At 45.8% G+C, this 288,358-nt stretch overlaps 3 protein-coding genes across 27 annotated transcripts in view; all 3 read left to right on the plus strand.

The window, feature by feature from the left end:
* The window catches only part of CNBD2 (cyclic nucleotide binding domain containing 2), a 65,694-nt gene extending 10,231 nt beyond the window's left edge, over positions 1–55,463 (plus strand). Inside the window, exons 1-12 of one of the 3 annotated variants that reach the window (XM_036902424.2) lie at positions 3,046–3,096; positions 3,856–3,993; positions 6,103–6,156; positions 8,141–8,304; positions 11,115–11,271; positions 11,748–11,899; positions 13,101–13,239; positions 18,950–19,064; positions 23,494–23,671; positions 25,593–25,713; positions 48,963–49,126; positions 55,091–55,463. In XM_036902424.2, coding sequence (XP_036758319.2) covers positions 3,046–3,096; positions 3,856–3,993; positions 6,103–6,156; positions 8,141–8,304; positions 11,115–11,271; positions 11,748–11,899; positions 13,101–13,239; positions 18,950–19,064; positions 23,494–23,671; positions 25,593–25,713; positions 48,963–49,126; positions 55,091–55,409 — 1,752 coding nt within the window. In that variant the 3' untranslated portion in view covers positions 55,410–55,463. Of the gene's footprint in view, positions 1–3,045; positions 3,097–3,855; positions 3,994–6,102; positions 6,157–8,140; positions 8,305–11,114; positions 11,272–11,747; positions 11,900–13,100; positions 13,240–18,949; positions 19,065–23,493; positions 23,672–25,592; positions 25,714–48,962; positions 49,127–55,090 lie in introns of those variants that run through there. The other 2 variants (XM_057502948.1, XM_057502949.1) reach the window with 2 other exon arrangements.
* Positions 55,464–82,254: 26,791 nt separating this feature from the next.
* EPB41L1 (erythrocyte membrane protein band 4.1 like 1) lies at positions 82,255–226,490 on the plus strand. 22 transcript variants are annotated; one of them, XM_036902398.2, is made up of 26 exons: positions 82,255–82,918; positions 125,004–125,052; positions 176,572–176,762; positions 177,682–177,846; positions 179,442–179,546; positions 180,112–180,154; positions 183,529–183,604; positions 186,108–186,326; positions 188,750–188,837; positions 189,372–189,524; positions 190,745–190,842; positions 191,091–191,266; positions 193,898–194,046; positions 195,228–195,263; positions 197,647–197,829; positions 200,578–200,682; positions 204,516–206,546; positions 207,050–207,157; positions 208,175–208,585; positions 210,355–210,459; positions 212,120–212,200; positions 216,649–216,735; positions 217,533–217,616; positions 219,679–219,759; positions 220,080–220,196; positions 225,482–226,490. In XM_036902398.2, the coding sequence occupies exons 3-26, from the start codon at positions 176,586–176,588 to the stop codon at positions 225,488–225,490; spliced, it is 4,887 nt and encodes a 1,628-aa protein (XP_036758293.2). In that variant the 5' UTR covers positions 82,255–82,918; positions 125,004–125,052; positions 176,572–176,585; the 3' UTR covers positions 225,491–226,490. The 22 variants fall into 22 exon arrangements, with proteins under 22 accessions (XP_036758293.2, XP_036758308.2, XP_036758305.2 ...); XM_036902413.2 differs by lacking the exon at positions 82,255–82,918 and adding an exon at positions 109,093–109,331; XM_036902410.2 differs by lacking the exon at positions 82,255–82,918 and adding an exon at positions 109,662–109,808.
* A 5,889-nt stretch (positions 226,491–232,379) lies between these two features.
* On the plus strand, positions 232,380–249,156 carry AAR2 (AAR2 splicing factor). 2 transcript variants are annotated; one of them, XM_036902393.2, is made up of 4 exons: positions 232,380–232,493; positions 234,648–235,457; positions 238,869–239,098; positions 247,830–249,156. In XM_036902393.2, the coding sequence occupies exons 2-4, from the start codon at positions 234,701–234,703 to the stop codon at positions 247,995–247,997; spliced, it is 1,155 nt and encodes a 384-aa protein (XP_036758288.1). In that variant the 5' UTR covers positions 232,380–232,493; positions 234,648–234,700; the 3' UTR covers positions 247,998–249,156. The 2 variants fall into 2 exon arrangements, with proteins under 2 accessions (XP_036758288.1, XP_036758289.1); XM_036902394.2 differs by having other exon boundaries at positions 232,406–232,493; positions 234,651–235,457.
* The last annotated feature ends 39,202 nt before the right edge of the window (positions 249,157–288,358 follow it).

Genomic DNA, 288,358 nt, shown 5'->3' on the forward strand with positions numbered 1-288,358 from the left:
AAAAAATTACATCTATTTTTTTTTTCAGGAGCCACCATACAGTTTTCCACAGTGGCTCCACCATTTTGCATTCCCACCAACAATAACAAATGTTGCGATTTCTCCACATCCTCTCTAACACTTGTTATTTTGCATTATGTTTTAAACACGAGGTGTTAAATAGACATTTTTAAGATAAGTTACCAGTGAACAAGAAATTAAGAATTTCAGCAGATGTAATCCTCCTATGATTTCATTTACACACACCACATTTTCATTTCAGGGGGCCAGCTATGATCATGGTGAAGAGGAAGCAGGTTTAGTTAATGAGGTAGTTTCGTTAAAAAGCCCCAGGGTGTTTGTTCCATTTTGTGTGTGTGTTTTAATTTTTTATTATGAAGACTAAGAAGCTTGCTCTGATCTTTCTACTGACTTTATTCTCCCTGATAGTCTGTATTATCAGTATGTTTGATCTTGGGGCGATGGTCTGTTTTTTCTTTTGATGGTTTAATGAGCTGGAGATAATTGGTCTAGGGTGCTTGATCGGACTGGATTATGTTTATAATTAACTCAGTTATTAGTAATTTTTGTTCATAATAAACAAATGTAAATTCAGAAACCTAGATACTTCACAGTCCTTTTGCCTTTCTCTTATTTCACTGATTTTTATTCAAATACAACCCTTATAGTTCCCAGTTTTCAATGAACCTGTTGTTTATGGTTTTCTATCAGTAGCTCCCTGTTTCTTATTGCACTGCATTGATTATGTTTTATTACTTAAAAATTGATTCATTTATGTGAATAAGTGGTCTATACCTAATACAAAATTCAAAAGTCAAAAAAGAGTAATGTTTTTACTCCTGCTTATTTTCTCATCCTTTCATGTTCAGTTTTAATTATTGTTGTTAGTTCCTTTTATATCTTTAAGTATGCTTCTACATTTGTTTCTTTTTTTATTGAATTTAAGTAGTATCTTAAGATCTGCAGCTATAAAAGTCAAAGACACTCATGTACTTAGTCCTTTCAGTTTCTCTTTGTCTATATCTCCATACATGTTAGCTGTATTATTTCTTGGTTCCTTTTTAATTGTTCATTTCCAACTTCTTCACTTGCATTTTGCAATCCTATCCTCTGTATTCAAAGCTGAGCTTCCTTTTTGATGTTTCTGAAATGACCTCCACTTCTAAAGTGTTTTTTTTTTAATACTTTCCTGAGCTCCACCAGTGCTATCTCCAGTTGCTTCATCCTCTCTTCTTTGAACTATTGCATTTTTGCTTTCATCTCTTATTTTAAAATTCATTAAGCCCTTCGAGTTCTTTGTTGTTCATGATTATCATCTGTATCATGTTAATTTTTTTTCTGGTGATTGTCTTTCATTTGAGTTTTGTTTTTCTTGTTCTCTGCCTTCCTCTCCCATTTTCCTGTAATATATATATTTAGATCTGGTGCTATTTATTTTTTATCATAACTCCCCATTAAATGAAGTGAGTTCTTCCTGGACCAGTTATTTGTTGGAGTTGTGCATGGAGAAGGGACTAGAATAGGATTCCAGGCTGACAGGAAGTCTCTTACGGTCATTAGCAAAGCTCCTTATAACAAGGGTTTTGTGTGAGTGAATTAGTTTAGTTCTTTCCTCTTCCTGGCAAGTGGAGCTTGGCAGCTACAGGGCTGTGTTTCTCTGGTCAGCCCACAAGCCTGCTTCTTGGTGCCACTGGCACCAGGGAGGCTCCCAGAACCAGCCCTTGCATCATGATCCCAGAGTTCTGCAGAAGGTGCTGTTGATTGTGCCTTCACATGTATCACTCTTTTTTGGAGAACTCTGAACTCTGCCAGCAACCCCTGAGATCTGCAGCTCCAGGCATTCTCTATTGTATTTAACCTTCTGTATCTTCTTGGTACTTGTCATTTCTGCACAGGCCAACATGATGGCTTCCTACTCCCTAGTACCTTTGCTGGGGGCTTTCTCTGGCCACTGGATTGCTCAGTCCAGAAATGTTGGCAAGTGAATGCTTCCAAGAGCAGCTTTCAACCAATGGGTCAGCTCTGAGGCATGTACTATGCAGTCTTGCTAAGGTCCCCGCATGTTGGAGCCCCAGTTTTTCATGAGTGACATGTTCATTGATATGTCCCTCTCAAAAACATTTTTTAAATGTGTGAATCAGATTTTTCCTCCTTAGGCAAGCTAACATTGGGGTGGAAGTGGTGAGAGAGCTCTTTTATGACTTCCTGTATTTCTTCTTTGAAAACTAGTCCATTTAGATGGTTTCTATTGGGATCACTGTGGTGAATTGTTTTCCTAGAAAATTACCAATAAAAATATTTGTGTTGATAACTAATTTGTCAAAACATGCCAACAGGCTAGATATGGCCTGTGGACCACCATTTTGTAACTACTGATGATAGTTAAAGTATTTTAAACCTAGTAGAGGCCATATAGATTCAGTACTGGACGTTGCAAATAGGTAACATGGCTGGCAGGTTACAGAATTCTGTGAGGTCAGGACTTCAGTGAGTTGGAGAGTCCATTCCCCATCTAAAGATAAGCCAATTAAGTTTTAACAACATTTCAACCAAAATACCATGTGGGTAAAATAAAGCAGTCTGCAAGCTCAGTTTGGCCCATGGGTGGCATGTTCATGACCTCTGCCAGCCCATCCTCACTTTCTACCACATCTCTTGTGCATCTCACATTTCAGCCACATCTCGTGCTCTCTGAACTTGTCCTGCCCTTTCTTCATATATCTTTATAGCTTTTTTTATAGGAAGACTTTCTCTTATAGCTGTGAAAGTACTTTCCATCCCCACCATATTATGAACTGCTTGTGAGCAGAGACCCTTCCATCTAGAATCATCCTTTGTGACATAAGGAGATTCTGAGGATGAGTTTTTCTCAGAACCATGCTTCCAGCAGCTGTTGTGTAGGCTATGAGAAGTTGAGAGAAGCTCTTACCTTGCCACTGAAGGAAGCTATTCATTTTTAATATAACTGGATGATTGGGAAAAGATTTGTGGTCCTACCCTTGAAAGACAAAGGGGCAAGTTGTGCCATTTGCCAAATCAAGAACCATGAACAGATATAAGGTGTCTTATTCTTGGCAGGTCCTGAAGAAGGAACTGGTGAGTGTCAGGAGTCCTGGGAGAGGCTGATTTGCTCTCAGGTCTAATTCCAAATTCCCAGGGAAAAGATTGGATGGCCCATCTTGGATTAAGTGTTCTATTAGTTTTCTAGTGCCGCTTTAACATATTGCTACAATTTAGTGGTTCAAAACAAAACAAACTTATTAATCTTAGGGAGGGGAGAAATCTGGCAAGGGTCTCTGTGGGCTAAAACCAGGGCATCAGCAGGACTGCATTTTTTTCTTGAGGTCCTGAGAAGAATCCATTTCCTTGGCTTGTCTAGCTTCTAGAGACCACCCACATTGCTTGGCTCACAGCCCCTTCCTCTCATTTCAAAGCCAGTAACGTTGACCTCTCTGACTATTCTTCCCTCAGATCCATCTGAGTCCAAAATTCAGGCTCTCTGCATCACCCCTCACTGCCTGCAATTATTTGGGCACATTACTTTCCGAACTGAAGTGAAGGACTTGACTTTTAACTAGAACTGTGCCAGTTAATAACTGGCTCCTGGGGAGGGAAGTGCCCCCATTTGTAGTAGCTGCCAGTTTCCATGGCACAAACACTCCCACCATGGCAATTTCAAGCTACCATTCATGATTTTAACAGGCTTGAAAATGCAAACTTCCTGAAAATGTAATCACTGTTCCAGCATACCACTGCATTTAGTCCTATTACATATCACCTTGTTCAGCTCCACCCAGCTTGCTGTTGACTGTTGAAAACAGAGTTTCCCCTTGCTTGTTTGCTTTCTTTCCACAGGGACTGTACAAGCTCACCATGGATATCATTGTGATGATCCGAGTGTGTAAAATGTTCCGCCAAGGCCTTAGGGGATTCCGGGAATATCAGATCATTGAGACTGCTCACAGAAAGCACCCTATCTTCTCCATCTGGGATGTAAGCAGCAGGGCTTAGCAGGATTATGAGGGCTCAAGGGGGTCCAATAAATAGCACCCCACTTCCCAGTCCAAGTTCTGAACCAACTGAGAAGACCAAAGATTAAGCAGATGGGAGACCCAAATGCCACTTTTATTAATGATGAGAATATACTGGAGGTGACTTGTGTCATCAGACAAGAGGGTTACCTAATACTGAAGCCCAGAATTAGACAGCTTTACACACCCAGTTGCAGGCAGTGGCAGACCAAGGCAGGTGTCCACTGCAGTAGCAGGCCTTCCTGCCCTAAACTCACAGCAGAGAAGGGCAGAGCAGAAGGTGGGCCCAGAGGGAAGGAGAAGAGATAATCATGCCCAATTTTCCCTTCCAAATTCATCAAGGAGTTTAAGTCACTCCTCAGTGTGGAAGGAGAGGAGCTGGTAGTGTTCTACTAGCAAATTCCCTCCATGTGAAAAGGAATGTTAGGAGTGGGGAAAAAGCCATTTCCATTCCAATGATGATCAAAACAGACAAATCCAGGAGTCACAACAGGCACTTTCATCATCTCTACCTTATTTCATGTCCCCCAAAAAACTTAAGCAGAAAAGGAGTATTTGCAGAGTCCTGCCTACCAAGAGTGACTAGATCCAACCTCTGCCTCCCCCTCCCCCTTCATCCAGTGATTCACTCCAAGAAATTTCCCTAAGTAGTTTCTGAAGTAGAGGGGAATGAGGGTGGTGGTGGAGGAAAGGAAATTGGTCTCAGATTGGTTTCTAAGGGATCAGCAGGTAATTTTTAACTGTGTGTATGACTGAGTTTAAGATACAGCAAGGAGTAGGGTCTGCCTGAGGGCCCAAGGAAAGGAAGGGCATGGCACATCTAAAGACATTCAAATTCATATGTTTGAAAGACACTATGCTGGCCAAACCAAACATGCCTGCAGCAGATTCTGCCCTTTGTTGGGCCATGAGATGGGAAGGGATGGAGTAGAGTTGTAACCTAGGGTTAACTCTCAGGAAGGATATTTTGACTCATGGTGTCATGTGATAAAGAAGCAGTGGCCCCTGGAGACCAGGACTCTTCTGTTACCAGACTTGGGTTGGTGCGCAGGCAGCTGGAAGCTGAAGACCAGAGTGAGGCTTGTCATCTGGGGCGTATGAGGCTAGGCCTAATGATATTGCCCAGTCAGGGTGGCCTTGAGCAGAACAAAAGTCTCTAGAGGCAGCCTGTATGGGTCAGATGGCTGCCAGGCAGAGATCTGGGGGTCTGGGGTGTAGGGTTGGATGGAGAGCCACACACCTGTTTTCATCAGAGTATGTGAATCTGGATCTTTCTGAGCACCACTGCTTTCCTTCTTTGGCCTTCCTGAGAAGCACACACAATACACAAACTATAAATTGGAGGAGAGGACAGGGATTTGAGTGGGCTCTGGGGAAGGACATGAGGTATGCCTAGAGAGATAAATGAGTGTGGCCCAGGAAGGTGGTATGGTGGCAGGACCTTGTTTGTCCCTTTCTTTTCCCCCTACATATATTTCCCTCTCTCCCTGACTCTTTCTGTACCCTTTCTGTACATCCTCTCTGCATCTGTTAAAGACAGGGTGGATTAGTTCACTTCTAAGATCTCTTACTTCTAGACTCTAGACTAGGATCTTGGGCAAGTTCCTTAGCCCCTCAAGTTCCAAGTGAGGCTTAATAATGCCTCCTTTGTCCTGATGTTGAAATGGAGTAAGATCAGGAAGATGTGCCATGCGTGGCTTGTTTTGTTAGAGGCACATAACAAAGCTTGGCTTCAGCTATTCCTTCCTTTGATCCATCTTTTGTTTCTCTATACTTGCCCATTTGTTTGCTTCCTTTCCCTCTTCCTTTTCTCTCTCCATTCTTCCTCTCTTTATCCTCCTGCCCCTCCCCACCCCCAGCTCTCTCTGCCATTGTTGTCATTGCTGCTCTCAAGTATCATGCTGGGTTTGAGCTTTTGAGCAGAGGTGGACATGAGGGGGCCGGCTGGCAGGAGGTTTCTATGGCTTCTTGCCTCTCCCAGTGGTCCAGGTACAGAGGAGTATTCAAATACAGAATCCCAGGAGCAGTCTTGCTGATTCTCCTTCCTCTCCCCCATTTCTTTGGTTTTCAGGATAGAACGCAAGGCCGAATCACATTTGATACCATGGACTTCGTTGCAGAGGAGGTATGCATAGCTCTGACCTTGCTGCTTGGAATTTTCTTTCTGCATCATGCCCTGGAGGAAGCACTGGGTTGGGCACCGGACAGCTGGGTTCGTTCATCAGTGCAGGTTCTGCTACCAACCCAGTGTGTCACCCTGAGCTAGCCACTTAGTTTCCTCATCTATGAAGTAGCTCATCTCAGTGATCCCTTCCAGTCCTGGCATTTCAAGACTGTAGCCCCCTGAACCTATTGTTGCTTTATAGCTGAGCAGAACCAGCAGGGGAGGGCTCCTGCACTAGACCCTTGCGCCAACAGCAGAAGACAAAGCAGAGGCTATGAGAGCTCCACACGGGAAATAATCAGGGTAGTGGGGAAAGCCCTGGCCTGGGCCTGAATCTGGCTCTGCCCCAAACTCTCTGAGAAACTCTGTACACCTGTCCCCTCCCTGGGTGTTAGATGGCCAGTCTGATGTTTGACCAGGGAGTGCCCTAAATTTGGGTGAGGCTTTGGACTGTGTAACTTGTTCTTTGAATTTCAGTAATCATTGTTATCTTCCTAGCTTCTCCTTACCAAATCCTGGGATTAAATTAAAATTTGAAATTAAATTTTAAAATTTTAGGGATTTACCTATTTATAGGGAAGATCTGAAGTTCTTACCAGTGTAGACCTGACTTGACTCTAGCCTGGAGTAGCCATATTGGTTTTTCTCCCTAGGAAAGGAGGGAGAACAGAGCTTTGTAACTGGTACCAGGACTGTCCATGCCACCCTGGCCCATGAAGGTGTGGCTTGTTGTCCACCTCTCCTGGGCATGATGTAATTGCTCATGCCCCATTGTGTATGAAGCAGTTAAGTTATTCAAATTCTTAGTTTTTCAACTTTCCAGACTGGCTGTTGTCTGACACTGGACATTGACAGTTACCCAAGTTTTGCCTTTCAGACAGGAGAAACTAGGGGCCTCTCTGAGAGCCATAGAACTCTAGAGATGGGTCAGGCATGAAGGAAAAATCCATCATATAGGCAAGCCTCTCAGCCTCTTGTATGAGTTGTGTCTGATCCTGGCAACAACACAGAGGTGAAGAGTGGAGACCCAGTTAAAAAACCTGTCCTTTGAGTGACTGCTAATGGGTACCAGGTTTCTCTTTAGTTTCTCTTTGGAGTGATGAAATGGTTCTAAAATCAGTCGTGATGATGTTTGTACAACTCTGTGAATACACTAAAAATCATTGAATTGTGTACTTTAAAAGATGAATCACATGGTATGTGAGTTATATGTCAAACTGATAAACACACACACACACACAACATGCCCCTCAGGACAGCACTGGGATTGTGACTGAAAACTAAGGTTGCATGGGGGTAGGAGGGTAGGGAATCAGACCATGTGGGGCCCCTAGGCTGTGATATGGAGTTAAGACTTTATCCTAAGTGCAATGGGCAGCCAGGGGGGCTGTTAACCACTCCAGTACTATTTCCCTAGCATGTGGGAGCAGTTGGTGATTGGGTAGATTCGCCTGCCCACTGGTCCAGGAGTCCTGGTTCATGAGGGTTAGCTAGTAGTCTCTGTTGGTTCTCTTCATACCTTAATCTCTTGGGTAGCATGCCAAAGTATAGGCTGAGGCAAGGGAGGTCTCCCCTCTGCATGTGAGGGGCCCACATTGATTGGGGTTTGTATGTCAGTGACTGGCACAGGCAGCATGGTCAGTAGTTGGGGTTACAGGCCTTGGCATATAGCAGATCTAGGTTATAGTCCTGCCTGAGTGTCTGCATCTGTCAAATGGGGATAATAATAGTGCCTTGCTTCTTGGGCTGGGGAAAGGAAGATGCAGTGGGACGATGTGTATAAGATGTGTATGCTAATGCTGGGTACACAGTAAGCACTCATTACATGTCCACCACTGCTGTATGGGGAGTGGAAAAGCATGAAAGCTGGAGTGTAGGGAGTTGCCTGCTCGCCCCTGGGAGAAACTGCTGGGTCCTCTGTGTCACTCTGACCCTCTCTCCCCAGGGTCACTTACCTCCAAGGGCCATTCAGATCACACAGAAGAAGCCTTCTTGGAGGACAGAGGAAGAGATCCAGGCCCTCTGTAACCTGTTGCAGGCTCTGGACAGCTACCGTAATTACTCAGAGCCCCTGCAGCTGCTCCTGGCCAAAATCATGCGCTTTGAACGGTTAGTGAGGGTCACACTCCTTGGCCCTGGGGCTGGGGCTGGACTGGCCAGGAAGAGGCTGGCTGAGAAGGCTGTGGCAGGTCTGCTGGTCCCTCTATGGATTGCCAGCTGTGAATGGCCATGTGTCAGTTCCCTTAGTGCTCATTCTTACAGTTGTAGCAGTTTATCCCATACATTTATTAGGAGTCTACCCAGGATAATGGAGCCCCTGAATCTGGTGAGGATCTGGACCAATTCTCTCATTTTTCAAATGAGGGAACTGAGGCTCAGAGGGGAAAATCGACTCATCCTATGTCACCCAGATAATAGGCAGCAGAATTGAGATGCGAATCCAAGCCTTAAAAAGCCCTAACAGGCGATTATACTGCATACAGATAGGAACCAGGGCAATGGTCTGTGAACTTGGATGAGAAAAGTGTTTATCTGTATTCTCATTAACTTCTAACTGAAGTTGGTGGCTCTTGTGTCTGAGGAGTCCTGGAATCATTCTCTAGCTTCAGGCTCAGCTAGATCAGTAGCTCCATGTCACCAGGGCTTAGCATCTGTCTGTCTGTCTCTTTCCATCTCTTGGTACTTCATTCACATATGCCACCTTCTCAGCTAGGCTTTCCTCTCATAGTGAGATGTCTGCTTGAAACACACCTCTGAATTCCCATCTTTCCAGTTGTAGTCCATTGGGAAAGGGTACTTCTTCCCAGTCCTTCGAGTTAGAGCCTCGGGCTTAGTTCTTTCTGAACCAAATTGGCTTTGCTGGAATCATCAGTGTGATGTTCTGGTTGTCTGAGAGTAAGAAAAGTTGTTTTCCCACAAAGTAAATGAGGGAGCAGTTAGTGGAAAAAGGTGACCAGATGTTTGGTAGCTAAAGGAACAGATTTCTGCTACTGGAGATCTGAGTTCTAGTGCTCACTCAAGTGTGACTCACTGTGTGCCCTTCACCCTGCCATTGAGGCACTTCTACAAGCCTTGGGCTCGTTTTCCTCATCCCAGAAATGTAGGCTGAGTTAGTTGGTCTCTGAGGGGGTTGCTGGCTCCAGCTCTAGAGTCTACCCTTGAAGGATGCTGGCCATGTTCTTTCATCCACGAAGTCTCATTTCCTGGCTGAATATGCCTGTCTTCTCCTGTCTAGTCACTGCCATCTGGGCCATCTTCTCTTTCTTGTGTTGAGAAAGCCTCTGGTTTGTACCCGAACAAGCCCGCAGGCTGAGGGGATTCTGAGGCTAATGGCTGTTGCCTAATGCTGTCCTCAGAGCATCTGTCCTCTGATCCCTACCCGCAGGCGTGATGAGGCCAGAAAGTGCTCTGGGAGCTCAGAAGAGGAGATGTTGCTGTGGGCTGGGTCAGGGAGGGCTTCCTGGAGGAAGCAGAATCTGAACTGAACCTTGAGCCACTGAAAAAATTTGAGCAGGTGAAGAAAGAAAGCTGTTCCAGGTAGGGTAAGCAGTGTAGATACATTGATGGAACAAAGGAAGGTCATCTGCCCTGAGCAGAGGGTTGGCTCCCCGCTGCTGGTGGATCTGGTGAATCAGAAAGAAATGGAAGTTGTCAGTGAGGTGGGGAAGGAGGAAGAGGAGGACCTGCTGAGCTTGGAATTGAGGGAAATAGTAGTTTGAAAAACATTTCACCCAGCCATTGACGCACTTCTACAAAGGCCAATGACTTGTCAGTGGAAACAGAAGTGGAGACTTGGTGGAGACGACAGGCAGACTTTTATGCTCCCCATTGCCTTCTGGGTAGGTTCTACAGTTAGCCCAGCTTTTTAGGTCTTTTATGATTTGACCTGGCCAAATTTCTTTCTCACTGCTCCCCTGACCACCTCCTCATCCCCCATTTTCCTCTCTAATGGAGCTTATTTTTACTCCCTTAAATGTGGCATTCCTGCCACCTCTGTGCCTTTGGACATGGTGGTCCCTCTGCCTGGGACACTCTTCCATCTCTGCACCTGGCTGACTCCAGACCTCATCCTAGAGCCTTCTCTGGCCTTCCCATGCTGAGTTAAATGCCCTTTCTCTGTGCTTCTGAAGTAGCCTGTGCTTGCGTCTCTTAAAGCATTTTTAAACCTTATTTAATTCCTATACTTGACTATCATTTCAAGGACAAAATCTGTGTCCTTTATCATTGTGCCCAATAGACAACAATTGGTATTTGTTTAACTTATTGAATGAAGGAAGGAAATGAATGAATATTGAAGGAAGTAATATTTGAACTTGCATTTAAAATGCAGAAGCTTTCCTCCTCTGAGCTTAAGAACTAACTCGCAGTTTGCTCTGGACCTGAACACACCTGTATCCTAACAGTTCCCTGTTGGATATTGAGCTAGTGGGGATCATAATAAGACTGTTTATATGTCTCTTTCTAGGTGTGCTCATCTGCATTTTACAGACAAGAGAAACTGAGGCTCAGAGAGGAGATATGAGTTGCCCAGTGGTATACAGCTAGGGGCAGGATTTGGATCCTGGTTTGACTCTAAAACCAGTGCTCTTTATCATTTAGTTATGCATCCATTGCTCTCAGCATTCATTCATTCCTTAATTCAGTAAATCCTGTTCATTGAGCATTTACTATATGCCCAAGCAGACTGAGAAAGTCTCTGCTCTCAGGAAGTTTCAGTCCAGTGGAGGTGGATGATTAGGTAAATGTTAGTGAAGAGGTCAAGCTGGATGGGGCTGTGGCTGGGCTGTTCTGAGGTCCCTTCTTGTCCTAGTTTGTGCTTTTGTACTTTAGAGCGAAGAGCACAACCAGTCCAGATCGCCTCAGAGCAGGGACCAGGCTCTGTGTTGCAACCAGATCAGCTGGCCATGGTCTTTTCCTAGGTTTGGTCGCAGGCGTGTGATTGTCAAGAAGGGACAGAAGGGCAGCAGCTTTTATTTCATCTACCTGGGTACAGTGGCAGTGACCAAGGATGAGGATGACAGCAGTGCCTTCCTGGACCCCCACCCAAAGCTGCTGCACAAGGGCCACTGTTTTGGGGTAAGCACAGGGGAGGAGTCTGCCTTCCTGGGGTGGGTTCCATGGTGTGACAGGAGTCCTGCTAGAGCCTCTTGGCCAAGCCCAGTCCTGCCTTCTCCTCTGCAAGTCATGAATCCCAGTGCCCTTACCTGTCGATGATGATTGGGTTGGACCAGGTGATGTCCAAGGCCGACTGTTTCATCTGTGATGTTGAAGTTGTACATTCCCTGTAACACCCCTTAGAGATGCAGTGGTTCCTCAGCAAGGTCTCCAGCTTTCTCTCTCTGGATCCTGTTCCACAGGCAGCATATTAAGAGGCAGGGGAGTGGGCCTACAGGAGTGGGGAGTGAGCAGGAGCACAGGGTGGGCCAGGGAGCCTGCAGCCTGGGAAGGAGGGATTTCTGTGGGGAGATGGAGGCAGGAAAGAGGTGTGCAAAGCTGTGAGCAGAAACCCAGAGGTAGCTTCTCACTCACCTTTGCCCCTGTCCATCCAACAGGAAATGGGCCTTCTGACTTCTTCAGTGAGAAGTGCCACTGTGGTCTGCATGGAAGAAGCTGAGTTCTTGGTCGTCGACAGAGAGGATTTCCTTGCTAATAACCTGGACAAGGAACTTGAGAAGGATGCTCAGCACCGGTTTGAATTTTTTAGGTGGCTCCATTGTGTCTTCCCCCTGTGTATTTACTAGGTGCCTGACTTGGTTCGAAGCCTGGTAGGAAACACTGTGTGCTATTCGGTCTGTTTGAAATGCTTTTCCATACCCACCTCCCACCCAGCTTCTCTGTCTAGCAAACTACTTCTTTGTATGAAAGTAATAATAGCTAACATGTGTTGGGGAATTCAGTCCTGAAGCAGTTTATTTTTTCATACAATGGAAAAATAGGGCTGAGTTCCATTGTCAGTTTTTAGGCTTGTCAGACATATAACCCTAGATAGGTCACTTCAATTCTCTGGGCTTTAGTCTCCTGCTCTGTAAAATGCAGATAATGATTCCTCCCTTTCCCAAAGTCATTGTAAGGATCAAACGATGTGATTATGGAAAGTGTGTGGCCCAGTGCTTGGCCCAGTGGTGGTCCTGCATTCCTTCTTGTCTCCCTACCCTTTTCCTCTGGACATGGCACTGATCCTCTTCCCCTTTTGTGCCCCAGATGGCACTCAGTGCCCCTGTTGAGGCCTGAGTCACCCAAGTTCTGAACTCATAATCTGTTGGAGTTGAGAAAATAAAAAATGACTGTTAGCTTCCTTGTGGGGCCACAGATGGGGAGGGCAAGCTCATGACTGGTGGTGTATGAGGTCAGGGGAAGGGGTGGCCACTGCAGGGTGGGCCTTCAACCACGTAGAAGAAACAGGCACAAAAAAGGAGAGTACAGATTCCCCCACCCTGTGGTCCAGGGTTGAGTATTTGAAGCCAATAGGCAGGAGGAGACAAGTTGGAACGAGCTGCCCAAACCAAAGGCAGGGCCAGCACTGTTGGGCAGGGGGACAGAATAGCCAGTGAGTTGAAGGGAGGAGCTCTTGGGGACGTTCCTTGGACTAACTCGGTGAAAACTAAGTTAGGGGACGGTGGAGCTGGGGAGAGGCTCTTGGAGTGAGGAGCCAAAGCGGGAGAAGCACAGCGCTGCCCCAGGTGTGAGTGAGCAGCTGCAGCAGGGAGCAGCGGGAGGGGAGGGCCCTGAGAAGAGGGCAGAGGGAGCAAAGGCAATAAGTAATAGGAGACTGGCTGTGGAGGGTGTGTGAGATCTTCCACCTCAGGCATTTGCAAGAACCGAACATGTTCCCTTCCTGGAAATTGCTAAGAGCTGCATACCTTCCAAGTAGGAGGGCATGAATTCTAATAGGCTTTTCCTCACAGGGAGATGGATCTGTTTCAGCCATGGTCTGATGAGAAGCTCTGGAAGCTGGTAAGACTGGGGAAGATGGAGAAGTTCTCATATGGGCAGCTGATTTCAAAAGACTTTGTAGAATCATCCTTCATCATGTTTGTCTGCAAGGTGAGAGGTCTGGCATTGGGGGGCGGTGAAGCCGGGAAGAATGGGCCAAATATAATGTCCTGTGACCAGACAGACAGGTCTGGGCCCTGTTTTGTAACACTTCCTTTTCTGAGCTTCCATGTCCAGCTATGAAAGGCAGATGACACACTTTGGCTTCCTTCTCTCAGGGTTGCTGTAATCTTTAAGATACATAGCTGATAGAAAGAGGGCCAAGGGGTATCCCCTCCCTGAGCTCATACACATGTTTATTTACATACAGATACATATTTAAATTATGCCTGCACTAGATTCTGAGGGCAAAGTTATAAATGCCAACTACCAAGTTGTAATGCTAAAGCTAAAAGTGGTTTCCATTTAATGAATATATTTTATACTAGGGTGAGAGATAGTTTACCAATATATTACAAATCAGACTTAATAATATTACATTTATTGGGAGAAGATTGAATTGGGATACACCTTCATTTGTCAAATCGTGGTTGAATTGTGACTATAGATTGACCATGGATATGATAGTTCAGCCAAAGTCAACAAAAGCATTCTGTGAGAATCGATTGGCTATATGGAATTTCCAAATAAAAGTATGATATACTTGATTGTTATTTATAAATTGTGTGTAACACTCCCTTTATAACAGTAAAATTTATAGACATGCATACATTTCCCTGGAGAGCTGGTTGTTACACTTAACTGGCATCACCAGCTAATGTAATTCTGGGCTCAGCCCCAGAGAACAGAGTGAAGCCTAGCTAATGTAAGAAAAAAGGGATTTTTGCAGGATGCTAAATGGCTAAGAGATTTACTGGTGAGGGGAAGGCCTGAAGGAAAAGACCCCAGATTGAAAATGACTCCAAATGAGAGTCCAGCCACTGCCTCCACTGACAGAGTAGATGCCTTGCAGCTCCAAAACCGAGCCTTCGCTGCAAGGAAGCTTGGGAAATGTAGTGGTTGGTTTCCAGCATCTACACACTGAAGGGGATTGGATGCACAGGATCTGACCCAGAGGAGGGTGGGGATGAGGATGAGGTCCTTGCCAGTTGAGGGGTGTCTTGCCAATGGGTTTCAGCCCCGGATCAGTTCACTATAGATTCAATGAGACTGAAAAATGACAATGGAGTGTTCTTGGAGTGAAAGGGTTTGCACCCAACTTTATTCCCATGGTGGCAGTTCAATCAGTAGAATCCTGTCCACTCAGAGCAAGTCTGCAGGCAGCAAGCAGGTCTCTGCCTCTGGGTCTCTCTGGCCCTGCAGCCATCTCGGTCTCTGTCCTCGGTGCTGCCACCACTCCAGTCTCTGCCTTCCTGCAGCCCTGCAGCCCTGCAGCCGTGCAGCAGCCCAGAGCAGTGGGCAGAGCTCTTTATATTGAATCAATAACAACGTATTGCCCATACATGTGAAGTGAGCAAACTGACCAGGGCCAGGTGAGAATCCTGGCCATAGTAACTTTCACTTGCTCCACAAGGGGGATAGCTTGGTAAGTCTGGAGAATCCTGATGGTCATATGTGGAGAGGTGGGAGAGAGCTTGGAAGAGGAACTGACAGTTGAGGGCCCGGAAGGCCAACCCAGATAATTTGTAATTCCTTCTAGTCTTGCCAATGGGTTTCAGACCCAGGCAAATTCGCTGTGGATTCAATGTGACCAAAGAAAATGACAGTAAAACGTTTTTGGGTGAAAGGGTTATACCCAACTTTATTTCCAGGTGGCAGGTCAGTCACTAAAATCCCGTTCACTCAGAGCTAGTCTGCATGCAGCAAGCCGGTCTCTGCCGCTGGGCCCCTCTGTCTGTACAGTCATTCCCACACAGCCGTCCTCTGGGCCTCTGTCCTTGGTGCTGCCACCACTCCAGCCTCTGCTCTCCTGCAGCCTTGCAGCCCTGCCACCGTGTCGCGCCCAGAGCACTGGGTGGAGCTCTTTTTATAGACTCAACAGCCATGTATTGCCCACAGGTGTGCAGTGAGCTAGTCAACCAGGGCCAGGTGAGAATCCTGGCCACAGGAACTCTCATTTTATCCACATTGCTCCTCCTTTGACATCTGCTTCCTCTTCCCTAAAATTTTGGAGTGATCACCCCCAAAACCAAGAATGTCATGTGTCACCAAATTTAACTCTAAGCTCTGTTGATACTTTATAGCCAGGAAATATCGGAGGGATTAGTGGTGAGAGATATAAATTTGGGACCAGCATGATGATTACATTCTGACCAGGAGAAAGTTCTAAATCTATTTTAGCTTCCGTTTTTTCATCTGTAAAATGAGGCTATTTACCACGTAAAGTCTGTAAGGATGAGAGTTAAGTTTAGCACATACTTATCCATTCGCATTCATCTACTCCAAGAGAATCTTGAAAGGTCATCGCTGGACCAGCTGGACTGGCATCACCTGGGAAACAATAAGACATAAATTCGCAGGCCCACCCAGGAGCTATTAACCCCAAAACTCTGGGAGCAGGGGGTGTGTAATCTGTTTTAATAAGGCTTCCAGGTGGTTTCAATGCACTCAAGTAGGAGAACCCCTGGTTTAAGGGAAGAGTTTTCAACTTATGGTAAACAGAGAACACCTAGGATGCATCTTATAAAAGCAGATTTTTGCCTCACACCAGAGATTCTAATTCATTAACTCTGGTAACCTGCATTTGAATAAGCTTAGAAGGTGATTCTAGATCAGGTGTGCTTGAACTTCATTCTGAGAAAAATAATACAGATTTCAAAAAGTGACAGTAATTAAGGGGCCCCCTGCCAGCAGATGAGTTTGGTTTGTCCTTTACAGTGTTTTACTAAAAGCTGTCTTAGTCGTTAATGTGAAGATTGCAGATAAAATTTCTGATCCTGGCTTCTTTTGAATATTCAGATCAGGCAACACAAGGCTGTATTGTGGTGCAGCCACCTCTGGTTAGAGTTGAAGCACCTGCCCCCTCTAAAGGCACAGCTTTTTTCTCTCATTTTTATTTCTTAACCTGGCCAGCTCCTTCCTTGCTTGTTGATCCGCTGAGACCTTGCTCTCCTGACTCCTGTAGTTTACTCATTTGCCACTAGAGGGCAAAATCAGCAGGGGGTGGCTGAGTGTCCTTGTGTCCTGGGAAAGTTGGAGAATATGATTTCCTGCTAGGGTGGCAAACATAATTAATGCCCACAATCAACTCATTTTGGACAGTTTATCATTTGGGGATACTTGCTGAAATTGTTTTCTCCACAGATACAGATGGGATTAAAGACTTGAGAGATTTTTCCAGGAGGAAAACTGTTCTGTGTGTTTCTCTAGCACCTGCAGTTCCTGATGTTTGTTGAATGAATGTTGGATAAAGCACTAAGCACAATGCCTGGCATATAATAAGGGCTTATTACATGTTTTATCTCTTCCTTTTCTTCCTCTTCAACAGTAATCTTGAATCTTTAACCTTTTATATGTCTCTTAGAATTCCTATTTTAAAAAGGTAAAATTCTAAATAGATGTAAAAAATAAAATTTTAAAGACATAAATTTATTGCTTATCAGATTAGGGAAGATTAAAAGGATTGTAAAAACCCAGTTGTCGATATAATACAAAGATGTATTATAGCAGGCTCTGTTATGCATTGTTGGAGAGAATGTCAACTGGGTTTAACATTACTGGAGGGCAGTTTGACAATGTGTATCAAAATTTAGAACATACATATAGTTAGGAATTAATCTCAAAGAGAAAATCAAACATGGGTATTATACTAGGATAAACTAGATTATCAGCAACCCTCATGTCAGTGAATTAACTAAGATTTATTCCTTTATCTACCACTTGGTCATAGCAAGTCAGCAGAGGACGTTGTTCCTTATAGTTACTAAGAACCCCGGACACTGGAGACTGTCTTGACCCATGGTCAATAGGATAGGGAAAGGGAATATTGAGAATGAAGCCCTGGCTTTTAAAGTTTTTACCCAGAATATCACAAGTCACTTTGCTAAGGAAATTGGCCAGAGCAGGTAAGAAGGGCATGCCTAATTTAAAAGGTAGAAAAGTATAGTACTGCCATGTGCCTTGGAGGGGAACTCAAGGATTTGTTAACTGCTTTAATGACCACTCTAGTTATTAAGATGTATGTACAAAATTATCAAAGTTACTACCTTCTGCAGGTCACAGAAACCCAACTTCAGTGGCTTAATGAACAGTAATTATTTTTTTTCATGCAGTAGAGTCTAGAATTAAGCAATCTAGAGCTAGAACCACGGTTCTAGAAAGTCCTCAAGAACCTTGGTCCCTTCTGGCTTCTTCTCTCGTCATCCACAGTTTATGGCTTTCATCCTAATGGTCACAATTTGACTATTCCACCTCCAGCCATCACATCTGAATTTCAGGTAGAGAGTAGCAGGAAGGACAACCATAGCTTTCCTGGAAGTTATATCCATCAATCTTCCACTTCAGTCTCATTAGCCAGAACTGGGTCACTGTCACTCCAACTTCAGGAGAGTTTAGAAAGGTGATGAATTTTTTTAACTGGAGATTTTGCTGTCCCTGAGCAAAATCAGCTATATATTGTATACTGACAATTTAGAGATAACTAAATATTAATCTTCAAAAATATTTTCTTGAGGTGTAGCATATACGCAATAAAGAACTGATCATTAAACTTTACTGCTTAATGAATTTTGACGCATGTATATATACCTGTGTAAGCATCACCCAAATCATTTCCAGCACCTCAGAAGCCTCCCTTGTGCCCTTTCCCAGACAAAATCCTCCACAAAGGTAATCACTTTTTGGATTATGTAACCATAGATTTTTTTTCTGCCTGTTCTTGAATTTATGTAAATAGAATCATACAATATGTGCTCTTTGTGTCTGATTTCATTTGCTCAGCTGAATATTTTTAATTTATATAAACTACAGCATACAGAGAATAATGTAAAATCAGTAAAAACAGTAATGTAAAACTGCATTGCTTGGCATGAAATAATGTCCTTGATATATTGCTGAGTTTTTAAAAAGATTATAAGAATCTGTTTCATATATATGGACTCATTTATGAAAAATTAAAAAATTATATCCATACATCTTATAAGCTTACAGAAAAAAAATTGAAATAATATTCACCAAAATGTTATTGTGAGGTGTTAGGATTCACATAGTTTTAACTTTCTCTATATTTTTCTATTTGGTTTAAATATTTTTTAAACTTTTAATTTTGGAAAGATTTAAAATTTATAGAAAAGTTGCAAGAACAGTACAAAGAACTCCTATATAACCTTAATCCAGATTCACCAATTGTTAACATTTTGCCACATTTGCTTTAATATACATAACTATAAATAAATGTTTATAGTTTTCCTGCCTGAATCATTTAAGAGTTAGATATCCTTCATTATACTCACTCACCCTTATATACGTAAGTGGTTATTTTCTAAGATCAGAAAATTGCAGAATAATTATCAAAATTGGGAATTTAACACTGATAAAATACATAATCCACAGTCCATAGTCAGTTTTACCAATTGTCCCAGTAACATCTATGGTGATTTTTTTCCACCGGTGCTGAGTCCTCAAGTGTCTTTAGCTACTTGAATCTTTTTATGATGAATAGGTAACATTTTCATTAAAAAAAAAAAAAAAGAACCTGAAATAACTTGCATTAAGCAAGAAAAGCAAAGTGAGACAAGAACCAATACAGCATTTATCTTCAAAGCCTGGTCTGCCTGAAGCCTTGCAGATTAACCCTTTTGTTTGTGTCCCTTGATGTGTCCAGGGCAGCTGCGAAGTCCTGCAGCTGATAGATCTTGGGAACTCGCCTTTCTACCACAGGTGGGTCTGGCAGCATCTGGAGCTGATAGACGATGGATCTCTAAAGAGCCACTTCAAAGGTAATCTGGCAGCTGGAGCACAGCAGGGGCGCCTGGTCCCAGCCCACAGACTCTTAGAAGTGTGCAGCTAGGAAGGCCTGGCAGGATGTCTGGTTTGATCCCTCCTTCTGCCAGCTGTGGAAACCTGGTCCACGTGGCTCTGCCAGGTTAGGCTCCTGCCCCCTTCTCTTTTTAGCCTTTCCCCTTGGTTTCAGGTTCTCTCAGGGACAGAGATGCAAAAATGAGAACTTGGAGGTAGACAGAGCCTGTTTTGATTTCCACTGATTAGCTGGTTGACTTTGACGAATACTTGAAGCCTCTGGGCCTGATTTGTTCATATCTGTCACAGTAGTGTTATGGTTGAGAGCATAGGCCCAGGAGCCAACTGCTTGTGTTTGAAGCCAGGGTCCATCTCTTACTAACTGGGTGGTAATGGGCAAGTGACTGTGTCCCTGAGTATCAGTGCCCTCAGAATCTGTAAAATGTGGGTTAGGGTCCCTGCCTCATAGGCTTGTTATGAAATTAAGTAATGAATATATAAAGTTCTTAGAATACTACTTGGATGTGTTAGTAAAAGTAGATGTTCATTGTCATTATCCCACAGGTTATTAGGAAGACAGAATGAAATCATGTAGGCACAGGGCCTGGTAGTGGCTCAGTAAATGTCCTCTTCTCATGTCAATTTCTTGTCTCTTTTCCACTACCAATGTACTAGGGAAAAGCTGTATCCCTCAATTTTTTTAACAATTTTTTTTTATGTTGTGGCCAAATATGTGTAGCATTAAATTTACTATTGTAACTATTTTTAAGCATACTGCTCAGGAGTACTAAATTATTTAATAGTATTAAATAGTATTCAGTAGTATTAAATTATTAAATAATTTAAAACTATTTAATAACATAATGTGCAACCATCCTCACCATCCAATTCCATAACTTTTTCATCTTGTAAAACTGAAACTCTCTACCCATTAAACAATAACTCCCCATTTCCCCTTCCCCTTAGCTTCTGGCAACTAGGCATTCTACTGTCTGTCTGTATGATTTTGACTATTGTAAGTTCCTCATTTAGCAAAATGTCTTCAAGGTTCACCTATATTGTAGTATATATCAGAATTTATTTCCTTTTTAAGGCTAAATAATATTCCGTTGTATGTATATGCAGTATTTTGTTTATCCATTCATCCATTGATGGACACTTCAGTTACTTCCACGTTTCCTCTATGGTGAATAATGCTGCTATGAACATGCATGTACAAATATCTCCTGGAGATCTTGATTTCTTTTGAATATATACCCAGAAGTGGAATTGGCTGGATCATATGACAATTCTGCTTTTAACTTTTTGAGGAAACACCATACTGTTTTCCACAGTGGCTGCACCATTTAAATTTCCACCAACAGTGCACAAGTTTCCAATTTCTTCATATCCTCAGCAACACTTGTTATTTTCTTTTTTTAAAAATAATATCCATCCTAAGAGGTATGAGGTATTATACTATTATAGTTTTCATTTGCATTTACCTAATTATTAGTGATATTGAGCAAGTTTTATGTGCTTATTGCCCATTTGTATATCTTCTTTGGAAAAATGTGCATATCTTTTTCCCTTTAAGATCCAGTTATTTGGTGTTTTTTGTTATTGTTGTTAAGTTTTAGGAGTTTTCTGGATGTTAATCCCTTATCAGATACATGATTTGCCAATATTTTATCCCATTCTGTAGGTTGCCTTTTTACTCTGTTAATATTAATCTTTTGATGCACAGATTTTTAAGTTTTCATGAAGTCCAGTTTGTCTATTTTTTCTTTGTTGCCTGTGCCTTTGATATATATCCAAGAAATCATTGCCAAATCCAGTGCTGTGAAGCTTTGTGTTATGGTTTTTCTTCTAAGAGATTTTATAGTTTTATGTCTTACATTGAGGTCTTTGATCCATTTCGAGTTAGTTTTGCATATGGTGTTAGGTAAGGGCCAAATTCATTTTTTTTGCATATGGATATCCAATTTCCCAGCAGCATTTGTTAAAAAGACTGTTCTTTCTCCATTGAATTGTCTTGGTACTCTTGTCAAAAATCATTTGACCATATATTCAAAGGTTTATTTCTGGGTTCTTTATTCTATTCTATTGTTCTGTATGTCTGTCTTTATGCCAGTGCTACACTGCTTTGATTACTATAGCTCTGTAGTAAGTTTTGAAATCAGGAAGTGTGAGTCCTCCAGTTTCTTTTTTCTTTTTTGAGATTGTTTTGGCAACTGAGGTCTCTTGAGATTTCATTTAAATTTTGGGATAGGTTTTTCTACTTCTGCACCAAACTAGTGGGGATTTTGATAGGAATACACTGAAAATCTATAGCTTGCTTTGGGGGATATTGGCATCTTACTTAACAATATTAAGTCTTCCAATCCATGAACATGGTATGTGTTTCTATTTATTATGTCTTGATCTTGAAATAAGCCAGTCACAAAAAGACAAATACATGATTCCATTTATATGAACTTTTTCTTTGTGTAGCTTTCTGCTCTCTGGTACTCTGTCCTGTGAACTCTGCCTTGTCCTCCCTGGACTCTCAATCTGTCTAATCAATTTAGGGAGATTGATGGGCTCCACCTCAGTTCCCCGTTGCTGCAATGTGGCCCAGAAAATCTCTAGGCAGTAAACTGGGGCAATAGCAGGGCTCACCCCATATTTTCTATTTCTTGGATGCTGTTCTGCATGGCCTGATACCCAGTGTTTTAAAAGCCATTTTTTCATATATTTAGCCCAGTATTTTAGTCATTTCAAGTGGAAGAGTAAATCTAGTCCCTGTTAGTCCATTTGGCTGGAAGTCTAGATCTATGTTTCTAAATAGCTGAGTTTTATTCTACTGTATGGATATACCATAATTAATTAAAGCAATGACCTTTTACAGGGTATTTGAGTTATTTCCAGTTTTTCATTGTTACCCTACTGTGGTGAATTTTATGGTGTGTTTATCGTTGCATACTTGTTGAAGGAAACATAATGGATAAATTCTTAGAATTACTGGGTCAAATAATTGATCCATTGTGACTGACTATGCACATTTAAAATATTAATAGATATTACCAAAAAAGCCTTCCAAAAAGGTTTATTCAGGGCTCTGTCTATGTGTTTTGTTAATCCAGGCCTACTTATACAGTTTGGATTTATTTCTGTTAATATTACTTTTTTCCATTTTATTAACTTTTTTAAAATTAAAATATCATTGATATACAATCTTTTGAAGGTTTCACATGAACAACATTGTGGTTTCAACATTCACCTATATTACCAAGTCCTCACCTCTCCCATTGCAGTCACTGTCTATCAGGGTAGTAAGATGCTATAGAGTCATTACTTGTTTTCTCTGTGCTGTACTGCCTTCCCTGTGAATTATTGTAATTGTGAATTATAGTGCCTCTTAATCCCTTTCTCCCTCCCCACCCATCCTTCCCAACCCCTTCCCTTTGTTAACCACTAGTCCCTTCTCAAAGTCTGTGATTCTGCTGCTATTTTGTTCCTTCAACATTACTTTTAATACTTGATTCTAACACCAGATATCTACATTTTAAATCAGTACTTTTGAGGTTTAATTTTCATCCAGTGAAATGCACACATTTAGTGTGTAGTTCAATGAATTTTGACAAACATACTATAATCATCATAGTTAAGTTATAGAACATTTTCGTCACCCTAAAAAGTTCCCTGTGCTCCTTTCCAGTCAGTCTCTACCCTTCACCCCTGGCCCTCAGCAACCATCTATCACTAAAGTTATATTTGTCTTTCCTAGGGTTTCATATAAATGGAATTATACAGTATGAATTCTTTTGTGTCTGGTTTCTTTCATTCAGCATGGTGCTCCCAAGTAGTTGGTTTACTCTTGGAGATCTTGTTAGTAACTCTCATAGAGGGCCTATTACGTGCCTGGTACTATGCTAAGTATAATGCATACTTAATCTGTAATTCTTACAATAGACCTACTAGGGCTCTGAGAGCTTATGTGACTCATCTATCGTTCTATGGCTGGTCATCCATTTATCTTTTTATTGTTGCTCCTGTCCCCAGTCCTGGTTTGAAAACTCAGATAAATGTCATCTGTTAATGGAAATACATGAGCTTTGAATCATATAGACCTGGGTTCAAATCCAAGCTTCATCCCTTTCATGGGTGACTGAAACTCTGCTGTTCATTTATCTCTTAGATCTGCATGTCTTAAATGAGGCCAATGATACTTGTCTGGGTGTAATGAATGTAAAGGCTCTAGCTCAGGCCTGGCACAAAGGGACAATACATGGAAACCACAGTGTTTTTCTTTTCTGTTTTTCTTAATTGTCTCATGCACCAGACTAGCCAGGAGAGTGACTATGGTATATATATCTCCCAACTACCACCACCACAACCCTCATATATGCAAAGACCCACTAGTGTGTTTTTCTGTGCTTTTTCTAACAGAACCTTCTCTTGCGGAGAGATTTAAGGAATTTCAGATCAATTTATATCCTGTACAAGACTTCAGCTCTCTGAAACTTCTGCATCTTCAGAAAGCCTGGGAGCAAAAGGGGACCAGCTTCAGTAGGAAGATTAAAACCTCAGAAAATTGTCTTCCAAAGACCATGGGTTCAAAGGTCAAGTAAGTTTAGCTCTTGGCAAATGGATGGGTCCATTCTGGTTGAAAAGGGGAATATGACCTACAGGGCAGAATATCAGGGATTCTGGGAGGGGCTGGAGGTAGAGGTTGGGGTATGTGTGGAAGGCAGCCTAGAGAGGTCCTAGGTTTGATATCCAAGAGCTGCATTCCCTACCTCTAACTCACAGGGCCACTTTAGGTGGTCAGTTACTTCCTTTCCCATGGAACCCATTGAGGAAGAAGGAGGACATACCTTTGGCTCTGATACTCTGTCCATGTGTCACTGGGCCTTTGTGCCTCGGAGTCTCTTCAGAGAATTCTACCCATCTAAGAGAAGCAGTAAATAAGAGTCTGGGCTTTAGAGTCAGCTCAAGCCAAGACTAAATCCTGGCTTGGCTATTTATTTTAGTTTTGTGTTCCTGGGCAAGGGTCTTGACTGCCCCAAGCTTTAGTTTCCTCGTCTGTGGATAGTAGTATCTTAAGTTTCGGGGTTGTTGCAAGCCAGCAGTCATGATAATTATAGCTAACATTTATGGAATACTCTATGCCTGGTACTGGATTATCTAATTTTAATCCTCACAGTAACCCCGTGAGGTAAGTACTATTATTATCACTACCATTTTCAGGCAAGAAAACCAAAGTACAGACAGAGATTAAGTTACTTGTTCAAGGTCACATCGGTAGAAAGTGGCAGAGCCAGGATTCAAACCTGAGCAGCTTGTTAGCACCATCTTGTTACTTTGTACAATTGTCATGATGGGAACAAGGTGGATGCGCAATGAGGGCTGTGCTTTTGCCTCAGCCCAGAGAGACTGAGAAGCAGAAAAGGACACTCAGTGGGTACCTGCCTAGAGGCAGCTCAACACTAGGCCCAGAGAAACATAACACACAACTTCCCCATCAAATATGAAACAAAAATATTACAATGATATTAATAATGACATTAGTGTCACAGTCCCCCTGTTGCCCCAAGTACCACTTCATTCAAGTCCTTTACTTATTAACATTTCCAGCCTGCTTGCCTCAATAATGAGCATCCCATGACTTCTGAGTTTTTTTTTCCTCTGATGGGTATTCTTTCCAAGGGAACCAGTGCTTGAAATCCCAGTCTCAGAACTTCTGAAGGTAGAGATGGAATAGAACCAGTTTCTTGGCTGTAAATCAGTAAGGGAAAAGGGACAGGTTAGAACCAAAAGTGAAAAATAAAAGACATGCTGGGCATCTGCCACTCATGTATATGTCCTGGGGGGTGCCTTGTTTATATGTCGGGTGAGCCTAGCTATGTTCTCATCTCATAAATAATCTTTTCCCTGCTTCTAATCCAGACAGCACACATAGCCTGACTCTTACTTCTACCTAGCCTGAAACCAAAGCAAGCACAGCAGGATTGTCTGTGTAAAATCACCTCCAACCTGACCGAAGTACAAAGTCTGCAGGCTGCCCAGAGATACCAGTCTTTGAAAACAAACAAACAAAAAAGCCATCTCTTCCCTGCTTGCCTGTCAAGAAGAGGGGCCTCAACCTCTGCTGTGTCCCCAGGGGTACAGAGTAGTCTGTTCCATTCTCAGACAAATCTGACTTAGAAATTCCTTCCTCATGTTGAGCATGTCAGCCAGCCTGGACTTCTTACCATCAGGCTTGGCTCACTGCATGACATTGTCAGCCCATTCTTTCATGTAACAGACTTGAGGTGTTTAAAGGGGGTCCTAGCTCCTTCTCTCCCAAGTCTGTGCCCTATTAAACTTCTCCAATTCTCAATACGCTGTCTCCCAGAGCTTGATGTTGATTTTCGTACCTTCTGGGGAGGTGTGAATTCTCTAGGGAGGGGAGATCTCAATTTGCAGTAGAGTTGGAGCATTTATCCAGGGTTTTATGAACTGGCTGTGGTATAAATGAGTTCTCTTTAACAACTGTCAAATTTCAGATCCAGGCGTCCTCATTTGATTGAATTTTCCATGATCAATACCAAGTGTGGTTATCTCCCCAAGGAGGCTGCAGTGGGGGCTTATGTCAAGATCCATACTGTGGAGCAAGGAGAAACTGTGGTAAGTGTGTAGAGAGCCTTGTTTATGATAGAGCATAGAACATGGTGGGCTAAGAGTGTTAAATCATGAGAGTAGAGGTTGAAAAACATCCAGCTCTGTATTCAGTGATATTAAGGAATATTATTGATTTTCTTGATGTGATAGTGGAATTGCAGTTATATTTTTAAGATCCCTTATATTTAGAAGATACATATCAAAATATATTTGCAGATAAAATGATACAAGATCTGGTACTTGATTTAAAATAATCTAAGAACAAGGCAAAGATGTCCCTTTTCACCACTCCTTTCTAGTATTATAATGGAAGTCCTAGCTAGTGGGTTAAGACAAGAAGACGAAATAAAGTGTATATAGATTAGGAAGAAAGACTTAAAACTGTCTTTGTTTGCAGATGACATAATTGTCTATATAGATGATCCCAAAGGATCAAAAACAAAACAAAACAAAACAAAAACACCCCAAAACTTCTGAAGCAAATAAATGATTAAAACAAAGTCACAGGATATAAGGCAATGAACAATTGGAATTTGACATTAAAAACGCAATACCATTTACAATAGCACCAAAAAATGAAATACATAGGTGTAAATCTAACAAAATATGTTCAGGATCCATATGCAGAAAACTATTTATAATGAAGGAATTCAAAGAATTCCATTAAATAAATGGAGAAATATTCTATGTTCATGTATTGGAAGACTCAATATTGTTAACATGTCATTCTTCCCAACTTAATGTATAAATTCAGTGCAATCTCAAAACCCCACCAATTTATTTTGTGAATATAGACAAACGGCTGCTAAAATTTACATGGAAAAGTGAATGTAAACTGTGGTAAATCCATACAATTAAATAGTATTCATCAATAACAAGTAATGAACAATCAAGCCAGAAAAAGCTTTGAGGGAACTTAAATGAATATTTTAAGTGAAATAAGCCGATATGAAGAAATTAAGTATTGTATGATTCCATTTATATGACATTCTGGAAAAAGCAAAGTTATATACATAGTAAAATGATTAGTGGTTGCTAGAGTTTTGGAGTTCAGGGGAGGGATGAATAGGTAAAGCACAAGGGATTTTTAGCATAGTAAAATTATTGTGTATGATACTGTAATGGTGGATACAAAACATTAAGCTTTCATCAAAACCCATAGAATTTTATAGCACAAACAGTGAAACTTAATGTAAACAATTTGTTTTTGTTTTTGTTTATTTATATTTTGGTATCATTAATCTACAATTACATGAGGAACATTATGTTTACAAGACTCCCCCCTTCACCAATTACCCCCCCACAAACCCCATTACAGTCACTGTCCATCAGCTTAGTAAGAAGCTGTAGAATCACTACTTGTCTTCTCTGTGTTACACAGCCCTCTCTGAGCCCCCTCCCACATTATACATGCTAATCAAGGTGCCCCCTTTCTTTTTCCCCCCGCTTATCCCTCCCTTCCCACCCATCTTCCCCAGTCCCTTTCCATTTGGTAACTGTTAGTCCATTCTTGGGTTCTGTGATTCTGCTGCTGTTTTGTTCCTTCAGTTTTTTCTTTGCTTTTATACTCCATATATGAGTGAAATCATTTGGTACTTGTCTTTCTCCACCTGGCTTATTTCACTGAGCATAATACCCTTTAGCTCCATCCATGTTGTTGCAAAAGGTAGAATTTGTTTTCTTCTTATGGCTGAATAATATTCCATTGTGTATATGTACCACCTATTCTTTATCCATTCATCTACTGATGAACACTTAGGTTGCTTCCATTTCTTGGCTATTGTAAACACTGCTGCAATAAACATAGGGGTGCATCTGTCTTTTTCAAACTGGGCTGCTGCATTCTTAGGGTAAATTCCTAGAAGTGGAATTCCTGGGTCAAATGGTATTTCTATTTTGAGCATTTTGAGAAACCTCCATACTGCTTTCCACAATGGTTGAACTAATTTACATTCCCACCAGCAGTGTAGGAGGGTTCCCCTTTCTCCACAACCTCCCCAATATTTGTTGTTGTTTCTCTTTTCGATGATGGCGATCCTTACTGGTGTGAGGTGATATCTCATTGTGGTTTTAATTTGCATTTCTCTGATGACTAGCAATGTGGAGCATCTTTTCATGTGTCTGTTGGCCATCTGAATTTCTTCTTTGGAGAACTGTCTGTTCAGCTCCTCTGCCCATTTTTTAATTGGATTATTCACTTTTTGTTTGTTGAGGTGCATGAGCTCCTTATGTATTTTGGATGTCTTTATCATATCTCTCATTTCTGAATATATTCTCCCATACTGTAGGATGCCTTAATGTTCTATTGATGGTGTCCTTTGCTGTACAGAAGCTTTTAAGCTTGATATAGTCCCACTTGTTCATTTTTGCTTTTGTTTCCCTTGCCCAGGGAGATATGTTCATGAAGAAGTTGCTCATGTTTACGTCTAAGAGATTTTTTTTTTATGACTTTATTTATTTATTTATTTATTTACTTTTGGTATCATTAATCTACAGTTACATGAGGAACATTATGTTTACTAGGCTCCCCCTTCACCAAGTAACCCCCACAAACCCCATTACAGTCACTGTCCATCAGCGTAGTAAGATGCTGCAGAATCCCTACTCGTCTTCTTTGTGTTGTACAGCCCTTCCCATGCCCCCCCGACTACATATGCTAATCGTAATGCCCCCTTTCTTTTTCCCCACCCTTATACCTCCCTTCCCACTCATCCTTCTAAGTCCCTTTCCCTTTGGTAACTGTTCTTGGGTTCTGTGATTGTGCTGCTGTTTTGGTCCTTCAGTTTTTCTTTGTTCTTATGCTCCACATATGAGTGAAATCATTTGGTACTTGTTGTTCTCCGCCTGGCTTATTTCACTGAGCATAATACCCTCTAGCTCCATGCATGTTGTTGCAAATGGTAGGATTTGTCTTCTTCTTATGGCTGAATAATATTCCATTGTGTATATGTACCACCTCTTCTTTATCCATTCATCTACTGATGGACACTTAGGTTGCTTCTATTTCTTGGCTATTGTAAATAGTGCTGTGATAAACATAGGGGTGCATCTGTCTTTTTCAAACTGGGCTGCTGCATTCTTAAGATAAATTCCTAGAAGTGGAATTCCCGGGTCAAATGGTATTTCTATTTTGAGCATTTTGAGAAACCTCCATACTGCTTTCCACAATGGTTGAAAATTTACATTCCCACCAGCAGTGTAGGAGGGTTCCCCTTCTCCACATCCTCACCAACATTTGTTGTTGTTTGTCTTTTGCATGGTGGCGATCCTTACTGGTGTGAGGTGGTATCTCATTGTGGTTTTAATTTGCATTTCTCTGATGACTAGCGATGTGGAGCATCTTTTCATGTGTCTGTTGGCCATCTGAACTTCTTTGAACTGTCTGTTCAGCTCCTCTGCCCATTTTTTAATTGGATTATTCACTTTTTGTTTGTTGAGGTGCGTGAGCTCTTTATATGTTTTGTCTGTTAATCCTTTATGGGATCTCTCATGAATATACTCTCCCATACTGTAGGATGGCTTTTTGTTCTATTGATGGTGACTTTTGCTGTACAGAAGCTTTCAGCTTGATATAGTCCCACTTGGTCATTTTTGCTTTTGTTTCCCTTGCCCGGGGAGATATGTTCATGAAGAAGTCACTCATGTTCATGTCCAAGAGATGTTTGCCAATGTTCTTTTCTTAGAGTTTTATGGTTTCATGACTTACATTCAGGTCTTTGATCCATTTCGAATTTACTTTTGTGTATGGGGTTAGACAATGATCCAGTTTCATTCTCTTACATGTAGCTGTCCAGTTTTGCCAACACCAGCTGTTGAAAAGGCTGTCATTTCCCCATTGTATGTCCATGGCTCCTTTATCGTGTATTAATTGACCATATATGTTTGGGTTAATGTCTGGAGTCTCTATTCTATTCTACTGGTCTGTGGCTGTGTTCTTGTGCCAGTACCAAATTGTCTTGATTACTGTGGCTTTGTAGTAGAGCTTGAAGTTGGGGAGTGAGATCCCCCAACTTTATTCTTCCTTCTCAGGATTGCTTTGGCTGTTTGGGGTCTTTGGTGGTTCCATATGAATTTTAGAACTATTTGTTCCACTTCATTGAAGAATGCTGTTGGAAATTTGGTAGGGATTGCATTGAATCTGTAGATTGCTTTAGGCAGGATGGCCATTTTGACAATATTAATTCTTCCTAGCCAAGAGCATGGGAGAAGTTTCCACTTATTAGTTTCCTCTTTAATTTCTCTTAAGAATGTCTTATAGTTTTCAGGGTACAGGTCTTTCACTTCCTTGGTTAGGTTTATTCCTAGGTATTTTATTCTTTTTGATGCATTTGTGAATGGAATTGTTTTTCTGATTTCACTTTCTGTTAGTTCATCATTAGTGTATAGGAAAGCAACAGATTTCTGTGTATTAATTTTGTATCCTGCAACTTTGCTGAATTTCGATATTCTAGTAGTTTCGGAGTGGAGTCTTTAGGGTTTTTTTATGTACAATATCATGTCATCTGCAAATAGTGACAGTTTGGCTTCTTTACCAGTCTGGAATGCCTTGTATTTCTTTGTTTTGTCTCATTGCCGTGGCTAGGACCTCCAGTACTATGCTGAATAACAGTGGGGAGAGTGGGCATCCCTGTCTAGTTCCTGATCTTAGAGGAAAAGCTTTCAGCTTCTCACTGTTCAGTATGATGTTGGCTGTGGGTTTGTCGTATATGGCCTGTATTATGTTAAGGTACTTGCTGTCAATACCCATTTTGTTGAGAGTTTTTATCATGAATGGATGTTGAATTTTGTCAAATGCTTTTTCAGCGTCTATGAGATGATCATGTGGTTTTTGTCTTTCTTTTTGTTGATGAGGTGGATGATGTTGATGGATTTTAGAATATTGTACCATTCTTGCATCCCTGAGATGAATGCCAATTGTTCATGGTGTATGATCCTTTTGATGTATTTTTTAATTTGCTTTGCCAATATTTTGTTGAGTATTTTTGCATCTATGTTCATCAGGGATATTGGGCTGTAATTTTCTTTTTTAAAGGGGTCTTTGCCTGGTTTTGGTATTAGGGTGATGCTGGCTTCATAGTGCAATTTTGTGAGTGTTCCCTCCTCTTCTATTTTTTGGAAAATTTTAAGGAGAATGGGTATTATATCTTCTCTGTATGTCTGATAAAATTCCGTGGTAAATCCATCTGGCCCGGGGGTTTTGCTCTTCTTAGTTTTTTGATTACCACTTCAATTTTGTTGCTGGTAATTGGTATGTTTAGATTTTCTGTTTTTTCCTTGGTCAGTCTTGGAAGGTTGTGTTTTTCTAGGAAGTTGTCCATTTCTTCTAGGTTTTCCAGCTTGTCAGCGTATAGATTTTCATAGTATTCTCTAATAATTCTTTGTATTTCTGTGGGGTCTGTCGTGATTTTTCCTTTCTCATTTCTGAATTTGTTGATGTGTGTTGGTTCTCTTTTTCTCTTAATAAGCCTGTTTAGGGGCTTATCTATTTTGTTTTTTTTCTCAAAGAACTGGCTCTTGGTTTCATTGATTTTTTTCTATTGTTTTATTCTTCTCAATTTTATTTATTTCTTCTCTGATCTTTATTATGTCCCTCCTTCTGCTGACTCTAGGCCTCATTTGTTCTTCTTTTTCCAATTTCAATAATTGTGACTTTAGACTATTCATTTGGAATTGTTCTTCCTTCTTTAAATATGCCTGGATAGCTATATACTGTCCTCTTAGTACTGCTTTTGCTGCTTCCCACAGAAGTTGGGGCTTTGTGTTGTTGTTGTCATTTGTCTCCATATATGGCTTGATCTCTATTTTAATTTGGTCATTGATCCATTGATTATTTAGGAGCATGTTGTTAAACCTCCATGTGTTTGTGAGCCTTTTTGTTTTCTTTGTACAATTTATTTCTAGTTTTCTGCCTTTGTGGTCTGAGAAGTTGGTTGGTAGAATTTCAATATTTTTTGAATTTACTGAGGCTTTTTTTGTGGCCTAGTGTGTGGTCTATTCTGGAAAATGTTCCATGTGCACTTGAGAAGAATATATATCCTGCTGCTTTTGTGTGTAGAGTTCTGTAGATGTCTATTAGGTCCATCTGTTCTAGTGTGTTGTTCAGTGCCTCTGTGTCCTTACTTATTTCCTATCTGGTGGATCTGTCCTTTGGAACGAGTGGTGTGTTAGAGTCTCCTAAAATGAATGCCTTGCATTCTATTTCCTCCTTTAATTCTGTTAGTATTTGTTTCACATATGTTGGTGCTCCTGTATTGGGTACATATATATTTATAATGGTTATATCCTCTTGTTGGACTGACCCCTCTATCATTATGTAATGTCTTTCTTTATCTCTTGTTACTTTCTTTGTTTTGAAGTCTATTTTGTCTGATACAAGTACTGCAACACCAGCTTTTTTCTCCCTGTTGTTTGCATTAAATATCTTTTTCTATCTCTTGACTTTTAGTCTGTGTATGTCTTTGGGTTTGAGGTGAATCTCTTGTAAGCAGCATATAGACGGGTCTTGCTTTTTATCCATTCTATTACTCTGTGTCTTTTGATTGGTGCATTCAGTCCATTTACATTTAGGGTGATAATTGAAAGATATGTACTTATTGCCATTGCAGGCTTAGATTCGTGGTTACCAAAGGATCAAGGGTAGCTTCTTTACTATCTAACTGTCTAACTTAACTCGCTTATTGAGCTATTATAAACACAGTGTGATGATTCTTTATTTCTCTCCCTTCTTATTCCTCCTCCTCCATTCTTTATATGTTAGGTATTTTACTCTGTGCTGTTTTGTGTTTCCTTTGACTGCTTTTATGAGTAGTTGATTTTATTTTTTGCCTTTAGTTAGTATTTGGTTGGTCTGCTTTCTTTGCTGTGATTTTATTTTCTCTGTTGACATCTATTTAGCCTTAGGAGTGCTTCCATCTAGAGCAGTCCCTCTAAAATACTCTGTAGAGGTGGTTTGTGGGAGGCAAATTCCCTCAACTTTTGTTTGTCTGGAAATTGTTTAATCCCTCCTCCATATTTAAATGATAATCATGCTGGATACAGTATCCTTGGTCCAAGGCCCTTCTGTTTCATTGCATTAAATATATCATGCCATTCTCTTCTGGCCTGTCAGGTTTCTGTTGTGAATTCTGATGATAGCCTGATGGGGTTTCCTTCGTAGGTGACCTTTTTTGTCTCTCTGGCTGACTTTAATACTCTGTCCTTGTCCTTGATCTTTGCCATTTTAATTTTGGTGTTTTCCTCTTGGGTCCCTTGTGTTGGGAGTTCTGTGGGCCTCCATGGTCTGAGAGACTATTTCCTCCCTCAGTTTGGGGAACTTTTCAGCAATTATTTCTTCAAAGACACTTTCTATCCCTTTTTCTCTCTTCTTCTTCTTCTGGTACTCCTATAATGCAGATATTGTTCCGTTTAGATTGGTCACACAGTTCTCTTAATATTCTTTCATTCCTGCGTAGCCTTTTATCTCTCTCTTCCTCAGCTTCTCTGTGTTATTGTTCTCTGATTTCTATTCCATTAACAGCCTCTTGCACCTCATCCAGTCTGCTCTTAATTCCTTCCAGAGATTGTTTTATTTGTGTAGTCTCCCTCCCAACTTTATCCGTTAGCTCTTGCATATTTCTCGGCAGCTCCATCAGCATGGTTATGACCTTTATTTTGTATCCTTTTTCTGGAAGATTGATTAAATCTATCTCCCCAGGCTCCCTCTCGGGGGTTGTCTGGGTTAATCTTGTCTGGATCAAATTCTTCTGCCTTCTCATGGCAATAGTGGTAGTCGTGGGCAGTTGGTGTGTGTGTCAGCTGGAAACAAAGTCCCTTCTTGCTTGCTGGTTGCCTTCCTCTCCTGTGAGAATGGTGACCCCTAGTGGCTTGTTCTGGGCAGCTGCATGCCGACACGTCCTCTGAGTCTGGCCTGGGCAGCTGCGAAGGAGGCTCTGGGCTTTTACAGTGGGTGCGGCCGCTCTCAGGCTGCTACCCTGCTATGGTGGGGATGTGCCGGAGGAAGAATGGATGGGAGGCTGTTTTTCACCATGAGGGGCCTTGGAGGTGCACTGACTCCCAGGAGATTGGGCACCCAGAGTTCCCCAGGTTTCCCAGCTGTTGGGCTGAGTGTGCTGGGATGCTTCCATCCAGCTGTCAGGCTCCTGTCCCTTTAAGACTTTCAAAAAACACTCAGGTTTCTTTTGTCCCAGGGGCGCCGGTAGCGGGGACCCGCTTGCAGATTTTACTGTTCCATTCCCTAATATCCAGCACACCATGCAATGTGTGTCTGCGCTCCCAGTGCGAATGACCAAGGCTGGGTATTTAGCAGTCCTGGGCTCCCACTCCATCCCTGCTCCGACTCCTTTCCTCCCATGGGGGAGCTGGTGTGGGAGGGGTACTCCTGTCCCGCCAGGCTGTGGCTTATATCTTACCCCCTTCATGAGGCACTGAATTCTCACAGATGTAGATGTAGCCTGGCTGTTGTGCTGTATCTTCTGGTCTCTCTTTTAGGGATAGTTGTATTTGTTGTATTTTCAGAAATATATATGATTTTGGGAGGAGATTTCTGCTGCCCTACTCATGCCACCATCTTGGCTTCTCCCTCTACGATTTGTTTTTAAAAAATCATTTAGAAAGTTGGAGGATCCCAGGAAGGAGTGCAGACTGTGACAACAGAATTTATATTACAAATGTATGAAACAACCTCAGTGGAGGTGGTGGGAAAAAAAGGTGCCGACATACCTAACTTTGGGGATGATTGGAGACTGTCTGTAAGAATAAAAGCAAAGGAACTGAACATGAGCATGGTACCCTAGTTGATAAAGTTGTTTCCCATTGTGTATGGCTAGCAATTGTGATACTTCTATACATGGATACTGAAATGGATCAATTAAGTAAATGAATGGCAGATGGTAGAAGCCAGGTTTCTTACCATTAGAGTGGAAATTTACAGATAAGCAAAGGGAAGAGGCTAGCATGATCCTGTGGTAATGGATTAGAGTTAAAGACATGTTTAGCATAATATAGATACAGATGGTTACATACAGAAATATTTGCAGATATATGCATAAACATATATCTTTGCTCTGTTATCTGACAGGGTCTAATAGAAATGGCACTCCCATAGCACTGAGCACACCTATGGCCCAGATACTGGTTTCTAGTACTATTCTTCAATTACAAACAAGGGTGTCTTGGAAAATGATTGATTCTATAACTAGGGCAGGAAATATGCAAGATGAGCCTGGAGCATTTTGCAGTGCCAAGAAGTAAGGAAGTGTTGGGGGCAAGAAAACCTCCATTGATGGGGGCCGACATTAAAAAGACACAGGGGCCACCTGAAGGAATTCCCAGTGACCAAAGCTGGAACACTTGAAACAATCTGAACAAAAAGAAATATAGTACTGGATTATAACCTAACATATACAATAAACATCTATGACTACATACTGATATAATGAATAAACGATGAAGAAATTAATAAATAGGGGAAAGGAGATAAATATCCCATGCAGAAGAATTCCTAATAATTTGTGTGGATACTCTGTCCTACAAGAGAGGATGCATAACTCCCTATTCTTTAGGTGTGGGCTGCATAGTAACTTTGTTCCAAAGAGTACAGTATGGAATGCAGGACAAAAAAGAGTAACGTGACAGTGCAGAAACCTGAGAAGCACTACCTCAGCCAGGTGATCATGGCCGTCATCAGCAGCAATAAATCATGTTGGTAGTGTGTCCCCTTAATATGAGGTGATGAAAATGTCACTTTACCTCTGTAGTCCTCTTCCCAATAACCCAGTCTAATCATGAGAAAAAAATATGACAAATTCTTATAGCGGGGCATCCTACAAAATACCTGAACAATACTCAAAACTGCCAAGGTCGTCATAAACAAGGTGACTTGAGAAAATGCCACAGCCAGGAGGAGCCTAAAAAGACATGAGAATTAAATGTAATGTGTATCCTGGATAGGATTGTGGAACAGGAAAAGAGCATTAGGGAAAAATAGGAAATCTAAGTAATTCATTGGCTTCAGTTAGTAATAATGTATTGATATTGGTTCATTAATTTTAACAAAGGTATCATACTAATAATATGTTAATACCAGGGGAAACTGGGTGCAGGGTATATGGGAACTCTGTGCTATCTTCTCAGTGGTTCTGTACGTCTAAAATTCTTCTAAAAAATAAAATGTATTTTAAAAAATTGTCCAATAGTGGAGGGAGATATATGGATGAAATAGTTTGGCTGTTGATTGTTGTGGTAGCTGGGTGGCAGGGAGAGTAGCCTGGAGAGGGTATGAGGCTTTCTGGAGAGTGGCAGTGGGCCTCAGACTGCCTTGGGATGTTGTCTTCTGAAGCCCTGTGAGTGGACGTACAGTCCAGAAGCTGCTCCCTCGCCATGTCCTTTCCACCCTTCCTCAGTTACAGTGTCTCCAGGGTCCTCTTCACGGCTCTTCCACCCCATGTTGTTGTGGGCTCTTAATGCTCCTGGCCTGCTGGAGGCAGGAACCCAGTACTGTCTGGGAGCCCTTGGTCAAGGATGATTTAATATTTTTAAACTCCTAGGAAGCTCTTCCTTCTGTCCAATAAAACTGCAACTTTTAACTAGCTCCTCCATCCCCTACTGCCTGCTCCCTCCGCCAAGGACAAAACAGAAGAAATAAGCTTCTTTGCCACATGATGGCCCCTTAGATATTTAAAGAATGCCGTTTTGTTTTTCTTCTAATGTTTATGGAACCAGGCACCATGCCAATACCCTGTTAATCATTTTCTTGTTCAGGCAAAACATCCTCCATTCCTTCAGAAGGTCTTCATGTGATGTGGTTTCCAGCTTCTCACTGTCTGCTTCACTGCAGTCTGTCAGGGCTTCACAGTGAGGTGCTCAGGACTGAAAATGGGGTACCTGAGGCCAGGCACCTGGCCATTGAAGGCAGCCTCGCTCATCACAAAGCAGGGGAGCTGGGATGCTTGACTCCCTGGGCAGAGGAGGCACTGGAGGGCAGAAAGGTGCTGCCCAGTTTGGTAGATGGGCACAGGAGCAAGAGGCTGCATAAGACTGACCAAGAACAACAGGGCCTGTGCTGTAAGGCCTACAGTGCTGAGGTAGGGACCTTGAACTTAATTCTCTAGGAAGTCCTGAAAGGCTTTCGTGGGGGCTCAGAACAAGGACCTGATTGCGTCATTCACTACACAGGGCCCAGTGCATAGAAGCTCCCCACAGACATTTGCTAGCATGACCCTTTTGATGAAAATGTCTGTGGATATCTCCATGATGAGCCTTTGGTAAGACTCTTTGCTCCTGCATTCAAGGCCCTGGCTTCAGTAAGGAAATGAATGGTAACAGCTGTGACTGTATTCACCTACCAGGAGGCAGGAGTTCACATTTTCCTGTCCTTGGGAAGAAGCAGGAGTGTAAAGCTGGCTCAGCCCTGGAAATAGCAGAGGTGAGAGACCTACATCAGGAGGTGTAGGGGAACCAGCTTCTCCAGGGAACAGGCAGGCTAATGCCTCAAAGATGGTCAAGACTGGGCAGCCCAGAGATGGGCAGAAAGGAGATGACAGACTGGCGGAGGGCCCTAATCCTCATTTTGCTTCTGAGTAGCTAGCTGTGTGGCCTTAGGAAAATCACTTTGCCTCTCTAAATCTGTGTCTTCATTAATGAGGAAATTCACCTGGGTGAGTTGCCAACTCAGAGCATTCATTCAGCAGGTATTTCTTGAGCACCTACCATACTATAAGCATGGCAAGGTCCCAGTGTGAGTGAGTAAACTGACATCATTCCTGCCCTCATGGGGCTTATGATCAAGTCAGGGGACAGATGATAAACAGATAAATTAGCAAACATATAGGGAGTTACAAATTGCTATTAGGAACAGAATAGAAAGCTGAGTTGGGGGGCATTCTTAAATGGGGTCATCAAGAAGGCTGCTAAAAGGAGATGATATTTAAGACCCGAATGATGAAAGAACAAGCTATGGATGATCTGGAGGGAACAATGTTCCAGACAGAGGAACAGTAAGTTCAAAGCCTGAGGTTGGAAGGAGCTTGACATGTTGAGGAACCTGGAAGGGAAGGCAGCATGACTGGAACAGAATAAATGAGGCAGGAGGCAGCATGAGGCCCGGCTGGAGAACCAGGCAAAGGTGAGATATGCAGGCCTTGGGACCATGGTGAAAAGTTTTATTTTACTTTGGTTGCTTTGGGAAGCTGTTTGAAGGATGTAGGCAGAAAAGGAACCGGCCTCTTGCAGGTGCATATGGGGAGGATCGGAGGTGGATAGGAGTGCCTGCTGACAGTGCTGCCTTCAGTGATGCCCTGAACAGATCACTGGGTTCAAATCCTGTCTCTGCCACTTTTTGTCCTTGAGCAAGTTACGTCTTTGTGCCTCAGTTTCCTTAGAGTGGTTAAAAGCAAGGACTCTGAAGACAGATCCCCTGGGTTCAAATCCTAGTTTATTGCTTCTATGCTATGTGATGTTGGACAAGTTTCTTAACCTCTGCAGCATCCTCTGTAAAATAAGGGTACCAACAGGACTCCCCTCTTGGGTTTTTTGTGAGGGTTAAATGAGTTAATATCCAAGAGATACAAGAGGGCCTGGAATTTAGCAAGTGCTTAATAAACATGAGCTGGTGCTATCATCAGCATATCATCATCACTGTATCTGTAATTATATTGGTGCATGACCTTTGACAAGTAAATATCCTTTTCCGTACCTCATTTTCTACATCTGAGGATGATAATCCCTATATCCTATAGTGGTTGTGAGGATTAAATTGATAGTCTATATTGCCACCACGCTGTAGGAGCTGGCTAAAGGGCAGTCCTAGTTTCTGTGCAAGGCCTGGCACTAGTGAGAACTTTCATGCTCACCACACTGAGCATGACTGATGTGAAGTGCTTTGTGTCTCCCAGAATGTCCTCACACACATCATCTTGTTTGGACCTTCAACAGCTTCATAAGAAAAATAACATATCTTCATGTCAGTCTTACCAAGGAGAGACAGGGCCAGGGCTCAGAGGCAAGGGCACCAGGGAGTCTTAAGATGGTCATACTTAAAGGTCTAGAACCCAAATGATAGTGGCAGGGGGGATCCTGTTCCAAATCCCACTTCACATCTCCTTTCAAGTTCAGAATCCTTCAGAGATATGTGGGGCAGGTATTCTTAGGTTTGACAATGGCTCAGGGAATTAAAACTTGCCCAAAGATACATAACAAGTGAACATTTGGATCTTCCTTCTGCAGCCGGGATTATTCCCCATCACAACCGACCTCCATAGAGCATATCCTTGGTTTTGGTTTTGGGCCTCCTTTATCCTTTTTTTTTTTTTTTTTTGGTTTATAGCTGAATTTCTTTTTCAATTCAGGTATCATTGATATACAATCTTATGAAGGTTTCACATGAATAACATTGTGGTTTTAACATTCACCCATGTTATCAAGTCCCCCCTCACCCCATTACAGTCACTGTCCATCAGCATACTAAGATGCTATTGAGTCATTACTTGTCTTCTCTGTGCTGTACTGCCTTCCCAGTGAGCTACCTATATTGTGTGTGCTAATAATAATTCCCCTTCTCCCGCCCTCCCCACTTACCCTCCCCTTTGGTAACCACTAGTCCCTTCTTTTTTTTTTTTTTTTTGAGAGGGCATCTCTCATATTTATTGATCAAATGGTTGTTAACAACAATAAAATTCTGTATAGGGGACTCAATGCACAATCATTAATCAACCCCAAGCCTAATTCTCAACAGTCTCCAATCTTCTGAAGCATAACGAACAAGTTCTTACATGGTGAACAGTGCAAGGGCAGTCATATCACAGAAACTTTCGGTTTTGATCACACATCATGAACTATAAACAATCAAATCAGATATGATTATTCATTTGATTTTTATACTTGATTTATATGTGAATCCCACATTTCTCCCTTATTATTATTATTATTATTATTTTTTAATGAAATGCTGAAGTGGTAGGTAGATGCAAGATAAAGGTAGAAAACATAATTTAGTGCTGTAAGAGGGCAAATGTAGATGATCAGGTCTGTGCCTATAGACTAAGTATTAATCCAAGCTAGACAAGGGCAACAAAACATCCACGTATGCAGAAGATTTCTCTCAAAACAGGGGGGGTGAGGTTCTGAGCCTCACCTCTGTTGATCCCCAATTTCTCACCTGATGGTCCCCCTGCAACTGTGCCTGTCTTAGGTTGTTCCTCCCTTGAGGAATCTTACCCGTCTCTTGCTAACCAGCCATCTTCCGGGGCCATACAGGGAAATGTAAAGTTGGTGAGTGAGAGAAAAGCAATATTGTTTGAAAAGGTTAGCTTTTTACTTCTTTGCAGATTTATGCCCTGTGGCTTTTATGCCCAGCATTTGTCTTGAGGTATCTTTACCACTTGGAAGAATTATGATACTTGGTAATTTTCGATATGGGGCACAAATTCTACTAAAGGGCTGTAATTAGGAAGGAAGAAGAAAAGCTATAGAAGTAGCAGACGGAAGAAAACATGGGAAGATTGATTATTTTTTTGACATAACTTCTTGTAGAGTAACATAAGCATGTATAGGTTTTAACAAACTACCAATTAAATTGCGTACACACATTAACAGAATAGGAATACAGATACATAACAAAAGCAGACCTACAATTACTAGCCATATCCCGTGAAACCAAGAAAACCAGTTAGGTACCCTAGGCATTTGTGAAAACTTATCAATGATATGATGGATATTGTCTAACTGAATTTGAATAGTTTGAGAAAAATCAGACAAATTAAAACGACACATTCCTGGGAACTGTTCACATTCCATATGTTCTTTTAACAGTAGATAGTCTATAGTCGCATGATTTTGGAGCACTGCAACTTGCATTTCTCCTAATTCTTAGTTGAGTTCCGACAATATAGATCCAGTCAAATTTTTTGCTTTACTGTATGCACAGGCCAGCTTAGATATCTCCTTCTTCATTCCAATGGCAAGTCCAGAAACCGGTGGGATGAATGCAGCTACAACTGCAACAGCGCCAGGATCTTTGTTGAAGTTTTTTGATGATCATCTTCTGGAGTGACTCTTCCAGAGGATGTTGATGATGGAAGTTCTTCTTCATATCGTATCTTAATTCGTTTTCTGGGTAGCCAAATTAGGCTTTGATCCTCTGTACAAACACAAACAAACCCTTTGCCCACACTTTGATATGACCTTTATACCATTGTGAAGAACCTATTGGAGACCATCACACAGGAACTGCTTTTTTTTTTAAGAGAAAGAAATATTATCAGAAAAATGTACTTCCATAGCTGATCATCCAACACCCTTTAAAAGGTCAAAATTAAGGATATGTAAAGCATGCATTAATTGTTGATTTGCAGTTAATTTTATCCTATCAGGGAGTAATCCCCCCCTTTTTTTTGTTATTATTAATCTACAATTACATGAAGAATATTATGTTTACTAGGCTCTCCCCTACACCAAGTCCCCCCCACAAACCCCATTACAGTCACTGTCCATCAGCATAGCAAAATGTTGTAGAATCACTACTTGTCTTCTCTGTGTTGCACAGCCCTCCCCTTTCCCCCACCCCCCATTATACATGCTAATCATAATACCCCCTTTCTTCTTACCTGCCCTTATCCCTCCCTACCCTCCCATTCTCCCCAGTCTCTTTCCCTTTGGTAACTATTAGTCCATTCTTGTTCTGTGATTCTGCTGCTGTTTTGTTCTTTCAGTTTTTCCTTTGTTCTTACACTCCACAAATGAGTGAAATCATTTGGTACTTGTCTTTCTCCGCCTGGCTTATTTCACTGAGCATAATACCCTCTAGTCCATCCATGTTGTTGCAAATGGTAGGATTTGTTTTCTTGTTATGGCTGAATAATACTCCATTTTGTATATGTACCACATATTTATCCATTCATCTACTGATGGACACTTAGGTTGCTTCCATATCTTGGCTATTGTAAATAGTGCAGCAATAAACATAGGGGTGCGTATGGTTTTTTTTTTGTATCATTAATCTACAATTACATGAGGAACATTATCTTTACTAGACTCCCCCCATCACCAAATTCCCCCCACATACCCCATTGCAGTCACTGTCCATCAGCGTAGGAAGATGCTGTAGAATCACTACCTGTCCTCTCCATGCTGTACAGCCTTCCCCATGCCCCCCCCACATTATGCATGCTAATCATAATGCCCCCTTTCCTCCCCCCTCCCCATATCCCGCCCTTCCCACCCATCCTCCCTGGTCCCTTTCCCTTTGGTAACAGTTAGTCCATTCTTGAGTCCTGTGAGTAAGCTGCTGTTTTGCTCCTTCAGTTTTTTCTTTGTTCTTATACTGCACAGATGAGTGAAATCATTTGATACTTGCCTTTCTCCACCTGGCTTATTTCACTGAGTATAATACCCTCTAGCCCCATCCATGTTGTTGCAAGTGGTAGGATTTGTTTTCTTTTTATGGCTGAATAATATTCCATTGTGTATATGTACCACCTCTTCTTTATCCATTCATCTACTGATGGATGCTTAGGTTGCTTCCATTTCCTGGCTATTGTAAATAGTGCTGCGATAAACATAGGGGTGCATCTGTCTTTTTCAAACTGGGCTGCTGCATTCTTAGATTCCTAGAAGTGGAATTCCTAGGTCAAATGGTATTTCTATTTTGAGCTTTTTCAGGAACCTCCATACTGCTTTCCGCAATGGTTGAACTAATTTACATTCCCACCAGCAGTGTAGGAGGGTTCCCCTTTCTCCACAACCTCGCCAACAACTGTTGTTGTTTGTCTTTTGGGTGGTGGCGATCCTTACTGGTGTGAGGTGATATCTCATTGTGGTTTTAATTTGCATTTCTCTGATGACTAGCGATGTGGAGCATCTTTTCATGTGTCTGTTGGCCATCTGAATTTCTTTTTTGGAGAACTGTCTGTTCAGCTCCTCTGCCCATTTTTTAATTGGATTATTTGCTTTTGTTTGCTGAAGTGTGTGAGCTCTTTATGTATTTCATATGTCAACCCTTTATTGGATCTGTCATTTATGAATATATTCTCCCGTACTGTAGGATGCCTTTTTGTTCTGTTGATGGTGTCCTTTGCTGTACAGAAGCTTTTCAGCTTGATATAGTTCCACTTGTTCATTTCTGCTTTTGTTTCCCTTGCCCAAGGAGATATGTTCATGAAGAAGTCACTCATGTTTATGTCCAAGAGATTTTTGCCTATGATTTTTTCTAAGAGTTTTATGGTCTTATGACTTACATTCAGGTCTTTGATCCATTTCGAATTTACTTTTGTTTATGGGGTTAGACAGTGATCCAGTTTCATTCTCCTACATGTAGCTGTCCAGTTTTGCCAACACCAGCTGTTGAAGAGGCTGTCATTTCCCCATTGTATGTCCGTGGCTCCTTTATCATATATTAATTGACCATATATGTTTGGGTTAATGTCTGGAGTCTCTATTCTGTTCCACTGGTCTGTGGGTCTGTTCTTGTGCCAGTACCAAATTGTCTTGATTACTATGGCTTTGTAGTAGAGCTTGAAGTTGGGAAGTGAGAGCCCCCCCACTTTATTTTTCCTTCTCAGGATTGCTTTGGCTATTCGGGGTCTTTGGTGATTCCATATGAATTTTAGAACTATTTGTTCCACTTCATTGAAGAATGCTGTTGGTGTGTTGAAAGGGATTGCACTGAATCTGTATATTGCTTTGGGCAGGATGGCCATTTTGACAATATTAATTCTTCCTAGCCAAGAGCATGGAGAGAGTTTCCATTTGTTAGTGTCCTCTTTAATTTCTCTTAAGAGTGTCTTGTAGTTTTCAGGGTAGAGGTTTTTGCTTCCTTGGTTAGGTTTATTCCTAGGTATTTTATTCTTTTTGATGCAGTTGTGAATGGAATTGTTTTCTGATTTCTCTTTCTGTTAGTTCATCATTAGTGTATAGGAAAGCAACAGATTTCTGTGTATTAATTTTGTATCCTGGAACTTTGCTGGATTACAATATTAGTTCTAGTAGTTTTGGAATGGAGTCTTTAGGGTTTTATATGTATAATATCATGTCATCTGCAAATAGTGACAGTTTGGCTTCTTCATTACCAATCTGGATGCCTTGTATTTCTTTGTTTTGTCTCATTGCCATGGCTAGGACATCCAGTACTATGTTGCAAAACAGTGGGGAGAGTGGGCATCCCTGTCTCGTTCCCAGTCTTAGAGGAAAAGCTTTCAGCTTCTCACTGTTAAGTATGATGTTGGCTGTGGGTTTGTTGTATATGGTGTTTATTATGATGAGGTACTTGCCCTGTATACCCATTTCATTGAGAGTTTTTATTATGAATGGATGTTGAATTTTGTCGAATGCTTTTTCAGCATGTATGGAGATGATCATGTGTTTTTTGTCCTTTTTGTTGATGTGGTGGATGATGTTGATGGATTTTCGAATGTTGTACCATCCTTGCATCCCTGGGATGAATCTCACTTGATCATGGTGTATGACTCTCGATGTATTTTTGAATTTGGTTTGCTAATATTTTGTTGACTGTTTTTGCATCTATGTTCATGAGGGATATTGGGCAGTAATTTTCTTTTTTGGTGGGGTCTTTACCTGGTTTTGGTATTAGAGTGATGCTGGCTTCGTAGAATGAGTTTGGAAGTATTCCCTCCTCTTCTATTTTTTGGAAAACTTTAAGGAATTGGTATGTCTTTTCTATATGTGTGATAAAATTAGCGGTGAATCCATCTGCCCCAGGGGTTTTTTTCTTTGGTAGTTTTTTGATTACCACTTCAATTTCATTGCTGGTAATTGGTCTGTTTAGATTTTCTGTTTCTTCCTTGGTCAGTTTTGGAAGGTTGTATTTTTCTAGTAACTTGTCCATTTCTTCTAGGTTTTCCAGCTTGTTAGCATGTAGATTTTCATAGTATTCTCTAATAATGTTTTGTATTTATGTGGGGTCCGTCGTGATTTTTTCTTTCTCATTTCTGATTCCGTTGATGTGTGTAGATTCTCTTTTTCTCATAATAAGTCTGTCTAGGGGCTTATCTATTTGTTTATTTTCTCAAAGAACCAGCTCTTGGTTTCACTGATTTTTTCTATTGTTTTATTCTTCTCAATTTTATTTATTTCTTTTCTGATCTTTATTATGTCCCTTCTTCTCCTGAATTCGAGCCTCATATATTCTTCTTTTCCCAATTTCAATAATTGTGACTTTAGACTATTCATTTGGGATTGTTCTTCCTTCTTTAAATATGCCTGGATTGCTATATTCTTTCCTCTTAGAACTGCCTTCGTTGCATCCCACAGAAGTTGGGGCTTTGTGTTGTTGTTGTCATTTGTCTCCATATATGGCTTGATCTCTATTTTAATTTGGTCATTGATCCATTGATTATTTAGGAGCGTGTTGTTAAACCTCCATGTGTTTGTGAGCCTTTTTGTTTTCTTTGTACAATTTATTTCTAGTTTTCTGCCTTTGTGGTCTGAGAAGTTGGTTGGTAGAATTTCAATATTTTTTGAATTTACTGAGGCTCTTTTTGTGGCCTAGTATGTGGTCTATTCTGGAAAATGTTCCATGTGCACTTGAGAAGAATGTGTATCCTGCTGCTTTTGTGTGTAGAGTTCTGTAGATGTCTGTTAGGTCCATCTGTTCTAATGTGTTGTTCAGTGCCTCTGTGTCCTTACTTATTTTCTGTCTGGTGGATCTGTCCTTTGTAGTGAGTGGTGTGTTGAAGTCTCCTAGAACGAATGTGTTGCATTCTATTTCCTCCTTTAATTCTGTTAGTATTTGTTTCGCATATGTTGGTGCTCCTGTATTGGGTGCATATATATTTATAATGGTTATATCCTCTTGTTTGACTGACCCGTTTATCATTATGTAATGTCCTTGTTTATCTCTTGTTGCTTTTTTATTTTGAAGTCTGTTTTGTCTGATACAAGTACTGCAACACCAGCTTTTTTCTCATTTTTTTGCATTAAATATCTTTTTCTGTCCCTTGACTTTTAGTCTGTGTATGTCTTTGGGTTTGAGGTGAATCTCTTGTAAGCAGCATATAGACGGGTCTTGCTTTTTTGTCCATTCTATTACTCTGTGTCTTTTGATTGGTGCATTCAGTCCATTTACATTTAGGGTGATTATTGAAAGATATGTACTTATTGCCATTGTAGGCTTTAGATTTGTGGTTACCAAAGGTTCAAGGGTAGCTTCTTTACTATCTAGCAGTCTAAGTTAACTCTCTTATTATGCTATTATAAACACTGTCTGATGATTCTTTATTTCTCTCCCTTCTTATTCCTTCTCCTCCATTCTTTATATGTTAGGTGTTTTATTCTGTACTCTTTTGTGTTTCCTTTGACTGCTTTTGTGAGTAGTTGATTTTATTTTTTGCATTTAGTTAGTATTTGGTTGGTCTGCTTTCTTTGCTGTGATTTTATTTTCTCTGTTGACATCTATTTAGCCTTAGGAGTGCTTCCATCTAGAACAGTCCCTCTAAAATACTCTGTAGAAGTGGTTTGTGGGAGGCAAATTCCTTCAGCTTTTGTTTGTCTGGGAATTGTTTAATCCCTTCTTCATATGTAAATGATAATCATGCTGTATACAGTATTCTTGGTCCAAGGCCCTTCTGTTTCATTGCATTAAATATATCATGCCATTCTATTCTGGCCTGTAAGGTTTCTGTTGAGAAGTCTGGTGACAGCCTGATGGGTTTTCCTTTGTAGGTGACCTTTTTTGTCTCTCTCGCTGCCTTTAATACTCTGTCCTTTTCTTTGAGTCTTTGATATTTGCCATTTTAATTTTTATGTGCCTTGGTGTTGTCCTCCTTGGGTCCCTTGTGTTAGAGTTCTGTGGGCCTCCATGGTCTGAGAGACTATTTCCTCCCCCAGTTTGGGGAAATTTTCAGCAATTATTTCTTCAATGACACTTTCTACCCCTTTTTCTCTCTCTTCTTCATCTGGTACTCCTATAATGCGAATATTGTTCCATTTGGATTGGTCGCACAGTTCTCTTAACGTTCTTTCATTCCTGGAGATCCTTTTATCTCTCTCTGCCTCAGCTTCTCTGTATTCCTGTTCTCTGATTTCTATCCCATTAACGGCCTCTTGCACCTCGTCCAATCTGCTCTTAAGTCCTTCCAGAGATTGTTTTATTTATGTATTCTCCCTCCCTACTTGCTCCTTTAGCTCTTGCTTATTTCTCTGCAGGTCCATCAGCATAGTTATGACCTTTATTTTGAATTCTTTTTCAGGAAGATTGGGTAAATCTATCTCCCGAGGCCCTCTCTCTGGGGTTATCTGGGTATTTCTGGACTGGACCAAATTCTTCTGCCTTTTCATGGTGATAGAGGTAGCTTTAGGCATGTAGCATGTGTGCCAGCTGGGAGAACAAAGTCCTTTCCTGTTTTCTGGTCACCTTGCCCTTCTCTGCTGCCTGTGTCAGTTACCCGCACTCCTGGAGCAGCCTCCTGATTAATCCCCTAAACTGCCGTGGGCAGGGTCACCTTCAGGGTAGCCCAGAGCCCTGCGGGGAGTGGCAGGTTCACCGGGTGTGCTCTCCTGTGAGAGTGGCACTCCTTCATGCCTTGCCCCATTTTTTTCTGCCTGCGCTGGGCAGCTGCGCTCCGGTGGCAGCCTTTGGGTCTGGCCCAGGTGGTGCACACCGGGTGGAAGTTCTGGGCAGCTGCTGGGGGCACAGCCACTCCTGGGCTGCTCTGCTGCCACCGTGGACACACATGGCCACTTCCCGGCTGCCTGACTGCTGCCGCGGTCACGCATGGCCGCTGTCTGGCTACTGGGCTGCTGTGTCAGGGGCCACATCAGCCAGGGGAATGACTGGCAGGCTGCTTATCGCCGTGAGGGGCTTCAGAGCTGTGCTGCCACCCAGGGGGTTAGGGCGCCTGGAGTTCCCTGGGCTTCCCAGCTGCTGGGCTGACTGTGCCAGGACGATTCCATCCAGCTGTGAGGTCCCTGTCCCTTTAAGACTTTCAAAAAGCACTTGCTTTTCTTTTATCCCAGGGGAGCCATTTGCGGGAACCTGCTTACAGATTTTGCTTTTCCATTTCTCTAATATCCAGCACACCATGCAGTGTGTGTCTGTGCTCCTGGTGCAGATTACTACAGCTGGTTGTTTAGCAGTCCTGGGCTCCCTCTCCCTCCCTACTCTGACTCCTTTCCTCCCGCTGGGGTCTGGGGTAGGGGGGCGCTCAGGTCCTGCCAGGCTGCGGCTTCTATCTTACCCCCTTTGTGAGATGCTGAATTCTCGCAGATGTAGATGTAGCCTGGCTGTTGTACTGTAACCACTGGTCTCTCTTTTACGAATAGTTGTATTTGTTGTATTTTCAAAAATATACATGGTTTTAGGAGGAGATTTCCACTGCCCTACTCATGCCACCATCTTGGCTCCTCCTCTCTTGCATATGTTTTTTTGAATCTGAGAACTTGTTTTCTTTGAGAAAATTCCTAGGAGTAGAATTCCTGGGTCATATTAGCCTTCTTTATTCTTAAGCCCAAAATAGCTGGGCATTGCAAGCTCTGGGGCCACTGACCTTCCCTCCCTCTTCACCTGAGTCGTGATTAACAGATGAAAGCTGAAGAGTGAGCACTGGATTGAGAGTTCAGCACCATGGGTCCCAGTCCCAGCCTTAAGGGAGTCTCCTTAAAAACGGTGTTAAGCTCTCCATAAAACAAGGAGGTATGCCTGTTAATCGCCATCTCCTTTCCAAATATAAGCAAGTAGGAATCCATGCCAGGGAGCCAGAGAAGCAACATGAACTGCAGAGAGGAGGCCACTGGACCCCAAAGTCTGTGAAGGATGGAAAAAGAAATGAGCCTTAGCGGGGATATGCATTTATGAGCAAAGGCCTTCAGAAAAGGATGGGGGAGGGTATGGTGGCTGCAAAAGGGAGGATCTAGAAGAGGAGGATTTGCTATTACTTTTACTGCAGTACTAAGGAGGAGAAAATGGGCTTATTACTTGGTACAAAGAAAAGTTGAGACTGAATATTGAGGAAAACTCGCAAAATCCTGTCTCCTGGAGAGCGACTGTGAGTGTGACTCAGGAGGGCCTGCTGCGTGGAGATGGAGCATGGACAAAGCTGACAGACAACGTGCCTTACAGGCTCTTCTAATCTGAGGAGTTGGAGGACTTTGATGTAGCAAAAGGAGCCCCAGCCTTTTCCTCATCACTTGCTGAATGACCCCAGATGGATTCACCTCCTGTTTGGAGCCTCGTCTTTCCCATCTAGAAAATCTGCTAGTATAAGTGGATAGTCTCTGAGGTTGAACTTCTTGTGACTTCTTTCCTCTAGGGCCTTCACCAGATCCTCCTCCCAGAGAATCAACAGGACACACGGCCCTTGATCCTCATGAGCCTGGGAGCTGAGGTGATCCAGATGAGGAAAGACAAATTTTGTGAACTGATTGACAGTGAGATAACAGAAAAGTTGTCAGAGTTCAACATCCAGTATCCCAGGTCAGTGCTGGGAATATGTCCCACCACCAGATTAGAACAAATTTTCACCTGTTATTTTAGTATAAGAAAGAAAAAAATGTTAATACCTACTGCTGACAATGGTGCAATGGAACTGGTATTTGCTGGTATACTCTCAGTTGGGCTCAGTCCCTTTGATGAGAATTTTAGCATTATGTTTCAAGGGCCATAAAACTGTTCCTACTCCTTGAAGCAATGGTACACCTATGCATTTATATTTATGTAAGTAAATTATGAAGAAAACTACATGCATTAAGATGTTCATAGCAGCCATATTCATAACAGAGAGAAACAAACACCCCCACTCACATATGACATGCTAAGGGAATAGTTTAGAAAATTGTGCTACATTCCCTTGATAGACCATAACTGTTTTATTAAAAAAAACATAAGTTTATGAAGGAACAAAATAGCAGCAGATTCACTGTCTCCAAGAAGGAACTAGTGGTTATCAAAGAGGACGGGTGGGGGAGGGTGGGTGGGGAGGGAGGGAGAAGGGAACTGAGGAATATCATGATTGGTGCACATGGTGTGTGTGGGGTCACAGGGAAGACAGTGTAACTCAGAGAAGACAAATAGGGACTCTGTGGCATCTTACTACACTGATGGACAGTGACTGCAGTGCAGGGTGTTGGGGGGTACTCGATAATAAGGGTGAATGTAATAACCACTTTTTTTTTCTTGTGAAACCTTTATAAGAGTGTATATCAATGATACCTTAATTTAAAAAAAGGACAAAAACAAAGAACAAACAAAAAAACCCCATAAGTTTAATGGCTCTATAGAAGGAGGATAAAATGGGTGATATAATGATACATGAAAAGGACAGGGTACAAAATTGTATATTTACTTTGACCATGCCTTTGGAAAAACATACTTGAGAAAAATCTAGAAGGAAATAAGCAAAAATGATAATATCTGTGTTATTGCGAAATTTGCAATAGTCATTCTTTCTGCAAGGTGGGATGAAAGGGGATTATCTGGTTATAGCTATTTATTCCTCTCAGTTTTAATTGTTTTTACAGTGTATGCATTGCTTTTATAATGAGGGGAAAAAGGATATACTTTTAAAAAGTTGTTAGGAGAGTGACATTCCAAATGGCTTTTTTTCTTTATTCTCCAAATGTTTGTTAATGACAATATATTACTTTTATAACTAAAAAAAAATCTATCTTGAAAGGTTCAGTAAAAAGATTTCTTTTTACTTATCCTTAGTTTCCAAATTTTCTAGAGTGAATACTTTTATAATGGGAAAAAAAAACATTTTTATGTAAATAAAATAATTTGATGCCCAGACCAGTGGTTGTAAAACAGTTTTGATCTCACACCACTATTACTAAAAGGTGTTTGAGTGTCTGCCCCCAGAAAATATATGTAATAAAAGTAAATGTAAATATTTGTTTTTTATATGCACATATTGCTGGAGTATATATAACTAATATATATGTATTATAAACATGAAAATAGATCTTTAAAAAGAATAAGACAAAGATAAATATAAATGAAGTCCTACTATTTTTTTCACACACCCCATGGAACTTATTCACCTCCCTGGGTTACATGACCCCTCACGTCCACATTGAGATCCCAGCCAAGATTCCAGAAATAGTCTTAGCATTGGTCTCCTGCCTCAGTTTCCTCCCTGCCAGATCCATTCTCCATAAGGTGCTGTTGCTGACACCCAAAGCTGGCCATGTTAAATTCCTACTTAAAACCTTTCAGTGACCTCTCACTGCCAATAGGATAAAGTGCAAACCCAATGCCATGTAAATGGCCCTTCGTGGTCTAACCTTTCAAGTCCCTTGCAGCCCCTCCCACCACTTTTAACACACTCCAGAAATCCAGGCAGATTGTCTTCTGGACCCTAGCCAATGCTGGCCCTTTTGCCTGAAATGCCATCTCTGAGTCCTCCTCTTTTCTTTTTTTCCCTGAAAAATTCCTTCTCAATCTTTAATAACATTCATCTCTAACAGAAAACCTTTCCTGGGTGAACCCAGGTTCTGTATAGTCATAATGCTCTCCACACAGCTCTATCCTTGATCATACTCCATTATATTATAGCTGTTGAGAGCTATGTAGTTTGTACAGTTCTTTCCCCACCACTTAATTAATTGCTTCATGAAGGCAGGGTCTGGGGTTTTTCTGCCTTTTGTCTCTAACACCTGCACAGTACCTCGCAGTGGTAGGTGCTCAATAAATGAACGAATGATTGAATGAACGGAGCATTCTCCCTGCAGAAAACTGGAAAATACTGATCATTTGAAAAGGCAAAAACCAGAACCATTTGTATTCCTCCAATAATCCCAAGTTAGCATTTTATGTATTTCCTTTTAGCATTTTTTTTAACCACATGGTTATATGCCAATATACATTTATCATTCAGGCACATGAAGTTTCATAATGATTATACAATTTTGCATCCTCCCCCCTTTTTCTTTTCTTGTGGTGATACTATGATCAGACACGCTTTTGCTGGCAGGTATGGGAAGCAAGTGATTCCAGTGGTAGAGAAAAAGGAGGTGTGAAGGCAATCAGGTCTGTAGAATAACTGCAGCCATGCCCAATAAGCACATGAAAGAATTTGATGTGGGATCTGTATGATCTTGGGTAAGCCATTTCCCCGCTCTTGGGCTTCAGACTTCAATCTGAAAAATGCGGAAAATAGAGGAGATCAGTACTTTCTAAAGTATAGAATGTATTCACAGAAGGTTTACAAGATGATTTTAGGTGGTGCATGGGTTGACATTTTTAGTTTCAACAGTTGTATATTTATTCTAGTGTGAATGAGAAAAATGACACGACTAGCTTACTAATCCCATGGTTTGACAGATCTTGTTGCTTATAACAAGGCCAAAGTAACTATTAAAGTAAAATAAACTAAGTGGATTTAAGAAAAAAACATTAGTAAAATAAAAAACAGATGATATCTAGGTATGACTCAAATTGGGGCAGTTTTGTAAGAAAAGTAAGTTGGGAAACACAGGTAGTTCCTTGCATTCAAAGATGCGATGATGCTCTGATTCCTATGTCCTACCAATATAGGAAAGGGCTATTTACATCTACCTACTCAAAAAAAGTTTTAAGGAGTCTTAGGTCTTAGCTCCTCACATAATGTCTGGCACATGATGGCTATCAGTTAATATTTGTTAAATTGAAATTCAGAAAAGGTTTATAAAGACTTGACGGTGGCAGATGTTTTGGGCACTTGGCATCTGTGCTGTCCAGTCAGCACTTTGCTGCAATCATCTATAATGCTGACAGATAGAATCCTGTTTTATGCATTAATTGTTGAACTCATGTTTTTTTCTAGACTGCTAAAGCAGGCAGAAAACATAGCCATTATCTAGCTCAAATCCTCCGTGTTTTAACTGAGGACTGTGAGGTCCAGGAAAGGGATGTGACATCCTGAAGATCACACTGTACTGGCCAAGACACCTGTCCAGTGAATGCCACAGGCTAGATAACTCACAACCTTTCCCCTTATGTAACTCAAGCAGTGCCATGTAGAAACTAATGAACTGCTGAGTGTACACAAGAGAAGAGAATTCTCTAAGGGCCAAAATGAAGAGGAGCCTAAAAGCCAAAGCACAGAGTGTGACTTAGTGCTGGGATTGCCCGTTGGGGTGGGGTTAGGATGGGAGCTAAGGGCTTCATGGCTGAAGTTTGATCGCCTGCAAGGACAGATGAACTTTCAATTTAAGTGAGGCAGGGATTGGAACTGAAACTCCTGAATGTAGCTGAGGCCTTTAGAAGAGCTACCCCATTTAGTGAAAAAGTAGACTAGAAATCAGTGTGACCATCAGCATTAGAAGGTGACATGACTCCTGTCTATCTTAACTTGGACTCTGGGTCCAAAAAAACTTGGCCCCCTCCTAAGTTTTGGTCAGTCCTTTAGTCTCTTGGAGCCACAGTTTCCATGTTCCTGAAATGGGGTGGTTGTGAGGATTAAATGAGTCAATAAACGTAAAGTGCTTGGCACATGGTAAGTGCTAAATCAGGGTTGGATGATGGTGCTATTACTTATTATGTAAGAAGTTGGGAACTCATGGAATGTGTTAAGTGGAGACTATCCAGTGAGCTAGTGAATGTTTAACAACCAACTCTCTGGGAGGCAGGAGGTAACCCTGATTTGAAGTGTTTGCTGATTTCTGTGGGGTACATGCTCCCACAATGGCCAATTTCAAGCTACCAACCTGATGTCACAACATGGAGTTGAAAAGAGATGCCCTCTCTGTGAGCTGGTAGGAGCTAACTTTGGCATGCCACTGACACCAAGAACTAGCTTGTAGTCCATTCTGACCTCTGTTGTTCTTGTTTTTTATTACGATGATCTCTGTGGATCAAAGTTAACTCTGTCCTCATCAATATAATCTTGCTGGAAGAATGTTCTAATTTATTAGTGATTTATCAGGTGAGCATGCAGGTGAGGCAGTGGAAGTTGAACATGTCCATTTCTGTCGTCTCAGAAGGAAGTAAGCCAATGAGTGCTGAGCCCATTCCATTCTCTCCCACTTTCCCCACCCTCATGTACTATGAGAGAAGGAGGCACAATGGAGGAGCCAGGGCATCAAAACCCATCCAAGACAGCTACCAATCTACTTCCTGTTTCTATAGATTTGCTTGTTCTGGACATTTCATGTAAATGGAATCATATAATATAAGGTCTTTTGTGACTGGCTTCTTTTTTTAAAAAAAGCAAAACTTTAATATGTTTCAAAACCATACAGAAGAATATCTTTAGGACTTCCAGGTGGTGAAGGTTTCCTTCAAAAAAACAAAATAACCAATTTGGCTGCTTTCAATTTAAGAACTTCTGTGTAACAATAGATCCCATGATGAAAGTGCTCAGGAAAGCCACAAATCCGAAGACATCTGCGATATGCATAACCAGTAACACACACATATAGATGATGTGTTTAAATCTTCAAAGCCCAGTAAATAAGTGAATAAATACAAAACCAAAAGCCCAGTAGGAAAAAGAGCAAAAGACAGGAACATGTTGTGACTGGCTTCTTGACATAATGTTTCCAAGGTTCATCCACACTGTAGCAGGTATCAGTACTTCATTCCTTTTTGTTGTCAAATCATGTTCCATTGAGTGTATATGCCCCACTTTATCCACTCATCAGTTGATGGGTATTTGGGTTGTTTCTAATTTTTGGACATTATGAATAATGCTGCTTTGAACATTCTTGTGCAAGTTTTTGTGTGGACATATGTTTTCATTTCTCTGGGTATATGCATATACCCAGGAGTGAAATTGCTGGGTCATAAGTTCATTCCATTTAACCTTTTGAGGAGCCCCCAAGCTGTTTTCCGAGGTGGCTATATCAGTCTACATTCCCATCAGCAATGTATTGGAACTGTCCTTCCAATGTCTCCACATCCTCAACACTTAATTAGTATCTGTCTTTTTAATTATAGTCATCCTAGTGGATATAAGTGGTATTTCACAGTGGCTCTGATTTACATTTCCCTGATAGCTAATGGTTACATATGTAATTTAAAATTTTTCAGTAGCCATATTATAAGAAGTAAAAATAAATGGGTGAAATTAATTTTAATAATGAATTTTATTGAAGTCAGTATCTAAGATATCATATCAGTATATAATTAGCATAAAAATTATTAACAAGATACTCTATATTCTTTTTTGTTGTTGTTCTAAGTCCTTGAAATCTGGGATATATTTTATGCTCACAGCCCATCTCTAATTCAGGTACTCAGTAACCACACCTGGCTCATGGTCACCACATGGAACAGTGCAGGCCTAGGGAAAGAAAGTGTGGAAAGGTAAAGGAGACAGAGAGGAGTCTGGCAGGGCACGGAGGTGGGATGGAGCACTGTGTTTAGGGATTGGAAAGAGCAGCAGGAGGCAAGGCAGGAGGGACAGGGGGACAGAGAGGAGCTGGCGTGGGAACCTCAGCACCTGTGTTTTATCTTCAGTGATGAATATATGTGCCAGAAGTTCCTCAAGGAGAACAGCTGGAATATCTTTCGGAAGGACCTGATGCGGCTGCTGGTGAAGTCTCGCCAACGGCCACCATTCAGTCCAGTCCAGCCCAAGAAGAAAGGGATCTACAACCCCAAGTCTCTGACACTGAATTTGTGTAGGTCTGACAAGAAGACTGAACCTCGTTGTCCCATTTTTATGGCACCCCAGAAATACCTTCCCCCACTGAGGATTGTCCAAACCATCATAGCACCCCGGTACAAAATCCAAGAACTCCTGCCTCAGTATAAGAATGCGGGGGTCCTTGTTTAAACCCATTAAAGGATGTTGGGTTGGTCACCATGTTTCCTGAATGACCACCATGGGATGGGGTGGGGAATGGGGGTTCTTAGGGGCTCAGCTATGAGATGTTTTTGGGGGGCAGCAGCTGGGGCACTGTCTCCCTTGACACCTGTGGGGCTCAGTGAGTGGACGGTCAGGAGTCTGGGTGTGGATGGGCTGATCACTGGGGATGGTTTCAAGGTGAGAGGGTCTTATCTGATAAGATGGATGGGAGGCAATGGGGCTCAGATCAAAGTGAGCAAGACTGGGGTTACAAACTCAAATGCCTTCCAAGGCCAGACAGGTCATCTAAAGAATGGGGAGGCAATGGGGAGTGGCGGGAACTGGTGCTCACATTCCCCATCCAGATGGCACAGCTGCTCCTCTGCCCCAGTCAATTGCTGCCATGCCAGGAAAACAAACAAACCCTATTATATTTTAGATGATTCTTACTGGTTTTTAAATGAGAGCAACTAATTCAAACTGTTTCTGAAATAATGTTAGGCAAACAAAACACATACGTGGGCTGTGTGGGGCCTACAGACTGCTGGTCTGCCAGTGCTTATCAAGCACCTCTTGACAGTGCGTTGTTGGAGGGTGGAGTGAGGCATGACTGTTGGGGGGGAGTATAGGGAGCCAGAGAGACAGATGGGCAGCATGACAGGAGTAGTCATCCTGGGTCAAAGATAAGGAGCGAGTAGCCTGAGAGAGAGGAGGCAGGCCAGAGACAAGGAGGCTGTCGGTCTCTCCCTCTGGGGGTCCTGCATCTGTCCTGCCCATCACTGACCTGGGCCAGCTCTCCTTGTTGGTAGCACTGGGCTTAGAACTCAGGGTTCCTGTCTCCATCCAGTGCCCAAGACCCAGTGCCAAGTCACCTTTCTCCCTTGGGAAGCCCATAATTTAGGCTTGAGAGCCCTGATGGACCTGGTAGTTGCCATGGCAGCACGTTACCTGGCCAGAGGCTACCAGGAGAGACAGGAGTACTCCTCCACCCCGACACTCATGCACACTCTCCTGCCTCACCCCCGCCTGTCAAGGCATGGACCACAAATGCTGAGTACTGAGCCAGGCATTGGGAGCTCTGGGGAGCCTGCTCGGTTTCTGTCTCACTGGATCCCCTTGAGCAACTTGAGTCCTTCATCTGCATCCACTTCCCCAGTGGCAAAATGAACAAGTTGGACAATATCAATGATTTTCACGAGTGAGAGGTAAGTATAGTTTGAAAAGCATATTCAAGATTATGATTTTGTTTGTTGAATTTATAAGAAAACTTTTCATGTTGCACAGCAGAGGAGGAGTCTGGAATTTTTCTGTCAGAAGGGGTGTGGATATAAAAGGCTAGAGAATCAGCTAATCATCTCTGATAGCTCCTGAGAGCCAAGGAGTCTGGAATGTTTGGAGCAGTCCTGGCACTAACTGGGACCAGGTAGATTGGGGTGTCTGACTATATTTAGGAACCTCTTTTGCATCGCCAAGATGATGATGTGGACAACTTGTTCATTTATTTGAAATTTGCTTATTAAGTACTTGTTGCCTAGCAAATACAAAGGAGGATAAGAGGCAGTCTCTGTTCCCTCTTATTCTTGAGGCTAGAGGTCAGCAAACTCTTTCTGTAAGGGGCCCAAATAATAAATATTTTAGGTTCTATGGGCCATATCGTCTCTGTTGTAACTATTCAACTCTGTATAGTGAAAGCATCTTTAATGTTCCAATAAAGTTTATTTACAAAAACAGGTGGTAGGCCAGATATGGCCTGTAAACCATAGTTTGCTGCTCTCCTGCTTTAGGCACTAGGGAGCCATTGAAGGTTCTTGAGCAGACATGACCTAACCAGAGAAGGGGTGAGAAGCTTATTTTTTAGCATTTCTATGACAGCCACTTCACTAAACATCTGAGTGTGGAGTCTGATGACCTTTGGGCTAAGGCCCCAGCTCTGCCAACTTAATGGCTATTGAGGAGTAAGAGATGGTACATGAACCAGAGGGTTGGCAGGGGGGAGTTAAAAAAAAGAGGTGGTACATGTACAGCAAGGTGGAGGATTTTATTCACTGAGAGCCCTGGGTCCTGCTTCCTGGGAAGTGAGAGAAAAAAGTTCCAGGATAGGAGGCAGAACATGAGTTCTGGGGATGGTGGGTGAGAACAGAGACTAGAAGGGCGACCTGGGAGTGAGGATGCTGTGTGAGGCCTGGGCTTGGAGAACCTTGAGAGCAGAGAAAGAGCAAAGCTTTATCTGAAGCCGCTGTGGAACAGGTCCAGGAACCTGGGAATGAGAAATGTCTGAAGAGTTCTTCAAAGAGCTTTTCTCTGCAGAGAATGTATTTCTCCTTTGAAATTTTCTGGAAAAACTAAGTAAATACTTGAATAGCTCTTAGTTATGGTTTCATGCAGTGCTGCCATTTCTTTGGATTTGGTAACCAAGCAGAGAGTGGGCAGCACGGGGCCTCAGTTATATTTGGGTTGCACATGTCAAGTCCCTGGTACATATTATGGGCTCAATACACATAGTAGGTTCTGTTAGCACCTTTTGATCAAGATCGGTTTGGCCATCTGGGGACTCTCTTCCCCCTTCAATGGGATAGAAAACCAAGGCTTTGGAAGGCTAAGCCTTCATAGTTGGTGATAACGGCCATCCCCGAGAGATAAGGGGTGGGAGGGTCCTGGCTGACATCTTGCCCATTTCCCTCATTTTTCACTAAGTAACTAGTACGTGGACATTAAGGGGCAGCTCCCAAGGGAAAGAGCAGAGATAGGTCACCAAGCATTAACATAACTGTGAGTGAGCATGCTGTTTGAAAGAAGAATGGATGGGACGGTCTGGGGAGAGCTTGTGGTTGCTTGTAAGTGTTTGAGGGTCTCCTAGTTCCCAGGCTGTGAGCTTCAGAATGAGCAGTGGTTCTCAAGACCTGCTGCCCCTCCCCCACATACACCCTGCAACAGGGAGCAGGGATCAGAATCAAGCAGGGGAGGACAAATTATGCTTTAATGGAGAGCAGCTCATTCAGAAGGAGCAAACATGACACCCGTTAGCACAACTCTTAGCCACAAACTATGTTTTCAGTGCTACAGAGGTCCTCATTGCCCACCTGGGCACAGATCCGAGGGTCAGAAAGTCCAGTGATCTGCCACAAGGAAGAAGAGCCCTTGCTCAGGTTTTGAGCACCTGATGTGTGCCAGGTATTGTATGAGACACTCTACAGAGGCTGCCACTTATGCTGAAAATATTTCCTGGCAACTAACTGGGCAGCATTAATGCATTTGACAGATAAGAAGCCTGAGGCCCAGAGAGGCAAAGGCTTGATCTAAGCTTACACGCTACCAGGTGGTTGTTCCAGGAAATCCTTGTGCTTTTACCATACCTGGTGCCCTCCTAGGCAGTCAGCAGCAGTATTTGTACTATTACACAACCATTACTCATTTGTTCCAAATGAGCCACCTGTTTTCAAAAAAGAAATTCTATGCACACAACCTTGGAACTATGTTGGAGAGAATATAATCGCCCTCTGGAATTATTTTCCATATGTAAATAAGTTAGTCATACTTGGAGAGGCACACACCCAGGCCACAGGAGCCAAAAATATAGCCCCCAGCACTAGCGGCTTTCACTGTTTGGGGAAAATGAAAAAGCCATTTGAAAAACAAACAAAGGAGATATAGCCAGCCTTTGTTATGGGAAGTGTTTAAGATCCTGCCTTGGGGTTGGAAGCAAAAGCATTCTTTAAATCCTTTATTCTTTTTATATAACCCATGGGAAAATCTTACTTTCCAATTGTGGAAAGTCTAAAAGGGGTGTGATGTGTCACTTCCAAACTCACATAGTACGCCCAGAGGCCATTTGCCATGATGCCATTCTCCTATATGAGGATTGAAGGGGCTTAACCTTAAGGGAGTTGAGTTGCAGAACTTGTAATCACTGGTTCAGAGCCGACAATGAGGACGAGTAGTTTCTAGATGGCTGAGAAGCAGAAGCAGCTCCAAAGCTGGAACATGGGTTTTTCATGTTTACTGAAGGCTGTGGGCTTTAGCCCTGGATAGAGTGGGGAGCAGTGAGAAGACGGCATGTCTGGACATGCGCTGTGTGACTTTCAGCCAGGCTCCTGCCCTTTCTGGAGCTTCGCTACTACCATTTGAGGGGTCCAGTAGGTCCAGGGGCTGAGCAGGGCCTCTGACTCTCTCTTGTTTTACCCCTGCCTGTTCACTTCCAAAGCCTTCCCTATCCCCAACAGAAATCAGAATCAAGAAGAAAATGGATTATTGAGACATTTGGTCAAGTGTGAAAATGAACTGTAGATGAGATAGAAGTATTGCATTAACGTTCAATGTCCTGATGTTCGTGATTGTATTCTGGTTATGTAAGAGAATCTCTTTGTTCTTAGGATATACACACTAAAGTGCTTGGCAGTTAAGGGAGATTATTTCTTCAACTTACTTTCAGATGATCTAGAACTATATTAGTATATATTTGGTACGGCAGAGCACGTGGAGTACTACCCCCTTATCTGTGGTTTTGCTTTCCACAGTTTTAGTTACCCTCAGTCAGCTGGGGTCTGGAGGCAGAGGGTCAGAAGTATCATCAGAAGGTCAGCAGTAGCCTAACACTTCATCACAAAGTCTGTGTCATTCACCTCACTTCATCTCATCATGTAGGCATTTTATCCATTTGGATCATCACAAGAAGGGTGAGTACAATACAGGAAGACTGAGACCACATTCACATCACTTTAGTATAGTGTTATAGTTATCCTATTTTATTATTAGTTATTGTTGTTAATCTCTTACTATGCCTAATTTATAAATTAAACTTTATCATAGGTATGTACATATATGAAAAAATAGTATATATAGGGTTCAGTACTATCTGTGATTTCAGGCACCCACTGGGGGTCTTGGGACGTGTCCCCCACAGGTAAAGATGGACTACATGGTATCACACAGTGGTAATAATTGGTGAATCTGGGTGAAGTGTATTTAGGAGTTATTTGAACCATTCTTGCAATTAAAAAAAATTATTTTTAATTGTATAAAAATTTAACACAAAATTATTCTCTCAACTTTTTTAAGTGCACAGTTCAGTGGCATTCATAAGTAAATTCACACTGTTGCGCAACCATTACCACATCCATCTCCAGATATCTTTTCATCTTGTAAAACTGAAACTCTGTACCTATTAAACAATAACTCCTCATCCCTCCTATCCTAGCCCCTGGCAATCATCTCTTCACTTTCTGTCTCTGTGGATTTGACTGTTTTAGCTTCCTTATATAGGTGGAATTATGTAATATTTGTCTTTTTGTAAATGTCTGATTTCCCTTAGCATAATGTTCTCAGGATCATTCATGCTGTAGCATGTGCCAGAATTTCCTTCACTTTGGAGGCTGAATAATAGTCCAGTGTGTGTCTGGGTGTACACACACACACACACACACACACACTCACACCATATTTTATTTATCCATTCATGTTGATAGACACTTGGGTTGCTTCCACCTTTTGGCTATTGTGAATAATGCTACTATGAACATGGGTATACACACATCTTTGAGACCCTGCTTTCAATTCTTTTGGTATATACTCAGAAATGGAATTGCTAGATTATATGATAATTCCATTTTTAATTTTTTGAGGAACCACTATAGCTATTGCACCATTTTCCAGAGCAGCTGCACCATTCTTTTTTTTTTTAAGGTATCATTTATATACAATCTTATGAAGGTTTTATATGAGCAACATTGTGGTTTCAACATTCACCCATATTATCAAGTCCCCCCCACACCCCATTGCAGTCACTGTCCATCAGCGTAGTAAGATGCTATAGAGCTGCTACTTGTCTTCTCTGTGCTATACTGCCTTCCTCGCGACTCGCCCCTATATTGGGTATGCTAATCATAATGCCCCTTAATCCCCTTCTCCCTCCCATCCCACCCACTCTTCCCAACTTCTTACCTTTGGTAACCTCTAGTCCCTTCTTGGAGTCTGTAAGTCTGCTGCTGTTTTGTTCCTTCATTTTTGCTTTGTTATTTGTTATACTCCAAAAATGAGTGAAATCATTTGATACTTGTCTTTCTCTGCCTGGCTTATATCACTGAGCATAATACACTCTAGCTCCATCCATGTTGTTGCAAATGGTAGGATTTGTTTTCTTCTTATCACTGAATAATATTCCATTGTGTGTATGTACCACATCTTCTTTATCCATTCATCGACTGATGGACACTTAGGTTGCTTCCATTTCTTGGCTATTGTAAATAGTGCTGTGATAAATGCATATGGGGGTGCATATGTCTTTTTCAAACTGGGCTGCTGCATTCTTAGGGTAAATTCCTAGGAGTGGAATTCCTGGGTCAAATGGTATTTCTATTTTGAGCTTTTTGAGGAACCTCCATACTGCTTTCCACAATGGTTGAACTAACTTACATTCCCACCAGCAGTGTAGGAGGGTTCCCCTTTCTCCACATCTTTGCCAGCATTTGTTGTTGTTTGTCCTTTGGATGTTGGCCATACTAACTGGTGTGAGCTGGTATCTCATTGTAGTTTTAATTTGCATTTCTCTGATGATTAGTGATGTGGAGCATCTTTTCATGTGCCTGTTGGCCATCTGAATTTCTTCTTTGGAGAAGTGTCTGCTCAGATCGTCTGCCCATTTTTTAATTGGGTTATTTGCCTTTTGGGTATTGAAGTGTGTGAGCTCTTTATATATTTTGGATGTCAATCCCTTATTGGATATGTCATTTTGAATATATTCTCCCATACTGTAGGATGCCTTTTTGTTCTACTGATGGTGTCCTTTGCTGTAGAGAAGCTTTTTAGTTTGATATAGTCCCACTTGTTCATTTATGCTTTCGTTTCCCTTGTCCGAGGAGATATGTTCATGAAAAAGTTCCTCATGTTTATATTTAAGAGAGCTTTGCCTATGTTTTCTTCTAATAGTTTTATGGTTTCATGACTTACATTCAGATCTTTGATTCATTTTGAGTTTACTTTTGTGTATGGAATCAGACTGTAATCCAGTTTCATTCTCTTACAAGTAGCTGTCCAGTTCTGCCAACACCAGCTGTTGAAGAGGCTGTCATTTCCCCATGGCTCCTTTATCATATATTAATTGGCCATATATATGTGGGTTTATATCTGGGCTCTCTATTCTGTCCCATTGATCTATGGGTCTGTTCTTGTACCAGTACCAAATTGTCTTGATTGCTGTGGCTTTGTAGTAGAGCTTGAAGTTGGGGAGCGTAATCCCCCCTGCTTTATTCTTCCTTCTCAGGATTGCTTTGGCTATTCAGGGTCTTTTGTGGTTCCATATGAATTTTAGAACTATTTGTTACAGTTCGTTGAAGAATGCTGTTGGCATTTTGATAGGGATTGCATTGAATCTGTAGATTGCTTTAGGCAGGATGGCCATTTTGACAATATTAATTCTTCCTACCCAAGAGCATGGGTTGAATTTCCATTTATTAGTGTCCTCTTTAATTTCTCTCAATAGTGTCTTATAGTTTTCAGGGTATAGATCTTTCACTTCCTTGGCTAGGTTTATTCCTAGATGTTTTATCAGCTGCACCATTCTTGCAATTTTAGTGTGAAATTTTTTCAAAATAAAAATTACAACTGAAAAAATAGGGGAAGGTAATATATATGCATAAATATTAGCTCTAATTGAATTACTGGTAAGTGATAATTGATTTTAAAATCTGGCAATAAGTTCCCTGATATCCTGGGTGAAAAGGGAAACATGTTATTTAACTAGAAATTAGACAATTAAAACCAAGAAGAAAATGGAGGAAGTCAGTATGGATTTGTATAAACATTAGCTACAATGATTTTTAAAAACCTAGGTTTGAGCTCCCTGATGGCCAAGGCAAAAAGAGAAACATGGTATTACATTATTTGAAAGGAAGAATCTGCTCAGTCCGTTCAGGATAGTAAAGTTTTTCTCATCCTAAGAGGCTAGAGATGTTTGTCTTTCATATGTGCCTCCAACTCAGTTTACTCTTCTTACTTCTTTGTGAGTACCTTAAATGAGGGGTCTGCCTGTTTCTACTTGGCTCTGGACTTCTCAGCCTTTTGTCTCTTCTGAGACCGCAAAGTTTGTATCTAGAGTGGCTGGCTGCAGGTGAGGGCTGTTACCTGCTGGTTCCCTTATTGAAGGTTTATTACATGGAAGAAGGCAGTGGACTCATGGCACTTTAACCCTAATGACACTGACCATCTATGATTTTAATGGTTAGAAACTGAGACCATATCTTTTCCTGAGAGCAGGTTTTTATCTTGAAATATGCCACGAAGTTCTTCTTCCTGTCATAACTTAAACTCATGCTAGTGTTAAAGACTTTTTCTCCTTTTGTGTAAGGTGGAGATGGAGAGGAATTGCCCATCACTTTTCTGGAACCCTTCTCCCAATTTAGCCTGCCCTTTTCCTGTCCTTGGGTCTGATTTTACTGACATCACAGAGCAGAAGGAACAGGATTATGAGCAATTCTGGATTTGGGCCGCTCTGCTTCAGAACAGCTGTGTGACATTAAGCAAGTGACTTTTCCTTGCCTCAGTTTCCTTATCTGTAATATGGAAATAATAGAAGCATCTGTTTCATAAAGTCATGAAGATTAATTTAAGTAATCTTAAGTAACTTAAAGTAAAACACTAACTTCAGAGTTCGACTCAGAAAGCAGAAGCCTATGGTGGGAGGAATAGGGGCACCCAGGGACAAAATGGTACAGATAGTAGGTCCCTGAGCCCTGAAGACTGACAGGGAGGCTCACCCTGCCCACAGAGATGAAATTGAATAATCCTGCAGATACCCATTTTTTTCAATATAACAGATCACAGTAGCTGGGGTATTTGTACATGTAAGATGCTCTCATCTTCTAATCATTCTGCATTTGTACATCACTCCATTACGACATACATCCTTCTCAGCTTCAGTGATTACCAGCTCATGGGGTCCTCTGCCTTTTTGAGAGAGGAGCCCTTGAGCCTACTGGCTGCTACGTTCTGCTCCTCCCTTTATGCTAGTACTTGTCTATAATTCCTCATTCTCCAGGCTCCTGGGCATCCCCATTAGATAGGGAGGTATATGGAAGTTAGCAGGACTGAACTAAAATCTAGTTGAATTCAACTAACATATCTCCAATATACTCTGGGGAAAGGTTGCTGGTCAGGGTTTAGAGATACAGCACAAAAACAAACCAAAGTCTTTGGTATCAAGGAGCTTACATTCTGGATTGGTAGTTGAAGAACACAAAAAATGCACAAGAAAAATAAGGGTACATGGGGGATGGAGGTGGATTAGAGGTTACTACTTTGTAAAGGGTTATGACATTGGCCAGTATAGGAAGTGAAGGCACGACTCATATAGATCATTATGTCTAGGGGAATAATGTTTCAGGCAGAGAGATGGCATGCTCAGCATGGCTAAATAACCACAAGAAGGCTGGTGTGGCTAGAATGGAATGAAAGGAGAGAGAAATTGAAAGGAGACAAGGGAAGAGGGGGACTGAAGGCCAGCTCTTGATCATGTGAAGGGAGCCTTTGGAAGGTTCTTAACAGAGGAGTAATACGATCTGTCTACAGACTTGGGGTTTAAGCACAAGGGTGGAGCCGGAGGTGGTGTGTGTGCGTGCACAGCTGGGAAGCCAGTGCCATAATTTAAGTAGGAGATTATGGTGGCTCTGATCAGAGTGGTGGTGGTGGAGGTGTTGCGACGGGGCTGATCATGGACATATTTTGATGATAGAATTGATCATGGTTTGCTGATGGACTGAATATGAGGGACAAGGGAGGAGTCAAGGAGGACTCTAAAGATTTTGGTTTGAGCAAGTGGAAGGATGAAGTAGCCATTTCTTGAGCTAGAGAAGGCTGTAGGAGAAGCACATTTATGGGTGAATATCAGGAGTGTGGTCTTTAACAGTTTAAAGAATTTGAGGAGGAAGTGACTTAATACATGTAAAGCAATTAGAATACCACCTGGCACTTCATGCATACTCATGCAAGGTTGATATTATCCCCATATTTTAAATGAGAAGACTGAAGTTCCAAGGGTTAAGTAACTCGGCTGTCACACTGCTGGTTTGGCAGAAAAGCCAGGATTCAGACCTGGGTGTCTTTGGCTCCAAACCTTGCTTCTCTTTTAAACATCCTAAGCCTTCCATGGTCCCTTGTGTTTATGGTTACACATTGATACTGTCAAAAAATCTTCCTTGTGTTTAACAGCAGTCTGTCCTATTGCGGTTAGTGCCCAATTCTTTGTTTGGGATGCTTGCATTATGTCAGATGAGGAGGGCAAGATCCTGCTTTGAGGGGATAAAGCAGATGGCAGCCCATGAGCTGTTTGACTCTACAAACATTATTAGTAGAGCCATGAAACTCAAATTCCCTTTTTATAGCTCATCACAAGAAGGTCATTCAAAACTTTACTGACATCAGGTAATTTCTATAACATGCTTTTAAAAATTTAGACAGTTAGTAGAGATATGTATATGAAAAATTCTAAAAATATTTTGATCTTTCATAATCCCAAACTTTAAATATATCTAATGAGAATTGAAAAATTTCTGCTACTTCACCCATCTAATCCCATCTCCCAAGGATAACCCAATTAACAGTTTAGTATGTAACCTTCCCAAAGTTCACATACTCATACCCATCTCTGTATTTATTATTTCACCAAAAAAATGGAATTATGCTATAGAAGCATTGTCCAATAGATTTTTCTGCAATGATGGGAATGGTTCTATGCCTGCATGTCCACCAGCCACATTTGGCTATTAAGGACTTGAAATGTGGCTAGTGTGATTGAGGCCTGCATTTTAATTTTAATTAATTTAAAAAGCTACATGTAGTTAGTGGCTACCATAATGGACAGCACAGTGTTACACATTTTGGTTTTTTACTTAGAGTATCCTGGACATTTCTTTTTTTGTATATTTTTATAAATTTTGAAATCATCTCATGGAAAAGTGCCAATTATAATACAAAAAAGTTTTTCCCCTGAGCCATTTGAGAGTAAGTTGGGACCTAATGCATCATCACAATGTACTTGCTTATTTCCTTCAAACAAATACATTCCCTTACATAGCCATAATGCAGCCGTCACAATCAGAAAATGATCATTGACACATTACAAACATCGAATCCTCAGAACTCATCCACATATAGCCAGTTGTCCCAAAATGTCCTTTATAGCAGAGTCCAGTTCATAATCAGGCATTGTACTTAGTTGTCATGCCCCTTTGGTTTCCTTCTGGTATAGTTTTCAACTTTTCTTTGACATTCATGACCTTGACACTTTTGAATATTATAGACCAGTTGTTTTGTAGAAAGTCCTTCGATTTGGGTTTGTTTGATGTTTTCTCATGATTAGACTTAGGTTATGCATCTTTTGACAGGAAATCACAGGAGTGATACTGTTTTCTCATTGGATACTATTAGGTGGTGCAAGATTTAGGTTTGTGCTACTACTGGTGATAACTTTATTAGATTAAAATGGTGTCTCCATTGTAAAATTACTTATTACTTATTCCCTTTTCATTTTAAAAGGTATATATGTATGTAGGTATGCATACATGTTATGGTTTAAAAACACATAAAACTTACCATCTTAACCACTTTTAGGTGTATAGTTCAGTAGTGTCAAATATGTTCACATTGTTATGAAACAGATCTTCAAACTTCTTCATCTTGCAAATTTGAAACTCAGTACCCATGATTTAACCCTCCCTTTCGCCTCTCCACCAGCCCCTTGTAACCACCATTCCACTTTCTGTCTCTATGAATTTGACTACTTTAGGTACCTCATGTAATCAGAATCATATACTATTTGTGTTTTTGTGACTGGCTTATTTTACTCGGCACAGTATCCTCAAGGTTCATCCATGTTGTAGCAGCTGACAGGAATCCCTTCCTTTTTAACGTTGAATAATACTCCACTGCATGTATATAGTACCATATTTTATTTATCCATTCATCTGTTGAAATTTGGGTTGCTTCCACCTCTTGACTTTTGTGAATAGTGTTGCTATAAACATGGGTATGCAAATATCTCTTTAAGACCCTGCTTTCAATTTCTTGGGTATATATCTAGAAATGGAATTGCTGGATCATATGGTAGCTCTAGTTTTGATTTTTTTGAGAAACTGTCACCCTGTGTTCTATAGCAGTTGAACCATTTTACAATCCCACTCACAGTGTACAAGGATTCCAATTTCTCCACATCCTTGCCAACACGTTACTGTTCTTAGTAGCCATCCTAGTGGGTATGAAGTGATACCTCATTGTGGTTTTGATTTGCATGTCCCTAATTGTTAGTGAGGTTGAACATCTTTCATATACTTGTTGACTATCTGTAAATCATCTTTGGAAATATGTCTGTCATTTTTTTATTTGGGCTGATTTTTTTGTTAAGATTTCTTTATATATTCTGGATATTAACTTACCACATACATGATTTGTAGTATTTTCTCCCTTCCTATACTGTCTTTTCACTTGTTATGTCTTGTTCCTGTATAAGTATTCTGTGAGGTACTTTGAAACTATGTAAATGTCCCCTTCCTTATTGTAATTTCTATTATTCACTTGTTGATTTATATCAGGATTGGACTCATGGCTTCATGTTTTGTTTTATTCAGCTTCTTAATCTTTTATCATTCTATATTTTCATGCACAATTATCACAGATTTGGCCAATGGAAGCCACTTCAAGCTGGCCTGTTGTCCTTTTGACATGTTCCTGTCATTCTCTGAGCACTTGCTTATTTTCTGCCACAACAGGATATTTCAAGACGGTATTATACTTTCCCTTTTGCAGCCCTGGAATAAGCCATTTCTCCAAGGATCTTGGTTCCTTTTGGTAGAAAATGGTTATTTTGAAGCTTCTGGCCCAGGCTCTGCCACTGATGAAATTTGTGTCCTTGACAGGCCCAGTATATGACCTGGAAAGGCATACCTCACATCATCAACCAGCCAGAACCCCTCATTTACAAATGAGGAGACTGAAGCCCAGATGGAATCAGTTGGCTAACGTCCTGTTAGTAAGAGCTTAGACCAGATCTGAGGCCTCTGGACTCCCTCCCTGTCTAGTGCCCTTTCCATGCCAATACATACTGCCAGCTATGAGGAGTGATCCCAGTGGGGTCTGCTCCCTCTCTGGGCACTTTCCTCTGCTGTCCACTGAGGGTCAGCTTTGACCTGGGGGGTCAAGGACTGCCTTTCTGAGAGCTAACCCTTATGGGTGAATCTACCTTAAATTGCACAGGAGCTTCAGCTTTTATCTCTAGCTCCTGTGGATCTGGGGCTTACAGACTCCTTCCAGCCTGGGGTGAAATGTCCAAGGGCACCTGGTTCTTCCCCTCTAGGCTAGGGATTTGAGGCATATTTGCCTTCGGTGGCCCACCTCAGTCAGCTAACACATCTCACAGGGGCATCAACAGGAGGGAAGATGGGGTCCAGGCCTGATCCTAGGTTGGAGGTAATGGGATGGGCCTTTTCTACCTGCCATCACTGGCTCCCAGCACTCCCCTAGGTTATACTAACACCCAGGGAACCACTAAAAATGCTACCACCCCACATTTGGAGGCCAGTATTTCTTGAGGCCCACCTCAAAGTTAGGAGTAAGAACTCCTCGTATTCTGTTAGCAAACGTTTTCTGTGCCTCACCTGGAGGTGGGTGACACTGCATCTGACCTGCACCCTCTGGGTTGGTCAGCTGTATTAACTTCCAATCTGGGTTGCCCTGATAATTCAACATGTCTGTAGCAGTGACACAAGTCAGTCTAAAATGCTGAGCTTCAGTCTCCTTTGTATTTGACAGACATTCCCTGAGCACCTATGTGTCAGGTATTGTTGCATACTGTGGTGCAGATGATTTAAGCCCGAGTTCAATCCAGCACTTTCAGATAACAATGAAGGATACACATGGGTTCTGTATACAAGAGGCTTCAAGGAAGAGCGCCTAACTTCTGACATTTGTTTCAGGCACCTCAGTCCTGGGAGTGTCACGTTTTCATAGGCAAGACTGAACATAAATTAGAGTTAGATAATGATGAATGATTTTGCTAAGTGAAAAATGTGGAAAGGGCACTGTAAACAGAAGGTACATCTTAAGCAAAGTTACAATCATCAAATAGCAGATGAAGAATAGCAAAGCACCTGTGGGACAAACATCTCTGTGATGGAGGAAGGTGTGGTAAGACATGAAACTTCAGATACCTTAGCGCCCAGGCATGCTAATTTTACAAACAATGGAGACTTCATGCAGGCTTTTCATTTATTTTTTTAAAAGTTAACATGTGAGATAATAGGAAACTGAAAACCCCAAGAAGCAAAGAACAAAGTCATCCATAATCACAAGCATTTCAGTTTGATGTGTTCTTCTAGGTCCCATGTGTGAATCTACACAACTAAGCATCCATTTTTATGTAATTAAGATTGTAGTTATGCATCATGCTTTTTCACACATCATGAATATTTAACATTTTAAAGCCCCCAAACTATGTATTTTGATAACCAAGAATACACTATACCAACCCAAACTGAAAGAAAAAACAAAACGTATCTTGACTTTTCATAAAAGACAAAAATGGCAACAGGCCTCTAATAAAGATATTGGCAGAGTTACAATTAAAATGCTACATTCCCTTAATGTTCAATTAAAAATTAGACATAAAACAACAGAGTATACAAAGCACAATGCTTCTAAGAGAATTCATTGTCCAATCTATGCTATTAAAATATTTAGCGTGGAGGTTATGTTTTCACTGAATTACTTAACAATGTATTCCTACAGCACAGCCATAAGAGATGCACACTCATCAATGGTTATCACTGAAATGTAAATATAAACATATCTGCATACATTCCTTTCAATACTTCCTCTGCCCCTCAGCTGCCAACCTAATGAACAAATCTTGACATTTCTCATGGTGTAAATTCCATGTCTAAGATGCCTCTTATCTATCACTTAAAGCAAAAAAATATCTACAAATTGGTTAATTCACTAGTTCTACTTATCGTAATGCTGTCACCTCATGACATCTAAAAAGCTTAGATGTTGCAAAATAATGAATGTACCTGGTTCACAATAAACACAGGTACTTTATAAGAAGTAACGATAGACCTATGGTTATAACCTAAAAATATCTTTTAAACATGGAGATACTAGCAAAGAGCCCTTCCCTTTACCCTTCCTCCACCATTTCAACCACCAAGTACAGGACTACATCGAGCTTCAAGAGGTGGATTAACAAAGTAGCTCACAGAAGACAGTCCTTCCTAAAAACTAATAAAAGAGCTTTTATAAAAGGGACTATTTTACTACCTCTACTTTTATTATACTTTGCAATTAGGCCTTGTGTATCTGTTAATGCACAGCAATTAACTAAAATGTACAGACAGAACAATGATTAGACAATCTGATTTGTCTAAAGACTCACCAGGCACAGAACCCCTCTGCACTTCTTTTTCTGCCCCCTCCCCCACCACCCAGTGAAGAGTCAGCACTCTCTAAAACATTGTTTAACACTTTTAACAATCTCCTACTTTAACAATTCCATTCCCTCAATACAACGATTCCTTATGAATTAACAGAAAAAATACTGTAAGGGTGTTACTTTTAATTCCCTACTTTAACATATGTTGTGTACTTCTAAACATCTATAAAGACTTGATGTTTCAAATAAGGGTTTAAGTTTTTCCACTATACACATAGTAGTAACTTGAATAAACTACACACAAAGGCTATATATAATCTGCAAGTACCTTCTAAATAAGAACATTCCGGCCTGAAACTTCCCCTTCTCATCTCTATCAACCCGAGAGACAAGTATAACAAGCACCTGTAATGCTTAGAGGGGATGTGACTACATTTCCTCAAGCTGTTTTCAGAACAGTCCTATGAATTTTAATACAAAGTGTACACATATATGTTTACTAACTCTACTTTTGTCATACACTGGCAACCTCTTTAACATCTAGAAAAACTAGATGTTGTAAATTAGGACTTTTGTCCTTTATATACAATATATATACAACTTAGTAAAACAAAATGCAGACATATGGGACAAGGGTTAATCTTGCGTAACTATAAACATACTGGTATAAAGCCCTTTGCACATTCTTCTTCCTTCCTAAACCACCAGATACAGTGTGTACTGCTCAGAGGTGGCTTGATAATTTCTATCATTCCATTTCTAAAACACAGTATTTCATATGAATTTTAACAAAAGGGTATCTACAAAATGTGTTATTTTCCTACCTCTACTTTTAACATACTTTGTGCACTTCTAAACATCTAGAATGACTAGATGTTTCAAATAAGGACTTGTTTGTCCACTATATACACAGTAGTGTTGAATAAACTACACATGTGTAACAATGGTTATATCTGAAAAGTGTCTTCTATGTAGGAACATTCTAGTCTAGAACCCTTCACTTCTCCTAACTCCTCCTCTCCATCACCACATGGGTGAGTACAGGCACATATCATTTAGACATGATTTTACAATTTCATCTCTAAAAGCCCTTTTCGGAAGACAGCCTTTCAATGAATTTTAACAAAGTATACAAAATGTGTTAGTTTACTAACTCTACTTTTGTCATACATTGGCAACCTTTTTAATATCTAGAGACTAGATATTATAAAATTAGGACCCATTTGTCCAATATATACACAATATATACAGTAAAGTTAAATGAAATGCACATCACACACAGGGCAATGGATAAGCTGAAATTTCTAGTACACACTAGCAAAACATGTTTTGCAATTTCTTCCCTCCCATCTCCCTCAACCCAATGAACAAGTACAGAGAATATACTGTTCAGAGAGGTGGCTTAACAATTCCACTTCCAAAGACAGTTATTTCCCATCAGTTTTTAAAAGCTATTTACAATAAGTGTTATTCTACTAATACTTTTACACATATTAAGCACTTCTAAATATCTAGAAAGACTCGATATTGTCATGTAAGAACTTACTTGTCCACTATGTACACAGCACTGTTAAATAAAATTGCACATGTGTAACAAAGGCTATAATCTGAGGTATCTTCTAAATATCACCATTTTGGCCTGGACCCTTCCCTACCTCACTTCCTTCTACCACCAATCCAAGTACAGGCATGTGTAATGCTTAGAGGTGGTTGAATAAATTCCTATCTAAAAGTCATTTATGAAAAAGCTTTGCTATGAATTTCAACACAAAGTATACAAAATGTGCTAATTTTACTACTTTGTCATACACTGGCAACCTCTTTAACATCTAGAGACTAGATGTTGCAAAAGTAAAGGACTCATTTGTCCAATTATATACACTATATACAAAGGAAAACAAAATGCACATCAAAAAAATGATTTTGTCTGAAAATGTCCAAGTATGAACATGTGAGCATATTACCTTTTGCAGTTCTTTCCCCTCCCACCACTTCTTCCAAACCACTGGACAAATATAGGGAACAATACTGTTCACAGAGGTGCGTTTTAACAGTTCCATTCCCAAAGGGCAATATTTCCTATAAATATTACCAAAAAAGGTTATTTACAAAGTGATATTTTACTACCTCTAGATTTAACATACGTCGGGCACTTCTAAACATCTAGATGGACTAGATGTTTCAAATACGGACTCAGTTTGTCCACTATATACACAGCAGTCTTGAATAAACTGCACACATTTAAGTTATAATCTGAAAGTGTCTTCAAAATATGAACATTCTAGCCAAGGAGCCACCTTTTCCTTCTCTCCACCAAACCCAACAGGCTAAAATTGCTCAAATTTTCAGAAGACAATCTTTCCTAGGAATTTTAACACAAAATGTACAAAATGTTATCAGTTTACTAACTCTGTTTTGTCATACACTTGGCAACCTCTTTAACATCTAGAAAGACTAGACGTTGAAAATTTGGACTCATCTGTCCATTATATACACTATATACATGGTAAAGTAAAACAAAATGCACAAACATAAAGAACAATGGTTAATTCTCACTATAAACAAACTGGCAATAGAGCTCTTTGCGCTTACCTCTCCCTCCTTCCTTGAACCAGTGCATAAACACAACGTGTACTGTTCAAAGAGGTGGTTTGGCCATTCCCCCCAAAACAAACATATTTGCTATGAATTTTAACAAAAATATTTACAAAATGTCTTTTTACTATCTTTACTTTTAACATATATCAGGCACTTCAGAATATCTAGAAAGACTAGATATTTTTAGAAAAATCTTTTTGAGTATTTAGCATTGTCAACTATATACACAGTAGTGAGGAATAAAATGCACACACAAAACAATGGTTATAGTATGAAAAATATCTTCAAAATATGAAGTCTGGCACAGAACCTTCTTTTCTTCCTCCTCAAGGTCTTCTACTCCACGTCCTCTAACCCAGAGTACAAACCCGGACATGTGTCGCTCCAGATGTAGCTCCTGGAAGTGGTGTAACTTGCATTTCAAAAAGTCATTTCCAGAACACATTTTTATTATTTTTTAAAAAACAAATGGGCATTTACAAGACGTGTAGTTTTCGAACTCTACTTTATCATACGTCGGCAACCTCTTTAACACCTAGACAGCGTAGATGTTGTAAGTTTTCTTTTAAAAGGTTGGGGGGAAAGTTGAGAGCAGCTTTTTCATATTATATACACAGGCCTCCTATAAATGGCCAGTAAATCTTCTCAAAGGACGCTGGGCACTTCCTATTAGCCAAATGTGGTACGTAAATCTACCATTTTTTTCTTTCCATTAACAAGGTCTGGTAGATCGAGGACCAACCGCCCGATGTCCTGGTTAACCGTTCCACCGGTCTTCGATCGGGGCCTCCGCTCACCTTCCGGGCCCGTTAAGGCCTTTGTTCGTCGTTGTCTGGACAAGGTGAGATCTCGTCCAATTGGGACGGATCAGTCACCCAGTTCCCGGATCTGCGCGGCTCCAAGGCCTAAGGACGGCGCAGCCTGCGTCCACGTAGACCAGCCTCTGAGGGCCTTCAAAGGCTCTAACGGACCTCTGCGGCGTTCGAAAGACCACCATTCTTCTCGCCCTGCCACGCCCAACGTCCCGGCGCCTTGGCGGGGGTTTCGCCTAGGCCCTGCGGGGTTGGGCCAAGAGCGCGGGCAGTCGCGCTGGGTCCAGGCTCGGAGCGGCCGCCGCCGTGAGGTCGCGCAGGTTGGTGGGGGTGAGGATGGGGGTGAAGGGGCTGGAGGGAGAGGTTCGCCGCTGCGGCAAGGCCTGGGTTCGGCCAGAGAGCAGCCCCGGCCAAGGTTCTAGGTCTCTGCAGGACAGACCCCGCGACTTGTCCCCGGGCCCCCCAGCTCACCTGCCGGCATGAGGCCGGAGGGCCTAGAGGGGCCCGGGACATAGTGCCGACCTTCGCTTCTCACCGCGCTCTCCGCCGGAACTGACTTGGCAGTTCTCTTCACTGGCGAGAGAAGAGAGCTACCGGAAGTGCCCTAGCGTCTGGACCCACGAGCCAAGGTTCCGGGATTGAAACGTTCCGGCCGGGGGAAGGGCGAGGAAGGTATCGCGCTGGGTCCTGCGGCCCTCCTGGCTTGAACCTTGGTCACGGTAATTGTTTTCCGCCTCAGAAGTTCCCCAGCATGTGAGCATGCGTAGTTTTCATTTCCCTCACGCAGTGTTGGACACGGAGGCTCTTTCCAGTCTTTCATCCATTCAGTCGTTGACCACCTATTTTCTGAGCACCTACTATGTGCCACGTAAGCACTGGATAATGTATCAGTGAAGAAAAATAACCTGAAGAAAAATAACTTGAGCGAAAATTTCTGCCCTCCTGAAATTTACATTCTTTGGGGAAACAGACGATTCCTTAAATGCATAAAAGGGCAGATAGTGAAAGTGCTATGAAAAGAGGAGAAGGGGAATATGATGTGTGAGTGTGGAATGTTCTTGATGGGTGTCCAGGTGACTTCTGAGCAGATACCTGACGGAGGTGAGGGAATGAGGGGGATACATACAACAGGGGATGTCAGGCGAAGGAAAATCTTCCTGACAGAGGGGGGCAGCCAGTAGGCCCTAAAGGTGAAGCTTATGGGCCTGTCCTGTTCCAGGAACAACAAAGAGGCTGGAGCACAGTAAATAGGCAAGAGAATGGAAGTCATGTGGTGTGAAGGACAGATAAAGGAATTTGGTATTTCTTTCCAGAGGCAGAAGCAGGGAGACCTGCTGGGAGGCTGTTGCAGTCAACTGGGAGAAACAAGATACTGGTTTGTACCAGGATGAGGCAGCAAAGACGGCAAAATGTGGTTGGATTTCAGAGTAAATATAAGATGGAGCCTGCAGGATTTGCTGATAGACCAGATGTGAAATGTGAAAAAGAGGAATCAAGGATGACTCCAAGACTTTTGGCCTGAGCGAATGAAGGAGGGACTTGCTCTTAACGCAGAAGGGAGGGACCAGAGAGGACAAGTTTTGGGGAGAATATCAAGAGTTCAATTTTGGACATACTAGTTTGAGATGCCTGTTTGACATTTAAGTGGAGATGTCAGACAGACAGTTGGATTTATGAGTCTGGCATTCAGGGCAGAGTCTGAGCTGGAGGTATTGATTTGGTAGTCATCGGCGTATAGATATATTTAAAGATGTGAAGCTGTGTGAGAAAACCAAGGGGGTACATAGAGAACCCTGAGCCCTGGAGCCCTGTAATGTGTAGAGGTCAGGGTGATGAGAAGGAATAAGCAAAGACAGGAGTGACCAGAGTGGTAGATGTTCCGAGGGAAATTTATCAACCGTGTCAAATATTGATGATAGATCACATAAGATATGGTTGAGAATTATACTTCTAGCTTTTATAATTAATGCTATGATGAACACTTGTGAATTTTCAAATTTTGTGGAGGCTTCTTGATTTCCTTTTGATTCAGTTCTAGAATGTAAGGAAAAATCAAAGGGTGAGTCCAGGCTTAAGACTCTTGTTGCAGACCCAGACAGGATTCCCAGTAGGAAAATCCTACAATTAGAAAGACCCTACTTCTTTTTTTTTTTCCCCACTTTATTACTTATTTATTTATTTTTATTTTGGTATCATTAATATACAATTACATGAGCAACATTGTGGTTACTAGATTCCCCCCATTATCAAGTTCCCACTACATACACCATTATAGTCACTGTCCATCAGCATAGTAAGATGCTATAGAGTCACTACTTGTCTTTTCTGTGCTATACTGCCTTCCCCGTGCCTCCCCCCACCATGTGATATGTGCTAATTGTAATACCCCTTATTCCCCTCATTCCTCCCTTCCCACCCATCCTCCGCAGTCCCTTTCCCTTGGGTAACTGTTAGTTCATTCTTGGGTTCTGTGGGTCTGCTGCTGTTTTGCTCCTTCAGTTTTTGCTTTGTTATTATACTCCACAGATGAGTGAAATCATTTGGTACTTGTCTTTCTCTGCCTGGCTTATTTCACTGAGCATAATACCCTCTAGCTCCATCCATGTTGTTGCAAATGGTAGGATTTGTTTTCTTCTTAAGGCTGAATAATATTCCATTGTGTATATGTACCGTCTCTTTATCCATTCATCTACTGATGGACACTTAGGTTGCTTCCATTTCTTGGCTATTGTAAATAGTGCGGCAATAAACATAGGGATGCATATGTCTTTTTGAAACTGGGCTCCTGCATTCTTAGGGTAAATTCCTAGGAGTGGAATTCCTGGGTCAGATGGTATTTCTATTTTTAGTTTTTTGAGGAACCTCCATATTGCTTTCCACAATGGTTGAACTAATTTACATCCCCACCAACAGTGTAGGAGGGTTCCCCTTTCTCCACATCCTCGCCAGCATTTGTTGCTGTTTGTCTTTTGGATGGTGGCCATCCTTACTGGTGTGAGCTGATATCTCATTGTGGTTTTAATTTGCATTTCTCTGATGATTAGGGATGTGGAGCATCTTTTCATGTGTCTGTTGGCCATCTGAATTTCTTCTTTGGAGAACTGTCTGTTCAGCTCCTCTGCCCATTTTTAATTGCATTATTTGCTTTTTGTTTGTTGAGGTGCATGAGCTCTTTATATATTTTGGATGTCAACCCTTTATTGGATATTTTATTTATGAATATATTCTGCCATACTGTGGGATGGCTTTTTGTTCTACTGATGGTGTCCTTTGCTGTGCAGAAGGTTTTTAGTTTGATACAGTCCCACTTGTTCATTTTTGCTTTTGTTTCTCTTGCCCAGGGAGATATGTTCATGAAGAAGTTGCTCATGTTTATGTCCAGGAGATTTTTGCCAATGTTTTCTTCTAATAGTTTTATGGTTTCATGACTTACATTCAGGTCTTTGATCTATTTTGAGTTTACTTTTGTGTATGGGGTTAGACAATAATCCAGTTTCATTCTCTTATGTGTAGCTGTCCAGTTTTGCCAACACCAGCTGTTGAAGGGGCTGTCATTTCCCCATTGTATATCCATGGCTCCTTTATTGTATATTAATTGACCATATATGCTTGGGTTAATATCTAGATTCTCTATTATGTTCCACTGGTCTATGGGTCTGTTCTTGTGCCAGTACCAAATTGTCTTGATTACTGTGGCTTTGTAGTAGAGCTTGAAGTTGGGATGCGAGATCCTCCCTGCTTTATTCTTCCTTCTCAGGATTGCTTTGGCTATTCAGGGTCCAGAAAGACCCTGCTTCTTGAAAGCAGAAGGGAGGAGTGGTGAAAAGGACAGGGGCCTGGTCACTGGGGCTCTAGTTCATGATGAGAAAACAAAGACCTGAGCCATGGGAGTCGCTATAGGAGTAGGAAACAGGTGAGGTGAGGGTTCCTAGCTTTGCAAGGGAAGAAGCCACTGGGATCAATAGCCAGGGAGAAAAGGGAGGAAGGAAGGAGGAGCCACGATTACATAAGGGTTTCAAGTGCTAGGACTGGCTGGCAAGGTGGGTGGTTGGCACATTCACCAAGACCAGAAGGAAAGTTCTCAGCGTGGAGTTCCTGGTCCTTTTTCTGAGCTCCCTACCTCCTAAGCAGCCAACAGGCTGGTATCTCTGGAACCTAAAGATGATGATGTCAACAAATATGTGTACATCCTGCTTTCTATCTGATATCTCTACTTGAATGTTCCAGCAATATCTTAAACTCTTCTTGTGCAAAATAAAACTTGTATCTCCCCAGAGCCTGTTCTTCTCCAATCAGTAAATGGTAGTATCATCCACCCAGTTCCCAAGTAAAAAACTAGGTATCTTCCTTGATTCCACTCTCTCACTCTCCATCCCTCAACATCACAAGTCCTATCTTCCTCCTAAATGTGTTTAATACAGCCTATTTCTTGTGCTAATATAGCTGCCACTAGCTACATGATGCTATTTATATTTTAATTAATTAAAATGACATGAAATTAAAACTGCAATTCTTCAGTGACACTAGTCACATTACAAGTGCTCAAGGCACAGGTGGCTAGTGGCTATTTTATAAACATGATATAGAACATTTCCATCATCCCAGAAAGGCATAGGACAGTGCTGATCTATAACCTAGTCCAAACCAGCAACATCTCCAGTCTGAGTGACTTTAATAGCCTCTTATGTTGTTCTGTTTCTGCTACTATTCCCTTCTAATCCATTCTCCATAGAGAAGCCAGAGTTAGTTTTTACTGAGAAAATCAGATCTTGTTACTTTCTTGTTCAAGACTTCAGTGGCTTTTTATCACACTTTGAACAAAATCCAAACTTACTGTAGCTTACTGCCCTCTGTCATTACATCTCAGCCACACTGGCCTCCTTGCTATTCTTTCCATTCTCCAAGCTCTTCTTAATCTCAGGGCCTTTACACATGCTATTCTACCTGGAAGATTTTTTACCTGGCTCTTGGCAAGGCTAAGTTTCTTCTCATCTTACAGGTCTCAGTTCCAGTATTGTTTCTTCAGAGGGCCTTTCCTGACTTCCCTGTCTCAAAGGAGATTTCTTCAGTTATCATCACATCATCCTACTTATTTCCGTCATTCACTCATCACACTATCTCATTATTTTATTAATAAAAATGAGTATTTCTGTGTATATGTAAGGCATTGTACAATGACTTGGCTTTATATACTTCACCTTATTTATTAATATACTAGTTTATTTTCTTCTTTTCCCTTATGTCCCTAGTACCTGACATATAACAGACATTAATAACTGTTAAACAAATGAGTGACTTTATTGAGCATTTACTAGGGGCCAGGCATTGTGCTAATCTCTTTACATATATTCTCTCATTTAATTTGCACAGTGATCCTATGTGGTAGATACTATTGCTATTTTCGTTTTATAGATGAGAGGCCATGTAACTTGTCTAGTTCTCAGGAAGAAGTAACATTCTAATCCAGGTCATCTGACTCCAGAGCCCCCTGGGTAGGCACTATAGAGGATTTAGCTGCCTTAGCATTCACCAAGCTGCAGCCACCCACAGCTCAGACTACAAGCAAGGAAATGAAAGGACTTCTTTTTGAAGGCTTTCTATTTCGGATTAGGCCAGAGATTCTGGGGTGTCACTGCTCAGTTGGGAGGCTGATTCAGGGCCTGGGTCAGGGCTAACTGTGCAAAAGTGGGGTGAGCTAAATGCTTCAGTTAACGCTGAGGGTCCTCAGTGGGGCTAGGGGGCTGGCTCAGAGAACCCAGACAAGACTCTGAGCCAGGGGTGCACCTAGTCTGACTGCTGACTCCTCCATGTCTTTCTGACAGTCACAAATCAAGGATGAGACAAGGAAAAAAAGTAAAAATAACAAGCCTTCCCAGCACTTCTCCTTGGGAAACATCACATGTCAGGCCTGTGACACAGAATATGTTTGTTAGGCCAAGGGCTCCAAGCTCATTAGCAGGAAGGGTGCTGAGCCACAAGCCACCCACGCAGCTTGCTAGGGAAACAAACAGCACAGCATCCATTCTGCCTGGCCTGGGCATGCACAGTTACACTGTTATCAACATCAGCACACATCTGCACTGAAGCAGGTCTGGTTGATGGCAGGGCCATGGAAATGGATTTGTGCGGGTGTGTCCCAGAGAGGCTGCTCATAATCCTCATCATTATCGTCTATGCTTGAATTCAGGACTCAGTTCTGCCTTAGGACAGAGTTTCTCAAACTTGAATAATTTACTAATCAGCTTAACAATTTCCTCTATACTGATGTACCACCAATATCAGTTTTTACTTAATACCTCCCTGTGAATTGACTCAGCACAACCATGATTACATTAGCCTTGTCCTCAGCGGTATTTGTGAAATCACCAATTTGATGTGCTGGTTATAGCTTCTTAATGTCCATTTAATATAGAACTTTAAAAAAATGTTTATCTGAGTTCCACTTGATTTTATCTTGGTACAACCAAGATGCCAAACAATTGGTGTCGAAGGGACACGAGAGACAACCCAAAAGAGCTCCCAGTGGCCAAAGCTGGAACACTTTTAGCAACAAAGAAATGCTGTGGTACTGGATTATAGCAAAACAAAATACCCAGAAGTCCATACTGATATAAATAAATGAATAAATAAATGAACGGAGGAAAAAAGACAAATCTTCCTAAAAGAATTCCAAATAATTTATCGCCTTGAGCGTGGGCTGCACTTAGTGACTTGATTCCAAAGAGTAGGAAGAGAAGAAAGACAAGTAACTTCATGGGGAGAAACCTGGCAAACACTACCTTGGGCCAGATACTCAAGATGATAGAGTCATGTGGGTACTGTGTACCCCTGACATGCTGTCATGAAAAGGGCGCTTTACCTTTGTAGTACCTTCATCGAAACCCATACATAGCCTCAGTCTAACCTTGAAGCAGAGACTCAAACCAGAACCTTCATGCTGCAAGCCTAGCACAGGGTTGGGGCCAGTACTGAAGCCATCCAGGCCCACTGGCTTAAGGAGATTCATGCTCGGCTCTCGGAGGTCAAAGGAGAGGGCCAGGGTGTGTTGAGGGCCCAGGAGCCCATGTCAGGAATTAGATTTGCCTCGGTTTCAATCCTGGCTCCCCCACCTCACAGCCCCCTGACCCTTCTGTGCTTTGGTTTCCTTATATTTAAAAAGGAAATTATAGAACATCAAAGGAAAACTGTGAGGCTCAAGTGAATTACTGTACATGAAGCTGTTATTACAGTGCTTGGTACAAGGTGAGTCATTATTAAGCCCAGAGAACGCTAAACACATTGCCTGGAGTGTTTTTTTGTTGTTGTTGATACTCCCCTTCTGACTAAAGGAATGATTCTTCCTGAGGGGCAGCGCAAGGTTAAGGCGAGGAGCACGAGATCCGGAGGTTCTGGGTGTCTCCCACTGCGTAGCCATCCCAGTCTCCTAGTCATTCCCACCTGTACAAGGCCATGGCAAAATCGCCGAGCGTGCAGCGGGCACCCCGCTTCTCCGCAGGGCACGGCCTGCCGAGCCCTTTCGCCGCGCCGCGGCAGGGTCGGATCTCCACTCCGAAGGCGCGGGGGAGGCGCGACTCGGGCAGGGTCCGCAGGTGCCATGGCAACGCCGGAGTCTGCAGGGAGCGGAGGGGCGGGCCAGGCAGCCCACAACGAGGTGCCGCCCCGCACGAGGCCCCGCCCCCGCCAAGGCTCCGCCCAGAACGAGGCCCCTGGTCTTAGTGGCTTTCACAGACACCATCTGCCTGGCACTCCGTGTCCGTCTGGCTGTGTCTGACTGAACACAGGTTTCATGTGTGCCTGATGGACCAAGACCGCGTGATCTGTCGGCCTGATCACAGTTGACTGACTGCCCATACCTGGCTGATGGCGTCAGGGTCTGACAGCACATGTCTGACTGAGGTGATCCGACTGCACCTGACTGACCAGACTCCAGCTGTGCTTGACAGGCTGTATATGACTGACTGAGCCCTTTTATATCTGACTGATCAGTTTACTGATTGATACTTCTGTGCCAACAGCTCCATCTGTGCTGAATGGGCCAAGATGGGCTAAGAACACTGAGACTGACCGGCTGATTCTGACTCCACCTGGGCCTGAGCATTTGCCTGAGTTCCCTGACTGGATGGCAGACTGAATCTGGCTGGCTACTGGAGACTTGCTGACTGGACATCTGATGGTGTATCAGCCCACCTGATGTGTGGACTGACCACATCTGCCAGAACGCATGGCTGAGTACGTGTGGCTGGCTGATTCTGACTGACCATCTGGGTCTAACTGTAGCTCAGGGACTGGGACTGCTTGACTGTTAGTCACCCACAGCCTCTGTCTGACTCGGCTTGACCTACAGCGTCTGCATTAGACTACATCTGCCTGACTGCTATGATGACTGACTTCCTCTGCATTCAATAAATGTTAGATGAATCAGAGGCCTACCCGAAGTGCAGCTGACCAGCTGAATCTGACTGAGTTGGCCCCTGAAATTCTCTCCCTGACTAGTGGACTCCTTGATTCCAGCTGCCCAAACAAATGCTTTCTTATCGAGGGGCCTGGGGCCTGGACATTTTCAGTTACAGGTCTGGTCTTCGGGTGTATGTATTCAAAGCAAGAGTGCCAACAGGAAAAGGAGCCAAGGACAGAGGCCTGTGGGTGAGGCGGGCAGCAGGAGCAGGACTCAAGGCCAGGTAGGGAGCAGCTGGAACTAGATATGGGGACTCTCTATTTTGTTCCACTGGTCTGTGGCTCTGTTCTTGCACCAGTACCAAATTGTCCTGATTACTGTGGCTTTGTAGTAGAGCTTGAAGTTGGAAAGTGAGATTCCCCCCTGCTTTATTCTTTCTTCTCAGGATTGCTTTGGCTATTCGGGGTCTTTGGTGGTTCCATATGAATTTTAGAACTATTTGGCCCAGTTTGATGAAGAATGCTGTTGGTATTTTGATAGGGCTTGCATTGAATCTGTAGCTTGCTTTAGGCATGATGGCCATTTTGAGAATATTAATTCTTCTTAGCCACAAGCATGGGATGAATTTCCATTTATTAGTGTCCTCTTTATTTTGTTTCTTAAGAGTGTCTTGTAGTTTTCAGCGTATAGGTCTTTGACTTCCTTGGTTGCATTTATTCCTAGGTATTTTATTCTTTTTGATGCAATTGTGACTGGAATTGTTTTCTTGATTTCTCTTTCTGCTAGCCCATCATTAGCATATAGGAAAGCAACAGATTACTGTGTATTAATTTTGTATCCTGCAACTTTGCTGAATTCAGATATTAGTTCTAGTAGTTTTGGAGTGGAGTCTTTAGGGTTTTTTATGTACAATATCATGTCATCTGCAAATAGTGATAGTTTGACTTCTTCTTTACCAATCTGGAGGCCTTGTATTTCTTTGTTTTGTCTGTTTGCTGTGGCTAGGACCTCCAGTACTATGTTGAATAATAGTGGGGAGAGTGGGCATCCCTGTCTTGTTCCCGATCTTAGATGAAAAGCTTTCAGCTTCTCACTGTTAAGTATGATGTTGGCTGTGGGTATGTCATATATGTGGCCTTTACTATGTTGAGGTACTTGCCCTCTATACCCATTTTGTTAAGAGTTTTTATCAAGACTGGATGTTGAATTTTGTCGAATGCTTTTTCAGCGTCTATGGAGATGATCATGTGGTTTTTGATACCTTCTTTTTGTTGATATCGTGGATGATGTTGATGGATTTTCAAATGTTGTACCATCCTTGCATCCCTGGGATGAATCCCACTTGATCATGGTGTATGATCCTCTTGATGTATTTTTGAATTCAGTTTGCTAATATTTTGTTGAGTATTTTTGCATCTATGTTCATCAGGGATATTGGTCTGTAATTTTCTTTTCTGGTGGGGTCTTTGCCTGCCTGGTTTTGGTATTAGAGTAATGCTGGCTTCATAGAATTAGTTTGGGAGTATTCCCTCCTCTTCTGTTTATTCAAAAACTTCAAGGAGAATAGGTATTATATCTTCTCTATATGTCTGATAAATTTCATCTGTGAATCCATCTGGACCAGGAGTTTTGTCCTTGGGTAGTTTTTTGATTACCAATTCAATTTTGTTGCTGGTAATTGGTCTGTTTAGATTTTCTGTTTCTTCCATGGTCAGTCTTGGAGCGTTGTTTTATTCTAGGAACTTGTTCATTTCTTCTAGGTTTTACAGCTTGTTAGCATATAGATTTTCATAGTATTCTCTAATAATTATTTGTATTTGTGTGGGGTCTGTTGTGATTTTTCCTTTCTCATTTCTGATTCTGTTGATGTGTGTAGATTCTCTTTTTCTCTTAATAAGTCTGGCTAAGGGTTTATCTATTTTGTTTATTTTCTCCAAGAACCAGCTCTTTGTTTCATTGATTTTTTTCTATTGTTTTATTCTTCTCAATTTTATTTATTTCTTCTCTCATCTTTATTATGTCCCTCCTTCTGCTGAACTTGGGCCTCATTTGTTCTTCTTTTAACAATTTCGATAATTGTGACTTTAGACTATTCATTTGGGATTGTTCTTCCTTCTTTAAATAGGCCGGGATTGCTATATACTTCCCTCTTTGAACTGCCTTGGCTGCATCCCACAGAAGTTGGGGCATTGTGCTCTTTCTTTCATTTGTCTCCATATATTGCTTGATCTCTGTTTTAATTTGGTCATTGATCCATTGATTATTTAGGAGCACGTTCTTAAGCCTCCATGTGTTGGTTAGCCTTTTTGCTTTCTTTGTCCAATTTATTTCTAGTTTTATACCTTTGTGATCTGAGAAGTTGGTTGGTAGAATTTCAATCTTTTTGAATTTATTGAGGCTCTTTTTGTGGCCTAGTATGTGGTCTATTCGGGAAAATGTTCCATGTGCACTTGAGAAGAATGTGTATCCTGCTGCTTTTGGGTGTAGAGTTCTATAGATGTCTGTTAGGTCCATGTGTTCTAGTGTGTTGTTCAGTGCCTCTGTGTCCTTACTTATTTTTTGTCTGCTGGATCTGTCCTTTGGAGTGAGCGGTGTGTTGAAGTCTCCTAAAATGAATGCGTTGCATTCTATTTCCTCCTTTAATTCTGTTAGTATTTGTTTCACATAAGTAGGTGCTCCTGTTTTGGGTGCATATATATTTATAATAGTTATATCCTCTTGTTCAACTGCCCCCTTTATCATGATGTAATGTCCTTCTTTATCTCTTGCTACTTTCTTTGTTTTGAAGTCTATTTTAATATATGTACTCCATATATAAGTACTACAACACCTGCTTTTTTTCCCCTATTGTTTGCATGAAATATCTTTTTCAATCCCTTCACTTTTAGTCTGTGTCTGTCTTTGGGTTTGAGATGAGTCTCTTGTAAGCAACATATAGATGGATCTTGCTTTTTTATCCATTCTATTACTCTGTGTCTTTTGATTGGTGCATTCAGTCAGTTTACATTTAGGGTGATTATCAATAGATATGTACTTGTTGCCATTGCAGGCTTTGGATTCGTAGTTACCAAAGGTTCAAGGGTAACTTCTTTACTATCTAACCATCTAACTTAACTCTCTTATTAAGCTATTATAAACACAGTCTGATAATTCTTTTTTTCTCTCCCTTCTTATTCTTCCTCCTCCATTCTTTATATGTTAGGTGTTTTATTCTGTACTCTTTTGTGTTTCCTTTGACTGCTTTTGTGGATAGTTGATTTTATTTTTTGCCTTTAGTTAGTATTTGGTTGGTCTGCTTTCTTTGCTGTGATTTTATTTTCTGTGATGACAGCTATTTAGTCTTAGGTGTGCTTCCATCTAGAGCAGTCCCTTTAAAATATCCTGTAAAGGTGGTTTGTGGGAGGCAAATTCCCTCAACTTTTGCTTGTCTGGAAATTGTTTAATCTCTCCATCAAATTTAAATGATAATTGTGGTGGTAACAGTATTCTTCATTCAAGGCCCTCTGTTTCATTGCATTATATATATCATGCCATTCTCTTCTGACCTGTAAGGTTTCTGTTGAGAAGTCTGATGATAGCCTGATGGGTTTTCCTTTGTAGGTGATCTTTTTTCTCTCCCTAGCTGCCTTTAATACTCTGTCCTTGTCTTTGATCTTTGCCATTTTAATTATTATATGTCTTGGTGTTGTCCTCCTTGGGTTCCTTGTGTTGGGAGTTCTGTGGGCCTCCATGGTCTGAGAGACTATTTCCTTCCCTAGCTTGGGGAAGTTTTCAGCAATTATTTCTTCAAAATACACTTTCTATCCCTTTTTCTCTCTCTTCTTCTTCTGGTACCCCTATAATGCGAATGTTGTTCTGTTTGGATTGGTCACACAGTTCTCTTAATATTCTTTCATTCCTGGAGATCCTTTTATCTCTCTCTGCCTCAGCTTCCCTGTATTCCTGTTCTCTGATTTCCATTCCATTAACAGTCTCTTGTACCTCGTCCAATCTTCTCTTAAACCCTTCTATGGATGATTTCATTCCTGTTATCTCCCTCTGGACTTCACCCCTTATCTCTTGCATATTTCTCTGCAGGTCCATCTGCATGGTTATGACTTTTATTTTTAATTATTTTTCAGGAAGATTGGTTATCTCTATCTCACCAGGTCCTCTCTCTGGGGTTGTCTGAGTGATTTTTGACTGGACCAGATTCTTCTGCCTTTTCATGGCAATAGGAGTGGTCGCTGGAAGTTGTCACGTGTATCAGCTGGGAGAACAAAGTCCCTTCCTGCTTCTTGGTCGCCTTGCCCTTCTCTGCTCCCTACGCCGGTTACCTTCTCTGCTTGCCTGGAGCGCTGCGGGGGTCACAGCTGCACCGGGTGTGTTCTCCTGAGAGAATGGCGCCCCTTCATGCTTTCTAGTCCTTTCTCTGGCTTCCACTTTCTGTGCTGGTTACCTGCACACCAGGAGCAGAGTCTGGGACAATCTCCTGAGCTGTTGTGGGTATGGCCACCCTCGGGCCAGCCTAGAGCACTGCAGGGAGTCGCCGCTTTGCCAGGTGTCTTCTCCTGTGAGAATGGTGCCCTTTGCACCTTCCGGACCTTGCTCTGGCTTCCGCTGCCTGTCCTGGTTAGCTGCGCTCTGGGAGGAGACTGTGTGGTTGCTGTGAGCGGGGCCACTTTCCAGCTGCTCCACAGCTGTGGCGGGTCAGCTGGTTTGCTTGTAGTGCCGGTGGGGGGGAATGAATGGCAGGCTGCTTATCGCCGTGAGGGCCTTTGGAACTGCTTTACTCCCCAGTGGGTTAGGGGGCCTGAAGTGCCTCAAGATTCCCAGCCTGTTGGGCTGAGTGTTCTGGGACGATTTTGTTCAGCTGTTGAGCCCTTGTCCCTTTAAGACTTATAAAAAGCACTCGCTTTTCTTTTGTCCCAGGGGAGCCGGCTGTGGGGACCCTCTCATAGTCTCCATCTTGGACCCTACCCTTCCGTTTCCATAATATCCAGCGCACCATGCAATGTGTGTCTGTGCTCCCGGTGGAGATTACTAGGGCTGTATATTTAGCAGTCCTGCACTTCCACTCCCTCCCTGCTCCAACGCCTTTCCTTCCACCAGTGAGCTGGGGTGGGGGGAGCTCTCGGGTCCCCCCGGGCCATGGCTTGTATCTTACCCCCTTCGTGAGATGCTGAGTTCTCACAGATGTAGATGTAGCCTGGCTCTTGTACTGTATCCTCTGGTCTCTCTTTTAGGAATAGTTGTATTTGTTGTATTTTCAAAAATATATATGGTTTTGGGAGGAGATTTCCACTGCCCTACTCGCCTTGGGCCAGAAGTCCTCCTCCTAAATTTAAATCTTTCTCATAGTGTGTGTGTGGATTGGCCCCATCAACCACATGGAGTGGAAGGAGAGGCTCTGTGCCAGCGTAAGGGGGAAGGAAATACAGGGAATTAAGGAATTAGGTTAGAGGGATTTTTTTAAAAGCATATCAATTACATGGGTGTACTATGAATTATTACTATTAATAATAATAAATGAGGGTGTTGGACTGGCTTATCTCAATTGAGCTCTAACATTCTGAGATGCTGTCTTCCATTAATAACAGAGGCCTGGCTGCCTCATTGATTTCATTATAAGCTAGGGAAGGAATGACAGGAAATAAACAGCTCTGTTCCCGAGAACTCTGACTTAATCACCTTAGGCTGCTGTAACAAAATACCCTAACTGGGAGACTTAACAGACATTTATCTCTTAAAGGTCTGGAGTTTGGAAAGTCCAAAATCAAGGTGCAGGCCAGCTCCGTTAACTGGCGAGGCCCTTTTCCTGGCCAATAGACAGCTGCCTTCTTACCATGTCCTCATATGATGGGGACAGAGTGCCCTCTGGTCTCTTCCTATCACAGGGGTCCCATCCTTATAAACTACTCTAAATTTAATTACCTCCCAAAGGCCTCACCTTCAAATACCATCACACTGGGGGTTAGGCTTTCTACTTATAAATTTGGGGAAGACACAAATATTTAGTCTATAGCAGACTGTCATAACATGAAGTAGGATCTCTGCCAGCATGGGCAGTGGGGCTTCCTTACAGCAGGGGCTACCAGGAGCTGGGAAAAGAGGCAACAACAGGTGCATGGGGCTCTTGTACCTCATTTATTTATTCATTTATTCAACAAGTATTCACTGAGCACTATGTGCCAGACACTGTGCTGGGCTCTCACCCTCCCATCATGGAGCTTAGATTAATGGGCTCCAGAAGGCCTTTCCTGTGCCCCTCTGGTTCTATCAATGCCAGGTGCTAGGTAACAGCTGCTTTCTTTGTGGACAACCTGCACATCTGCAGGTGGGAGAGCTAGTATGGTACATGGTTCTCAAAGAGTGATCACCTGGGAACTCATTAGACATGCAAGTTCTTGGGCCCACCATAGGTGAACTGAATCAGAACTGTTATGGTAAGGCACAGTAATCTATGTTTTAGCAAACCCTCCAGACGATGTTGATGCATGCTAAAGTTTGAGAAGCACTAGTGGAATGATTGAGTGTGTTGACTGTGGTGTTGGACTGTCCATGTTGGAATTGCTACTACATAAGAGCTGTGTGACTTTGAGCAAGTCAATGAATCTTTCTGTGCCTAGATTTTTCATTTGCATAATCAATATAATTATGACCATTTAAAACTATAGTTCTGATATTCATAGAGTTTAGCACATTTATTTCATTTCTAGGAATGTATCATGTAGACCTTTTCCAGAATATGCTGAATGATATGTGTTCAGGATATTCATTGATACTCATCAGGATATCTAGTTATAGTAGGAAAGAAAAATCTAAATATTTATCTATAGGGGACTGGCTTAATAAAATATGTCCTACCATTCAAAGAATGAGGAAAGTTCATATATATATGAAAAGATACCCAGAATTTCTGAGTTTAAAAAACAAGGTACAGAACAGTGTGTCTAGTATGCTCCCATTTGTGTAAAGAAAAGGATCTTTATAAAATCTATATATATGTATAGGTTATCTTTGAAAAGATAGGAAACTGGTAACAGAGAAGAAATAGATGGCTGGAAACAGGGTAAGGAGGGAAATCTATTTTTATGGTACATATATCTTTTTATGACTTCATACTTGCAGCATGTATATGCATTTCCTATTCACAAAAATGAAGTTTTTAAAAAAGGGGGGAGTAATTAGCATAGTGCCTGGTGGTGGTGATAGCCATTCCACAGTTCTAAGCAGATGATTCATTGCAGAAATGCAGACACACCTGGGATGTGGCTACAGACTCTCTTCTCCTCCTGGTCATGTTGCTCCATCAGAGAATTCTTGCACTTCAGAAAAGGAAAGGGACTGCAAGATTCTCTGGTGTAACACTTCTGTTTTAAAGATGAAGGAACCAAACCCCAGAGAGAGGCCATAACCAGCCCAAAGTTATCCAGAGAATTAGGGCTCAATCTAAGGACTCTTTCATAACATCATAAGAGTAAGGTTTCTATAAAACTCTGCTTTTACCCGATCCCTGCTGTGCTCAGAAAGTGTAATGACTCTGCCACCAGCCTGTTAATACTGATCATGGTTTATCTCCCAAACTTTCCAGCCTTATTTTCTACCTCCTATGTGAATTCTGTACCCTAGCCAGATAGATCTCTTCCTTGACCCCCAATACTCCTACTTTCCAGATGCCACGACTTTTCAGTGCTGTGCTCTTTGCCTGAAATGCCTTTTTCCTTCCTGTCCATTTGTGAAGATTCTACCTACACATGGAGGCAGAATTCCACCTAAATCATTCTTCCTCTAGGTAGTCTTCCCTGATTACTCAAGCTCACAGAGCTTTCTACTTCCTCTGAACTAATTAAAAAAATGTCTTGCAAAATGTCTGCTTCTTAAAGGGGAATAGGATGGTTCTCTGCTCCTTAAGCAATGGGAAGTGGACTAGGATAGAGCCGATTCCTTATCCCCACTTTCCATTTCTGGAGGAAATTGGGCAAATGACCTTGCCCTTTCTAGTTTTCTTGGGGAAGCCCTAGGTAAGAGTGCCACTGAGCCTGCCTAGAGTCCGGAGCCTGTTTGCTGGACCTATTCCTACCCTGATGTTTACTTGGCTTGGAGGCCCAGCCTGATGAAATCCAGCCCTGTTGCCCAGCACCTTGGGAGGCCTCCCTCCAAGGTCCCTCTGAGCTCAGACAGTGGCCCTTTGTAGAGCAGAGGAGCAGGATTGAAAGTGGAGACGCTGAAAACCCTTCCCTCTCCCTCTCCTCCTGCCTGCAGCCACCTCCACCTGCAGCTGTGGACCATCCTGTGCCCAGGTGGCCTCTGTTTTAAGTTCCTGGCTGGTGGCTGGTGGAGTGAGGCTGGGAGGGTGAGGTGAGGATCCTGCCAGGTTAGCCTGCTGAAACAGAGGGTCCCTCAACTCAATGCAGGCTGCTTGTAATGGAGCTTTCCAAAGGGGAGCCTGGCCCCCCTGAAGCCCAGATTGACACTTTCACTATCTGACTACCAAATATGCCCCTAGGATTCAGACTGGACTTCTGATGTTTAGTCCCTTCTGACCCCTATTTCACTGGACTCTATTCACTTGCATGCAGGGGGAAGAGGGGAAGGAAGACTGGAAATCCCAAGCCTAGTGGGGTAGAAATCAGGGAGAGGGACTAGGGGCTGAGGGAAGGAATGTATTGTGGGATAGGCGAAAGGGCACTCACTGGTCTGGGGGGCAGGGCCCTAGGACTCCAGTTCCTGCTGAACCGTCAACTTGCTGGGTGACATTAGCTAGTCGCTTCCCTTTTCTGTGCCTGTTTCCATAGCCATGCCTCATTCTTCCAGCTGCAAAATTATGGAGACAGAGTAGATGACTGTCAAGGATTTTTGCAGTTCTGATATTGATAATTCTGTGATCACAGGGAGAAAAAGGAAGAGCTGAAGGTGGGTTGGAGTTAGATAACTGACATGCTGCTCTCTGTTGATTCACCAGTAGTCATTAGGCAGCCTCTTGTCTGCCTCCAGGATTGCCCCTCTGCCCTCCATTTCTCCCCTGTTCTTCCCACCCCACTTTGAGGGCTTCTTGTGATGAGATCTAGAAGCTGTTTGATTTAGATTTGTCTTATCCTGTCTCTTGCCCCTGGGGAGGAGACTGTGCACGGAGAAGGGAGAGGGTCAGGAAATGTAAAAGAGAGGAAAATTAAGAGGTATGGGATGGTGGGATGGAGGGAAGTGTCAAAGAGAGCACAGGGAGAGCTAAGAGGAAGGAAAGGGAAGGGAGAGATGGTGAAAGAGGGAAAGTAGTAGGGGGAGGAGCTAAAAGTGAGAGACGATGAGGTGAGAAGGGGTAAGAGGAAGGTATGAATGGAAGAGAAAAATAGGAAGAGTGACTGCGGAAGAAGACCACAGCCTGGGCAAACCCACACAGGTGGGGACATCTCAGGGTATTCGGGGACAGCAAACAGTTCGGGTTGGTTGGAGCTAAGAGTGTGTGCAGCAGATTAGAAATTAGAACTGGACTGTAGGTCTTGAATAATAGGATAATGCCTTTGGACTTTACTATTTTCTGTGGCTCAAATACCCTGTAATAAATTGGGTGAAGCCCAGAGGAGCATTTTCATTCATCCATTGTCCCGTCCCGCGGGACTATCAACGAGGGCCAAAACGAGAAACCTGCAGAAATGAAACAAGCAAGGGACACAAAGCACGACCAGCAAGACAGGATGTCTGATCAAGCTGGCACAGTTTATTGTTTGCAGGCTCAATTTATACAGGTTAGCAAGGAAGGGGTGGGTCAGAAGATAATTGGACCTTAGGTGGCGCCGGCGGGTAGGTGTAGAGGGGTGATTGGGCCTTGGCTGGCACCGGCGGGAGCAGAGGACCCGGAAGAGAAGCGGGGAGTTCGCCATTTTGTGGGTGGGGGGTCCTTTTGGTCCCCGGCAATCCATTCTTTCAATAAGAGACTATATCTTATCCAACTCCCTATTCCCAGAGCATAACAATGTCTGCACGCAAGTAGTCAGGAAATGCCTGTTAAAACTGAGCACTTGAAAAAAGTGGTGCACTTGGAGAAAGTAGAAGCTGAGACAGTCTCACAGAGAATGTAAGAATAACCATAGATCTAGGAAGTGCTAGGTGGCCTAAGAGAGGTCCAGATAAGAGTTATGGGAGATCAGAGGAAAGTGAGGCAGTCCTCCCTGCAGCCTAGAGCAGGAAAAACCCAGAGAAGATTGTAATGGGGTCAGCTTAGGTCACATATCCAACCTTGAATTAATCCATGTGCCCAGAAAGACAGATTCCATTGGAAGATAACAGTGTTCTGTATATTAGTGAAGAGCAAAGAATTCTTGAAAGAAAAGGTTGGCATTTTTACCAGAAGAAGGAATTTTAGAACTGAGCATGGCGGCCACAGCCTGCCATAGTGGGAAAAGGTGAGGCACCACAGGGCATGAGCAGAGTCAGGATCTGTGCAAGACTGGAGTTGGTGCAAACAATACAGAGAGAAAAGCAGGTGTTGCAGTACTTGTATCAGACAAAAATAGACTTCAAAATAAAGAAAGTAGCAAGAGATAAATAAGGACATTAATAATGATAATGGGTCAGCAAAATAAGATGATATAACCACTATAAACATCTATGCACCCAACACAGGATCACCTACATATGTGAAACAAATACTAACAGAACTAAAGGAGGAAATAGAATGCAATGCATTCATTTTAGAAGACTTCAACACACCACTCACTCCAAAGGACATATCCAGCAGACAGAAAATAAGTAAGGACACAGAGGCACTGAACAACACACTAGAACAAATGGACCTAACAGACATCTATAGAACTCTACACCCAAAAGCAGGAGGATACACATTCTTCTCAAGTGCACATGGAACATTCTCCAGAATAGACCACATACTAGGCCACAAAAAGAGCCTCAATAAATTCAAAAAGATTGAAATTCTACCAACCAACTTCTCAGATCACAAAGGTATAAAACTAGAAATAAATTGGACAAAGAAAGCAAAAAGGCTCACAAACACATGGAGGCTAAACAACGTGCTCCTAAATAATCAATGGATCAATGACCAAATTAAAATAGAGGTCAAGCAATGTATGGAAACAAATGAAAACAACAGCACAATGCCCCAACTTCTGTGGGAAGCAGAGAAGGCAGTTCGAAGAGGGAAGTATATAGCAATCCAGGCCTACTTAAAGAAGGAAGAACAATCCCAAATGAATAGTCTAAAGTCACAAATATTGATACTGGAAAAAGAAGAACAAACAAGGCCCAAAGTCAGAAGAAGGAGGGACATAATAAAGATGAGAGAAGAAATAAATAAAATTGAGGAGAATAAAACAAAAGAAAAAATTAATGAAACCAAGAGCTGATTCTTTGAAAAAATAAACAAAATAAATAAATTCCTAGCCAGACTTATTAAGAGAAAAAGAGAATTTAAACACATAAACAGAATCAGAAATGAGAAAGTAAAAATAACTAGGGATACCACAGAAATATAAGAAATTATTGGAGAATACTATGAAAATCTATATGCTAACAAATTGGATAACCTAGAAGAAATGGAGAACTTTCTAGAAATATATACTCCTCCAAGACTGATCATGGAAGAAACAGAAAATCTAAACAGACCAATTACCAGCAATGAAATTGAATTGGCAATCAAAAAACTACCCAAGAACAAAATCCCTGGACCAGATGGATTCACTGCTGAATTTTATCAGACATTTAGAGAAGACAAAATACCCATTCTCCTTGAAGTTTTCCAAAAAATAGAAGAGGAGGGAATACTCCCAAACTAATTCTATGAAGCCAGCATCACTGTAATACCAAAACCAGGCAAAGACCCCACCAAAAAAGAAAATTACAGACAATATCCCTGATGAACATAGACGCAAAAATATCAACAAAATATTAGCAAACCAAATTAAAAAATACATCAAGAGGATCATACACCATGATCAAGTGGGATTCATCCCAGGGATGCAAGGATGGTACAACATTCGAAAATCCATCAACATCATCCACCACATCAACAAAAAGGACAAAACCCCCATCACACGATCATCTCCATAGATGCTGAAAAAGCATTTGACATAATTCAACATCCACTCATGATAAAAACTCTTAACAAAATGGGTATAGAGGGCAAGTACATCAACATAATAAAGGCCATATATGACAAACCCACACAAACATTATACTTAACAGTGAGAAGCTGAAAGCTTTTCTGCTAAAATCAGGAGCAAGACAAGGATGCCCACTCTCCCTGCTTTTATATATAGTAGTGGAGGTCCTAGCCATGGCAATTAGACAACACAAAGAAAGAAAAGGCCTCCAGATTGGTAAAGAAGAAGTTAAACTGTTACTATTTGCAGTTGACATGATATTGTATATAACAAACTTTAAAGAATCCACTAGAACTAATATCTGAGTTCAGCAAAGTTGCAGGATACAAAATTAATACACAGAAATCTGTTGCTTTCCTATACACTAATGATGAAGTAGCAGAAAGAGAAATCAGGAAAACAATTCCATTTATAATTCATTAAAAAGATTAAAATACCTAGAAATAAACCTAACCAAGGAAGTCAAAGACTTATACCCTGAAAACTACAAGACACTCTTAAGAGAAATTAAAGAGGACACTAACAAATGGAAACTCATCCCATGCTCCTGGCTAGGAAGAATTAGTATTGTCAAAAGGGCCATCTTGCCTAAAGCAATCTACAGATTCAATGCAATCCCTATCAAAATGCCAACAACATTCTTCAATGAACTGGAACAAATAGTTCTAAAATTTATATGGAACCACCAAAGACCCCAAATAGCCAAAGCAATCCTGAGAAGGAAGAACAAATCAGGGGGGATTACGCTCCCCAACTTAAAGCTCTACTACAAAGCCACAGCAGTCAAGACAATTTGGTACTGGCACAAGAACAGACCCATAGACTAGTGGAACAGAATAGTCAGTCCAGATATTAACCCAAGCATATATGGTCAATTAATATATGATAAAGGAGCCATGGATACACAATGGGGAAATGACAGCCTCTTCAACAGCTGGTGTTGGCAAAACTGCACAACTACATGTAAGAGAATGAAATTGGATTATTGTCTAACCCCATACACAAAAGTAAACTCAAAATGGATCAAAGGCCTGAATGTGAGTCATGAAACCATAAAACTCTTAGAAGAAAACATAGGCAAAAATCTCTTGGACATGAAAATGAACAACTTCATGAACATATCTCCCTGGGCAAGGGAAACAAAAGCAAAAATGAACAAGTGGGACTTTATCAAACTAAAAACCTTCTGTACAGCAAAGGACACCATCAGTAGAACAAAAAGACATCCTACAGTATGGGAGAATATATTCATAAATGAAATATCCGATAAAGGATTGACATCCAAAATTATAAAGAGCTTACACACCTCAACAAACAAAAAGCAAATAATCCAATTAAAAAATGGTCAGAGGAGCTGGACAGACACTTCTCCAAAGAAGAAATTCAGATGGCCAACAGACACATGAAAAGATGTTCCACATTGCTAATCATCAGAGAAATGCAAATTAAGACCACAATGAGATATCAGGTCACACCAGTAAGGATGGCCACCATCCGAAAGACAAACAACAAATGCTGTTGAGGATGTGGAGAAAGGGGAACCCTCCTACACTGCCGGTGGGGATGTAAATTAGTTCAGCCATTGTGGAAAGCAGTATGGAGGTTCCTCAAAAAGCTCAAAATAGAAATATCATTTGACCCGGGAATTCCACTTCTAGGAATTTATCTTAAGAATGCAGCAGCCCAGTTTGAAAAAGACAGATGCACCCCTATGTTTATCACAGCACTATTTACAATAGCTAAGAAATGGAAGCAACCTAGGTGTCCATCAGTTGATGAATGGGTAAAGAAGAGGTGGTACATATACCCAATGGAATATTAATCAGCCATAAGAAGAAAACAAATCCTGCCATTTGCAACAACATGAATGGAGCTAGAGTGTATTATGCTCAGTGAAATAACCAGGCAGAGAAAGACAAGTATCAAATGATTTCACTCATCTGTGAAGTATAAGAGCAAAGCAAAAACTGAAGGAACAAAACAGCAGCAGAATCACAGAACCCAAGAATGGACTAACAGTTACCAAAGGGAAAGGGACTGGGGAGGATGGGTGGGAAGGGAGGGATAAGGGGAAAAAAGGGGCATTACATTTAGCACACATAATGTAGGGGGTTGCGCATGGAGAAGGCAGTATAGCACAGAGAAGGCAAGTAGTGATTCTATAGCTCTTACTTCGCTGATGGACAGTGACTGTAATGGGGTATGTGGTGGGGACTTGATAATGGAGGGAGTCTAGTAATCATAACGTTGTTCATGTAATTATACATTAATGATACCATAATAAAAATAAGTAAATCAACAAAAAAGATTGGATTTGGAAATAGAGATAGAAACACACCATGGAGGACCTCAGATATAAAGCTAAGGAGTTTGGCCTTCTTTCTTGAGTGGGAGAGGGCCCTTGTTGGAGCTGTGCTTTGGGGGAATTAATCAGGCTACCAATGTATAGGATGTCTTGGAGGCTACAAGACCAGCCACTGATGGGAAATTATTCCAGCACATTCTCTGATAAAACCCATGTGAAGATCCTTCACACACATCGGTGTGGTTTACATTGTAACTTGGCATGTTTTTTGTTCTGCCCTTTTTAGGTCAGAGAGCTCAAAAGGACAGAGGGTCACACCTCTGCCAAAAGGGCTGCCCTTTCCCTCTCCCAGGGCTGCAACCACTTCATCTGGGAAGTGGATGCTCCAGAGGTTTACAAGGGCAGGTGAACACTTGTAAGTGTTCAATTTTTGAAGACTTGTGGGCAGTTTCTAGCCAAACTTCTGGAGAGTGGTAGAATCAGCAGCCCCCTGTCTCTAGAACCTGACATATGATGAAAGAAGCAGCTCCAAAGAATCAGAGCAAGTGGCTTCAGCCTCCTGCTTTTGAGCAGGCAGTGGCTTAGGCCTATAACCTAGAGTCAACTCTTCCCTTTCCCAAATGTCTGCGTAAAGGAAAGTCCCATTGCATGGCCTAGTGGGGAGCATTAGACTTAGGAGTCAGATATCCCTGGCCTTGGTTCTCAGCTATGCTGCCTCCTAGCTCTGGACTTTTAAGTTACGTGAGTTATCTGAGCCGTTATTTATTGTATGTAAAATGGGGGTAGTAATACCAACCATATAAAGTCATCGTGAGGTTTGAATAAGCTCATGCTAAAAAGCACTTGGCACAGTGCCGTACAAGCCACAGACACTGGGCAACTGTGAATTCCTACTCATTTTTTTAGTAGCAGAGCTATGTACTGTTAGAGCTGGAGGGGGTCTTGGAACTTACTGGTCCAGTCCTCTCATTCTACAGTGGTGAGAGGACTCCTGAAACCTAATCAAAGTCTCTCTTGTTGCAATATCTGCTGATTCTGTCCTCTTTTGAAGCAGAGAACCGAGTTCCGTTTTCTGCTCTTAGCTACGTAAGTCCTATGAGTTCTACACCTACGCATAAAAGGATATTTTGATTCCTCCGTTTTTCCCAAGACCATTTGCCCATCATTTCCTCTTTGCTCTGCAAAGGTGGGATCAATTAGTGTACCATATGTGGGAGGATTGTATCAGTAACACAGAAGGCTAAATAAATCTGACAATCATGGAGTATCTGAAGAAAATTGGTCATGGTTATTTTCAGATAAGCTAAGAAATTAATACAATTATCCATATTTTTTTTACTCTGCTTAATATTTTTTCTTTTTTTAAATTTTGGTATCATTAACCTACAATTACATGAAGAACATTATGTTTACTAGACTCCCCCCTTCACCAAGTCCCCCCCACAAATCCCATTACAGTCACTGTCCATCAGTGTAGTAAAGATGCTGTAGAGTCACTACTTGTCTTCTCTGTGTTGCACAGCCCTCCCTGTGCGCCCCCATTAACATGCTAATCATAATGTCCTCTTTCTTTTTTCCCCTCCCCTTATCCCTCCCTTCCCACCCATCCTCCCCAGTCCCTTTCCCTTTGGTAACTGTTAGTCCATTCTGTGAGTCTGCTGGTGTTTTGTTCCTTCAGTTTTTTCTTTGTTGTTATACTCCACATATGAGTGAAATCATTTGGTACTTGTCTTTCTCCACCTGGCTTATTTCACTGAGCATAATACACTCTAGCTCCATCCATGTTGTTGCAAGTGGTAGGATTTGTTTTCTTCTTATGGCTGAATAATATTCCATTGTGTATATGTACCACATCTTCTTTATTCATTCATCTACTGATGGACACTTAGGTTGCTCCCATTTCTTGGCTATTGTAAATAGTGCTGTGATAAACATAAGGGTGCATATGTCTTTTTCAAACTGGGCTGCTGCATTCTTAGGGTAAATTCCTAGAAATGGGATTCTTGGGTCAAATGGTATTTCTATTTTGAGCTTTTTGAGGAACCTCCATAGTGCTTTCCACATGGTTGAACTAATTTACATTCCCACCAGCAGTGTAGGAGGGTTCCCCATTCTCCACAACCTCGCCAACATTTGTTGTTTGTCTTTTGGCTGGTGGTGATCCTTACTGGTGTGAGGTGATATCTCATTGTGGTTTTAATTTGCGTCTGCTTAATTTTTTTTTAAGGAATACTAATTGTTATTTTTATTGTGGTAAAATCTACATAGCATAAATTTTACTATTTTCACCATTTTTAGGTGTACAATTCAGTGGCATTAAGTACATTGAAAATGTGTAACCATCACTGATATTTCCAGAACTTTTTTGTCAATCCAAACAGAAATTCTGTACTTTTTCAACAATGGCTGCTTCTCTTCCCATCCCTAGTAACCCTATTCTACTTTTTGCCTATTAATTTTCTTATTCTAGGTATCTCTTCCAATATTTATCCTTTTGTGTTTGGCTTCTTTCATTTAGCATAATGTCTTCAGGGTTCATCCATGTGCAGCATGTATCAGAATTTCATTCCTTTGGCTGAATAATATTCCATTGTATGGATATACCACATGTTGTTTTTCCGTTCATCTATTGACTGACATGTTGCTTCTTTCTACCTCTGCTCATTGTGAGTTAATGCTGCTAACAACATTAGCATCTAAGTAACTATGGGTATTTTATCCAATTCATAATGAATAGAATTGTAGTAGGCTTAATAATGCCTCCTCCACTAACCCCCTGAAGATATCAGGTTCTAATCTCTGGAACCTATTATGGCAAAGATTTTACATATGTGATTAAGTTAAAGATCTTGAGATGAGGAGATCATCCTGGATTATGAGTGTGGGCCCTAAATGCAATCTTTATAAGAGGGAGACATAGGGGGATTTGACTATCACAGAAGAGGAAAAGAAAGTGTACTCATGGAGTAAGAGATTGGAGTGATGTGGCCACAAGCCAAGGAATGCCAACAGCCACCAGAAACTGGGAGAAGTAAGGCACAGATTCTCCCCTGCATCCTCTAGATAGAGCACAGCCCAGTGGTACTGAATTAGAATTTCAGGCTTCCAGAAATGTAAAAAAATAAATGTGTGTAGTTTTAAGCTACCAAGATTGTAGTAATTTGTTATAATAGCCATATGAAACTTATACAAGCACTGGTAGAAATAATGAATGTATGCTAAAATTGCACAAGGCTAAAAATTGTCAGAAGAATCAAATGTTTTTCAACAGAATTAAATCTGTGGAATCTAACCTGGGAAAACTAGATTTGAGAGAAAAGAGGCCTCAAAGTGACAGAAGCTATTATCAATAAATCTTTTATATGAGCAAAAAAATTGATTAATTGGCTTTTTCTAGTCAAGTTGTCATGGAAAACAATTGATCTCAGTGAAAATAATTTCATTGAAATAAAAATGGAAAAAGTTGGAAGCAGTTTAATTATGCCATATTTATTCAAGGAATTAAATTGGCCTAATGGAATTTATCTCAGAAATAAAATTTCCTAGAAAATTCACTGATGTCATCATCTATTATATATCAATATAATTCTAAATAAAATCTTTCTATTCTTAGAGACAAACATCCTTGGGATCAAAATACCTAATGTTCCTTTCTTCATTTCTTCATCTTTGAACTTGACTTATTTTCAGAAAATAAAAAGCAGAACATTTCTTCTGTGTAAGATCTTGGTCCCAGGAATTTCCTTCCATTTAGAAATGGACCCATGGCTAAAGAATCCTAGCATGTCCCAGGGGAAAGGAACTCTAGACACGACTGTTGACCCAAATCTTTCATTTCACATATTAGGAAACTTAGGTCAAAAAAGAAAGGACTGGCCTAAAATCATCAGCAAATAAGAACTTCCCCTGAATTATTCTTAATAATGCCCCTGCCTCCAACGTCAGTTTCTGACTGCTTCTCAGGGGCATTTTAGATCTTGTGTGTGGGAGAGGATTTGGAGGTCCCCAGAAAACCTATCTCATTTTGGAGCTGCTTTGGGGAGACACTCTGAATGGACTGATTCACTCTGAGATTTGCATTGGCCTCTAGGAAGGACCGCAGCCCCACCTTCTTCACGCCCCATGTCACAGCCCTCTAAGACAGGCCTACTTCTCTGTCTGAGGGACATCTGCAGTACACTCCTCTAGGGCTTCTATTTCAACCCCTACCAGTCCATTCCCCACCAACCATCATAGTGGTCTTCTGTTATTAATTACTAAATTTAGAAATTATTACAAAATAATTCAGATGCACCAAAAAGCATGGTGCATACCATTTTGTACCCATTAGGATGGCTATAATAAAAAAGAGAAACAATAACAACTGTTGGTAAAGATGTGGAGAAACTGAACCCTCAGGTATTGCTGGTGAGCAATTGTGAAGCTTCTTTGGAAGCTCTTCAAAAAGTTAAACATAGAGTTACCACATGACCCAGCAATTCCACTCCTAGATATATACCCAAAAGAAAGGAAAATATAAGTTCACACAAAAACTTACACACAGAAGTTTATAGTATCATTATTCATAATAGCCAACAAGTAGAAACTACCCAGATGTAGATCAACTGATGAACTGAAAAACAAATATGTGGTCTATACATCCAAAGGGATAGTAATCAGCCATGAAATGCTACAACATGGATAAATCTTGAAAATATTATGCTGAGTGAAAGAAGCCAGTCACAAAAGACCACACGTTGTATGATCCATTTATATGAATGCATAAAGACCAAAAGTAGACTAGTGGTTGCCAGGCTGGTGGGAGGGGGTAACAGGGAGTGCCTATTAGTGGGTATGAGGTTTCTTTTGGGATGATGAAAATGTTCTGGCATTAAAGTAGTGATGGTTGCACAATTTTGTGCATAAACTAAAAAACCACTAAACTCTATGCTTTAAAATGATGAATTTAATGGTATGTTAATTATATTTTAAGAAAAAGAGTAGTGTATAATAGAGTACACTCATGTATATACTACCCAGCTTAAGAAATGAACTGTTACAGATAAAATGAAATTACAGCATCCTGTGTGCCCCTCCTCAATCCCATTTTCTCCCTCTCTACCCAGAGGTATCCACTATCCTGAAATTTATTCTAGTGTTTATCATGCCAATAAATGTCCTTATAATTTTTGCTACATGTATGAGTATCCCTAAGCAATATATACCATTGCTTTGTACATCTTTAAGCTTTATATAAATTATTTAAGTTTTATACTCTGCAGTATATTTTCTTCTACCGACATTATATTTTTGAGAATTTTCCATATTCCTGTATTTTCACAGCTATATAATATTTCATTACCTGAACATACTACAATTTACTTTCTCTCTTTACCTATTTGTAGATGTTTAGTTTGTTTTCAGTTTTTCAATATTATAGACAATGCTTCAAAGAACATCTTCAACATACCTCCTTTTACACATGTCCCAGAGTTTCCCAGGAATTGGAGTCAGAGTCCTGTACAGCTTCTACCTTATTAGGTATTGTCACGGGTGTCTCTAAAAGGTACACCAAGTTACAATTCTTTCAAGGAATGAGAGAGTCCAGTTTTCTACATCTTCACCAATACACAGTATTGTAAGGCACTTTCTTTGCAAACTGAATTCATATTTCACTGTAGTTTTAATTTGCCTTTCCCTGATAACTAATGAGGTAGAGCATTTTCATATGTTTATTGGCCATTTATATTTCTTCTGTGGATTTCTTGTTCATATCCTTTGTCCATTTAAAAAATATAGATTGTTAGGAATTCCTTATGTATTTTGGATTCTCATATTTTGTCAGTCAAAAAGCATTGCAGAGCTTTTTCTCCTAGTGGGTGGTTTACCTTTACACTTACAGAAGTTCTATATTTCATGCAGTTGACTATCAGTGCTTTTTCATTTTTTATTTGTGTGACGGTTAATTTTATGTGTCAGTTTGACTCGGCCATGGAGTGCGCAGATATTCAATTAAACATTATTCTAGGTGTGAGAGTGTTTCTGGATGAGATTAATGCTTGAATCATAAGACTACATAAAGCAGATTGCCTCCCTAATGTGAGCAGGTCTCATCCTCATCCAATCCACTGAAGGCCTGAATCGAACAAAAAGGCAGAGTAAGGCAGAATTTGCTCTCTCTGCCTGACTGTCTTCCAGCTGAGACCCTGGTCTTCTCTTGCATTTGAACTCAGACTCAGACTGGAACTTAAACCATTGGCTCTCCTGGGTCTCTTGCTATCCAACCTCAGACCTTGGGACTTTTCGGCCTCCATAACCACATAAGCCAATTCCTTATTATCTATCTATATAAAAATATATAGATATATCTATATATCCTACTGGTTCTATTTCTCTGGAGAACCCACGCTAATACAGTTTGTGATTTCTGTGACTTGTTTTAGAAATCCTTCCCTACCCTGAGTGCTAAAGATGATCTTCAGTTACTTCTCAAAGTTTTAAAGCTTTGCTTTTAGAATTCGGGTTTTTGACCCAGTGGAAGGTTATTTTTGTGGATACTATGAGGTAGGAACCCAATTTTATTTTTTGCTAAATGAATGACCAATTGTTTAGTATAATTTAAAAAGTAGTCCATCTGTATTAGTTTCCTAGGGCTGTTATAACAAATTAGCACAAACTGGGTGGCTTAAAACAACAGAAATTTGTTCTCTGACAGTTCAGGAGGCCAGAGTCCAAAATCAAGATGTCAGCAGGGTTGGTCCCTGCTGGAGGCTCTGAGAACGAAAACACCCCAAGCCTCTCTCCTAGCTTCCTGTGGTTGCCAGTAATCCTTGGCATTCTTTAGCTTGCAGACACATCACAGCCATCTTCACACAGAAGACTGTGTGTCTTCTCTTAAGGACACCAGTCATTGGATTTAGGGCCCACGGTAAATCCAGGATGAGTTAATCTTGAGATCCTTAACTAATTACATCTGCAAAGACTGTTTCCAAATAAGGTCTTATTTTAAGGTTCTGGGTGGGCATGAATTTTTGTGGGGATATTATTCAACCGATTACACCATCCTTTGCTATTCTTTTGCAAATGTGATTTCTATCCTCTCTCAAATTTCTATATATGTGTGGTGAAGTGATCACTTTACAGTGCAAATCCCCCATGAAATGGTTATACATTTTTCATGAGATAATCTTAGTTAATCCTCACAACAGTTCCATGATGTAGGTGCTACTAAAATCACCCACACTGTAGGGAGTGTACTAGTCAGAATTTGCTACATTATGATGTGATAACAAACAATCTCCTTACCTTAAATCTCAGTACCTTAAAACAAAATTTTCTCCCTCACATTACACATAAGTAGCTGTGGTTGGCTGCAGCTCTGCTGTATATGTCTGTTCATTTAGGATCCAGGCTGAAGGCACAGCCCCTATCCAGGACATGACATTCCAGTGGCAGAGAGAAAAGGTATGATTTTAGTCTGAGGCATGCAATAGTTCTTCGAGTTTCTGCTTAGAACTGCCATAGCTCTTCCGCTTCAGTTTCATTGGCCAGAAGACACCATGTGGTCAAGCCTGACACTGGGCTGGGGAAGTACACTTCCTCTTCTGGAGGGTACCCAAGTCACATAGCAACTGGCTAGAATGTATAATCTTACTAGGAAGGGGGAGAACAAATAATGGGGAATATTAATATCTACAGGGGAGAGTAACTTGCCCAAGGTCAAACAGCTGAGAAGGGCAGAGCCAGGATTCAAACTCACAGTCTTTCTCCAAAGCCATAGTGCACTCCATGGCTCCCTATTGCCTGCTAAGTGGAGCCTAAATATATTTAAGCTTTAGGGCTTCTGCATGTGCATGCCTGCAGCCTGGAGTACCCTTCTGCTGCTTTCGCATGTTCATCTCTTTCTTTAAGACTGCACTCTGATCTTAACTCCTTTCTGAGCTTCTCTCCTTGGAATTAATCAACATGTGCCCCCGTCACTCTTTATAAGTATATATTACTTTGTATTCACTGTCTTATCCCCTTTGAATGGTGAGGACACATTCTTATTTGTCATCTGTCCACTTTGTCCCCAAGGCCTTGCACAGTGTTCCCTAAATGTTTACAGTATTTTGAGATGAGATGAGTAGGGGGCACGAGTTGCAACTGGGCCATGCTCCTGGGGATGAGAACACTTGGCCTACTTTTCCACCTCTCTAAACTAAGCTTAGCACCTGGTGCTCGGGTGACTGGCATTCAGCTCCATGTGACTCATTCTGTAAGCCTTTAATACTGACACCTCAAGGCCCTGGGCTGGGGCTGTGTGTGCTGGGAGAGGGATGGGAGGAGGAGGTGGGAATTAACTTTTGCCTTTCAGAAATCCTTCCCTTCTCCTGCCCCATGAAAAGGACAAGTAGAAGTCCTTCTTCTAAGTGGGCTGGGCAAGTCCCTACCCATCCCCAGACCTAGGAGGACTGGGGAGGGTCTGGAAGGTGCAGAGGAAGGAGGAAAGAATTTCTGGGTCACAGAAGAGAAACGGTATGGGGAAGAGTACTGATCTGAACATTGAAAGACTCGACTAACTTTAATTTAACCTCTCTGAGCACTGGTTCCCCAGCTGTAAATTGGAGACCATACTGATCTCATTGTCCTCCCTGAGTTGTTACGAAAGTAGTAGTAAAATGCAGGAAGCCTTTAGGAATACAGCCTTGAAAGCACATAGAGTTGTATTGGAATCCCCCTTGTGGCTATGTGACTGTGAGAAAATTGCTTATCCATGAGCCATGGTATCCTTGTCTACAGAATGGGAATAATATTTATAGCTACCTCCCAGGGTGAGAAAATTATGTAAGTAAAGTTCTTAGCACATAGCACTCAGTAATATTGGATGTTTTCATATGAGATGGCAATACTTATTATTTTAAGGACCGGACCACACCAGGTGTCACTTGTGAACACTAAGAGGAGGCAGGGCAGAGTCTTTAACTTTTCCTAAAACTGGTTGCTTCATTTAGCAAGTATGGGGTGTGGCTCAAAGGAATGAGGAAGGTGTTCATGAAGATGACAGCACACAGAACACTGTTTGTCTTCACAGATCTTGGGGGAGGGATAGAATTGTTAGCTGACCCTCGCAAAAGATCAGAGGTCCTTGTCCCCTAGTCCCACCTCAACAGATCTAGTACATTGACCTCTTCTTGTCCCTTGCTACCAATCTACTCACCAGGTCCTGGGGAAGCTGCCTTTGTGATAATGTTAACAATAGTAAGAAGACCAGTGATAGATATTGTTACTTTGCAGCTGTCTAATGCATTATCCCAGTTACCTTTCATAATCTCTCTTCCCCCTAAACAGAATCCAGAGTTAGAAAGGACTTAGAGATCATCTGCATTCACAGGTACGAAAACTGAAATGGAAAGAAGGGAAGAAATTTACCCCAGACTGCACAATAAGTTAATGGCAGGGGCATGACTCAAACCTGTAGCTCCTGACTGCCATGTCAGTGCCCATTTTGCCATACCTGTCCTTTCCCACTGCCACCCAGTCTATTCTCTTACCTCCTGGACCACTGCAGTGGTTCCTAACTGGTCCTCCCTGCCTCGGGTCCCTCCACATCAGTTTGTTCTTTCTATACATATAGCCAGATTATTATTTGTAAGCAAGGCCTTGATCTTGTCTTTCCCCTCCTAATAGAACTTGCCCATCCTTCAACTTGAAGGGGCACTGGTTCCTTGTTCGGCCACCAAATGAAGACCCAATCTTTTGAAAATATCTAGTGATAGAGAACACCTAACTCCCCAGGTGGTTCCTTCCATTCTTGGATAGCTGGGACTGTTAGAGAGTTCTTTATAGTAAGCTGAAATTGTCATCCTGAATGTCCACCCACTGGGACAGAGTGGAATTCCTTCACGTCTATTCAGTCAGAAAATATGTAGTCAGTGTTTAATACAGGCCAGGTCCTAGGTGAACTAGATGCCCAGGGGAACAGAAAGATAAACTAGACATGGACCCTTTCCTCAGACAGTGTGGCCTAGGGGTTTGCAGAATTTTTTGTTTATTAGGCCCAAATAATAAGAAACAAATCAAATCCCCTTTCTGTATGATACCTCTTCAGCTATTTAGAGATAGCCACTACAGCCCCCTTATGCTTTCCCTTCTCTAAGTTATTTAAATAATTCATCGCATAATCTGGCATCCAGTTCATCAGCATTCTGGTCTCTTCCTCTAGACTTGTTCCAGTGTGACAGTGTTGCCCTCAGAATGTGAGGCCTAGAGCTGAGCCCCGTGATTAATCTAGATTCTTTCTATCCTGTATTTTGGGCACTTGATCATTTGAAACTGCACTGCCAATATGGCAGCCACTAGCCCCAGGTGGCTATTTAAATTTAAAGTACTTAAATGAAATTAAAAATTCAGTTTCTCAGTTGTACACGCCAATTTCAAATGTTCAACAGCCACAGGTGGCTATCAAATCAGACAATGCAGATTCAGGATATTTCCATCATCACAGAAAGTTCTATGGGACTGCTCTGGTTTGGACCAAAGGGCAAGAGTTTATATGTATTCTGTGTGGCCCATTCTCTTGTTAGTCCCAGCTCAGCCCCAAGGCTGCTAAGATCTTTTGGAAACTAATTTTGGTTTCCAGTGTGTTTGTTGTCCCTTCCAAATTCATGACAACAGTAGATTTGATTAGTGTCTCTTGCCTTCCCCTGTTTCACCTAAAACCACTGATGAAAATGCTTAGCAGAGCAGAAGGGGCTGCAACAGAGCCCATTCACACTCCAGCCCCATGTGGCCATCACGTAGCAGTTTAACAACTTAGGCTTACATACTTGGCCCTGTGTGCTGGGCACTGGGTACACATAGGGAGACATAAGACAGCAAGTTAAATAGAGTCTTGCTGCGACGGGGGCTCTCTTCGTTCAGATGCCTTTGTTTTGCATTCGTGGCAGCTTCTGTCTGGTCTATGATAGTTAAAAATACAGGCTTGGGAATCAGCTTCCTGGATTTGGATCCTGGTTCTACCACTTTACAAGCTATGTAATATCTTTGTGTTCCAGTTTCCTAATGTATAAAGGAGGGATAAGAGTAACCTCTTTCCCACAGTGTTATTGTGGGGTTAAATGAGTTAGTACAAGTAAAGCTTTAGAACAGTGCCCAGAATATAGTAAGTGCTCCAAACACATTAGTTATCATTAATTATTATTATTAATTATATATTTTTTCTCCTGGACAAGTCATGCTCAGTCTTGCTTTGGGGCCTCAGCTCCCTCAGCTCTGCTCTTAGTTTGTGGAAGTCCCTTGAGGTCCCAACCAGGCTTCCCCTCCTTGATTTCTTACCTTCCAAGCTGCTCATTTGGCACTGAGTATCCTATACTGGAGGCGGGGATCACAGTGAAGAACACGAATAATTGTTGGGCTTCATCTTGGCTCTGTGCTGCCTTGGTAGAGATCTAGGCCCTGCTTCTCATCTGAAATGGGGATAATCACAACTGCCACGTAGGACTGTGGTCAGGTCTAAGTAAGACAAGGGTGAAAGCGCCTGCATTTAGTAGGCCTTAACCTGCCTCCTGACTTGCAGGAAAACCCCCAAAAATGCATGACACTCGTTTCTTCTCCCACATCTCTATGCTTTATTCCGTATCTAACAAAGGATTCATGCCTTTCTGGAGGCCCTGGCCATGTCCTAGGAGCCCCGGGGCAGGAATTCCCTCGGCTTCTTGTCTGTGGAATGGGGACAACCAGTCGGTGCCCCCAGCTTCTTCCTGCTGCTATCCCGAGCTTGCTAGGCTTGGGTTAGTGACTCTCTTCCCAAGCCTCAGTTTATACTCAAAATAGGACCTGAAAGAGAGCCTATAAAGGCCCTGGTGGTGATAGCCCTAATTTAGAGAGGCTCTTTACTTTGGGCGTGCCTGCGCTGCGGAGGGTGGGCGGCGGGTTCCCAGAGGCAGGGGCCGACTCCGGAGGTTCCCCCAGAAGGTCCGGAGGTAATACGGCTTGAGACAGGGCTGGAATGTGCCGCGCGATCTTCCGCGAGCCCCGGCCGCGGGAACAATGAGAGGGCGGCAGGGAGGCGGGTGGGCGTCGGTCAGGACCGAGGTGGAGGTAGAGGAGGCCCGGGAGCTGGGCGCTGGGCTGTGGGGTTAGCCCGGGGCACTGGGCCGAGAGCCCAGGAGTCCTAGCCAGGGAGAACCGAGGTCGGCTCCGGCCGGGGGCCGGGAGGAGGCGGCGGCGGGGCCCGAGCCCACCGGGCTGGGGCGCGGGGCGAGCAGGCCCGGGGTGGGGTCTCTCTCCCTCGCCCTGCCGCTTGCTCCCGGCCGCTGAGCTCCGCCAAAGCTCAGGTAGGCGCCGGCCGGGGGCCCACGTGGGGAGGCGGGCGGCGGGCCACGAGTGCCAGGCTGGCTCGCGGGACTCAGCCGCCTCTTCTCCTCCCCTCCCCCGGGGCCGGCGCGGCTGCTCCCGACGCGCGGCCCGGGCTCCGGCGACTCCCGCGGCCCCGGCGGTTCCGGCGGCGGCGACGCTTCCCCGGCTGTTCGCGGCTCGCCGCCGATCCTCGCTCGCTCGCCGGCGGCCGCTCGGGCTGCAGGGATCGTCGCCGCCGCCCCGGGGGGAACCGGCCGGGGCGGGGCGGGGGGGTTGCCGGGTGTAGGGGGCGGGCGGGGAGGGGGCTGAGCGCCGTGGGAGGGAGAGGGAGCGAGCGGGCGAGCGAGCGGGGCATTTCTGCGCAGCGAGCGCGCCTCGGAGCCCGCCCGGGCGACGGCCGGACGCACGGACCGAGGACAGACAGCGCCCGGAAGCCGCGCTGCCGCCGCCGCCAGGTTAGCCGTCCGCGCCGCCCTCCGCGGCCCCCTCGGGATCCCGCGCCTGTTATGTGTGGAGTGATCACCAAGGGCTCCGGGCTGGGTTCCACTCCTCAAGCACTGACAGGCCGGCGGGCAGGCTCTGGGGGCCGGACACCCCTGGGGGTGGGGGTGGGCGCCCGAGCCACGAGGCCCCGGCCTCGGTTCGGGCGTCTCAGTACTGGTGCCCGTTTGTGTGTCGGGGTCTCAGAAGCCGGGTGTGTGTTGGGTGTGAATGTGTGTGTGCCCGTGACTCTGTGCAAGTGGATGCTCAGTGCGTGCGCGCGTGCGTGCGTGTGTGGCCGGGTGTGCATCTGTGTGTGAGGGTGTGTGCCCCGTATGTCTCCGCGTCTGGACTGGGTGATGTGTGTGTATGTGGGCAAGGGTGCGTCTGCCCGTGAACGTCTCTATGAGAGGGTGTGTCCGAATGTGTAGTCGAGTGTGTGTGTACATCTGGATGAGGGTGTGTGCCAGTGGCTTCGCTTGTGGCTGGAGCCTGTCGCGGTATGTGTGTGTGTCGCTGTCTGAGCGCCAGTATGACTCCCCGTGTGTGCGCGTGTGAGGGCGGGTGTGCACCCGCGTAGCCCCCGTGTGCGTGTGCGCGGCTTTGTCTCCGCACTGCCGGGAGGAAGGGGTGCGGGCGGCGGCCAAGGCGCTGCCGTTGCTGGGAGCTGGACACCTGGCCGGGGCGGTGGGTGGCGGCGGCCGGGGGGAACGTCCCCGCCTCGCGGAGACCCTTCTGGCAGGTGGGCGGCCACTCCCCAGGGCCCACAGGGTGCTGGGCTGACAGCGGTGCCCGAGTACCTGGCCCAGCTGGAATGGAGGGCGTGTCCAGCCTGAAGCCCAAGGTGTGTGAGTGGGGGAGGGGGGAAGGGGAGAGAGGGTGTGTGTTGGGAGTGCTGACAGCGGCGAGTGCGGTCCCCAGGCTGGTGACCCAGTCTGTTCAGGAGTCCATTTCCTGTCCGGGTGAGGGGACCGTTGCCCAGAACCAGACTGGGCCTGGCCAGGTCAGCCACACTCCCACCTTTACCCCTGCTACTTCCCCAGGGGTAGAACCGCACCTTAGGTGCCCTGAAAGGGGGAGGAAGAACCACTGTCTTAAAGGGCCAGGGCCCCCTGTTCCAAGGAATTCCCCTTTGGGAGACCTCTACTTTGAGAGAGGTCTCTGGGTGTGTGTTTTCCCCATGTATAAGTGCAATGCATGCATTGCTAGAGCTATAGTTTGTGTGCATGTGTGTGTTCTCCTTGCTGTATATTTCTTGTGCATTTGTATAAATAAGTATATTTTATCAGTGAACAGTGAATAATGTATCTCTTGATGTATATGTGTATGTGTTTTTATAAGTTTGGGTATATTGTTTTTATGTACATATAGTTGTTTGTATATTAGTGAGTCTGTGTATGTGGGTTTGCGAGAAAAGTGGCATTTTGCTGCTAATTGGAGTAGGACAGAAAAACTCTGTCAGGGCCACTGTATTTTAGAAAAACTGGGTGAAAAGGTGGTTTGGGAATTTTGTCCCTGGCTTTGTGGTTTTCAGAAGCTAGTACTGAAATGTAGGTGGATTGGGAGTAGACTGGATACCAGGATAGAGAGAACCTGAGACTGTTCTCGGAGGAAGGAATTGTTCTGGAAGTATATCCAAGGATAAGAATTCTTTCTCCACTTCCAATTCTCCTTCCTCTAACTTCACCTCCCCTTCTGCTAAGCTTGTCAGGATGAAGTGCACAGGCTTTGGAGTGTAAAGGGAGGGAGCCCGGAGTGTAAAAGAAAGGCGGGTGGATGGGTTACAGGATTGGGGGCCAACAACAGATTTCCACAATTCTTAAAATGTTTCCCTGCCAAAGGCAGCAGAAGTTGGGCTTGTGTCCCCTTCCCAAAACCTCCCAGGATGGGGAAGGCTCTGGCCTGGAGCTCAGGAACCCTGGAGTCTGGTTCAGGGGTTTCCTTTTGACTTTGGTCAAACCCTTTCTGTGCTTATCTTTCACTCAGCATGTTTTTATTGAGCTTCTCTTGAATAAGAGTCTGAGCCCCCTAAGCCTCAGTTTCCCTGGTGGAGCAGCTAGCAAACTGGATTCTGGGTTTTGAGGCCCCTTTCTTTTCTCAGAGTGCTAGAGTTTGTTTCATTGTTACCCAGATTTAAGAATTTACTCTCCTAGCCCCAGGATCCAGGCCCCAGTCCCCAGTCCCCACTCCCCATTGCCCCATTCTCAAAATATGGTCACCCCACCAGCAACATCAGGGTCACTTGGGATCTTGTGAGGAATGCAAATTTTGAGGGCTCCCACTAGACCTACTTAATTAATAATTCTGGGGATGGGCTTAGCAGTCCCTCTTTTAACAAACACGGGTGATTTCTGATGAGCTTTAGAGCTCAAGAGCTGCAGAAGGGAGCCAGATCCTCCTACAGGTTGACGCATGTGGAAAGTTCTGCCCACCCCCTGCCCCCTGTCCCTGAAGTAGCCCGCAGCACTAGCCTGGCAGGTAGAAGTTCTGGTTTCAAGTCCCAAGTCTTTCTTCTGATCTTGGGCAAATCACCCCTTCAGTGAATAATGCAATGATGCACTGACAATATTTGCTCTGGGCCAGGTTCAGAGCGAGGGGTTTCCCTCCTCGGCTCAGTTTCTCCACTCCTTACCTTGACCTAGAAGACCTGCAGGATCAAGTTCCTGCCCACCTCTGTGGAAACCAGTCTCTGGCCTTCTTTTCATTCATCCAGGCACCGTCAACTCTTTTGGCTCTGGGATTTTGCACATGCTGTTCCCTCTGTCTAGCACACTTTGCCCTGCTACTTATCTTGGTTAACTCACACTGTTCAGATTTCAGCTGAGACTCACTTTCTCAGGGCAGCCTTCATCAGCTCCCTAGGATGTCAGTTTTTCCTGGTATATGTTCTTAAAGCTCCCAGTATGTCATAGCATTTATAAAAATTTGTAATTATACATGAACTTGTTAGTTGTTTGTCTGTGTCCCTTCACTGGATGGCAAATACCATGTGGGCAGGAACTTGCTTATCAGTCTTTCTGGTGAACCCACACATTGCCTGGCTTACGATTAGTGTTCAATAAATTTGTTGAATGTATGACTTTATAAAATGGGGGATTGTACTAAATGATACCCAGAGTGTCCTCTCAGGTCCTGACATTAGAATATCTAAACAGGCCTCAGATTTTTTGGAACTGGATTTATTTTTCTTTTCTACTACTACATCTCCTGGCCATAGATTTGAGCCCTTGTGTGCTTGGGCCCATGGAGGGCTCTGCTCTGGGAGTGGCAGGAGAAAGCTCTTCAGGAGGCACAGCCTTGGTTATTTTCTGTGTCCTTCTGGATTAGTATCCTGTAAGAAAGAGGAGGAAGAACATTAAATAAGGAATCTAAAGATCTGGGTCCATGCTAGTTATGTGGCTGTGGGAGAGTCACTTTTCCTTCCTTGTTCATTTTCTCTTCTGTATATTGGCATGGATGGTGTGCCTAATATTGGTTACTAGCACTGGTTCTAGAGTCATTTGGGCTTTGCTGCATATTAGTTGGGTGGATTTGGGCAATTTTAACTTCATCTTTTAATTTCCTCATGTGTAAAGTAGGATGAATAATAGTATCTGTTTCACACAGTTGTTTTGAGAATGAAATGAGGTCACATACATGGAATGCTTTGCACAGTACTGAGCACATAGTAAACATTCAGTACATTTTATCAATTACTACTATTATGGCTGCTCTACAGTTCAGTTCAACATTCTTGAATGAACTTGTGCATGGCCCCAGAACTATGAAAACAGAATTTTATACAACAGTATTCACAGGATGGGCATGGGGGCAGACATGTACAGTGTACAAGGTGCCAAGCTATTCATGGAGGAAAAGGCTTCATGGAGGAAAGAGATGGTGTTTGGCTGGATTTTATCTTCCAAGTAGTTGGAGCAGCATGTGTCAAGGCACCATGACTTGTTAGGGAAACTAAATAGTTACATGTGGTTAGAGAAGAAGTTGGAGTGTGGTGGGGACAGGTGGGGTGGGTGGCTGGAGAGGGTGTTTGAGGCTAGATCTGACTCAGGCTTAAGAGCTTGAGTCCTACAGGTGGTGGGGAGCTGGGGAAGAGGATTAAGCTAGCCAGGAAGAATCAGATTTGCATTTCAAAAACATAACTCTCCAGGTGGTGGTAAGGGAAGGCCCAGGTGGAGAGGGGGGACTGTTGTCTGGTGACATGGTGAGGGTGCTTGTTTACATGATGTAAAGGCCCAGTGGGATGCATAGAGACCTAGAACACGGAAGAAGCACAGCTGATGGACTTCAGGCCAGCCTGGGCCAGGGAGGTGAAAGAGAGAAGACAATGATTTTCCCAGGCCTCTAGACCCAATTAACCTACAAGGCTGCTTGCTGATTGAGTGGGAATCTGAAAACTGGAATTTAAGAGTCCCAGGTTTGTTACTCAGTGGACTCAGAGTGCATTAATTACCGAGGGCTGCTTAATAGAGTACCACAATCTATGTGGCTTAACAAAACAGCTATTTATTCTCTCACTCTTCTGGAGCTACATGTCAGAAAGAAATCCTGGTGTCTGCAGGGCTCGTCCTTTCTGAAGGCTCTGAGGGAGGAGTCTGTTCCATGGCTCTCTCCTAGCTTCTGGGAGTTGCCAGCAATCCTTGGTGCTCCTTGGTTGGCGGCTACATCTGCCTGTGTTGTCACAGGGCTTTCTCCCTGTGTGTCTCTATGTCATCTCTTTTATAAGAACATCAGTCATACTGTATTTAGGACCTACCCTAATCTAGTATGACTTCATTTTATTTTAACTAATTAACATCTGCAAAAACTCTATCTCCAAATAAGGTCACATTCTGAGGTTCTGGGTAGACATGAATTTGGGGATTCATGGCACATATAAGAAGGTGGAGAACTATTCAACCTGGCCCATACAGGAAGCTGGAAAAGAATGAACCTCTTGGAGTCCCACAAACTCAGGTCCAAATCCAGACTTTGCAGTGGAACAGCCACAAACCTTAGAGTAGATCAGTTACTTTTTCTCAGCAGCTTCCTCTTCTATGAAATGGAGACAACAGGCCCTGCCGCGTTGTGTCATGGTGGTGAGGCTTGGTCAGGTTAACAGATGCGAGCAAGCATAGTGAGGGGACACCCATTAGGCACCCAGGAATTATTACTTCCTCTTCAGCTCTCCCTTCTCCGCACTTAGTAGCTCAGCTGGTACAGGTCACTTTCCTCGTCTGCCAAATGTGAACAGTCATCACCCAGCTCTACCTACCTCCCTGGATTGTGAATCCTGGGGGATGAAGAGAAAGCTCTTTGTAAGTTGTTTAAGAGTTTGTTGCAGTGACTTTTAATTCTAATCATCATCATGATAATGACCCTTGGCCATTGCCACCTCCCCTGCATTCTCAGCAGAGCCCAGCCCAGTCCAGCCCATTCCTTTCTGAGGCAAGTCCTCTTTGCCCCTTGGTGCTCAGAAGTATCACACAGCTGCTGTCAGAGTTGGGAGACCCTCAGAGACGGTGCTTGCCCTTCATCACCCTCGTCAGCCAGAAGAGGGAAACATGCTCTGAGAGAAGCGACCCCCCGGAGGTCCTGGAGCTGGTCAGTGGCAATCAAGAGTGCCTTGTTATGGCTCCTGTTTACGATCTGAACAGTACTTTCCCCCTGTTTGCAACTGTAGGCCCGAAGCAGGACCTCTGGGCAAGTGGAGGCCTGGGGAGGGCTCTGCACAGGGCCTGGAGGTGGGGACCCCATGGAGAAGTCCTGCTGAGTCAGGAAAGAATCTCAAGCAAGGGGGTCCCTGAGTCCTGAGTGTGTGGGCAGTGCCTCTGCAGGCCGAACTGGCAGGTTGGTTGTTCCTGTTCTCTGCCTGGCTCTAGCCTTCGCTGCCTGCTTCCCCGGGAGGAGGCCGCTGCAGGCAGACAGCAGCAGTGCCTGGAGCCAGAGTCTGGAGGTGACCCAAGGCTTCAGAGTCCCTGCTGACAGCCAGGGTGGTGCTTCTCAGCGGGCTGGGTCCCTCTAACCCTTGCCTTGGCAGGCCTAGGGGAGGATCTGGAAAAGAGAGCAGGCTGATTGTCTTGGCAGTGTCCCTGAGGTCATCTTCCTTTCTCCCAAGCTGGGGGAGCCCGGCCCCTCCTCATTCCTTTACCTTCCTTCCTCCCTCCTCTTCTCAGCTTCCTCTCAGTCTCTTCTCCTGCCTTCCCCTCCTCCCTCTCCCCAAGTTCTCTCCGATTTAAGGGCTAAAGATAAAGCCTCTGGACCCAGTACAAGTGGGTGCTTTGGGGAATGCGTGCGGCTACCTATGAATTAGAAAGCCTAGAGTCTTCCTCATCAGAGGCTCACTCTGGCGACTGATAAACAACTGCTTACATTTCTTAGCTTACCAAGTGCCAGGCCCCGTGCTAAGTACTTTATATACCTTATGTTTTCTAATCCTTGCAGCTATCCAGTGAGGCAGAGATTATGATCCCCATTTCATTAACGGAGGCTAAATAACTCACCCAAGGCCTACCCAATCCTCAGCCAGCAAGTGGCACAGTTGGGATTTGAATCTAGACCTAGACCTATCCAAAGCCCATGGGTGCTCTTGAGACTTTCCTATACTGCTCTGGATGGGCCTATGAGAATGTTTACAGGCCCGCAGAGGGATGCACACTTGTTCAAATTCAGAGAAGAAATTCTCGGCTCAGAGAGTAGGGTCTCCTATCCACATCTCCTGTCTCCCAGGCCTGTGCTGTCACTCCCTCAGGGACTGGCCTTCCTGTAGTGTCAGTCCGGGGGCTGGCCAAGGCTCTGAGCCCCTCTGGTTCTAGGCAGCTTGCCACCTGTGGGAGATACCTGCATCAGGGGCAGGTGACAGGGCAGGTCTGAAGGTACTTGACTTTTTCCCTAGATGTTTTGTCATTGGCTTCCTTAGTTTTTCAATGATTATCTTGAGTCTTCTAGTTAAAAAAGCTTACCATCTGCAGAGAGAGATTGTCATCCCAGAAGGGTGTTTAGGGGCTCGGAGATCCTCAGTCAGGCTCAGTGGTGGGTGTTGGGGAGGGAGGCAGAGGTTGGAGTCAGGAAACCCAAGTTCAGGAGTACATTTGTGCTAGAAAGGAAAAGAAAGGAAGCCAGAGCTGGCTAAGGGCCAGAGCAAGACAGCCTGAAGAGGAAAGGAGCCTCTAGGCCAGTGTTGATAGGAAACCTTTCACTGCAAGTTCAGCCAAGGAGTCCAGACTTCTCCCAGGCATGGCTTCTGATCTCCAAATGCCACTTCTGAATCTGAGCAGCTGAGGTCAGCTTGCTGGCTCTCCACCCACCTCCACCATGACCATGATCATGGTCATTTTGAGCAGGTGGCTCAGCCAGAAGGAACCTTGATTAATGAACAGTGGTTTTCAGGCTTACAGCCATGAGCCCTCTCTTTATAGGCAATGAAGCAGAAATTCAATATGTGAAACAGCTAAAGAGAGAGCAGCTAAGCACCATCCTCCCCCACCACCCAGGGTTCCTTCAAGCAGGAATTCTCAAACTCTGTTCCCCCAAGAGCAGCAAAGAAGAGTTATTAAAAAACACTCTTACAGGACTCACCCCAGAGATTCAAACTCAGTGGCTCCCTACAAGGGTGGGATCTGGGGTGGGGCCCTGGAATCAGCCTGTTTTAACTGTCTTCCCAGGAAGCAACTGACACAGTGGTTCTCAGATTGCGCTTGGAGAATGCTGTTCTCAAATGTTCATGAACTTCTGAAACTGCAGGCACAATTTTGAGAGTGTGCCTTGATCTTGGGAGAAGATCCATGGGTACCACCTGAATCTTTGAATCATGACCCTTAAGAGTTTAGAATGGCTGTCCTCACTGTTGTGTTGTAGAGTGGGAACCTAATGACTGCAGCAGGGTCACCAGGGAGCAAATGGCAGAGTCAGGCATCTAAGGCAGATCTCTCCCACCTCTTAGCACATTGCTGTTTTTGAGTGAAGGCGCTGATGGGATGGACCATTCCCTTTCCTTGTCTGGGCCTCAGTTTTTCCAGCTGTAAAATGGGGGTTGGGCAGGATAAGCCCAAGGTCCCATGTAGCTTTCCTCTGTGGTTCTGGAAGCCAGGTCACCTGGTGCCCAATTCGCATCCTTTCCCTTTTCCTTTCTGCCTCCCCAACTTCATCCCCTCTGGTGGAACTACCCCCTTCCTGTAGTGTATCCGTATAGAGCCTGGATTCTAGCCCCTTGAGTCCCTCCTGTTAAGCCACATGCCCAGATGCCCAGTCCTTTCTCTCTCTTTGTGTCCACTCACCATAAATGAACCAGGTGCCTGTGTGTCTGGGGACACTCAAAGTGGCCCGTCTTCAAGGTCAGACACCAGGGGCCAGTGTCAAGGGGTGGAGCTTAGAGAATGTTTCCTGAGGCTCCTGGGACGCACCCAGTACTTAATTTATGTCTTTGCCCCAGATCCCTGGGTTGCTCTACCAAGAATACCACCCCCCAATCCCCTTCCCCAATCACTGTTGAAATCCTGTCTGCCTTCTCAAGGCTCAGCTCAGATGCTCACCTCTTTCACACAAAGCCACCTGAGCCCTCCCATTCCTGTTCCCACAATGAAAAGTTGTTTTTCCCTCCCCTGCCCTCCCTCAGCACCTTATTGTTCCCCTCTGAGGACAAGTTCTCCTTGGTCTTAGCTTTGTCCTGGGACATGGGTTGTCTCTCTTGTCAGATGGTGAGCATTAAGATGTCTCATGCATCATGCTTTCCTCCCCAGCACCTAGCACAGGGCTTTGCAAAGAGCAGGTGCTTAAAAGAAGGTTATTAAGTTTTACTTGCAGACTGCCTCTGGCCCTAGGCTGGGTTGGTTTCTCTGGAGCCCTTGTGGCCCCCTCACTGGAAGAGCACAACTTCTCACATATCCCCACTGTTTTTTGTGGATTGGAGGGAGGCCAAGTAGGGCAGTGGGTAAGAACCTAAATTTCAATCATGACTCTGCCATTTTCTGGCTCTGTGACATTAGGCAAGTCACTTCATTCCTCTGAGCCTCAGTTTGCTTGGCTTGAAGGGGTAGGAATGACAAGGCTACTGGAGGCTCGGGAAGATTACCTGAAATGATATGTGTAAAATGCTGAGATCTGAGCATTGTAAAAAATATATGGTCAGTAAACAATTATGATTCATTATTTTTCAATTAATGGTTATTGTCATTGCTGTTTCAGCAGATACCTACTATATTTTGAACTGTCATGCTGGGGGGTGAGAATAAGAGATAGAGAAAAATCATCATAGGAGTTCCTTGGTCTCTAGGGTCTTAAGGTTAAGTAGGGCAGAAAGACTACTGCAGTAGTAGCATCTGGTGAGTGATCAGTGTAGACCCCATAAGGGGAGTCAGGGAGAAAATACTCCCTGTGGAGGTAAAGGAGGGGAGCTCTAGGCGGCAGATGGGATGGTGGGGCTCACACTTGAAGAGCTGCAGGAAGGATGCAGGAAAGGGCAGAGTGGAAGTAGAGGCAGCTCCAGCATCTCCGTACAGAAGCACCCCAGATGGACACGGAGCTTCAAGATTTGTTTTGCCCAAAAAGAATTTGGGGGATTGATAGCTCATGATGCCATTACTGAGATTGAGAGTGAGAAAACATTGGAAAAGTGGGGCAGACAAGTTGGGGCTTTATGGAGGAGTCAGTGGGCACCAGGGAGCAGGGAGGGCCTTTGTCCCTCTGCCCAGGTTTGAGGTGAGAAAGGTCAGGGGTGGGCTACAGTCCTGGGTTGCAGGCTCACGTTGGAGTCTATTCCATAATAACAGGCCCACCTGTTTATTTGGGCAGGGTCAAGATCTGAACTCTAGTCTGTCTGAAGTTAAAGCACAAATTGATCCCAGAAGTGTTAGAATCTCTAAATATCAGAGCTGGCCAGCAGGAGACATGATCCCTTGATCCACCCTCCTCACCCCCACATTACACAGATGGGAAGCAGAGGATTCACCCACCCCAACACCATGCGAACTGGCCACAGGGAGTTAGTGTCAGCCCGCCGGAGGCAGGCTGTAGGCCTAGGCCTGTGTTAGGGGTGAGGGAAGAGGGTGAGGAGGGGGATGAAACCAGAGCAGGGGTGTAAATGACAACCATTTTCAATTAACCATTAATTGAAAAATAATGAATCATAATTGTTTACTGACCATATATTTTTTACAATGCTCAGGTCTCAGCAGGGGTGTAAATGACAAGCGCATGTCAGACTGGGAGCAGCTGGTTGCCAGGGTGTGTGTGTGACCCCTCTGAGTGGGATGTGAGCGGGCTGGAGCTGCCATCATTCTGGGCTTTCCTTCCCGGAAAGGAAAAAGGCCCACATAGGTGGGAGCCAGGGGAATACTGGGAGGTGGGGAGAACTCAGGGGGTGGCCTGAGAAGGGGAGGCTGTTGCCAAGCAGCAAGAGGCACAGTGTGGCAGCAGCACAGAGCATCCCAGTGTCTGTGGGCCTGGCCCGGTACTTGATACCATAGTGGTATCTCTCCCATTGAAGTCCCAGGGCTGGGTGCTCAAAGCCATGTTCCTGGCATGCCTAGTTCTGGTCTCAGTGAGGTTCTGGGGTCAAAGGCGTCAGGGAGAGGCCCAGCCCTGGGTAAGCTGCCTTTTGCCTTCCTGCATTTCTTCTCCATCAGGCTGTCTGTCTGTCTAGTCTATTTTTTCCAGTTCACCCTGCCCCCTTGTTTGTTAATTAAAAATATTTACTGAGCTCCTATGTGCCAGGTTCCTACCCCTGACCTATGGAACTTAAGCCTGAGCATGAGGGCTGTCACACACTGGTAGGATGGGATGGGAAGGAGGTGGCGAGGGGGGTCACAAATCTCCCCTTTCTCCCTGTACACTGACTCTTTCCTCATCTATCCCTTTCCAAGTCCCCTACCCCTATGTGGGACTTTTTGCTGCAACTGCCTCCTGCAGAAATGGAAACCCGTCAGAGTTAATTGTTAAACCTAATAGCTGGTAAGAGTTTCACCCTGCTGGGCTAGTGGGAGGGGGCTGAGCGCTAGCTGTGCTCCCTAGGAGAGGGGTGGAGCCACCAGGCTTTTCTGGCCTGTACCAGCCACCTTTTCCCTACTCTGGAATCTGCCTCCAGGGCCTGTTCCTCCCCGCCTTCTAGGGGGCAGGCTGTCTCTTGGGTCCTTTCCCCTGGTTCCTCCTGAGGTGGCCCTGGGAGGTGAGTGCTGGCTCTGGTGCTGGTCCAGGGGCCTAGGGGTGAGTGCTCTCAGGACAGGCATGGGGCTGGGGGTGGGGGGTCAGGGCACCTAGCCTCAGGGGCCCACCCAGAGGGCAGGCAGCCCAAAGACCTTGGTGGCTGTGTTTCCTGCCCAGTAGGGGGAGGGTGGGGATGGCACCACCAGTGGCCTCAGCCCTGTACACAGGACCGCCACCCGGTGCAAGTTAAACCGTGCCTTTCTGCTCCTCTCCTTTTTTTTTAACCCTGTTCCCTGGGTGTCCTATTCTGGGCCGTTCTCTGCCACTAGACTGGGGGAAGAGGGGCTCCTGAGAATAGTGGCAAAGGCTTATTTCTTCCTTTAGAAAGCTGACCTCTAGACAGGGCTTCTGTCGAGCTTTAGGGACAGAGCTCAGGCTTCCAAGACAGGCCTGGGGTCAAAGCCAGATGACCCTGGGCAGGTGGCCCACGTCTGAGACACAGTGTTATTCTCTGAACAGGGGGTACCCTGAGCCCTTTGTCACCATCACTATGAATGTAACAGGCACCAGACAATAATAAGCTCAGAAGTTAGTTGAATGGACCGGATCATTCCATTCGGATTCACCTTTACCTTGGGAAGCCGAGCTCTAGCTCAGGGCCCTGGAGGCCACCAGCCCTACTCTTTAGAGTTATGCTGCCCCTTGGCATAGCCACTACCTCACATGGCTGCTGAGCACCTGAAATGTGGCTACTGCCACTGAGGAACTGGGGATTTAATCTGATTTGAATTAATTTCATATATAAAAAGAATACTCCATTCACTTATCAAAAAACTTCTGCATATGTTTGGGAACTTAGATTGATGAATATACTTTTTCAGTTGTAAAGGCTAAGGGAATCTAAATACCCTAAGAAAATTTAACATCAGAATTGAGATGTGCTCTAAATGTAAGATATATGTCAGCTTTAGAAGACTTATTATGAAAAGAAAGAATAGCTCAATATTTTTTATATCGATTACATGTTGAAATGGACATCTTGGGTTAAATAAATATACTGTATTATTAAAATTAATTTCACCTATTCCTTTGAACTTTAAAAAATGCAACTACTAAAAAATTTTCAATTGCATACGTGGCTTACATTTTATTTCTATTGGACAGAGCTGTTCTAACCCAGAGGGTTGAGTTGGACATATTTGAATAATAATACATGATTTATAAGGACTAGTTATTTAGAGAGGCTTGTGGGGTAAAGGTCATACTCCCCACTCACTGATCCCTAGATCTGGACCTCACCCTGAGGTGGGATGTTATCCTGGCTAACCGCATGGCCTCACGGATAGGAATAGGACTTCTGAGGTCAAATGAAGAGTCCTTTGTCTGAGTGGCCATGCCACTTACTTGCTCTGTGTGTGACCTTGGGCAAGTCACTTCACTTTCCTAAAGCTTAGTCTGTCATCTGTCAATCTAGATCAGTGTAGGGATTTAATCTCAATCAATTAAATCATTGATTGAGGGGATTACCTGAGATATAATCCAAGTGCAACATTTTGCACAATGCCTGGTGTATATGAGCGGTCAGGTATTTGCTGTAGTGGCGGCTGCTGTCAGTTAGTTGTGTGGGATGTTGAAAGTGCGTCTGTCAGCTTGGATTCTCTTGTCCTGTGTCTGAGGAGACAGAAGCCAGAGGGAGAGGAAGAGGAGCTCAGAGAGCTTGAGGGTGGACTTGGGAACGAGGATTCCGCTGGGGGTGAGGGAGGTGCTTTGTTCATTACCGCAGGAGATACCTCGCCCTTGAGGAAGCTCCTTGATCTTCTGCTTTCATAAGTGATCAGGCAGAGATATGTGCTCATTTTACAGGTGAGGAAGCTGAGGCCTGTTGAGGGGAAGTAAACTTGGCTACAGAGCCAGAACCCAAATGTAGGACCTCCCAGCCCTAGTGTGGTAATATTGGAGAGCCAGGGTTAAGAGGCCACCTTCTGGGGTTGTAGGAGGAGGGCCTGACCAGGAGTCCAGAGCATGTGAAGAACGGTTATGATAAGTCTCTTGTAACTGGAAGGGATCCCAGCACCATTCGGTACAATAATCTCATTCTTGAGTTGGAGAAACAGAGCTGAGTGTGTATGTGTGTGTGACCTGCCTAGGGTGTGTGATCACTGAGAGAGTTGGTGGCCAAGCTGAAACTGTTTCTGTTTGTGTAGATCCAGCCCCCAGCTCAGCCCTGGCAGGACGGATGGCCCTGCTTGTCAGCCCCTTCTTCTCCTGCCCAGTCCACAGCGAGGGCTTCTGAGAAAGGCTTTTGTTTTACTAGCTCCTTTTGGCTTCCTTGCAAGGTAGCTTTGCACCCCTCCCCAACATCTGCCCAGATTTGCATGTGTCCCTTTTCCAGGCTTAAGGGGCCCTGAAATCTGAAGCTTCTCCATACATCTGCCTTCTGGATGTCCATGGGAGACACCATGGGCTTTTTGCATCAAGGAGGCCTTGGTTCAAATCCCTCTTCTACTGTTAATGCTATCTGTGGTCTTGGCCAAGTCACTTGTAATTTTTTAGTGTCACCTTCCTCTTCTGAAAATCAGGAACCAAAATGGTGTGCATCAACCTAATGTCTAAGAATCTGAACTCTGGGTCTCACCCCTGCACCGATTCACTGTAATGGTCCTCAGTGAGTTACTTTACCTCTCTGGGTTTCAGTTTACACATCCGTAAATGGAGCTGTTACCTCCTGGATCCTTTGTCACCATCACTATGAATATAACAGGCACCAGACAATAATAAGCTCAGAAGAAGTTTGTTGAGGCACCGTGCTGAGCTCTCCACATGCGCCATCTCATTTAATCCTCCTGTTAGCCCTGGAAGCAGGCTAACTTCTGTTTTCCAAATGAGGAAACCAAGGCTCAGAGAAGCAAAGTGACTTGCTCTAGGCCACATGGCTGGAGAGTGGTGGAGCCAGTTTTCAAACCAGGTCTGTGTGACTGCAGAGCCCAAACCTATAACCATTGTACTGCATTGCCTCCTAGACATGCTCACTGCCTGGTCTCCCAGGCTTAGCCTGGGTGCTACGAGACAGTGGATGGGGAAGCATGTTGTATGCTGCTGGGTGACTCATGTTGCAGCTGGAGTGGTCGTGTCCTGAGGCCTGTGCCAACCTCCAGAACTGGGGCCCAGAGAGAAGGCACCAGGGCACACAGCTTCTGCTGGTCCAACCTCAGCTCAGTTGACCTTTGTGTCCACCTGATTCTGTGTTCTTTATGAAGTGGAGACACCTCATGCCTCCCGGAGATTTACTGTTCTGAGTGTGTGAGTCCAGGGGAGTGGATGTTTCTCTAACAATCCTGCCCTGTTGTGTACTTGGCCTGCCTGCAGTTGAGGCGTAAAGATGATTGAAAAGGGACTTAAGTACTCTGTGAATTAATTAGACCAGAACAGAATATTAATGGGACCACTGGGTCCACTCATATTTATTACACAGGTGGGGAAACTGAGGCAAGGATAGGCCAAGTTGAGAGAACAATGTTTTTTTTTTTCCTGGGACCTGGAGGCCATGGGACTGACTTGGAAAGAACTGCCTGAACATAGGCAGGCCTCTCCTCTCCCTCGTGCCCCGCCATCCAGTCTTCTACCGCCTATTAAAGAACTCTTGAATCCATCCATTTCTTTCTAGCTTTTCTGCAACCATCCCAGTCTGGGCACTGTCACAAGCTCCCTGGACAGCCCCAGAACTCCTACCACATAGACCCAGATCTTCTCTTGCCTGTTTCCACTTCATTCTCTACCCTACACATTGGTGATTTCCCACTGCTCTTAGAATCAAGGCTGAACTCTTTACCTTGGCCTCCAAGGCCCTTCAAGGCCTGGCCCCTGCTGGCCGCTTCAGCCTCATAGTCGTTACTTTCCCTTTGGCTCTCTGCGGAGTCACACGGCCTCTCTGTTTAACAGGTTCAGCAACTTCCCTAAGGTTCCTCAGAGAGTCAGATGCCAGCCTCTCAATTTCCAGCTCCATGCTGGGTCCATGAACTCAGTTCAGAGGAGCTAACATTGTTTCCTCCTTCTAGGTGCCTGATTGACGTCTTTACCCCAGGGAGCTGGTGTGGACGGAGGAGGGTGAGTGTTAAAAAGGCACAGCCTAATTCTTTTGCTCAAGTTGGACAAATTGGTCTTCCAGGCCCTCAGGCTGTCTAGTTTGACGTATTTTAGTGCTGGGGAAACAGGAGGGTTTGTCTGGGCCACAGATTTTTGGTGGGTTTAAAAAAGGGGGATCAGTGCTGAGAGTCTTCTCTGGTTTTGGCTCATTTTGAGTTAGGAACTGAAATATATGGCCATCAAGTACCTCTGTGTTAGACGGGCCCTTTGCCTATATTGTTTCTCCATGCCACCATGGCTGGTGATGGATGGCCTTGGGCCTGGAAGCCGAAGCCACTGACCCTGCAGCTCTTGTTTTCTTTGCTTTAGCCACTCCTAGATTGTAGGTTCTGGGGAGGGTGTTTTCATTCTGGTTCCGCCATTGCCTGCCAAGTGACCTTGGCAGCTACCTTCCTTTCTGTTGGCCTGGGGTCATATATACATACTCAGGGCAGAGGGTGGGGGGGTGAGAATCAGTGAGTTATTTTCTGACTTTCCAGCAGGGAAACCCCCTTTTCAAGTGAACCCAAAAGAATCCCAATGTACAAAACAGCTAAAAGCTTTACAGCTGTGGTCTAGTTGGGGTAGGCCTGGGGGACTCTAATTGGCTAATTCCTTAGCCCCAGCAGCTCCCAGATAATGATACAGAAGCCTTCCTTGGCTCTGCGTAAGACACTTTGCAAACCACTGGCCTGACGTGTGTTGGAGCACCTTTCCAACTTGGAGGTTCTGTGACTCTGGCAGGGTGAGGGTGTAGACAGGAAGCTGGGCAGAGGCATTGAATTTAAACTGTTTGGGAAATTGTGAAGTAATATGCAAATGTCATTGTGGGATTATTATTTTAGAAATGCATAACTGCCAGGGCTGTGATGTCATTCTAAAATCCCCTGTTTTTTATTTTTAATTAGATGTGAGGCACCTCTGTACCTCTGGGGGTACAAATGTGTGTGTGTGTTTTATGGAGCAGGGGTAAAGGGGGGTGAGGTGGGGCTGAGCCAGGCTGGGGCAGGTAAACTAAAAGCCAAACAGAGCTGGGAGCATGTTGCTCCTGGGGGCGGGGAGGAGTAGTTGGTGGCTTTAGCTGCAGTTAAAAGGAGTGATTTGACTTTTTCCTGCCAGCGCATGGGCCCCATGAAGATCTCTGGGCAGGAAGCACTGCAAACAAGGACTCCTCTGTCCACAGCCACGGCACAGCCAGGACGGAGGGGTGGGTTAGGAGTTCCCAGGAGGAGGCCTTGCTGGTCTTTCCCTGACATTTGGGCAAATGGGTAGGGAGAAGGGGAACTAAGTGTTTATGTACCCAGAGGAGGGGGTGTGTGGTGAGGGGAGGCAGAGGTTGGTTCATACAGTTATTCTTCAAGCCCTCCAAGAAACCAGGCTCAGGTGACTGTAGGGATTAGAGCCGAGAAAGATGAGACTCCAGGTATTAACCGCCATCAGTTTACTGGAGGAGATAGGAAATGTGAGAGATATTTCACAGGCAGCCTGGTGCAGTGGAAATCATTGCCTATAAGGACAAAGCCCTGCATTCTAGTCCTTGCTGTGACGCTGATTGCTCTGTGGCCTTGGCCTTATCATTTCGCCTTTCTGGCCCTCACTTTTCTCTTCTGTAGAATGCAAGGGGACACCTCCGCCTTGGCTACTTATTAATGCTCTCCGAGTAGCAATTAGAATAGGGTATTTCAAATCTTTTGGGGCAGCAGAATTCCAATATGTAAGTATTTGTAATATAACTGTGGTCAAATTCACAGCAGTTTATTCATACTCTTGTTGCTCTTCTTACTGCTCTTTGTTCTGTGGATGTTTTTGGAGGTGCCTCTGCAGATTCCCAGGGTTTCAGGAAGCAGTGTCTGAAGAACACTGGGTTAGGATGACTTTTGAGAACATGCTTTGTAGACTGTCCCTTGCAGCCCAGATGATAGGGCTTGTGCCAGAATGCACAGGAGCAGTTTTAGTACAGTCTTCTGCCCTGCCCTGCCCATGGCCGGCACAAACCTTATCTTGTTGAGGGCCTATATAATTGGGCGTGGCTTTTTCAGAAACAAGTAACAAAAACTCAGCCCAAAGTGGCTTAAATCAGAAAGGGATTTAATGGATCCTGGGGGCAGTTCCTGGAATCAAAAGATGAGAAATCAGGTGGCCTCTCCATCTCTCTCCCATCACTGCTTGTCTCTATGCCTTTATTAGGAACTCTGCCATCATTAGGCTGTCCACTGCCCCAGTTAGAAACCCAAAAGAGAGCATTTCTAGGATCTTTGTATCAGTCCAAGGGAAGGACTCTGGTTCGATCATTGTTACTGGGGTATAGGGACATTCTGAGTGGAGTCCTGGGTTTTAGGAGAATGAACACCTTATAGACCTGCAAAGGGCCACAATTCCCCTCTTCAGTAATATTAATACAAATTCCTAAAAGTGCTTTCAAATTTTTCTTCAAACAACCGCAGTGGAAACTTGAGGGAAGAGTGTGATGTAGCAGTAGGAGCCCCCTTGGTTTCAAAGGATGGAAGAATGGCAGTTCTTTTTATTGACCTGGACCCAGTGTATCAGAGGCATTATCACCCATTTCGCAGATGATGAAGCTGAGGTTCAGAGAAGGAAAATGATACAAGCACAATTGTCTCATGGAAGGTGGCTGCATCATTATCTCTTGCAGGAAGGGGTGGAAGTGTGGGAGATGCGATCAGGAGAAACCCCCCACCGCCCATCCCTGGCTCTTGCTCCCTCCTCCTCCCCCTATAGCAGGGCTCTGAGATGCTGGCTGTGGCTACTCTGTTTGCTCCCAGCCTCTCCCCAGTGTGGATAGAGATCATTCCCCCTGGTTTGCTGCCTGCCTGAAAGCTAGAGGGGCTCTCTCTGGGGGGCCCAGGCCCCACAAATATCATCCAGACAAGGCCAAAATGTCCAGCATTCCCTCTGTGACCCCTGTTGTCTCTGGGATCCCTAGATTCCTCCAGTCCTTCTTGGAGGGATTCCAATGTTTCTGTAGAAGGGAAAGAGGTAGAGAATGGCAGGGGAATTCATTCACTGGGGTTTTATTCATCCCTATATCACCTGGCTCATGCTTGGACTAGAATGCATGTCCCTTACATTTTTTCCTACAGAGGGCTTTCCTGTTCATCATGTCATCATATTTTCCCCATAATCCTGAGAGGTAAGGCAAGGAAAGTATAATCACTCCCTTTTATGGGTGGTTAGCTGAGGCTCAGAGAAGGTATGACTTCTACAAGGTCACACAGCTAATAAGTGGCAGAGCAGAGCTAGAAGATAGAAGCCAGTATCCAGGAATCCTGAACTCTCTTCCCATTGCTCAGGGCTGCTTGGCCACTGGGACAGCCTCTGGGGCTCACTCTTTGGACCCGCCAGTATATGGGAATCATGTCCCTAGTTCAGACCTTCCAACCTTCCTATGGTCTGCAGAATAATTGTTATGAATTTATTCTTCAAACAACCGCAGTGGAAACTTGAGGGAAGAGTGTGATGTAGCAGTAGGAGCCCCCTTGGTTTCAAAGGATGGAAGAATGGCAGTTCTTTTTATTGACCTGGACCCAGTGTTGAATTTAAGGGTTATGAATTTAAGGGGTCCCAGTCCAGCCTCAACCTCTGTTCTTGCCTATCTTGGCTGACATAACAGGCTGGCCTTTTTCTTCCAACAAGTTGTGGTGGATGAGATTCGCCATTTGTTGGGGATCCCTCTGTGGGATGTTGGAGGCCTGTGTTTCAGCCTGCTGCCCAGGAGGTAGATGAGGAAACCGAGGTCAGGGTCTGCAGAGTCGCTGCAATCAGGGTAGCTAGAGAGGTAAGGCTGGCAGGCTTGCGTTTGGGTCGGCCTGACACGGTAGGCCCTTTCCCAGAAAACCCACAGCTTTATTCCACTGAGTGGATCACAGTGTCCACTGAGTGTTTACATATTGCTCCATTTCTGCCCCAGAGAAATTCTTCTTAGGGGTACCCTGGGATTTCCCAGAAAAGCAGTGTCTAGGCCAAACCAGGGAGAGCCCTGTGTTCCTAAGGAGCATTGGGGGCTGTAGCTCAGTGTCTGCGAAGAATAACTGGGATCCTGGAGGTAGATGGAGGGTGATAGTTGCACAACTCTGTGAATATAGTGTTGGCATGTTCTTTACCTCCAGGCCTCCCTGGAGTTGGTGGCAGCAGGGAGTAAAGGCACCAAGACTGGTCTCTTGGGCCTTATGTGGGCCTGTGGAAGCAGAGTTGGTCTCTGGAACTTATTGCTGATCAAGGTTAGCTTCCCCATTTGGTATGTGGGGAAACTAAGACTCAGACTAGGAAAGTAACTGGCATCAGTTGTTAACTGTAGCCAGCCCTGGATGCAAAGAGGGAAGCCAACAGTGGAGTGGGGAGAGCATTAAAAAACTAGATAGCAAACACTGTCTTCAGTGATGTGTTCCTGAGAAGGTCTCAGGAAAGATCTGAATAAGTGACCCGAGCAGGTCCCTTCCTCTCTGGGCCTTCATTTCCCCTTCTGGATCCACCCTCTGTAGTCACCTGTACTCCTGATATTCTCTGGGTAGTGAGTTGAGACGTATGGTTGCCAAGCTTTGCTGGCAGTTCAGTTGCCTCTTTTGTCAACAGGGACAACAAAATCAGCCAGTCCTACTTACCTCAAGGATTGCTACCACAGGGGTCAGTGAAGTGACCCATCACTTCAGGGCCACATCAGGCTTTGGCAAATGGGAGTCACTCTAACAGGCAGTGGAAAAAAACTGAAAAGAGCTTGAACTCTAGACTCGGACAGACTTGGCTGGAGACTTCTGCTCCACCATCTCCTGTGTGAATTTGAATGAGACACTGCATTTCTCTATGCTTTAGTTTTATCATCTGTAAAATGGAGAAGTAATAGTTCTTACTTTGGAGGCTATGGAGCCCTAATGAGAGAGTGCAGGCAACACACATGGTACTGTGCCTGGCATATAGTCGAGTGCTTGATAACTGCTGTTACTGTGCTGTTGATAACCATAATGATGATGACTGACACTTAGAGACTGGGATTCTGTGGGGGTCAGCTGAGCTACATACGACTGGCAGTGTTACTACTAATCTCATATCTAGTACTTTACAGTTTTAAAGCGTGCTCACATCCATTACTGTGTGTGGCCCTCGGAGCACTCCTTAAGGGAGGTGGGAAGGCAGTCACCTCCATTTCACAAGTGCAGTCATGAGTCTTGAAGCAAAGTGGCTTGTCCTCAATTTCAGCTCATCTTCAGCTTTGGGGGCTCGACTCCTGGCCAAAGGAGCTATGGGAGCAGCCCCAGGTCTGGCAGCACTGACAGGCAAGTGGGGAGTGACGGTTACTCACTCTGATTGTTAACTAATTAAGTTTTGGAGATTGAGTGAGTGACTGAATAGATGACAGAGTGACTGGTGTGACGGCCTTGCCAAGTCACAGCAACACACACACAGGCCTTGTAGTCTGTACATTCAGGGTGATTAGGGGCAACCTGTCTCTCATTTTTGGGCCCTGGATTTCTGAAGCTCTGGGCCAACAGTGCCCTTGCTGGTTCAGAGCAGCCTGGCTGGATCTGGAGCCACAGACAGCCAGATCTGTATTTTCTTTGTTCTGTTTCCTGCTCCCATCCCCCAGCCCCAGTGCTTGGGCCTGCAAGTGGATTCCACCTCTAGTTCCTTCCCAGAGTTGATATAGTCAGCTAATTTTGACGGAGCTCCTGCCATACACCATGCACTGTCCCACATGCTAGTATGCAGAGGTGAACGCATGTAAACAGGTAAACACATGATCTGTGTTCATACCAGTCTCTGGCAGTTCCCAAGGAGGGGTAGGGAAGATTTCTTGGTTCCTCTGTGGGATGCATGATTTTTAATTTGGAAAAACACCTTTTCTGTGGGAGGTAGCATGTGCTGGGAGCCCTGGACAGTGGGTCAGGCCTGGGTGGTAGTTCTACCTCTGCCATGGCCTTGCTGTGTGACCTCAGTCCAGTCCCTGCTCCTCTCTGGGCCTTTGCCTCCTTATCTACCAAAGAGGGAGATTGGTTGAGTTATGAGAATAGTCTTTGATGTTTTTTGGGCACCTACCTGCCTGGTCTACATGTCCTGTGCTCACAGGAGCCCAGGCTGATGCCAGGATCTCTCTTCTGCCAAATAGCTGGCCTCTGGTCTTGCAGAAGTGATTTCTGAATGGGGCTCTGAGAACCAGAAAAGAGTTGATAGGATCACTGGATCCCTGACTGTCTAGCCTGAGAAGCCTCCAGCTGGCCTGTGGGCCCAGCTTCCTGGGTTGGTTCTAGTGCTGATGGAATAGGTCCCGGCAAGGCAGCCCCTTGACACAGAAGCCATCCCTGTGCAGCAAGGGCCCTCACACAGATGGGGGTACACTCATGCATTCCTCTGGGCAGCAGGTGGTGAGAGATGGGGTGGAGATGGGGTGAGAGCAGAACTTCAAGGCCTCCTGAAACTGTGGAGCCGACCTGGTCCCTTCACACGAACGGTGGTAACTGAAGATCGAGAAGGGCAGGTTTTCCCAAATGTATGTCTAGTATCACAAAGCCATGTGGGCACGTGGGTTTCTTCACTTTCTCCCCTCACACTCGTATCTTGTGCTCAGCTATTTCTTGGGCCTTGCCCGCTGAGGTGGGGGGAGGGGAGTGGGTAGAGAGTGTGTGTACCTGCCAGGCAGAGGGTGGCAGAGCTTCATCCTCGTGGCTTGGGCGAGAGGGGGGCAAGTGTCTATGTGTCCTTTTTCTCTTATTTTCCTGCCTCCTGTCATGTTTCCCACGTGAGTTCTAGGTCTCTTGCCCTCGCGGCACTGACAGCTGGAATGGTAGTATCCAGGGGCGGAAGGGAGAGGCCAGGCCTCGTGCCAGGTCGGGACGGGAGTCTGGAGAGTCCCGGCTGTGCCTGATTCTGGGTGATGGAGCAGCTCAGCTGTGAGCACCCATCCTGGCCCTGGGGCAGTGCCTGTGTGGCCTGGCAGCAGGCGGAGCAGAGCCTCTCGGTGTCCTCCCTGCCCCCAGCTCGTGGTGTCTGCAGCCTGCCAGCGCCCCTGCAGCTCTGGGCTCTGCCACTTGGTCCTGGCACGGGAACTGGTTTGGCAGGTTTTGTCACACCCACGAGCAGTGGGAAGGCTGGGGGCTGGGGCGGGGCAGGCCTGAGAAGGCAGAGCTACCCTATCTTCCCATCCCCGCCTCCCTCTTCCCTGTCCCAGCCTCACCTCTACCCGCACTCACACCTTTCTCAAGGGAAGCTATGTGGGGAGCTGGAAAGCAGAAGCCACTCCTAGCCCTGGCTCGGCTGCCTACTTGGCAAGTGACCATGAGCAAGCCACTTTCCCTTTGGCCTCAGTGTCTTCATCTGTACAGTGGGGCATTAGGCTCAGTAATCCTCAAAGAGCCATGTACTATGATTCTAGTCAGAGCTCTACCATTTGCTCTCCATCTGCAGACAAGTCATAGCACGCCAAGTGCCTCGGGTTCCAAGTGGGTAAAATGAGGGCCTTGACCTTTGTTTGCTTCCCGAGGATGGTGGTGGCATCAGCTAACATCCTAGCAAGTATCCAGTCCCATTAGAAGAGCTTTCTTTCTATAGTCTGGTCTGCTCTTATCTGACTCAAGCAGGAGAAGACATATCCCTAGAGGTGGAGCTTACTCTAGGCACCCTCCCCACCCCCCATCCTGAGCCTGTAATTGCCTGAGAACCAGGCTTTCTGAGCTTCTCCATGAAGGGGGCGGGGGGTGCGGGGAGAATGAGAACCCACTGGAAAAGCCTCCGCACTTGTTGCTCCCCTTTCCTCCTAACTTTCAGGTCAACCCAGAATCCAGTTCAGAGGAAGGAGAGAAGGCAGGAAAATTCCACCACTGCCTTGGTGGAACAAATGGCATCCTCTTGCTGGACCACATCTGACAGTAGAGTATACAGATTATATGTCCTCAGAAAGTTCAAATTTCTGATAATATATGGATCAGAAGAAGGAATAGGAGTTAAAGAGGACATTTACAGCCTGGGGTGGGGATAGAAAGGGTAAGAAAAGGAAATTAACATTTGTCAAACGAGTGCTATGCCAGTTACATTATGTACATTAAATACATTATCTATATTCTCAAATCTCCTTTCCAGGTGGCAGCCAGAGTAATTGTAAAGCACAAATCAGACTGTGTCACTCAGTGTCTTTCCTCTGCTCTTAGAATAAACTCTAAACCTTACCATGGCCTGCAGGGCCCTGAATGAGTTGCCTCCCCATTTCCAAGTATGTATCTCCCCATTGATCATTTACTTCAGCTACTAAAGTCTTCTGTTTATTTAACAAATTCTTCCTCACCTCAGGACCTTTACATGTGCTGTTCCCTCTGCTTAGAATTCTCCTTCCCTGTCTCTTTGCAGCCTTTGGTCCTCATCCCTTAGCTCAGCTTAATTAGATACCTCCTTCCCTGTGCCACTGCTCTGCTTTCTACCTTTGCCTCTTGATTCCTCATAATGCTTATCACAATTTGTAACCATTGGTCTTTTATTTTTAATGTCATGTTCACTCTTGACTCCTGCATGGCACATAGTTTAGGTATTCAATAAGTATTTGTTGGATGAATGAGCTGTGGGGAAACGAGGGTGCTAGTGGGGGGCCTCATTTAGGGCATGGCTCTTAGTAGGTGCTCAGTAAATAGCTTTTAGTGAGAACCCACATGGGTGGTAAATACCCATGGATTTATTGTGGCTACAACATGCATGCATGGGAGTAGGGGATGCAGTAGGAAAATAAGGTTAAAAAGATGAGCTGGTACCAGATCTTGGTGGTCCCTGATGCTAGACCAAGAGTTTAGCCTTCCTGAAAGACATTGCTGGGTGTCATTACTCAGCCATTCATTGTAACTGTAGAGCTGTATTTCTGAGGTGTGGCCTAGACACCATCTACTTGGACAGGCCATGCTGTGTGGTTTGGGGTGTGCAGGGTCAGGGGAAGACTCAGAGAGGACGAGGGTGTGCCCTCTCTGGAGACATTGTCTGAGGCAGGCTATTCCTGAAGGCCCAGGAGGAAGGGGTGCTGTTGGGAACATGCTGTGTCTTCTGATTCCACATCACCACTGCACTGTTCCTGGAGGGTGGACAGTTGGAGCCACCGATCTGTCAGATGCTTGGATTTTTATACTGGCTCCTCCCCTTATCAACCATGTGACTTCTGCCAGGTTCATTCACATCTCTGATTTGGTTTCTCCATCTGTAAACAGGCCATGTTTAGTACGTACCTCATGGGATTTTGGTGAAGACACATGAAGTAGTACACGTTGAAGTCTTAGCAGAGAGCCTGGCACATACTGAGCACTCAGAAAAGATGAACTGTTACCGTCATTCAACAGTGGGGGTTCAGAAAGGGCATACCAGGCAGAGGAACCTCAAGTGCAAAGACAAAAGTGCAGAGGCATGAAACAGGGGGGGTGCTTGGAGTGGCAGGAGTTTGCTGTGTGTGTTGGAAATGACAAGAAAAGTGAAGCGGGAGGCCCAGGTCTCGTAGCATGTATATCAGACCAGGAACTGGAACTTTATGGGATGGGGGGCAATGATGGCACTGCGGGGTGTTAGGGTGGGAATGATGTGATCTGATTCCTGAGGCTGGAGCCCCAGGGAGAGGTGATGGGCCTAAACATAGGCACATGGCAATGGAGAAAAGGGAACAGATCAGAGAGTAGACAGAGTGAAGGGCCTGATGGGGTTGGGGGGCGTGGGGAGGGACCGCATCCGCATCGTGGAGGGCTGCTGAGTTCCTCAAGAATGTGGCTGAGGGATTCTAGAGCTGAAAGGGTGGTGGATGCATGTGGGTTTTGATGTTAATAGTTTGACTTCTCTGAGAATTGAGTAGCTTCCTGAGAAAGCTCTCTTTTTGTTCAGACTCTGTGTGGAAAATCTTTGTGAAATCTCTTGAGTGACTGACTCATCCGCTAGTGACGAGAGAGCCTGCTGTGGGGATGCTGTGCCTCCTTGCTGCCAGGCTAGGGACTGAGTGGTGGAGGGAGTGGTGGCTTGGCCTGTAGGTGGCCCAAGCTGGAATTTTATTTGGAAGCTGTTTTTCAGAATCCATCAGTTTTCTTTTAGTTTTCTTCCTTCTCAAAGTGTGAGGAAAGAGGCAGTTCCAGTCACTGGAATGTGTTGTATATTCCAGGTCCCTGGACCAGAGCTAGGCAAACTTTCAAAGGTGTTGTAAGATAAGCTCTTGCTTCTCCCCTTTCCCCGTGGTCTTTTTGGTGAGTGTGGACTGGGAGCTGTTATTCCAGACCACCCACGTCTTACACCTTATAAATGGGGAAAACAAAGCCCAAGTGGAAGCAGGTAAGGCCTGTGCAGGTCCAGCTGTGAATCAGTGTCAGGACCAGGCCCGGGCCAGGTGCCCTCCTCCCAGCTCCAGGATCCTGTGGTTCTGCAGCGGGCACTGCCTCTTTGAGGAGCTTGGGGGTGACGAACTGACAGACAGCCACACAGGCCCCCATCCCAACTCAGAGGCACACACCTGGTGACAGAAGACCTCCACAGACAGGGCAAGACTCAACTTTTGTCTTCAGCCCTCAGTGCAGAAGCCTATCCATACCCATCTGGAGCTGAGAAAGGCCGAGGGGCATGGCTGGCTAAAACCAGGATTTGGTCAGTTCCTTCCTTATGAGAGGAGGAAGGAGAGCCCTGTCTGGTTGGGGTGGAATACAGTCCACATCCCTGCGCCAACTGATTGCTGTGCTGAGCAGAGGCCTTTGTCTGCGTTGCCAGGGGAACCAAAGTTTCTGCCTCCTTCGAGGGCCGTGATTGGCTCCTGGAAGCTTGAGCTTTGGTGAATGGAAGGGCCTCCATCCTGCCTACATCTTCCATGGGTTGAGAGACTAGAGTGAGGCTGGGGTCCCCATGGAAGCACTGTGTAGGTTTCTGTATTCCACCCCCTCAGCTCTAGAGGTCCCCTTGTTCATTCACTTGCTCATTTAACCCAGGAAGCATCTGGGCCTTTCATTCTTCTAGGTCCAGGAAAGCTAACATAAGAGTCAGATGACCTGCATTTGAATCTTGGCACAGCCACAGACTTACTCTTGGCCTTGGGTAGACCCTTTCCCCTCCCTGGGCCTCAGTTTCCCTATCTGTAAAAACAAAGGCATTGGGCTAAACTCTCTGGTCCTTCCAGCTTCAGCTTCCCTGACCACACAGCCTATATCCTCTCTTTTTTGATCCCCCATACTCCCATTTGGCCTCTGACCAAGTTCTTTTTTGTAGGTGCCCCTGTAAGATGCAGGGCAGAATAGGGAGTTGTAACCAGCTGTTAGCACTGGTCATTCTGTATTTGTGTTTTCCCCTGGGAAAGTTGTGTTCTCCGAAGCTTCTCCTAGAAGCTCCAAATCCTGCAGCTCCTCTTGTCTCATCCCTTCCACCTGGACCCAGGCTCAGAGTAATAAGACAAGGATAGGGAATGATGGATGTCACATCTCTGCTCAGGGCAGGGCTAGGCAGCATGCACAGCGGAGTGTGCAGGGGTGGGCAGGACAGTTGGAAGAGTCTGTCGCTCAGCAGTCCCAGGTTCCAGGCCTAACAGCCACATGCTGGCTAGGTGACCTTGGCGGGGCTGCTTAGCTTCAGTTCTTGCGCCTGTGATACAGGAATAATAATGCCACCTCACAGGATTGTTGCAAAGGTTGAACTCGATGACATGCCTGCCATATAGGAGGCACCAAGTTCCCCTTTCCAGGTCTCTCCCCTAGAAAAGGCAGGGAACTGGGAGACATGCAGGTTGTGGAGGGCTTGAGGTAGCAGAACCCGTGGTGCCACGGGGCAGACCATTGCTGCAGCTTATTCCTGGCAGTGCCAAAAAGCAGGGGAGAAGAGTGTTGCCTTGGGCGGATGATGTCTGAGTGGGGGAGGCTGTATGTCAGAGCTAATGTTTGAATAACACTTTTAAGATTCTCCAGGGACCTCAAATGAGGATTTTTCAGATGAGCTGAAAATGGAGCAAAGTAATGAGGCTGAGCTCACTGGCAGGAAAGGGGGCGGCCTAATTGGTGCTGGCCTCGTCTTGGCCCAGCCACGCTCGTTATCACAGGCTGACCGCAAGGACGGCCCATACATTTAGGCTGTGGGCTGAGTGAGGGATGCTAGTTTTCTTAGAATGGGGGTGCAGTGCGGGACAGCTGCTAGTGACTCAGCACTGCTTCTTACTGACTCACTAGATTGAGGGTCAGAGGTGGCTTATTAGGTCATTCATTGGCCTTAAGGGCCTGGTTTGGCTTTCAGCTCTGAGACCCAACCTCCCTCTACCTCTGAAGAAGCAGCAGCCCAGACTTGGCCACTGCCTGCCGTGGATATGGGGGGACGCAGGGGCGGGACAGTGAAGCTGGGCATGAATTACCAGGGAACCATCCCTCCTGTGCTCAGATTCGCCTGGTGTCTGTGATGAGGTGGGTGGAGAGAGGAAGGAAAGGGGTTCTCAGGAGAAGAAAGCAGGCTGGCACTATGTGTGGTGGGGGAATGCGTGTGAACAGGGATGTGACTCTGGGCATTCTTGTGTCTGCTTGCGTCTAGGAGGCACAGAATCTACGGGACAGGTCTCAGAGGCTGAGGGAATGGGTGTGCGCATGTGCACGTGTGTGTGTGTGTGTGTGCATGTATGCAATGTGTGGGTCCCTGTGGAGACATAAGTGGTAGACTAGGTGAGTGGTTAAGGACCGGGAAAGCCTTGTATACTGAAGAAAATCCTGACCAGGCTCTTCTGCACGAGGCCTCCTGTTTGGCGTGCCGGGATGGGAGTGGATGGTCATGGGTGTGGCGCCTCATCGCTTTTCCTGGGCACCTGGTTTGCAGTAGAAATGCTGCTCTGGGGACACGGGTCATGATGGCGGCTCTCTGAGACAACACGGTGGGAAACATGTGGGGCTTGGTGATGAGAGCCTTCCTGACAACGTGGTGCTTTGTGAATGCAGTCAGAGGCGCTGGGACAGGCACTGGGCCTCCTTCTCCTGCCTTGGTCTCCGTGACACCGCACCCTTCTTCCCAGCCTTCCACCGCCTCTCTGCGGGCCCTTATTTCCCCCTTCCCCTTCTGTCCTTGGCTGCTCAGTGTGGGGGTTCCTCAGGGCTCCACTGCAGTTGGTGGTGATGTTTTAATAATACTGTTTTTTTAAATTATGAAAATAATCACACAGTCCTGTACTCCCTGGTTTGGAAACTCCCTGGAGTTTGGAAAACAGGAAGAGAAAAAATGACTCCTGAGTATTGTTGGGAGTTTGGTGTGTTTCCTTCCAACTTTTCTCTTGTACTCCCCAGCACGTCTTCATCCTCCCTAGTATGTCTTCAGGGCTGTCCTGCATTTCTCACTTAGTGGTGTATGCAAGCTGTGTTGTCACACAGGATTCCATTAAATATGTGATTCATTTGTCCCTTTTCCTGTTGATGGATGTTCATGTTGTTGCGGTTTTTGCTCTTACGAATACCACTGTCACTAGCACTGCATGACATACCTTTTTAGTATTTCAGATGATGTCTCCTAGGGTTGGGGGCCCAGGAGGGAAATTCTGGGTCAGGAGCTGTGGATGCCTCTCTGGTGCTCAGTAAGTCTTGCCCAACTGCTGTGCCATTAAACCTTTGGCATCCAGGGTGAAGAGGCAGGACTGTTTTTGGCCCCTGTTTGGTGTGGAGAGCCTGTTTCTTGTGTGTAGGGGCTCCTCTGGGCTGTCTTCTGTCCGGCCCCCATTCACTCTAAGGAGGGGGCAGGTAGTGCTGTGGGGTGAGGCTGCCTAGTTTCAAACCAGGATTCCCTCTCCACCCACTTGAGTCCATTTCCTTGATTGTAAAATGGGCATGGTAAGAGTAACAACTTAAAAGATTGTCACGGGAAGGAGGAGCCAAGGTGGCGGCGTGAGTAGAGCAGCAGAAATCTCCTCCCAAAACCATATCTATTTTTGAAAATACTATTCCTAAAAGAGAGACCAGAAGACACAGGACAACAGCCAGACTACATCTACACCTGCAAGAACCCAGTGCCTTGCGAAGGGGGTAAAATACAAGCCGTGGCCCAGTGGGACCTGAGTGCACCCCTCACCCCAGCTCCCTGGTGGGAGGAGAGGAGTCAGAGCAGGGAGGGAGAGGGAGCCCAGGACTGCTAAATACCCAGCCCTAGCCATCCGCACTGGGAACGCACGCACACTGAGTGGTGTGCTGGATACTAGGGAAATGGGACAGTAAAACCTGCGAGTGGGTCCCCGCAGCCGGTGCTCCTGGGACAAAAGAAAAGCAAGTGCTTTTTGAAAGTCTTAAAGGGACAAGGGGCTCACAGCTGGATGGAAGCGTCCTGGTTCACTCAGCCCAGGAGCTGGGAATCCCAGGGAACTCCGGGTGCCCTAACCCCCTAGGTGGCAGCGCAGCTTGGAGGCCTCTCAGGGCGATAAAGAGCCTCTGGCCTGTTCCCCCTCCCGTGTGGCCCCACCATAGCGGAGCAGCAGCCTGAGGCCAGCCATGCCCACAGCAGCAGCACACAGCTCCACAGCAGCCCGGGCAATAATCAGAGACCCCGTCTGCGCGCAGCTGCCCAGCACAAGCCGCTAGAGGTCGCTGTTCTCACAGGAGAGGAAAGCCACAAATTAGCAAGAAGGGACGTTCTCCCAGCTGACACACGTGCCAGCTCCCCACAACTACCTCTATCACCATGAAAAGGCAGAAGAATTTGATCCAGACCAGAATCACACAGACATCCTCCCCTGAGAGGGAACCTGGGGAGATACAACTAACCAATCATCCTGAAAAATGATTCAAAATAAAGGTCATAACCATGCTGATGGACCTGCAGAGAAAAATGCAAGAGCTAACCGACAAAGTAGGGAGGGAGACTACAGAAATAAAACAATCTCTGGAAGGACTTAAAAGCAGAATGAACGAGATGCAAGAGGCCATTGATGGAATAGAAACCAGAGAACAGGAATGCATAGAAGCTGATGCAGAAAGAGATAAATGGATTTCCAGAAAAGAAACAATATTAAGAGAACTGTGTGACCAATCCAAAAGGAACAATATCTGCCTTATAGGGGTACCAGAAGAAGAAGAAGAGAGAAAAATGGATAGAAAGTGTATTTGAAGAAATAATTGCTGAAAACGTCCCCAAACTGGGGGAGGAAATAATTGCTCAGACCATGGAAGCACACAGAACTCCCAACAGAAGGGACCCAAGGAGGACAACACCAAGACACATAATAATTAAAATGGCAAAGATCAAGAACAAGGACAGTTTTAAAGGCAGCTAGAGAGAGGAAAAAGGTCACCTACAAAGGAAAATCCATCAGGCTATCATCAGAATTCTCAACAGAAACCTTACAGGCCAGAAGAGAATGGCATGATATATTCAATGCAATGAAACAGAAGGGCCTTGAACCAAGGATACTGTATCCAGCATGATTATCATTTAAATATGAAGGAGGGATTAAACAATTCCCAGACAAGCAAAAGTTGAGGGAATTTGGCTCCCACAAACCACCTCTACAGGGTATTTTAGAGGGACTGCTCTAGATGGGAGCACTCCTAAGGCTAAATAGATGTCACCAGAGAAAATAAAATCACAGCAAAGAAAGCAGACCAACCAAATACTAACTAAAGGCAAAAAATAAAATCAACTACTCATAAAAGTAGTCAAAGGAAACACAAAACAGCACAAAATAAAACACCCAACATATAAAGAATGGAGGAGGAGGAATAAGAAGGGAAAGAACTAAAGAAACATCAGACACTGTTTATAATAGCTCAATAAGGAGTTAAGTTAGACAGTAAGATAGTTAAGAAGCTAACCTTGAACCTTTGGTAACCACAAATCTAAAGCCTGCAATGGCAATATGCACATATCTTTCAATAATCACCCTAAATGTAAATAGACTGAATGCACCAATCAAAAGACACAGAGTAATAGAATGGATAAAAAGGCAAGACCCATCTATATGCTGCTTACAAGAGACTCACCTCAAACCCAAAGACATGCACAGACTAAAAGTCAAGGGACAGAAAAAGATATTTCATGCAAACGACAGGGAGAAAAAAGCAGGTGTTGTAGTACTAGTGTCAGACAAAATAGACTTCAAAACAAAGAAAGTAACAAAAGATAAAGAAGGACATTACATAATTATAAAGGGGACAGTCCAACAAGAGGATATAACCATTATAAAATATATATGCATCCAATACAGGAGCACCAGCATATGTGAAACAAATACTAACAGAATTAAAGGAGGAAATAGAATGCAGTGCATTCATTTTAGGAGACTTCAACACACCACTCACTCCAAAGGATAGATCCACCAGACAGAAAATAAGTAAGGACACAGAGGCACTGAACAACACACTAGAACAGATGGACCTAATAGACATCTACAGAACTCTACATCCACAAGCAACAGAGTACACATTCTTCTCAAGTGCACATGGAACATTCTCCAGAATAGACCACATACTAGGCCACAAAAAGAGCCTCAGTAAATTCCAACAGATTGAAATCCTACCAACCAACTTCTCAGACCAAAAAGGTATAAAACTAGAAATAAATCGTACAAAGAAAACAAAAAGGCTCACAAACACATGGAGGCTTAACAACATGCTCCTAAATAATCAATGGATCAATGACCAAATTAAAACAGAGATCAAGCAATATATGGAAACAAATGACAACAACGACACAAAGCCCCAACATCTGTGGAAACGCAGCAGAAGCAGTCTTAAGAGGGAAGTATATAGCAATCCAGGCATATGTAAAGAAGGAAGAACAATCCCAAATGAATAGTCTAACATCAAAATTATTGAAATTGGGAAAAGAAGAACAAATGAGGCCTAGAGTCAGCAGAAGGAGGAACATAATAAAGATCAGAGAAGAAATAAACAAATTGAGAAGTATAAAACAATAGAAAAAAATCAATGAAACCAAGAGCTGGTTCTTTGAGAAAATAAACAAAATAGATAAGCCTCTAGCCAGACTTATTAAGAGAAAAAGAGAATCAACATACATCAACAGAATCAGAATTGAGAAAGGTAAAATCACGGCAGACCCAAAGAAATACAAAGAACAAAACCCCCAGGCCAGACGGATTTACCTCTGAATTTTATCAGACATACAGAGAAGACGTAATACCCATTCTCCTTAAAGTTTTACAAAAAATAGAAGAGGAGGGAATACTCCCAAACTCATTCTATGAAGCCAACATCACTCTAATACCAAAACCAGGCAAAGACCCCAGTAAAAAAGAAAATTACAGACCAATATCCCTGATGAATGTAGATGCAAAAATACTCAACAAAATATTAGCAAACCGAATTCAGAAATACATCAAAAGGATCATACACCATGACCAAGTGGGATTCATCTCAGGGATGCAAGGATGGTACAACATTCGAAAATCCATCAACATCATCCACCTGATCATCTCCATAGACGCTGAAAAAGCACTCAACAAAATTCAACATCCATTCATGATAAAAACTCTCAACAAAATGGGTATAGACGGCAAGTACCTCAACATAATACAGGCCAAAAATGATAAACCCAAAGCCAACATCATACTGAACAGCGAGAAGCTGAAAGCTTTTCCTCTGAGATCCTGAACAAAACAGGGATGCCCACTCTCCCCACTGTTACTCAACATAGTACTGGAGGTCCTAGCCACAGCAATTAGACAAAATAAAGAAATACAAGGAATCCAGATTGGTAAAGAAGAAGTTAAACTGTCACTATTTGCTGATCACATGATATTGTACATAAAAAGCCCCAAAGATTCCATTCCAAAACTACTAGAACTAATGTCGGAATTCAGCAAAGTTGCAGGATACAAAATTAATACACAGAAATCTGTGGCTTTCCTATACACTAACAATGAACTAATAGAAAGAGAAATCAGGCAAACAATTCCATTCACAATAGCATAAAAAAGAATAAAATACCTAGGAATAAACCTAACCAAGGAAGTGAAACACCTATACCCTGAAAACTACAGGACACTCTTCAGAGAAATTAAAGAAGACACTAACAAATGGAAACTCATCCCATGCTCTTGGCTAGGAAGAATTAATATCGTCAAAATGGCCATCCTACCCAAAGCAATATACAGATTCAATGCAATCCCTATCAAATTACCAACAGCATTCTTCAGTGAACTGGAACAAATAGTCCAAAAATTCATATGGAGCCGCCAAAGACCCCGAATAGCCAAAGCAATCCTGAGAAGGAAGAATAAAGTGGGGGGGATCTCGCTCCCCAACTTCAAGCCCTACTACAAAGCCACAGTAATCATGACAATTTGGTACTGGCACAAGAACAGAGCCACAGACCAGTGGAACAGAATAGAGACTCCAAACATTAACCCAAACATATATGGTCAATTAATATACGATAAAGGAGCCATGGACATACAATGGGGAAATAACAGCCTCTTCAGCAGGTGGTGCTGGCAAAACTGGATAGCTACATGTAAGAGTATGAAACTGGACCATTGTCTAACCCCACACACAAAAGTAAATTCAAAATGGATCAAAGACCTGAATGTAAGTCAAGAAACCATAAAACTCTTAGAAAAAAACATAGGCAAAAATCTCTTGGACATAAACATGAGCAGCTTCTTCATGAATACATGTTCTTGGGCAAGGGAAACAAAAGGAAAAATGAACAAGTGGGACTATATCAAGCTGAAAAGCTACTGTACAGCAAAGGACACCACCAATAGAACAAAAAGGCATCCTACAGTATGGGAGAATATATATATACATAAATGACATATCCGATAAAGGGTTGACATACGAAATATATAAAGAGCTCACGCACCTCAACAAACAAAAAGCAAATAATCCAATTAAAAAATGGTCAGAGGAGCTGAACAGACAGTTCTCCAAAGAAGAAATTCTGATGGCCAACAGATGCATGAAAAGATGCTCCACATCGCTAATCATCAGAGAAATGCAAATTAAAACCACAATGAGGTATCACCTCACACCAGTAAGGATCACCACCATCCGAAAGACAAACAACAACAACTGTTGGCGAGGTTGTGGAGAAAGGGGAACCCTCCTACACTGCTGTGGGAATGTAAATTAGTTCAACCATTGTGGAAAGCAGTATGGAAGTTCCTCAAAAAGCTCAAAATAGAAATACCATTTGACCCAGGAATTCCACTCCTAGGACTTTACCCTAAGAATACAGCAGCCCAGTTTGAAAAAGACAGATGCACCCCTATGTTTATCACAGCAGTGTTTACAATAGCCAAGAAATGGAAGCAACCTAAGTGTCCATCAGTAGATGAATGGATAAAGAAGATGTGGTTCATATACACAATGGAATATTAATCAGCCATAAGAAGAAAACAAATCCTACCATTTGCAACAACATGGATGGAGCTGGAGGGTATTATGCTCAGTGAAATAAGCCAGGTGGAGAAAGACAAGTACCAAATGATTTCACTCATCTGTGGAGTATAAGAACAAAGAAAAAACTGAAGGAACAAAACAGCAGCAGAATCACAGAACCCAAGAATGGACTAACAGTTACCAAAGGGAAAGGGACTGGGGATGATGGGTGGGAAGGGAGGGATAAGGGGGGGAAAAAGAAACGGGGCATTACGATTTGCATTATAATGTGGGTGGTGGTGCGCATGGGGAGGGCTGTGCAACACAGAGAAGGCAAGTAGTGATTCTACAGCATCTTTCTAAACTGATGGACAGTGAGTGTAATGGGGTTTGTGGGGGGGACTTGATGAAGTGGGGAGCCTAGTAAACATCATGTTCTTCATGTAATTGTAGAGTAATGATACCAAAAAAAAAAAAAAAAGGTTGTCATGGGGCTTTATCATCGATGTAAAGCATGGAAGCACACCGTCTAGCACTTGACATGTCCTGACAATGGGGAGGCCGGGAGAGGAAGCCACCTTGTGACTGGAACTGAGCTGAGGCCAGGACCCAGGCTTCCGGCCTTATGGGAGGTCCCCTTCCCTGATGTCAACCTACTCTTGGGGACCGTCTTTTTTATAGGGTTTAGTCTCCCTGTGTCAGAGGATACAGTAAAGGGGCATCTCTGCATCTGCCTTTTTTTTTTAAGGTAAATATATTACCTTACAGTCCTGGATATCAGAAGTCTGAAACTGAGCCTTATGGGACTAAAATCAAGGTGACAGAAGTGCTGTGTTCCTCTAGAGGCTTAAGGGGAGCATCTGTGCCTTGCCCTTTCCAGCTGCTGGAGGCTGCCCACATTCCTTGGCTCATGGCCCCCTTTCAGTAACGACGTCACTCTAACCTTGGCTTCCATTGTCACATCCCCCTCTCAGATTCTCAGTCCCCTCCTTCCCTCTGTCATTTGTAAGAACCTCATGATTGATTACACTGGGCCCACTTGGAGAATCCAGGATAATCTCCTCATCTCAGAATTCTTAACCAATCTCATGTGCAAAGTCCCTTCTGCGGTGTGAGGTAACACCTTCACAGATTGTTGGGATTAGGATGTGGACATGGTTGGGGGCCGTTTAGTGGACCCTCAGGTACTGCTGGAACTGTACCACCAACCTTCATGATGGAAGAAGTGCCAGAGGAAGCCAGATCTGATTGTGCTGTGTTTGGGGAGGAGTGTAAGAGACTGTATCTCCAGAATCTCTGTGATGGAGGGCCCTGAGGGAAGGCAGTGTGCCCCGGGACAGTGTGACAAAGGTCTTACATGTGGCAAACCTCAGAGAATGTAGCCCCTGGCCTTCAGGGTTGGGTGTGGTAGGTGAGGCCCTGCCATAGCAGGTAAACAGCCCTGTTCATCCAGTGCCGTCACTGCTGTGTGGATGTGTGTTTGTGTGTGTGTTCACTCATTGCGTCTCGTCAGCAGTATTGCTGGGAGGGCCAAGAAACAACTGTTTGAAAAAGGCCCTTTCTGTTCTTGTTCTGAGCAAAATAATTACACAAGTAACTAATTTTATCCCTAATCCCGTAATTACTTTATTATGTAGCTGGTGAGAGGGCCCCGAGCTGTGCCTATGGTGCCACTTGGGTGCTGGCCCAGCTGGCCTGGTCTGCCAGCATGGAGCCCTGCCCTGCTTCTGGCCTGGGCCCGCTGTGATGGCAAGGTTGCTCCAGTTCTGTTCTGGCTGAAGCCAGCTATGCTGTGGTATTTGGGGTCTGAAAGACCACCCTCCCTTTACCCCACATCTGTGCAGAAACACACAGCTGTCTGGAGAGTGAGAGCTCGTGCTTATGGGATTAAGGCAGTAGGAGTCAAGAGATCTGGATTCCAGTTCAACTCTCCTTAACTTGCTCCATGCCCTTGAGCCAATTATTTCCCTCTTGGTCTCGATTCTGTTCCTTTTCCCTCCATGAGTCCATGAGAGAAGCTGAGAGAGCAAGAGCTTTGAGACTGAGGTATCTTCTTGCTGCCCGCTGGCAACATACTCCAATCATAGCATTAAGGGTAATAGAACTAACAAAATATATAATTTATTGAGTTCTTCAAGCATTGTACCATTTTTCTCATTTCTCATAGTCAAATGACTATGTGAGGCCGACTTTACAGAAGAGGAAACTGGAGCAGCTGTTGCTAAAGTGACTTGATCACCAGGAATTGGTAAAGCTACGACTACCACCTACACTCTTAGCTAAGGCCCGACATTTTCTCCTTCCAGTGTGTACATAAATGAAGGGCTCTTCAGTCAGGAAGTGGTAGAGCTGGGATTTGAACTCAGTTCTGTCTGTCCTCAAAGTTTTTGCCTTTCTCATAAGGCCAACCTCCCAGAGTTAGGCTTATAGGGATGATTAAATCTCTTGACATTTGAATGTGTAAACTTAAATTTGACACAACAGAAAATAGGGATGGCAAAATAAATCATAAAATCCAGTAAACCAAGGAGTTAGGTGGCCCTTGGTTGTGTTCTACCTTTGCCACTGGCTCATAGTGGGACCTTGAGCAGGTCCCTACTTATCTCCAGACCTTGGTGTTCCCATCTGTATGACAAAGGGTGGAATTTGGTGGTCTCCAAAGGCCTTCCTGGTGTTGATGCTCTTAGATTGTAGGCCACCTGGTCACGGAAGGGTGGTGGGGTGGGGTAGCCCTTGGTGGAGCCAGTGAGTAGGTGAGCTGGTAGCCCTGGTTGTCTGCATTATGTTCACCACTATGGGAATGGAGACTGCTTAGGCTGTGTTCCATTGAGCATCTGCAGAGCACAACTTACCCAGGCCATGAAGCTGAGAGTGTGGAGGAGGTCATCTCCAGGATATTTCTGCTGCTCCTTCAAGATTACTGCCTAGCCTAGGCTCTTAGATCTCCCAGGGGACTGGGTCTGGCCTCAGTCTTGCTCTAAAAACTGCACGGGACTCAGCCAGGGACAAGCAGTGGGTTGGGGAGGGGAGTCTGAGAGGTGCCTGGAGTTCAAATCATAATGATTAATGAAAGCTACTTTATTTTTCCTCGCATTACCACATGCAATGCACTTTTCTTGCAGTATTGCATTTAATTCTCTTAAAACCAGATACTGGAGGTACTTTTGTTTATTCCCAATTAACAGTTGAGGAAACTGACACCAGAAGGTTAAGTAATTTTCTCCAGATTACACAGCTAGTGAGGGACAGAATGGGATTTGGGATTCTGACTCCAGAGAACCACAATCTTGGCCTTAATACTGATATCCTATGGGCTGAAGGAAGACGCATGAGGTTAGGAGTCAGCTGGATTTTGAATCCCTACTCTCTGCTTACCATATATGTTTCCTTGGGTGAGTTACTTTAGCTGTCTGAATTTTCGTTTCTTTCTCCATAAAATGGGTACATTAATACCTGCCTCTCAGGGTTATCTTAAAGATTACTAAGATAATGATGTAAGACAGTGTCCAGCATGTGGTAGGTGGTCGGTCAATAAAGGTCTTTCACCATTTATCCCCCTCTCTCTTTCCCACATACCTCTATATACCCAAGGCTCCTGCCACTCTGGCGTGCTCCCCACACATGGCTCAGGGTCTTTGCACATGCTTCTCTGCCACCTGGAAGTTACCATCTCTACCTGTTATCCCTCCTTCAAGTCCTTCTGGGCTTTGATCCTTCCCTGTTTCCCTAAGGATTCTAGGAAGAGGAAGAGGAGTGAGGCCAGATTCTCCCACAGGCATGGGCTCCAGTGATTATCAGTCCAGCCCCTCAAGTGGGGGTAGAAGTGAAGGTATAGGGCAGGCTCTGAGCTCTCTGGAAACGCATATTCCTGCTGGAAACTCCTCCATTTATGTCAGTGGCTTTGAAACGTTGTGCATGTGAAGTGTCTTCTCTTTTGAATCATCCCATTTCCATATTACTGTGGTCTCACTTTTTCAGTCTTCCTATTTTCCCTAGCCGCTTCTCCTAGTCTTTTTTGTATTCTGTCTGGCACTTAAAAAAAAAATTAGAACATTTTTTATTGTGTCAACATTCACATAAAATTTACCATCTTAACCATTTTTACATGTACAGTTCGGTAGTGATGAGTATATTCACATTGTTGGGCAACCAACTACATCCATCTCTAGAACATTTTTGCTTTATGAAACTGAGACTCTATCCCCATTAAACAGTAACCCCGTATTCCCTCCTTTTCCCAGCTCCTGGCAACCATGATTCTGCTTTCTGTTTCTAGGAATTTGACTGCTCTAGGTACCTCATATAAGTGGACTCATACAGTATTTGTCTTTTTATGACTGGCTTATTTCACTTAGCATAATGGCTTCAGGGTCCGTCCATGTTGCAGCCTGTGAGAACATTCTCCCTTTTTAAAGCTGAGTAATATTCCACTGAATGTATAGACCATGTTTTATTTATTTGTGCATCTGTTCTTGACATCTGTGTTGCTTGTACCTCTTGGCTACTGTGTATAATGCTATGAGTTTGGATATACAGACATCTCTTCAAGACTGTGCTTTCAATTCCTTTGGGTATATAACCAGAAATGGAATTGCTGGATCATATGGTTAGCGCTTTCTTTGGCCTCTGTTTATTGTGTACTTACTATGTGCCAGAAACTGGGTTAATATATTGCCTCATTCAATCCCTACATCCATTCTGTATTATAGGTAGAATTACCCTCAATTTGCAGCTGAAAAGATAAAGGTTCAGAGAGCTGAAGTTGTTTGTCCAAAGTCTCTCCGCTGTTAAGTCTTGGAGCAGGGATTAGGAGCTGACCTGCTGCCCATGTCCTTGACCATCGTGCTGTGCTGCCTCCCAGTGGCCTCCCTTTCTCCATCTATCAAACTGTCTGCCTCCGTATAGTTTCTCTCTCATTCATGCTTGCTTTGTCATTCTCTCTCCTGCCCTGTGTGTTCGCTCTCTCTCTGAAACTGTGTTCCCTCTCTGGAAACTTTGAGCAACTTGAGTAAAGGCTCTCTGATGCTAGGGATGTTTTTGTGAGTTAGAAACCTTTAGAGAGAAGACTGTACTTGGCTTTCTAATCATAGTTCTCTGGATTTATAGCTGCCTCTCTCCTAGTGGTTGATAGGATTTCATTCTGCATCATGTGGCTTATGGATCCACAGAGAGCCTGCCCAGTGGGGTCAGCTCCCTGGGGGCAGGGGCGCGGTAACCCCCAGAGGGGCAAGGTGGGAAGGGAGAGGGCCCAGCCAGCCAGACTGGGGTTCTCCTGGCTCATGGGTTTCCTAGGCAGAAAACTGTGTAGAGAGGTAGTGAAAGAGAGGCTACTAAGTGCATTCCAGTACACTTGCCTTTTCCTGATCTTCAGAACTGTCAGAGCAAAATACACTTCAGTTTGGGTGATTTTACTGATTTTCTAAGCTCAAGCCAGAAATGAAATTTACATGCTCATCAGCTTTTTGTCATCCTTTTTTCTTTGACTTTTTTTTATTATGGAAAATTTCAAGCATGAAGAAAAGTAGAGAGAACAGTATAATGCACTTCCACGGACCAATTGCTCAGTTTTCACAGTTATCAATATGTTGCCATAGCTCATCTCCCCAACAACATGGAAGTTGAAACTTTTTGTCATTCACAGCTCAGTGCATCACATAGTGGTTGCTCAGTAAATAAATAGGTGCCAGCTGATCACAAATCCTGTCTGCTCTCTGGGTCTGTTTCTCCGTCTGTGTGGTAGGGGGTAGGACCGGAGGATTTCTAAGAGTCAGAGCATCCACTGTGGTGTAAGACACACTTGCTCAAATCCGTGTGCTGCCATTCCTTAGCTAGATGTCCTCAGGCAGGTTACATCTCAGGCTCCTCATCTGGAAAATGGAGATAACTAGCTCCTGCTTCGCGGGGGTGGTTTTGAGCACTGAGTAAAGATAAAGAGGCTGTTTTGTTGCTAGTATTTATTATTTCCATTCTTAATATTAGTATTTGGTGGGAGAAGATGCCATGTATCTCAAAAATGCAAAAGTAAATTGGAACTTACTAGAATTCAGGCCCTGGGATTCAGCTGTTTTGTCCCTATCAGCAGATAGTCAGCATCTCAAAAAAAGAACAGTACAGCTAAAGCCAGTGCCCCAAATATGGAGCTGGGAGCAGGCCCTGAGTGCAGACCATGCAGGCTGATTCCATCTCTTCCCCTACACCCCTGAGCCGCACATGGAGACCACAACCCCCGTGAGAGGAGCCTCCCTGTGTGAGGCAGGCTGGTGCTGGAGAGCCCAGGGGTGGAGAGTGCGGCCCTGCAGGATGTCTTGTTGCTAGGAGACCTCAGGAGGCAGCAAGGTCCCTTTGCCAGAGCTGGGAGGGAATGATGGGCTGGTGTGGAGATACAGGGCTCGAGGCCCCAGACAGGCTTTTGTGGGGTTCTGAGCAAGGAATGGTGGTGTGGCAACTGTGAGCTCAGCTGAGAGGAGGGGCTCTGTGGAATACGGCTCCTTAGAACAGGGGCTCAGAATAACCTGTTCAGTTCTCCTATTTAACTCCTTATATGTCAAAGTCAGACCTGTGATTGAATCCTGACTAGCTTATGTGACCTCTGGCAAGTATGCTGCTGTACTTGCTGGGCCTGTTCCCTCGTCTGTACCATGGGAATAACAGTGCCTGCCTCAGAAGCCATTGTAAGGGTTAAGTGAACTGTGTTAAATAAAGTGCTCTATGAAAAGAAAGACCAAGTATAGTGAAGGTTCATTACCACCCTTATCTTTATTATAATAACGATCATTTCCCTTTCTGTGAACTGACACTGTCTCCAGGATTGGACTCTCCATTTCAATGAGATTCATGGGCAGGGAGCCCTGGAGGAGGGGATTACAACTGAGGGGGACAGCAAAGTTCAAAGCCAGAGGGAGACTTGATAGGAGTGGTGGCTGAAGGGATGGGGGCTCTAGTGAGATTCCAGAAAGGGCTTTGAGTGGTTCAGGCCAAAAGCTGTGAGGTGAGGGTAATGGGCTTTTCTTACATAGATAATATATGTTCACACATGTGCACACATACATACCAACAAATCGGCAATGGAGTGAAACAAAACCCAAACAAGCCCAAGAGAAATGATAACATTGTCATAAATCAACCTCTGGGAACATTATTTTTTGTATATTTCCTTTCAGCTTTTTTCTATGTATGCACACAGACATATTTTACAGATATTGGAAATTACATGCTGTTTGCACCTGATTTTTTAAAATTCTGTGTTGTTATGAACATTATTACATAGAGTCTTATAAATTCACAACATTATACTTTAACAGCTGCATAATATTTCAGGATATGTATGTATCACTATTTATATAATGTAGCCTTTATTTTTGGATATTAATTTCAATCTTCCACTTCATTCTGGTATGTAAGACAAGACTTGTATATAACAGGCAAATGTGCTTAAAGCTACATTTCTGTGTGTATCCATGGTTCTCACAGGATAAATTCATAGAAGAGGAATGTCTGAGTTAAAAGGTAGGTACACTTTTAAGGCTTATGTACTTTCCCAGAGTGTTCTCCAGAAAGATGAAACCAGTTGCTAGCTGCATTGATACTGTCCAGCACTGATTTCCTTGGTACTCACTGCCTTAACCAGACTGCAGTGGTGTGGGGGTGGAGGACTCGATGGACAGGGGAAGGAGAGAGGCATCAGTAGCCATCCAAAAGGACTTTGGAAGAGAGAGGCCCCTGGGTGGGCTGGTGGGCTGGTCTGGGCTGTTGGTTGGGTTGGCTGTGCTGGCTCAGGCTGGGCAGCCTTGCCCCTGGTGCGATCGTGGGCTCTGCCTGGTGTGATCAGCGTGGTCACCAATCCAAGACATTCAGTCTAGAAGCTTGTGCAGCCTCTCTGGCCACGCTGACACACATGTACATTCATATAGTAGGTCGTAAATTGTCAGTGCTGGTGCTGGCAGCAGGAGCTCTGACGGAGTGGAACTGCTCTCACCTGCTCTGTTATTTGGCCTCCACAAGTAGCTCTTGCCTCTTCCCGGTGACCGTTCCATCAAGTGTCCGGAGGTGTGGTTCCTTGGCTGTGGCTATGCAAGGGAGGGCGTGCACATGGGTATATGTGTGGGTGTGGGTGTTGAGGGTGGGGGCTGGCATCTGGGGACGTCTTTAGTGGGTGGCATCTGAGGGATTTGGGGTGGGAGAACGAGAGGCAGGCAAGGCTTCTCTTCTACCTTCAGTTGGCTGGGGACAATCTGTTGGGAAGTGGCAGAGGCAGCTGGTGGGGGCAGGGTTATCTCTCAGGTCTGTGTGCTCACTCCTGCTGAAAGCGGGGAGCAGGAAGGGGGGAAGACTGCAGAGCAATGCGAGAGGGTTGGGGACAGGCTCTGGGAGGGATGTATAGCATTTCGCTGATCAAAACTTGAATCCTACAAAAGCCCATTTCAAATCTCATCTTGTTAGTGGAATTTTTTAACATAGTATTCCTTTAATTAGATATGAATACTTATCATGAAGGATTAAAGACCACCTAGCCAAGGTTTCTTAACCAAGTGTCCATGGTCCAAAGGGTGATCAGTAAATGGGTTTCATGAGGTCTCTTTGTCCCTGAAATTATAATAAGGTTGTGTGTGTGCATAATGTGTGTGTATTTGGATGTGTGCCCATGTGCATTTTTTCTGGGGAGGAGCTCTATAGTTTTCATCGCATTGTCAGAGGAAAGCATGACCCATAAAAGATTAAGAACCACGCTAGGCCAACCCCCTCACATTATAGGTGAGGAAATTGAATCCAGAGAGGCAAGTGACTGCCGAAGATCTCACAGTCAAGATCAGCATCAGGTTCCTTGACACTATCCTCCCCTGGCTGGTTCCCTGAATCAGGATCCAGCTACCTTCATAGGCAGAACCCAGGTACCATTTCCAGTGCCCTTTTGGCTGGCATGGATCCAGCTGAACAGGCTTGAGGCTTTCAATAGCAGTGGACAGCTGGGCACTCACTGCCGGACATCCCTATTCCCAGTTGGTCTTATAGGGCATCTCCTGACTTGCTTCCTTATAGGGCATCTTAGCTCAAGACATTAAATCTGCCTCTTATGTCTTGACATTTTCCCCTGGTGGGAATGCCCACTTGACACAGGAAGTGCCCTTGCCTTCTGGGAGAGGAGCTGATACTCCAGGCCTGGAGAAAAGAAAATGGTGCTATGGGGAATGGGCCTAGGAATATTATGTGATGGACAGGCAGAAGGTCATAGTTAATGATGAGAGACAGATGTTTGTATGTTATAGGTGGTAGGAATTCAACTTTGTACCATAAGAGTTTAGGTGAAATGGCCCATGAAGATTAAAAATTATAGCTAACATTCACTGAGCACTTGCTACTTTCCAGGTACCCTTCTAAGAAAAGTTTGTGTATTAACTGCTTTAATTCTTATAATAATCATCTAGGGTTATTGTAAGGAAACTGAGGCACAAAGAGATTTAGCACAACTAGTGAATGGCTGAGCCTGGATATGAAGCCAGGTCTTCTGACTCCAGAGTGTAGAGTCAAGAACTAGTGTTGGCTCCTAGCCTCTATGCTGGTGTATCTCAAGGTTAGCGTGCATCAGAATCAAAAGAGGGCTGATCAAAGTACAGGTTGCTGCTCTGAACCCCAGTTTCTGATTCACTAGGACTGGGATGGGGTCTAAGGATTTGTATACAAAGGAGTTCCTGGATGTTACTATTATTCCAGGGACCACGCTTTGAGAACCATTGCTTTCTGCTTTCTTGCTTAGTGATAGGAAGAGACAAACAGGTTAATTATCTCACCTGGATTATTGCAACGCTCCCCACACTGCCCCCCATCCAGGCCTTCCTAATTCTTCAGTCACTTACTCTTCACCAGGGATAAATTAATCTTCCTAAAGCCCAGCTCCAATCATGTCACACCTCTGCTTAGTCTCCTGGATTCTCTGGCATGTGTACAGCACAGCGCTGTCCAGTAGAACTCTATGCAATGATGGAAATGGTCTTTCCAGCCCTAGCCTCAGCCCTTTGCATCCCTGGGTCTGGACCATTCAAGGCCAGTTTCCGGAGTCTCCCCTGTACTTCCCAATCCTGTGCCTTGTTTTATGCTGTCTCCTTCGTGTAGACTGTTCTTCTCCCCTGCCTTTAATACTTAACCCAGTGCTACTTCTCCTTTGACATTTGTTTGTTGACATTTGTTTCCCTGTAGTATTTTTCTCCTCTGAACTCCCAAAATATTTTACCCTTTTATTAATACCTTTAGTACTTTTTGCCTTCTATTGCAGTTGGCTGGTGTCAGTGTTTTCTTTCTTTCCCTAAACTGTGAGCTTTTGGAAAGCATGACTGTGTTTTCCAGGGGGCTGTTGCTTCCTAGCACAGGTTCCCCAGGCACACAGAGGAACTCACTAAATATCACAAGCCTTTGCCCTGGTGCTTTGGGGAAACAGTTGGATAACGTGCCCTTCTAGTCCTCAAGCTGCTCACAGGCTCTCATGAGAATCTGATTCATGCTCAGAGAACCATTGAAGCCAATGGTTATTTTGGGCAGGAAGATAAAAGCCACAGAGAGCCCAGTTGGCGAGGGGAGTCCGGCAGGAACTGCCTCAGCAGAAGGCTGTGTTTATACACACAGACGGCCTCTCTGCCCAGCCTGGCCTGGTACGAGAGGTGGGAACATCCAGACATCACTGCCTGGCTGCCTTGTGAAGGTGGACATTAACCAGTGATACAGCAACTGGTCTAGCCGTCTGGTCCTTGCAGATGGATGGCTGAGGTTCTAGAAGGCTGCAAAGACTGCAGAGCAGTGCCAGCTTCTAGAAGTAGAATGTTGGCTGAGTGGCATCTGGGCTGGGAATGTGAGTACAAGGAAATGTTTATAGTCTGAGCAACACACAGCAGGTGAAATTCTGCTGGCCTGGCTTGGGGGTTTGTGAGGTCTTGAGAACAGTCCTGGTTGAAATGGAAAGAGTTGAAAAGAAAAAAAACAGCTTTCTAGCTTTGGACTCTAATACTAAGAGTATTTCATGGAAAGTCTCTAGCATATATTCATCTCTGGGACAAATTTTTTAAAAATAAAACTTTACTGAAGTTGTAAATGTAGAAAAGTATACAGATCTTAAAGTTTACACATAGTATGTAACTATCCCCCAAACCAGAACTAAAACATGGCCAGCATCTCCACAGTGACTTTGTGTTAAACCAAATATACGCAGGCTTACTGATGGAAAAACACAGGCTCTGGAGTCAGGCATGCCTGGGATTGGGTCCTGCCCTCCCTCCCCACCCAGCCCACTAGCAGTGTGACCTTGGATTGTGACTTAATTTCTCTGAGGTTCAATTTCCTTACCTGTTAAATCAAGGTGGATATATAACCTCTGCCTTAAAGGGCAGTAAGAGATTAGAAACAAAATGTATGCAAATTGCTAGGCACAGTTCCATCACGTAGTGGGGACTCAGACGCTCTCTGTGATGAGGTTGATTGATGGTGTCCCTGCAGTGTCTTCTGACACACGGGACCACAGACATATTTTCACTTTTCTGCCATTATTGCCTCTCCCTGCTCCCAACCTCTGTACAGTGATCTCCAAGGCCCCTCTGACTGAAAGGAATCTGTGATGCTGTGATGATGCAAACCTCAGCTGACACATCAGGCACCCAGTGGGAGGCTGGGTAGACAGTGGAAACATGGCCAGATCTTTTGTGTTCAGGCCCCGGGAATGTGGCTTCCAGACCTCCTAGGGACAGGCTGATTTCCCAGGGCAGCCAGAGCCTCGGGATCCATTAAGAAATGTAGTTAAGGTAGAGTTGGGGTCCCCAGAACACAATCTCAAGAGTGTCCTAGCATCCTGGTGAACTCTTGTTCCTTACACTCTGCAGGTATAATGAGCTGGGTCCTCACAGGGGGTAGGATGAAAAGTGACTCCTGCCTTCAAGCTCACAGTTTAAGATCCTTGGTAACTTCACACAACCCAGGGCTGGTGGCAGAATGCAGGAGGGAAAGGAGAGGTTATCAGGTTCTTTCTAGCTGGGGGGAGTTGTTGAAAAGAGGAGGAGATCAGGAAGGACTTCCTGGAGGCTGCCTTGAAGAACGACCATGGGAAAAGGAAAGAGAGTCTCCCAGGCAGAGGAATGAATGTGTGTAAAAGCAGAGAGGCAGGGCCCATTGGGTTGCTCTGCCCCAGGGGCCCAGATATTCCCCGTTCAATTTGGCAGAGGCTGAGCATGAGGCTAAAGAGCTAGGTGTGACCAGGCTGTGAAAGGTCTGTAGAGTCAGGCCAAGGTGGTTGATTTGCTTTATCAGAGAAGGGGGGCCCCTGAAGTGTCCTCCATTGAAGGAGGAGAGCAGGACCAGCTCTTTGAGATTTGCTCAGTGGAGAGCAGCATGTGCATATTCGTCTAGATCTCATTGTTTTTGGCAAAAGATGGCGGCCAAATGTCCGAGCCACTGGAGTGGGCTGTGAGAACATCTGGGGTGCCCCGACCCATGCAGGGGCCTGGCTGTGGGTGTAGAAGGGGTGGGGAAAGGCAAGCAAGGTTCCCACCTTTGCCAAACTGCAGTCTTGTTGGAGCGACCTGAGAGCCTCATGGCAGCTGACCCCTGATTCAGAGGTGGAGGGAACAGCTGTGTGGCCCTGCAGGCTAGAGGAGGGACCGGCTGGGTGGAACATGGGTGGGGGAGGCAGGGAGAGGGTGACGTTCCTGGAAAGGAGGCAACTTTTGGAGGCTTTGAAGAGACAGAGTACCACGGGCATGTTACTCTATGCATTATTCCCTCATGTCATCCTCCCGGGAGGTGGCAACTGAGGCCCTGAGAGGTTAAGGCCTTGTCCAAAGTCATGCAGCTCCTGTACTAAATAATGAATATGCCCCGCCGCCTCCCCAGAAGTAGCTGTTGCCCTCACACTCCTCAACAGCACTATCCTAGTTACAGAGAAGCTGTGCTGTGTGACCCACTGTGCAGCTCATTATCATTCCATGCTAAAATATGACCTAAGGCAGGAGTGTGTGTTCTCATGGCTGGGATGGAAGGTTCCAGGGGAGGCTGGGGTCCCTGAGGACCGCAGTGCTTTGGGAGGCTTCCCGGAGGAGAGGAGGCAGGGGCAGCTGGACGGGAGGCCCTTGCCAGGTGGGTGTTGCTGCCTGTCCACCCTGCCTGCTGCCTTCACCCAGGCACAGCTACCCTGCAGTGGCTTCCAGAGAGTGCCAGTCATCAGTGAGAACAGCCTTGTCAGTCAGAACTTCCCAGGCCTGTGCATCATTCTGCTCTGGAAAGTTTGGCTCTGGTAGCTTCCTCCGGAGGCTGACCCAGCTCTCAGCTGCCTGGGGCTGCAGCTCAGCCCACCCAGGCCTTGCTGCCCTCTGGGGCCAAAGCCAGATGCCCTGGGACTGTCTTGCCCTGGAATGGCCTCCTCCCCAAGACCTTGTATTTAACCCAGCTCAGTTTAGGCGTCTCCTTCTCCAGGGAGCCTTTTCTGAGCCCCGTGGGCTGGGTTAAACAAATTTGTGCTGACCCAAAGGAAACATACTATGAGCCACATAATGTGAACCACGCATATTATTTAAAATTTCCTAGCAGCCACATTAAAAAAAAGCAAAAAGAAATTGATGAAATTATTCTAATGATAATATTTTATTTAACTCAATACATCCAAAATTATTTCAGTACAAAAATTTTTCTTTTGTGTATTAAATCTTTAAAATCCAGTGTGAACCTTACTCTTTGTAAGTCTGGGGAAAGGAAATCCCGGGGCAAAATATCTCTAAAAACCGAAATCAGTCAAAGGGAGAAAAAAAGTTTAAAACCCGTTTATTGCTTACAAACTGCAGTCCAGACCCTTCTCTCTTTCCTGCTCCAGCAGAAGCAAACCGACCCTCCCCCTCACCTCTCCGGTAGGTACCCATAAGCTCTCAGTTGCCCAGGTAATTACCCATTGATATAGAGATGAACTACTCTTCACCCCTGAGGAATTATGCAAATCCACTAAAGCCATACTTCACTCCACCCTTGATCTCCTGTTGATATGCATATGTACTGAAGCCAGGTGAGATATTCTGGATAAATTACAATTTTACCCATACTCTTACAGCACGCTCAGTTTGCTTAAGCCTTATTTCAGGTGCTTCATAGCCACATGCAACTAGTGGCTACCACAGTGGTCAGCACAGTTCTAGAGGCAGGGAGAAAAGCATAAGGGTTGAAGTGGCATCCTGGCCCTGCCATTTATTAGCTGAGTGACCTTTGGGAAGTTGTTCACCCCTCTGAGCCTTAGTTACTTCAGCTATGAATGGAGTTAATTTTGATGTTGGAGAATTGTTGTAGGGATTAAATAAATGAGTTTCTGTCTAATGCCAGGCACAGAATAAATGTTCAGAAGATCGTGGCGATTCATCTTACAGTACCCCTGAGATAGTGGTTTATGAGCCACACTGGACTGATTGTGAATTCAGGGACAGAGGCTACTGCATTCTTCTCGCCTTCCCCAGTGCTCAGGGCCTGGTGCAGTGTGACCATCACTACTTGCTGAATGAAATATTAAATACTTGGGCTAGGAATGCTCACCACCACACCCTGCCCACCCAGGAAGGAATCAAGGATCCCTGGTAGCTGGGAGTCTTAGGACTACTGACTACTTGGGGTAATCTTGGCAAGTCACTGCTTTTGCTCAGGTCTTTGGTTTCCTCAGCCAAAAGATAAAAGGGGGGTAGGAGGGACCCTGCCTGAAGTGTTTGGTTTAGTCTCTGCCCCACCAGTGGCCTTGGCATCTGTGTGCTTTGGCTTCCCAGCCAGTGGAGCAAATCGCTTTCTGGTGGCTTTCCTGCATCCTGGCACTTTTACATCATCAAGTTCCCTCCAGTTAAAACTTAAGAGAAAACAATTTCTTCTACTTCCTAGGCAGATAAGAGAGGGGACGACGGGTCCTGTCCCTTCTCTTATGCCAGCATTTGCTGACCTCCCATCACAGAAGCCAAGTAACAGAAGTAGGGCAGAAGAAAGTTCTCGCATTTTATAGGTGACAAAACAGAGCCTCAGAGAGGTCAAATAATCTGCCCAAGTAACACAGGAAGAAGTGTTAGAGTCAGGGTGGAAAGCAGAAGTCAGAACTAAGGGAATTGAATACCGTCTTTGCTCGCTGGCTTCTCTCCCTCCACCTGGGCTCCTAGCATTTCTCCATGGTTGCTTTCTTCATGAGATGTGCCCCCGGGTTGGGTCCTGTCCCAGTGCCTCAGTTTCCCTGCCTGGGGAATGAAGGCAGCCAAATAACTGGAGTAGTAATGTCAGCTGATGCCTGGAAGGGGCTGTGTGTTCAGAGTTCCTCCAGCCCAGACTTACCTGCGTAAAGTACCAAGTGTCTGGTGCAGAGAGCCAGTGTTACTGTGACCTTGGACAGGCCACTCATCACTCTGGGCCTCAGCCTGCTTGTTTATAAAATGAGGGATGATATTATCTCACCAGATGTGAAGATCGCACATGAAAGTACTTTGCAGACTGGAAAGTGCTAGTAGAATTGTTAGTCAATAATAATAAGAGAAATAAATAATGGTAGCAGTAGAAGTGGCCCAGTTTTCTGTGTGGTTCCACTGACCTGGAGGGAGCTGGGCCCTTTGGGTATAAATCCAGAATGATGTCTGGGAACATCCTGCCTGGGTCGGTGGAATGTAGCCAGTATTCTTCTGGGAAAGTGAGAGTCTGCATCTAGCTGAGGAGGGTGGGAAAGTGGCTGTGCCCCAGGGGATGGGAGGAGACAAAAGGGGAGGGCTCCTGCCTGGGGGAAGGAAGGGAGGGGAGAAGGATCTAGGGAAGGAGAGTTGAACTAGGAATGGAGGGCTTTGGCCATGCAGCTCAGTGAGAATCAGTTTGGAATAAAAATCCTGAAAAGAAAGAATCTCTGTGCCTTAAGATATGCATAACAAACAATAAGTTCATCTGGTATAACTGCTAGGTTTTACTGATCCTTCACTCATTCATTTGAATAAATACATAGTGAACTGAACTCAAACCACTGCAAAGTGACTTGCCCAAGGCTGTGTCCTGAGGGCCTGGGAAGTTCCTGGGAGAAACTGAATTTGGGAGGCTGGGGATTGAAAAGTACCAAGGCAAGGAGGACATCTATAAGGAAGTCTGCCCAGCAGGACTCTGGTCCTTCTGTGAATTAGCTGTGTGCTGATTTGTCCGTCTTGCCGGCTGGGACTGAAGGAAGAGCATGTTCACTAGGACTGGGAGGGGCTGGCTTCCTTTGGCTCTCTGGCCATTGCTGAGCCTAGTGGGCAGCAGGGAGCATGAGGGACTGGAAGCTGTGTCTTGGGAACATCTGGTAAAGGAGTTCATTGTGTTTAAGTTGGAGAAGAGAAGGCGTGATGTATGAGCGGTGAGAAGGGGTACAGTTCTCTAAGGGATGTTGGGGAGAGAGCATCGGTTTGTTCTGTGGAGGCCCTGAGTTTGGTACTAGGACCTAGGTGGAGCATGATGGAGCAGGCACCTTGGGAGTGAGGAGTGGAGGGAGGGAGTTGCCTATCTCTGGGGTGTGGGAGTTGAGATGGATGGATACTGGTGACAGTGACATTGAGGGACGGACCCATTGGTGAGGCTGACCCTGGGAAACTGCAGCGTGGGGGGATGTATGGCTCAGCTCACATCCAGGCTACCTCCCAGTTTGGGCCTCCGTGGTTTCCAGTGCAGTAGATTCTGTGGGGCCTAGAACAGTGGCTGGCACATGATAGGTACTCAGGAATTGTTTGAAGAATGAAAGAATAGATGTGTATACAGGGGGTGAGGGAGGTTAGGGAGTAGGGGTCATGTGGGCTGCAAATGTGAACTCATGGGCTGAAATCTTTGGCAGTTATATAGATCATCCATCTTCTCCAGACCTTCTCCATAAGCTAGGACCTATAGAAATAGTATGGCCAACCCGTTCTTTCATTGTTCATAAACTGAGACCCAGAGTGGGAGAGCAGCTTGCTCAAAGGTACTAGCCAAGCCAGTGGACTGGAACCCAGGCCCTGCCATTTGATTCCCTGGCTTGTTGACTGAGCGAGGTGGAGGTGCGACGTTTTGAGTTAATGCTGCTGGAAGGGAGGAACAGGGCGTCGTTTGGTTTTGAGCCATGACCTCAGTGCCGTAGATTCTTCGGCCACCCTCCACCACCTTCCTAGAGCCTGGGTGCACACCCAGTATATGCTCACACACATGCAGAACCGAAACACATCTGTGACGGGTGCAGTCCCCACTGTTACATGTAGGGTCATTGTCACTGAGGCACATATGGACAGATGCACGCATATACACAGGATCCCAGGGGACATTTGCACGGCCCTCCTTGCTGATGTGGGAGGAGCCCTGAGGCCCAAGGAGATTCTGCCCTGCTGTACTGCAGGGGAGGCGAGGTCATCCAGGCTCCCTGGGCTGGGAGGCCCGCTGAGGCCGAGTCACCCTTTCTGTGTCAGGGGTCCTACCCACTTCTTGTCCCCTACCCCCTCGCTCTGTCCTGCCGAGCCCAAAGAGGGGATGGCCCAGCGAGGAGAGCCAAGGCCGGCCAGGGCCGGGGTGGGGGCAGCGGGAGCCCAAGAGCCAGCTCCTGATGCACGGTCCCGCAGTGGTCTGGGACTGCGGGTGAGGCAGCGCCGGGCCGGAGGTGGCCTGGGAGCCTGAGAGGGAGAAAGGGAGAGGGAGACAGGCCGAGAGGAGGCGGAGGCAGAGGCTGGGGCAGGGCTGTCGCGAGGGAGCGGGCAGGCGCGCGGGGGCCGCCCCTGGGCTGGGCGCGGAGGCCGGGCGGGGGCGGGGGCTGGCCGTGCGTCGGGCGCCAGGCCCGGGGCTGTGGGCACGGTGCCCAGCCCCCGGCGCACGCCGAGCCGCCGCCGCCGCCGCCGCCGCTGCTGCAGTCGGCATCCATCAGCGGGCGGGGGTGTCGCGGAACAGGCTGCTCCGCAGAGCCCGACGCGGCCCGCGCGCCTGCCCCGCCCCGCGGCCTATCGGCCCGGCCGCAGGAGACGAGGGGCGCCCCCGCCCAGCCTGCCCGAGATGGGGACCCCCAGGCCCAGGTAGGCACGTGGTGGGGGATCAAGTGGCACGGGCGCCCTGGGGGCTGGGTACGTGTAGGCCCAGCCTTCAGCCCTGGGGGAGGACTGGAGGCCAGACCCGGAGGAACTGAGTTTGCAGGCTGTTGCCCCCCTGGCCAGTATCCCGGAGGTCCTTGCTCTTCCTCCCTACCACCCGGGTCTGCAGTCTCGCCAAGGCCCGAGAGGGGTGGGCAGGCATTGGTCTGGCTGTAGGGATGAGCAGTTGCTGGGTGCTGGGCTCCCCCAACTGGCCCACTCTGTTCTCCATGACAGACCCCTGATGCTTCCGTGGAAGCTGCGGAGAGCTCTCCGGATCTCTCCACCCTGGCTTCAGATGCTGAAGGACAGTCCCAGGAGGCTGGGATGGCTGCGGGGACTCCTACCCTCACCCTCACCCTCACCCTCGGTTACAGACCTTTACCTACTCCGGGCTCACTTCCCATCCTACAACCCTTCCAAGTCTCCCAAAGCTTGGGGGATGGACCTTAGCCCTGGGACCTCTGTAGTTCAGGCCTGGCCTTGTACTGGCCAGAAGCTGCCCCAGCTGGTTAGAGGGAGAGGACTTGCAGGTCCCAGTTATGTCTGGCATCTTCACACTTAGGGACATCTGAGGGCTCAAGAAGCTGTGGTCTTGGGGACAAGCATGGGGAGACACTTCCTGGCAGAGTGTGGCCTAGGGTGGTCTAGGGGTGTGTGGAGGGGCTGGAGCAGGACTAGGAAGGAGTTCTGAGGATATTGGTCTCCTTCTTGGCTGCCAGCCGTGGTCCTTCCCTTTCCCCCAGGAGATCTGAGAATGTATTTGGGCTGTGGGGTGGGGTGGGAGGGAGACACTATCATGAGCTCCTGCCTTTACTTCTGGATCTGTATATCACCTCTTCTGCACCCAAAGGTGGGAGTGTAAGAGGGCTGGGTTTAGGACCTCTCCAGGGCCGTGGGGGTGGCCAGCTGCTGCATCTCTCCTCCACCTCCCAGCATCAGGAGTCTTCCAGAATCAGCAGCGGTTGAACCAGGTTGAGAGCTGGGGATGGGAACGGTGCACTCAGAAGCTCCTAGAAGACTTCTGCTGTCTGTCCTGGGCAAGGGTGTGGAGAATAGAGGTGGCTGTGTGCCCGCCTGCCTACCCATTCCTCCAGATGGAGCCTGCAGCAGAGGCAGCCTGTGCCAGCCTCCTCTCTGAGCCACTGTGGCCCAGGGAGGCTCTGCCAGCTCCATGCAGGATGAAGATGGCTTCTGCTGACCAGCCTGAGGTCATGCCTGCCTAGGGGCCCCATGCAGAGTATTTGTGTTGTGCAGAGCACGGACCCTTGAGGGGCTCCAAAGGCAGTCCTGGAGATCAGTGCAAGAGGCACTGTTCCTGTTAAAATCCTTCCCGGGCCACATGGCAGTTCCCTAGGCCCAGCTCTGTGAGCTCCATGGAGGGCTGCTTCTACAGAACCTTTGTGAGAACAATGCTCCATCCTTTAGTCTTCACTCAGTAAATATTGAAAAGTTGAGTGAGGCCTAGAGAGGAAGAATGACTTGTCCAAGATCACACAGCACCTGAGTGGAGAGACAGCACTAATGGACCTAAGTTTTCTATCTCTCAGCTTAGGGTCCTTGTAGCCCAAATGCCCTGTTGCTGTGGCTGTCCCACAGGACTCTGACAAGGGCTGGGCATTATAGCCTGGAACCTGAGAATCCTTAGGAGGGGCTTACATTGACTTCCTAGTCCTGAGGAGGAAAGGCCAGGCTGTCTCACATACAGTGGGCCAGGGCTGAGGCAATGGACAGCTGGTAGCCCTGGACCTTCTTGGGAGTATACACAGCCAAGAAGATGCTGGATGCCCAGGGATGTTCTGCTCCTGAGCCTCTCGGGGGCAGTAGAGAGGGTCGGCTGACTAGACCACCTGAGGCAGGGAGTACCTCTGTGTTAGCTCCAGCGTGGGCTTCTCCGTGGGCCTCTCCCTTTTTATTAAAAGGGGATAATCTATCTGGAGTAGTGCAGTCAGAAAGATGGCATTTTTGGGGCACTTACTGTATGCCTGGTAGTGCGGTGATACATACTTTGCATTATCTCCCAGCGGTCCCATTAGGTAGGTGCTGTTATTATCTGCTTTTTTTTTTTTTTTTTTTACGGATGAGAAACACGCTCAGAGAGGTTGTTACCTGGCTTGTGTCACCATAGCTGGAAAGTGTGGAGCTGTGTGAGTCCAGAGCCCCTCTCTGCCATGACATTATATCTGGGGCAGTGTCTGGGAATACCAGGCTGGTGTCCAAGCCGGACACCTGAAGCCCAGGGCTGTCCAGGTCTGTGCGTTGGGTCTGGTGAAGCAAGGGTGGTTCTGTGTCTCAAATGCTCTTGTGGTCCCAAGGGGGGAAGGGCAGGGAGGTATTGGCGGAAAGCACTGAGAGAGAGGTTGGCCTTGGCCTTCTGCTTCCTGGCCATTAACTCCAACTCTCTTCTTCCCATTGGCTACCAAGGAAGACTGGCAGGCCCTGACACTTGCTCCTGCCACATTTGATAGAGCCCAAATGATCAGAAAACACACAATGGTGGTAATGCAAGGCCACTGCTGGGACTGTAAAGAGGGGACCTGAGCCTGGGAAGGCAAGTGGGGTGGCAGAAGGCTGGAACTGTTTCCTTGGTTGGTGGGAGGCTTGTGAATGGGAATGGTAATAGCCAACATTTATTGAGCACTTACTACACTCCAGGTGCTGTTTAAGGGCTTATCTGTACAACTCATGCAATTAACAAGACCTGGTGAGGTAGGAATTTGTCTTCCGATTTTACAGACTGAGGGAACTGAGATTTAGTGAGGGACAGGGAGTTGCTCAAGGTCACATAAGGTAGGTCGTGGGGGAGCCAGGATTCAAATGCAGACAGTGTGGATTGGAGCCGTGTTCCCGATGGCCATGCTTTATAGTAGAGATGCAGCCCACAGTTTCTTCTCAGAGGTTGTACTTAAGTTTTGTTCACTTTGAAAAAGATTCCCTGAGTACCTCTTGCAGGCCCTATGTGGTTTCTGAGGAAGATCCTTCTTAAGAAACTCACAGTCTAGCCAGAAGAAGTACAGGTATGACACAAGGAAGGTAAAGAGTGAGCTGTTGCATATGCTAAGCTTGGATTCTTATTTTGTTGATCAGGGAGGACTTCAAGGAGATCAAGGCCTTTGCTCCAGGTACCAAAGGCCAAGTGGAATTTTGATAGTTATGGGGGAGGGTACCACTCCCCCACGTCAGGGGGGAAGGTAAAAGGGATACCTTTGAAGAAGAGCAGGTCGTCTGTTGTGCATGGAGTTATACAAGGGACTGGGGACACAGGGAGGTGACTCAGAGCTCTGTTTGCATTTTTGGCAAAGCTCTGGAATCCACCAGACCTAAGCTTTAGTCACAGCTCTGCTGTGTCCTAGTCACATGCCCTCAGGCACATCACTTAGCTGGTCTGAGCCTCAGTTTCCTCAACTGTAAAATGTGGATAAACACACCTATCTCATAGAGACCATGTTATGATTGTTACATAAAGGATCTATCAAAGTGCTGGCACATCACAGATTCAGTAAACATTACTTCTCTCCCCTTCAGTCTCTCTCAAATGTCAGGCTAAGGTGTTTCCACTTGACAGGAGCCTGAGGCTCTGGGAACCTTTGCACATGTTTGGTCTGCTTGCACCACACATGGGTCATGACAGAACTGTTTGGGAAGGTCCCTTCGGCAACTATAGGAAACACAAGGTGGGGTGGAGTGTGGCCTTGTAAATGAGACATCAGCCGTGTGGCCCTGGAGGGTTGGGAGCAAGGAAGGTGAAAATGCACTATGATGTCCCATTGGGTGGTGGGTGGCTCAGCTGGTTGGGGGAGTTGGCAGCTAGGGGCGGGGAAGGCTGTAGGAGTCAGGAATTCTGGTGGAGACCTTGTGAGTCTAAGATAAAGGCCTTGTCTCCCTTCAGTCCTTTGGGAGGTTGTGCAGCATCTTCTTTGTGCATCTGGGTTTTTTTCTTTTGAATAACTTCCTTTGGATGAATCCCCATCAGAGCTTACTGGATAATAGCTGCAAATTGGGACCAAGTGCTCCACAATAGCAAGATGATTGAGAGCATTTTCGAACATCCAGTGGATAAAATAATACACAGCCGTGAACAGCTACAGAAATACTTATCCTTACAGCATGTGGAGCTGTACACTTGTGAAGCTCCTCTGCATCTTTTATTTCATTTCATTTCATTTCATGTCCCTGTGCTGTGACCAAGGTGGGGCCGGGGGTAGATCCTTGCAGTGCAGGAAGAAATTCAGGCCAAGTTCTAATCTCCTTAGGACAAGTTTCATGTTTTATTCATTGTTTTATCCTCAGCATGTAGCTCAGTGATTTGCAGATGCTTGTCTGGTAAAATAATTGGTGAGTGAACAAAGCAGAGAGGAAGTGACTTGTCCAAGGCCACGTAAGTAGGAAGACCCAGCATCTGGCCTCATCCCTACTTGCTTCATTCTTCTTACCACTGGGTATCTGTGAGGGAAGTGGGATGGCAAGGTTCCCAGTAAGGGGTTGGATGCACACAAACCAGGGCTTAAGTCTAGTTTCTGTCCCTATTAGCTGCCAGGGCTTGGCGAATTAATCTTTTTAAGCCTCAGTTTCCACATCTGTAATGTGGGTGGTCCGTACCATGGTAGCTAGCACATAGTAAGTGTTAGTCTGTGATGATACTGATGATACAATAATATGGAAACATTTCTCATATAATTAATGTTAAATGGAAAAACCCCCATAATATTATGAGCACTCTGAGTAAAGTGGTGTGTGAAATTAGGTATGACCATAGATACAGATCAGAAGAGAACAGATAGAAATGGAGATACTTCAGGCACTAGGGGAGGTACAGTAAATAAGACTGACCAAAACAAATCTTTTAATATTGCATTTACTTATTTCTTTAGTTTTGTCTATAAAAGAAATATGTGAAATATCCTACTAATTCAGAAATATATTCTCTCCTTGGGTGCCCAGCCAAAATCCTTCTCTCCAGAACCAGCCAATGATAACAGTGTGGTGTATGTCCTTCCAGGGTATTTACTATGCTTTCATAAGCATACAAACCAGAATGGGGACCATACATTGCATTATTGTTTTACAACTTGCATTTTTTCATTTAACTATACATCAGTACTGTTTTCCATGTCAGTATACAGAAAATCAATCTCAGAAACTTTTCACACTAGGTATGCAATCCTTCTGTAATTCATTTTTTAATGGGTAAATCCTAGCTAATTTGGCCAGTGCCTCTTGATGGACATTGAAAGTTGTTTCCAATTGTACTCTATTCTAAATAATGCTGACAGTAAACTCTAAGAGTGCTTAAACAATGAAAGAAAACCAAGTGTGAGAGGGTCAGAAGCTGCCAGACGTGAGAGTTGCTAGGAAGTGTTTTCAACCTTCTCCTCTCACCTCTTTTCCTCCCTTCTCAGTGGGGCCCAAGGGGGCAGAGACATTGAGGGCTGACCTGCTTGGAGGAGCCCGTCTCTGTCACCCTCAAAGGGTGGGGGTGTCCCAGGGAATGCGCTTATTTCACCCACCCAGTATGGAGCTCACCTGTGAAATTTTTATATTCCCTTTGGATGCTGTAAGCTGCTGCCTGGGCTATGCTGCTACTTACACCCCCGGGCGTCCTTGGATGTGTTCTTGACCTTCTCCGAACCTCAGTTCATCCATCTGTATGGTGGTGATGGCCTTACTGATGAAAGCCATTGCTGTCATTTTGAGGATCCACTATGTGGCAAACGTGGTTCCAGAGTGAGCTTCATGTGCATTCTCATTTAAAATTCTCACTAAATGCCTTTGAGGTGTAGGGGATATTATTTTGATTTTACTTCCTCAAACTGGCTCTCAGAGAGGCTAAGAAACTTGCCCATGGTCCCCAAGCCAGTAGAGCCAGGATTCAACTGGTCCAAAGCCCGTGTTTATAACTGCTGTTCCATGTTCCCTCTCACCAACTGCTGATTAGTGAGGTCCAAGGAAAATGATGATTATAAAAGGATCCTTTAAATTGTAAAGTGCCCTGTGCGTGGGAGAGGTTGGTACCGCTGTTATTATTTCTACATCCAGAGCAACAGTAGCTTTGGTTACGTGGTTGACAGCAAGTTGGAGGTCGTGGGATGTAGCAGGATTGAGGAGGAAAAGCATGGGACCATGGCCAGCAGACCTTGGTCCTAGTCTTGACTCTATTTGACTAGCTGTGTGACCTTGGCCAGCCAAGCTGGACTGGGGAATAAGCCTACCTACCCTGTGTGGTCCTTGTGCAGCTCAAATGAGAAAAGCCCAGAAGACAGCTAGCCTATCTCCCAGCTTTCAGAGGATGCTACAGGGAGGCCTTGGCTGGTGCAGTCAGCAGTGTGGTCCAAGGGTTTTTCCTTTCTGATGCTATTACTCTGCAGTCTGGGCATGTCACATGATCTCTGACCCACAACTGCACATCAGTTTGTGGCTCCACAGTGGCACGTGAAACCTTTGGGCAAGAAGCCAGTGCTGACGGGTGGCAGCCTCTTCATGTTGCTTGGTTTTATTTAGTGCAGTGCCCATGGGTACTACAAGCCTCTGACAAATTGCCACCTCCCCATTGCTGCGTATAGACTGGAGCAGCAATAAGAATGACTTCAGGGCCCAGCTCCTGGTTTGACCCCTCTGCTTCTGTTGGGGCCCCCTGGCCTGGCCTGGCTGGGAGGGTGGCACAGGCACAGGGCCCTAGAAGCAGCTTGCTCAGCCTGCACCCCTCCTCCCTCATCACAGGCAGTCATTTTGCTCACGTCCACCCAAGATTGTCACTCAAGGAAGTGAATGTTCCATACTAGGAAAATCCCGATGGAAAGTAACATCATCTCCAGATGGGAAGAAAAAGTCTTAATAGGCTCTCTCTCTCTGGTTTTCTCTTTCTTTTCTGACTCCAAAAAGTAATACATGTTCATAGCAGAAAAATTGTGAGACACAGAGAACTCCGTAGAAAGCACCTGCCCCCCCCCCCCAAATCTATAACTCCTTTTGCACGGAAATGCTACTGTTAACATCTCAGCCTTTAGGCTTAACACTAAAGATGAAAATATCTAATATTTCTTGAACACTAACTGTGGGTTTTGGCATGTGTTAAAGGGCTTTCTTTACAAGCATTATCTGATTCAATTTTCACAGTAAGCCTGTGAACTAGGTAAGATTACCATCATGATTTTACAAATGGAGACACTGAGGCAGAGAGAGGTTAAGGGACTTGACTCCCATTTTATCCTAAACCACTAGACTATACTGCCTGTTCCCAGTTTCTCCTCTCTTTCCTCTTTAATTCACAGACCTATTTAGTGCTAGGAGGTAGAGCAATCAGATTGTGGCAGAGAAATAGAATTCCACTCAGATGCTTCAACTGAGGGATGTTAATAAAGGTGTGGGCAGGATTAAGGAAACCTACAAGGGGTACCCAAAAGCTAACAGTGACAGAAGCTCTTAACCTCCCTTCAGCCTGAATGAGCGGAGGGAGTAAACAGTGTTACTGGAATTCAGTGCTGGCTGGGCCTGTGTGCAGGGAGCTGTCACAGAGGGGTTCAGTCATATCCGGAACCACAGGGAGGGAAATTGGGAAGAGGTACCCTGACCTCTCTCTCCTTCCATCCTCTGACCAGTGCCTCCCATTGGCCAAACCCAACCAGAAATCATCAGGCAAGGGAGCTCAAGGGACAGTCCAAGGGGGAGGCCTCTGTCTTGTTTGCTTGGAGCATGGATCTGGGGATGCAAATGCAGGCTAACAGTCCAGGAGACATAGTGTCGGGAGTGGGGAGGATGTGCCTCCTGACGTCCCAAAAAGAAAGAAGAGTTACCTTGGTAACGTGATTCTGTGAAACGTCCTTCAGAACAGAAGGGTCTCACTTTCTGCCTGGTGTTCTCTTGGTGTTTTCCACACCCTGTCCTCTCTCTCTGTTTCCTTCTACCATTAGTTCCTACCTGGTTCATAATTTCCAAGAACATCTGGGCAAAAGTCATCAATGTCCAAAATTTTGTTAGAAGAGAGCCTTACTGGTTAAGGAGTAATTGTTCATGACCATAGACACACGTGCTGGCTGTTCTGTACCTTCATGGTGTTCCATTGCTCTGTGTATACATGCAAAGACATGCTTCTGGCATAAATGTCATAAACATTTGTAATGTACTCTCCCTTGTATTTAGCATGACTTTTAACTTTTGTATTTCAGAATCCTTTAATTTTCTGTAGCATCCTTTATCTACATGGCCCTCCTCTGAAGTGGGAGGACAAGAGCTCTCATCCCTGTTTGGTAAAGGAAGAAACTGATGCTCAGAAAGGGGAAATAACTTGCTCCCGAAGCCCATCAGATGGGAAATGGCAGAACTGAATTAGGCAACAGTGGTTCTGATTCACAGTGTATTTACTGTTCAATTGTGGGAAATTTTTCCTTAGCCAGCCTCACCCATGGGAGAAATTGGTACAGGGCAGACCCCCTGAGGATGCTGAAAATGCCATGTTTGGGACCAACTTGGGTGCTACAGAGACTTGGCACAGCCTTTTGACCTTGGGCACATCAGTATACCTCTTCGGGCCTGTGTATCCTCATCAGTAAAATAAGGATGATAATATCAGGAGTTTGGATGGAAAAGTCTGCTGCTTAAGGTCTGATAAGTCATCAGGACAAGCTCGCTGGCTGGTAGCCAGAAAGGCTCCTGAGGTGAATGCTACCCAGGTCTCTGGTCCTCAGATGAGGAGACTTAAAAATCGTCTCTTTGGTCTTCCATCCACCTCTCACCTACATGTTTGTCCATTATCCATCTACCCAACCATCTGACCTCAGATCCCCCAGGTTTGAATTCTGGCACTGCCATTTATTAGAGGTGTGATCTTGGGCAAATTACTCAACTTCTCAATGCTTCACTTTCTTCTTTTATAAAATGGAGATAATGAGAGTACTTATTATAAGTTGTTATGAAGATTAAACGAGTTATAATTGATATAAAGTGCTTAGATCAGTGCCTGGCAAATAGCAAACCCTATAAATGATAGCTCTGTTGTTTATCAAGATCTGCACTAAGCCCCAGGGATAATGGCAAATGAGACAAAGTTTTGTCTTTATGGAGTTTATAATCTAGAGGAGGAATAGAAACAACTAAGTAAATGAATCAATAAATATAAGTTCCATTTGTGATAGTTACTATGAAAAAAACCCAGCAATGCCAGCATGTTTGCTTAATGGGTACAGAGTTGCTATCTGGATGTGATGAAAAATTTTGGAAATAAACAGTGGGGGTTGTTGCACAACATTGTGAACATAATTAATGCTCCTGAATTGTTACACTTAAAAATTAGATAAAATGGCAAAAACAATATAAAGCAAACCACCAAAGATAAGGGAAGAAACCCTCTTTAGACAGAATGGTCAGGGATCACATAGATTGAGGTCTAAAGGGTGGGAGCTGTCATGCCAGCAGATGGGATGAGCCCATGTAGAGGGACCGTTTAAGGGAAAGCCCCGAAGCAGGGGCAAGCCTGGTGTGGTTGAGGAGCAGACAGAAAGCCAGTGTGACAGGCTCACAGTGATGGTGGCAGTAGTGGGAGCAGATGCAGGGGCCATAAGCTTTGAAAAGGAGTTTATATTTTATTTAATGGGAGGTCATTGGAGGTTTTAAAGGGGGTATCCAATTGGAGTTTTGAAAAGATCCCTATGTCTGCTCTGTAGACAATAAACCTTAGGTGGGTCCACGTGGCCACAGAGAGTCCATACAGGAATCTGAGTCAGCCATGCAGGCATGAGTTGAGAGTAGCTTGGGCCTGGACAGTGGCTGTGGGGGGTGTTCTTGAGAAAAAGAAGAAATCCAAGCTATTGGATTCAGAGATGCTGATTCATGCTAACCCTGGTTGGAGGGCCTGATGTATAAACCAGTTGATGCATTTTTCATGAGTGGCACACAGGCCAAGTGGATATTGCCTTGTCTGGGCTGAGACATCCTCTCCCAGTAGGCCACCCAGATGGAAAGCCACAGCACGAAAGGCTGCTTAATGCCTCTGGAAGGGGAGCCAGCTGGTGGTTGCAATGTTGAGGCGCATTAGATGCTGACAGCCTGCTGGGCTGGCCCCAGATGGGCCTCACTGGGCCCCTCTCCTCCAGACAGGGCTGGTCTGGGCACTGTCAGCAGTTACCTCTCTGGCTGACCTTTCTGTTTTCTAATCCCATCCATTGGGTTTTCCTGTCAGTGTCATCAATCTGGCCTTGCTGGCCCCTGTCTCTCAGAACATCTTTCTCCATCCGTTCTTGGCAGGTACTTCTGAACTCCTGCAGTCCACTTCACCCACCCCGCTGATCCCCCCATGGCTTGCCATTATTGTTTATAATTTTAAGAACCTTAGGATTGCTTATTGGGTGCATACCATATTAAGTGCTCTGTTATTTCCTGAATCTCTATCACCAACCTGAGACAGAGGAGTATCTCCATTTTATAGATGAGGCAACTGAGGCTCAGAGCAGTGAAGTCACTTGCCCAAGCTCATGGAGTCAGCTAGCGGTGGAGCCAGGCCTTGAGTCTAGGTCTGACTGTGAGAGGTCCATGAGATGGCTGTGGGAGGTCCCTGACCCCCGGGCCTGGCCCACAGCAGTGCTCAGTGGTGGACTTGTGCTCTTTCCAGCAAAGTAACATTTCTGAGTCTTGCAAGGCTGCCTGAAGTACCCCCAGTTTCTTCATTTCTCCCCACTCCAACCTGTTCATCTGCCAGTCTGTTTGGAGCTCACCTTTATAGGCTTCTTATTCTGAGGTATCAGGATGCCAAGGCCTCCTGTGTGACCTCTGCACAGCCCTATTGGTTCCCTCTCTGGGCGTTTGCCCACATAGTGACTCGGCTCAAATGCCCTCCTGCCATACCTGTCTAAATTCTCTCTCTTTGTAAAACCTAACTCAACCAAATCTCCCATTCGTTGCCGTATAAGCCCTTCTTTGGGCACTTGAGGCTATACTCCTGATCACAGGTCTCCAGAGTCTTCTACTAGAGTTTGAAACAGACACTGGCAAATCTAAATTACATCCTTGTGGCAGTTTAACCACCTCCTGGAAGAGTGTCCTCCTCCTGTGTTGCAGTGAGCTCCGCAGGTACCAGCACATGCTTCCACTGGGTCCCCTGCAGGCTACCCAGCGGGCACCCTCAGTCTGTGCTGACCTGGGCCTGGGCAGAACTATGCCTGTGTGACTGGCTGTGACAGGAGACCAGGTTCTTGGCTCACTTTCCATGGCCTGGGGAGAGCACCATGCCGTTTTCCCTGGACTTGGGAAATAAAGAAGAATCTCCTCATGGGTTTTAAGCAAATAATGTTATTTTTCTTTTTTAACTCATAAATGTTTTTATAAGTTTAAGCAGACTTTATTATCCTTCTCATCCTGGCATACCAAGCCATGTGCCATCAGAAAATTTTATTTTTAACCTGTAACTTTTTTTAATGTTGAGAACTACAGTTAAACGAAAGAAGAAAAAAAGAATCTATACTCTAGAAACAACCGTAGTTACTACTTTTTTGAATTTTCTGTATCTGTGCATATATATAAATCAAAATAGGGTCAATCTGTATGAACTGTTGTGTTCCATGATCTTCACATCATCTTTTTTGACTCTGTAGAGTGGATGAGCCATCATGTGTCCAGCCAGCCCCTGGTTGGGGAGTTCATTGGTGGCTCATGCCACCTCCTGGGCTGCCAGCCTGGGCCTGAGTGCTTTTCTCCTTGAAGTTGATTCTGTTGAGGTTTGCTTGAGGCAGCAAAGTGCAGTGGGAAGCGTAATGGCCCTGGAGCTAGAATGTGGGGAGTCGGAGGCTGGATGGGGAGGAGAGTGGGCAGGGGGAATCAGGGAAAACCTGGGGAGATGACTGTCATTCACGTCTTTTGCTCTCTGTGTCTCACCTGTAATAGAAGGAGAGACTGACTTATATCCGAGGCTCCCAGGCCCTCTCGCCGGTGGCTCTGCCAGCACCAGGTGCTCGCTGCCAGCAGGCTGTGCTGGGGACCCAGGCAGGCAGCGCTGCGATGCTGGGTAGGATTGCTCTCTTGGCTGTTTCCAAGAAGACTCAGGCCCAGGGAAGGTTCAGAGAACCTGATTGAAAGCAGACTGAAGCAGGCAGAGGAGTAGATGTGCCAGAGCATCTGGTCTGCTGGCCCTTGAGGGTCATGTGGATTCTGCTTCTCACAGCAGAAAACATACAGATTAGTCTCTAGGTCCCTTTTTTTTTTTTTAAGCAAAAAAGTAAGCATTTATTTTAAGGGCTCTTCCCTATAGGCCTTATCTAGCATGGTGGCAGATAAGCTCAAGTATAGGCTTAAACGAGATCCAGACCCAGGCAGACAAGTCTCAGTTTGACCTATGAGGCTGTGAGCCTCCCTGGAGCAGCTCCTGATGCCTTGTGTCCTGGCACAGAGTCTGCACTTGGTGTCACGTAAGCGACAGAGAGGCCTTATTTACCTGTGGCTTTAAGTTAGCCTGGAAAGCCCAGGGCAGTGACCTGAGTGGAATGCATTTCTGGGTGGGGATAAGGCAGTGTGGACCAAGGCTTTCCCCTGCTCCTCATTTTATATCTTAATAGCATCAATAACAACAAACCGTGTCACTTGTGCTGTGCCAGCCTACGAAGTGTTCTGTTCATTATCCACTTGGTAGGGAGCGAGCACCCTTGTGGGCTGCCCAGGGCCCTACACCTCTTGTGTGGCCTTGCAGGGGGCTCAGGGCTCCTGACTTTCTGCCCAGTACACTTGACTTTGGGCCAAGCTGGTGCTGCCTGGATTGCAGGGAGAGAAACTGAAGAATACAACGGACTATAGGGTAGAGACATGTGGGCATAGCCCAGGAGGGATCTGGGGTCGGTCTGTCTGTTGGCTCTTTAGAAACCTCCCGTGGTAGAGCCTGGGAGGGACCTGCCAGGTCTAGTCTGGATCTTTCTCATTTAATATGATATACTTAGAGGAAGGCTTTATAGACTCTGGGGTAAGGGATCCTGCCCATTTCTTTGTTACCCAGGTTTTTAGTTCCACACTTTTTTTTTGGAGAAGTTACTTATTGGGGTCATGATTGGGTGCTTTTGCCCTTTTAAACTTAACTCATGAGTTTAAAAATGTATGTGTATATTTAAAATTATGCAAGTAATTCCAAAGTATATAAAGTAAAAAGTGAAGTTCTCTTGTCCCTCCCCATGGAATTGTCTCATTTTCCTTTATCTACTTTCAAATTATTAACCTTTCTTAATAGCTTGGTGAGTATCCTTTCAGATCTTTTACTACATGTGTACAAACATGCAGATGTATTGTTGAGGTTATCGCTTTGCTTTTTAAATATAAAAATGGGGCCATGCCATTTTTTCTCTTTGCAGTTTGCTTATTCCAACAGAATATCTGGGCAATAGATCCTTCATTCTCTGAACTCTCTTCATTTCCTGCTTCAATGGGAAAATGATAAGAATAGCCTGTCCTAGAGATAATTTCTCTAAGTCACTTACTTCTTGGATGAGTGAGATGAAGTGAGATGAAGTGACTGCTCCATTTGGGGCAGACCCAGGATCTGAGCCCAATTCCACTGACTTTTATATCATCAAGGCTATGCTTTTTTTAGAGTGCCTTCTGGTCTTATCCCTTTGGATCCATCCTGACAATATCCCTGTAAAGTCAGCAGGGCAGGAATTAGTGAGGCTAGTGGCATGAAGAGTCTTGCCCTAAGTCAGTGTCAGAAGGGCCTGGAAGCCCAGGGCTTTTTTGGTTGAGTTGAGTTTATTCAACATTTGCTGAGGGACTACAGTGTGCTGTGTGCCGGGGTTAGAGAGGCAGCCTGGCCAAGGGCCTGCCTGGAGGTGATCACTGACTGTCCCTTGTGCTCTTGGCCTAGTGGAGCTCCCTGAAGAGACTCTCACCCTCCCTAGGAAGGGTCCTGGTTCCAGATCCAGGCCAAGAGATTGGAGTCCCTAAGCAGCTATATGGACACAAGGGGGTTCTGTGACTGTGGGTGCTGCCATTAACCCCTCACTTCCCATGACTCCTCATCCCTACTTCCTCTGTCTCTCCCTCCTGCCTCTTTCCTTCTCTCTGCTGCTCTTTGCCCATTTGTCTCCATCTGTCTCTCTTGGCGTATGGTTCCTGTTGCCCTTGCTCTGTTCTGTCACACCATCGCTGTCCCTTTACCCTGTCACATACTCTCCTTCATGCCAATGCAGGCGTGCTGGTCACCATGACAACAGAGACAGGCCCCGATTCTGAGGTGAAGAAGGCTCAGGAGGAGGCCCCGCAGCAGCCTGAGGCAGCCGCCGCCACGACCACCCCTGTGACCCCTACAGGCCACAGCCACCCCGAGGCCAACTTCAATGAGAAGCATCCGCCCCAGCAGGACACTCGGCCTGCTGAACAGGTATGTGCCAGAGCGCATGGGCAACCCTCTTCCCACCCAACTAGTCTTCAGGAACCAGTTCTCAGGAGGGAGAAAAGGAGACTGAGATTTTATTACTAATCCATTACATGCCAAGCACTGTACCAGGGGCATTGTGTTCATTTTTATATTTAATTCTTCCAAACATAAGAGGGTAACTGTTAATTTCCCCATTTTACACTTGGGGAAACAGAGTTTCAGCAGGATGAAGTAAGTTACCCAGGGTCCCACTGCTATAAAGAGGTGGAAGTCAAATCTAGATCTGATTTCGAAAACCTGTGTTCTTTCAACCTTATTTTCCTATCCCCTGAACCTGTCCATGCTAGCTTAGCAAGCCCAATATGACCCCAAAACAAAATCCATCATTGTAAACAGGTAAGGGACTCTTCTAGCCATCAAATTCACACCTTCCTTAATTCACAACAGGCCCAGAGAGGGCAGGGGCACAGCCCAGGACCATGTCATTGAGGGTGTTGTGGCCAAGTTAGGACTAGTGGGCAGCGCCGTGACCTCCCTTTGCTCCATTAGATCAGTCTGCTAGTTCTCAGCCTCATTTTAGACCCAGTGACAGACTCAGAAGGAGGAGACCAGACGAATGCCCTGATGACTCATGACTCTGGGAAGACGGGTCAGCTCCGGCCACCGGGCTCGGCTTTGTGGGATGCTGCTCCCTGCACAGGCTGCCTATGCCCCACACGAGCCCACCCCATTCACATATGAGCTCTGTCTCTCCTCCTGGACACACCAACCATAGACCCTTGTCACCCCGGGCTGTTGGAGGGCAGTGGCTCTTATCTAGGGGTCTTGTCTTAGCCCTAGCTGCTTCATTATTACATCTCATTTGGTTGAACGGCTATGGTTTCAAGCCCACTGACCCGTCTTCCATTGGTTGTACCTACAGAGCCTAGACATGGAAGAGAAGGACTACGGGGAGGCCGATGGCCTGTCAGAGAGGACCACGCCCAGCAAGGCCCAGAAATCGCCCCAGAAGATTGCCAAGAAATACAAGAGTGCCATCTGCCGAGTCACTCTGCTCGATGCCTCTGAGTACGAGTGTGAGGTGGAGGTAGGGAGTGTCCAGTGCCACAAGCCCCCACCCCCAGTAACTGGCCTCAAAGCCAGGGCAGGCTTCTGTGTGCCCTCAGCCTGCGCCAAGCCAGAGGATATCCATTCTTCATGGAGTCCTGACTAAGTGCTGCAACCTGGAGAGAGAACCTGGCCAGCCCTCCTTTGTGCAGATGGTGGCACTGAGGCCCAAAGAGGGGTTATGATTGCAAATAGAATTAGATGAGGCACAGGGCTGGCACCAGAAAAAGTTTTCTCTGGGTAGCTATACCTCAGCAAGGAGCCACTATCTAAGAGCTGATCTCTAGCCAGTAGGCCTAGGAACCAGGCTCTTTATTCTCACCCAGCAAGTGCCAATGTTTCAGCTAGAATCATTTTTATGTATTTATGGAGTAGAGAGAAGAGTTCTCTGTTGTGAACGCCCCTGTCTGGGGCACCAGGACCAAGTTGTCTGTCCTGAGGTTCCATGGTAAGGTCGTCCCCAGGCATAGGGAGGCAGCCTATTGAGGACTTTCTTATCCAGGCCACGTAAGAACCCTGCAGTGTGGTCCCACCCCAGAGTACGTGGCAGGGAAGATGCCCCCTGTCTTTGGCCAGCCCTCCTGGCCCCGCATTTAGCATCTCCCTTCCCTGTGCAGGCTAGGACTCACACCCTAATTATGAACTCTTCTTACCCACTTCGAAGGTCTACCCCAGTCTGGGCACCATGCCTGGCCCTCTTCCCATGTGTGAAAGACTCCAGAAGGTGGCCTTCCTGCTGAGAGTTGTGGGAGCTGCCCTCCTTTCTCCCCACACCCTGGTCTTAAGGCTTTTGGCTTAATTCTGAGCACTGGCCATCTGGGTCCTTCTTCTCTGCGGATTGTTCCTTTTTGTCGTTTATTTCTTATATAGAAGGTTTTCAGGGTGCAGACCTTGACTAGTCCTGGGCAAAAGAAAGGGATATCTCCTACCCTTCTCTTCTACTCACACTGGGACCCACTCTTTGGCTTGGGGGACTCACCCAGGTTCTGGGCTTTGTCCTTCTGAATCCTGAGGCCCAGATGATGGTGCAGAGAGGTGCAAGGCTGGTTGTATGGGAGAAGGCTGGGCGACGCTGGATATCACTCAGACTTCGTGCTAGGGGAGGGGCTGGGCAAGGGGAGTCACACTGTGACCCTGAGTCCTGGGCTCTCCCCTTCTCCCCTCTCCACATCCCTCATATTTTGGGCACCTCTTCTCTTTCTGTGACACCCAACACTTAGACTTTTGGTTTTCTGCTCCTTGGTTCAAAGTTAGCCTCCTCCTCGTAATCACTATAAAGGAAGGAGAAATCAGTCACTCCCCACCCCTACTCCAACTTACCCCCAAACTGGGCTGAGGTCCAGGAGGACCCCAGCAGGGCTTCAGGGAAGGCAGGTGTTGAGTTGGCTCTTTGTTACCCCAGGATCCCTTAGGGCTTGGGGAGCAGGGCCCAGTGGGTGGCAGGAGTGCTGAAATCCTTTCCAGACACTGGAAGGCTTGTGGGGGGTTCTCAGTTGTTCTGGGGCAGCCTGGGCTGTCTCCCCGCCCCACCTGAGGTGTGTTCCAGCCTCACAGCAGATTTGCTCTCCTCTTCAGAAACATGGCCGGGGCCAGGTACTGTTTGACCTGGTCTGTGAGCACCTCAATCTCCTGGAGAAGGACTACTTCGGCCTGACCTTCTGTGATGCCGACAGCCAGAAGGTACCTGGGCTGGGGAGTGGGCCTGGCAAGGGAGGCCTGCTATGGGGAGACTCTTCCTCAGATGGCTGTAGTCCTGGCCACATCCCATGGCTGCCCTCAGTCCTGCGCATTCCCAAAGTTCAGCCAGCCCTGTCTGTCCTAGGTTCTCTGTCCCTAACCTTCTACTCCCTCCCAGTCCTTTCTCAGGCACCTGCATGTCACTCCCAGATGGGTGTCTGGGGAGCCATGACGTGGCTCCAGGGGACCAAGACACCCACCTCAGCGCCTCTTCCCTGCCCTCGGGGCACTCCTGTGTCAGGGTTTCCTCCTTCCCACCAGCCCCACCGCAGCTGCATTCCCTGTTCACCGTCCTGCCTCAGAGCACTGGCAGCCTCAGGGCCCCAGATCCCAAGCCCTGTAGTGAATTTAGGCCTCGTTCCCTCACCTCCTAGTCCCAGGGAAAGCTCAGCCAGAGAAGGGTGGTCCCCACCAGGGACTGTTGACAGGCCATTCCCAGATGTTTCTCTCCCTTGGCCCTATCTCTTCTCCCCATCTTTCCTCTAAAGAACTCTGTCTTCTTTTTCAGAACTGGCTGGACCCCTCCAAGGAAATCAAGAAGCAGATCCGGAGTGAGTGGCCTGCTGTGGCTGGGAACATGGTGGGAGAAGGGGTGGGCGGGAGCTCCAGGCCACAGAGACCCCGGTTGTGCTGTTCCCACTTTGAAAAGTGCCTTCAGACCCACGAGCTGCTTTGCTGCATGTGGCAGATACTGTGGAAGGTAGGACACTTTGTAGGTGATGAGCCGGAGACCAGGACAAGAGAAGTGACTGTCTAGAGCCACACAGCAGGTTAGTAGAGGAACCACAGGTGCGTTGGTGTCAGTCCTAGAAGGGACCTGAAGTAGCATCTAGGGCAAAGGAACAGACTGAGGGCCAAAAACACCCGCCAGGGCCAGGGCAGACTTTGGTGGTCAGTGACCCTTGACTCAACTCGGAATCCTCATCCACACAGCACTCCAAGGCAGTGCCCACTGACAGGAGTTACATGTGGGGTGAAAGCCAGGCCCATCCTGGTCTCGGCCAACCCCTGTATTAACGATGGGTGACTAAGGCCCAGAGAGAGCCAGTTACTTACTCAAGGTCACAGACCAAAGTATTGGCTGAGCCAGGTCTTGAGCACTGGCCTCCCAACACCGTCCTGTACTCTTTTCGAGGTCTGGGGTGAAAACAGATAAGCAGGCCAACAACCTGTCCTTTCTGGCCCAGAGAGAAAAGGCATGTTGGGAGAGGTGGAACAGCCTTCAAATGGCAGAAGGGGGAGGTAGGGGGCCTCAGCCTGGTGGCATGCGGTAGGCGGAGACTTGGAGGCTAGAAGCAGAGATGCCTCCACTGGGGGCCCTCCCCCTTGGCTATGCTTGGACTTCTTGGTCCCTGGGCTGGAAAGCTGTAGCAGAGCCCGTTGCCATGACAGCAGGCAGCTGGGCCCAGGGATGCCAGCTGACTCTGCGGGAGGGGGCTGGAGGAATTCTTCCTGCAGGCTCCTGTCAGTTGGAGACAAAGAGGCAGGCATGCAGATGGAGCATGCTCCTCTGGTGCCGGTGGGGTCTCAGGCCTGGGCTTCAGGCTGTGCCCAGGAGCCCCAGCCTGTCTGTAAGGCCTGCCTCTCATGCCTGAAAGGATTGAACACATGCAGGTGGCCAAGTACAGTACTTGAGAAGGACCAGCAGCTCGGAAAGGAGAAGCGGCTGCCAGAATCTGGCCTTAGCATCCGTCCCCAGGGTAGAGAGTCAGTCCTCCGTCTCCGGTCCCAGCCAGCACAGCCCAGGCGTCATGAACAGTCACTCTTTGCATCCACGTTAAGTCATCAAGGAGCGAGTTTCCTTCAGTAGAGCCACAGTCTCCATCCTCACCCCTGTGCACACATCCACCCATTCATCCCACTCTGCCTTCTGGAGCCCCCGTGGAGCAATTCCTTGCTCCCTTTCTTGGTGGGAGCCCCTTAGCCTCCTGCAGGTGGCATGAGTCCTTGTGTCCTGGGCTTCAGAGTTGGGTATAGTTCTCCCAAATCTCGGTGCCCATCACCTAGGGCCCTGGGACAATTCCTCCACCTCTCTGTGCTCCTGCTTCTCCTTGGCAAGTGGATTAGTGATTCCCGCCTCACCAGGTGGGGGTGGCTGCTAAATGAAGTATATGTGGACAGCACATGGTACCTTGTGGGCACTTCCCTGAGGCAGTCTGGTGTGATGGTTAAAGAGACACACATTGGAGTCAGACTGCCTGGATTTGAATCCTGACTCCAAAACTACTTTTCGTGTTGCTGAATTGTTCTGTGCCTCAGTCTCCTCATCTGTAAAGTAGGGGTGATGATAGTACTTACCTTTAGGTTTATTGTGAGGACTAAATGAGTTCTTATGTGGCAATACCCAGAATGGAGCCTGTACACAGTGGCCCCTGGTAGCATTACTGTTATTTCTGAGACAAGGATTGTTTACCTGAGGCTGCCGCTTCCATGGAGTCAGCTGGGCTCAGGAGCCTGGGTTTTGGGTCAGATAAGCAGAGGTTAGATCCCTGTTCTCCACTGCTGACTAGCTGAGTGACCCAGGAAGAGTGACTTATCCTCTCAGAATCTTCACATATAAAAAGAAAAACCTACCTCAGACTCATTACGAAGATTAAATCCTCACGTGCACATTAAGTTCTTAACAAGCAAAGTGACCAGCACATAGTAAGTGGTGGAGACATTACAGCTGTAGGGGGACTATGGTGATGACGCAGGGGTGGGGGGTCAAGGGTGATGGTGAGAGCGTGGCCTCCAGCCCTGCGTGACCCTGGTCTTGCCCTGGACGGGCCTCGCTTTCTCGCTTCATCAGGAGCCTGAAGTGCCCCGTTGTCCAGACACCGTGACCGTTGTTCTGGGTGGTGGTCTTCACCACGGCCTTGTCTCTCTCAAGTGGTTCTCTCCTCTCCTGGTTCTTAGAACTTGTTTCCTGCAAAAACCTTAGCCTTTATTTCTCTCTGTACCTTCCTCTACATGTACCATTGATTTTTTTTTGTATTTCAATGTGGCAATTAACATCTATCCCTGTGAAATGTCCTTTTTGCCCTTTAGATCTTCTTTATAATGCAGCTCTGCCATCTGAGATGGACTCAACATGGTATAACATGGCAGTTTTCTAAAGTGTGTTCTGAGGAACATTAATCTGGCCAGATGCCCTGTAAAAAAATGGAAATAGCAGGTCAAATAAGTTTTGGAAACTCTTGAATGTGTGGTCTCTTTTGTTTTCTTGTATATTTTATTTTATTTTTTTTATTAAGGTGTTATTGATATACACTTTAATGAAGGTTTCACATGAAAAAACAATGTGGTTACTGCATTCATCCATATTATCATGTCCCACCCATACCCCATTGTAGTCACTGCCCATCAGTATAGTAAGATGATGCGTGGCCTCTTTTGAGAGTTGTAGTTTACAGTAGCAGAATGAGGACTCTGAGAAGTCCAAGGCTAGGGAACCTGTTTGATGTTGTACTTTCTGGACTTGTTTTCTTCCCATTAACATCCTGTGGCACAGACTTTGGTTTAAAGAAGGGAGCACGGGCTCTGGAGCCGGGTAGCTTGGGTCACTTCCTAGTGAGTGACCTTAGGCCAGCCACTCTACTGCCTGGGCCTCAGTGTCCTCATTTGCAAAACGGGGCTACACATAGGACTTGCTCACAGGCTTGTGCAAGGGTTAATGAAGCAATGTTTGTCAAGTAACTAACTGTGCCTGGCAGACACCTTTGCTTTTTTTCTACCTTCCTGTGCACTGCTAGCTCACAAGTCTTTTACCACAGACTTTACTCTCCTCACCTGTCAAGTGGGACTATTATTCCAAGCTCCCTGATTGGATTTTCTTCAGATTACAGAAAGGAGAAGACTTTGAAAAATTGCCCATAGGGTGGTGCATCTGGGCCACCCACTGGGATGATGGGGTTTCTCTGATATTTCCCCCATCTCCTCTCAGGCAGCCCCTGGAATTTTGCCTTCACAGTCAAGTTCTACCCCCCTGACCCTGCCCAGCTGACAGAAGACATCACAAGGTGAGGGCCATGGAGGGCGGGGAGCGGGCATGCTGGCTGTGTGACTAGGGTTGAGGGCACCTGGCCCTGGGGCACACAGGGCAGTATATGATGGTGGAAGCAAACTCAGATGCCCACCAAGGCCAGGCAGACAGCATCAACGAAGAAAGCTGACTCACTGCAAGAGAAAGTGATGCAAAGAGTGGCCAATGGCAGCTGATTCTTGACTTCAGAAGGGGCAGTGTCACGGAGCAGTGGGCGCAGTGTGAATTCAGGAGGACAGATGCCCTCTGAAGCAGTTGCTGTTCAGCTTGGGCAATCACTGTCATGTGGGAATTGGGCCCAGTTGTTGAAGTGAAACGGATTTGAGAGTAAAAACCACAATTTTTAAGCGTTGGCAACTAATTAAAAACTTTTTAGGATCATGGTCTGGGCCATCATTTGGGACAAGCCAAACACAACTGAAGGCTGATGTGCTGGGTAAACCACTGTTTTTGGACTTTGGGGAAAAGAGGGAATAGCACACAGATGCCTTCCCATGTGGGCGTTTGTTCCTGTGTGCTTCTCTGTGCACCCATCAGGAATGTGGGGGTCAAATAAAGCATGTGACCCCCCTCCCATGGAGGTGAACATGGCAGCTGAACATGGATTATATGTGTATCTCATTGTGTCTTAAGGCCAGTAGGTAAAGTGGCTTGAAGACTGGAGGGGGTACAAAGCATCCTTCCGGATGAGTTTCTATGGGGTTCAGTCTATAAACTAGAACAGGGAGAGGCCCTTGTCTTTATCTAAGCTCCTTCTAAAGGGCTAGTCACACTTCATGATATTCTGGGACTGTGCTGTCCGTGTGCTGGCCCTGCGTGCCCACCAACAATAAGGTGTGGGCTTGGAGTTATTAAGGGGCTACTAAACCAGTTTCTCTCTCCCACTGGTTCCCTCTGTTATGTCAGCTGCCTGTTGGCCAGACAATGGGCTAAGTTCAAGTTCCTGCCTCTGTCCTTGGAAGATGAAACAGCTGTCTCTGGAACAGACCAGGCCCAAGGCCTTACCTCTTTGGCTCTGCTCTAAACCCTGAGATCTTCCTGGAGCCAGGACTCAGCAGCAGGGTCTGGACTACATTCCCAAGAGGGCTGAGAGCCTTAGAGCAGCTCAGTCCCCATCCCTCTGGTCTTGCCTCACTGGTGCCTTTCCTCTTTGTGCTGGTCTCTGGGTCTTAGGCCCCCAGGGGCACCAAGATGGAAATTAGCTCTGCCCAGCAATGAATGACCTCAAGAGTTGGGGTGGTGGTAGCAGCTGATTTAGTCAAAAATATTTAGGCCCAGAATAAACTGCTCAAAATGACCAGTTGAAATGAAATATTGGTCAGTGATTTCCAGGTTTTTAGACCTGAACAAAATGCCCATAAGCCCATACTTGGTGCCTTTAATGTTGGAGCTGCTACTGACTCAGCCTGGGCCTTGGCTCTGAGCACACACTGAGGTTGCACATACTTTTTGTAGAGCTTCAGTTCAAATTGCAGTAAAGATTATACTAAGTAAAAGCTACTTAAAAGGAAAAGAAATAGGCAATTGGGGAGAAAAAAGGTGAACCAGCAAAATGGGCAAGGAGGCATCACTGCCTGGGAATGAACTGAAACATAAAAAAAAAAATACACGATAGCTGAAAAAGCAACAAAAAAAATGACTTAAAGTGGTTCTAAAAATTGTAAAATCATCCAAGTATGCATAAAAGTTATAAAAAATCATGGCCTAGCGGATGGAAATGTTTCTTTTAAGTCAATTTGTTTTCAGACAATTCACTTAGAGCTGGAGGCAAAATAAAAATGTTTTGAGGAAACATTGGCAAATAGGTCCATCGAGGCTGTGGAATATGGTGCAGGAGTTAAAATGAATGAGGTCCAGTCGCATGAGCTGACCTGGGAAGGGCTCTAGGCACATAGTCGGGTGTGAAAAAGGCAGCTGTAGAATCAGATGTAGTGTTTGATATCATTGATATGTTAAAAACACCCATGAATCAAAACCACATGCATTTCTGTATGTCCGTAGGGGAAGAAGTTCTAGGACTTCACACGGACAATGGGTGACCTCTGTGGAGAGAGGATGAGGACTCAGAAAGGACTTCAAGGGGAAATTCAGAGTTGCTTCTAAAGTTTACATTTTTTTCCACAGTAAGAGCATATTAACTGCATAATTAAAAATATGTGACATTAAAAAAAAATGGCCAAACCAACAAAGTAGTCCTATTTAGCTTGAAAATGAGTTAGAATTAAAAATGCTCTCACAGTAGGAAAAATCCCTCAAAGTTAGAAAGGAATAAAAATGCTTAAAGTCAGAAGTGGTACAAAACCATCTCAAGACGACGCACCCAAATTAGCAACACACGCCATGCCAGTATCTAGGAATCTTCCCTTTCTGCTGAGCAGAGCACTGATCACTTTGGTTCTGGTGGACCGGTGGGCTGCTGGACTGGGGCACTTGTGGAGGGGGTGGGTCCTGTGCCCATGTCCACTCTCCCCTATCTCCAGATACTACCTGTGCCTGCAGCTGCGGGCAGATATCATCACAGGCCGGCTGCCCTGCTCCTTCGTCACTCATGCCCTGCTGGGCTCCTACGCCGTGCAGGCTGAGCTGGGCGACTATGATGCCGAGGAGCATGTGGGCAACTATGTTGGTGAGCTCCGCTTCGCCCCTAACCAGACCCGGGAGCTGGAGGAGAGGATCATAGAGCTGCACAAGACGTACAGGTGAGAGGGCCTCTGCCCGGGGCCTTCCCTGGCATCTCAGCTGGCTGGCCAGAGCCTTCACTGGGCCCTCAGATGCTGTAAGGGCCGCACCTGGCCCTGGCCCTGGCCCTGCCTCGACTTGGTGGTGCATCTGAGAGCGCTCGTCTCCTCCCGCTGTGTCTCTGAACAATGCAAATGATAGTAACTCACTCTGTGACCTTAAATGGTCCCTTGGAACCTCAGGTTCTTAAGCTCCTATATGGGTGTAAGTCTCCTGTCCTCAGCCTCTGAGAGTCAGTCTCTCTGCCAGCTGGAGAGAGTAATTGCTGTGTGTCCCTGGAGAGGAGGCCCAGGTGTGGAGGGATTATGCACTCAGTGGAGAAAGCCTGCTGGGGGTGAGGGAATGTTAGTGTCCTCATGTCTTGATCTTGTCAAAAAGTCCCAAAGTTCTCACTGTACAGCCAGACTGCCTGGGTTCACATTCTGCCTGCTGCTTTCTAACCAGGGGATCTTGGGCAGGTCATTTCTCTTCCAGGGCTCTCCTTTCCCCATCTGTTCCATGTGGGTGCCGATACAACCTGACTTGCAGGGTTTGGGGAGAACTAAATGACACATTAACGACACACCACATGTTTGCTATTATTGTTGCTCTCTGTGATTTGAGGGGTTGAGTAGTTGATGGTGCAGTGGAAAGCACCTTGTTCTAGGCATCAGACGATAATTCACTCATTGAGGGATGGCTGTTTGACCTATGAGCCCCATATTTTACTTGTATGTGTCCGGACTTAGGTTATCACTGTCTCTCATCTATTGGTATTTGGGGCAGGAGAATTCATTGGGCAGGATGTTTAGCATCACTGGACCCCAGGTCTTAAATGCCCGTAACTACCCCTCAGTCATTGTAACAACCAAAATGTCCCCCCCATTTCTAAATGCCTCCTGTGAGGGTGGTATCTCCCCCGCCTCCCGCCCCACCAGAGAACCCTCAGAACTAAAGGGTCTCTGGGGTCCTTTCAAGCTGGAAGTGCTTTGGGTCTCAAGTCCAAGGTTGTTATGGGAACCCAATGTGATGAACGTGAAAGGCATTATAAACTTCATGGAAAGTGCGTGCATGTGGAAGGGGGTATGGTGACATTATCTCATTGCTAATGAGGATGGAGGGAATGAGGAGGGTGATGTCCTGGGGGCTGCATCTAGAGAGGAGGCCCAGGATGGAGGGATTATGTCCTCAGGGAGAAAGCCTCCTGGAGGGCGAGGGAATGTTAGATCCAGGGTGGCCAGTGTGTCTCTCAGAGCCTCACAATCCAACTCTTACTGGCTGCTATTGTATTGTGTTGAATATACCAAAACCATACAAGTGGTCCACATTTTCTGCCTGGTCTCAGGAATGGGGAGTGATGGCCTACCTGCCATCTATTGGTCATTCCCGTCATAGGTAGCAAGAATCTAGTTAGGAATTTGCAAGAGTCGCAAATTCAGAGAAAGAAGTTCAACTCAATATGAGCTTCTGGTGCTCTTTTGACTTGAAGCACATTGCCGTTTAGTGTCTGGGTATCTCACACAGCAGCTCACTGAAGTAGACAGTGGGAGAAATGGAGGCCCAGAGGATATGAGGCAGATGAACATGAAGTGATTGAGAAGGAACACAAATTCTGGAGCCATATTGTCTGGATTCAGATCCAGACTTCGCTAGTTAATACTGTGTACCCTTAGGCAAGTATTCAACCTCTCTGTGTTGTGGTTTCCTCATCTATAAAATGGAAATAATAACAATAATACTACTTTAGAGAACTGGTATGAGGATTCAATTAAGTTGATACATGTAAAGTGCTAGAATAGTAACCAGCATTTAGTATTCAATGAATGTTAGTTTAAAATATAAAATATAAAAGTATAAAATATACAGTTTCTTACAGCCAAATAAAGAAGGAACTTGATGGATTACATGACCTTTCTTTTTAGACAGAAGAATGTGTACCTGTTCCTCAGGGGAGATTAAGTGGTTTCTGATACAAAATTGTGAGAGAAATATCTTATGTGGGTAATAATTTAGGGGCTCCTGGATAATTATAATGAACAATGTCTTCCACAGTGGTTTCAGTCATGGAGAAACAGAATTTATGGCTCATCCTTAAATTAGTGGCAGAATGAGGCAAAAGTCCTGACTGCCACTGAGCCCTTGAATACTTTCTGGAGGAGGCAAGACTGGACCTGAACTTTGGCAGGAGATGGGTTGGGTGAGCTAAAGGGCAGACCAGGATGGAGGGGGAGCGGTGCACCATCCTGCACAGAGGGCAGAGGGGAGGGACAGGCTGAGGCCCAGCCATACGCCGATCATACAGTGTTTGCCTTTGATTCAGCTTCTGATCGTAGCCACCTTCAACCAGCAGGACGCAGACCTAGGCTTTTCCCATGGCCACCTGTGATCCCTTTCTCTCCCTTAGGGGCATGACTCCAGGGGAAGCAGAAATCCACTTCCTGGAGAACGCCAAGAAGCTTTCCATGTACGGAGTAGACCTTCACCATGCCAAGGTACTGCTGGATCCATGTCCCCCGTGTCTGGGGTGGTTGCCTCAGTGACCCACCAGGTCCTTCCAGAGGGACCCTTTGTTTCCTCCAACCTGAAGCCTTTCCTTTTCTCATTTTTCATTCTTCATAGTTCTATAACCCTTTATTTCACCATGTTCTTTATAATTTTCTCCTGCATTGTACTTATCTATGTACCTTTTTGTGCCACCACTAGATTGGAAGCACATGAGGGAAAGGCATAGGCCTTAATTTATTTCTGCATCCTTAGCACATAGCATGTGCCTGGTACCAAATACATACCACTAAAGTTTGCTGGGTGAATGAATAACTGAGTGATTGACAAAGAAAGTGATCGAACAGGTGATTGGGTGAATAAAGGACAAAGTGAATTGGTCAGGGGACTCCAGTATGGAGGCTGTAACCCTGCTTCTGAGAGCTCGTTATAAGCAGAGGTCAGGGATGGGTATTGGGGTGGAGGGCAGTTCATCTCCAGGCCTGTACCCCAGGTCTGCCATTCCATGGTTCCTTCTCATGCAGGACTCTGAGGGCATCGACATCATGTTAGGAGTCTGTGCTAATGGTCTGCTCATCTATCGGGACCGGCTGAGAATCAACCGCTTTGCCTGGCCCAAGATTCTCAAGATCTCCTACAAGAGGAGTAATTTTTATATCAAGATCCGGCCTGGGGAGGTGAGCCTGCCTTGAGAATTCCTCCTTCTCACTGGCATTGATTAGAATGGAGAGAACTCTGGAAGCTAGGCCTGGATTTGTTCCTACTCAGAATACATAGATGGGGGGTACTAGGGTGCTAGGTAGGGAGGGAGCCCTCTTTTGCCAGGTATGTGACTACACACACACTCACACACACACAAGAACATACATACAAAGATAACCACACATATTGAGGTTACACAGATCAATGAATACATGTCCATGACCATATATTTGCTTACAGGTAGTGTTCAAGTATGTATACATAATAAGATACACGACTATGCACACACATCAAACATGTATATGTCCAACCTCTACATCTCACCCATCAAAAGTCCATTTGTTTCTACCTCTAGAATAAATGTGAACCCGTTTGCTTCTGTCCTTCACTGCACCAGTCACCGACAGCCACCGTCTCTGACCTGTATCTCTGTGATGTCCTTCTCACTGCCTCCCTGCTTCCCTGCCTCCATTGTCACTCCAGGCCATTTTCCTCTGAGTTGCAAAAGAGAGCTTGAAAGTCCCTTCCATCAGATCAAGTCCCTCCTCCAACTCCCACTCCTTGCTTAAGCCTTTCAGGGGCTCTCTTAGCTTGAGGACTGAAGTCCAAACACCGTCTGTGGCCGCCTGCCTCTCCCACATGTCTCTGCCTCACTGCCCCCTGCCCACGTTGCTCCAGCCCCTTTGCCTGTCTCTGAGAACCTGGAATGAGCAAGCTCATGCCTGCCCTGAACCCTTTGATTTTTGATGTTCCCTCTACCTGAAATTTTCTTCCCCACTTTCTCAGATAGCTGGTTCCTTCCCCATCCTTCAGATCGCTGCTTAAAGATCACCTATTTAGAGGACATTCCCAGATCACCCTTTCTAAAATAGCGCCTGACCCCTCTGCCTGCCCAGGTGTTCTCTGTCACATCACACATCTCTGTTCATTCCCTCATGCCCTCATCAGTACCTGAAATTATCTTGCTTACTAATTTATCAGTGCCTCCAACTCTGAGAATCTTCTGCCTTGGCCACCATCGTGTTTCTGTTGCTTCATATCAGACCTGACATAGAGTAAGGGCTCAATCCACCTTACTGGAACAGATAATGAATAAATGAACAGGCCAGAGTCACACATGACTGAGAAGAGGTTCAGAAAGGATGGCCTGGTAGCAAGAGGCCTTGCTTCTAATCCTCCCTTCTTGGTTTTGCAGTATGAGCAGTTTGAGAGCACCATTGGCTTTAAGCTTCCGAACCACCGGTCGGCCAAGAGACTGTGGAAGGTCTGCATTGAGCATCACACATTCTTCCGGTGAGCCTGACCCTGGGGTCGGGTAATGGAAATTGAGACAGAGGCCATGTGTGTGATGCTTGTATGTGGAGCAGGAGCAGGTAGAGGGGCAGGAAGAAGAGCTAGTAGGGACTCTAGGAAAGCCCCCACCCCTTTCCTTAACTTCGAATTGTCGTATCTGGTGGGACAGTGGGATGAAAGGTAGTCCAGCCTTGGGCCTGGCAGTGCAGGTCTAATCCCCTATCCTCACCTCCATCCCTCCACTGCAGGCTGGTGTCCCCTGAGCCCCCACCCAAGGGCTTCCTGGTGATGGGCTCCAAGTTCCGGTATAGCGGGAGGACCCAGGCACAGACCCGCCAGGCTAGCGCCCTCATTGACCGGCCTGCACCCTTCTTTGAGCGTTCTTCTAGCAAACGGTACACGATGTCCCGCAGCCTTGATGGAGGTATGCTGCAAATTGAAGGTGGGGGGAAGAGTGGTGTTTAGAGGGAAGACAGGGCATGCTAGCTTCTGCAGAACTAGCAGTGAAGGTGAAGACACATTACAGGTTTGCCCCAGGCCTGGTGCTCAGGAACACTGCTGTACCTGGGCAGTCCTCAGTGGCTTAGCCCAACCTACAGCACCACCTGAATATGACACTGCCGCTCTCTGGACTTCCTGTGACTTCCCTGAGTGGTGGCCTTTTGGGGTCCCTTGTTCAGCCACAAGGTTTTCTGGGTCCCCTGCTTAGTGATTCACATTGTCCTCATACCAGGAGAGTATTGTGACTGTAATGTGGAGCTGGTGACTCCTCACCTCACTGGAGGCCAAGGGGTTGTTCCTGGCCATTCTTTTGGTTCCATTGAGGTGATTGACATCTAACCACATGGCACTGTCCGCTGTCCCCACTCCTGCTGGGCTGGCAGGTACCCTTGGTACTGTAAGAGCTGGCCCCACATTGCCCTAGCAGTCAAGCAGACCAGGGCTCCTCAAAATGTGGTTGTAGACCACCTGTGTCAGAATGACCTGTGGGCTCATTAAATACAAAGATTCCCAGGACTGGCCCAGACCTACTAAACTGGCACTCCTCAAGGCTCTGAAATATCCCCAGGATATACACACTAGAGTTGTAGGAGAGGTTCAGAGGCCACATGGGCACTGGGGAGATTCAGAGTTAAGCAGCTCTGAGTTCACATCTCAGCCTTGATTCTCACCAGCTGCTCCATGGACATAGGAAGTGGTCCATAAATATCTGAATGAATGGGTGAGGGGTCTTAAGCAACTTAACTCCCCTGTGCCTATTTCTTCTTCTGCAAAATAAATACCTACTTTGCTGTATTATGGGGGGAACTAAGCAAGGTAATACTTGTACAGTTCCTGGCACATAGGAGGGCTTTAATAGATAGTATCCAATAATAAATTATTGTTTATTATAGCAATAAATTATCATTGCTTTTAGGTTTGTAGAGGAGGGCTTAAAGGTTGGAGGTGGGAGACTTGGGTGGGGGAGCAGTGGATATTCCCAGAACACACTGGGACAGGCCTCTGGGCAAGTTAGTTCTGCTCAACAAATGTTTTCTGAATGTTAGAATAAGTATGGCCTTTTCCTTTGAGGAGCTCATAGAATAGTCAGTTTGTCAGCATTCAATGTGATTTAAGCAGTGGGAGAAATCTTTACAGAATACAGAGCAGCCTTGTAGAAGGGGAATTAATCCTCTCTAGGAAGGTTTTGCAGAGGTGACAACTGGGCAGGGTTTGAAGGATACCTAGGAGTTTTCCAGGTGATCAGGCAAATTGGTGCTTTTCCTATAGTATGAAGGCGAGACCAGTCCCAGAATTCCCTGACCGTGTTTGAAAGATTTGTAGTCCGTTTGGGGTCTGTTTGGGGCTGAGGAAGCTCCTTGTTTTCCTTGAGTGGGCACAGGCCTGAGAACTAAGATTTTTGCAAAGGGGAAGGAGGGCCTGCACTGTCCTTCTGTCCTCCCCTGCAGCTTCCATTACTGTGCCAGGGGCTAAACGAAGTCCAGATTGTGCAGGGCAGCCAAGATTGACCCAGACTGGTGAGGCTTATTGAGGGAGGACCAGAAGCCTGAACTCTGGTCCTGATCACTGAAAGGTCAACAGTGGGACCTTTCTCCTCTTGGAGTCTCTATTTAGCCTCTATAAAATGAAGATAGTAATTCCTATTCTAGCCATCCACACAGAGTATTGTCTGGATCAAATGAAATAATGTGCATAAATGGGCAGTTTGCAGAGTGAATGGAGATGAATAGAAAGGATAATTATTCTCTTTTTTAAAAAATCTAGGCCAATTCCAGGGATAATCTGTGCTCTAGTCATTTTAATTCAGTGTTTTCCAGTCATTTTTTCCACAGGACACAATCCATGGCATGGTCTGGGTTATGTCCAGTGCCTGATATAAAGTATAATTCCACCCCTTTCTCTCCTATTCAGAAAAGTGCTTTGGAATGCCAGTGATTGAGAAAGATGTCGTTGTAGGTGCTCCTTTGAATTTTCCCTAATTTGTAAAGAAGATAAATCATTTGCAAACCTCAGGACTTTGGCTTTTGCTCATAAAAGCTCATTCACAGTATCTGTGCATTGCTGAAGAATGGTCAAGTGGGTGTTCTGCCACAACCACCACAGTAAAAACATCAACGCTTGTGGGCTAGCACTGATTAAATTGGCCCACTCTGTGCCAGCTGCTCTTCTAAACACTTAGACACACCAGCTTATTTCTTCCTCCCCCCAGCTGTCTGAAGTAGGTACTGTTTATTGATGAGGAAACTGAGGCCCAGAGAGGTTGTAAAACTTGCCAAATGTCACACAGCCAAGAAATGGATTTGAGGTGTGAACCTGGGCTGTGGTGCTGTGGAAGTCAGAAGGGGATCTGGGCTGAGAGGCAGCTCTGCCATCACTGTCAGCGTGGCCTGGGGAAGGCTGCTTCACCGCTCTGTGCGCTGGCTCCTTATTTCTAGCATGTTGGGGATGTGGAAGGGTTTACTTCACTCCAAGCATGCCTGGGTGGTGGGGGGGCGGGCTCCCTGTCCTGGGAGATGTCTTCACACAGCCCCCTGGCCATCTCTGCCCACTTCAGCAGAGTTCTCCCGCCCAGCCTCTGTCAGTGAGAACCACGACACAGGACCTGACGGTGACAAGCGGGAGGAGGATGGCGAGTCTGTGGGGCAGCGATCAGAGGCTGAGGAGGGAGAGGTCAGGACCCCCACCAAGATCAAGGAGCTAAAGGTAGGAGCCTGGCTTTCTTGTACCCTCTGACCTGGAGATTCGGAGGCCAGGTCTGGGTCTAGCCTTGGTCTTGGCCCTGACATGCCCTCAGCTGTGGCTGTTGCTCTTGCTGTGGGGCGCACTGTGGACGGGGCCCTGTCCTTGAGCCATGCTCAATACTTGGACATTCCTGCATGTTGGTGGAGGGGGACACACTGCCCACCCCACACCCTTCTCCTCCTTTGCCTTGCGTTCCTAGAGGGGCAGTCTGTCCCCTAGGGGACTGTGGCCTCCTGCCCACTCCTGATTTGCCCCTTTGACTGTGATCTGGTTTCTGCATGGTCCCCTTCCTCCCCAGAGCCTTATGGGGGTCACTGAGGGCCCTTACAAGGCTGAGGTTCAAGCGTGTCCCCTCCTGCTTTCCGCCCACTTCCCACATATGGGGGCTCATACTCATGCAGGCATGCACATCCCCACATTCACATACATCCACTCAAGATGTACACCCCTCTCAGCCCTAGGGTTAGGCACCCAGACGTGCACATAACATGCACACACAAGGCATGTGCATGTGTGGAGATACTGTGTTTCCACCCTGCAGTCCCACCTTGGAGCACAGGCCCCTGAACACACATGTTGACTACGAGCACAAATACCCAGAACCCTCACCCCATCTGCCCACTTGGCCCCCAGCCCTCCCCACCCCCTGCCCTGCCTCCCTGGGCCAGCCCCCTGCCTCATGCCTGCACCTTCTGACTGCCTCTCCACACCGCTCTCCACACCGCTGCCTGGGTTATCTGGAGGATATCTGGAGGATCCTGGGTGATTCTCACCACAGAGAATACTAAACGCAGTCTTCCCCTGGGACCTGGTCCCTGGTGTGGGAGCAGGCTCATTTTTCTGGGTGTCCCTGGCTTTAGGTGTATCTGTACTCTGGTCCCCACGAGACCTGAGCACCTCACCTTTTGGACTAAGGGGCCTAGATTGAGGATCCTGCTAATAAGCACAGTGGTCCAAGTCTGGGCCAGAGGTCGGGACTGGGGTCTGGGAGGCCAGGGCGGAGGCCAGAGCAGCCCAGTCTGACCCTGCTGCTCGGTGAGAGCTCTTGGGGCTACCTGCTGGACTGGGCCAGTCGCGGTGTCTCTAATCCATTTGCTCTACTGACTGTGCTGGTTCCTTTTCCTCCTCCCCCATCTCGCTAGCCGGAGCAGGAAACCACACCAAGACACAAGCAGGAGGTACTGCATGGGACCCGGCACTACCTACCCAGCCATTCAGAACCCCAGCTCATTTGTCCCCATCCCACAGACCATCCGAGGCTCATGTCCTGGCACCATCTCAGCTTTAGCTTAGCTTCTGCTCCCTACCCCTGTTCCTCCCAGCCCTGAAGTTCCCTTCCCCTTGCCCCCCATCCCACTCCATCCCACCCTGTTCCTGCGCCCTGTTGGTGTTGAGTTCATCTGTCCAGCTTCAGCCAGCCCTTCCCCCTCCCTCTTAGCCTCTCCCTCCGCCTGGCTTCACCCCCGGCTTCTCTGCACTACCCCATTCTTTCTTCCCACCTGCTGACCATCCCCCCTGTGTCCACCAGCCCCTCGAGGCCATTCTGTGCTTTTACTGAGCTCATTTTCCTCACCCCTACCCAGACCCTTCCGTGGACTCACCTCTTCTCCACACCGCTGCTCAGCCATGCCTCCCCCTCGTCTGTGCGCCCTGGATCCCCCCCCAAGCTTCCTGTTGTGTCTCTCGTCACCGATGCGGCGGTGTGGGGTTGGGAAGAAGGACATCTGTGTCCTCTCGGGCTCCGGCTGCGGCTGCAGCTCTGCCGGGAAAGCCTCTTCTCCTTTCCTTCTCCTTCCTCTCCTCTTCCTCCTCCCGTCTGCTGCTTCTCTCAACTTAGTCCTCCTGTGTTGACTTCTCCTTCCCTTCAGCACAGTCTCCAGCTCTTCATTGAGCCTTCACTGCGAGAGAAGTGGGTCTGTTCTCAGTCCTGTGGGAAAGGGCCAGAGGTGGGGTGCCAGAAGGGCCTGGCCTTGGAGTCCCATGATCCGGGTTTCAGCCCAAGTTCTGCAGCTGACACCGTGAAGGTCTTGGAAAGCCTCCTCGGCCCATTCCCCATCTACATTGCAAGGCATCTGGATTAGGTTTCCCCAGGGCCCCTCTGTCCAGGACCCCAGGCTTCCCCCACTCCCTCTAGCCTCCAGGAGCACTACGTGCCCACAGAGCCAGGGGCAGGTTCAGGATGGAAGGTCACAAGCCATGTCTTGGGTCCCTTATAGCCCAAGCCCACCCCCCGTGCACCAGCTCCATCAGGTTTGGCTTCTCAAACATTGTCCTGCGGCAGCTCAGCTCAGGAAGGGATGCCAAGTTGTAGACAGATGTCTGGAGGGAAAGCAGAAGCCTCAGTCATATTGGTTTCCCTCCTGAGGAAACTTAGGAGTCAATCATAGAGGATCCTTGACCAGACAGAAGCCCGGGAAGATCCTAGGCTTGTCTAAGGGCAAGCTTGCCTTCCAGGTAGTTCTTCCAGGATCACCTGATCTGACTTTATAGTGTGCTGACATTGTCCATTTCTTGTGCTGAATTGAGTCGACAGGAATCCTCAAACAGCCTTGCAGACGAAGGTGCTTGGGCTGCCCACCCTGCCTCTGGAAATAGGCGGATCACACCAGCTCCTGTGCAAAGGCTGGTCCTCACTTCACCTAGGGGCAGATGACTCTGTCGTGCTGCACTGGCTTGAGCTCAGACTCTGCACTTTGAGGAGGGACACACCTATAACTCCAGCAATACCCGTTCAGTGCTTGTGTCCAGCCTTGGGACTTACCTCTCTTCTTCCTGGTCTCTAATTCTCCTGCTCATCCTAGTTTCTCTGTCTGGCCATATCTCATCCTGTTTGTTCTTGAGGATTCAGTATCCATAGATATCTGGACGATCCTCGGTGATTCTTACAGTAGAGAACGCTAAACACAGTCTTCCTCTGGGGCCTGGTCTCTGGTGTGGGAGCAGGCTCATTTTTCTGGGTATCCCTGGCTTTAGGTGTATCTGTACTCTGGTCCCCATGGGACCTGAGCACCTCACCTTTTGGACTAAGGGGCCTAGACTGGGAATCCTGCTAATAAGCACAGTGGTCCAAGTCTTGGCCAGAGGTCCAGACAGGGGTCCGGGAGGCCAGGGCGGAGGCCAGAGCAGCCCATCGACAGGTCGGTGAGTTCTCACTGTGGCTTGGTTGCAGCCAGAGGAGAGTCACCTCCATCCCTGTCTAAGAGTCGGCTCAGAGCACCAAAGGGAACTCACCCAGACCTGCAGGCTGTGGGTCAACGTGGGTATTCCGAGGTCGGGAGCCAGGCAGGGGAAAAGAAAAGATGACACTTAGCCAGAAACTTCCTCTTCTTAAGTGCTTTTTGCTCTTCCACTTAGTCTTAAGTGCCTTGCGCACTTGTTGGGGCTAATCATCCTTGCCCTGCTTGGCTCATGGGGTGCTGTGAGGGTGAGATGGGGTCAAAGTTGGGAATTACGTGCTGATGTAGGGCAGCAATGGCGACTGTTGACATCTTCACCACACCCTGCCTCCCCTTCTTGGAGCTGTTCCTCTAATGCCTGGCTGCCCTCTCCCTCTGCCCCTAGTTCTTAGACAAGCCAGAAGACGTCTTGCTGAAGCACCAGGCCAGCATCAACGAGCTCAAGAGGACCCTAAAGGAACCCAACAGCAAACTGATCCACCGGGATCGAGACTGGGAGCGGGAGCGCAGGTTGCCCTCCTCGCCCGCCTCCCCCTCCCCCAAAGGCACCCCTGAGAAAGCCAATGAGGTAGGTCTCCCCTGAACCCTCAGTAGGGGCCTTGGGTAAAGAGGGCCAGGAAGGTTGCTGGGTACTGACTTAAGCTTAGCTTCCATGCCTGTATGCCTCCCTCCATTGCTGTGTAAGGTGATGGTAGGGATGGGATGGGAGGTTAGGCAGAGAAAGACAAATTCACTAAGTCTTAGAATCCTGGGCCCCATCTTGAAAAACTCAAAAGATTCCCAGTGGCTTGACAGATCTCCTTTCCCTCAGCCAGTGTATAATGGGGAAGGGGTGCTTGTTAGAAATGCAGGTCTGGCGCCTCACATCAGACCTACTGAATCAGCATATTTAGAGAGAGAACCCTGGAATTGGTATTTGAAACAAGGGCTCCAGGTGATTCTCATGCACGCTAAACTTGGAGAAATCAGTAGTTTTATCCAGTAACTGGGCCCTTTGGTCCCTATTGTGAAAACACAAATGGTGGAGGCTGTGGGTGTTCCCTCCGGAAGTGTCCTCGGAGCCCACTAGAGAAGGGAGCCTCCAAGAAAATCCAACTTGTGCCTCTTGCTTCAGAAAAGGACCCTACACGACCTGCCTTTCAGAGCAGAAAGCATTGAAACATACATAAACATAGGCTCTTGAGAATTCCTGTATTAATAATCCCAAGCTATTATTTTTAGCACTGCTAAGTCTGGGCAATATTTACCTCCATTTATGCTTAAGTGTTTTCTAGCACTGCTGCTTACTGGTCACAAACCAGCTGACCTAGATTTACACAGCTTGGGTTTGAATTCTGGCTCTGCTTCCTGATAGCTGTATGACTCTGGGCTTGTTACTTACCCTCTCTGAGCATCCATTAGGCAGAGATAATAAAATACCTACTTCAAAGGAATGTTGTAAGGATCCAATGAGGTAAAGCATGGAGGGGCCGACAGAATATTCTAGATGCCCAACATGAGTTATTGCTTCATTTTGAAAGTCCTGGGACTCTCATACAGAAGGTTCATTTCAACTTAGAATCCCCTCTAAAGTTGGAGGCTCCTTGGGAACCTGCTTGGTTCCAGGTCATCATTTTATAGTTGGGGCACTGAGGCTCAGAAAGGGGAAGGACTTGTTTAGTGCCATAGCCGATACAAGAGCCAGAACCAGGCTTTCCTGGGTCCCAGGCCATTGTATTTGCTACTGAATCACAGCTGCCTGGGATCAAGACCAAATCATGTGAAGACCAGGATAGAGTCAAGTGTGTGTATGTGCTGCCCTCTAATGCTTAGAAAATTGGCGATGCAGCCATGGTCTAATAAGCGAGCATTTAACTGAATCAGCCCTCCCCTCCCAGTGGCCTCCACATGCCAGATAACAGAGGGCCTCACCCAGTGAGGCTGCTGTGTGTTAGTTCCCTGGCTGGTGATTCACAAAGTTACCGATCCTTTGGGCACCTTTAAGTCCAGCATCATGGAAGGAGGGCAATTCTCTGCAGCCACTGAGGGCTTCTGTGGTCATCCCTGGCACAAAGAAGACTCTGAAGATTCTGGACTGGGTCATTGGGGGCTTGGCCAATGATCAGTTACACATCTGCCCCGCCTGCCCTGAGATACTTGGTCTGAGTGGCCTGACAGTGGGTGAGGTGGGATGCAGAGACTCCGCAAAGGGTCAGACTCCATGAGAGACAGGGTAGGATGAGCCCTGGGGAGGTGGGCTCTCTGGAGCAATGATATGCCTCAGAGCAGCCTGGCTTGGAGGTGTGCCTCACCTGCTGGTGAGAGCCAGAACTACTAGAACATGGGTCTTACTTAGTAAAAGGTGCAGTCTGTTCCATCCCCTGCCACGGAATGTTACCCCAAGAAGTGTAGTCCACTGTGGAAAGAATTCTGGTTCAGGAGCTCACTTTGGAGTGATGGACCATTTAACTGCCTTACGGGGCCCACTGACATTTAGAGGCCCTTGAAGATTTGGGAGATGGACGGGAGCGGTAGCCAAGGACTGGACTGAGTCCTTGCATGAATGACCTCACCTCTCTGAGCCTCATTGCCGAGTCAGTCCATCTAAAGGGGGACCAAAATTGCCACTCCTAGGGTTGTTGGGTAGGTTGAATGAAATAACAGAGAGAAAAGCACTTTATAAACTGGAATGTGCTGGACAGTCACAGGACCATTGCTTATGATGACTAGAATCCCTGACCCAAATATGGGCTTTGCGGAGGGTATCCTGCAGGAGGGTGTCATCAGATCTCCTGGTCGCTTCCTCATATATTATATTAATGGGCTCCTCTGGGCGACGGGGGAAGCAGTAGGAATATAAACCAAAACAGAGGACTCCGAACTATAAAGAAGAGTTCCCATTTGCCAAACCCAGGTTTTCATTTCAAAGGTAACCTTTTAAAAGGAGCTGAGACCCAAACCACAGGACTGAACCATTACCTAAACCAAAGACACCCAGGGAAGACCTGGAATCGAAGTCCAAGTGGTAGGGCCCCCAAAGCCTCTAGAATGAGAGTGGGCAGACAATGAGAAAAGGGTGCAAACCCGTGGTGCTGGCTGGCAGCTGACCATGGGCTTCCTCCCTTAAATGGCTCCAAGGAGCAGCTCTCTTGCCCCACAGCCTCCTTCCTGACCTAATCCACAAACCCTAAAGATGTGGGATTCACAAAGCTGGGCTATTTATGGGCTCTGTGTGTGTGTCTCTCTCCTGCTTTCTCTTCTCCCTTTCTTCCTGTCTCTGTCTCTCCTTCCCTTCCTCCCTCTTTCCCTTTCCTTTGGCCCTGGGCCTCCCCTGCAGTCCCAGTGGACCCAGGACACCTCTCAGCAGGACTTGGCACCTGAGCCTGGGACGGCCACAGGCTGGGAAGTGTTCACTCAGAAAAGCCTCGCAGCGTCTCCTGAGGTTACTGCTGGCACCTCCCTACCCACCCAGAACCACATTAATGGTCTTAAGAAAACCCTTTCTCTGGGGTGCGGGTGGTGGGCCAGACTCTGCCATGCAGATGGGAGCAGTGGGTAGCCCTTGTTGTTACCACGCTGTGCCAAGTGACTGTCTCCTTCCCAGGGATCCATAAAGGGCCAGCCCCTCCCTCATCCATTGTTTCTCAGGAATCAAGACTGAAACTATTCAGGGAAGACAGAACCGCCTGAGTCACCTCTGGCTTCAGGTGGTGGTGGGGTTGTGGGGAGAAATAATTTCTTCCTCTCAGGCCCTGCTGAGACAGGTGACTAGAGGCAGGCAGGCTCTGACTTCTAAGCTGGAGGTCAGGGATCATGGCACCTAAATGCCTTCTGCCCTGAGGTCTTCTTTCTGTTCAGAGGCCTAAGATGTAGCAGCAGCTAGTTAGGAGATGGCATCCCATCAATCCCCTCCCTCCCTCCTCTCTAAACTCCCCTTGGAGCTTGGGTCTGTCCAGGTCTCCAGATGCAGAAGTAGGCATCTTGCTCCTACTTACTAGAGATCCCCAGAGGAGAGGGTGCAGTTTGAGGAACCCTCTAGAAACAGCATGAGTAGCCTCTGGGTTGTAGAGATGTTGGTCAGGGAAACGTTCTAAATGAGGAAAGCATCACTTCTGTGTCCAGGATGGCAGTAGGTGGAGGCCTGTTGGAACTTCCTGTGCCTCCCTGCATTGATGCCAGGTACGGAATGGGGGTTGGGGAGGCTGCATCCTCCCTCTCTGCCAGCCCCTCATGGACTCTCAGGACTGATGTTCACTCAGTCAGCTGGGCAAAACTTCTCCCTGCTCTCTGAACCTCCTCCCTCTTTTGGCATAGTATATGTGAAGGCATATAGTTTTCTCAATTTCCAGGGACAAATTTTCTAGCTGCTGAAAAATGTGCTGGGACTGTAAAAGAGACATGAGTCAGCCATTTAAGTGGTAAAACATAAATCTCAGTTCTATTCTGATTTTTTCTCAATGAAAAATAAAAACAAAACTACGAGCACTCTCTCTTGACAGAAGTTGGGCAAGAGTCAAGAGCTTGCCAAGGTTAGGAAATCCCAGTGCCCTGGAGCACAGAGATGCTCCCAGAGCCAAGGACAAGGGCTCATACTTGGGGGCAGCGTGGAGGCAACATGTGCCCTCCATCAGTATCCTTGAACACCATCCTTCCAGCTCCTTCCAAAGAAGGGACTCTCTCTGTTCTTAACGGCGGACCATTTTGTCCTCCATCATCCATTAGGAAGTTTTCTTAATGAATTAAAATACGACTTTCTGAATTTGTTCACCATGTAAGAACTTGTTCGTTATGCTTCAGAAAATTGGAGACTGTTGAGAATTAGGCTTGGGGTAGATTAATGATTGTGCATTGAGTCCCCTATACAGAATTTTATTGTTGTTAACAACCATTTGATCAATAAATATGAGAGATGCCCTCTCAAAAAAAAAAAAACCTTCTCTGTTAGAGATCACCTAACAACAACAAAAAATACGCCTTTCTGAGTCACTGGCTTGTGAGCCACGCTCTGCCCCCTGCTGCCCATAGATCTGCTCTGCATCCTCCTGCAGGATGTCCCTTCAGGGTTGAGCACCTCCCCTCCCGCTGAACGCTCCCACTTTCTTCCTGTTTCTTCCAAGAAATGGTTTCTAGAGGGTTCCTCAAACTGCACCCTCTCCTCTGGGGATCTCTAGTAAAGAGCAAGGCACAGAATGTGATGCAGAGCTCCAGGTGAGCCTGAACAGCCTGGCATCGGCAGAACTGCCTCGCTGGAGATTTTCTCCTTGTCGGTGGCTTGTGTAGGAACTGAACTGGCCCCACCTCTGTGTCCAGCTTCTGTTTCTGCTGCAGTGCCTCCAGCTGACAGCAGGGGGTGCTCTGCACTGACACCGAAGCTCCCCTGGCTTGGTGGAAAGAATGACTGCAGGGTTACCCTGACATTATCCCATTGTAATTAGGTCAACACAACTTTCAGACCAATCCCCAGGTATAGGTACAGCTTCCCCCGTGGCTCGGTGCCAGTGAAGTTTTTTTCTTTTGTTCAGTCTTTTTTCTCTTTAGGATTTTCACTTGTCAGAAGCAGAGCCTCCACTTCTTCCCTCACTGCTCATTCTGTGATCTGTGCCACTCCCCTCCTCTCTAGGGAGCCTCAGTTTCCCTTTCTGAAATAAGGGTAATAGTACCTGCTTCACAGGTTGCCATATGTATCAAATTTAATAACAGACAAAGGGCTGACATTGCCTGGTGCACAGTCACTAAACGTAAGGGCACGTTTCCCTTTCTCTTACTGCAGAATCTTTCTATACTGTGCCAGCTGCCACCCCACTCAGCTTAATGTCTAAGATTCTAGTTTTTAAAACTAGCTTCTACATAGACTTGAGGAAGGAATGTTCCAGAAGGGGTCTCATGACCATCTTTGGCTGTCACTGCCAGGCTGGTGAAATGAGTAAAAGCCGAAATGGGAGCAGCAAAAGGCACCTGCTTCACAGAACTCAGAGTCAGAGCCTGGGTTTTAGGCCTGCCTTTGCTGTTGGCTCACTCTTTGACCTTGGACATGGTACTCACTTTCTCTAGGCCACAGGTTGCACATCTGCACCATGAGGGGCTTGAGGCAGAGCAGTGATTTCAAAGGGGATTGTACCTCAGCACTAGGGCAGCTGTAACCTCAACTTCCGCAGCCCTGTATTGGTTACATATTGGACTTCCATTAGGACTTTGTGTGAAGGAAGTATTTTGTGGCCACAAGAAAATTAAAATCCCAGAGGCCTTCTTGCTTTTTTAATGGTTCTAGAATGTTCCCAATGGTTCCTCCTAAGTGTTGTCCAAAGGACTGTGAGGGAGGCAGACAGCTGTTCCCCCCAGTGGTTTGGCAGTGACATACTCTTCATTGGTGATTTTGCCTGACGATGTTTGTTGGATCTTTGGGTCGTCTCCTTCCATGATGTGTTCTGGTCAGTCCTTTTCTATTCTTCCTGTGGATTTTGTTAGAATTTTCCAAGAATAGACCTTGGTATTTATTTCTTTGGGAATGAACCCCACAGAGTTCAAGCTGTTAAAGCCACTGTGGCAACTGGCACTAACCTCTAGAGCTGGCCATTTGGTGTTTTTCCTTCTAATCTCTTTGCTTCCCAGAAGCTCCTGTAGAAAGGTCCAATTTTACGTTGTGACTCAAGGAACTTCCCTCATGCTTCTCCTCAGCCTGACATTAGATGACAGTTGAGACCCATATTCCACAGGTTGTAAGATAAGTCAGCAAGGATCTCGGACATCAAAACTCAGGCACTCTTTTTCTGACTCTTCTGACAATTGTTTGTGACCTTGGGTAAGTCACTGACCGCTCTAGGCCTCAGGTTATCCATTTGCACAATGAGGAGATTAGACTGGAGGATGTCTTAGGAGTTCTTTTGGCTCTAACATTCAAGGATTCTATGTGACATAAGCTACTTTCCCCTCTGATGGTGGCAACTAAATTATAACAAGAGGAGGAGGAAGAGTCCTGGCCCATCCGTGGGTCTCCGTCCCTCATGGTTAGCATGGGGGGCATGGAACCCTATCCCATTTTACCAAAGTGGGGTGGTGGTTGAGGGGAGTCAGGAAATAATTTGTTGGGTGCCTTATGGGAAGAGTGGGCTTGATGAAGCTGACCAGCTTTGTCATGCCTTTCTCTCCCCAGCTAGTTCTGGGGACGTGAGGGCTTTCTGGTGGTAGGTTGGTCCCTGCTTGCAAAGGGAAAAAGTGACCCATTCTTCAGGTGCCTGACATTTCATGTTAACTCTTCTTGCTCCAATTGAAACACAGGGTTCAGAGCATTGGGTATTTATAGAAAGAGAGTACACTAGGCCAGAAGAACTCAGTCTCCTAAAGGTGACCACCGCGCAGCAGGAAGAAAGTGAGGCAGGCCTCGCAGACATCCTTGCTGATGGCAGACTCTCCAAGGTAGACATCCTGGTGGACAAGTTCAAAGTGGAAGTGGCAACAGAAGAAACGGTGGGAGCTGGAAGAGCAAACTCCCAGCAACTAGGAAGAATGATGGCCAGCCCCGAAGACTTTGAGTCAATATGGGGGGAAGGCCCCTGGGTCAGGGGAGGCTCAGCAGGAGCTTCTCAGGCTGCAGGCTGCACGCTGGCAGAAAAGCTCCTCGAGGGCTCCCAGTTTGTGTCGGGCGCTGGGGAGGCAGCTGTCAGGCTGCGCCGGGTCTCAGGTGGTCAGCTGGAGGCCCAGACGGAGCTGAGGAAGGAGCTGGAGGGAGTCCAGACCTGTGGAAGGCCCCCTGTCCCGGGATCCAGGCCCACAGAGGCAGATGTCTCCTCCCCAGTCTCCGACAAGGGAGGACTCCAGTCCTTTCTGCTGGACCCAGCCCACACGGAAGACAGAGCCGACTCAAGTGACGAAACTGATACTTCCTTTGCAGAGAGGAGCTTCTATGTAAACTATGGAGAGAAAGATTCTGAAGACCAAGTCCTCCCTCCACCGCTGGAGGAAAGAGAAGAGCACCTGGACGCCCCTCCTGGAGAGGAGACCAGGCCAGCACTCTCAGAGAAGCTTCTAGAGAGCTCTCAGGGGGATTCCTTGGACTCACAGGACTCTGCTGCAGCTTCTGGCAGGAACGAGGATGAAGAGAATGCAACCCTGACCACTTCCCCAGGGGGAGGAGCAGCGCCCCCCCACAGCAACAGAAGACCAGCTGACCTGGAGGCCTTTGTCGGGCATCTCGGTAAGGGGCCTTCTCCAGGGCAGGCGTTTGCTGAGGACTGGGAAGAAGCCAGGCAGGGGCCGGAAGGAAAGTTTACCCACCCAGCATCCTCTGTGGTTGTCGCCACAGAGGAAGAGGCTCCCAAGAATGGAGATTTGGTGGGAAAGGCTGATAGAAGTCCCCCAGCAGGGTGGAAGAACCACTCACCTCACAGAGCAAGGGGCATATGCCCCCACCTCGCAGCCTGCGGCCTCCCGTGGGTCATCCCTCCTGGCGATGTCAGGAATCCTGCCAAACCGGACAGGGGTAACTTCCTGCCCAAAGGCAGGGAACTGGTTCCCACCCAAACAGGAGAGCCGGTGACAGAGGACAGCAAGGCCTCAGAGTTTCTTCAGATGGAGGTAGTCAGCCCCCTGCCCACCTCTGCTGGTTCCTTTCAGACTCAGGCAGCTCCTGAGGAAGCTTCTCCAAGGCCAGTCCCTCATGGGTCAGGGGAGCCTTTGCAGCATGGGGATCCTTTAGAAGAACAGTCTCCTGTGTTTGTCAAACACACCCAGCATCCTAGAGAGAGCCCGGAGCTCAAGGACCAAGTAGGGCTGTTTGTGACCCCTGGCAGAGGTGAGCGCAGGGCACCTCCCGTTGCCAGCAGAAAGCCCAGAATTATCCCAGAAGAAGCTGAGGGGGCCATGCCACTGGGGTTGGCGTTCTCTTCAGCAAAGCAAAAGGAGATGACCTCTTTCCAGGCTGGGAGCCAAGAAGGCTCCCTGGAAGATATTAGCAAGACCTCAGTGGCCAACAAAATTCGCATCTTTGAGACCCATGGAGCTGAAACTCCCCGAGCTAGTCAAGGTGAAACAAAGTGCTTTTCAAATGAGTTGTCTTCAGAGGCCTCCATGGGTCAGATAGAGCAACAGCGGAATAAGCTTTTAGACCTGGGCTTCATCCAACTCCAGCCCCCAGGGAACTTCCCTGGCCCCAAAGCCACACATCCCTCAATGATGCCACCAGCCACCAGCCACTTCAAGGAGGGCATTTCTACTGCATCCCACCAGGAAGGACGCATGGAACCCAAGCTCATGTCCCCTGATTCAGGCTGCGAAACTACGCTGGAGGAAGCTTCTAGGGGAACTGGCCACGTGAGCCCCTGCCCCCACCGCTGCCCCTCAGCTGGGGATGCTGTCCGCATGCTACGTAGCTCTTTAGAAGCATGTTTCAGTGGCCCCTCGTCATTGCAATCAGAGGCTGCTTGCCCATTCCTATGAGGTCTTTTCCCTGAATGGGCCTGAGTGTGACCCAGCGGGATAATGGGTTCATCTGCTTGGCCCATGTTACCTTAGCCACAAAGACCCTCGGCTTTTGGTGTGACCTGGTGCCCAGAGGTCACACAGCCCCAGTGGAGATGGTGGCACCACCACCAGTAAACTACACACTTGCTCCGCCTTGCTGCCCCCACCTGCTGGGCTCCTACCTGTGTGCTTGGCTTGCCCAGGGTCTTCCTTCATCCTTCCCCTTCCCTGGCTCTCCTTCCTTGGGGAAGCTGACAGCCCAGAGGCTTCCATCCTTCACCTCCGGTTCCCTCTCCATCCCAGTGCCAAGTCCCTTTCTGCCTCCTTAAGACTAACTGTCTTCTCTAATCCAGAACAAAGCCGGAGGTGCAGTCAGGGAAGAGAAGCACATCACCAGCTTAGCAGCGAACCTGCCTGCAAAGGGGGGGCAGCCGAGATTCACCAGCCCCTCAGGCCCTCAGGTCTCTGCAGCCCCTTGGTGCCCTGATGACCTGGCCGTCTTCACCTGGCCAGGGTGCATCAATGCCTCAGTTTTCCACCTGCTCTGACAGTGCCTTTTGGCAGCTCAACTCTGGCTTGTCTGGAATGTGCCCTCACACCTCTCAACCTTCCAGAAACTGGCTAAATGGAGGCTCGTTTAGCAAGTGAATCTTTAAGTGCACTGAATCTCTAGAATCGGATGCCAAGTACTTAAAAAATATTTGGTGGGTGTTAGATTGGTCTTAAAAAAGAATGTCATGAAACTGCCAAAAGAGTGGCATGTGGTGTTTAATCCCTGACAGGCCAGTTGAGAGGTATGTATGTCAGACAAGAGTTGCTGGTTCCCCTCCAGCATTTCCTTGGCCTGCTGCTATTGTCAATTACACTGACGGCACCCGAACCTGCCCTCCGTGGCCTGCCCACCAGCCTGCTCTTGGAGCTCAGGGTTGAACTGATGTAGCACCCAGATCCCAGGAATGACCCCATACTGTTCCTTTCTCTAGATGGTGCTGGCCCCTCCCACAGAGACTCAGTGCAATTGACAAACCATGTTGGCTTCCTCCATTCCCCAGAGCTCTTGGCCCCAGCCTCTGCCTCCTTGTCCTGGGTTTCCCTGAATACTTGGGTCTCCCTTGATTTCTGTCTCAGCCTCGGGTCCGGGCTGTCATCCCTGCCTTGCACACAGTGCTGCTCCCAGATCCAAACCTTGGATGGGACCCTGGTCCAGGACCAGCTGGCAGCACGTTTGCTTTGTATTTCCTTTTGCCTTTGGTGGGAGACCCTTGGAAAGGAGTGTCCCCACTCTTGGGAAGTTTTCAGTTTTTTAAAGCTTATTACGATGCCACGGAGCCTTTCCAGGGGTGTTTTTCATTTCCTGACCTGCTCTTCCATTTGGGACATCAACACAGCCCCAGGATTTCTTCTGTCATTCACCATCTTGATTTATCTTTCTCTCTCCCCACCCAAAACCCCATTCCTCTGATTTTATCTGGCCGTAGAGAGCAGGGCTGAGGGAGGGCTCGGAGGAGAAAGTCAGACCAGCACGTCCCAGGGCCCCGGAGAGTGACACTGGAGATGAGGACCAGGACCAGGAGCGGGATGCGTTGTTGCTGAAGGACAGCCACCTGGCCATTGAGCGTAAGTGCTCCAGCATCACCGTCAGCTCCACATCCAGCCTGGAGGCCGAGGCGGACTTCACGGTCATTGGTGACTACCACGGCAGCGCCTTCGAGGACTTCTCCCGCAGCCTTCCCGAGCTCGACCGTGACAGGAGCGACTCGGAAACCGAGGGCCTGGTGTTCTCCCGGGCTCTCAACAAGGCGGGCCCCGGCCAGGATGACGAGTCTGGGGGCATGGAGGACAGCCCGGATCGAGGGGCCTGCTCCACCCCGGATATGCCCCAGTTTGAGGTACAGTGGAGCAGCATCAAGACCCAGGCCCCCTGGGCATTGCATGTTCAGAGGGCCGTGGGCCGCCTGTGAGAAGACCGAGCCACCAGCCTGCAGCCCAGAGGCCCTCCGCCTGAAGTGTTGCCTCCCGTTGCATGACTGCCCCTCCGCAGAACAGCATGGTTCTGTTTTCGCATGTTTGCCACCTTGTTTTACCCCTAACACCACTCCTTGGCGTTTTAACCCTGTGACACCATCGCTTGCCTGAGGGCAAGTGATGAGAGGCAGCCTCGTCTTACGCAGCTCCTCCTGCCCCTGCGTGTATTGCATGGCACCTGCAGAGAGCATGTGCTTGTGGACTTATGGGAGTCCTGCGGCCTGGTCTAAAAGTCGGATGGTTTTTCCCGATCGTGGCCCTTGCCCCCCTTCCGGGCCTGGGCTTCCTGGGGAATGGCCAACAGTCTAAATCCATTTTGCTGTGGGGTCTTGGAAATTCTTAGAGATGAGGAAACATCATCACTGAGGGGGGTACAGGGGTGAGCTCTGTCTGGGCCACTCTGCTTTGTGTCTTTCCTTCATAGGATTTTTTTTGACATTACTTCTTTGCTCCCCCATCTCTTCCAGCCTCAGCCTACGTCCCACCACACTCTCCTTTTCTCTGTGTTCCAGGCATTGAAATATGCGGTTGTCCAATCTGGGCTTTTGCTCTGTGCTATACCCTCTGGGTAGAAGGTTTTTTTTCTTCCCTTTCTCTTCCTTGCAAGCTTGTCACATTCCAGGACCAAGTTCAGATATCACTTCCCTAGTAAATGTGTTCTTGGCCACTGGGCAGAAGGACTGCCCCCTCCACAGCCCCCTTGCCCTGTAAGGCTTGTGCTCTTGGCATTAGCCCAGGTAGTCGCAGCTGACAGGTCTGCTGTCCTCCTGGTAGGTCCTCCAAGCATGTACATACCAGGCATCAATAGCTGATTAATTGGATGAATGGCTAGATCTCAGGGTTACAAGCATCTAAGAATCTTTCCCACTGCCCTCCCAAGCAGATGACAAGCTGACTTTCACTCATTCATTGGATCTCCTTACCTGCGATGTGCCTGAACTAGGCCTGATGGAGGAATCAGAAGACTGATCAATTAAGACTTCAATAGTAGAGGTTGTAAAGATCTGGCTAGCTGATGTGTTTTCTGTTTTTTGTTTTTTTTAAAAATCAGAACGTTGAATATAAAATCTAGGTTTTTTTTTTATACCATTAAAAAAATCAAACAATCCCGTCACTCAGAGGCCCACAGCCACAGTTGACCAAGCCTGAGTGGAACCCCATGTGCTCCCCAGTTCACTGCGTACTTCACTCCTTTGCATCTCCTGCCTGGCTCCTGTACGCCTCCTGGTGGGTGTGACTCCTTCCTAAATGAAGCCGCTGGGAAGTGGTGGCATAACAATTGAAGTCATTCAGGATTCAGTGACATAACATGATATAAGGAAATACTTAGTGTGGGGCTTGGCACAGAGCATTTTAATTGAATAGTAGATGTTCTTTTAATGGTAGCCTGAAAAACAACATCTGGCCGCCATAAGGCAGGCACACACGTCTGGGTGCTGCTGGTGGTCCGGGCTCTCCTCTGGGGCCATTTGTGACATCTCGCCATGCCTCGCGCCCTGACCCACATGCTGTTCCAGAGGCTTGGCCAGCTGCAGGGGTGGGAGGTAACTTTCTGACCTACACCACAGTTGCCTGTGAGCCAGAGTCATGCCCGGGCTTGAGTTATGGAGTATTCTCAATCATCTCCCTGCAGCCTGTGAAAATGGAAACCATGACTGTCAGCAGCCTGGCCATCAGGAAGAAGATTGAGCCGGAGTCTGTGCTGCAGACCAGAATTACCACTGTGGACACCACCCAGGTAATCCATGCCTTCCGTGCACCCTGAACATACGTGCTGGGCATTTGAGGATGGGGTCTCCGCTGTAGACTAGCTCCTTGGCCAACCCTTGCCACGTTGGTTCCCTCAGAGCCCCCATTTTAACCCTGATGCTCTCCTAGGCCTCACCGCCCTCCCTGAGCTCTGTGGGTAGTCAGTGGAACAGGTTTCTCTCCTGGGCAGACCATCCCTCTTAAAACCTCACTTTCCCCACCTATAAAATGGAGATGATCCTGTCTCCCCCCACCGTGCTGCTGGGAGTATTATAAGGACTAGTGGCTGATGGGTCAGAGCATGGCTTCCGGATTGCTTGAAGGATGGGAGGAGTTCCCTGAGGCAGCCCAGGGGCTGCTTTGGGAGAGGAGAGGAGGATCCCAGTCCAGCTTTAGTCAGAATGGCTCACCCTGGGTCACTTTGCTGTGCATGAAGGCTCCATGTCAGATTGGCAGAATGAACAAACTGGGGGAAAAAGGTAAAAAAAATCATTTGTCTTAGCAAGATGAAACATATTTAGTTCCCTGGAGGAGGCTGTCTAAACAGGTACACCTCTTACAGTGCATTACCTAAGCTCCCTTTGTGGTTTCTAAACTTTGAAAACTGAGGTTGTAGGTCTGATAGATGCCCTCTTGGTTCTCCCTGGCCAGAAGAACTAGAGCGCTAGGGGTTTTCTTGCCCTGGAGACCAGTCTTTGTCTCAAAAACTAAACCAGCACAACAAGGGCAACTCTGTCATTTCCAGAATTTATTTCTCCCACTTTTATAACATGCACAGGGGCTTATGCAGCAGCTAGTGCAGCAGTCAAGGCTCCTGCGTGCTGAGGAGCTGAGTGACCTCAGGCAACATGCTCCCTCTCTGGCCTCTTTTGGTTTAGTACCATGTGTTTTCATACAGAGAAATGTAAAGAAAACTGAAAATGGACCCACAATTCCACAGCTCGGCAATCCTTTTTGACATCAGAACAATAATAAAATGTTCACAGTTAGGAAATTCAAACAGAACAAAGTGAAATTTTTCTTGTAATTCTAACCAGGAAAAAAAATTGATGCATTTACCAACATAAATACTCACATATTTAAAAATAGAACACAAAAGAGATCATTCTCTTCTATGCCTTACCTTCTTCCCCTGTTGCCTTGTGATCCTTGTGGGCATTTGTGGACCCACCTTACTCTTCTTAGTCCGCTTAGGAGTGGCTCCGAACTCTTTGGGCAGTTCCCCATTGGGGGGCCTGTGGTTCTTTTGCTTTTGCTGCAGCCAGAAGTTAGTGCTGCAGTGAACTTTTTGTTCATACTTCCTGGCAAAGTTTTCTAAGTTTATATCTAAAGGGTGATTCCTAGCAACAGGGTCACTAGGTCAAAGAACACATGCCTTGGAATTTGGATAGAGTTTGTCAGGTTGTCTGGTGTCATTTTTCCTTTGTCAAATAAGACGACTGAAATGGACTGGAGCACCTGTGGGGCCCCTGCATAGCCTGGTGTTTGTGTGGACGCACCCCTTCCCCAGCGCATGTTCATGCACACAGCCTGTCACTTTGTCATTGGCAGTGCCACAAGCCCAGGTGACATGCTACCCGTGTATCTGGCACCTGCCCTCTCTCTGTCTGTCTCTCTTTCTCTTTAACAATTCCTCCTCTGGCCCACAGGTCGATGGGACTGCCCCTGGGGGGAAGGAGTTCATAGCAACTACCCCCTCCATCACCACAGAGACCATATCAACCACCATGGTAAGTAGAACCCAAGAGCCTTCCCTCTCTGAGCAGCCCCTGAGCCCTGAAAGAGCTCAATAACAAGCTAATATCACCAGCTGCTTTGGAAAGTCACCTGCCCTCACTGTCCAGCAAGGGACAGACAGTCACATTTCCACTGTGTGGCACCGTAGGTGCCACAGGACATCCTGTCAGACCTCAGTTTTCCAAACTGCATAACATGGGAGATGGACTTCCCGAGTCTCAGTTACCTGGGCCGTCTTAGCCACGCAAGGGCTATTAGGGGGATGATGGTACTGTACTATTTGATTATCTGATTATTAGCCACGCATGAGGATCCAGGCCTAAAGTCCTTCCTGAGGACCCACGCTCCTGGCTGCTGCGCATTTCCTTGTGTCTTGGGGCCACTTCCTCACCTTGGTCAGTAGATGGGGTGTGCTGAACCTGTTGGAAGCTCAGGATTTTGGATACCTCCCCAGGGATTCTAGTTCAGCCACCCAGCTGCCTGACCTATGAAGGAGGGTCCTTGGCCTCAAGTGTCCTCATCTGTAAAATGGGAATCATCCCCATTCTGCCTGGCTCAGAGGCTCTTTAGAGAGTCCAGTAATGTCAAATCCTTGAATGGTGACACCCCACAGATAGCATTCAGTGGCGTGCTGTGTGCTGAGAACCTTGAATGGGTGCTCTCCTTTTTTTCCACACCCTTTACAGATGAGGAAACTGAAGTTCAGAGAGTTAAAGTGGCTTACCCAAAGGCATATACCCAATAAGTGGTAGAGCCAGGTCAGAGCCAGGCATTCCAACTCCAGAAGCCCCACTGTGCCCCCCAACCACTCTGTTCCCTCATCATGACCACCGTGCACACCAGCCACACGGGGCTGGCGCTGGGGCCAGGGCAGGTGTGGGTTTCAGTACCTGGGCTGGATCTGTCTTTCGCTGTTGGGAAGTTGTTTTCAAATGCTTTCTCTTGCAAACCCGATGTACACCCAGGAGGAGAATTACATTAATTTAGAGACACAGCAAGTAGGTTTTGAGTAAACAAAGATTTTAAGATTAAGTAAACTCAAACCAGCTACCAGCTTACACACTTTTCCCCAGTCACTCAGTTCATCCTCTTCCCTCAACCCGTCACCACATGGCACTGGGATGCATAGAGGGCTAGATTTAAACTTATGCTGTGGAGAGTAGGCAGTTACATCATTCATTTGCTCATCCATCCATCCATTCATTTGTTCCAAGAACATTTCTTAGTCTCTACTATCTGCCTGGTACGGGGATACTTACTGAGTTGAAGAAAGTATACTGTCTGCTAGAATTCATTTGTCCGCAAATAATGACCACAGGTACATCTAATTGCTCAGGTCCTGGGCACACAGTGGTGAACTAGGTCCAGCTCTCCCACTTCCTGGCTGGATGACCTGGGAAAGTTACCTGAAGCTCTCTAGCCTCAGTTTCCAGTTCTGTGGGGGCAATAATAGCACCTCCCTCAAAGGGCTGATGTGAGGATGAACTCAGGTAATCTGCGCAAAGCCCCCGGCAGAGTGCCTGGCACATAGTAAGTGGTCTGTTAATGTGAGCTGCTATTATTTCTCCCTGCCTTTGTGGAACAGGATGGTGGTGCTTTCCTAGGGAGCACGGGGAGAAGTATACGCTGACAGCCTGCCAGGAGGAGGGGGAAGGCTTTGCCTAGGCAGTGACATTGGGGCTCTGTGTGAAAGACAAATTAGGGTGCGGTCATGGGAGAAGGCAATCTAGGTAGTGGGAACAGCAGTTACAAAGGCAAGGGCGTGAAGGGGCAGAGCAATTGGAGAAAGACAGGTGGTCAGTAAATGAGATGTCAAGTGTGTGGAGGACAAGCAGAGAGAGAAAAAGCTAGAAAGGAAGGTTGGGCCAGGACTTGAAGAGCCTTAACTGTCACGTACAAAGTTCAGACCTCATCCTGGAGACAGTGGGGTATTGCTTCAGTTTTTTAAATAGGGTCATGATGTCATTAAATAACGTGTTTCTGTGTTTTAGAAAGATTACTCTAGCACCCTGTGTGGGATGTTACTGGAGAAAAATTCCTTCTTTCCCTCCCTCTCCCACTCCTTCCTTCCTTTCTTTCTCACCCCTCTTTCCTTCCTTCTGTCAATATTTATCAAACCACCACTCTTTGTGAAGCACTGTACCAGGGACTGGGATCCAGCACTGAAGGAGACGGGCACCAACAAGAAGGCAGGGAACTGCTTTAAGGTCTAGGGCAGGGCCCAAATGTGAGGCAGTAGATCCCTAAGATGGGGACAGGGATAAGGGCTGCCTGGAGGGAGGAAAGTATAGGGTTTGGTCTTTAGTAGAATGTTCAGGTGCCAGAGGAAAAGATGGGCTGGTAACCCTTTTCTCACTAGCCCAGCTGTTCTCAAAGTATGGTCCTGAGAACCCGTTGGACAAGTCCTTGGGCCCCACCCCAAACCAAATGACCGAGACACTCTGGGGCAGGCCAGGTGGTCTGTGTTTTCACAGGGCCTCCAGGTGACACCCCACCAGTGTGAGAGGAGCTGATATAAACAGCGTGTTGAACGAGGGTGCTCTTTGGTAGCTGGTATGTCTCAGGGGTCAGGGAGGCAGTGAATTGCTCCATTTTGGATCTGATGTGTCCAAAGCACCTGTGGGACATTTCCGGGGGAAAATGTCTAGAGACAACTGCACTTAAAAGTCTAGGGTTCAGGAAAGATCTGGGCTACAGATACAGGGATAGGGGACAGTGGGCCTGATGAGGAAGCCTCGAGTGGCCGAGGTGGCCCAGAGAGCCGGGGGTGAGGAGGAGAGCCCTGAGTCTGAGGCATGCCTTGGCCTGGGAGAGGAGCCGTTCCCCCTTGGACGTACAGGAAAGACAGACAGAGCGTATGGCACCTTGTTTTGAATGATCTGTGGCCCATTTGTAGCCTCTGTTTTCATTGTGGAAGTGGAGGTGAGGCTGTGCCCAGAAAAGAAGGAGATGGAAAAGAAGCTTTAGGGGAAAATGACTCCAAGAGACAGTAGGATTCACAGAGGCTAGTGGTTGTTTCCTAAGGTAAGAAAGAAAACATTGAGCCTCAAAGGCTGCCCTTTTAAGGCCTTCTGCTGGGCCACATTCCGAGACTCCATCTGAGAAAGTTGCTCGTGGATGGAGTCAGCCTCAGTTGAAGGTAGACATGGGGAGTAGGGGCAAAGGCAGAGGGCATCTGTCCTCACCCTGGCAGGCAGAGGTCTGCATCTAGGACTCTACACAGACCAGGACTGGGATTCAGCCTGCTTGGTAGCAGCATAATGGATACAGCACTGGGCCCCTGGAAGGATAAGGCTGAGCCCTGAGATGGTTCAGAAAGTGGGAGGTAGAGGCAGGCAGCTAGTCCGCTGCCAAATATAGGGTATTAAGTCTGGGGCCAATTCCAGGAATATCTAACAGTTAGAGACCAAGATTGCTGGCCCAAGGGTAAGAAGTCTGGGCAGAGTGCTGTTGCAGAAGGAGCATGTTGACTTGGAGTCTGACGGATGGGGATCTAAATCCAGGCTCTGACACCAACTTGCTGGGAAACTTGAACAAGCCACTTAACATTCTGTGGCCCTTCAGTTTCTCAACTGGAATATTAAAGTAGGAATATTAAAACAATTTCCTGTGGTCGTTCTAAAGATTAGATGAGATGATGCAGCCTAAGTGTTAATACCTAACACATAGCAAGTACTCAGAAAACAGTAGTTATTATTATGTTATTAATAGCGAGCCTATACATCTATATTTATTCTACTGATATTTTTGCAAAGCCCTTTCTCCTCTGTTAGCCTCATAGGGTCTGTGGGAGTGAGGCAGAGTTCCCTTTTAAAAAAAAGAAATTTCAAAATAGTTTTTAAAAACAGTTTTTGGTTTGCAGCAAAACTGAGAGGAAGGTACCCCATATGCCCTATACAAGAGGATATATACAGAGAGATGTCCATATACCCTTGCCCATGCCCACACATAACTTCCCCCATTGTCAACATCCCCCACCAGAATGGGATATTTGTTACCACTGATGAAACTACATTGCAGGGGTCCCTTTCTGTAGTGAATCCCTGAGGCCCGTGGAGCAGAAGTGGCTTTGCCCCCAGTCATGTAGCTAAATGTGGCAGGGCCAGGAGAACCTGACTGTCCCAACTCCTTTGTTAGTATTTCTGGAGAGCAGTACTGTGTCTTGTTCACCACAGTGTCCCTAACAGCAGGCACTCAGTAAATGCTGAATGAGTGTGTGGGTGTGCAAGCATGTGAGTGAACTAGCATGTGTGTAAGTGTGTGAGCAAGTGAGCACGTGAGTGGCAAGTGTGAGGAGCCTGGACTGAATGATGCCTTCAGCTCTCTGCTTCTAATGTCACTGCCCAACCGTGTGGCCATGAGAGTTACGTGGCCAGGTGCTCCTGTCATCCTGGGGCCACCCACATGAGATCGGGCCATCTGAGCACTATTGTTTCCCCAGGAGAACAGTCTCAAGTCCGGGAAGGGGGCAGCTGCCATGATCCCAGGCCCACAGACGGTGGCCACGGAAATCCGTTCTCTTTCTCCGGTAAGTGGGCAGGGTCAGTTCAGGCTAGGGGACTCTATGCTGAGAACATGGGTCTACGGGTGGCCCACGACAAATGCAGTGTAGAGCCCAGCAGGCTGCCCTTTGAAGTGCAGTACCAGGAAACTGGGTCATTTTCAGATGCCCACAGGGCTCTTTGGTACCCCCAGAGTCTCATTGCTGCCCTCCATACCCCCTCACACACAAGCGGGGCATGGCAGTGTGGCAAAGCGGCCCCTCCCCTTTGTGGTGCCTGTGGTGTGACAGCTCTTCTGCGTCTGCTCTCCTTATGACCAGGAGGGGCAATGGACAGGGAGTCCAGAGGCTTGGATTCTGGACATGGATCTGCTGGTGGCTGCCCTGTGAGCCCAAGTCTGCGAGTTTGAGGGCTCTTGTAGCTCCTGCCTTCTCCACATCTGTCTCTTTCACTGTCCAGCCCCAGAGAGAGCGTGTTCCTGGCTCTGAGAGGGTGGAGGCTCGGGCGGGCTCTGTTTCCACCTAGATTCCTCTGTTCATTCTTCTATGATGCCAGGATTCTTAAATCCCAGGGTCTTGTTAGAATTCTGGGCCTGAGGAATCTAGGTTCTGGGAATCTAGATTCCAGGGTTTGAGAGTTTCATGGAGCTAGCGTTCTGAAGCCTCCAGTGTTCCTGAATTCTTAGAGTCAGTAGTTCAAAGCATCTCGGCTTCCAAACTTCATCTTCGTGGAGCCCCCTTGGTTTACCCGACCCCTGCTCCCACCCTGCGGAGCCCAGTGTCCTTACCTGACCCCTGGGGTGGGCGGTGGTTATATTCTGCAGATCCTCGGGAAAGATGTCCTCACCAGCACCTACGGCGCCACTGCGGAAACCCTCTCCACCTCCACCACCACCCATGTTACCAAAGTGAGTAGCAGCAGGGCACCATGTGCCCCCAGCCTGGCTGTGGGCCGGGGAAGGTTGTTGCCATTGCTCTGCCCTGTAATGTGGGCGGAGAGCCCTGCAGTATCCCCAGTTTCCAGAGCGCTGTGTGCTTTGCTCTGTGCCGCGGGTTGTCCTAGGCACGAACCCTGCCCTTCAACATTGACAGCCAGGCTGGGGGACGAGACCATCTCCTTGGAAGTAATTGTGAATCATGGCGTCTACACCTTATAGACATGAAGTGCTGGAGGGACTTAGAGGGAGGTGATACACGGAGGGCTCAGAGTGAAGAGGAGTTTTCTGGAAAGAGTGGGGTTTGTGCAGGGTCTTGGTAAGCCAGGTAGGACTCATGAGGGAGAAGAGAGATGCAGATGTTATAAGCAGTACAGAAGATGAGAGCAGAAACTGTGTGCATGTGCTTATTTGTTCACTGAACAAATGTCGGTGTCATCCTTACACCAGCCTCTGTGCTAGGGGCTGCTGGAGGCGGCAGGAAACAATGCCTGCTTGTGGGAAACAGGAGAAGTCATCCTGATCAGGAAGAAGCATCACATAGGGGATGTAACTGTGGGAAAATAGGTTGGACTGGGGACGGGGGAAACAGAGTAGAGACAAATAAAACAAGTCCCAGGACAGATGTGACTGTGGAAGGTCTGAGTTGGAGAACCATTGGGAAGCAGCCCAGGTCTTTTAACTGGGGAGTGATCCAGTGAAAAGAGATTTCAGGAGAGGAGATTAGGTCCACCAGGATGTGCAGGTAGACGGGAGAAAGAAGGAGAGTTGTGGGGAAACACTAGGGACGGAAGGCCAGGCCCAGGTTGGGAGTCGGAGCTGGGGAAGGAAGAGGCAGGGCCAAGAAAGGGAGGCATTCCTGGTGTGCGGCCATGACTCAGACAATGCGGACAGAGCTGAGGACAGGCTGGCTGGCACGTCCATGCTTGAGTGGCTAGGAGGTGGCCCGGGCCAGGGATGCCTGGAGGAGAGAGGCCAGGGAACCAGGGAATTGGCAGTTCTGCTGAGCTGTCCAGAGGAGAAGTCTGGTAGGCAGCACTGGCCCTTTGTGCACACACAGTGTCCCAGCCCTACCTGCTTCTGGGCAGGACTCAGTACCTCTGCGTGTTCCCCAGGAAGTGCACGCACTCACCAGAAGAGTTAATGAGCAATGTTGACCTCACTGGAATCTTTGTGGGGAGGTTTCCCATCACACACCCCACCACACAGAGCTCAGAACGCTGCTTCCCAAAATCCCTCCTGGCTTTGCCAGCTGGGAGCCCCTCTTCCTTGTCTCTGCTCCTGATTCCAGCTAGGACTCAGCCACCTCCCTCCTTTAATATGCCGAGCAATTATGTCTTGCCCCATCTTATACTTCTAAGCTTGCATCCAAACCCTGCCCCTTCAAGAATCAGTGGAGGCTGTAAGTATCATCAGTGCAATTTTCTCTTGTAGTATTGTTAGAAGTCATTTAAGGTAGAACCTTGTCACCATTCACATTTCATTCATGTATTCATTCAACAAATCCAAATTTAGCACCTTCCCTGATCAGCTTGGACAAGGGAAACTAAAAAACAGGCAAAACTAATCAGTGATGCAAAATGTCAGAGTAGCGGTCACTTCTGAGATGTGATATTGAGAGGAGTTGGAAAGGGGGCGGGTACAGAGATAAATAAAATACAGCCCCTGCTCTCAAGAGCTCCAGCCCAAGTGAACAAGGCCTGGTCACACACACAGGTCAGCAGAAAGGCCCAGAACTGTGAGAGATACAGACGTGGTGCTTGGAGAGTGCCCAGGCGGGAGGGTGAAAGGGTCACCAAGCAGGGCCAGGGAGACAGCATTTGTGCTGGGCTTGGCAGACCTACATGGGGCAGTTTGGTAGCTGGGGGAGTGGTGGCAGCCAGGCAAGATGTGCACTGCAAAGTCCCCAAACCAGAGAGGGAGCCAGGAGAGAAGGTGACTTCTGGTTCCAGCCTTGCCCTTTCGATAGATCACCTGTCGCAACTGCTGCCCCAGCAGAACCCAAGGCTGACCTCCCTTCCCTCTCCCTCTGCAGACTGTGAAAGGAGGGTTTTCTGAGACGAGGATCGAGAAGCGAATCATCATTACCGGGGACGAAGATGTTGATCAAGACCAGGTATGGGGACAGAGAATGTTATTCCCAGTGGCACTGCCCAGTGCCCAGCCCACCTCAGATTGGGTTACCCATGGATGGCTGCCCTTGTGGGCAGAGAAGATACCCACTTCCTGACCCTGTTCCACCAGGAGCCCCAAAGGAAGGGCCATTGAATGGGAGCCAGAAGACCTGCGCTGTAGTCTCTCCCTCTAACTGTTTGACCACTGCCCCTCCCTGGGTCGCAGTTTCCCTAGCTGTGCACTAAGAGGCTTATTGGTCTCCATGGTCTCTGCCATAGTCAGTATTCTACGGGGGCTCACTTCGATGTTCTTTTCCCCCAGGCCCTGGCCTTGGCCATCAAGGAGGCCAAACTGCAGCATCCCGACATGCTGGTAACCAAAGCTGTCGTGTACAGAGAAACAGACCCATCCCCAGAGGAGAGGGACAAGAAGCCACAGGTAAGCTTCCTGAGGCTGAGCAGCCCTGAGCGGGAGGAGGGAACAGTGGCAAGACCCTCTGAAGGCCAGTTACCTCGGAGACCCCATCAGTGGTGTAGCCTCTAGCCCAGCTTTTTTGGCTTTCCCCCATCCTTCCTGGTTTGTGGCTCAAAGGAGAGAGGTAGCTCCCCCAGACATGGCCAGTCAGAGTCAGGAGGTGAAGGAAGACTAGTTCCTGGGCTTCTTGGGGGTTTCAGCCCCATACCCAGAAAAGTGAATCTAAAAATGATAAAAAAGGGGGGCAGGACTGACAGTAAGCACTGAGGTGGGACAGGTGGAGGCACACATGGCCTCAGTGGCCATTGCCTATATGCCAGAAGTCAGAAAAAGTCCTCCCAGGCCCAGTGCCACATTCTGTCCCTGAGTCTCTGTCTCCATCACAGGTCACTGGACGTTGCTAAGAGATAAAGTGCCCAAAGCCTTTGATCCCATCTGTCTTGCTAGCTTGCAAACCCTTGGCCTCTCTGACCAGCTGGGGCAGAACCTTAGAAGCCCCAGTATTTTTCTGTCTTCTTGGGGTCCATCAATGCCTTGGTGAAGGGGAGGGATGAGATGGTGCTGCAGCCAGTAAGGCTTTTATCAGCCGTGTCGGGGGAGGGGTTCTCCTAGTCCCTCTGGACATTTACTGAGTTTTATCAGACCTGTAAAACAAAACCTCACAGACACTGAGTTGAGTGGTACATACTGTACAATTCCATTCATAGGAAGTTTAAAAAACAGGCAAAACTAATCAGTGATGCAAAATGTCAGAGTAGAGGTCACTTCTGAGATGTGATATTGGGAGGGAAGAGGCACAAGGGAGACTTTCAGGGCGCTGAGAATGTCAGCTTCCTGAACTGGGTGGGTTGCACAGGCATGCACACATACAAAAATGTGCTAAACTCTACACTTAGGTTCGTGCACATTATACCTTTCACATGTTGCACAATGAAAAGAAAAATCTGTTTCAAAGACCCCTTCAAACAGCTCGTCTCCTTTTTTGCCCTCTTCCTAATGAATGAACCCAGTGTTTTTTAGAAAGATACAAGAATGTTTTTTTCTCCTTCAATGACCACCCACTTTGTGTCAGAACAAAAAGCACTGAAACATTTTCCTGCCACTTGGAAAGACAGACAAACCCTGATCTAGACTGTGCTGTCCAATAGGACTTCCTGCAATGATGAAAATGTTTTCTCTGTGTACACCATGTGGGGGCTGCTAGCCACACAGGGCTGTTGAGCACTTGAAATTGGCTAATCAGAAATGAGATGTGCTTTAAGGGTAAAATATATATACAGGATTTTGAGGATTTAATATGAAAAAGAGAAGGTAAAATAACCCAATAATGTTTGATTACATGTTGAAATGATAATATTTGGAAATTTGGTTTAGTGAAATATATTTAAATTAATTTCACTTGTTCTCACTGTTTTTGGTATCTTTGAAATTTAGAATTTTAGTTTAGAAATTAAACTTTTCTATCTAGAAAATTTGAGCAAGTAGGAATATCTAGAAAATTGAGAGAATATTATCCAGAAAATTTCAAATTCCTTATGTGATTCACATTCTATTTCCATTGGACAGTGCTGGTCTGGAAGGAAGTATAAGCTGGTCACAGGCAGAGCGGTACCTGCCAGCCTTCCTCGACTCATGATAATTGTCACTCCTGTCCTCTCAGTTGTCCAATTCTTTAACTTTTTGTTGCCTAGATCTCAGAGTAGTAGAGTATAGGTCACTTGCAAGCTGGTACTGAGCTGGCAGTGTCACCAGGGAATACAGGTACTAGAGAACCATTGTGGGAAAGTCTGATTTAGAAGAGTTGGGCTAGGACCTAGGATCTTATTTATGCCTTGGCCCTTAGGAAGTCCATGTGTAGCCAGGAGTAGGAGCCACTGGTGAAGAGAACTTTGTGCAGGGAATGCAGTGAGCCAGCTCCAGTCCCAGCCACTCCACTGACCGGGTGTGTGACCACGGGTCAGTTTCTTCCCTCATGGGGACTCAAGTTTCTTCATTTGCAGAATGAAGCGATGCGGCAAGCCCCCTTCCAGTTATAGTCTGCTGGCTGTTTATTTGCTCTCCTACAGTGTCGTGTGTTTGTGATATCTTCTTCTTTCCCTCACTCTTCCTCTGCCAGGGGCATTCCCAGCCAGTCCCCCAAGCTCCTCCCTCCCCATTCTCCCCAGCCACTAGGAGCTTTTGTCCCAGCGCCCACATCCTGCCCACTCCACCACCATGCCGTCTTTCCCGTCTGCCCACCTCACTGCTCCTTGGCTGCCTCATTCCTCCTCCTCACCCCACTTTAGTTCTTTCTCTGCCATTGTCCCACGCACCACCATTCTCCTCTCTCTTTTGGATGCTTGTGTAAAGGTCACCTTATTTACGTTGCCCTGGAGAGAAAGAAGCTTCTCCAATGCGCTTTCCACCCACATGCTTTACCATTAGTTATTGCCAAGTTGGAACCACCCCTGACTCTTACTCTAGTCAGAATCACTAATTCTGGGGGAGAGGTCTTCTCTGAATTAGAAAACTCCTTTTTGAAGTGCTTAAACATGCTGGTTCAATGGGTGGATGCATCTTAGTACCCCAAGGAAATGCCCTGGAGTCCTGCAGACCTGAATTTGAATCTCGGCCTGCCTGTTATTAACTGCATGACACTGAGCAGGTTATCTCAGCTATGTTTCCTCATCAGCCAAATGATGATGATAATCATAGGAACAACAATTGCCATGATTTATGGAGTGTTTACATTGCTCCAGGCATCTATGCATTCGGTATAAGTATTGTCATCTGCTCATTCATTTTACAAATGAGGAAACTGAGGCTCTGAGACCTTAGGTGACTCACTCACAGTCATGGAACTGAGAACATGATGAATTGATTAGAAAGTCAAACCTCATCTGTTAGACTCCAGAGCTACCCTATGGTCTTAGCCTCCTTACCAGATTGACTTTTCATGGCATCTGTCTCATAGGGTTATTGAGATCATACAGATACAGTAGTTAGAACAGTGCCTGGCTCATAGTAAGTGCTCAATAAAAGTTAATTATAACTGTTATTACTATTAAATCAAAGTAGGCTAATGAAATTTTGAACTCTGCTGTAATAAACCAAGAATAATAAATTATACTGTGGTATTGTTTAGATGTCCCTGGTACTAGTGTTACAGGCTTTTAAAGATATCCCACATACCCAAAATCATATTTAAATGACCTATAGGGTTGGCACTTAAAGTGCAGCCTGCAGCTATTGAAAAAAAAAAATCCTCAGGAAGTGGCAGAATTGGGTGGAAAGAACACACCCAGGCTTTGGAGCCAGGAACTCCTTGCTAGCGGTGTGCCCAGAGGAACCTCCCTGAGTCTCAGTTTTCCCATCTACAAAATGAAGTTAATGTATAACTTGGAGCTGCTGTAATCCTTAAGCATCTGTGAGTGTCTTCATTTGAACTGCTGTAACAGAATCTTACAGATTGGGTGGCTTAAACAGCACACATTCCTTACCCACTGTTATTGGCGCTGGGAAGTCCAAGATTGCGGTGCTGGCCAGTTTCATTCCTGGTGAGAGCCCTCTTCCTGGTTTGCAGACAGCCATCTTCTCTCTCTTTCCTCATGTGGTGGAGAGCAGAGGGATCATCTCTCTCATGTGTCTTCTTACAAGGGCACTAATCCCATTTGTGAGGGCTCCACCCTTATGACCTAATTACCTCCCAAAGTCCCCACCTTCAGGTGTCTCACATGGAGGATTAAGGCTTCAACACATGAATTTTGTAGGGACACAAATATTCAGTCCCAAGCAGTCACATACTAGCGCAGTGTCTCGGGTACAGATGGTGCTCTGCCATGTGACCCTGCTTCCTTGTCCCTCCGGGTTTTGCCATGTTTAGGGATTGATGAGAGCCCTGAGTAACTCACACCGTAAACTTCTGCCACCAGCGTGTGCACAAGGCCCTGTTTCCACGTGGGTTTCCATTTTGTTGGTCTTAATCTTCTTTCCCTCCCAGATCCTCCAGAAACACCTGCCCCTACTCCAGTTGACTCTTGGCCTTCCTTCTGGAAGTTCTGCCTCTTTGAAGTTCTTGCTGTGAGTGTGGAAAGTGCACCCATCTCACAGCCTTTTCTCCTCTCTCCATACAACTCACAGGCCAGATATGTGGCTCCTGCTCTATCCTCTCCCACCTGCCCACATCCTTCATGTAGGACCTGTCTCCCAAACACTGCCAGTGAGAGGGTGGCATCCACCCAGCTTCCTAGAGCTTTCTTACCTTCAAAAATTTACAGCCTGTTTCTCAGTTCTGCCACCAGCTCACTAAGTCATTCAGCCCTCTGGGTCTTTTTTCTCTTCTGTCAAATGAGCCAAGAAGAATGTTGTTTATATGACTCCATTAGCAAGAGTAGTGAAGGGCAGGAATGATTCCACCTGTTAAATGGTTTTGGGTAGTTGCTATGTGCCAGGCACAGTGTTGGGCACTGGAAAGACAAGGATAAGTAAAGAGCCATTGCCTCAAGGAGCCCAGAATAGTGTGTGGTTAAAGTAGCAACAACAATAGTAATAATAATAACAGCCAGTATTTATTCAGTACTTAACCATATGCTGACCCTTGTTTTGAATTCTCCCAACAACTGCATGAGGCAGGACCCATTGTATAGCAGAGCAACTGAGGTCTAAAGAGGTTGAGAAGCCCACCTGAGCTTACAGGGCTGGTAGGCTGTGGAATGGGGTTTGAATTCAGGTAGTCTCATTGCAGAGCCCATGTCCGTAACCACTACATTTTGGAGTCAAACCCAAGTTAGAATCCAGGCTCCAGTCCCTTAAAGTAAGCACTGCACTCTGGGATTTAATCCCCAGGCACACAGAGGCCCACAGAGCTCAGCAAGGAAAAGCAAAGAAGGTCTACAATCCTGACTAAACATTTCTTAGAGCTGAGAGGAGACAGGAAGAAAAAGTGAAGTGAGCGTGATCTCAGCTTCTCAGTGTTAAAGGGGACTTGGACAAAGTTTCAGTTCTAAGTGGAAGATTCCACCCCTAGAAACAAACAAGCAAACACACATGGGCTTTGGAGTCAGACAGGTGTAGGTTTAGTTCTCAGCTGCCACTTACAAGCTGTGTGGCCTTGGACAAGTCACTGTACCTTCCTGGCCCGTGATAAAGGGCACACAGTGAAGGCAGACAAAACACACTCTTGTCATGTAAAGATGTGCGACCAAAAGTCACCACCTTTTCTGGTTCTTCTCCTTCCTCTCGTTCCCTTCTCCCTGTGCCTCTGGCTGTAGGAATCCTGACCTCTGTGAAGAGATGCTGGCGTTTCTGGTCCAACCCAAGCCAGAGAACCGTTAAGAAGGGGCCTTCATTCTGGATTCTCCAATGCAACACCGATGTCCCAGCTGCGACGTACTGTCACTGATGAGAGACTGGGAAGGGAAAAGCATATATATATAGAGATATATAGATATAGCTATATACACAGGCAACACCGCGTCCTCGCACTGCTGCTGGGGCTGGCCGAGCAGTTGGCCAATGGTGACAGCCAACACCTGAATACATTTCTTTTGCAGACAAATTGAAGAATTGGCAGGATTTTTCAGAGAAAAAAAATCATAACAACAATAATCCCTCATTCCCCACTTCGAAGCCCTGCGGAATGACAAAGGCAAGCAAGACCACAATGATTGTAGAAGTACAGATCACCCCTGGTTCTGCACATTACATTGAGTGGGCAACCATTCCATTTGTTCTCCAGCGTCAGTTGCCCACTCGAATGCAAAGGAAAACACTTTTGCAGCAAAGCAGGAGAAGTCGCAGCAGCAAGACACGTACCGTCAACCATTTTTCGAGAAAGAAAGAAAAGTCCCCACTTGGAAAGGAAGAGGAGGAACACTGGATTATAATTTTCTGGGTCTTGACACTGGGCTGCAAAATCCGCCTTCCTTTCTTCTGCCTTCTTGCCCCGTTGACTCACACGTCTTGTCATTTTCTGTCTCGGCTCACTCCTCCCCTCCCCACACCCCAGGCCCCACACCGTCTGTGTCCTCGTCCTGCCGAGGGCCACTGCAGATGACTCTCACTTGAAACGACAAAAAAAAAAAAAAAATGGAAGAACAGAAAACCAAGCCACAGGAAGGAAAGTAGACATTGTACGTTTATGGGTTCTCATTATGAAGGTACAGCTTGTAGGAGATTTGTATGGATGTGCTTTTAAGTTATGTATATTACATATAATGGGAAACAAATATTAAAATAAACAGTGCTGGTAAGTATAAAGCTGACATTGTAAAATTATAATTATCTGACTGTGATTGATGTATCCCCAAGGTTCTTAGATCTCACTGTACCAGCCCAGCCAGGGAGGCCTGGACTCTGGCTGTGACTTGCTCAAAGTAGAAGCTAATGGTTCAGTGTAGTGATGCAGTGTGTGGTGTTTGTAAGTGGTTAACTGGTGGGGAGGGGCGAGGTCCTCAGATGGAGGGGCAGGGGTTTAGCAAGGAAGCAACACAGATGTAGTCCAAGATGCCTTCTTCCCCTGGGTAGTAGAGACCAGAGGTCTGTGCTCAGGTGTGGGGTCCAGAGTTAGGGTTCTGCTACAGAGGTCCCCTGGCTCAGTCCCCCTACCTCCCTAGGGGCTTACATTGGTTTTCAGTCTTCTCTTTTTTTTTGCCACATATCTTGCCTTTTCCTGACCACATTGTGACAGCTACCCCCCCGTCCAAAGGGAGGTGACACCCCTGGCTGCTGCAGGGGATGGTGGCTCTAACTTGGCTGTCTGGAAATTCCCAGCTCAGTCTTTTCCTCTGACCCTCCCATACTCATTCTGTTCCTCCTGGGCCAGAGCAGCCGTGCTAGAGACCGTGAACGCAGGGCAGGCCCTGATAGGTCCAAGCTCTCCTTCCGAAAGCTTCGCCTGTCCTGGAACAAGCTGAGGGTGAAAGCTGGTGGTACTCAAAGGCTCTGTCTATGTATAAGACTCAGGCTTTGCAGATCTTGCCTTCAGCCAGCATCTGAGCTCTGAGCCTGTCCCCCTGGAGTCCCAGAAATTGTCCAGAGACCACAGAGCCCTTGGAGAAGACCCCATCAAGAGCTTGGCGTCGACCTCTAGTGCACATGGGCTTTCCCAGGCAATCCTGCCACAAGCTGCTTCCCTGAGTTCAGTGAGTCCCCTTCTGAGACCCTGTGTCTCCACTGCACTTTAATTTCTCAGCCTCGTTGCATTGCACCTTCCCAGCCCTGCTTTAAAGCAGTGGATAAATTCACTCAACAAATACTTACCGAGTACCTACTTGTGCCGGGCACTATTCTTGGGCTGAAGGAGAGGGTGTGGGGAAGGAGAGAGAACTGAGAAGTCCCCTGAGCCAACCATACGTCTCTAACTGTGGCTTGCCCATCTGAGAGCATTTCTGCATTCTCTCCAATTACTGGACATTGCCCAGGGACGCCCCCCACAGGGCCCAGTCACCCCGACGGTATATATGCATAGCTGTTCAGCCAGTGCTGACCTCACAGAGGACAAGAAACCAGAATAGTGTTTGCCTCTGTGGGCAAAGATAGGACAGAGCAGACAGTCCTGCACCTGGGCCCGGATGGCAGCGTCAGCCACATTCCGCCCACCTCCCACACCCCTGGAGCAGGCCAGTGGCCCACTCCAACTCCCCCTGAGTGTGGTGATGGCACACTTCCCATCCACCAGGTTCTTTTTACAGTCCTGGCAGAGAAGCCACAGAACCTCCTTTCCACCCTTCATAACCTGAGAGCCCCCACTCTTCTGGGTCAAGAGCTGTATTGGCTCTACCCTCACTGGGCCACCTGGAATTTGGCTCAGGCATCCCAGGCTTTGCAGGAGCCATGCACCCTGAGCACACCTCGGGGAGAATATTTGTTCTGGGTTCTGCACCTGCAGTCCCTGGGTGTGTGGCTTCAGGACCAGGATGAAGTGACCAAGTTCGTGGGCTGACCGGGGTTCGTGGAGATCTCCATCCCACAGATGCTCTGACCTTCCTTCCATGGAAAGGCAGGCAGCACCGCCAGGGAGGAGGGAGCTGCGAAGCTGAAATCTGGGGGCACTGTTTCCTCCCCGTCCTTCTCTTCACAGAGAATATAGATGTTTGTCTCGTCTGTCTTCAACCTACTTCTCCTTTTTACATTTCTCATCCTTTCTGTGCCACCTCTCCACCCAGGAGACCATGTAGCATAGTGGAAAAAGTCCCGGGAGGGGCATCCTGGCTCAGCCCCTAACTTGCCATGTGACATTGGACCAGTCCCATCCCCCCTTTTGGGCCTTAGTTTCCCCACTTGCAAAATGAGCAGGATAAACCAGCTGCTCTCCAGGGTCTTTTCTCACTCTGCCATCCTACAGATCTTCACGTTCTCTTATTTTGCTTTCTCGGGATCTTTTCCATGTGAGGGTACAGGAAGTGCCAGGACCTGTTTCAGTTTTTGAATCCTGCAAGCACATTCCAAGAATGACCTGAAATTGCATGAGCAACATCATTCTAAATTTTTTTTTCAAAAGCACCTTACCAACCAACTGCAATGCTGTCCTGTTCCTTTTTACTCACCCCTCTCGTCCCTGCGCTTCCCCACCTCAGTGCTCTGTGCTGTACGCGTGTGCTCTCTGTTCTTGTATACTCAATAAAAGTGAAATAAATGTGTTTGATGCTGAACCACAAACTGCCCAGGTGTGCCTCTCTCGCTGGCCTTGGCTGCTGCTACAAGCTGGCATTGTAGGAAGGGCTAAAACTGGGGTGGAGAGATTCCAACCTAGAACACTTTCATTCAACACACATTTGCAGCTCCCAATGTGATCCAGGTCTTAGGTTAGGCTCTGCAGGCACAATGCAAATGAGACAAAGTTCCTGCCCTTCAGGAACTCACAAGCTAGTGGAGGAAATAGACAACAAAACAGGCAAACAGTCAGAATTTCAGAGTTATCAGCACCAGGAAGAAAATTTACAGGAGGAGGGGATGGTCACTGAAGGACACCACTTTAAATAAGGTGGCCAGTTTCAGCCTCCCTGAAGAGGTGGCTTTTGAGCTGAATGAAAAAGAAAAATGCAGTACAGTGAGGATCTTGAGCAAGAGCATTCTGGGCAGAAGGAACAGTGAGCATGGGGACCCCAGGATACAGTGTGTGGAGGAACACCATGATCCTTCCTCTTCCTGAAAGAAGAGCACCTACGTCGGAGTCCCTTCCTACAACTCCCCTCTACGGGAGCCTAGTGAATAATGTATACAGCAATCCCCAACTTCAGCCTTTGCCCAACACCTTCACATATGTTCCCATATCCTTGTATGTGCCCTCTGTCCCATTACTGACTTACCACTTTTCTTAAATTGGCTCTCTGTAAAAAAAATAAGTTCCTTTAAAAAGGAAACTATTACTTCCACAAATGGAAAGCTAGTGTCACTGGCCAAAGAAGAAGGTTTCATAAGAAGAAATGCAAAATATTAAAATTAAATATCCATATTCATGTAAAATGTAAACTCATCCCTTGGACTCCCTGAGGTACATGTACCAGCCACATTTTCATTTTTATTCAAAATAACTCATCCCAGACCACCTTTCTTTATTGCCTAAAATCTCACAAGCAAGAACCACTGATAATAACTTGGTGCATTTTCTTCTAGTCTTTCCACATATATATATTTTTTGGAGTTGAAGTCACCTTTTTTTTTTTTTAAGTCACCTTTTACATACCATTCTAATTACTTTTTACACTTAAATGCTGAGCATTTCCCTGTAGTTTCAAATACTAAATACTATTTCTTTTCTTTTTAAAGGTAACCCATTAAGTAATACAAAATACTGTGCAGTGAAAGGCAATTCTTCAGCCCCCTCCAGACTCCTGTCCATTGCCACAGGCAATTACTTCCAGGAGCTTTGTGAATCCCTCCCTGATTTTTCTCTGTAGGTTTCCTTTAGCTATCTGTCACCCCTGGGGTTCTGGAATAGACTTGGTTTGCAAACACTGGGTCCCTGCATCCCCTGGATTTGTATCTCTGTCTCCAATAATACAGGGTCAGCCCGTGTGCTGCTTGGGAATACCTGGAGTTGATTCATCTGGATCAATGCTTCTCAATGGAGCAGGGAGGCTGATTTTAACCCCCAGGGAATATTAATGTCTGGAGACATTTTTTGGTTGTCACAACTGGGGTGGTATTGGCATCTAGTGGGTAGAGCCAGGGGTGCTGCTAACCACCCTATAATGCACAGGATGCCCCCCACAACCAAGGATTTTCTGTCCCCAAGTATCAATAGTACCAAGATTGAGAAACTTGATCTGGATGGACATGTGCCCCACGAGATGGGATTCCCAGGCCACCATCTACAGCTTCTGTGCCCATAATTCAATGCCCCAGAGTCTCTGAGAAGATGGTGAGACCAGCTGAATAGGGAGCCCTGAGAGCAAACCACAGAGTTCAGTGGCTCAGACTGGGAATAGGGAGGGGTGGGCTCCATTTCCTGAGCTTCCTCATATAGGAAATGGAAGTGACACACAGGCTAAGGTTGTTATGCGTAACTGACTGATGGAGGCCATCTCTGGTTAATCCTTCAGCAGCTCATGGTGATTAACCATGACAGCAGGGCTCAGTCTAGTGCATTACCCACTAAAAGATGAATTTTGACTGAGACAGATTGGTGTGTCCAGCTGTCACTGAGGAAATGTGACAGACAAGTTAAGGAGCAGCAGCACAGGGACAAGAATAGCCAGGCAGACCTCGGTTTGCTAGCTGTCCACTCTCTGGCTGTGTAACCTCTCTGAGCCTCAGTTTTCTCTTTTGTAAGTTGGGAATTCAGGTACCTATGTACTAGTGTTAGTGTAAGGTTTAGAGATCATATACAAATGGCCTGCCCTATGGGTTTTGCCCTCACAAGCACCCAAACCAATTCCTTGCAATCAATCTCTTAATACATATCTCCTTTTGGCTATGCTTCTTTGGTTGAAGACCCTGACTGATACAACTATCCAGCATAGGGCTAAGCCCGCAAACAGAAGCCATTTATTAATATGGGAGTAGTCATTAATTAAATGCATAATATACTGAGCTGAGCCAGCTTTGTGCCTAGCTTTGTGCTAGATTCCAGAGAAACAGTAGAGAACAAGACAGGCAGGTTCCCTCCTTTATAGCCTGACTGAGATACCAGGCCAGGCCTGTGCTGCTAGAGGACACAGGGTGATTATGGCTGAACATGAGATAGGTGGAGAAAAATGGAAAGACTAGTCCAAACCCACATGCCTAAGTCCTAACAAAATGCCTCGTGACTTGGACCACTGGATCTGTAAGGCTCCAATATGTCTTATTTTTCTCCTCAACCTATTGTTTCAACAAATTTTACAACCACCATGTCCTAAGTTTAGAGACCCCTTAGTCAGACACTCAGTGGACCAAGACACAAACAACTGTGATATGCACATAAGGAAAATTTGGTGTCTGATAGTTGCCTTTTCCTTGCTATAATGCTAAATTTCTTACCCGAGTGGAGATTTTATATGCTAATGATGCATGAGATGACGTTGCAACATACATGTATGTCTGTAATCAGTTGCACATGTGCTTATTGAAACCCTCCCTATTTGTGCTAGGTGACCTAATAACTAGTGAATAAACATTTTTGCTCCTCATGATAGGAGCTACCCTGGTTCTTCTCAGTGCTGACTCCCTCTTCTGCCACCCACCTTGTTCATGTTTCTATTTCCTCACTTCTCTAATAAAGTGCACTGCTTGCTTGCATACTCCTAATTCTTGATGTTAAATTATTTTAGTACATGAAGACAAGGACGGAGAACCCTGCTCCAGTGTCTGCCGGTAACAAAAGGATCCATGTGGCCAGCTACTGCTTCTGCGACTGGTTCTTTCTGTGCCAGGGCTGGGTTTCTGAGGCTCTCCCTTAAGGCTGAGGGTAGTTGGAATCTGACACTGGGTGATAATGGGCCAGATGTGACACTGCCACCCAGGCAGAGATCTACTGACTAGATCATGAGTGAGCTTTTGACTGGCTACTAGGCAGTCACATGACCTTGACCCGGCTTCAGTGACCGTGACTGACTGAGACCAAAGGACCGTGGTTGGTGGATGTGTATCTGGAGAGGGATATAAAATACATAGGTTGATGAAAGTTGTTATGCACGGCAAAAGGCAGTATTTGATGGGGCGGAACTTAGAGGCACGGACCGTTCCTCCAGCGGCTGAGCGCTCTGCCGGGCCGCTCTCCCCGTTGCTCCCGTGCGTGCCACACCGGAGAACTTCCGGTGAGCTTCGGCAGTTCCTGAGCGTGGGGCTAAACCCAAGCAGGTGAGTGCGGCTTCCCTGGCCTCTTTTACCTCCTCTGTTCCCGTTGTCTTTGTGACCGGGCCACCCCTCTTCCCGTTCGGGATGGCGGAATGCCCCCAATTAGGGCATCTCGCCAGGACGTCTGTGCGCCGGTGGTGGGACCCTGGTGTCTGTGCAGGCCTTTCTCCCTGAGAAACCGTCACCAGAGACACCGTCGCCAATACCCCTGGGGCACCCGGGTAACTTCGCTTTTTTCCTAACTTTAGAACTTTGGGGCCTGAGACCTTGACTGGGCCCCACCCGGTTCTGTCCTAAAGGCTTTCCCCAAACCGAGCCCTGTTTCTCATCTGCAAAATGGTTATCATGTTTTTATTAATAAGTAATTATCAAGCATCTGATATGTGCCAGAGGTACAGAAAGAGTCAAGTCTTGTGGAGCTGACAGCCCTCTATTAAACACGACAGCCCTCTATTAAACATACGCAAAATTGCAGCCATGATAGGTGAAATGGAAACGTACAAGTGGTGCGAGTGTATCAAGGGGGACCTGACCTAACGCTGGGTCAGGGAAGCTTTACTGAGGAATACTGAGCTGAGATCAGTAAAGTGATTTGACAAAGAGGGGAAGGAAGAGTTTTCTATACTGAGGAGCCTCCCATTTGAGGGTCTGAAAAAGGCTAAGGTGGCTGGAACAGAGCTTGTAGGGGAGCATATTATGAAACCAGTTGAGGGAATTGCCAGAGGTCAGACCACACAGGCCTTGGAGGGCAGAGTAAGGATTTCTGTTTTCCAAGAGCCATGTGGGAAGCCCCTCAGAAGGTATTAAGTGTGGGTGGTGATATGCTTAGATAGCAGTTTGAAAAGGTCACTCTGGCAGTTGGATGGAGAATGGGTTAAAGGGGCAGGCACTCCCCAGGTGAGTGATACAGTGGCTTGGATAAAGGAGGTGGTGGAGAGAAGCAGATGGATGAGACTCTGCATTCCAGGGCATCTCTGGGCCAGGCCACATGCCAACTGCTGAAGATTTAGTGAAGAGAATTACAGGCTGGTGGAATTAGAATGAAAAGAATATCATTATCAAGGAGGAGCACACAGATGCCACAGGGAAAATGGCTAATTGATGAACAATGATTCTAAATGCAATAGCTGTTTATTTAGCAAATATTTATTAAGTGTCATCTGAATTCAGGGTTGGGAATAGGAAGATGATGATAGAAATTATTTAGAGCAGTGGCTTTCAGACTTTTGATGGTGGCCTACAGTAACAAGTTGTTTTGCCTTGCTACCGAGAGTATATACCACAAAGCTTCAGAAAACAATTATTGTCTTTACTTCCTATGATGATGAACATTCTTATAAATACCACACAGTTTTATCAGTGGGTCCTCATGGGTAGTTCAGAAGTAGGTAAAATAAGTGTTTCAAGCTCTCTCCTAAGCACTGGTCCTAGGCCAGCCACACCACCTGAAAGCATTCTGGTGAGTGGTCCAGAGCTGTCCACTGACTGTGGGCAGTTGTTTTGCTCCCTGGACTTAGGTTTCTTTACGTATGAAAAGAGAGGGGAGGTTTTTGGTTAAAAGGGTCTCTACTCCCTCCCCGAACCTTTTGTGAGTTTCCGATGCTGAGCACCCACTTTCCACCCTCTGTTTCTGGGCCTTTCCTGAGGCTTATGGGAAGCTGGGTGCATGCTTGATTTAATCATCCTTCTCAGCTCTTCTGGGACTCTCTAGCAATAGGTTTTGGGAAGAGTTATAGTGTAAGGGAGTTTAGGCAGAGTTATAGTGTAGCGTGGATCATCCAGGCTTTCTCCATTTTCATCCTCTGTTATGAGAGAGATCTGAGAGCAAATCCCGGGTGGACGGTGATGAGAGCACTGGCTTGGAGGGCAGGGTGCCCAGGTTCTAATTTGTGTGACCTTTTTTGACCTCAAGCATTCACTTCTCTTTGATTTCTTTCCAGTTGGGAAGTGAGTGTTCTTGCTCATTTAACCAAAACACCAGAATCCTCTTCTCTATCTCATTTTCATCATCCATAAAATAGGTGCAGGGTTGTGGGGAGGATTAAGGGAAATAATTATGTCAGGGGTCCCAGTCACTTATCTGGCACATAGAGAATGCTCAGCAAATGAAGCATCCTTCCCCAAGTTCTGATTAACTCTGGTTTCTTTCTTTTTTAGCAGTTCTGAGAGACGAGAAGGATTATTCTTTTTGGTCACCCACCGCTGGTCACATGGCTGCCATGCAGATGGATCCTGAGCTTGCCAAGCGCCTCTTCTTTGAAGGGGCCACTGTGGTCATCCTGAATATGCCCAGGGGGACAGAGTTTGGCATTGACTACAACTCTTGGGAGGTGGGTCCCAAATTCCGGGGTGTGAAGATGATCCCGCCAGGCATCCACTTCCTCCACTACAGCTCTGTGGACAAGGCCAATCCCAAGGAGGTGGGCCCTCGTACGGGCTTTTTCCTTAGCCTGCGGCAGCGGGGACTGATAATCCTGCATTGGAACGCGGTCCAGGAAGAGGTAGACCTGTCTCCAGCCCCAGAAGCCGAGGTGGAGGCCATGAGGGCCAATCTCCAGGAACTGGACCAATTCCTGGGACCTTACCCATATGCCACACTCAAGAAGTGGATCTCCCTCACCAACTTCATCAGCGAGGCCACAGTGGAGAAGCTGCAGCCTGAGAACCGGCAGATCTGTGCCTTCTCAGAGGTGCTACCTGTCCTCTCCATGAAGCACACCAAGGACCGGGTGGGGCAGAATCTGCCCCGCTGTGGCACTGAGTGCAAAAGCTACCAGGAGGGCCTCTCCCGGCTGCCTGAGATGAAGCCCAGAGCTGGGACAGAGATCCGCTTCTCAGAGCTGCCCACGCAGATGTTCCCAGCAGGGGCCACGCCGGCAGAGATAACCAGGCACAGCATGGACCTGAGCTATGCCCTGGAGACTGTGCTCAGCAAGCAGTTCCCCAGCAGCCCCCAGGATGTGCTTGGTGAGCCCAGGGCACTTCTGGAATAGGCCAAGGGAGGGGTGAGGCAGGGGGCCTTAGAGCAGGGGGTGCATCTTGGGTTATCTAGTCCAGTGGTTCCTAAGCCTGTCTAGGAGGCAGTCTTGCCGGGTACACTCAAAAGAATACAGATGTCCAGGCCTGACCCCTGGAGACTGATTCAAGATAATTGGAATAGGCCTCCAACAATTTACGTGTGCCTGCCCGTCTATATAGTAAATAAGCACCCTAGGTGAGCCTGATGCAGACAGTCCTGTGTTTGGGAACTGCTGGTATGGCCCAGCCCCTCCTTTTACAGATTGAAGTCCATAGAGGGAAAGGATTTGGACAACTACTGAGACCAGAGCCCAGGGCTCCTGATTCCCAGACCTCTCCCTGCCTCCTCAGTTTGCTCTTGACCCTCTGAGGATGTTGGTTTCCCAACTGACTTAGACCAGGACTGTGATTTTTAAAAAATTGTTATAGTTTTTATTGTTTTCCCCCCTCATCATAAAAAATAGTATGTGTTCATGATAGAAGAAAAGCAAAAATTCACTTCAGTTCCCATCACCTAGAAATAATCATTTTTTACATTTTGGTATATTTACCTTCCATCTGTTATATATATATTCCAGCTTTTCTATATATTTTTTTATCTATTTCTTTTTAGTCTTTATTCAATTATATGTCTTTGTGTGTATATAAGATTTTTGTAAAAACATGATTACAGTTTATTTGTAATCTGCCTTAATATAAAAAGTTTTCCATGTCACTGAAATAGTCGCTCCTTTTAGTAGCTGTCTATGCCCCATAGTTATGAACCAGCCCTCTGTTGGACTTTTAAGATATTCCTGTGTCTCTATTATTAAAGTGTCGTACAACAAATGGCCTTTGTGTACGTCTGAGCAGGTTGAGGTTTGGAATTGTTGGATCAGAGCATGCATGTTCCCAGGAGAAGGTTGTGCATCCTCACCGGTGCTGAGTGGCTGTTGCCCATCACCTTTGAAATGATGATTTAGCAAAGGCTTCTTCCAAATGGACAGTTGGAGGATGACATTTTGTTTTAATTTATATTTCTTTGATTAGTAGTGACAGCAAACATCCCATCCTTAAAAGCTACTTATGTTTTTTCTTCTACAAATTGTCCAGGTATTTGCATATTTTTCTGTGGGAAGATAAGTGAGAAATTCAAATATAGGTCTTTTTTATCATTGGTTCAGCTGATTTCATTTAATAAGTAACACTTGGAATTCTGGCTTAAAAATGAACAGAAATCCTGTTTTCTACCTCTTAAAACATTTCAGTTCTTTGAAGTAATCTTTTGAAAAGGTCTGTTGCAGGGATAACCTCATGTCTTCATGACAGCTCTTTGAAATTATTTCTGATCTCATAATTTAATTCTAGACTAGTGAATGCATGAATTTAAATAAATGCCCTAAATTCAGAGAATAAGCTCATATTTTCACAAACCAGGTAAAGCCATCTGAAGAAGCAAATCATTATCTTCTGTCATACAAAGAAAATTTTACTGAATTTTGAAAATACCAGTTAAACATTAAAAATATCTAGATCAGGCAGCTAGTCACACAACTTAGTTCCACAAGCCTAGGAACAGGTAACAGTTTTTCCAGGTGTCTGGAGGTAACAGATCAAACACATGCACTTAAAGAGGTGCTTGGTGTTGAGTGCATCTGTTCTGTTTGCGGCCCACACGGAAGTATGCTTGCAGAAGCCCTCATTCGGTCGGGAGTTAGAGAGAAGGTCTCTGATCAGCAGCTGTCTGTCTTTGCAACCAGAGACCCAGTCACTTATCCAAAGACAGTGGCTTCTCAGGTCTCTTTGAGACAGACATTCAGTGGGAACTCCATAAGGTGGTCAAGAAAGTAATAACTAATACTTCTTGAGTGCTTCTTTGTGCCAGGCATTATTCTAAATGCTATGTGTATATATTGATATTTTATATATATAAATAAGAGAGAGAGAGAGAGAGATTCATTTAGTCTTCACTACAACCCTCAAATAAGGAAATCGAGGCATAAAAACATTAAGTAGCGTGCCCAGAGTCACCCAGCTGTGAGTGGTGGAGCTGAGATTTGAACCAGGCAGTTTGGCTCCAGAGCCCAGGCTCTTTGCCACCAAGCACAGAGCCCTGTGATTAAACACAAATAATCTGGTTGGCAGGCTAACCCTGAAACAAGTACTCATGAATTTTCCTATTCTGGGAGGCTCTAGAACTGTTTCCACCTAAGAGAAAATTTGTTTTATCTTTCCATTGTTCAAACTGCCAAACATTAGATGTGTGACCTGTGGCAAGTCCCTTGACCTCATCTGTAAAATGAGGCAAATGCCCCCTTTCTTAACTACCTCATGGAGCTGGGCTGAGGGCTGCGTGGTGTACTGCAGTATTTCCCTGGCCTGGAGCAAGCCGTTTGCTTCAGAATCACCCAGGCGGTTTACTGGAGCTGCAGATACTGAGGCCTCAGCCCGTCCTTCACCACGGTCACTGGGTGAAGGGTGGGCAGCTTTCTTTTTAATAGGCCCTCCTCTTGTGCCCCGTTTCCTTGAGTCCCCCGTGTGGAGCCACAGTCACCAGCCTCAGTCGCGAGATGCAAGAGCAGAACAGGTCTTTATTGCTAGCTCGAACTAGGGTCTCAGTGGCCCGTCAAAACACAGGACTCGGTCTGAGACCCTAAACAAAGTTCCCTTTTTGCTTTTATACTTTTGGAAAAACAGGTAGGGGCTTTCCAAGGGGGTGGTTTATTGTGACCTTAGCTGATTCGCTGAGGAGGGTCACGGTCTTGTCGCACAAGTTGCTGGGCATGGTTTCTGCGGGAATGGGCGTGGCTTGAGCAGGAAACTTCTTACCTAAGATGGAGGACACAGAACAAAATGGAGGCAGGGGGTCAAGTTAAGTTATTCAAGATGGAAGACACAAAATGGAGGCAGGGGGTCAAGTTAAGTTATTCAAGATGGAAGACAAAATGGAGGCAGGGGGTCAAGTTAAGTTATTCAAGATGGAGGACACAAAATGGAGGCAGGGGGTCAAGTTAACCTTCCAGGGGTCTCACACTCCTAGTAATTCTAATGGGCAGCCAGGTTTGGGATCCACTTGGCAGAATATCTGTGGGCACATTTTGTGAACTTTTTAAATGCCAGGCAAATACTAGGTGTCCCTCTTTTCTTACAGTCTGGTTTACAGAAATCCCAAACTATAGTTTGGTTTCCCAGGGCTAGAGTTTATAGCAGTTCAGCAAACCTTTATTGAGCATCTGCTAGGTGCAAAGCCCCATGCTAGGCTCTGCAGGAGTGACAAGGATAAAAGGCCACCCGTTGCTGAGGTCCAGTGGAAGTGACAGCTTTGTAGGATCAGTGGTGCTCCTCTCCCTCAGGTTCATCTCTCCTCTCTGCGTCTTTCAGGTGAACTCCAGTTTGCTTTTGTATGCTTCCTGCTGGGGAACGTGTATGAGGCATTTGAGCACTGGAAGCGGCTTCTGAACCTCCTGTGCCGGTCAGAAGAAGCCGTGGTGAAGCACCACACCCTCTACACCAACCTCATCTCCATCCTGTACCATCAGCTTGGCGAGATCCCCGCCGACTTCTTTGTGGACATTGTGTCCCAGAACAACTTCCTCACCAGCACCTTACAGGTGAGCAGCCTTTTGGCTAACACCCATGCAGGTCAGAACTAAGGCCAGGTGTGTGAAAGAACCCTTAGGAGGGTTACCTTTTTGTTTCAGTTTCCTAACCTTTGGTTCCAGTTTCCTGGTTCTCACTCTCCTACTCGGCTATAAGCTCTTGCTGCCAGAGACCCTCTCTCTGTACCACCCTCTCCTCGCCTCACTCCCAGAGTGCCTAGCACTGGGATATTTGGAATTTGAATCACTCCCACCCCTTTAGTTACTCAGCTCAAAACACGTTTTCTTTCTCCCTGTAGCTGTAAATTGCTGCAATCCAGTAGGACAGAGTTTTGAAGTTTGTTATTCCCAGGGAAACATCTGCAGCTCCTTAGATCTCATTTAAGCCTTAAAGTAACTTTGATTTCCTGTTCAAACAAAACGTGCCAGTTTCTGCAGAGATTCTCTGACAGAAAAAGTAAAATTTGCTTTTAACTTGGCAATTACATTTTCATTATGAGTGGTAATTAGGGAAGAAGCTTCAAACAATTTACAATCTTCGTCCTGTGCTGTTTCCTCCCTTTGCCAACAGATTAGCTTCTTTTATGTTCTTGGGACAGCCCCTGTCACTCACATTTTGTAACTTTCTCAAGTATAGAAGAGGCAGAAGCCCATAAGCTGTCAGTTCCCATACTTTCTGTTCCATGAGCTGCTTTCTTCTCCCTGTGAGCCCCCCACGAGGCCTGCTCCTTACAAGGTGGCTGTTTGATAACCTCCAACTCCCACCCAAACATTCACTAAATGCCATTGAGTGTCAGGCACCATGTTTATCATGCTTCCTGGGTTCCGTCATTTAATCTCTCTGAAGCCCTGTAAGGCAGGGAGGATTATTCCCATTTACAAATGAGAACATTGGGACTCAGGTTAAATCATTTATGTAAGGTCACACAGCCGGCGAGGGGCAGAGTCAGGATTTGTACCCAAGCCTGAGGCTTGTGCTTATGCCCCTATATACTGAGTACAGCACAGGTCCCCCAAAAAGTATTCTTGATTGACGTTAGTGGAGACCTAGTCAAGGGCTTGTTTCTCAGAGGTACAGAGACCAAACCAGTGCACTGTTGGAAGAGTTCCTGTGAGCAGGCAGCTGGCTTAAAACTGGCCGTTGGAGGACTTACGCAGACCATGGGGATGAGTTAGTTAAGCTGATAGCTTGGCCTGGTATATTCCCCTTGAGAAAAGTTATAAAACCCCTCTTTTATTAATTTTTGGTATAACAAAAGTGAATCCCTTTATCCATCCTCTGAAGGGGAAATCCCCTCCCCCGCCACAGTTACTGGGCTGTGGGTTGACGAGCAGTGTGAGGGGCCATCGGCCAGCTGCTTCACCCCTGGCAGTGGTCCACGGGAAGATGTGCCACCCTCATGATGTGCATTAATGGTATTACACAAACATAGGAGGGTCACACTGTGTCGTTGGCTGTCACGACCATTGTCAACACAACCGACAGCTGAGCTCTTCATTGCTCAGGCTTTGTTGCCAGCAATGATTTCTGAAGCAGAAAGGGCCCAGCTGGATTGCTAGATGCCCAGGTGAGGTGTACAAAGCTGAAGGGAGGAAGAATTTGTCTTTGGACTTTAAATCAAGAAAATTTGATGACATTATTTGGAAAAATCCAGGACATGTGCATTAAAGAAACATAACACATGTTTTTGAACGTCCTTTCTTTATATACAACATTCTCTTCAAAGTCTTGAGGAATATATTCATGAGTTAGCCAGGGTTCCTGCCCTCAAGAGATTTACTCATTGATTTAGCAGGTATTTGCTTAGCACCTGCTGTATATAAGGCTCTGCTCTAGGACTGGAAATACAGCTGTGAGCAAGACAGAGTCCCTGACTTGCAGCTTATATTTTGGTGGGAAAGTAAACAGATGATTTAAACAAATAACTCCAGACTGCATGAAGTGTTTGCAGTTCTTCCCCTAGTACCATTTCCTTACCCCACGCTTTTTGGTCTCAGGCTGCACCAGAGTTTGTCAGCTTCCGTGTTTACCCGTCAGTCCACCTGTTTCCCATGCTGCCACCTGAGTTCCTGCTTTAAAATGCAGTTCTGATCCTATTTCCCTGCGGCTCCTTATCACCTAGAAAATTAAAATCCCAAACATGGGACACAGGGCCCATTCCGATCTGGCTCCTAACCTGTTCTACAGCTTCTCTGTCCTCTCCGTTTTCCACCATCAACTCCAGCAACAGTGGTTTCCTTGCTAGTTCCCAGACACACGATATTGTTTCACATCTTTTTCTTTTTTTTTTTTTTATTGTAAGAAACGTAACATGAGATCTACCCTAACAACTTTTTACATGTACAGTGTGATGTTGTTAACTATAAGCACAGCAGATCTCTAGAGCTTCTTCATCTGGTTTGACTGAAACTTTATACCCACGTTTCATGCCTTAACTGACCCTGATTTTCCCTCTGCCTGGTATGTACTTGTTCATCCTACAAGATGCCCTCAGGCGTCCCTCTCTGTGAAGCCATCGCTGATCTCCTTTCCATACTCTTAGCCTGCTTTGTACTTGTCACTGTTGTATTGCCCAGGGTATGCTTGTTGGACCTTACATCCTGTCTGCCTGACGTCTGCTTTGAGCCGTGAGCTTTTACCCAAAGCCCATTTTTTGTTCATCTGGTTACTTTCAACACCTAGTTGAGTTATTTTTAAGCTGCTTTCAACACCAGTCTTACTTTGTGTTGGATGTTTTTAGATGGATAGAGTGCATAATTCCTGTGGCAACATAAATATATGACCCTAATATATGTGTAGTCTGGTCAAAGGGCATTAGGAGCACCAAAGAGGGATTGGTTAATTCAGACTGGGGTTGAGATTTGGGGGGATAGAGGATTAGGAGTGGCTTTTGCAAAGGGAGGACATTTGACCATAAGCTTGAAGGATGACTGAGATTTCAACAGATGCAATGTAGAAAAGAATATTACAAACCTTTTTTTTAATGGAGAGTTGCGTTGATGCCATTTTGGCAGTGAGAATCCAATACCCCCCAGCCCCATGGAAGCACTCACTCAGGGTGTTTGTGAGTGAATGAATCAGCCCATAAAAGCCTTCCTCAGCCAGCCACCTGCTCTGCCCAAGTAAGTGGAACTGGTTTTCTTACTTAGGAGCTTAAATGGCTACTACCCATGGAGAGGGACTGGTGTTTGTATGTGTAAGCACTTAACGGCAGCCACATTAGCTTGTACAAAATCAGCCACATAATGGTCTTTGCCATTAGAGGTCCTTTGAATAGATGCTACTGGTTTTTATAAATCCCATGGATTTAGCTTGAATAAAAATTACTTGTTTTACAAAAATAGATACAGTTTTTTCTTTTATTTAAAGCAACTTGAGTCACCATAATTTGTTTAAAACCAATGAAAGGATAATCTGAATTTAATAGTATGTTAGAAAGTGAGTTATGTACAAAATAAGGATTCTTACTGCTGATTATATAGCATTTAGGCATATAGTCACATAACCTGTTCTTTTAATACTTTTAATCACAATAGGCCATATATATTCTTTCTAGCTTTATTTCTTGACAGTATTCTAAATGCCAGTGTCCATCTTTAACTCTTGAGGGAAAACATTGGCTCTGACAATGATGTCTATGGTATTATCGTAACACCAGTTATGATAAATTTCATCTGCTCCAATCAGCTATCTACATCTCCTGCCAATCAGCTATCACTTTTGCATGCTTTACTGTGCATTATCTCGTTTAGCCCTCAAAACAATGCTCAAAGTATATAACCCCATTTTACAGGTGAGGAAATAAGATGAGAGAAGTCTCATAATTTAGTCAAGATCACCAGAGCTAGTGGCTAACAATGCTGAGGTTTGATTCTAAAGCCTGTGGAAGGCTCCATATATGGAGCCCCAGATGAAATGCCCCAAATTCTTTAAACTGACCTCAGAAGACATGATTGCAGCTGCTTTTCACTTTGCTGGTAATCATTGTAAAATGATAGTGTTGCTTTTAATATCACTTTCTTCTTCTGCAAATGGAAATAAAATGTTCTACCTCTGGCTAGTTTTATTCTAAGTTAATAATCACTTGGGAATTGAAAAAATTAGGAAATTTCATCTTTTTGGTCTAGCCAAAAAATAGGGTAAGATAATGACTCAGCTACCTACCTTGATATTTTGAATTTCTCAAGGTGACCTGACTGAACTCAATTTATTTAACCTGGGTTTAAAAGAAAGCTTTCACATTTTTAACACAAGTAATTAAAAATTTTAGAATATCAGACTTAATGATAAAAATATTAATATGTATTTTTTATATTTAAAGACAAATACCTGATGGGTATGCTTTTTGTTTTAGATAAATGCAGTTGTTTGTGAAATGTTATTATCCTATTTCAGAAATAATTTTTAAATATCCAGGATTACTCTTCCAATATTAAGGTGATTCATTTTTCAGTCTCATTAAAAAGAGTTTACTTGATTTCACTTTGGTAAGTAAAATAACCATATCATTACTAAGTGTGCTCAAGAAGGTATAAAATTAATCTAAAAATAAGAGAATCAAAATAAATGATTGCTTGAAAACCAGGTATATCTGAACATCTTTTCTGAATTGTGAGTTTTTTAAATATCAAGTTTGTAAACTATAGCAATAAAAATAGATCAATGGGTGCCAGAGGCTAGGGATAAGAGAAGGGTTTGACCCCCAAGGGGCGGCACAAGGGAGCTTTTTGGAGTGACAGAACTAAGCAGTATCCTGATTGTGAGGGCATGTGGGCCTTCAGGCTCAGAATTGGATTCCAAAATAAAAAACTATAAACATACCTATCTCAGTCATGTCATATAGTGGATGCATGGGTGTATGTATTTGTCAAGATGAATTAAACATTTAAAATGGGTGAATTTAATTGTAAATTATGTCTCAGTGAAGTTGATGTTTTTAAAAGGCAATCTGGGCTGTGCCCTGGTCCTGGAGACCTGTAGAGGAGACAATTCCAGAAGCACCTGGTCTCTCAGCCACTTGGCTCCCTACAGGGCAATGCTGAAAATATGGAGGATGTATTGTCTACGTCAAACAAAAAGAAGGTCCTGGTAGGGAAAACAGATTGAGATTTCTCTGTTTCCTCTGGATCTTGGTCAGCATTTATCGCTGTTCTCATCTGTACAGTGGGAACAGTAATTTCCTGTCCTCCTATCTTCTAGGTTTTTAGTACCCAGGTTTGTAGTAAAAATTAAATTGACAGGTTCTTTAAAAAGGACAAAGCCCTTTTCAAATTAGAAGCCTTATTTTTCAGACCAAAGGCTTCTGTTAAACCTGCCTCTGGTTGATATTACTCCTGGGCAGTGTTTGAGAGATGTGTGGGAAGGAGAAGTGAGGAGAAGGAGCCCAGACTGTTCCAGCCTCTCCCTGTGGCCGTTGCCAAATGCAGGGCAATCCCTGTATCTCATTCATATCCACTCAGGAATATCCTCTGGGCCCTAACTCTCTGCCAGTCCTTGGGGATATGCTGTATGGGACACGCTGATAATTAGGGCTTATTCTCCACTCTTCAGGAGTGCAGATGACTGCAGTGCGATCACAGTGTGAGAAATGACATACGGAAGGCTCAGTCACAGTGCCAGGGGAACAGAGTTGGAAGAGTTCATTTCAGCTTGGGCTTTAATAAGAGGCATGTCAACAAGGAGGTGGCTTGTGAGCTGGTGGCATTCAGGGTCTGGTAAATAAGCTACCTCCTCCCCAGGACAAGTCCCTTATTCTGTCCAGCACCATCACATAACTAATTGAGCGATTATTTGGTGCCAGGCACTGTGTGAGAGTAAAACAAAAATGGATTTTCCTAGAACCTATGGTCTTCTTCCTTCTGCTCATTAAACATTTAGTGGGTCCTTCTTGTATGTCAGTCTCTTTGCCAGCAGTGTAGAGTGCAGGTATGGAAAAGTCAGTGCTTTGGAGTTGCTCCTTATCTTTTGGAGTTGCTCAGCAGTAAATGGAGTGTTACCTAACTGAGACTGAGGCTGTTGTCAAGGTGACCGTGGGTGCTGGGGAGCAAGGACGAGTACCTGTTCCATCCTTGGTCTGAGAAGACATCCTAAAGGAGTGATATCTGAGCATGACTCATTAGTAGAAATTAGTAGGTACGAGAGGAGAAAGCAGGGGTGGAAGGGTGTTAAAAGCAGAGGGAAGAGCATGTGTGTGTAGAGACACAGAAGAGGCAGGCAAGCACGTTAGGGCAAGTGCTCAACATGTCTGGAGAGAAGGGCCTGTGTACAGAGTAGTCCAGTTTACTGTTGAAGGGGAACAGGAAGAGGCTTTCACTAATTCAGCCAGCAGTCTCCCCAGGACCTCTGGGGATAGACCCACAGATATGCTGGGCTTCTAAAACCAATGCTGTTGGAAACAAGGCTTCTCTGCTTCCTGTGCCAGGCCCCTCCCCAGAATTCAGTGGGTTCTGGCATTCAGCCCTCCGGGCCAAGCTTCTTTAGCTGCCTGCTGACTGGCCATGGGCCTCCCCACTGCCCTCTTGCCACCAAGCCTGCACGGCTCCTCTAATTAGTTATTGATCTGGTTTTTGTTTGTCTGGTTGTCTTTTGTGGCTACACTTCCCGCTCCTGTGTTTAGTCAGTTCCCAAGTTCATGAAAACAAATCCTGCAACCTCCCAACTTCTGCCTCTGTATCCCCCACTCCGCATCGCTTCTGTCCCTGCTACCACTCCAACAGAATGGCTCCAAAGACCGCTGCAAATGGGCCTCACTCCTGCTAACAGAACAACAGTGGAGAAGGCAGCAGGAAGGGTGTTGTCCCTGGAATCAGCTGCCAAGTGCGCTTGTTACCTTTGCCAAGTCCAGGCCCCTGGAGCCCAGATTCCCTCCATTGGAATCTGCAGGCCGACTCTGGCCTGAGGGTGAAGTGGGGGAAAAGGCTCCTTGCCCGCTTATGCTCCTGTGTCTGGCGGGTGGTCCTATGGGGAGCTGACGGGTAGTCTGCGAAAAACTTCCTTTCTGGATAGTTTTGATCCAGTCATTTAACTCCTCTCAGCTTCCACTTCTGTAAAATAGGCATTCTAGTGTGTCTTCCCAGGGTGTTGTGAGGATCAGTTGGGATACTCTGAAACTTTTTCAAAAACAGCAAAATAGTATGAGGAGTAATGGGTTTGCTGTTACTCTCAGAAGGCACTGGGATCCAGGACAATCTGGACTGGAGTGTCAGATGTAGAGAAAATTACTGTTCTGCCCCCTGCCCGTGTTTACATTAAATGAAACTGAATTGAAAGGAATACCAAAACAAAGGATTGATATCCAGAATATATAAAGAACTCTAATAGCTCATCAACACCACCAAAAAACAACCTGATTAAACATGAGGAAAGGACTTGAATAGACATTTCTCTAAACAAGATATACAAATGGCTAATAAAAACATGAAATGATATTCAGCACCGCTAATGTAAATCAAAACTACAATGAGATACCACCTCACACCCCTGAGAATGGCTTTTATAAAAAAAAATACAGAAAACCGCAGATGTTGGTGATGATGTGGAGAAATTGGAACCCTTGTTTATTGGTACTGAGAATGTAAAATGGTGCAGCCACTGCAGAAAACAGCATGGTGGTTCCTCAGAACATTAAACAGAATTACCTTATGGTCCAAGAACTTCTCTTCTGGAGATATACCAAAAAAAACTGAAAGCAGGTACTCTAAGAGATGTTTTTACATCCGTATTCATAGTAGCATTATTTACAATAGCCGAAACAACCCAATAGGCCATTGAGAGATGACTGGAAAACAAAACGAGGAATGGAATATATATGATACAGTGGAATATCATTCAGCCTTAAAAAGGATGAATATTGTGACATGCTACAACATGAATGAACCCTGAAAACTTAAGGCTAAGTGAAATATGCCATGCACAAATGGACAAGAACTGTATGATTCCACTTATATGAGGCGCCTAAAGTAGTCAGATTCATAGAGAAGGAATGTAGAGTGGCGACTGCCAGGGCTGGGGGAAGAAATGGGGAGTTAGTGTTTAATAGGTACAGAGATTCAGTTGGGAAGATGAAAAAGTTCTAGTGATGGTTAATAGTGATGGTTGTACAAGATTGTGAATATACTTAATGTCACTGAACTGTACACTTAAAAATGCTTAAAATGCTAAATATATAGTTTTTAAATGTAAAAATAATGTAAATGGTATAAAAATCATTAAAGTGATAGATTTTGTGTTATGTGTGTATTACTACAATTTTTAAAAAGACATCAAAGATAGCTTTTAAGGGGATTAAAAACCTCCAACTGACAGCCTGTGGCCCAGTTAGATTAGGGCAGCAGTTCAGCCTCCTTGATTTAGCGCCTGGGACTTTTTGGGATTTGGGGCTTATAAGGCCCCAGGCCTTTTTTAGTACCAGGGGGTGGAGCTACTGCCTCTTCCTCTGAGTTCCTGCCCAGGTGCCCAGTAGGGCTGTCCAGGCGGCAGGGCCCGAGTGATGGCCCCACTGGCCTTACTCTCAGTGGGGCATCTCTATCCACGGTAGGACTTTTCCATTCCAGCCCTGCCCCAGCCCCTCAGCTGGGTTTGGACCTTCCTTCTGGGCTTGGTGGGGGCGCGCAGCAGGTGTCCTTGGGCCTGTGCCAGCACCAGCTGATCACCCGTCCCCGAGAGATGAGCGCTGTCAGGAAATTCCCACAGCTTTCCTGGCCCCCTGTTTTCTCAGGAGTGACTTAACTCTGTTCTCTCTAGGTTTTCTTTTCCTCTGCCTGCAGCGTTGCCGTGGACGCCACCCTGAGGCAGAAAGCTGAAAAGTTCCGGGCTCACCTGACTAAGAAGTTCCGGTGGGACTTTGAGGCGGAGCCGGAGGACTGCGCCCCCGTGGTGGTGGAGCTCCCAGAGGGTGCGAGGACTGGGTAGCCGCAGCGGGGGCGGCGCCTTCCCGCAGCTGCAGCCCGCCTCTGCGTTCACCCCTTCCTGCTGGGACCTGGCAGGGTGGGGGCCCACCGGGTTCTGCAGAGACGGAGCCAGAATTCTCTCCTTCACTAGTAATAAGTTCCTTCCGTGCCAAAGAAGCTGTACCCATCTTGAAGGCCCCTTCATGGGTTCCCCATCAGCCTGGCCTTGGTGCTGCCCTGCCTGGATACCAGATTACAGGAGCTCTTGGGAAAGACCTGGCCCAGCAGCAGCCTACTTCCCTTGAAATGAGAAGGGATTAGGCCAAATGCCCAAGACCACTGATTGCTTATTCCATAGGATGGTTACAAAATAAGAAACCCTTGACTGCCCAGGGGTCTGAGATGTTAGTTGGTAATTTTTTAAAAGTTAAACAGAGGGTGATAGGGAGATGAGCCAGAATTTCTGCCTGCCCCTTGTTCAGTGGAAACACATCACAAAAAAAACATAGGCACATGACTGCTTAGGAGCCCCAGATTAGGGAAGGCATTACAAAGAAGATGGGTTGAGTTTGACAAGTGGTCAGCCTTTGCTTTCTCAGTCTACATTGCCTTCTGTCCAGAGGTCCCAGTGGGTAATCTTCCAAGATTGTTGTGACCCTGACCTTGGGGGCCTTGCTGGTGCCACACCCTTCCCTTCTATTCCATTCCGAGGCCTCAGACGCAGAAACAGGATTTGGCAGCCCCCCCATATAGCCCTATTCCTCACCAGAGTCACATGACTTTCTGATAACCTGGAGATTCAACAATGGAGAAGGGCTCGGCTCTGGACAGGCTTCTCTGGTCCTGTGAAGTGCTGTGCCCTTTATTCAGAGTTCTGGAGATGACCTGGTCAGCCTCGATCTTCCCAGTCCTGCTGTAGAGTTGTCGGCCACAGGAATCAAGACACTCTGTGGTTTCCTGGGAATCCTGAGAGTGTGCCCACCACTCACACAGGCTCTGCCACCCTAACCTCAAACTGTTGTACTACCATCGGAATGCCTGTGCCGTTCTTTTCTGAGGCTGCGGCTCACACCAAGCTTCTGAATGAGAATCCCTGCTGGTTAAGACTTTTGGTTCAGCTTGTTTCCTTGGAGATGTTTTCCAAGAGCATAGTGTACATTAAAGTCTGAGTTGAGACCAAATCCTCTTGTTTGAGTCTCTCTTGCAGTTAATCTGCCCAGTTCCCAGGGCAGTCAGGACGCCGTCTGCAGACATACATCCCTGCCTAGCATCCAGAGACCCTGCCCAATGTCTGCAGCCTCTGGAGGAGGCAAGCAGCCTGCATTGCTTCCTCTTACCAGTGGGGCTTCTATGATAAGCACACCTAAAAGAAAGATTTAGGCCCCCATGTCTTTATAGCCAGAAGTTTCGCTTTGTGTGAATTTGCTATTCTTTTCTTCCCCAAAGTCTACTCATCAGAACTACCCGGAGAGCTAATTAAAAGGGCAGATTCCAAAGGAATGAAGCCCTGATCCGTGCCACAGCATGGATGAGCCCGGAAAACACTGTGCTGCATGGAAGAAGCTAGACACAAAGACCACATGTTATATGAGTCTATTCTTAAGAATTGTCCAGAATAGACAAATCCATGGATAAGGCGACTAGCAGTTGCCAGGAAATGGGAGAGGGAATGGGGAGTGACCGCTGACGAGCACAGGGTTTCTTCGGGGGGTGATGAAAGTGTTCTGGGATTAGTGGTGATGGTTGCCACAATGTGAATATACTAAAAACTACCAAATATGTATACTGTAAATCGGTGAATTTTATGGTATGTAAATTATCTTAATTTTTAAAAGTACAGATTCCCACGTCCCCACCCTGCAGGGATTCAGAAGCAGTGAATCTGGAGGGGGCCTAAGTTCTGAGGCACATGCAGTTCTGAGTAACTATCTGGAAGTAACAGCGTTGCGGTTCAGTACCTAGAGCTCCACTGGGACAGAATTTGCCTCCGACTGGCATTGTCAGGGCAGGGCAGCGCCTGGAAGTTGGATCCTGTGACCTTGATCTCCAAGCTTGTTGGTCTTATATTCACACAGACGCCCCCAAACCCACACCCTATCTAAGCAGGAGTTAAGAAAAAGTAGCCACTATTTACTCAGGGCTCTGTTCTGCTCCTTCACTTCACCCTCACAACAATTTGTGGGAAGTACTGTTATTACCCCCATTTAATTGATATGAAAATGGGCTCAGAGAGCTTCAATCATTTTCCTGGTGTTCCACAGCTAGTAAGGATTGAGGATAAGAATTAAGCCAAATCCCTTTGGTGTCCATAACCCATGTTTAGCCCCTGCATTCACTGTCAAGGTTTGTTCCTGCCCTGCCCTTGCAGGTCAGGGACAGCCTTCCCCGCTTCCTCAGGTCTGGCCTTGGCCTTGTTGACAGCCAGCTGTGTGATCCTGGGCAAGCCACTTACATTCTCTGGACTTCAGTCGGCTTAACCTATAAGAGAGTTTGCTTGGATATAGGTTTTCTCATATAGATTCTCCAGGTTCCCTCAGGTATTAGAAGTGACCTTTATATAATTTTAAATGTTTTCAAAAGGAAACTACATTTATACAGGATAATGTATCTGGGCTGACTAAAAGCCAGTAGGTCTCTTGTTTGGAGATGGAGTAACAAACCCTGTCTTCTGCTTATCCCAGCTGGAAGTCCTCTGTGTGTCTTTGCTGAGTAAAAAAAAATGTGAAAGCAAATTAATTATTACTTTATTTTGAAGGCAGAAAGCTTCCAAACTGGGGACTACTGGCGTTGCTGATCTCTGAGCTGCTCCCTTCGAGTTCTAACACATCTAAAAGCAAAGCTATTGGCAGGACCTGGCCTGATTTTAAAATCCCTCAAATGCAGGTCTCCTGGGGTCTGGCTCTTATTTGCAAGGCTGCTTTATCCTATTAACAGAATCCGCAGAGGTAGTGACTTTCCAACCCCTTCTGCTGTCCCTGTGACAAACCCTTGCTGCTCTGAGCTCCATTCTGTCTAATTTCTCACCACTTGAGCAGTGGAGGAGTTCCCCACCTCTGATTGCCTCTTACCATCAGTAATTATTTTCCCGACGTCATCCCCTTGTAAATATTATTTCATATGCCCAGGGCGCTGTGACACGTTGGTTTCTCCAACTAATCAGACTTTGGCTTGACTAAGATGCTGTCCCCTGCTGAAATGGGGGCTGGAAATACAGAGTGAATGCCGTGGGCAAAGCCCCCACTGAGTCACTTCTGCCAGATTTAAAGCAGAACAGAGTGGGGAAGCTCACCTGAGCCACCGCTAATCATGGGGGCCGTGTATCTTGTGATTCCAAAGAACCACTCACTCTTCTCTTCAGTGCCCTGCTGACCATGGCACTTCCTCACGTAGTGTTCACCGCATCTGGCCCAGGCAGGATTTATTTTCATTAGACCCTTCTAGACCTTTCTATCTCCGGAGTGCCAAGGTCAGCGATGCTGGCTCACTCTCCCCCGGCCCTGGGCTCCCTGCTGAGATGGGGGTGGGGGGTGGGGTAAGAGCCAGAAATACTGTCAGCTGCTTCCTGCTGGTGGGGAGGGGTGTGTCCAGCGCCTCCCCTCACCTGCCAGGCCTTCTGTCCTGTGTCCTCAACCTGGGTAGACTCACTGAATTTCTCTGGAAAACAGGGACCTGATGGTTGTCAGGTTGTCAGTTAAAATGCTTGAGGGGAGGAAGGTAGGACAAGCAGGGGGCTTCTCAGTCCAATGGCAGGCGGCCTGCGTGAAAGAACCCCACAGACCTCTCTTCCTTGGATCTTTGTCTGGCTTCCTCCCTCCCCAGATGTCTTCGTTTTCTTTCTGTCCACATCCAGACGTTTTTACCTGGCTTGAGTTTACACTCTACACTTCTAAGAGGATGCCAACAGATGGAGTTAAGTCTTGAGGAGAAGGAGCTGTCATGTGAGAAGCATTTGGAGAAAAACATGGTACTGTCGCCAAAGAGCCAGGAGAGCTGTCTTGAAGGAGGGGGTCTCCATCCTTCAGAGTGCAGAGTTGGGACCCGTGGGAGAAGTTACAGAGAGGCAGAGGTTGGCTCTGCCCCTTCTTCATCCAGCCAATACTTTCTTAGTGCCTGCCCCTGTGAATTCACATTGTAATGGGTTGGGGGGGGCTGTGGGGGGAGCAGATAAAAAGCATGAGAAGTAGATTACATGGTATGATATTTGTCAGAAATGCTCTGGAAAAAAAAGCACGATAAGGAACATAGCCAATCATGGTAGGATAAGGGGAGATGTTGCAATTTAAGAGGGATGACATTGGAGCAAAGATATGAAGGAAGGGAGCTATGTAGGTATCTTGGGGGAAATGTTCCAGGCAGAAAGAATAGTGAGTGCAAACGTCCTGGAGCAGGAGCATGTCTGTTGTGTTGGAGGAACACCAGGTGGTCAGTATGGTGAGAATAGAATGATCAAAGGAGAGAATGGTAGATGAGGAAAATCTGGGAGGCTACAGCTGGATCAGATTGTCCAGGGCTTAGGGCTCTTGTAAGGAAGTTGCATTTTACTCAGTAAAATAGGGACCCATTAGAGGAAGGGTTTTAAGCAGAAGAGTGATGTGGTCTGACTTCTGTTTTAACAGGATCACAAGCTGCTGTGTTGGACAAAGGCTGCAAGGAGATGGGTGGAAGCAAGGAGACCAGTAAGGAGGCTGGTACGATGATCCAAGTGAGAGACGTCACACCTCGGATCCAAGTGGTATGGGGCGTGCCTGCTGGGGCTGCAGTCCTGATTCAGATGAGGGGTGGACTGGATGTCTGCCAAGCACTCTTCTAGCCTGATAACCACTACTTCTCTGAAGTCTCAGATTCTGCGCAGAATACTGACTTGTTGGGTCCTCCACCCCACACGGGTCCCCTAACAAGTGAATGCATCAGAGGATGGTGGCAGGCTGTGGTCACACCGCCAACCCCCATGTGGGGGTTCTTGCTGCCTGTGGTCAGTGAGGAGAGTCCCACTTGCTGATCTGTTCCTGTGACTAACAGAGGTGAAGGCATGTAAAGCTTCTATTGGAACTAATTTGTCCTGGTCAAGAATCATTCATGTACCCACTTCCACCATGAAATTTTTGTAGACTTTGAGGTGATCGATGTGAGCTAGCACATAGTGGGGTCCTCTCTTCTCACTGGTGGGGACTATGTTGTATCCTTTACTTACTTATTCAGGTGGAGCACCAGGTCTCCAAGGGAGGTCTTACCAGTTCTCATTGTACAGACAAAGGAACCAGGCTCAGAGGGTAGGGAAGGCACAGGCTAGTGAGTCTCAGAGCCAGAATCCCAGCCCTCCTCAGTCCAGCACTGCCCTGCCACCAGGCAGTGCTCCTTAATAAGGACAGTTACATAATCTGTGATAATTGCCAGTAGATCTGAGGCTGCTGGCCTGGTAACTGCGGTGTCAGCTACTTACAAGGGTAGTGGGCAGGCCCCACTGGTCTCTTGGTTTATGACAGCTTACTAATATTTCCACCCAGACCCTTGGTGTTCCTGTCTGCCCTGTGGGCACACTGGACTGACCTGGCGGAGGTGTCACCTGGGTGTAGGAGAAGGGGGAGCAGCATCTGGTTCAGAATGAGGCTATTTCTGCCCTTTATGGACTGCTGGGGGCACTCAGGGGCTGCTCCATCTGGGGTGTGCTTGAGTGTAGCTCTCTCCCACCCTGTCTTACCAGAGCTGATGTTAAGTTTTCAAAAGGCATTTGCTTTAGAAAAAGAAGCTGCCAGATGAAGGGCCTCTGAGGGACTAATTCAAGGTCTGGACATCCTCTAGGCAGGCCTTCACCTCAGTAAGCCCCTCTATGGATCAATAAGATGTTTTATTCTGAGTCTAGCAGCCTGAAGGTAGAGAATGGGATGTGAAGGGGGTCTACATGGTGCATTTGGGAGGAGGAAGGCTACACCATTGCTCCTTTCCCCTTTGAAATTAGGTCCTCTGCTCACTTTTCTGTTGGACCTCTTTTTTTTTAGGATGCATTTATCTTATAATATACTTTAATCATAGAAATATTTCCCCCAACTTGCCTTTTAATTTGATGATGTTTTGAATTGCATGCTTTACTTTTTTCTCTGTCAAATATATTGCACTTGTTCTTTTGATATGATTTTTTCCCACTGCTTTAATGCTTATCCATTCCCATATCAGAATGAAATATATACTAACCTATATTTTGTTCCAGTTTTTCCCAATGTCATGCTTTTTCATTTGCATCTTGCCAGTCAAATCCAGGTTTCCTCTGCCCCTCTTAATCCATCCCCACTCTCACCTTTCATGCTTCACATGTTTTTTATTTTTCCTCTGCAGATTTTAAGTCCTAGCACATGGCCTCACACTTCTAGCTGTGTTCTTTCCTCAGCCACGATGGACTTCTTACAAGCTTCCCGATCCTGTTACATCATTTGTAGCCAGAATCACACACAGAGTTGGCCCTTGGCATCCCAGGCTGGTGATGTGGGGCGCTTTTCTTATTGGTTCTCTGGGCTAGAATCATGTGTTCATGATTCTGTACCCTCTTGCTCCAAGCATAGGGTACATGCACAAATACTTTATTGACTAGAAGATTACCCCTGCCTCTCTCAGTAGGCTCTTTCTCTGCACTAAAGGCCTCTGGAATGGCCAGTGGTTGCTGTTATTGTAGATTGCATAACCCATTTCCATTCACCTTTTTCTAAAGTCAAGTCTCCTATGTTTGAGGAAGACTTTTTCTACTCTATGTCATCCTTGGTAGGAGCTAACCACAGTACCTCACCCCATCTTTCCACTGACTTGGATGAACCGGGCCACTTGGCATCTTCCCTGGGGTGCCTTCTGAGATACTACCTGCTTTTGGAGTTATGGTGGTAGAAGACTGTCATCATATCTGTCTGAAAAAAAAGCCCATAAATGAGGATCAGGCCAACACAGAAGGAAGCAGAGCTGAGAGATGAGAGTGAAGGAGAACCATCAACATTGGCAGAGCACCTGGATCCAGCCCTACCTGCAGCCCCAAACCCCCAGGCTTCCTCCTACATGAGCCACTACACTACCGTTTTTATTTTTTTAATTTCTTTTTTTTGTGGTAAGAACATTTGACATGAGAACTATCCTCTTACATTTTTAAGTATACAATAAAGTCCTGTTGACTATAGGTACAGTGTTATACAGCAGATCTCTAGAAGTTATTAATCTTGCTTAACTGGAACTTTATGTCCATAGTGCTTAATTTCCCCTTCCCCTCAACTCCTGGCAGCTACCATTCAGTTCTTTGATTCTATGAATTTGACTATTTGAGATGCTTTACACTCTTCAAAATAGCCAGATGTGGAAATGACCTAAACGTCCATTGACAGATGAATGCAAAATGAAAATATGGTGTATTCATACAAAGATTGTATTTAAAAAAGAAGAAAATTCTGTAATATGACAACACGAATGAACCTTGAGGACATTATGCTAAGTGAAATAGCAAGTCACAGAAAAACAAGTACAAAATATTTTTTTTCAAGCCCATTTGTGACAGGTTTCTGCCCTTGCAGCCAAAAGAATCCTAACAAATTCACTCCTGCCTGGTGAGGCTTTGGCCTTCGTTGCCTGCCTGTCTGCAAAAGTCCCAGGATGTGAGGGTTCAAAGGAGATGGAGACCACAGGCTCATCCTGCAGTTGGTGAAACTGAGATCTCAGGATGGAGAAAGAACTTGTCCAAGGGCCCATGGTGAGTTGTTTCCTGCCCACAGGGAAAAGAGCCTGAACTCACTGGCCAGCAGGCTGGCAGCGCCATGGTCCTCAGCGACGGCGCTGGAGCACCGAGTGGCTGCTGAGCGGTTGTCTGGGGATGTAGCACCCAGACGGGATTGTGTGTGCGGCCAAGGGGAGCTCCAGGATGGGCCAGAGCTGGGCTGGGAGCGACCACATGCTGCTGCTGCTCCAGGCCTCTTGGTGCCTGGTGGGAGAGCGCTGGAGTGATCAGGACCATGGCAGCATTTACTGAGCGCTCACTACATGCCCGGCAGCAGGCTAAACCACAGCAGTAGCTTTCTGTACCTTCACTCTGAAGTCTTGGAGCATCAAGGAAGTAGTATTTTACCAGTGAGGAAACAGGCCCAGAGATGTCAGGGAACTTTCTGATAGTCAACGCTGAGCTTGAGCCACACGCTTGGACTAATGCAGGCTGCTGACTCCAGAGCCTAAGCTCGTACGCCTTGCATCAGGAGATGCAAACCTGGATGCTGACGGGGGTCAGGCAGGCCCCTGCGGCTGAATGGACAGAGAGCACACCTCTGCTCCTCAACTCTAGCCCTGGGCAGCCAATTCAAGACAGATTTTCGAAACTTCCAGTTTTTCAAGAGAAGCCAGGAATCTGGATTCTTTTTTCTTGAAACTTCTCTATTTTTAAATATTGGCAACAAATCCACATTAAAAACAAAACAAAACAAAAAACCACTGTGCAAGCCAACCAAAAGCACATTTGTGAGCCTGTGGATTGCAACTTTTCTGCTTTACTATACCCTTGGGTGGCTGGGAGATGATGTTCTACCCCACGGGGGCCTCTGTCCGTCTCCTGGCAGGAGACCTGGCCCTCCTGTATTAGAGGCAGGTTGTTGTTGGGTCCTGCTCCTGCCCTGGCCTTGCCCTCATTCATACCTGAGTGAGCCCAAAGGCAGGGCACAGAACTGGAGGCAGAGTTGGGGGTCATGTGGGGTGCCAAGAGAGCAGGTAGAGACTTCTTTGGGTTTTACAGGGCAAAGCAATGGGACCAAGGGAGGCAACAGAAGTGGTCAGTATCCCATAGAAACCCAGGGAAAGGGCCCCTGGGACAGATCTGGGGTCTGTGTGAGCCATGGGCATGCTGCCTCTATTACCATATTATCCAGCTGCTGGCCATTTGGCTAGGAAGTGGAAACATCTGGCTTCTGGAAGATGACAGAATCCAGCCTTGTCCACAATCACAATGATACCAAGGAAGTCACCGAACCTTCTGAGACTCTGTAACATGGGGGTAAAGTAACTACCGTTCAGGTAAGAGTGAAGAACAAATGAATACAGGATGTACAAATGCCTGGCACACAGTAGGTCAGCGATGCCTTTTTTTTCTTCCCCAACTATCCAGGACACACCAAGAATCAGGAAGCCAGGGGAAGGCCCCTTCATGCCCGCAATCATAGTACAGTCCCTCACACCCTCGTTCAGACTCTTCACTCTTACCTCCGCTCACACTGAGCACAAGCTCTGTCATCTGTCAGAATCATTAGGGAGGAGGTGACAGGACAGCAGGGCTGTGTGACTGTGAAGATGGGCCCAAGCTCCCAGGACAGCTGGGCTCGATGGCCTCTGGGGGCAGTGCTGGGCCACAGCACAAGACACTCTCTCTGCCCCTCGGAAAGAGGCCCGATGTGTTTCATGCCTCCCGTGGGGCAAGGAGGGACCCTGAGGGGCATTTGAGGAGGCCTTGAGGCTCATAGACGCACAGGGTGCCGACTCCAGGGGAGGAGTTTGGGGGTGGCCCTAGGAATTCTCCGATCCAAGCAGGGTGTGTCCCAGCACACATGCTGCCATCCCAGTCCCTCACCTGGAGGTTGGCCATGACACCCTTTCCTTCTCAATGTGGTGCCCCAAGCAGACTCTGCCAGCCTTGGGAAGGGAAGCCAACAAGTGAGAGCAAACCTGTTCGTCTTTTCTGATCCCATTCAAACGCCCTCGTCTTAGAGTAGGGCGGACAGCCATTCCTGGAGGGCCGAGGCTCATCTAGGCATGCTCACGGTAGGGCAGGTGTCCAAGCTGCCTGGCCTCCAGCCAGAGGTGTGGGCTCTGTAGGGATTAGGCTGCTCGGTAGGAAGGTGCCCCAAGTGCAAGAGCTGTATGCTGGGCCCAAACACCCCACCTGTGTTCCCCACCAAAAAGCTGAGGCTCTGTGGGCATGTCAGGAGTCTTGGCCCTGCTGTAAACTTGGACAAGTCCTTTACTTCTTTGGGGCTCAGTGTTCTCCTCCGTAAAATGGTGGTCTTGGCTCTGCTTCAGACTCCTGTCAGACCCCAGCACCCAACCCCTGACAGGTGGGGGCTGAGTGGTCCCCACCTCCAAGAGCAGGGAACGGAGCCAAAGACGCTGGCACTCCTTTCTGTGTCCTGCATCTGGAGCCAGGACCTTGTGCTGGGCATGCACTGCTGTGATGACATGCCAGAGCTGAGTCTGCCCCCACCCCTGCCTGAGCCTCCGGCGCAAGGAGTGGGGCTGCGCCTGCTTCCTCCCTGGGTCTCCAGCCATGAGATCTGGGTTGGCACAGATGAAGGGAGTGAGTGAACGAATGGGTGGATGGATGAATAATATCCTAACTGCTTGTCAAGTTCCATTGTGTGCCAAGCTCCCTGCATACATCAGCGTTCATCCTGGCGGCACAGTCTTGTGCTGTGGAGGGCGCCACATCCCTCCCTGGCATGTATTCACTATGTATGTGCACCCTTCTCTTCAGGCCGTGGCTCCCAAACCTCCCAGAGCTCAGAGCTGTCCCCAAGACACTGCCGCAGGCCCAGCCAGGGCAGCAACGCCCAAGCCTCTCAGGCTTTTGCAGCCTCAGCCTGGCTGGACTGGGGACTCTCATTGCCCCAACCATGACATCAGGCCCCACAGAATGATCATACCTTGGCCTCCGTGTCTGCTCAGCTTGGCATGTCTTTGAGGGTTCTCAGCCCTTCACCCGGCCTAGAAACAGCCTCTCAGCCTGGGGGTCCCTGCAAGCCTTTGTAATTACCCCCCAACCTCAGCAGGAATGACCAAGGTTGAGCCTCATGGGCCTCAGAAGGCAGGGTGAGACTAGTGGGGTGAAGCTATGGGAAGCAGACCTGACACCTCAGCGTGAGGTAGAACTTAGTCAAATCTGCCCAGAAAGGTGTGGGCTCTTTGGAAGTAGTGAGTTCTCCATCCCAGAGGTGTAAAGTAAAATACAGGTGGCTGAAAGGGGTGAACACAGTCATCCACCAGGAGAGTAGCTTCACTAGGTGACTGTGAAGTTCCCTTCCGGTTCTTAGACCACAAATCTCCCTTTTTCTAAGACTTTCTCTCCAAGCAACCCCCTAAGACATTCAGGGCAGAGGAGTCAGGTGAGTTGTTTAGGAACACACGGCTAGGCTCAAGACCAGGGGCCCTGGAACCCAGCTGCCTTTCTGCAGGGGCTCCATGAATCAAGGCCAAGGCTGACATGAGAGCCGTATCTGGCCCTAGAGGTTCCTGCAGTGGTGCTCGTGGTGGGTTCAGCCACCAGGTGGGTGTGGGAGCCAGGGAAAGCAATGGTTATGGGAGCTAGGGGCTCCAGGTTCAAACTGGCAATATATCTGGGTGACAGGCAGCTTTTTAGGAGCCCAAGGCCGTGGAACTCTGAAGGCCTATACACCCACCCCTACAAGGAGGGCAGGAGGAAGCATGCACCAGAACTCCCCGACACCCTGCTTCTGTCTTATGGGTTCCAGAGAGCTCACACTCCTGTCTCTCTTACATGCTGCAGGATATACACACCAGCAGACACAACAGCCTCCACATCCACACTGCTCACACACATCAGATGCACACAAACGTCGTGCTCAGGGACACCCACACAGAGACACAGACATACCTTCCCAGAGACACACAGACACCACATGCACAGGCATGAGCACAGGCCCCACAGCTTGTGAACCTCAGCTGAGCCTCTGTGGCCAAGGAAGGTGGGCAGGGCAGGGTGTATATGCTGGCCCCTTGTTCTGGAAGCCTGATTGTATGGAAGCCGTTTCCTGCCTTCCCCAATGGCCGACTGCCAATCGAGGTCCCCAGGGCTGGAATCTGTAGAGAGGCAGCAGAGAAGGTCATCAGGGATCTTGAGTCAGCTAATATGGGTTCAGGCTTTAGCCCTATTGCCTTCTAGATCTGTGACCTTGGCAAGTCATTGGGCCTCTCTAAGCCTCAGGTTCCTCATCTGGAAAGTGGGCATAAACAGTACCTCATAGATCCAATCATCTCTGTAGCCCCAGGCCTGGCATGTAGTGGGATTGAGTAAACAGAGACTTCTGCTGTTGGCTTGGAGTAGAGGCTCAGCTGACAAATGGCCACTCACTCATTACAGCCTAGTGCATAGGAAGGGCCATATTTGTGAGCTGTCATTTCCCTGTCTACCTCAGGAGGCCATGTGGAGTCTGAACCCACATACCTTTCTTGTGGGGGTCCCAGACTGCAAGTGTCTTCCAAGGCTGTTGAAGCCAGGTCCCAGCCCCCTGGGAAAGGCTGGGCTCAGCCTGAGAAGCCAGGGCGGTACATCCCAGATACAGTCTTTGATACTGAACAGGGAGCAACCCCTCAGCTAGAATCTGGACCAGAATCTAAGCAATTTAACACCATTGCACTCTAGAAACACAGACTGCAAAATCCCGAGGCTCTTGCAAGCATATTTTAGATTATCATGGATCGCAAAGTAAAAATCTCAAGAGTCTTGGGGCTGTAAAGAGACTTTGGAGACATCTGGTCCAGCTGCCTCGGTCCTGAGATAGAATGCCAGAAGCATGGAGCCTCAGAGTGGGAAGAGAACACTGGGTCCATTCCAGTCCAATTCGACAGAAGAGGAAATGGAGGCCCAGAGAAGGTGAGCAACTGGTACAAGGTTGCACAGCAAGTTAGTGGAAGCATTGAGACCAGAACTCTTACTTTGCAGGCGTAGACTTGGCCCCTCTATGGAGGCCTGGAGGAGATGGGGGAAGGTGGAAGAGGAAGCATCTGGACCAAAGCGAGGTTTCTCCAGGGAATTGTTTTTGAAAAATCAAACCAAAAAGAAAAATAGGAAAGGATGCTTGCTTCCCTTTATTTTCTGCCTTGTCTTCCTCTGGGCACTCACTCTTCTCAGCTCTCAGCCGGCCTCCAGCTCTGCTCACAAGCTGCTTCCAACCGCCCACGGGCTTCCTAAAACGGTCTCTGCAAGCTAATTCCAGAGGGTGAATGGCAGAGAGCAGGCCTGGGGGGAGGGGGACCTTTCCGAGCTAGCACTGCCCGGCGCAGGCGCGGGGAGTCTCCTGGGCAGGCTGCCCCGTCCAAACTCTCTCCCCAGGGGCTAGCGCCCTCCCCACCCTGGAGGGAAGTATGGGGTCCAGCTCCCTCTGCTCACCGCTGCCTTCTCACTGCCTGGCATCCCAGAATAGATTTATTTTAATTTTAAAAATTGTGTAATGCTAAGTATTTATCATAAAATAATAAGGAAAGTATAAAGAAGAAAATTTAGATCACCTGTAATCAACCCCTCTAAATGAAACGACCATTAACATCTAAATATATGTCCTTTCAGACTTTGGACCAAACGCATATTATAGAAAGAGGGGCTGATTCAGTACATAATGTTCTAAAACCTGTTTTTTTTTCTTCCAATCATATGTTCACAAACATCTGTCTTAGTCAACAGTTGCACTTCTACGTGATTTTTAGTGGCTACATGGCGTCCTGCATAGGACTGCACCACACTTCATGCAGCCAGTCCCCAATGCTGGAAATGTTGGCTTGTGTCTGTTATTCCCCTGTGAGAGACATCAAATCATTTATTCTTATAAATGAAGTATGGGGTCCAGTTATCCTAATTATTTCCTTAGGACAACTTCCTAGAATTGGAATTACTGGTCAAAGAGTTTATACTTAACAATAAAAAAAAATGCAAAATTATAACTCTGTTCTCTCTTTGTACAATGAATGTGTAATAAAGACAGAAAATACAGGTAAGGAAAAATCTCCACAAGTTCCCCTAATTCTTACCTCCCAGACATGCTTAAGAATTTAGCTATTAAACAGCTAGGCTTTGTTTTTCTTTGTTTTATTTATTTATTTATTTTTAATTAAGGTATCATTGATATACACTCTTATGAAGGTTTCACATGAAAAATAATGTGGTCACTACATTCACCCATATTATTGAGTCCCCCCCCATACCCCATTGTAGTCACTGCCCATCAGTGCAGCAAGATGTTACAGAGTCACCATTTGTCCTCTATGCTACACTGTCTTCCCCATGATCCCCCCCACACCATGTGTACTAATCATAATACCCCTCAATCCCCTTCTCCCTCCCTCCCCACCCCTCCCCTTTGGTAACTGCTAGTCCCTTCTTGGAGTTTGTGAGTCTGCTGCTGTTTTGTTCCTTCAGTTTTGCTTTGTTGTTATACTCCACAAATGAGGGAAATCATTTGGTATTTGTCTTTCTCTGCCTGGCTTATTTCACTGAGCATAATACCCTCTAGCTCCATCCATGTTGTTGCAAATGGTAGGATTTGTTTTCTTCTTATGGCTGAATAGTATTCCATTGTGTATATGTACCACATCTTCTTTATCCATTCATCTACTGATGGGCATTTAGGTTGCTTCCATATCTTGGCTATTATAAATAGTGCTGCAATAAACATAGGGGTGCATGTCTTTTTGGATCTGAGAACTTGTTTTCTTTGGGTAAATTCCTAGGGGTGGAATCCCCGGGTCAAATGGTATTTCTATTTTTAGTTTTTTGAGGAACCTTCAGATTGTATTCCACAATGGTTGAACTAGCTTACATTCCCACCAGCAGTGTAGGTGACGTCCCCTTTCCTTTTTCATATACACGTGTGTATGTGTGTGTATGCCACTATACATGCAACTTTGTAAAATGTTTACCATTCCTTCATGTCAGTACATTTACATTCATGGCATCACTTTTATTAACCACATACTGTTTCATTGTATGCATGTCCCTGGGCATATCTGCTCTTTGTTGTTGGGAGCAGGTTTCCGATTTTGCTCAAGTATAAACAGTTCTGTAATGAACGTGCTTGGGGAAGCACCTTTGCTTCTCATCCACATCCATTCTTAGTCTGGATAACACTGGAATTGCTGGGTCAAGGGGCCTTCTGTTGTTGATATGGCATCATTTCTGACCCTAAGTGTAAACACCAAGCTGGCACAGAGGCTCAGTCAAGCTCTGCTGGTGTCTTCTTATAGGAAAGGACCGCAATCTGTAGAAATAGGCAGGAGCTTGTGCTGTGTCTCCTGCTCTCCAGGGTGATTGCTTAGAGAAAGGCCTTGGTCTTGGATAGGGCCTTTGCCCAGGAAAGCTCATCTGTGCTTCCAGCTTCTCCAGGAAGCTAGGCTCAAAACTAGGCTCACAGAAGGGCTAAGCTCGCAAGCCAGTTGGCTCTTCCCAATTCTCTTCCCGAATACCCTGGACAAGTCATGTGCCTTCTCTGGGCTTCCAAGTCCCCACTCAGCTGGGAGCATGAACAGCTGGGGAGCAAATCTGACATGTCACCAAAGTCTTCATTGTTCTGAGGAAAGGAAAGATTCCGACAAAATATTGCCAGGGCAGTTGGTGTTTGGAGACTGTAGGGAAGGTATGAGCCTCTGGTTGCAGGCCTGAAAGGTAGACAAAGGGGCTGAAGATCATCTGGGACAGAGGAGAGAGTGGGGGTGGCCAGCACAGAAGGGAGGTGGTGCTCAGAGCAGGCGGGGCCAGGAGACAGCACGGGACAGCGGGGAAGAACAAGCTGAGAGAGGGGAGGGGCGCCTGTTTCTTTTCATCCTCGCTCCTCATGTATTCCTACGTTTATTAATTCCCTCTTGAGCACAGGCAGCTGATCCGTGTTGCGTAATGAGCTAGCCCATTAGGCTGCCCCGTGAGAACGCAGTGAGGTGTGGAAGCTCAGCCATGTGCTTCCACACTGTGGTCACTGGCCAGGGAGACGTTTCTTTGAGCTCAGTGTTCCTGCCCCAACTCGGTCCCTTTTTGTCACTTGATTCAGGTGGGGCTCATCTCCTACTGGCCTCTTTCCTTCCCCCACTCTGGCTGGGGCTGCTGGGAGGGAGTGGTGGGTAGGCAGTATTGTGCTTCTCTCACGAACGCTCACCCGTGCCCAAGCTTGACCGTGCAAGGCGGGGTGGGCAATGACCTGTGAGCCTGTCGGCCACGCCCCCGTCCACCCAGGGGGACAGCTTCTGGGAGACTGAAGTCCAGGGGGAAAGGACAGAAGCACACCCTTGGCCCCTTCATCTTGGGGAGGGTGCATAGGGAGAGTAGGGCTCTTGCCTGAATGGTCTAATAATAAAAGTATCAACAGCTAACATTTAAGAACGCTGGGTACCTGCCTGGTACTGCCCTAAGTATTTAAATGCAGTACCTCACTAGTCACGACAGGTAAGTGCTGGTACCACCCCCATTTTGTAGATGGAGGAAGTGAGGTACAGAGAGGTTAAGTGGCCCAAGATCTCATAGCCAGAAGGTGGCAGAGTTGGATTTAGAGCCTGTAGGGTTGTCACACACAGCCAAACAAACACTAATTAGGCTTTTATCATCTGAGCTCTGGGAAGCCCTTAAGTCTATCCTTGTCTTCCCAAAAGCTTTCTCTCTCTGGCCTGAATGCTGCAAACCCTGTCTGAGCCAGACAGAAGTCTATAAGCCACCCATCTCTGTCCAATGCAATATGCTCCCTGAAGGCATCCTAGAATATGTGTTTGCAACATAGTAGCTGCTCGATAAATCCTTGCTGACTGAATGAACAAGATTTGCCGGGTGAAGAAGGCACTATTATGATTGGCGCCACAGCAGGCACGGAGTGAGTGCCATTAAGCCGGAGACCTGGGGCCAGGCTGCCTGTTCCAGTGCCACCTGTGTGACGCTGGCAAGGTCACTTCACACCTCCCCCGCTATAACAGAGATGCCATAGCGCCTTCCTATCATCATGGGGCATCGTGCAAATGCTCTGTAGATGTTTCACTGCCGTTATTGCCCAAGAACACCACCAGTATTTGATCCTGGGTCTGGCCAGACATGCTTCTCTCCCTATGCTCCCTCCCTGGTTGCTGCCAGGGGCCTGAGAGGGTGCTGAGCTGGACCAGGCCCTCTCCTTCACCCTTTGTCAGGAAGGGGACCCTGTCAACACCTGTCCCCATCCCCAGCTGCTATTCTTAGTCCCTCCCCATATCGCTCATCACCAGGCATTTTCCCTCCTAAAGCCCTGTGTTTCCATAGGAACCAGGGTTGAGTGGAGATGGGGGAGCATCCTCCCCCACCGAAGGGAACTTTATTGGGGCTGTTTGGGAGCTGCCGGCAGTGCCTGGCCTGGCAGAGCTTCTCCCTCTGCTCCTCTCCCCAGTCCCCAGGACCCTCCCTGAATGGCATGTTCCTCTGACCGTGATTTTTAATCCATTTCTCCTGCCTCCTAATTTATCCTGCATTGTGATCACATTTAGCCCAGAGCACTCAGCCCTTGGGGCCTGCCTGCATATTCATGAGCCAATTCATTCATGCCACCAGAGAGGATGCCAGGCTCTGTGGTCAACGGCCTGGGTCCATGGATCCCACCCGCGGCAAGGGCCCCGGCTGGAGCCAAGCAGATGGTGTAGGGCGCAGCACGTGTGGGGCATCACTGGGCAGGTTCTGGGGCCAAACCGGGTTTAACTTTCTCTCCACCATTGCTAGTAAAGTCACTTCACTCTCAGTTTACTCATATGCAAAAGAGACCAAAGTGTGCCACTGCCCTGGGACGCTCAAAGAACTGAGTGAGACAATACACAGAAGTGATTACAACTGGGTGCGTGTAAGTGGTCAACACATTTCACCATTATCATAATCACTGCTGAGCAGTGGTTCGTCTGGTCTGGTTCACGGGGGAGAAAGGGCAGCAGAGTGGTGCACAGGTCTGCTGTGGCAGGGGTGGGGAGTGGGCATTTCTCTCTGCCCTCTGCCTGCCTGATGATACGAGCTTGCCTTGAGTGAGTTTCCAGAGGCCAGTCTCCAAGGAGAGGCAGGAGAGGCCCAAGGTGCTGTCTCCCCATGAGGGAGGGCCACAGGGCTCACCTGGATGTAGGAGCCCTCCTGGGCCAGCAGGTCCTCAGGGAGGCTGGGCTCTGGAAGGAGGCTGGGCTCTTGGTTCCAGGTTCTTCAGGCCCTTGAGAATTTGTGTGTAGATTTCGTCCATCCATTCTTCATTCTGCCAGTTTACTGATGCCAACCCCATGCTGTGTGTTGGGGCACACATGTCCTCAGGTAGAACTCATCTCATGAGGGAGATGAGCTCAGGGTAGGAAGTGGCCAGGGCCTTTAGATGAAGCCAGATCGACTTCTGTGGGAATTCAGAAGAAGCAGAAGACATCCCAGCTGGGGCATTAGGGAAAGCTTCCTGAAGAAGGTGGCATCGAGGCTGAACCTTAAAAATGTGGCTGTAAATAAATAGGATCAAGTAAGAAGGACATTTGGTGTCTAAGGGATAGTAAAGGGCTGATGATGGGAACTTGGATTGAAAAGTGTTTGTCGCATGGAGGCTGAGAGACCCAAGAACACTGAGCAGGGGTCCTGACTGACTTCAGCCATGCCCTGAAGCAGGGAGCCAGAGGGGGTTCGCCGCCGTCCCTTAGCTGTATGTGTGCGTGTGGGGGTCACGTCCTGCTTGCTGGAGGAAAGAGGAGGGCTCCTGCCCTGGCTCTCCTGATTAATCTATAATTAAATCAGTACCGACACCATGGAACCGTGCTGTCATTAGAGAGCTGGGGAGGCAAACAACGATTTTTTTTTGTAAATCAAGAGCCCTGCCAGGTGGCTGTGGTTCAGCCCCTGCATGGGAGCCACCAGGGGCTTGGGGGCAGGCAGAGGCCAGAGCTTCAGCAAGGACTAAGAAAACCAGCTCCTCACAGAGTTGCCATCACTATCTTGGTTAATCATGATGATGCCACCAGGCAGGGGTACGATTATTTGCTTCCATTTTACAGATAGAGAAACTGAGATGCAGAGAGCAAAGGGATGAGATAGCCTGGTTAAGTACATGGATTTTGTAGTCAGAAAATCTTGGGTTCAGAATATTCTCAGATGCACCTCTTGCCAGCTGTGTGGCCTCAGGAAGATTGCCTACCTTCTCTATTCCTCAGTTTCCTCTTCTATATGTTAAGGACAAAACACTATCACTTCAAAATATTGCTGTGAGGATTAAATGAAGCAATCCATGCGAAGAATTTAGCACAGTGTTTGGTACTTAGCAAGTGCTCTTCAAATACTACTACTTATAGTTGTGTTTTATTGTAATTGCTGGTTTCTTGTCCATCTTTTTCGCTGTGGGCTCTGAGGACAGGGACTATGTCCATCTTGCTCATTACTGTGACCCTAGCAATTGCCACTTGATAGTGGTCAGTAAATTATTAGTATCTGAAACAGCATTTGGTAAACTGCAAAATACTAAATAAATATTAGATACTACTTTCTCTCTATATATTCTGCCTCACTCTAAAAAGAATTCAAGGAGACAAGTACAGATTTCCTTCAATTTATGATGGGATTATGTCCAGATAAACCCACTGTAAATTGAAAATATCATTAACTCGACAATGCATTTACTACACCCAACCTGCTGAACATCATAGCTTAGCCTAGCCTACCTTAACCATGCTCAGAACACTTACACTAGCCTACAATTAGGCAAAATCATCTAACACAAAGCCTATTTCCTAATTGTTGAATATCTTATGTAACTGATTAAATACTGTTCTGAAAGTGAAAAACAGAATGGTTATCTGGATACAGAATGGTTTTAAGTGTATCAGTTGGTTACCCTTGTGATCCTGAGGCTGACCAGGCACTGCAACTCACTGCCACTGTGCAGCGTCACTAGAGTATCATCCTTCATATCACCAGCCTGGGAAAAGACACACATTCAAAATTCGAAGTGTGGTTTCTACTGAATGCATATTGCATTCACACCATTGTAAAGTCGAAAAATTTTAAGTTGAACCGATTGTAAGTTGGGGACCATCTGTATTATTATTAGTATCATTATTATTATCTCAACCAAGGGGGCTGCAGAGTGGTGGAGAAAGAATTCTGTGGCCCTCAGTGGGACAATCACCCACAGTGATAACTCAGGTATTAATATGGTTCTCGACTTCCCTCCCTTTCCCGGCTCACTCCTCTCATCCCAAATAGTAGCTAAACCATTGCAGCCTGACCCTTATCCAAGATCTGCATTTGGAGAAATGCAGCCTAAGATACCCTTCAAAACTGTGTGCTTTCCAGACCTACAAAAATTTTTGAGAAGTGTCAAGGCCTATGAATATCCTCGGGAGTGCATCCATCATGTGGGCTGTGCTGACCAAAACATGGGGGCCTGTGGCTCTAGGTGGGGAAACGCCAGTCAGCAGATGGCTGTGGAAAATAGAAGCTGATGGTAAATGGAAAGTCAGGTAGCAGAGGACTTTCTGTTGTGGCAACTTCACCTCAAAGCTTTGTCAGGATCCTGATTCAGATCTAGACCTGAGGACTCTGTGCTGGACAAGGGAGGCACTTGATTGTTTTAGTCGTCACTGATGAAGTACCTGCTGTATGCTAAGGATACAAAGGGAAAAAATTGGTGAATAAGAGTGAGCATCTTTGCCCCTGGGGAGGTCAGTGTCTGCTGGGGAAGAGATGTGTCAACATGTGGCTAGAGGTTACAGAAGAGCTGAGAAGACAAGAGGACTTCTAGAAATCCAGCCATGCGTTTAAGATTCATTTATTGAGCACTTAGGCTTACATGATGCTGTGGTAGGCCCTACGAATGAGAGATGGGTTACAGCCGTACTCCATCACAAATGAGGAAAGATAACTGACATTTACTGAGTTCTTACTGTGTGCCGGGCACTGAGTAGGGCATGAACTGTGCTCTCCACAATTCATCTCATTTCTTCTCACCACAAAGCCATGAGGTGGCAGCTATTCTTACACAGAAGAGGCCCAGAGAAGTGATGTAACTTACAAGACCACATGGCTGGCAAGTGGCAGAGCTGGGATTCAACCTAGATCTGTTGATTCCCAGACCCCAGTACTATTTTTTCCCCTTGAATCAGACCAAGGTCTGTGGTTTTTGTCTTAAATACCCACTGAGTGAACCAGTTTTTAAAAGAACAAAATGTGGAAGCAAACCAGGCCAGTCTCAGATGGAGCCAGAATAAGCATTTGCTGGGGTCAAACTCCCGCTCCGAGGCCCCGCCTCATCAACAGGGGCCCCAGCCTGGTTTTGACCCCTGTCTGCAGGGAATCCAGGACACCTGGAAGCTGACCTCATTCCACCCTGAAAAGTCACGAAAGGAGAGCCTGGTAAAGGCCCGCTCCCCGTGCTCAATGAATCTCACATGCACCTAAAGGATTCAGGACAGCCCAGGCTCCAGACCTTGCCCCTCACCTCCCCAGCCATAGTCAAGGCAGGACCTGGCTGGTGCGAGGAGGACGTTCCAGTTACTATTACTGCAAAACAAACCACCCTAAAACACAGTGGCACGAAACAGGGGCAAGGCATAGTAGGGATGTGTGCTTCATGATTTCTGGGGTCTCTTCTGGGAAAACTCAATAGCTTGGGGTGACTCAACAGCTGGAGGCTGGAACCATCTGGGGAATCTCCACTCACACTCTTGGCAGTTGATGCCGGCTATCAGCTGGAACCCCAAAGGGGTGTCAGAACACCCACATGTGGCCTGCTGTGCCATCGTTCCTTGGACTAGACTGGGCCTCCTCACAGCATGGCAGCTGGGCTCTAAGGCATCGCCCAAGAGAGCCAAGTGGAAGTTGTATCTCCTTTTACAACCTATCCTTGGAATTCCGGGGCCTTGCATCACTCCTGCAACAGTCATAAGCCTGCCCAGGTTCAAGGGGAAGTAACATAGACCTACCTCTAAATGGGACAGCATATGGAATTTCAGATGTTGCTGTGGCCATCTTTGTCACGTAATTTGCTATATAAGCATAACTTGCTTCTGAAGGCAGCACGTGATTGTTGGCTGTCAAAACTATTAGCCCACTTGGGTGAGCAGCTGCTCCAAGTGGGGGCAGAGCCAGCACTGTGAATGCAAGCGTGAGGGGTAGTCTGAACAGGCAGCTGGTACCGACTGGACTTCTGAGGTCCAGGCAAAAAAGCCAGAGGTGATAAAGCAGGGCTTGATCTGGCAGAGAGGAACAGACATTATTTTTTTTGTTTATCTACCACCCCTTCATCCAGTGCCCGCTTATCCATCCATCCATTCATCCACCATCCATCCACCCACCCATCCATCAAGTCTTTTATCCATTTACCTTTCCATCCCTTAATACATCTATCTACCTACCCACCTATATCTCTCATTCACATTCTCTTATGACTCAATTTCCTCATCTGGAAAATATAAACCTGTCTTGCCAATGTGTTTCATCCCCGGGCAAGTTCACTATGGATTCAATGTGACCAAAGAAATGACGGTAGAACGTTCTTTGGTGAAAGGGTTATACCCAACTTTATTTCCACGGTGGCAGGTCAGTCACTAGAATCCCATCCACTCAGAGCGAGTCTGCGAGCAGCAAGCTGGTCTCTGCCGCTGGGCCTCTCCACTTGCACAGCCATCCTCTGGCCCTCTGTTCTGGGCGCTGCCACCACTCCAGCCTCTGCCCTGCTCTCCTGCAGCCTTGCAGCCATGCCACTGTGTTGCCCAGAGCACTGGATGGAGCTCTTTATATAGAGTCAATAACCACATATTGCCCACACCTGTGTAGTGAGCTAGCCACCCAGGGCCAAGTGAGAACCCTGGCCACAGAAACTTTCATTTTATCCACAAAACCTCATAGGGTCATTTGAAGATTCAATGAATTAATAGACGTAAAGTGTCTAGCACTGTGCCCAGCACACTTTAAGTAGTCAATAAATATTACCTGTTGTAAGCATTAGTACTATTGTTGTTATTCAGCCACGCACCTACCTATCCACTCTTCCATCCATCTGTCCTTTCAGTTACTCAACAGTAAGTTGGATCATATTTAACTTATATGAATTCAACCAAACTCTTAGCAAAACAGAGGGAGGAAGAACTAATTCTAAAAGCACAATTGACTCCACCTGCCATTCCACTAAGTGGGTATGTGCCCCAGAGGGAGCATGAGCTAGCCCTATGCCTTTCCAGATCATTATACAGGAACATGTTACTAAATAGGTTGACAAAAGCAGAGCCAGAAATGCCACATTTCAGGGACAATTCACTGGTTCTCATAAGGCAATTTTATCTGTTCATGTTTTAACTTTCATGCCGACTTTCCTAACTTCTGTATGGGATAGGACTTACCTCTCTGTGATGGGCCTTGGCTGGTTCTTAGTGGCATAGATATGGTAATACCTGGTCCCTGACCTCACTGTGCTCACAGTTAATGGCAAATGCAATAGGACAGACTGATAAATAGATCATTACAGTGTCATATGAAAAATACCATGACTTTATTAAAATGAGAGTCTGTATAAAATTAGAGAAGCATCAAGGGGAAAATGACCACTGGTGGTAGTGAGATAGGAAGAACATCAAGGAGGCCTTTGTGAGTGTATGACATTTAAACAAATTCTTAATGGATAAGCTTAAATTTTCAAGACACTCAAGGGGCAGAAGGGCCTGCCAAGCAGAGGGAACAGCATAGTATTTAGAGATTTTAAAGAACGTGGAGTATTGAGAAAATGTACAGTAGGGTGGGTAGGCAGAAGTGGTGGGAAATGAGTCTGGAGATATCACTGGGGCTGGATCCCAAGGGCCTGAAGTGCTAACAAGGGGAACTTGGACTTTACTCTGCAGGTGCAGGGGTGGGGAATAACAGAGGGTTAGGCCGAGGAATGTAAGGGCAAGGCCTTGTTTTGAATAGATCACTCTGGCTCCTGCATAAAGAATAGACAGAAGAGAAAGATTCTGGAAGCAGGGACACCAGTGGGGAGGCTGATACCCACCCAGTTTCCAGTAAGTTCCAGAAGGTGTGACCACTACAAAAAAGCTTTGTAGTAGGTAGTCCTAGAGAGAGAGACTGAGTGAATCCCTTCCCCCGCCAAGTCAGGGCCCAGCTATTGGACACATTTCCCTCTTTGTGTTTGAGAGTCTCAATATATTGGGTCACACACTTCTACTCAAAGTGACACATGACTCCCCTTGGGTCAGCTGGAGGGCTTAGGTTCTGACACCATGAAGATGACCAGCACTGAAGAGGGCTGCTCACGGCACATACCATTGTTAAGATCTTCTCCTTGTCTTTGGTGGTCTGCAGGTGGACCTTTACCCCTGGGGAGGTCAGTGTCTGCTGGGGAAGAGATGTGTCAACATGTGGCTAGAGGTTACAGAAGAGCTGAGAAGACAAGAGGACTTCTAGAAATCCAGCCATGCGTTTAAGATTCATTTATTGAGCACTTAGGCTTACATGATGCTGTGGTAGGCCCTACGAATGAGAGATGGGTTACAGCCGTACTCCATCACAAATGAGGAAAGATAACTGACATTTACTGAGTTCTTACTGTGTGCCAGGCACTGAGTAGGGCACATACAATTGTTAAGCCAGGTTGTTTTTTGTTTGTTTGTTTACATTTATCCTGGGTTTATTGTGAGTCCTGAATCTGAGGACTCATGTCTTTCATCAGGTCCTGAAAATTCTTTGAGTACTCCCTTTCTGCCTTTTCCTCTACTTTCTCTTAGTGGAACTCTTAGTAGACATTTGTTATACCTTCTCAACGTAACCTCCATGTCTCATAATTTCCTTTTTTCTTCTCCCTCTCTTTCTCTCTGCTATGTTCTGGATAATTTCTTTAGGTTCCAGGTCATATTTTTTCTCTTCACCTGAAGGTAGCCTGCTTTTTAACCTTTCTAAGAGTTTTAAAATTCCAATTATTGTATTTTTTATTTCTGGAAGTTTGCCTTGGTTCTTTTTCACAATTGCTTGTTCTTTTTGGAGAATCTGTGCTCCTTTTTCATGTTTTCCACTTTCTCTATTATTTCTTTAAACACATTCAGTGTATTTATTTTACATTTTCAATCCTATAATACAAATATTGGAAGTCTTTGGGGTCTGATTCTGTTGTTTGCTGTTTCTTCTGTCTTGCTCAGGGTGGCATGTTTCTTCAGTGCTTTGCATTTTTAAAATTGTTAGTTGGATCTGTATCTGTGGGAATTCACTGGAGCCTAGGTTGAGGGTGTTTTCTGCCAGGAAGGATTGGATTAACTTCTGTTGAGCACCTGGGAGTGCTATAGAATTAATCTTTGTGTTTTTTTTATACTTGAGCTATTTCCTGCAAATTGTAAAATCCACAGGACTTTAGAGGGAACCACTATTCTAACATCTGCCATCACTGAGGAGTTGTGAAACTTTATACAAGTGGAATAATGCCAGATTCATTATCTTAATGTAATATTTATGTTATCCATTCATGTTGTTATATGAGGTGATAACATGTAGAGTATTCCATTGTGTGACTATACCTCACTCAATCCATTTATCCCTTCTCCTATTTATGGACATTTGGTTGTTTCCATTTGGTGCTACTATGAATGAAGCTGCTATGAATATTCTTACATATGACTTTTGGTGAATATTCTTACATATGACTTTTGGTGAATTCTTACATATGACTTTTGGTGAACCAAATGATTTAGTTTATTGGGTAAATACCCAGAAGTGAAATTATTGTGTGATAGACTATATGGATATTTGGTTTTAGCAGATACTGCCGGTTTTCAAAAATGGTTGTGCCAATTTATTATCCCATGAGCCACATGTGAGAGTTCCAAGTGCCCTACATCCTCATCAGCACTTGGCATTGTGTGCTTGTAATTTTTGCCCTTCTGGTGGAGATGTAGTGGTATTTCACTGTGGCTTTCATTTATATTTTCCTGATGACTAATGATGTGGAACACCTTTTATATTTATTGGCTGCTTTGATACCCTATTTGATATGTGTTCATATCTGTCACCCCCCTTTTTTTGAACTTGGAAGTAATTGGAGTTTACTGGAAAAGTAAAGCAGTGCACATTCCACATTATGTAACACCTCCAGCAGAGTGTAGGGCAGTGTTGTGCTGGTAAACTGGCTCTCAGAAATAGAAAAAAGCCTGATTTGTAGCATTTTCTGATTTCTGTGGTATAAATACTCCAACCACAGCCAATTTCAAGCTACCAACTGAAAGGCTCACAAAATTCCTGAATATTTAGCAAAAGGCTCCCATGAGCCAGTATGGATCAGCTCTGGGATGCCACTGAATCTGGGGTAGCACCTCTGGTGAAACTAATTGATATTTCTGCAGCAAAATATGTAAATATTCACACTAATTGGTATAAAACAGCCTCACATCGGCTAAGGTCAGATTTCTGCCTGCAAATGAGTCAACCACCAATTAACTGTAAAAGAAGAACTTTCAGTTTACAGAGCTCTTTGGATTTTCACACTGCACGTAGAAGATAGTGGATCTGTGTCTGCTTCTAGTCTGCTGTTTGCTGATTTGCTGATACTGTTGGGGCACTTCAGGAAATCCTCTTGAACTTATGTCCACAGCAGCCAACAATGATTTTGAGCTAACTGACCTCCTAGGTTCCTTCTGGTCCTAGAAATCTACAGCTAAAAATTCAAAGAAATATCCCACTAGTTGTCCACTTTATTTCTGTTTTTGCATTGCTGTGGAATGGAGTCTTTCAAAACACACATTCTGGAGCTAGTTAACCCAAAGATCATATACCTCTCCCCACAGAAGGTTCTTAAGTCAGGCTACTTAGATCAGAATCTTGGCCCCACCACTTACTTTCTCTTTGATTTTGGCCAAATCATGCTAATTTCTCTGTGCTTCATTCCTCACCTGATCATGAAAATTGAGGTTACAAAAAATGGAACTCCTGGAAACCATCTCTGAGCTGCCTGCTGGGGGCTTCCTCATACCTGGGACCCCAAGCAGCATCAGGTATCAAGATCGGTCAGCTTTGGTGGGTGTAGGGTGGACAGGCAACAAGAGGACCTAACATTGCCCACACTTGGTGCCCAGGATGTTTCTTCATCTTTCCACCTTTCCACTGTGCCCGCAGCGGCTGGTTAGGGCAACTGCTTGGTCAGTGGTGCTTAGGCCCAAGGCCAGTCCCCTCCCTTAGGCAGTCCTGTGCCTTCCTGAGAAACATACCAACCTGGTCTCCCTAAATCCTAACAAAAGTTTCAAGTCCACCATTGTGCGCGCTAATCTCAGCCCTGGTTTCTCAAGTCTTTTTTTCCCTCTAGAGTCTGTCTGAAACACCATGATTTAGATCCATATTTTGTCTCTGAGGGGTGATAGAAACTGTGACATAGCTCATGCTTCGTGCTACCCAGTCCAAAGGGAGCCCTTCTGCCCAGAGCCCTTGAGGCATGGGCAGGCCTTCAGCACTGAACTGTTCTGATGGGTACTTTCTATTTTGGGTTGTCTGTCTTTTCTGTTATTCTTATAGATTCATAGCTGGTCTTTGTATGTTCTGGATATGAGCCTTAGTTGGATTTGTATATTGAAAACACACTTTCTCCCAGTCTAAAGCTTAGCTTTGACCTCTTCTAAAATAATTCAATTTTAATGAAGTCTAATTTATCATTTAGTGTTTCTTATACCTTTTAAGAAATCTTTAAGAAATGAAGACATTTATCCATGTTTTCTTAAGAACTTTTATTGTTTTAGTTTCCACATGAAGTTCAATGATCTTCCATCTTCAATTAAATTTTGTGTATGGTGTGAGGTAAGGGTCAAAATTATTGTTTTATTTTTCATGTAGATAGCCAGTTTTGACAGCACTACTAAAATAGAAAAATACAAAATAAATATTTTTGGTACATTTTAAAATTGAAAAGTACAAAAATACAAATCCTTTTCCCCACTGCATTGCGGCACTACCCCTAGGTGATCATATGTGTATAAGGCTGTTCTTGACTCTATTTTGTACTCCTGAATCTATTTGTCTATGTGTGCACTAATGCCACACTGTCTTAATTACAATTTTTAATTAGCTTAGTTTTAAACTTTTAAAAATTGATATATAATTGACATACACATATTAGTTTCAGGTGTACAACATAATGATTTGATATTTGTATATATTGCAAAAAAATTAAACTTAATTTTTTATTAAAGTATCATTTATATACAATCTTATGAAGGTTTCACATGAACAATATTGTGGTTTCAACATTCACCCATATTATCAAGTCCTCAATACTCCCCATCCCCCATTGCAGTCACTGTCCATCGGCATAGTAAGATGCTGTAGAGTCATTACTTGTCTTCTATGTGCTGTACTGCCTTCCCTGTGACCTATCTATATTATGACTGCAAATTATAGTGCCCCTAATCCCCTTCTCCCTCTCTCCCCAAGCCCTCCTCTTTGGTAACCACTAGTCCCTTCTTAGTCTGTGAGTCTGTTGCTATTTCGTTCCTTCAGTTTTGTTAAACTTTTAATTTTAAGATAATTGTGTATTTCCATACAGTTGTAAGAAATAATACAGAGATCCCATGTACTCTTTATCCAGTTTCTCCCAATGGTAACATCTTGCAAAACTAGCACAATATCACAACCAGAAATTGATATTGATACAACCTACCAATCTTATTTAGAATTACCCAGTTTCACTTGTACTCATTGGTGTGTATGCGTACTTAGTTCTATACAATTTTATCACATGTGTGGGTTTGTGTATCCACCACCACAGTCAAGATACAGAACAGTTCCATCATGCAAGAATCCCCCGTATTTCCTGTTTTTTAACCATACCCACCTACCTTCCATATTCTCTCCTTACCATATTGATCATATGTAACTCCTGGCAATCACTAATCTGTTCTCCATTTCTATAATTTCCTCATTTCAAAAATGTTGTGTAAACGGTATCACATAGTATAAAGCCTTTTAGTATTGGCTTCTTTCTCTCCCTATAAATTCCCTTGAGATTCACACAAGTTGTTATGGTATGAATAGTTTGTTCTTTATTATTAATGAGTAGTCCATTTCATGGTGTGAAGGTACCTGTTAGTTTAACCATCCCAGTGAAGGATATCTGAATTGTTTCCAGTTTTCTGCTCTTATTAATAAGGTTGCTATGAACATTCATGCACCCAGGTTTTGGGTGAACATAAGTTTCTATTTCTTTTGGATAAATGCCCAAGAGTACATTTCTGGTTTGTTTGGTAATAGCATATTTAGATTTTTAAAAATACATATATTTAGACTTTATTTTTTAGAGCAGTTTTAGATTCACAGAAAAATTAAGTGAAAAATACAGAGAGTTCCTCCTATTTAACCCCTGCCTCCACATTAGCACAGCCTCCCCAACTATCAAAATCCCCCAGCAGAGGTACATTTTTTATAATCTGTGAATCTGCATTGACACATCATTGTCACCTAAAGTTCATGGTTTACATTAGGATCGATCTTGGTATTGTACATTCTATGGGTTGGGACAAATGTGTATGTGTCCAACATTATAGCATCATACAAAGTAGCTGCACTGCTGTGAAGACCCCCTGTTGCTCTGCCTAGTCATCCTTCCTTTCCTCCCCACTGTCTCTAGCAACCACTGATCCTTTTGCTGTCTCCATAGTTTTGCTTTTTCCAGAATGTCACATAGTTGGGATTATACAGTATGAAGCCTTTTTAGGTTGGCTTCTTTCACTTAGTAATATTCATTTAAGCTTCCTCCATGTCTTTATGACTTGATAGCTCATTTCTTTGCACTGAATAATATTCTTTTGTCTAGATGTACCACAATTTATTCATCCATTCACCTACTGAAAGACATCTTGGTTGCCTCCAAGTTTTGGCAATTATGAATAAAGCTGCTATAAACATTCATATGCAGCTTTTGTATGGACCTGTTTTCAGCTCATTTGGGTAAGCACCAAGGAGCTCAACTGCTGGATCATATGGTAAGAGTATACTTAATTAAGTAAGAAACTGTTGTTCAAAGTGGTTGTACCATTTTGAATTCCCACTAGCAACAAAATGCGAGTTCTTGTTGCTCCACATCCCTGCCAGCATTAGATGTTTTCCATGTTTTGGGTTTTGGCCATTTTAATAGATGTGCAGTGGTATCTCATTATTGTTTTAATTAACATACTCCTAAGGGAAAGTGATGTTGAGCATCTTTTCATATGCTTCCTGGCCATCTATCTGTCTATTTTGGTGAGGTGTCTGTTCAGATCTTTTGCCCATTTTTTTTGCTTGTCTGGGAATTGTTTCATTTTTAATTGTATTGTTTATTTTCTTATTGTTGAGTTTTAAGAGTTCTTTGTGTATTTTGGATAACAGTCCTTTAACATAAGCCTTTTGCAAATATTTTCTCCCAGTCTGTGGATTATCTTCTCATTTTCTTTACATTGTCTTTCACAGAGCAAAAGCTTTTTAATTTTAATGAATTCCAGCTTATCAGTTATTTCTTTCATTGATTGTGTCTTTGTTGTTGTATTTAAAAAGTCATTACCATACCCAAGGTCATCTAGAGTTTCTCCTGTTTTGTTTTCTAGGTGTTTTATAGTCTTGCATTTTATACTTAGGTCTATGATCCATTTTGAGTTAATTTTTGTAAAAGGTCTGTGTCTCAATTCTTTTTTTGCATGTGGCTGTCCAGTTGTCCCAGTACCACTTGTCGAAAGATATCTTTGCTCCATTATATTGTCTTTGCTTGACTGTAATTATGTGGTCTGTTTCTGGGCTCTCAGTTCTGTTCCATGGATCTGATCTATTTGTCTAATCTTTTGCCAATATCACACTGTCTTGATTAATGTGACTTTATAGTAAGTCTTGAAGTTAGGTATTATCAGTCCTCCAACTTTGTTCTCCCTCAACACTGATTAGCTATGCTGGGTCTTTTGCCTCTCCATATAAACTTTAGAACTAGTTTGTCAATATCCACAAAATAATCATCTGGGGTTTTTATTTGGATTGCATTAAACCTATAAATCAAGTTGGAAGAACTGACATCTTGACAATATTGAGTCTTCCTATCCATGAACATGGACTATCACTCCATTTAATTAGTGCTTTGATTTCTTTTCATCAGAATTTTAAGATTTTCCTCCTACAGCTTTTGTACATCTTTTTTTTTTAAGCTTCATACTGAAGTATGAATGAAGTATTTCATTTTGGGGGATGCTAATGTAAATGAAGTTGTGTTTTTTAATTTCAAATTCCATATGTTCATTGCTGATGTATAGAAAAATAGTTGACTTTTGTATATTAACCTTCTATCCTGCAACCTTGCTATATGATTTCCTATTAGGTTCCAAGAGTTCGTGTTTAGTTTTATAAAAAACTGTCAGGCTTTTCCAGAGGCACTACACCATTTTACATTTCCACCAGCAATATATGGGTCATCCTGTTTTTCTGCATCCTTTTCAGCATTTGGTGTTGTCACTACTTTTTACGTTAGTCATTCTGGTAGGTGTATAGTCATATCTCATTGTGGTTTTAATTTGCATTTCCCTATGGCTAATGATGTTAAACATCTTTTCATGTGCTTATTTGTCATCCAAATGTCTTCTCTGGAAAAGTGTCTATTCGTGGTTTTTGTCCACTTTCTAGTTGGACATTTTTTATTGTTGAGTTTTGTGAGATCTTTATGTAGTCTAGCTACTAGTCCTCCAAATTACAGTTTTTAGTGAGCCCTGAAATCTACTAATGATAGTTCTACAGCTTTAGTCTTCTTCATAATCTCTATAATTGAAATTCCTTTGAATTATCATATAAACTTTAGAATGAGCTTATCAAAGCCTTGAGAAGATTTTGATTGGAATTAGGATCTATAGGTCCATGTGGGGAGATCTGACATCTTTCAAATAGTGGGTCTTCCAATCCATGAACATAGTATATCTCTCTATTTGTTAAGGTCTTATTCAACTTTTCTCTGCAGGTTTTATAATTTTCAGTGTAGAAGTCTTCCATATCTTTCATTAAAATTATTTTCCTTGGTATTTAGTGGGTTTTGGTGCTGTTGTAAATGGTACTATTTATTTAAATTTTATTTTTAATTGTTGCTCATTTATGTAAGTACTATTTCTGAATATTGACTTTGAATATTGACTTTTAGACCCTGCCAAATTCACTCATTAATTCTAATAATTTGATTGTAGATTTCCCACATGCACAATATGTCATCTGTAAATAATGATGTTATTACTTCTCCTGTTCCTATTCTGTACATTTTTTCTTGCCTTATTGCACTGGCTAGCCTATAATGTTAAATAACAATGGTGATAGTGGACAGTTGATGTAAAGGGAAAGACATTCAAATTTTTACCAATATGATGTTAGCTGTAGGATTTTATAGATGCCCTTTATAAGATTAATGAAGATGCCTTGTATTGGTAGTTTGCTCAGAGTTTTTATTACGAATGGGTATTGAATTTTATCAAATATGTTTCCCACATCTTTTGAGATGACTGCTTAAAAAAATCTGCCAAAGTGGTGAATTATATTGATACATTTTTTATTAAGTTATCATTGATATACAATCTTATGAGGCTTTCACATGAGCAACATTGTGGTTTTAACATTCACCCATATTGCATATTGATATATTTTTGAATGTCAAACCAACTTTGCATTCATGGACTAAATCACATTTGGTCATGATGTAGTATGCTTTTTCTATATCACTAGATTTTATTATGTTGATATATTGTGTAGTACTTTTACATCTACATTCATGGAAATGTTGGCTTATAATTTTCCTTTCTTGAAATGTCCTTCTCAGAATCTGGCAGCAAGTTTATGCTGAAATCATAAACCAATTCAGGAAATATTCCTTTCTTTACTGTTCTCTAGAAGAATTTGTAGGATTGATGTTTTTCATTCTCTAAATGTTTGGAAGAATTCATCAGTGAGATCATCTGGGATTAGAGTTTTCATTAGGGGATGGTTTTAAATTACAGATTCAGTTTCTTTAATAAATAAAGGACTATTCAAAACTTTTATTTATTCATGTGTGTGTTTTGATAAGTAATATTTTTCAAGAAATTTGTCATTTCAATGAAATCATGCAATTTTAGGCATAAAAGTGTTTATAATATTATCTCATTATCTTTTAAATATCTGTAGCAAGTACAGTGATATTCTTTCTTCATCTCTGATGTTGATAACTTGTGTTATCTAATTTATACCATCTATTTCTGTCTCTTCTTGTTCTTTTTTTCAAAGAACCAATTTTTGGCTTTGTTAATTTGGGGATCCACTTTGAAATTCTCAGCTTTAATATTTTTGGTACCTATTCAGTATTACAATTCCAGCCTAAAGCTTTTACACATTTAGCTACTTTAAGCCTAATTCATGCCTGGGGAATTAAGTGGAAACCCCTACCAACAAGGAACTTGAGAAACTTATTTAGGACCACAGAATTGGATGCCAGAACAGAGTCCACAGAAAATGTATTTTTTTTATTGCTTTCAGAACAAAATAAAGTGCTCTCAGAACTTTTTAAAGTGAAGAAGCACTTGTAGAACTTTTCTAAAACACTATTTTCTAAGCTGATGAAGTAGTAGTTCAACATAGAAAACTTTCTCAAGGCAAGTGTCTGGGCTGGCTGGCACAGCAGTTATGTGGTACCCCAGCTGTCTGGTTAGACACAGCTGATGGCTAGAAGCGAGGCCTGTGCTTGTGGCCAGCGTACCGAGGGTCAGGTCTGACTGCCCTGTGGTGAACAAGTAGCAGGTAGGAAGAACAGGCTCAGAGAGAGGAACCAAGAACCTGGGACTACAAGTGCAGGTGAGCCCTCAGTGGCCACAGGCATATGCGTGCCAGCAGCCTGTGTCCAGCCCAGGTACTCATGTGCCCTGACACCTGCATCATGCCTTCTTCTCCAGCACCCACTCATGGCTCTTCCTCAGCACCCCACACCTTGCAATGCTCTACAGGATCCTGTACAGAAGACACAGCTGTGAGCCGATGGATGGAGCCCCACCTGATCTATTTGAGGGCAAGTCAATGTCCATACTTTCTCAGGGGATATTTTTCTTTAATCCCACCTAGACCCCAGGCTGAGATAATTTTCTTTGCTGCCTGCCTCTTTGAGGCAGGAATTAAAAGAAATTCACCCTCTCTTCAGTGGTGCAGCCCTTTTTGAGTTCATAATCTATGCAGAATGATCCTGGACTGATTTGGCTCTCTGTCCTACATGGCTTGTAGGGTTTGTTTCACTGGAGCTGTGGATGTCTGCACGGCATCCTGCAGCTTCAGTGTAGACTTATCTCCTTGGTCTCTTGTTCCTGCTTTGATTCTGACATGAGAGGATTTCTCAACTTTGTTTAAGACTTATCTATTTCCACACAGCTTTTTAAATGCAGCATCTTTGATGTTTTGTAGTGGGAAGAATTTTAGTATCTTTCACCTTAGGGCTTTTGTACTGACTGTTTCCTCCATGTGGAATGTTTTCCCCCCAGATATCTGCAGGGACATCATGTCTCCTTCATTCTTTCCCTCCAATATTACCTTCTCAGTGAGCACTACCTGACTGCCCTGTTATGACTGATAATCTGCACCGACTCTACCCTTCTACCCACCCAGACACTTGAGCCTCTCCTTGCCTCTGCCTCCTCCCTCACTCCACATCAGGATCTATGGGCAACAACTCTTTGATTCTGCTTCTTTGACTTCTCTCCCAACTGTCCCTTTTTCTCTCTTTCCACAGTTCCAGCCTAGTCCAGGGTCCTCATCTCTCCTCTGGACAGTTGCAGCAGCCTCCTCACTGGCCTCCCTGCCTCCTGTCTCACACCCTCTTGGCAGCTATCCTCCACACTGGCCACCATTAAACATTATATTAAATTTTCCCTGTCCTTCAGACCCCAAGATAGCACCCCTTTGCCTCCCAGATGAAGGTTGAGCTGTTATCCTGTAGTCAGGGTCTTTCCTGATCAAACCCCTGCTCTGGCCTCAGCTCTGCTGCTCTTCCCATGCATCTGCACTCAGCCATTTGCTTTTCCTTGAATCCCCTGCACCTTCTTCCTTTTGTTCATGCCAGTCCCTCCACCTAGAATCTCTTCCCTTCTTTCCTGCCTGCCGCATGGTTGCCATAACCCCTACAGTAAGACCCATACTGTGGAATAGGGGAATGACAGGCATTCTATGGGTGTAATCTATGCACACACAACACATAGACATTTTGATATGGTGGTGATCCCACTTCTGCCAGAAATCTTTGGAAATAGCTTCCTCTTCTAGGCTTAGCCATCAGATGTGAGTTGGCTCTAAACCCAAGATGTGGACTAGTGCAGTCAACCAAATGGGCTGCTTTGGTAACATCAATCCAAAGACAGGGTTTAGGGTGGACCAGCTGTCCACGGGATGAGGCATGCCGATGAGATGCTTGGAGTGGGATTCACCAGATACTAAGGCAGGTGGGATTTGGTTGTCTCTGCTTGGGTTGGTGGTAAAAGGTACTGTGGGCATGTTAGCCTCGGAGCTAGCTCCAGAAGGCTGAGGTGAGAAAGGGGCTGAGACCCATCTGTCTGCATCCCTTCATTTCTCCGCCTCCACTCACGGAGCCCCAGCCACCACCTCCTTCTACACCTCACGGCAGTGCTTGGTGCAGGCCAGCCTCGGGGGCAGTTCCAGCAAACTGGCCTTTCTGGTTTTAGCATCACCTGGAACTTCATCCTGGTTCCACCACTTGCTCCGTATTTATCCTTGGATAAGTGAATTTACTCCTTCGGGCTTCAGCTTCCTCTCTGAAAATGGGGCTGTTCAATCCTACAGCTGCGATATTTGGAGGATCAGCTGAAAGAGCCTCTCTGAAGCCTTAGGTGTATGCCGAGAAAACAAATGGGCCAGTGGCTGCTTTTATTGGTCCATCCACCCCTCCCATATCCCCCATACTCTATTTCAAGGGAAGAGACTGTTCTAGACATATCTGAGATGCTCCTCCTGCCTCTTGCCTGGCCTAGGGCCTAACATACAACAGCTCAGGTAAGGGTTTTCTGAATTGATCAATAAGGGAAGGTGGCTTAGGGGAGTGGGCAGTGCCCTAGCCAGGGCATTTGGACATGAGGTAAGAGCAACCCCACATGTGATTCTGCCTCATGTCATACAGGCTTTAGCTTTTAAGCCTTACAGACCTGGCTTCAAATCCTGACTCTGTTCTTCCTTGCTGTGGATCTGGGGTGTGTGATTGCAGGTCTCTAAGCCTCAGTGCCTCAGGAGAAAAGGGGGATCTCTAGGTCAAAGGGGTATGATGAGCGGCTGGCTTGACACACAGTAGGTACTCAGGAAATAGGACCCAACCTGTCCTCCACCCTTCATCCCTCCCCCCACCTTTTTTTCTGCTGTGAGAGATGTCTCCAAGGAAACAGGAGGAATTATTTTAAGAGAGCTGAGGGCTTGGGTAGGAGCAGATGGTGGCTCGGGCATCTGGGAGGCAGAGGCAGGCAGCTCTGGCCCTTCAAGGAGACAATGGAACCCAAGCCACTTCCCATCCCGGAAGCACCAGCACCAGGCCTGGAGGTAAATCCGTATAGAGGCACAGAGTTAAATCCGTTCTGGCCTCAGAGAGCAGGGACAGAGCCCTGGACCTGGCTGTGCTTCTGACTCACTTTCTGACACTAGGGAAGTCCCAGCACTCTGGCTTGTTGGCCTGTGGGTGAGTAGAAGGCCCTATTGCGAGGGGCAGGGCAGGGAAAAAGTAGGATTGGGGAAGGTGCTGAGTTCCAGGCTTAGAATAGTGTGAGCTGAGGTACCAGGGTGCTCCTGAGCTTGGCAGAAATTCATTCATTCATTCGCTCACTCATTCATTCTTTCATTCAATTCATGTCCACTGAACACCTTCTGCCAGGCAACAAACACACCTCATTTCAAATCCTCTTCAGAACATCCCTGTCATGCTCCTATTGTACAGATGAGGAAACCAAGGCTCTGAAAATCAAAGAGTTGTCCTTGTTCACAAGTTAAAGATTGTTTCCCAGTCTTTTCCTCATTTTCTATAGCTCCGCATCACTTTCAACTGAAAATCCTGACTCCTCAATAGACCTCAAGGTCATGATGATCACCCCGAGCTGACCTTTCTGGCTTCACCTTTGAATTCTTGAGGTTTCAGTCCCAATGAGCTGCACATAGTGGCTTGCCTGGGCCTGGTCTGGCCTCCAGGCCTTGGCGCACACTGTTCCCTCATGCTGGGATGTCCATTCTGCCCTCTCTTGGCTTACCAGGCTAAGTCCTGCACAGCTCAGGCATCACCTCTTCCCAGCAGCCTCCCCACATTCCTTCAACACATGTCAGTGCCCCTCTGGGAATGGTGGGGTTTTGGGATCTCCCCTGAAAATGGCAAGACTCCTGAGGCCAGAGATGTTCTTCCTGCAACAGTGCCCAGCAGAGGGCTGGCCCAAGTGGGTATCAATGAACAGTGAATGAATGAGATAAGGAACACCCTTGGTTTCCACTACTAGCTTTACTCATTTTGTTCCCCAAACATTTCCCAGGCACCTTCTCCATGCCAGGCCTGATGCCAGCCCCAGGAATGACAATAACTCAGGCTCACAATTCACTTTGTGACTTACAAAGAGCTTCCATCACAGAAGTCACAACCACCCTGCAAAGTAGGTATTCATGCTTGTATCCATTTTCCAAATGTGGAATATGAGGCCCAATGAGGTTGGGTGACTTGCTAGTATGTGACAGAGTCAAGATTTGAACTCAGGCCAACTCACTCCAGAGCCCACACTGTGAACAAAGGGAAGCAAAACAAAACAAAGGAATATGTGAGCACTAGAACGAAAAGGAGGACAGAGGGGAAGTCCTACATAGTCAACTACCTGCAACCCTGGGATATATTTCAGTAGTAGTCTGGGAATCTCGCACTCATTTTGGCTGAGCCTGTGGGTACAAGGTCACACAGATGCAAACTGTGCAGTCAGGATGTGACCCAGACTGCTGGGTGCCACAGCTCAAGGTGAATTCAATGTGGCCCTGGACTCAAGGAGCTATTTCTAGTCTTATGAGAGAGATGGAAGCAGACAGGTATGTGTTAGTTTGGGTTCCCCCCAAAGCAGACCCCAAGACAGTGACTTGAGCATAGGCAGTTTATTTGGGAGGTGATCCTAGGAAGCAGGTGGGAGAGAGTGTGGAGAATGAGACAGGGAGGCAAGAAAGTCAATAAAATATGCACTAGGAAGCAGCTGCTAGAGCTCCATCCTGCTGGGGACCTTCTGAGGAAGAACAGAGAAGGTGCCTCCAAACTCCCTGAGGGGGCTGGGCATTTACACTCCGGTTCCAGCCCCCACGGTTGAAGGTTGCTCTTAAGGGTGTTAATGCCCCTGCATCTCCAAGCTGTCGTACACACTTGGATAGAGAAAGTTCCTATGACCAGAAAATGCCCTCAGGCAGAAAAATGGTGACCTGGTGGGTGCTGTCCTCCGCAGCGGTGGCTGGAACCCAAGGCAGGCGCCAAGAGCATCTGCTATAAGGTGTTTGGGAAGAAGTGTGTCCTTGTCACCATGCAGTGTTTGGGACTCTATAGTCAACAAGACTGTGTTGCACACTTGAAATTTACTAAGAGGGTAAATCTTGTCCTCACCACAGGAAAAAAAGTAACTACGTGAAGCGATAGATATGTTAATAAACTCAACTGTGGTGATCATTCCACAATGTATGCATATATCAAAACACCAAGTTGTATACCTTAAATACATAACTTTTGTTTGTTGATTATACCTCAGTAAAGCTGAAGAAAAAAGAAAGAACTGCTTGGTAATACCAAGGGGAAAAGTATCTGGGGATGACAAACTGGGAATGGGGAGTGGGGCACAGAAGTCAGGGCAGGTTTCCCCAGAGTAAGTGACATTTGATTAAAGTTTGAAAGGTGGGTATTCAACGGGAGAAGACGCACTCCAGGTAGAAGGACAGGCTGGGGTGTGAAATAGTAGAGACTGCAGAGCCTGGCCCTGAGCCATGGGATTTGACCAGAATTGAATTAGGACATGGTACAAAGACCAGAGGGTGAGGGGCTTTGAATACCAAGCTAAAGAGTTCAAACTTTTCCCCTATGTGCTAGGGAGCCAACGTAGGTTTCTGAGCCAACGTAGGGATACAAGATCAATGTTATAGAAAGATCTCTCCGGGCCTGGTATGGAGGACGGACTGGAAAGCAGGTGCCCCAGGAGGAGCCTGGAGTAATGGTCCAGTCAAGAGATGCAGAAGATGAGCCCAGGCAGGGACAGAGCAAGGGGAGTGGTCAGCCCTAAAGCGTGTGGCATGGGGTCAGGAGGAGGCCAACCCTCCTTGGCTGCAGAAGTCCTGGAAAGCTCCTTCCTCTCCATTTCTCTGAGGGGCTGGCCCAGCCAGGCCAGATGCCTGATTGCCCCGGAGAACGGTGCTGGGGCCAGGCATCCCCAGATCTGGTCTTGACGGATCTGGACATTATCTGATTTGGTCACAGACCAAGTCTCATCATTGGCTAGATGTGCTCACTACCTGTATCTAGTCATTACCAGAGCTGGTCATTACCCAGTGCTGGAGATTATCTGCTGCCAAGCAGACTCTGCCCACGTGGTTTGAGTCATTCCTTCTCTTCCCCACTCTGGGTCCCCCTCATGTGAGTCAGTGAGCTGATGGCAGTTGGGAGAGAAGCCGATACCCAGGGTACACATCCCCAGCTGCGGCTCCCTTCAGGGCCCTGATTGCCCAGTGCTGTGCCTGTGTATGAACACCTTTTCCCAAATGCTCATCTCCTCAACTCTCTAGATCTCTCTATCTCTGTTTGTCTCTGTCTCTATGAGTTTCTCTGTCTCTCTTTAAATATGGACCTCAGGTATACACGACTGAGTTCAGAGTGTCCTTGTTTCATAACTTGATCTCAGCATGGGTCCATGCATGGCCCTATATATTTGCTGTAATTCTGTATAGAATAAAACCTAACAATATAATACGTATATCTATAAACCACTGCCCACTCCAAGAGCTAGAACAGAAACAAAATCTGACATCCATTTCTGTGCTTTACCCCATCCCATCCCCCAGCTCCCTGCCAAGGCCACTAATATTCTGAATTTTTAGTTTATCCTTCCATGTTCTTTGTTTTTAGTTTTATTACATCTGTGAATGCCTAAAGTTTTTCTTGTGTATTAATTTTATTTTAAAAGGTATACAGTGATAGTCCTTTTTTAAAAGTCAACACTATGTTGGTGAGATTTTTGTCTATGTTGTTGTGTAGTTGTGATTCATTTGTTTTGAGGGCATTGTGTGCTGTACCACAATTTATTCATTCATTCTTCAGTCAGTTGATAATGGATTGTTTTTAGGTTTTCTGTTATTACAAACAGTGCTTCTATGGATATTCGTGGGCATTTCTGCTAATGATCTGCACAAATGAGGTCTGGGGACCAACAGCCTTGTCATTACCTGGAAACTTGTTAGAAATGCAGAATCTTAGGCCCTGCCCTAGATCTGCCAAAGCACAATCTGCCTTTTCTGGACGATTCCTACATGCATTTAAGTTCGAGAAGCACTGGCTGAGCATACATATGCATGGGTTTCTCTTGAGCACAAGCCTCCAAGAATGGATTTGCTGGGTCACATGGCATACCAGCACACCCTCCCCTCAGCAGAGAAAAGAGCTACATTGATCTACATCCTCACTGACACTTAGCATTGTCAGACTTTCTTGT

This window comes from Manis pentadactyla, chromosome 5, assembly GCF_030020395.1.
Source record: "Manis pentadactyla isolate mManPen7 chromosome 5, mManPen7.hap1, whole genome shotgun sequence".
NCBI lineage: Eukaryota > Metazoa > Chordata > Mammalia > Pholidota > Manidae > Manis > Manis pentadactyla.

Excerpts from the sequence above, each read along its gene's own strand:
- EPB41L1 (XM_036902406.2), top strand. The coding sequence starts at position 176,335 with ATGGACACAAGGGGGTTCTGTGACT. Across the intron at positions 186,327-188,749 it reads GAGCTGCACAAGACGTACAG|GGGCATGACTCCAGGGGAAG; the intron begins GTGAGAGGGCCT and ends TCTCTCCCTTAG. Across the intron at positions 219,760-220,079 it reads AAGATGTTGATCAAGACCAG|GCCCTGGCCTTGGCCATCAA; the intron begins GTATGGGGACAG and ends CTTTTCCCCCAG.
- AAR2 (XM_036902393.2), top strand. The coding sequence starts at position 234,701 with ATGGCTGCCATGCAGATGGATCCTGAGCTTGCCAAGCGCCTCTTCTTT. Across the intron at positions 235,458-238,868 it reads CAGCCCCCAGGATGTGCTTG|GTGAACTCCAGTTTGCTTTT; the intron begins GTGAGCCCAGGG and ends TGCGTCTTTCAG. Across the intron at positions 239,099-247,829 it reads TCCTCACCAGCACCTTACAG|GTTTTCTTTTCCTCTGCCTG; the intron begins GTGAGCAGCCTT and ends TGTTCTCTCTAG.